Raw genomic sequence first — 288,358 nt, forward strand, 5'->3', positions numbered from 1 at the left:
AAACACACGGCTGTTTTAAGATTTGTCTCATAATCTCCTCTCAGCAATGCCAATAAAACCTAAAATTATCCCACTTTTTGCTTCTCTTCGAGCGCCTCGCGAGGGAAGTTGAGAGCTAAATGGTGGAGGAGCTGCTTAGATTACAAGGGAAAAATAGGAAAGATGATGACTAAACAATCATGTACCACCAGAATACAGACCTTCTTCGTGGCTTCACTTTTCTTGTGTGCTCATACATTAAACAGTGTTTATCTTTGTTGCAGACAAATGGGATTCGGGGCCAAAAACAAGGCTTGTAGTTTATATTTCCAGAAAACACAGAAAGGAAGCGACAGCTACTTTTCAGAATGGGACCCTCATTTCGGCAGGAGTGCACTGAGTCACAGAAACTAGTGAAAGCGCTGATGTCACCACTGATGTTGTTGTTGTTACTGTTGCTAATGTTACTTGGCACTAAAATCTCCTCTATCAGTCTGCCTCCTCGTCCTCCTCTCTTCTCTTCCTTTTTTAGGGAACAATCAAAGATTTTGCAGACATGGTATAAGTTTCTTAAGCACTGGTTTTAGGTAAGACCTGCAAACATCCTTGATATTACAATGACGTGATTCAGTTTAATTTAGTTTTATTTATATAGCAATAAATGAGAAAAAAAAAAAGTCAAATCGAGGTGCTTTATATTGTAAGATATATACCGTAGAATAATACAGAAAAAACTCCAACAGTTAGATGAGCAAGCACTTGGCGACAGTGGAGGGTGAAACTCAATTTTAACAGGAAGAAACCTCCAGCAGAACCAGGCTTCAAGAGGGGCGGCCATCTGCCTCAATGCATTGGTGGTTAGGGGAAGGAGACAGGACAATAGACACGCTGTCGCAGACAGAGAGAGATTATTAATAATTAATGATTCAATGCAGAGCGATTTAATAAACACACAGAGAGTGAAGAGGAAACACTCAGTATGTCAGATGTCTTCTGTGTTTTTAGGTGCTTAGCTATTGCTATTCTTTTTAGGTGAAAGAATAGCAATAAGCTATCCCCACACCCACCTGTGTGAGTCTGAAACCCAACAAGCAGCAAGCTGAGGGAAAAAGATGCATCTTGACATGTAGTTAATTGACCCAATAGTTCAACAAAAGAAGTCTCTGATCCAGTTTTGAAAAAAAATCTATTATTACCAGTGATTACAGGTAGTACGTGCCATACTTCCCACAAGCATAACTAAATGTCCTTATCACTGGGCGTCATTAGCGCTCTGTGGGTGTTGTTTCCACTGGTACAATATCGTGTCTTCACATGGAGTCTATAAAAAGACTCTACAAAGGCCTCTTCAAAAGTATAGCAGACCTGACTGAACAGCTCTCTGACAGGGGTTCTCTGAAAAGACTTCCCTGTAATTTAGATGCCACAGCGTCTGTCTTTTACTTTCATGCTAATGAAGTGATGCATGATACGTACGAGCCCGCTGAAGCAGAGGCTTAGCTGTGTGGCAGGAAATGTGGGCTGACTCTTCAAACCTCCCCGGCGACTCCCTGCACTCTAAAGCCTCACACTGCACATGTGATGTGCATGACGGATTTATATTTCACTTAATATCACAGGGATCTCTGCTGTTTAGGTCACACGCTCAGAGTATGTGCTTGTCGAAGGTCATGCACCTCTGGGACTCTGGGATCCACTTAAAAAAGGGGCCCAGGTGCTGCAGTTTAAATGTTCTCTTTAGTTTTAGGACAGTCTGTTCATCCCCCCCCCCCATGATCCAAAAGTGATGACCACTCTGGTTTGACGCAGAACAGATGAAATAAATGATTGGCTGCGGTTATTTAAAGTATTTTCATATGATGATGAACTCATCCGAAATGCTCTGATTGGCTGTTGCAATCAATGTAGTGGATTGCGATTGGATGCTGGGGTGTCTAAAGGGGTTTGTGTCCATCTGATGTACAGACGTGTTGGACCGGAGCAGCGGAAAAATAACTGATCTATTTATAAAGGCCCATTTAACGGCAGAGGGTCATCTGTGCCCCTCAGAGGAAACGAGTCAGTCTGTCTCCATCACAAGATCACATCAGGACTCGTGGAAAGAAGAGAAAAGCTGTGTTTCAAGTTGACAACAAATCAATTTTAACCACATATTAAACTGGGAATAATATAACCAGAAGCTGTTTTTACCTAAACCCCTGTTCTTCTTTTATATAAGCAAAACATTTCTACCGTTAAAAGCCTTGCAGAATAATAGATTTAAGAGTCATTAAATCGTTTAAAGTCTCTGGGTTTTAAAAATGCAGAATTTTCCTGTCTGATTTTGCACAGTGCAGGCATTACGGGGTCAAAAGTGTACAAGGAAACCTCTGTGGTTCCAAAGACTGAAACAACCACACACTGACACAAAGTGACAACATGAAACAAAAGCTTGTAAATGTTATTAATATGATTTAAGCCTACTGGTTTCTCATTGTGAGAAGTGGACGAGGTTTTACACCAATTTATTCAGCTACTCACATAAATCCTGTTTGTGTAAATGTATCATTTATCCAGTATTAAAATCATAATACCTTATAGGTTCTTCATGTTTTCAGCAGCTGTTTGTACTGCATGCATGTGTAATGTAATGGCGTCACCCTGTGGACAACTGCGGCACTGTTAGAGCATCACTCTTTAGAGCTTTGTGTATTCTTATTAAAAGCTTTGTTGTCTTTGCAGTTATGAGGAAAGATATTAAGTCCTTATATTGCAAAGCATCAGCAGCAACTGAGCATTTGTCAAACTGTGAGTGTTTTTATGTCATCTTCAAAGCTACATTAATATTAACAGTCACACAGTGGAACAGCTGTGGAAACTGAAAACAGTGCAGGATGCTCAGCTGGCACCTTTTCTACTAGATCAGTAAACAAACCCGGGAAGATTTTTACAACTGCACATATTTTTTCTCAAGCTAGAAAAAGTTTGACAACCGCTGACCTAATTTAAGGTATTTTATTTTTGTTTTGTTTTGTTTTCATGATATTTTTGATAAGTGATACGTGATATTGCTGTTGCTTCTTGTGGTTTTGGCTGACACAATGAGCTGTGCAAATTTTCACAAACGGTGACCCATCATGTTGAATTCACGTTATGTGAACACAATTTAATCTGATAAATAGTTATCGAGATAAAAGTACTTCTAAAACTCTAAATGCTACTTAAAAAATACTTCAAACAGCAGGATTCAGTATTGGAAAAAAAAACATCAAAAGCAAAAACTGATGACATTTAACCTTGGAGCCATTTCCTGTTATGCATGTTCAGTAATAGCTTTTCAAGATGTTATCAACTGACCAAATGTGATGTGCATATGCAGTTTACTACATAGGACAGACTGCTTTTTCTCCTGAGGTCTCGATACAAACTCAAAGGTTATGTAACTGAGTGAACTTAGACACTGGAGACCAACTTCTTCTTCATTTTGCCTTCCATGCCAACTGATATACTTGAAATTTGGGGATAATTGTATTGCACAAGGCACTGGAAATAATGGTTTTAGGATTGCAACAGTCATTTTGTCAAATCCTGCTTAACATTTCTGCAAAAAGCAGAGTTTTGTTCCCACACCAGCTGCATGTAAACACAGTTAAACGAAGTAACAAGTTTAAGTACAAAAAACAAAACCAAAAACAAACTGTCAGTGCTCTGTGATGTGAAACCCACACACTGAAACCAGTATATACAGGTACCTGTTAACCACAAGTGAGAAGTGACATTTTTTACCAAGTAATACTTTTCTACTCAAACGACTACAGGAAGGATTCTCACAGTATGCACACAGAGATGTTTATTTGTCTTAAATACACATAAAATACATCTGATCATAACTGGAAAAAGTCCTGACATTCCTAACATGCTCAAAAAAAGGAAATGACAAGATAATCATGTTTCACTGATATGGCTCAGAACAGGTAGTTATCAAAGAGCTGCAAGAACTGGTATAATGTAGTCGCTTCCTTTGTTATGTGTTTTGAGAATTGTAGCCTGCACACTGTAAACTACATTACAGTAGTTAAGTATAAAAGAAATAATAGCATGTATGACCTTTTCTAAGTTAGAATGAGACCGAAATTAACACAGTTGACATACCTGTCAAAGCTGAATAAAAGAGGACTGAAGAATTTTAAAGCACCTGTGGTGGTCTGTGACTTGACAAACCTGAGAGCTAACAGGTGTCTAACCTAGATTTCCCCTTGGTTTGCAGACATTTTTGGGTACAAACCCCAGATTAAAGGAAACATCAACGGTGCTGGGCAGAGAATGTGTAACTACAATTATTTTAGTTTTAGAAAATGTATTAGGTCTTATTATCATAGTAGGCCAGACAAAACCTAATATGAGAGCCATCACTAGTGATGTAGGGTTGTGCATTGTCCGTGTAGCAGAGAACATCCAAGCTATATCAGCACAGAATTTGTCCAAAGTGCAGCATGTAGATCATAAATAAAAGTGGACCCAAAATAGACCCCTGTGGAACTCCACAAGAAGTAGCAGCACAGGAACATGAGGCATGAGGCACCACATCACTGATGCCAGCACTGCTTCTCAGACATGTGAAGAAAATATTTTGGTCCACAGTATCAAAGGCTGAACTGAAGTCAAGAAAAATGAAAACAGAGAAGAACCCAGTGTCAGCAGCAAGCAGCAAACCTTTTGAGACCTTGACCTGAGAGTTTTCAGACCTACAATGAGAGCAAAGATCTGCTTTCTATTCATCAAATGAGTCTGCTAAGTCAGCGGTACCCAACCTTTTTTGGACCATGGACTGGTTTATGTCCAACAATATTTTCACGGACAAGCCTTTAAGGTGTTGCGGATAAATACAACAAATAAAAACAGTACCGGTACCAGTAAAAGGAAGATTTATTCATAACACATGGGAAAAGACCCATGTGTCCCATAACAATAAAATCTGATAAAACCATAAATTTCACACTCGAGCCTCAACTCTCGCGGCCCGGTACCAAACTACTCATGGACCGGTACCGGTGCAGATCGCTGCGTCAAGTGACAACAATCTTTTTTGAGATTTCTGGATAAAAATCAAATCTTGAACATAAACTCAGGGGATCGAGAGAGGGTTTCTTCAAAAAGGTAGACTGATATTTCAAATAGGAAAATCCCAGATCACAGAAAGTAGTTTATAATAATTAAAATATCAGAACCAGCTGTCCAGAACACACCTTTTAAAAACCAAGCAGTGCTACAGTTTGACAGGCAGGTGGAAGAATTAGAAAGCGTCATAGCATCTTCCAAGGTTTCTCTGAACTGATTTAAGATTTGGCTTTGTTGACTCAGCCTCAAACTTGGGATGGAATTCTGGAATTTTGTGATTAAATTAATCACTTTCACACTTTACTATGGAAGGACCAACGACTGATTTTTATTGATGGATAGCCTTGGTTAGCGATGAACTGTGACAGACTGATGTTCCTCGCTTCCCTAGTTATGGCAGAAGCAATTAATTTGCCCTTTTGCACTTCCTCTTGGCCTTTCTGCATTTCCTCTTCAAAATTCTTAATTCCTCATTGACATTCCTCCAGAATGGGGATATCAAAACCAAAATGCTTGTTAAATGATTGTTAAACGTGCTTACAAGCTCGTCTGTGGTGAAGTTGTGTTCGCTGTTGCTGAGATAAATGCAACATAACATAAATGTAACTCGAATTTAGTGAACAGGAGCAAATCATTGCAGATGATTTTGGGGTTTTGAGAAATAACTGGAATCTGGAAAGAGTGACATCATCCACACACACATCAGGAGATCACCAACTCAAATGTGTTCCCATCTTCATGGGCGAACATGCTTCCCCTGTTGCGTCTGATTAAAAGACTCTAAAGGTTCGATGAAATCAGAGCCAGATTCAGATGATGAAAGGAAACACAGATTGGCATTGAAATCTCTGAATAAGCACTGTCATAGTTTGTCATGATAAACCTGATCTGAAAATCCCCGCAGCAAACCAGAAGTCATCTGTATATTTACGTTTTTAAAAAAAAAACAACAACAACAATGCATTCAAATGAGTTTGTCACACAGTGGAAAATTGTGTTTTTATGTTTTGTTGTTTTGGACCATACTGTGTATTGGTACATAGTGTTGATTTTATTTGCATGATTTTATTGTGATATTTATATTGCATGGTTTTATCCTGATATTTATATTGAGTATTTTAGTGTTGTTGCATAATATTCTTTTAATCCACTGTGGACTGGCTGTGCATGGGACAAATTAGCTGATAGGGATCACATGCTGAGGCATGGGTGTGTCCAGAGGTGGCCTGTCAGCTGTGTAAAGACCTTCTAAAAGCAGGCTAGCTGAGCACTGGAGGAGGAATGCTAGACGGCCAATGTGACATGGCGACCCAGTCCTGACAGCAAGGAACAGTAGGAGACAACGCGTGTGATTGGCAGCAGAGTCTCCACTGTCGTTTACTGGTTGCAGCTGGGTTGGTAGAGGGTTGCCATGGCTATAAGCCAGGGCCACTTCTGGGACCATTGTTCTGGCCTCCAGTTGTTATTTTACCTGGCACCAAAGCAAGGGGAGCTGTGGTGGCATCGCATGACAGATTCGGGTGCAGAACGCAAGCTGGGCTGGGATGTGATGGGCCCAGTGGAAGGGCAAGAGGATGGGAGGCTCCTCCTCGTCTGCCAAAGACAAGGCTGGAGTGGACTCTGCTCTAAAGAAGGAATTCCTGGCCTGCTGGTGGACCCATAATGAACATGTGGCATAATTATATCAGGGGGGTTTAGTGAATGTAGAAAATGGTAGTTTTATGGGTTTTATTTAGTAGATTTTAAGCGTGTTTTTATTTGTGCTTTCTGGCTGGGAAATAAACTGTTTCCGATCAGACCTGCTTCATCTCTGTGCCCTTGGTATCTGACTCGCTTGCTCCCCCTTGGATTTTAAAGAATCGTTCTTTTTAGCATGACATTCTGGCGGGACCGCTTTAGTGTCTGCGTGTTACAAGTATACAACAAAACACGTAAAAATACAGGATGGCAACATCCTTGCAGCTAGGAAAACAATCTGTGGATGCTTCGTGATTGCACTGAACTTCTTTGCATTTGCCAAGTAGTTGCAGTGAAAAAGTGGCCGCTCAGAGGTTGAGTGTGCAGTACAATCTCTGTATGAACACTTTTGATTGCAAGGCAATTGTAAGTCACAATTCACAATTGTGACTTGGTTCCAACCTAATACCAAGTAAGCACCACTTGCCACCTCCAACATCTTACTGCACATGCTAAAGGATCTGAGCTTCTCCAAGAAACAGTCCTGTCGCCCACTTCTTGTACACAACATCACTGTTGGTCCTTGAATCAAGTTTGTCATTTGTGAGTAAAAGTTAACAATAAGTACCTGTAGCTGGCCACTGTTTCCAGATCCTCACCCGTGGTATTAATGGGCTTTGTTTTTTTCCTCCAGTAGTTAACCACCATCTGTTTACCTCGTTGACATTCAGAAGTAGGTGACTGCAACCACCACAGTGTCATCAGAGAACTTCTGCAAGTGGCATGTGCTAGTGTTATGCCGGAAATTTGAGGTTTACAGACTAAACGAGAATGAGACCAGTACCATCCTCTGTGATGCCCCAGTAAAGCTAACTAACCACACCAGACAGGGAAGCCCACATTTGTACAAACTGAGGCCTCTCTCACTGACAGTTAGTAACCCAGGAGACAGTAGATGTGGTGACACCAATCCTGAGCAGTAAAAGTGGTTAGATGGTACATAAGGCAGTAGAAACACCCCCAAAACAAGTTCCTCACAATGGCACCAGCAACATGCAGGTGAGAGTGAGCACAGGTAAATAACAGCATCATCCACCCCCATAAGATGCTGGTAAGCAAACTGATGGGACACCAAAATGACCTTAAATTTAAAAACAAAATTCCATAACTTTATTTAACATATTAAAACACTTTTTTAGTTTATAACATCATAATGGGATATTCAATTTCATCTCTAGTTTCATTTCATTTACTTTCCTTACAGAGTGATAATTAAAAAACTAAATTTATCACCCAAATTAGGACAGGACAGGACCTCTTGAACATCTCTAACTGGAGATCACAGATTATATTTAAATATATTTGCTGAGGCAAGAAAACTTAAAAAGCACAGTCTTTGTTCTAAGTGTCACATTTGCTTTGTTCTTTATCTATGAAAGCAGACGAGGCCTCTTGTATCACGCACATGTGATGATACCATACTCTGACAGGAAACAGCCTCTAAAATGGAAAGCGGCTGTTAGCTGAATGTGATGAGAATGGCGAAGAAGAAGATGGCTTCTGCTGCCACCATCGCTGTGGTTCTGCTCTGCTGCTTCATCACTGCCTCCACAGGTACGCTACACTTCATCTCTGTATGCTGTCAGGTGTAGTTTTTGCAGACTGAATAATGTTTTAACACATCACAGACACTTGATCTGTTGCTATGTAGCATGCAGTGTTTTATTACTGCACTGCATGAGTAATTCTACTTATTTTTAAAATATCAGTCTTTACATAAAGACATTCGATTCCATAAAAAATACATTTACATGTTGAGTAACATAATCCATGTAGTTTATAGTCAACCACACACAGTGTTCCTCTGCTTCACCTCCATGTGTGGAATCTATAAGTCATGAACTGCATCACTTCACTTCTTCTTAGTTTTACTTTGAATGTTTTGATTATGCAGCTGTAAAACTTTGGCATTTTTCAGGAAACACATTTTCATGCAGGAGTTACAGGGAAGTGGTAATGGTCGTTGGCAGGCATTCAGAGGCCTCAATGGTTCGCACTGTTGAGTACCACTTGTGGTTAAGATCATTAAGGGGCGGGTTAAGAAGAACAAACTGAAGTCATGTTTAGCTTACGTTTAAATGAGCATGGTGGTCAGAAGAGAAACAACAATAAGATGCTGCTGAAACAGCAAGGTTTGACTTTGTATGTCTTCATTATTTTATTACATAAGATGGAAAATAATCCAAAGTGTAAAACAAAATAAACCGAGTTGTTAATTTAGCCACACTTGACTGCTGTTGGCAATCATTCTCTTTTTCTCGTGTTTTAAAGTTAAGCTCGATAATAAGTTGAGATGTTTACAAAACACTCAGAGCCTCGACCCACTGATTAAAAATATGAAATATGTTTAAGAATCATAATTCTGCTATTATAAATGTGTTTACTGATTTTTATTAGTTCTTAATGTTGTGTTCATTAATTGTCACCACACACAAAATGAAAAAGAACAAAAACATTCATATATTTTGGCTGAACTTTGCACTGGAAAACCCAAAACGAAAAACAAAACGAATAAAACAAAATACACCCACAAACAAGCATTGGATAATTAAACAATCAAACCCTGGGACAATTGTATGTTCTTTATAGGACTGTTTTGTTGTTGAACTCTGAGCCTTCAAATAATCCACAAATTGTGGGGGTTTTTTCCCACAGAATGAAAACATTTGTATGATCAAATGATTTATGGATGGTAAACAGTTGGCAGAAAAAGACAAGACACTGACGAGAGTAGGCAAAGACGTGGTAAACGCCCATTTCTCTTGCAATATTTCTAACACCATCGGCTCTGAGATCAGTCTGCCTGTTCAACAAATCTGCTATAAGCCCGGTAAGTATTACTTAATTACTATCAGCTGTACAAATGTTCAAATTTGCCTTTTTCAAATCTTCATGAACTGAAGTAGTCATTGTATTGAGCTCATATCATATTAAGATTCTTTTCTTCTTCTCTTGTTTTATTCCTGAAGTTTTTCCCTGAAACAATGACAGAAATCTGGCTTTTACTGGGTTGTGGAGCAGGTATGTTGTGTCTTCTGTGTAATCCTTACATTTTAACATGTGTGGCATTGCTGAAATGCAGAGCAATTAAGCTTGAAGCAATGAACACAGGATTCAAATACATAAACTCTTTACTTTACATGTCTAATACAATTTATTTTCATCCTCATCAGTTACTCTTCTGATCATCCTAATTGTCATCGTTTGTTGTGTCAGCACCAGACCAAAAGAGCATGTGCTGCCAAACGGTGAGAATTTATTTGTTTATTTTTAGTTATTTTAAAACCACTGCATATAATATGTTAGTTACTTAAGAAGCTTCATTTCAGTCTAATCTTCTGAAAGGTTACTTGTGGAGCTCCCCAAGGTGCAGTGCTAGGACCACTATATTTATATTTAGACTTAAGGTAGCAGGTTAAAACATTTCAGACTGCAGATGATTTAAATATATTTTGAAAATATTGTTAAATTATGGACGAGGCATCTAAACCTGATCTTTCAAAAAACCCATGCTGCAAATGGAAGCAATGCTCTTACTTATTCAAAATGATAACACTTAAATGGAAGGTTTATTTTTTTTAAATTTTACTGACATAATGATTGAGCGGCCTAAAACTGCAGGGTCACATAGCTACAGAAATCACCTCTGTCGTGTCACATAGGATGGGTGGGGGTGTCGGGGTCTGATCCAAATTCCACATGAACCATGTAACTCCAGCACACCACAACATTGTCTTAGTTGTGTATGTTTACTGCAAAGGAGATCAAATTATTTTTATTTATCCTTTTTAAAAAAAAATCCTTTTGTGTTTAGTTGACACAACCCCATCAAAGCCATTTTCTCAGTAATACCAACACTTTAAGAGATGATGATATATTTGTTGCTGATTTTGTACCACTGGACATAATATAAAATAAATCTAATATAAGATTCGTATAACCAAAGTTCAGACGATGTGCAGACGCTTGCAGTGATTAAAAACTGCACGGGGAAGTCATAAGTCACATTTATAGTAGTAGAACGTGTGGGCCGCCTCCCAAAACCTCTTCAGTGATTCCCTTTAAAAATGTCAAACCTAAAATGACACAACTGTATATTTCTGGATTTATAATTCATTTATTATTACAGAGGGTTCTGCTGCTGACACACAGTCTGGCAATGCGTCCAATCAAAGGCTCTGGACCTTCATGAAGATATATATGAATCTCCAGTAAGTGTTCCTCAACCTCACCCCCACCTACCTCAGGCTCCTTCTCCATCAGAGAGGTGATGCTCTGGGTATTTAAAGCCAGTGTTACTAGCCGGAGATCGGACCAGAGCCTCCACCCCAAACTGCTGCCGAACACCTGCAATAGCTCCTGTTGGTGGTCGGTCCACCAGAGATTAATTTTAATAATAATTTCTAATTTAACAGTCATTTTATTTTTTTAATACAAATTTTTGAATATGATGGCACATAAAGGTCTTTAAATGTATGAAATGTGTATGTATGTCTGTAAATTATTGAGTGACCTGTACAGTGATTGATTTACATCTTAAGATGTATGTTTTATCTTTGTTTTAATTAAGTTAAATTAAGTTAAATCATTGTTACTTTTTCTGACATTAAACATAAGTAAACAAGTAATAAAACACAGATTTAGATTTTTTTTAATGCAAAAAAAATTGGATAATTACAAGTGTGCCTAATTTAGCAGTTTCTGTCTATTTTAAAATGTAAACTGTGACGTGTATATAAATAAAATGAATGGGTACACACAAAATCCAAATAAGATTTTGAAATCCATAATAATCTGTTTTAAGCAGGAATAAATAACAAGTTAATGTTTCAACTCATTGTTGGGTGTCTTCCTCTCGTGTACTCGCATGTATTAGAATTGTTACATAGGACATTTTTGTCAGCCTCAAAAAGGCAGTTTCGGAGGTGCTTTCTCGCTCACGGCCATACCACCCTGAACACACCCGATCTCGTCTGATCTCGGAAGCTAAGCAGGGTCGGGCCTGGTCAGTACTTGGATGGGAGACCGCCTGGGAATACCAGGTGCTGTAAGCTTTTGCACTTACACACAAACTGCAGAGGGCAAAACCTCAATAACAATCATTAGTGCTCAGCTGGTATTCTTCATGATAACATTTTCTGCATCAACGTCCAAACAGGGGTAGTTTGAGCTCTGACTCACGTTCAGCTTATCTCAATAACCCATTAATCTTGCTTCATGGGACACCCCGAATCTCCTGAAATTAAGAATACACACTTTACTGGCCACATTACACTCACAGAGGTGTTTATTTTCAATTATTTAAAATAAAATACACTTTCAATTTTACAAAATAACGGTGGAATATTCATTTTCTTTGCTTTTGACAGTGAAAGGAAAAACACCAACAAAAAGGACGCTGTAGCAGTAACAAGAAAAATCAGTTTGTATTATCAGATTTTAAGAAGAAGTCATTTCAGAAAAACATACATTTATATTTTATGTCTAAATTACAAATTATCACCCAAATTAGGACAGTTTGTATTTGAGTTTTCGGTTACCTCTTGAACATCTCTAACTGGAGATTATATTTAAATATATTTGCTGAAGCAAGAAAACTAAAAAAGCAAAGTCTTTGTTCTAAGTGTCACACTTACTTTGTTCTTTATCTGTGAAAGTAGACGAGGCCTCTTGGATCACTTCCCTTCAAAACCATACGTGCGCACGCACGTAAACATGATGATACCATGCTCTGACAGGAAACAGCCTCTAAAATGGAAAGCGGCTGTTAGTTGAATGTGATGACAACAGTGAAGAAGAAGATGGCTTCTGCTGCCACCATCGCCGTGTTTCTGCTCTGCTGCTTCATCACTGCCTCCACAGGTACGCTACACTTCATCTCTGTATGCTGTCAGGTGTAGTTTTTGGTGAACTGTATAAGCAATTAGCTTTAAAATCCAAAGTTTATGGCTTTAATTTCAAATGTTAAGTGTCAAAATTCAAATGTTTTTGAAAGATAAAATCATTTATCAGTGTTTAGCTGCACACAATTTTTTAACACATCACAGACACTTGATCTGTTGCTATGTAGCATGCAGTCCTTTTTTTCTGTACGAAGCTCCCACTAAAAAGCTCCTACGTAAAAATGCCTTCATTTAGTTGTAGTTGATGAACTAAAGCATAAATATAATTATCTTATTTAAAAACTTAGATTCAATTTCATCTCGTTAATTGTTTGTTATTCTGCGCTGTCATTTACCATCATTAAGAGTTTGTTTCGTACTTATGAAATGCAAATTTGGCTTCATTCCTCAATAGAGGACTCAGAAACTGAACAGTGCTGACTAAAAAGAAAAACTAGTTTGTCTTCACTGGACTGGACTTAATTAAAGTTATCACTGTCTTTACATAAAGACTTTTGAATTTAAAAAAAATCATTTAAATGATGAGTAACAAAATCCACGTAGGTTCAAGTCAACCACACACAGAGTGGGGCGTAGCGCTGCAGCGCTTCACCCCACTCTGTGGAATCTATAAGTCATAAACTGCATCACTTCACTTCTTCTTAGTTTTACATTGAATGTTGTGATTATTTCAGCACTATTTACAGGAATAAGTGATCTTCACACGATGTCAGTGATGCCTTTTGACAGTTTTCTTTGCAGGTCATGCATCATGTTGACTGGTTGTGTTTGAATTTTACAATCTTTACAATTTTTACAAAAAAAAAAAAAAGACATTCTCACATGACAGTTATATAGATAAATGCCTTTTTGTCTTTTCTGCAACTGTAAAGTTGTGAGAGGCATTTTTTAGGAAAGGCATGCAAGAGTCACAGGGAAGTGGTAACGGTCACGGGCAGACGCTCAGAGCTCTCTGGGTTAGAGTCTTGAGAACCGCTTGTGGTTAAGATGGAGAGAAACAGAAAACTTATGGTTAAAATTTTAAAAGATAATGCCTTTTCTCTTCCTTTTTTGCTACATGAAAGGTGTGGGGCAATTACCCACGAGTCACTTTGTGACTGCCTCTGAACAAAGGCACTCAACCAGCTTGGACTAGTGTCTCAAAATTAGTGATAACAAGAATCTTATTTTCTTGTTATCACTTTGGAAAATATTAATGTTGTGACTCTTGAGCAGACGACTGATATAACCTCTGATTTCCTGTGGGTTCCCCTAATAGAAAATGAAACTGTCAAGTTGTTCAGTGATTGCAAAATCCATTTTACTGAGTACGTCTAATTGTCTTCTCGGTGTCTCATAATCATGAAGAAATGCCATGTGCCTTTAAAAAATATTATCTGGTGCTCCCAACTGACGACAAACTAAAGTTAGGTTTAGTTTATGTTTAAATGTGCACAGTGGTCTGAAGAGAAACAACAGGATATGAGATAACAATCATTGAGCCTCAGTGATCTGTCCTATCATAGACATTTGTCAGCTACACAGCGAGTGTATAAACTTGTTGTAGCGCACGCACAAATGTAGCAGATTAAAAGAACTCAACCTACACAGAGATCAATCTAAAAACGTGATCATCTTCTACAGTAGTCGACTTTTATTGGGAAGACCAAAAAAGACAAAAACCTTATTCTGAAATATCAGCTGATTGTCAGTGATTTATCAAATTAAAACAACGTATCGAACATCTCCTGATGGGTTTTTAGTAATTTCTTACAAAAAAGCCACTCAGAGACATTTGGACATGCAGGAAATGTGTTTGATGCTGTGCACAAAGTCATTAGTTTTGGTATATTTATGTTTACAACCTGCTAATGTCCCCTCTAAGTTAGAAATATTTTACAATTTGCAAACAGAATGTAAATGTTAGTGCCTGATACTTTCTTTGTGCATTGTGATCTCTTTACAGCTACTTTGGAAATTTGTAATGTCCTTCAAATGTTATAAATTGACATACAATCATTCAGAGCCTTTCTAACATGGCTAATCTCTTTCTTCATCTTTCTGTTTCAAAGGCTCTCAGGATGATTGTGTGTACGCTGCAACAGGATCAAGCTTTACTGTGCCACTTAGATATAAGTTGAAGGAATCAGATAACCTGAGATGGTTCAAGGACACAAGAATAATCTTTTATCGCAGACAGAAACAGGTGATCACAGGGAAAAATGATGATGTTGATTCAACTGGATCACTAAAGCTAAAACAACTCACCAAAGACAAGTCAGGACGATACAAACCAGAGGTTTACACAGAGGGAATAAATGCGGGGGATTTACCAAGTGTGCATTTGTGTGTATTAGGTAAGTAACAACACATTATACATACATTCATTTTGGTAATACAAATGTACTTTATAGCAAGTGTTCTGTCTGTTTCTATGTTAGTCACACATTTAACCCACAGAAAACTGCTGGTTTATTGATATACTAAAGTTACTGTCTAATTTTGTCATGCAGTCTTATTACTTTTTTAATGTATTATCAGCAGTTCATATAATGTTGATATAATCAAATTTTCTTTACTCAGACCGTGTGCAGACACCCAATGTGACGATGACGTGTACAGGCGATAAGACAAGAGTCAGTTTTACTTGCAGTGTTGGTCAGGTGAGGACAATATTTCATGTTTTATTGATATTTCCATGTAGTGAGTCCCTCAAATAACTTATAATTAAGCTGCTGAAGAATCTGTGGACAAAGGTCTCATTTCACCTCCACTGAAACCAAGCAGTTGAACTGTGTTGACTGTAAAATGCAGCTGAAACAGCAAGATTTATGTGCACATATTATTTTAATATATAAAATGGGATACAGCTAATCTGATTTCAGCTGCATTCGGCTTCTGTTGGCAATCATTCTCTTTGCCTCATGTTTTAAAGTTTGATTAATTAAGTTGAGTTTAGTTTTTTACAAAAGACACAAAGACAACGACCCACTGATTAAAATGCTGAAATGTATTTAAGAATTTGTCTGTCAAATTATTAATTCCACAGTTAATTGTACAGAGTCACCACACACACAAAAAGAAAAATACTCTTATATTCTGAGCCGTGCACTGGAAAAACAAGAAAAACAAAATGAAACAAAAAACTACACACACACACACACACACACACACACACACACACACACACACACACACACACACACACACACACACACACACACACACACACACACACTAAGCCTTCAACTAATCTACTAATTGTGTTTTCTCCCACAGAATGAGAAGATTGAATGGTTTAAGGATGGTAAACAGTTGGCAGAAAAAGGGAAGACGGTGACGAGAGTAGCCAAAGACGTGGCAAACGCCCATTTCTCTTGCAATGTTTCTAACACCATCGGCTCTGAGATCAGTCTGCCTGTTCAACAAATCTGCTATAAGCCTTGTAAGTATTACTTGCTGTCAACTCTGCAAACGTTTAAATTTGCCTTTTTCCAAATGTTCATGAGCTCATATCATAATAAGATTCTTTTCTTCTTCTCTTGTTTATTCCTGAAGTTTTCTCTGAAACAATATTTGGAATTAGCATCTGGGTTTTAGTGGGTGGTGGAGCAGGTATGTTGTGTCTTCTGTGTAATCCTTACATTTTAACATGTGTCGCATTGCTGAAATGCAGAGCAATTAAGCTTGAAGCAATGAACACAGGATTCAAATACATAAACTCTTTACTTTACATGTCTAATACAATTTATTTTCATCTTCATCAGGTATTGTTCTGATTTTGATCCTAATTGTCATCATTTGTTGTATCCGGATCAGACGAAAAAAGCATGTGCGACTAAACGGTGAGATTTTATTTTTATTTTTTTAGTTATTTTAAAACCACTGCATATAATCTGTTAGTTACTTAAGAAGCTTCATTTCAGTCTAAACTTCTGAAAGGTTACTTGTGGAGCTCCCCAAGGTGCAGTGCTAGGACCACTATATTTATATTTAGACTTAAGTTAATGTAATGGTAGCAGGTTAAAGACATTTCAAACTGCAGATGACTCAAATATATTTTGAAAATATTGTTAAATTATGGACGAGGCATCTAAACCTGATCTTTCAAAAAAGCCATGCTGCAAATGCAAGCAATGCTCTTTCTTATTTAAGATGATAACACTTAACTGGAGCCTTTTTAAAAATTTTACTGACATAATGATTTAGCGGCCTAAAACTGCAGGGTCACATGCAGTCTGATCCAAACTCCACATGAACCATGTAACTCCGGCACACCACAACGTGTTTAGTGGTTAGTTGTGTACGTTTAGAATAGAATAGGGAATTCAACTTTATTGTCATTGCACATGCACAGGACAGGGCAACGAAATGCAGTTTGATCCAATCCAGAAGTGCTTTAGTGATATAGATATATTACATTATATTAGCAAGTAATATAGATATGTGAGTATAATTACAAGAAATGGGTCTTATTATGGTATGTTATTAATGTACACGCGTATGAAGTATGTTGTGAATATTCTATAACTATAAGTATGTACAGGCTGTAGACTGCAAAGGAGATCAACTTATTTTTATTTATCCTTTTATTTATCCTTTTGTGACACAACCCCATCAAAGCCATTTTCTCAGTAATAGCAGGTTTTACCTTTTTTCTTACCAACACTTTAACAGAGGATGGTGTTTCTCCGGGTCTGATTTGTAATCTATGCTTATTTTAACAGATGAGAGGGAGCTTTATTTGCAGTGGAGCAATCAAGAACAGGAACAGCCTGATTATTATGACCACCGCTACCTGCAGCAACTACCTGGCAATACCAGCAATATGGCTGAAAACAGCAACTCGCCGAGCAACATCCCGAAACCTGGCATCTGTACACACTGTGGCCTGAAGAGAGACGACTTGAAATAATGCAATCACCAGCATCCAGCCTCAGCTATAAGTCATTTATGTTTTTCAGCTTCGTGTTAAATGGATAAACTGGCTGCACACAACAAATTGGCAGATTAAAGGAAATGACCTCAAATACACAGCCTGAATAAATAATAATGAGCATGTGGTTGACATGAAGTGACTAAACCAGATGTACGAACCTTAATCTGAAATACCAGCTGATTATCAATAATTTATTGAACTAAAACACCATCAAAACATCTCCAGACTTTGTTGTTTTGTAAGTAGATTTAAAAAAAAAAAAAGTTACCCAGAGAAAGTGGGACAGACAGGAAGTCGGACTGTTTACATCTTCTGTAGTAACTCAGGCCGTACAATGTGGGCGCCTTTGTAAAGAATGACTGTTTAATCTTTGTGTCAGTACATTAAGAGCTTTCTGCTCTCTTTGCTCCTTGTTTTGAAGGAAAATATGCTCTTCTCGATGGGAAGGGTTCATGCTGTATATTTGCTGTGAGAGTGAAAGTTCAGGACTTGCGTATTTTCATGTGTTTTTTCTTCTTTCAGATTTAAAGATTCCCACAACTGTGCACTGGACAATATATTTGTTGCTGCTTCTGTACCACATGCTGAATGTATATAAAATCCATATAATCAAAGTTCAGATCATGTGCAGATGCTTGCAGTGATTAAAAAGTGCACAGGGAAGTCATAAGTCACATTTATAGTAGTAGAACGTGTGGGCCGACTCCCAAAACCCTTCCAGTGATTCCCTTCACTGTAAAACATCAAACTCCAGGTGTGATGTGAATTGTAAAATGTCACAACTGTGTTTGTAGTAGCCTATGTGCATGTGCATGTGTAATGTAATGATGCCACCTTGTGGACATCTGCATATACTGACAGCGTATCACTGTTTAAGTCTTGATGCATGGCTCAATGATCCAGGTAAGGAAATCCCAAAAAGTTGATTCTGTTCATCTGGACGTAGCGTTGTCGGTGGAAGAAACGTTTCGTCACTCATCCAAGTGACTTTTTACATTTGATCCAGTTTAAATAAAAAATGAGACAGAAAACAGATTAAGACTCAGAGTTTGCTGCACATAGAGAGAGGATGAGTGCTTCAGGATTAAAGGATGAAAGGATGTGGACAGAGTAGTTGGACAGTACACTACAGGACACACATCATGGAAAAGAGGGATTTGAATTGAACAGACAGCTCAGATTAGACTTCATGGATCTACAGGTTGATCTACGTATACATGAAGTATGAATTCCTCACTCACTGTCTTACTTATCTGAGGAGGGGAAGGGTCTGTCAGCTAATAACAGTCACACTTATTTGATTTCAGTTAGTGTTGCAACTCAAAGTGTTTAGGAAGCACGGGCACATAATGAGGCTAACTTTCTGTCCTACAATACACACTAGAATAACTGTAAATGTCTCTCAGATTTCCAGGTTAAAATAAATAATGTCTGTGTATTTGTTTTGAATATATCATGATTAAACACATAGATAGACAGTTGTACTAGCTGATATTTTGGGTTTTATACACCAAAATATAAGAATACATTATAAACTTATATCAAATCACTGTGCAGACTCTGTGCTCTCGGCCACTTTGACTCTGTCCTGTAATAAATTACTATCTTTTAATAATGATACATTTACTACTTTATCACAGCTAAGTGCTGAAACTACTAATTACTAAATAACTTTATTTTGTACTTTCACATCAAACTGATAACAATAATAATAATTTCGGATAACTTTATCATTTATGGTGGACTTCTTTCCATGGATACTGTTACCGATAAAATAACTGTTTCACTGGTTTCTCTTGCCTCACACTAAAACGCTAACACAAATGTTAGAAATTTGATTATTTATTTTGTTGGGCTGATTATCATGCGGAATACAAATTTAATAGCATAGAGTAATGTTGAGAGACTGAGTGAGCAGCGGCGCCCTCTGCAGTTTGTGTGTGTAAGTGCAAAAGCTTACAGCACCTGGTATTCCCAGGCGGTCTCCCATCCAAGTACTGACCAGGCCCGACCCTGCTTAGCTTCCGAGATCAGACGAGATCGGGCGTGTTCAGGGTGGTATGGCCGTAAGCGAGAGAATAGCTACATAAAAGACCTTTTATAGCTGGCAAATGTTACACACTTTGATATATATTATTGTGCTAAGCTTCATAGTGTGTGAATGTGTGTGTGAATGGGTGGATGACTGGATGTGTAAAGCGCTTTGGGGTCCTTAGGGACTAGTAAAGCGCTATACAAATACAGGCCATTTACCATATGTTACAGCGAAACATGCAAACCTTAACTGCAGCTTCAAATTTGAGCTGCAAAAACGCTTTTCCAGCAGTAATATCACGATAAGAAGACATGTTCAGTGTTAAAGTGACAGAGGACGATTTGGAAGTCAAACATTTTTGTCACTTTTTCTAGACTTTCACTTATATATAGAACATAAAAATGTAAGTGCGTACGTGTGTGTGTCATCACAGCATGTTTAAAAAGGCTGTTTCTGTGCTCTTCTCTCGCTTACGGCCATACCACCCTGAACGCGCCCGATCTCGTCTGATCTCGGAAGCTAAGCAGGGTCGGGCCTGGTCAGTACTTGGATGGGAGACCGCCTGGGAATACCAGGTGCTGTAAGCTTTTGCACTTCGACACGCAAACTGCAGAGGGCGCTGATGCTCACTTCCTCAACACCACTTACATCACACCCATTCACATCACATGTTAACATGAGGTGGAACGAAATTATGTACTTTATCTATGAGAGCAGACGAGGCCTCTTCCCTTCAAAACCACACATGCCCACTCACATAAACATGATGATGCCATGCTCTGACAGGAAACAGCCTCTAAAATGGAAAGCGGCTGTTAGTTTAATGTGATGAGAACGGTGAAGAAGAAGATGGCTTCTGCTGCCACCATCGCTGTTTCTGCTCTGCTGCTTCATCACTGCCTCCACAGGTACGCTACACTTCATCTCTGTATGCTGTCAGGTGTAGTTTTGTTGTATTTGAGGGAGTTTTAAATGAGCGATCAGGTTGACATTTCAAAGTTCATGTAGATGCAGTAAATGAGATAAAACATCAAACAATTGTGCTTCTTTTAAAAAACTGATCATTATATTTACAAATTACAAGTATCATTCACCCAAAAGTGACCCACCAAATAAACTGTAGTAATCCTGTACTACACAAAGAATGAAAGTGTTCATTATTGGACTAAATGAGTAACTCTAATTATTTGAAACATCACACTGCCTCATCATAGTTCTTGTGATTACAGTCACTTGTCTCCCTGTCAAGCAAAAACGTTTATATGCGATCTTCACGTGATGTATTGTTGTCTGTCATCGCTGATGCTTTTTTGACTGTTTTCTTGGTGAGACCATGCATTACTTGGGCTTCATGAAATTAAGCACATTCCCACATGACAGTTATAAAGATAAATACTTTAATTCTTTTCTGCACATGTAAAGTTATGAAAGGGATTTTCCAGAAAACAACATTTCATGCTAAATGAAAGGTTTAGAGCAAGTGGCTCTGAAAAAAGACACCCAACCAGTTTTGAGTAGTGTGTCAGAATGAACGTAGAGGCTTACTTTCTTATTATTACTGAGGAAAATAATCATAAGATGATTGATTTCCTGTTCCCTTGACAGAAAGTGAAACTCTGATAAAGCGACTTAGTGATTGCAAAATTCATTTTACTGAGAACTGTTTTTGCACATTTGGTATATTTGTTTTCTTTGCAATGTCATGATGATTGTCGTGATCTCAAAAAGTTCCAGTCAATCTAAAAGTAGTCAGCTTCTAAAGTAGTCGACATTATTGAGAAGAATGTGAAATATCAGCTGATTGTCAATGATTTATCAAATTAAAACACAATTATAACATCTCTATGGAGATTTTGAAAATTCTCACAAAGATATTTGTACATGCAGAAAATGTGTTTACATGCTGTGTACTAACTCAAGCTATGCAATGTGGACACCTTTGCAAAGCAGCGTTGCTCATGCACACAGAAATTAAATGTTAGTGTCTGACACTTTTTATCTGCATCGTGATTTCTTGGCAGCTACTTTGGAGCTAATTTGTAAGAGGTCTGTAGATGGAACAAAGTTTAGGTACAGCCCTGAATTTAGTATGAATAACACAATGTCCTTCAAATTTTATAAATTGACATACAATCATTCAGAGCCTTTCTAACATGGCTAATCTCATCTTTCTGTTTCAAAGGCTCTCAGGATGATTGTGTGTACGCTGCAACAGGCTCAAACTTCACTGTGTCACTTAAATATAAGTTAAAGGCATCAGAGAGCCTGAGATGGTTCAAGGACACAAGGATAATCTTTCATCGCAGACAGAAACAGGTGATCTTAGGGAAAAATGATGATGCTGATTCAACTGAGCAAAGACGAGTCAGGACGATACAGACCAGAGGTTCACAGCACAGAGGGAATAAATGTGGGGGGAAACTTACAGAGTGTGCATTTGTGTGTATTAGGTAAGTAACAACACATTATACATACATTTATTCTGGTAATACAAATGTACTTTATAGCAAATGTTCTGTCTGTTTCTATGTTAGTCACACATTTAACCCACAGAAAACTGCTGGTTTATTAATGTACTAAAGTTACTGTCTAGTTTTGCCATACAGCATTATCATTATTTTTTTAATGTATTATCAAGATTACCTCTTATAATGTTGACATGATCACATTTTCTTTACTCAGACTGTGTGCAGACACCCACTGTGAGGATGACGTGTACAGTCAATAAGACAATGGCAGTTTTACTTGTGTTTGTCAGCTGAGGACAATATTTCATGTTTTATTGATATTTCATATAGAGAGTTCTTCAAATAACTGACTCATAATTAAGCTGCTGAAAACTCTGTGGACAAAGGTCTTCACTTCTCCACTGAAACCAAGCATGAGTTGAACTGTGTTGACTGTACGATGCTGCTAAAACAGCAAGATTTGGGTTTGTATGTATTTATTATTTTATTATATAAATTGGAAAATAATCCAGAGTGTAAGAAAAGATTAACTGATGTTTTGCACTGGCTGCTTTGGGCAATTATTCTCTTTTCTTGTTAGGGTCACGATTAGTCGATCATGTTTTCAAAAGATTAATTCTGCAGTTATTAATGTTTTCACTCATTTTTGTTAATTCTTTAATGTTGAGTTTATTGCCTAAAGTTCCCTCCAAATAAAAACTCATACATATTTATATTTTTTCAACAAAAAAAAGCCCTGAGAAATTGTTTGCTGAACCTTGCACTGGAAAAAAAAATTCTCACACACATGTGCACACATACATCCACAGATACATAAAATCTATGGATAACAGAACACTCAAACCCTTCTATTACAGGACTTTTATTTTTTACTGGATTTTTGATGTTATTCTTGAAGTCTAAACTTTCAACTAATCCAGAAATTATATTTTCTTGCACAGAATGAGAACAACTTTACGATCAAATGGTTTATGGATGATAAAAAGTTGGCAGAAAAAGAGATGATGCTGACGAGAGTAGCCAAAGATGTGCTAAATGCTCGCTTCTCTTGCAAATGTCTAACCCCGTCGAGGGTCACTATACTTGTTGTTATGCTTAAATTACTTATATTTGTAGTACGTGAAACACATTTAAAACTTTTTTTGAATAATTGCAGATAATTCAAATGCATTTTGTGTTAAGATCTCTTAAGAAAATCTCTTAAGTTATGGACATAGCATCTAAATCTGCTCTTTAAAGAAAAAATGCAAATGCAAGCAGCACTTATTCATTTAAAATGATCTCATTTAACTTCACTTGAACCTTTTTTTAAATTTACTTTTTTTTTTAAAGTTCATTAAAAAGTTTGCTTGGGTGTATTTGATCTGTAAATAAGAGTGGAGTCAGAATAAAGTATTTTCATTTAATATTTTAATTTGTTTAACTAATTAAACATTACATTAAGAGAAGGGGACTCTTCTGTCTGTCCTTATTTTAACAGATTTGAGGGAGCTTTATTTGCAGTGGACTGATCAAGAACAGGAAAAGCCTCGTTATTATGAGCATCGCTACCAGCAGCAGCCAGCTGTCAACACCAACAAAGAGGCTGAAAACAGCAGCGTCCCACAACCTGGCACCTGGGCACACTGTGATCTGAAGAGACACAACAGAAAATAACATTATCATCACCGTCTGGCCTTAGTGATGAAGTCATGTGATCTGTGCAGGATGCCTATAATATGTTATAATTAACCCTCCTGTTATGTTGGTTTCCAGGAACACCAATTATGCTCCTGGGTTAATTTTAACCTGGGCAAATTGACTCATCCAAAAGTGTCAGAAACACTGGCATTGATTATTTTACAATTTTCTTTTATAATTTTGATTTTATTTTTTCGTTTTCTGTAGTGATGCAGATGACATGTGACATCTCTTCTGTTCTGGGTCAGTCAACATAACAGGGTTAATTTAAAATCCAAAGGACTGAGAAGCACTTAGAACTGGGCAGTTTTGTATCATGGGCAGGGTTCTTCCTGGCTTGGCATGAACATATGAATAATAGGTAAAGTAAAATTACGGAAAAAGCGGTTCTGGTAGCTAAACGTCCAGACTGTCCTGTAATTATAAAAATATAATTTGTGTTAATTATAAGAAAGTGTATTTTTTTGCTTTTCTTTATTAAAAAAACAAACAGAAAAAACAGAAACTTTTCTGTCATTTCTTACTTCATTACTTCCATGTAGCATGAATGGAAAATTTGTGAAACGTATGAAAATTCAGTTAAAAGTCCAAAATTTATGCCCTCCTTCACAATTTCCAAAACTATCCAGTGCAGTGGGGCCAGATTGGAGTCTTTTGTCGTGACAGGAGAATGGCGGCTAAGCTGTCATCCCTGTTGGACAACGTCTCCCACCCCATGCAGCAGACTGTGACAGCACTGAGCAGCTCCTTCAGTGGGAGACTGCGGCACCCACGGTGTGGGACGGAGAGATTTCGCAGGTCTTTCCTCCCCACTGCTGTCAGACTCCACAACAAAGACTTTAACTGAACAAACACACACATCCACACATGTGCAATAACACTAAGTGCAATAATCCTTTCTGGCATCGTTGTATTTTTACTCAGTTGTATATAGCATTCGTATTCTATTTTTATCTTATTGTATATTTTTATTCTATTTTATTCTACTGTATATAGTATATTATTTTATTCTATTCTGTACAGTTGTGTACTGTATTTATTCTTATTGTATTCTAATTTTTGCGTCATAACTTTTGCACTGTCCACTTCCTGCTGTGACAAAACAAATTTCCCACGTGTGGGACTAATAAAGGTTATCTTATCTTATCTTATCTTATCTTATCTTATCTTATCTTATCTTATCTTATCTTATCTTATCTTATCTTATTATAGCCGCGGGCCTTACGTTTGACATCCCTGGTTTAGAGAATTTAATGAACATATCTATCAGATTTGACAACAAGGCTGCCAGACTCAGGCCAAGTTAGAGTCTTTAAACCCTTTATTCACAGTTTCTCAAACACTGGTAGGAGACACCCAAGTCACGTGACCACTACTAATTGAGGCTTTGGCGTATTTTGCGCCAGTTTGGACACTTGACTGCTGTTGCCTGGACTGAAACAAACCTGATGACACGTCAAACTCCCAAAACCTTTAAAGTCCTCAGCAGCAGCAACAAGCAGATTGTAGGCTGTGAAGTCAGTGAAACCCACAGTACCCACAGTACAGTGATGGACGATGCGCTTTTAATCCACAACTTTCAATATTGGCAGAAAAAAGAGGAACAAGGCTGGTGAGAACTTTGAAAAAAAAATCATACAAAAAGCGGCAAAAATCTCATTTTTGATTAAAACCTTTAGACAATCGAGACCTTGTTACTCTACTTCCCCTTATTCATCTTATTTTTTATAAGCAGAATTAGCTACAATCATCTATTCACAAGTCCAATCGTGTGACTTTTATTCACTTACTTCCGTTTTTATTCTTTATAACCAGCATGTTTTGTGTTTTTGTCTTTAGACGGCATGTATGACATAATCTGCTGCCAGGTTAATAAATTGCTATCACTGCAAAACGAGGAATCCGCGGTGGAATATGTAATCAATAATCAATAGTTGCCAGGATCACACCGCTTCTTTCACAAGGATTATTTTGAAAACACGCCACCACGATGATCCCAAACAGATCCTGGAAATGACCGGTTCTGGGGGCGGATCGGGTCCGCATCGCTTCAGGTTTCATGATCACAGTTCCCAGGATCACACCGCCTCCTCCCTGATTCAGAAGACACCATCTGATTGGTATGTAGGTTCACGTTTATCATCATCATCTTTTTACTTTATGATTCTTTTATGGATCACATGGACTTTATTAATCATCATCTGCTGTCTGATAGCCTCACTGCAACTTAAGCCTTGTCCACATCCACACTGCTTTGGGTGGGTCTAAACTTTGTGATCACAGAATCATTGTTTTTAATACGCGCGTGTAAGAAATCGATGCAAATCTATCAACGTTATGTGTGCTGTGAACCCCGAAGACGAACGCGGTCAGTATCCATGATTGCTGTGATAGAGGAGCTGAAGAGAGAGTGGGTGAGCTGGGCTGACTTATAACAGCGGAAAGAGAGAGAGAGCGAGAGATTCCTCTACTTTAAATAATAAATAAATAATATTAAATACAAGAGACATTTTCAGCTCTAACCACAGTCTGGTCTATTGTTCTTTGTTTTTTACTTTCACTTTCTGTTTGCTGTGTTCGGTGACGTCATCCTCACTCTCTATAGCCAGAAATTGAAGCAATATTCCTGTTGGAATATATTTTATTGATAACCAAAAGGGAAACTTAAGAATATGCTAGACAGTCTGGATTGCATCAGGTGGCTGGACATCTGCCAGCTTTCTGCTTTGTTTGCAGCTGTTTTTGTTTCTGTTTCATGTTTTTTGTTCATTTTTTTGTTCTGTTGTATTTTTTTCACGTCATTAGAAGGCCTATTATGTGGGATGGATATTCATGTATCCCTGATTTGGACTGAGTAACTGTTTGGACCTGAATGTGATGAGAAGAGTGAAGAAGATGTCTTCTTCTTCCATTATCACCGCTGTGTTTCTGCTCTGCTGCTTAGCCAACGGCTCCACAGGTACAAACACAATTTAATGAATCATTATTAATTCCTCAGGCTTTATTAAAGAAAAAGTTCATTTTAACTTTTCAAATCGTTCTTTAAGATGCCACTTGTGATTGGCCAGATGTTCTATGTGATTTAGTGATCGTGCAGTTTTATTTCTATATTTCTTTTTTTCTTTTTGAGGCTCTCGGTGGAAATGCATTTTACCATCAGAAAAACCTAGAATTTAGCAATAATTACTGAACTAAAACATCCAAAAAGTTTTTACTGGTCCTTTACTGGGGGTAAAACTCCACGAAAATGTTGTATTTTACAGTCAATTTAAAGGCTGATTTTGATATTTTTTGGTAGTGGCGCTGAAATGGGAGCGGCAAATGAACTCAAGGAGTTGGAATGATACATGAAAATGAAGATTTCCTTATTCTCCATGAAAATATTAACATTGTGCCTCATAACAAGATGACAGATGTAACTGCTAATGTCCTTTGATTTCCTTCACAGAAAATGAAATTGTTAAAGTTGTTCAGCAACTGAAAAATTCCAAAAGGTTGATTCTGTTCATCTGGACGTAGCGTTTTCAGTGGGAGAAACGTTTCATCACTCATCCAAGTTAGTTCTTCAGTCTCAGATTTGTTACGACTGAGAGGACCAGGCTGTGTGTGTGGACTCAAGTGCAGACACAAAGGAAGGCAAACTGATGTGAATACACTGCTTTATTTACCGTGACTACTTTAATTACAATGCAGGGAAAATATGTAGGCTATGAACTGTGAACTAAGAAACCTATGAATGGTTAACTGTGAAGTCTAAGACTATGAAACATTAAACTCCAGCTGTGTGCTATGACTAGATACAAGAGTCCATGAACAGATCCTGGGAAGGGGGGGGGGAAGGAGCAGTAGGTGCACAGAGTCACTATAATTCAATTCAATTTCTTTATTGTCCCACAAGCAGGATAAAAATAAACAGAACAATAATATAAAATAATAATGACAATAATAGTGATAGAAAGTCCAAGGACAGTTATTTGCCATTGAGGAGACAAGACGCAGTAGGGATAAAAGAGACCTGGAGTCTTTTAGTCTTCCTCACAGGTACTTTAAAACGGCGGCCGGAAGGCAACAACTCAAACTCACTGTGAAGTGGATGGTTCAAACAATTAATAATAGAATGAGCCTTTCTAAGCACATTTCTATTGTAAATGGCCAAAAGTCCATCTTGCCAGCGCCCTGAAATTTTGCTAGCAGTTTTTACCAGAAGTCCGAACCGATTCTTATTCTTCACCGTCAGGTTACCAAACCAGGCAGCGATACAAAAGGACATCACAGATTTGATAAAACTTCTATAAAACAAAGACAACATCTGAGATGAGACATTAAAAGATCTCATTTTCCTTAAAAAGAACAGTCTTTGTTGAACTTTTTTAGTAGTGGCATCAGCATGAGATTCAAAACACAGTTTATGGTCAAGTACCACACCTAGATATTTATAACTCTCAACGATCCCAATATCGGCAGTTTTAATGATAGTGGGTGATGAGCTATAAGAGGACTTCCTAAAATCAATAATCATGTCTTTAGTTTTTGACACATTAAGTGAAAGGAAGGACTCATCACACCAATTCGCAAAATCATCTACAACCTGTCCATGGCCTGACTCGTCCACCACTAGAAGACTGACGATCACTGTGTCGTCACCAAACTTCAGGATGTGTCTGTTTGTGAAATTGCTGCGACACTCATTTGTGTACAGAATGAACAGAAGGGGAGAGAGGCAGCAACCCTGGGGAGATCCAGTAGAGGAGGAGAGCACATCAGAAAACACATGATTCACCCTCACACATTGTGACCTATTAGTCAGAAAGTCTGTCTCCCAGCGGACCAGACTAGTGTCAAGCTTGAAATGATTTTAAAGCCTGTCAGCAAGTAAGAAGGGTTGAATTGTATTAAATGCAGATGAAAAGTCAGCAAATAATAATCTTGCAAGGGTGTGAGGGGCCTCAAGATGCTCATACAAGAGAAGCAGGAGTGTGACAGCAGCATCCTCCACACCTCTCCCTGAACTGGAAGGGGTCAAGATGGTGTTCAACATGCATTAAAATCTCCTTCTTAATTATCTTCTCAAATGTCTTCATCACTAAAGAAGTCAGAGCCACGGGCCTAAAATCATTCAGTGCCTTAGGAGAACTGCCCTTAGCAACAGGAACAATGACAGCATGTTTCCAAATCTTAGGTACTGTCTGTAGCTCTAAAGAAAGTGAGAAGATATAGTGAAAAATCCCACTCAGCTGATCAGCACAAGTTCTCAGTACCTGTCCACAGATGTTGTCAGGTCCAGGACTCTTGCTTTTAGTGTGTCTAAAGAGATTAGCCCCCTCTCATCAATACAAATTGATGGGGGAGTGATGGTCTTTTCCCTCAGTGTGCTGGTCTGCCTAGAACAGTCAAAGTTCTCAGAACGAAGGTAAAAACTGTTAAGACTGTCTGCCAGATGTTTGTCAGAGGTAAACCCCTCTAAGGTAATATTACTTTTACCTTTCGTCTGTAGCCCTGCCATTGTTTTCATACCAAGCCAAGCTCTTTGGAGGTTGTTACTGCTGAGTTCTGCCTCAGTCTTATTTCTATACCTCATCTTGGCGATCTTTATTACAGCCCTCACGTCCTTCCTCAATATTCTCATAGTGGGAACGTCTCCCTCGTTAAAAGCAATTTTCCTTTTAAGAATCAGATCCTTAATATCTTTAGAGAGCCACGGTTTGTTATTAGGGAAAGTCTTAAATTCTCTGACTGGAACCACAGAGTCTTTGCAAAAAGAGATGTAGCTACACACCACATCGGTGAGTGCATCCAAATCAGAAGTGCTCTCTTGAAACACGGACCAGTCAGTGCAATCAAAACACCCCTGAAGGGCAACACAACTGTCTTTTGTCCAGACATTAGTCCGCTTCACACAGGCCTTCTCCCTCCTAATCACAGATCTGTAAGCAGGGAGGAGGTGAATAACATTGTGATCCGAAGAACCTAGCGCAGGTCCGGCCACAGACTTATATGCCCCCTTAATTGGTCCATAATACAAATCCAGCGTTTTGTTATTCCTTGTAGGACAAGTGACATATTGAAAGAAATTGTTCAGTGATTTCTTAAGATTACAATTGTTAAAATCACCGAGAATAAAATTAGGAGCATCCGGTGAGAGAGTCTGCAGATTGTGTACCACTTTAAAAATGGCGTCGGCAGCAACTTTAACATCAGCTTTAGGATGAATGTAAACAACAGTGACAAAAATTTGAGGGAACTCCCTCGGTAAGTAAAAAGGCCTGACAGATACTGAAAGGAGCTCGATGTCAGGAAGACACAACCGCTCCCGCACAGTAAAGTTATTACACCAGCCCTGGTTGATATACAAACAAACCCCTCCTCCGTGAGATTTGAGTGTTACTCCACAGTTCCGATCCAATCTGACAGGGGTCCCAAAGCTCTGATTCGCAGTGAAGTGTCACTGTCCATATCGGTCAGCCACGTCTCGGTAAGCGCCATCAGACAAGCCTCCCTGTAATCCCGTAGATGAAGCACATTTCCTTGTAATTCATCCGTTTTGTTCCTAGGAGATTGGACATTGGCCAGAATCATAGAAGGCAGAGGAACACGATTCTTCCTCCAAGTTTTCTTACACGGTGACGCACGCCGCCTTTCTTTCCGCGTTTTCTCAAGCAGCGGGGCTTTCCAAAATTAGTCTTTGACCGGGCAAATAAATCCTCACCAAGAATCACATCTGTCCGAGCATTAGAAGAGTCGTACATAGACAAACAGGACCACTGTAATCCAAGTAGTTCCTCGCGTGTATAAGTGATTGTCAGTGAGAGCGAATGACTCCAGGTGAATATCGGCAACAACAATAAAACTAAGGTGTAGAAGATCTCCATCTCGGCAAAAAAAACTTCATAAAAAGTTAAAACCACGGTTAAGAACAGAGTTAAAACAAAGTTAAAAAGAAAAAGAAAACGCCAGTAAACACCTGCTGCAGGTCGCCACAAGAGCAGCGCCCCCTCACCACAGTGAGTCCTCTCCAGAGTGTGAGGCGTGTGAGGCTGAACCCTCTGCCACTTCTGATGGTGTGAACGTGGAAATAGAAGAGATAGACAGTCAGTGGAATTCCAGTGAATCACGGCTGGTTGATTAAACTATCATTGTAATGGCTTACGCGTTGCAGGCTAAGGGGGACTAGGGAGGAGAGTGTCCAAAGGGTCCGGGTGAGTAGTGGTCCAGAGAGAGTCCAACAGTCCTGGCAGGCAAGAGAGGTGCCAGGACGAAGGGAGTGAAACTAGATAGCTGAAAACCTGCATCCAGGCAGAGATGCGTATTGTTCCAACTTGTGAAGCCAGATGACCAGGCGGATAACTATGACAGAAAGAAAAGACTGTGAGTAGAAATAAAAAAGTTACGGTATCTCACAAGAGCTTGCGGCCTAGCACTAACGCGAGTTAGCTGAAGGTCTGGCAGAGGTCTGTTGGGAGTGCTGGTTTTAAATGCCGGTGACTTGATTGCAGTCAGGTGTGAAGGCTGAGTGGAGTTTCCGCCTGAAGGCGGAGCCCAGCAGAGTGGAAAAACTCCGCACTTACCCGGACCATGACATGATTACTGCAGGTTTCACCAACCTTATAAGCAGTAAAGTTGCACAATAACTGAAACTAGCACCACTGAATGAACAATGGGCTGTGAGGTCAGTTCCTTGATCATTAATCAAAGTCAAGTCAAAGTCAGCTTTACTGTCAAAGACCATATATTTACAGTCATATTTTGAAATGACTGTAAATATATGCCCCCATGGCCCTCAGTGTACACTAAAACATCTTTTATACACCACAATTCAAAACTACACAATTATATAAACAGCGGTGTCCAACACAATCATAGTGATTGTGGGCAAGTTCATGTGCAAGTGGGGGTGGGGCAGTCAGGGAACAGGTGATGGGGGAGGTTCAGAGTTTTGTATGTCTGGGGAATGGGGGGGTTCAGAGGGGAGAGGTGAATGCAGGTCTGGAGTTCATGTGTGTGAGAGCAGGGAGATAATTCAGCATCCTGACAGCCTGACAGGCGAAGCTCTCTCTCTCAGTCTGCTCGTTCTAGCCTGGAGGCTCTTCAGTCTCTTTCCTGATGGCAGAAAACTGAAGAAGCTGTTGGACGGTTGAGTGGAGTCACCTGTAATGCAGAGGGCTTTCCTGATGAGGCAGGTGCAGTAGATGTTCTGGAGGGAGGGAAGAGAAGAGAAGTACCAATGATCCTCTCCGCTTGCTTCGGCAAGAGCCATACCACACAGTGATGCAGCTGGTGACGATACTCTCAACTGTGCCTCTGTAGAAGGTGCTCATAATGGGGGTTGAGGCTCTTGCTCTCCTCAGTTTGCAGAGGAAGTAGACTCGCTGTTGGGCTTTGCTGACCTGTGACGCAGTGTTTTTTGACCAGGAGAGATCTTCTGAGATGTGCACACCCAGGAACTTGGTGCTGCTTACACTCTCCACAGCAGCACCATTGATGGTTAGTGGGGTGTGCAGGGTGTGAGTTCTCCTGAAGTCTATGCTGATCTCCTTAGTCTTCTCCACATTCAAGGAGAGGTTGTTGTTGCTGCACCACTTGGCCAGATGGATAACTTCACTCCTGTAGTAGGTGTCATCACTGTTGCTGATGTGACCTGCCACAGTTGTGTCATCTGCAAACTTGATGAAAAGTATATGAAACGTACCTACTCCAGATGCCTCCACGCTTACCTCTCTTCTGTTTCCTCTCGAACCGCCTGAGACTTTTCCACTATGGGCGAGATCTAGTAGCAGGGGTTGCTGATGGTAGATGCCTCTGAAGCAGTCTGCAGTTCCTCAGTGTAATTCGTAGCTCTTCCATGATTGAAAAGTTCGTGGATTTGCTTCTCTTGATTATGAAAAAAAAGCATGCAACTGTATGAACATTGTGTAAAACAAGAAAAAGAGCAAAAAAAACACGGGGATACTGTTTTGTCAGGAGAGAGAGCAGTCGCTGTGTGCGTCCACGCTGCCATCTTGATACGAATTAATATGCAAATTCTCATGACCACTGGTCAACAACCACTGATCAATGGCCATGAGTACCATTCACAGAGAGTTGGGAATGAAATACATTTCAACTCCTGTTGTTTTATTCTGAAGCTGATCCAAGTGGCGTCTGGATTCCTGTGGTGGTGTGTATACCACCGCAGCATTGCCTGTGGGCCGTAGTTCAGCAACTGAAAAATGTTTTTTGCATATTTGTCTTGTCTTGACACCAGGTTTTCATTCACTGTTTTAAAGATAAAACATGTAATAATTAAAAATAATAATTTCCTTCAGATTTGATGAACTGACACGTGGCTGTTGAGAGCTTTTCTAGCATGACTGTTCTTAATTTGTCATGAAATTCCTCTTTATTTCTTTGTCTTTCAGGCTCTCAGGATGATTGTGTGTACGCTGCAACAGGATCAAGCTTAACTGTGCCACTTAGATATGAGTTGAAGGAATCAGATAACCTGAAATGGTTCAAGGATGCAAGTGCAATCTTTAATCGCAGACGGAAACAGGTGATCATGGGGAAAAATGATGCTGTTGATTCAACTGGATCACTAAAGCTGACACAACTCACCAAAGACAAGTCAGGACGATACAGACCAGAGGTTATAAATGAAGATGGAATGAATGTGGGGGGAGATTTACAGAGTGTGCGTTTGTGTGTATTAGGTAAGTAACAACATATTATACATACATTTTTCTGGTTATGTAAATATGCAAATATATTTCATAACAAGAGTGTTGATGGATCAGAAGCTGTTTAATTTTTACATTTTTGTCAACAGAAAATGTTTGATATTAATATAAAGTCACTGTTCAGTTTGGTTTTGCAAGTTTTATGTATTTATTTTTATTAATACATCATTAGCAGAAGTTCATATAATGTTATTTATTACATTTTATTACCTCAGACCGTGTGCAGAAGCCCAGCGTGACGATGACGTGTACAGACTCTGACTCAGTCAGCTTTACTTGCAATCCTGGTCAGGTGAGGACAACTATGAGTCTGTTTCATTTACATTTCAGGTTTCAGGTCAGAATATTTTTCAAAGAGTTGAACCAATAATTGTGAGTTTGGAGACAAAGTTTTCGTTATTTCAGCCTCGCTGAGCTGCTGTGAGCAGCTGTTCTGTTTTATATGAGGAGGTTATAAAATAGTCCCAAGTTTAGACATCTTGATCCTCCAGAAGATTCAACTCCACTTACTGATAAAGACACTGAAATGTGCTTAAAATGTCTGTGAAACCACTAGCTCTATTGTCAGCAATACTTTTACTCATGTTTCTTTATTTTTTGTTGTATTTTCTGAGTTCAGACACACAGAGTCAGTATGTAAATCATCAGATCCTAAGAACATTCACACAGAAACTGCTGAATCCACAAGGTTTGGATTGGCGTTTCTTCATACTACACATATGTTACTTAAACCTGATCTCTGTTTAATGTTTTAGCTGAGTTTGTGCTTCTGAGAGGAACCACTCTCTTTTACTCGCCTTGATAATTGGAGCATTTGAAATGCACTCAAAGTCCTCTAAACATCTGTTTATAGAGACTTCCTTATCCTGGTAGAGATTTAACTCTGGTGCTGATGAAAGCACTTAGATGTGGTTATGAATTTTGGTTGTCAAACTGCCATTTCTTTCTTTTTGTAATGAGGGGAAGAAGTGACAATATTTACACAGATTATAAAAAGCATGAAAAAGAAAGGAAAAGCAGAGTGTGAGGGAAAGAGATGGAAAAGACTGTTGTCCATATTTTCTTCCACAGAAAGACAACACTGTGAGATTTGAATGGACTAGTGCGGAGACACAGTTGGAGGAAACAGGGGAGATCCTAATAAAAAGAGCTGTAGATGTGGTAAACACCCCTGTGGTTTGCCGTGTTTCTAACCCCATCAGCTTTGCCATCAGTGACCCTGTTATACAAAACTGCTTCACGCCCAGTAAGTATCATGTGCTATCACCTGTCCATTTTTATTTCACTCATCTCCAAATGAAATACATTTCAACTGCTGTTGTTTTATTCTGAAGCTGATCCAAGTGGCATCTGGATTCCTGTGGTGGTGTGTATACCACCGCAGCATTGCCTGTGGGCCGTAGTTCAGCAACTGAAAAATGTTTTTTGCATATTTGTCTTGTCTTGACACCAGGTTTTCATTCACTGTTTTAAAGATAAAACATGTAATAATTAAAAATAATAATTTCCTTCAGATTTGATGAACTGACACGTGGCTGTTGAGAGCTTTTCTAGCATGACTGTTCTTAATTTGTCATGAAATTCCTCTTTATTTCTTTGTCTTTCAGGCTCTCAGGATGATTGTGTGTACGCTGCAACAGGATCAAGCTTAACTGTGCCACTTAGATATGAGTTGAAGGAATCAGATAACCTGAAATGGTTCAAGGACACAAGTGTAATTTTTTATCGCAGACGGAAACAGGTGATCATGGGGAAAAATGATGCTGTTGATTCAAATGGATCACTAAAGCTGACACAACTCACCAAAGACAAGTCAGGACGATACAGACCAGTGGTTACCAGTGAAGATGGAATGAATGTGGGAGCTTTACCAAGTGTGCGTTTGTGTGTATTAGGTAAGTAACAACATATTATACATACATTTTTCTGGTTATGTAAATATGCAAATATATTTCATAACAAGTGTGTTGATGGATCAGAAGCTGTTTAATTTTTACATTTTTGTCAACAGAAAATGTTTGATATTAATATAAAGTCACTGTTCAGTTTGGTTTTGCAAGTTTTATTTATTTATTTTTATTAATACATCATTAGCAGAAGTTCATATAATGTTATTTATTACATTTTATTACCTCAGACCGTGTGCAGAAGCCCAGCGTGACGATGACGTGTACAGACTCTGACTCAGTCAGCTTTACTTGCAATGCTGGTCAGGTGAGGACAACTATGAGTCTGTTTCATTTACATTTCAGGTTTCAGGTCAGAATATTTTTCAAAGAGTTGAACCAATAATTGTGAGTTTGGAGACAAAGTCTTCGTTATTTCAGCCTCGCTGAGCTGCTGTGAGCAGCTGTTCTGTTTTATATGAGGAGGTTATAAAATGGTCCAAGTTTAGACATCTTGATCCTCCAGAAGATTCAACTCCACTTACTGATAAAGACACTGAAATGTGCTTAAAATGTCTGTGAAACCACTAGCTCTATCGTCAGCAATACTTTTACTCATGTTTCTTTATTTTTTGTTGTATTTTCTGAGTTCAGACACACAGAGTCAGTATGTAAATCATCAGATCCTAAGAACATTCACACAGAAACTGCTGAATCCACAAGGTTTGGATTGGCGTTTCTTCATACTACACATATGTTACTTAAACCTGATCTCTGTTTAATGTTTTAGCTGAGTTTGTGCTTCTGAGAGGAACCACTCTCTTTTACTCGCCTTGATAATTGGAGCATTTGAAATGGACTCAAAGTCCTCTAAACATCTGTTTATAGAGACTTCCTTATCCTGGTAGAGATTTAACTCTGGTGCTGATGAAAGCACTTAGATGTGGTTATGAATTTTGGTTGTCAAACTGCCATTTCTTTCTTTTTGTAATGAGGGGAAGAAGTGACAATATTTACACAGATTATAAAAAGCATGAAAAAGAAAGGAAAAGCAGAGTGTGAGGGAAAGAGATGGAAAAGACTGTTGTCCATATTTTCTTCCACAGAAAGACAACACTGTGAGATTTGAATGGACTAGTGCGGAGACACAGTTGGAGGAAACAGGGGAGATCCTAATAAAAAGAGCTGTAGATGTGGTAAACACCCCTGTGGTTTGCCGTGTTTCTAACCCCATCAGCTTTGCCATCAGTGACCCTGTTATACAAAACTGCTTCACGCCCAGTAAGTATCATGTGCTATCACCTGTCCATTTTTATTTCACTCATCTCCAAATGAAATACATTTCAACTCCTGTTGTTTTATTCTGAAGCTGATCCAAGTGGCGTCTGGATTCCTGTGGTGGTGTGTATACCACCGCAGCATTGCCTGTGGGCCGTAGTTCAGCAACTGAAAAATGTTTTTTGCATATTTGTCTTGTCTTGACACCAGGTTTTCATTCACTGTTTTAAAGATAAAACATGTAATAATTAAAAATAATAATTTCCTTCAGATTTGATGAACTGACACGTGGCTGTTGAGAGCTTTTCTAGCATGACTGTTCTTAATTTGTCATGAAATTCCTCTTTATTTCTTTGTCTTTCAGGCTCTCAGGATGATTGTGTGTACGCTGCAACAGGATCAAGCTTAACTGTGCCACTTAGATATGAGTTGAAGGAATCAGATAACCTGAAATGGTTCAAGGACACAAGTGTAATTTTTTATCGCAGACGGAAACAGGTGATCATGGGGAAAAATGATGCTGTTGATTCAAATGGATCACTAAAGCTGACACAACTCACCAAAGACAAGTCAGGACGATACAGACCAGAGGTTATAAATGAAGATGGAATAAATGTGGGAGATTTACAGAGTGTGCGTTTGTGTGTATTAGGTAAGTAACAACATATTATACATACATTTTTCTGGTTATGTAAATATGCAAATATATTTCATAACAAGTGTGTTGATGGATCAGAAGCTGTTTAAGTTTTACATTTTTGTCAACAGAAAATGTTTGATATTAATATAAAGTCACTGTTCAGTTTGGTTTTGCAAGTTTTATGTATTTATTTTTATTAATACATCATTAGCAGAAGTTCATATAATGTTATTTATTACATTTTATTACCTCAGACCGTGTGCAGAAGCCCAGCGTGACGATGACGTGTACAGACTCTGACTCAGTCAGCTTTACTTGCAATGCTGGTCAGGTGAGGACAATATTTAATATTTTATTGATATCTCATGTTCCTCAAATAGCTACTTATAATTAAGCTGTTGAAGAATCTGTAGACAAAGGCCTCATTTCTCCTCTGCTGAAACCTGCTGAACAAGGGTGGATCTAGAGAAATTTTCTTAAGGTGGCATGGAAATCAAATGGGATGGCAAAATCAAAGTATTAAAAAACAAAACAAACAAAAAAAACGTGTTTGCAGGTGTTACATGTGGTTAAAATGATTCAAATGCAGTAAGTATACACATCTCGTATAAATATAGTCTATAACAGGGGTTCTTAACCTTTTTTACCTCGGCGCCCAACTTTTCCACTACAAAGTGGCCCGAGGCCCATTCAGATAATAACACTGTATTGAAAACAATTGATTTTGCTTTTAGTTTGATTTATATGTAATAACTAAATCAAATCAACTTCATTTTAACAGTTAAAATCTTGTCAAATAAACATGATGATGACATGATGCAATGTAATAATCACAAAGACATTCATTCATTATGTGTATGCGAACCTGCAATAAAAACAAAATGCCAAACAGGTTAACGATTCATGCACCAAATCAAACTGCAAATAGAAATTGAAAGGCTCAAGTCAGGGTTAATAACACACAAACATAATAATTAATAATTGAGTTTTACTACAGCTAAAGAGATAAGAAAAGAGGGGGAAATAGAAATTGGATAAATAATGTAGTGATAAAATAAATACATTCAAAATAATTTTCTAATGAAATAAATAAATAAACCGTTATAAAATTTAAGTAAAGTGCAAATGAAAATATAGTCTCGTGTACTGAGAGACTGTGCAGTGGAACTCACTGATGTCTTCACAGACATCTTCAACATATCACTCATCCAGGCTGTCGTCCCCACATGTTTTAAAGCCACCACAATCATTCCGGTTCCAAAAAAGTCATCTCCCTCCTGCTTTAATGACTATCGTCATGTTGCACTTACTCCCATCCTGATGAAGTGCTTCGAACGACTAGTCATGCAACATATCAAGTCTGTCCTGCCCCCCTCCCTGGATCCCTTCCAGTTTGCGTATCGGCCCAACCGCTCAACCAATGATGCCATCTCCACTCCACTCCACTCAGCACTCACACACCTGGACAAAAAAGACTCATATGTTCGAATGCTGTTCATAGATTTCAGTTCAGCATTCAACACTATAATCCCCCAACAGCTCACTCAAAAACTGGTCCAGCTGGGGCTCAACACCTCACTGTGCAACTGGCTGTTGGATTTCCTCACCGGAAGACCTCAAGCAGTACGGGTCGGCAGTAATACATCCAGCACCATCATTTTAAACACGGGGGCCCCGCAGGGATGTGTGCTGAGCCCCCTCCTCTTCACTCTGCTGACCCATGACTGCACTCCATCATATAGCTCCAACCTCTTCATCAAGTTTGCGGACGACACAACGGTGGTGGGTCTCATTAGCAACAGGGATGAGACCGGCTACAGAAGTGAGGTGAGACGCCTGGCCACGTGGTGTGCTGACAACAATCTCTCTCTGAATGTGGAGAAGACGAAGGAGATTGTTGTGGACTTCAGGAGAATGCACACCCAACATGCTCCTCTGACCATTGACTGTGGAGAGAGTGAGCAGCACCAAGTTCTTGGGTGTGCACATCACACAGGATCTCTCCTGGACGTACAACACCACAGCACTGGCCAAGAAATCACAGCAGCGTCTCTTCTTTCTCCGCAAACTAAGAAGAGCAGGAGCACCAGCCCCCATCATGTACACTTTCTACAGAGGCACCATCGAGAGCATCCTGTCGAGCTGCATCACTGTGTGGTTTGGAGCCTGCAATGCGTCCTGCCATAGAACCCTCCAACGCATAGTGAGGGCTGCAGAGAGGATCATTGGTGTCTCTCTCCCCTCCCTCCAGGACATTTACAGCACCCGTCTCACTAAAAAAGCCCTTTGCATAGCGGCTGATCCCACGCACCCAATGCAAAGCTTCTTCAAGCTGCTGCCGTCAGGGAGGAGACTGCGGAGTCTCCAGGCCAGGACCAGCAGACTGAAGGACAGCTTCATCCATCAGGCTGTCAGGAAGCTTAACTCCCTCCCGATTCTGCCCCCTCTCCCCTCTTCTCCTCCATGGTCTCACTGAACTCTGTCACACACACACACACACACACACACACACACACACACACACACACACACACACACACACACACACACACACACACACACACACACACACACACACACTCTCTGACTCACTCACTGGCCTGCACCAGTTACCAGTCACTTTGTGGAGCATTGGACTGCCACTACCTCATAAGACTTTGTTGTTACACTATCTCTTACCGTATATTACTAAATCTCCATTTGCACTATTTGCTTATTTGCACTACTCTGCCTGGTTTACACTCAATGTCATTTACCCTTACTTGAATATTGTATATTGTATATTGCATAGCTTTCTTGTTATACGTAAAATTGTATTGTATTTATTTAAATTTTTACTTTTTAATTATTTTATTTGCATTTTTTAATCACTCTCTTATATTTAAATGTTCATTTGCTATTTCATCTAGGGTTTGAGAGTAACGAAATTTCTATTCTCTGTATGTCCTGTACATGTGGCAGAATTGACAAATAAAGTTGACTTGACTTGATAATCTGTGAGTGAATTTGAAAGTTGCTTCAGCAGTAAACCTTTTTTCATTGGCAGAACCAGAAGTTACTCTTTATATTTGAGACAAATGAGCAACAACAAACAAGCTGCAACTCCCCTTTTATGCTCACCTCTTAATGAGACACTTGAGCCTGCCTCTGAGACACGGTCAGATGCAGTCTGGGTGGAATAGGGGAAAGGCTCCCTCTCAGAGTAGCTTCCAGTGTTGCTCTGAGTCTGTTTCAGGCTTTGGTCTTGGTTGTGGCCACAATAGAAAATCCCGATTCACACAGATATGTAGTTGTGAATGGGAGAAGGAGTTTCACAGCTCTCAGTGCCAGACACAGGTACTCCTTTGAGACAGCAATCCAGAAGGAGCCCCGGCCCAGTTTGCCCCACTGCAACTTTAAAGTGGTGTCGGTGGAAAGTTCCCGAATCTGGGATTCCAGATGTGAGGGCAAAGCAACATCATTTTAAATGGGATCCACTGGAAATGGGTCCAAAATCCACATGTCCTTCTCTGGGATCCTCAGGGAAACATTCATCAAATTTCTCTGTCAGTGGTGAAAGGTGCTGACAGACAGAGTCACTGATCTTCACCTGAGGGGATTTTTCCAAGATGTGAGACAAAAGTGGAAACATGTCCATCCTCTTTTCCTGGGCCCTCTTAGTCCACAAAGCAAGTTTACTCTTGAAAGCTTCAACTTTGTCTGTAACAAACGACATGCTGCTGTTTCTCCCTTGAAGTGAGATGTTCAGCTGGTTCAGCAGTGAAAAAATGTCACAGAGGTAGGAAAGCTTTGAATTGGCATAATAATGTGCAAGAGGAGATGTTCTCTGCGTAGGAAAAGACCTCATTCCTTAGTTCAAACAAATGCTTGAGGACCAGTCCTCTTGAAAGCCATCTCACCTCACTGCGGTAGAGCAGCTGGACATGATCTGCTTCCATGTCCTCACAAAGCTTGGCAAAACATCTGGAGTTCACAGCATTATTTTTAGTGAAATTGAGAGTTTTCACACTTACATCCATCACCTCGTGGAACTCTGGTGACATCTCTGTTGCTGCTGCTGCAGGGCTTTCACAGTGGAGAAAACAGTGGGTCCGTTTAGCTTCTGGTGCACGGTCAAGAATCTGCCTAATGAAGCTGTGGTGCCTGCAAGTCCTTGAAGCTGCACCATTACTGTACACCCCAACACAGTTCTGCCAGTCCAGGTCGTTCTCAGTGAAACATTCCTGAGCCGTGGCTCGAGTTGGTAGCAGCATGCAAACTGCTGTCCCAGTGATAACAAACACCAGCAGCAATGCACCATTCGTGACATCAGCGGGCTCCTCTAGTTGCAAAGAGAAAAATGGACTACTTTTTATTCTTTCCAGAAGCTGATGCTGTATGTCTAAGGCCATGTCCGCTAAATGGTGGCTCACATTGTTGTTAGAGTGGGATGGTCAGTAGCTTCTTTGCAGCAGCCTCTCCGATCATCTCATGGCACATATGTACAGCGGCAGGCAAAATCAACTCCTCCGCTTTAGTGAAAGACTTTTTACTCTGTGCCACAAGTCTGGACACGAGGTAGCTAGCTTTTAAAGCACATTTAGATTCACCAGTCAGTGACTGATCTCTGTTTAATGTTTTAGCTGAGTTTGTGCTTCTGAGAGGAACCACTCTCTTTTACTCGCCTTGATAATTGGAGCATTTGAAATGGACTCAAAGTCCTCTAAACATCTGTTTATAGAGACTTCCTTATCCTGGTAGAGATTTAACTCTGGTGCTGATGAAAGCACTTAGATGTGGTTATGAATTTTGGTTGTCAAACTGCCATTTCTTTCTTTTTGTAATGAGGGGAAGAAGTGACAATATTTACACAGATTATAAAAAGCATGAAAAAGAAAGGAAAAGCAGAGTGTGAGGGAAAGAGATGGAAAAGACTGTTGTTCATATTTTCTTCCACAGAAAGACAACACTGTGAGATTTGAATGGACTAGTGCGGAGACACAGCTGGAGGAAACAGGGGAGATCCTAATAAAAAGAGCTGTAGATGTGGTAAACACCCCTGTGGTTTGCCGTGTTTCTAACCCCATCAGCTTTGCCATCAGTGACCCTGTTATACAAAACTGCTTCACGCCCAGTAAGTATCATGTGCTATCACCTGTCCATTTTTATTTCACTCATCTCCAAATGAAATACATTTCAACTGCTGTTGTTTTATTCTGAAGCTGATCCAAGTGGCATCTGGATTCCTGTGGTGGTGTGTATACCACCGCAGCATTGCCTGTGGGCCGTAGTTCAGCAACTGAAAAATGTTTTTTGCATATTTGTCTTGTCTTGACACCAGGTTTTCATTCACCTTTTTAAAGATAAAACATGTAATAATTAAAAATAATAATTTCCTTCAGATTTGATGAACTGACACGTGGCTGTTGAGAGCTTTTCTAGCATGACTGTTCTTAATTTGTCATGAAATTCCTCTTTATTTCTTTGTCTTTCAGGCTCTCAGGATGATTGTGTGTACGCTGCAACAGGATCAAGCTTAACTGTGCCACTTAGATATGAGTTGAAGGAATCAGATTACCTGAAATGGATCAAGGACACAAGAATAATCTTTAATCGCAGACAGAAACAGGTGATCATGGGGAAAAATGATGATGTTGATTCAACTGGATCACTAAAGCTGACACAACTCACCAAAGACAAGTCAGGACGATACAAACCAGAGGTTTACACAGAGGGAATAAATGTGGGAGATTTACAGAGTGTGCGTTTGTGTGTATTAGGTAAGTAACAACATATTATACATACATTTTTCTGGTTATGTAAATATGCAAATATATTTCATAACAAGTGTGTTGATGGATCAGAAGCTGTTTAATTTTTACATTTTTGTCAACAGAAAATGTTTGATATTAATATAAAGTCACTGTTCAGTTTGGTTTTGCAACAGTTTTATTTATTTATTTTTATTAATACATCATTAGCAGAAGTTCATATAATGTTATTTATTACATTTTATTACCTCAGACCGTGTGCAGAAGCCCAGCGTGACGATGACGTGTACAGACTCTGACTCAGTCAGCTTTACTTGCAATCCTGGTCAGGTGAGGACAACTATGAGTCTGTTTCATTTACATTTCAGGTTTCAGGTCAGAATATTTTTCAAAGAGTTGAACCAATAATTGTGAGTTTGGAGACAAAGTTTTCGTTATTTCAGCCTCGCTGAGCTGCTGTGAGCAGCTGTTCTGTTTTATATGAGGAGGTTATAAAATAGTCCAAGTTTAGACATCTTGATCCTCCAGAAGATTCAACTCCACTTACTGATAAAGACACTGAAATGTGCTTAAAATGTCTGTGAAACCACTAGCTCTATTGTCAGCAATACTTTTACTCATGTTTCTTTATTTTTTGTTGTATTTTCTGAGTTCAGACACACAGAGTCAGTATGTAAATCATCAGATCCTAAGAACATTCACACAGAAACTGCTGAATCCACAAGGTTTGGATTGGCGTTTCTTCATACTACACATATGTTACTTAAACCTGATCTCTGTTTAATGTTTTAGCTGAGTTTGTGCTTCTGAGAGGAACCACTCTCTTTTACTCGCCTTGATAATTGGAGCATTTGAAATGGACTCAAAGTCCTCTAAACATCTGTTTATAGAGACTTCCTTATCCTGGTAGACATTTAACTCTGGTGCTGATGAAAGCACTTAGATGTGGTTATGAATTTTGGTTGTCAAACTGCCATTTCTTTCTTTTTGTAATGAGGGGAAGAAGTGACAATATTTACACAGATTATAAAAAGCATGAAAAAGAAAGGAAAAGCAGAGTGTGAGGGAAAGAGATGGAAAAGACTGTTGTCCATATTTTCTTCCACAGAAAGACAACACTGTGAGATTTGAATGGACTAGTGCGGAGACACAGCTGGAAGAAACAGGGGAGATCCTAATAAAAAGAGCTGTAGATGTGGTAAACACCCCTGTGGTTTGCCGTGTTTCTAACCCCATCAGCTTTGCCATCAGTGACCCTGTTATACAAAACTGCTTCACGCCCAGTAAGTATCATGTGCTATCACCTGTCCATTTTTATTTCACTCATCTCCAAATGAAATACATTTCAACTGCTGTTGTTTTATTCTGAAGCTGATCCAAGTGGCGTCTGGATTCCTGTGGTGGTGTGTATACCACCGCAGCATTGCCTGTGGGCCGTAGTTCAGCAACTGAAAAATGTTTTTTGCATATTTGTCTTGTCTTGACACCAGGTTTTCATTCACTGTTTTAAAGATAAAACATGTAATAATTAAAAATGATAATTTCCTTCAGATTTGATGAACTGACACGTGGCTGTTGAGAGCTTTTCTAGCATGACTGTTCTTAATTTGTCATGAAATTCCTCTTTATTTCTTTGTCTTTCAGGCTCTCAGGATGATTGTGTGTACGCTGCAACAGGATCAAGCTTAACTGTGCCACTTAGATATGAGTTGAAGGAATCAGATTACCTGAAATGGTTCAAGGACACAAGTGTAATTTTTTATCGCAGACGGAAACAGGTGATCATGGGGAAAAATGATGCTGTTGATTCAAATGGATCACTAAAGCTGACACAACTCACCAAAGACAAGTCAGGACGATACAAACCAGAGGTTACCAGTGAAGATGGAATGAATGTGGGAGCTTTACCAAGTGTGCGTTTGTGTGTATTAGGTAAGTAACAACATATTATACATACATTTTTCTGGTTATGTAAATATGCAAATATATTTCATAACAAGTGTGTTGATGGATCAGAAGCTGTTTAATTTTTACATTTTTGTCAACAGAAAATGTTTGATATTAATATAAAGTCACTGTTCAGTTTGGTTTTGCAAGTTTTATTTATTTATTTTTATTAATACATCATTAGCAGAAGTTCATATAATGTTATTTATTACATTTTATTACCTCAGACCGTGTGCAGAAGCCCAGCGTGACGATGACGTGTACAGACTCTGACTCAGTCAGCTTTACTTGCAATGCTGGTCAGGTGAGGACAACTATGAGTCTGTTTCATTTACATTTCAGGTTTCAGGTCAGAATATTTTTCAAAGAGTTGAACCAATAATTGTGAGTTTGGAGACAAAGTCTCCGTTATTTCAGCCTCGCTGAGCTGCTGTGAGCAGCTGTTCTGTTTTATATGAGGAGGTTATAAAATGGTCCAAGTTTAGACATCTTGATCCTCCAGAAGATTCAACTCCACTTACTGATAAAGACACTGAAATGTGCTTAAAATGTCTATGAAACCACTAGCTCTATCGTCAGCAATACTTTTACTCATGTTTCTTTATTTTTTGTTGTATTTTCTGAGTTCAGACACACAGAGTCAGTATGTAAATCATCAGATCCTAAGAACATTCACACAGAAACTGCTGAATCCACAAGGTTTGGATTGGCGTTTCTTCATACTACACATATGTTACTTAAACCTGATCTCTGTTTAATGTTTTAGCTGAGTTTGTGCTTCTGAGAGGAACCACTCTCTTTTACTTGCCTTGATAATTGGAGCATTTGAAATGGACTCAAAGTCCTCTAAACATCTGTTTATAGAGACTTCCTTATCCTGGTAGAGATTTAACTCTGGTGCTGATGAAAGCACTTAGATGTGGTTATGAATTTTGGTTGTCAAACTGCCATTTCTTTCTTTTTGTAATGAGGGGAAGAAGTGACAATATTTACACAGATTATAAAAAGCATGAAAAAGAAAGGAAAAGCAGAGTGTGAGGGAAAGAGATGGAAAAGACTGTTGTCCATATTTTCTTCCACAGAAAGACAACACTGTGAGATTTGAATGGACTAGTGCGGAGACACAGCTGGAGGAAACAGGGGAGATCCTAATAAAAAGAGCTGTAGATGTGGTAAACACCCCTGTGGTTTGCCGTGTTTCTAACCCCATCAGCTTTGCCATCAGTGACCCTGTTATACAAAACTGCTTCACGCCCAGTAAGTATCATGTGCTATCACCTGTCCATTTTTATTTCACTCATCTCCAAATGAAATACATTTCAACTCCTGTTGTTTTATTCTGAAGCTGATCCAAGTGGCGTCTGGATTCCTGTGGTGGTGTGTATACCACCGCAGCATTGCCTGTGGGCCGTAGTTCAGCAACTGAAAAATGTTTTTTGCATATTTGTCTTGTCTTGACACCAGGTTTTCATTCACCTTTTTAAAGATAAAACATGTAATAATTAAAAATGATAATTTCCTTCAGATTTGATGAACTGACACGTGGCTGTTGAGAGCTTTTCTAGCATGACTGTTCTTAATTTGTCATGAAATTCCTCTTTATTTCTTTGTCTTTCAGGCTCTCAGGATGATTGTGTGTACGCTGCAACAGGATCAAGCTTAACTGTGCCACTTAGATATGAGTTGAAGGAATCAGATAACCTGAAATGGTTCAAGGACACAAGTGTAATTTTTTATCGCAGACGGAAACAGGTGATCATGGGGAAAAATGATGCTGTTGATTCAACTGGATCACTAAAGCTGACACAACTCACCAAAGACAAGTCAGGACGATACAGACCAGAGGTTATAAATGAAGATGGAATAAATGTGGGAGATTTACAGAGTGTGCGTTTGTGTGTATTAGGTAAGTAACAACATATTATACATACATTTTTCTGGTTATGTAAATATGCAAATATATTTCATAACAAGTGTGTTGATGGATCAGAAGCTGTTTAATTTTTACATTTTTGTCAACAGAAAATGTTTGATATTAATATAAAGTCACTGTTCAGTTTTGCTTTGCAAGTTTTATTTATTTATTTTTATTAATACATCATTAGCAGAAGTTCATATAATGTTATTTATTACATTTTATTACCTCAGACCGTGTGCAGAAGCCCAGCGTGACGATGACGTGTACAGACTCTGACTCAGTCAGCTTTACTTGCAATGCTGGTCAGGTGAGGACAACTATGAGTCTGTTTCATTTACATTTCAGGTTTCAGGTCAGAATATTTTTCAAAGAGTTGAACCAATAATTGTGAGTTTGGAGACAAAGTCTTCGTTATTTCAGCCTCGCTGAGCTGCTGTGAGCAGCTGTTCTGTTTTATATGAGGAGGTTATAAAATAGTCCAAGTTTAGACATCTTGATCCTCCAGAAGATTCAACTCCACTTACTGATAAAGACACTGAAATGTGCTTAAAATGTCTGTGAAACCACTAGCTCTATTGTCAGCAATACTTTTACTCATGTTTCTTTATTTTTTGTTGTATTTTCTGAGTTCAGACACACAGAGTCAGTATGTAAATCATCAGATCCTAAGAACATTCACACAGAAACTGCTGAATCCACAAGGTTTGGATTGGCGTTTCTTCATACTACACATATGTTACTTAAACCTGATCTCTGTTTAATGTTTTAGCTGAGTTTGTGCTTCTGAGAGGAACCACTCTCTTTTACTCGCCTTGATAATTGGAGCATTTGAAATGGACTCAAAGTCCTCTAAACATCTGTTTATAGAGACTTCCTTATCCTGGTAGAGATTTAACTCTGGTGCTGATGAAAGCACTTAGATGTGGTTATGAATTTTGGTTGTCAAACTGCCATTTCTTTCTTTTTGTAATGAGGGGAAGAAGTGACAATATTTACACAGATTATAAAAAGCATGAAAAAGAAAGGAAAAGCAGAGTGTGAGGGAAAGAGATGGAAAAGACTGTTGTCCATATTTTCTTCCACAGAAAGACAACACTGTGAGATTTGAATGGACTAGTGCGGAGACACAGCTGGAGGAAACAGGGGAGATCCTAATAAAAAGAGCTGTAGATGTGGTAAACACCCCTGTGGTTTGCCGTGTTTCTAACCCCATCAGCTTTGCCATCAGTGACCCTGTTATACAAAACTGCTTCACGCCCAGTAAGTATCATGTGCTATCACCTGTCCATTTTTATTTCACTCATCTCCAAATGAAATACATTTCAACTCCTGTTGTTTTATTCTGAAGCTGATCCAAGTGGCGTCTGGATTCCTGTGGTGGTGTGTATACCACCGCAGCATTGCCTGTGGGCCGTAGTTCAGCAACTGAAAAATGTTTTTTGCATATTTGTCTTGTCTTGACACCAGGTTTTCATTCACTGTTTTAAAGATAAAACATGTAATAATTAAAAATAATAATTTCCTTCAGATTTGATGAACTGACACGTGGCTGTTGAGAGCTTTTCTAGCATGACTGTTCTTAATTTGTCATGAAATTCCTCTTTATTTCTTTGTCTTTCAGGCTCTCAGGATGATTGTGTGTACGCTGCAACAGGATCAAGCTTAACTGTGCCACTTAGATATGAGTTGAAGGAATCAGATAACCTGAAATGGTTCAAGGACACAAGTGTAATTTTTATCGCAGACAGAAACAGGTGATCATGGGGAAAAATGATGCTGTTGATTCAAATGGATCACTAAAGCTGACACAACTCACCAAAGACAAGTCAGGACGATACAACCAGAGGTTATAAATGAAGATGGAATAAATGTGGGAGATTTACAGAGTGTGCGTTTGTGTGTATTAGGTAAGTAACAACATATTATACATACATTTTTCTGGTTATGTAAATATGCAAATATATTTCATAACAAGTGTGTTGATGGATCAGAAGCTGTTTAATTTTTACATTTTTGTCAACAGAAAATGTTTGATATTAATATAAAGTCACTGTTCAGTTTTGCTTTGCAAGTTTTATTTATTTATTTTTATTAATACATCATTAGCAGAAGTTCATATAATGTTATTTATTACATTTTATTACCTCAGACCGTGTGCAGAAGCCCAGCGTGACGATGACGTGTACAGACTCTGACTCAGTCAGCTTTACTTGCAATGCTGGTCAGGTGAGGACAACTATGAGTCTGTTTCATTTACATTTCAGGTTTCAGGTCAGAATATTTTTCAAAGAGTTGAACCAATAATTGTGAGTTTGGAGACAAAGTTTTCGTTATTTCAGCCTCGCTGAGCTGCTGTGAGCAGCTGTTCTGTTTTATATGAGGAGGTTATAAAATTGTTTAGACATCTTGATCCTCCAGAAGATTCAACTCCACTTACTGATAAAGACACTGAAATGTGCTTAAAATGTCTATGAAACCACTAGCTCTATTGTCAGCAATACTTTTACTCATGTTTCTTTATTTTTTGTTGTATTTTCTGAGTTCAGACACACAGAGTCAGTATGTAAATCATCAGATCCTAAGAACATTCACACAGAAACTGCTGAATCCACAAGGTTTGGATTGGCGTTTCTTCATACTACACATATGTTACTTAAACCTGATCTCTGTTTAATGTTTTAGCTGAGTTTGTGCTTCTGAGAGGAACCACTCTCTTTTACTCGCCTTGATAATTGGAGCATTTGAAATGCACTCAAAGTCCTCTAAACATCTGTTTATAGAGACTTCCTTATCCTGGTAGAGATTTAACTCTGGTGCTGATGAAAGCACTTAGATGTGGTTATGAATTTTGGTTGTCAAACTACCATTTCTTTCTTTTTGTAATGAGGGGAAGAAGTGACAATATTTACACAGATTATAAAAAGCATGAAAAAGAAAGGAAAAGCAGAGTGTGAGGGAAAGAGATGGAAAAGACTGTTGTCCATATTTTCTTCCACAGAAAGACAACACTGTGAGATTTGAATGGACTAGTGCGGAGACACAGCTGGAAGAAACAGGGGAGATCCTAATAAAAAGAGCTGTAGATGTGGTAAACACCCCTGTGGTTTGCCGTGTTTCTAACCCCATCAGCTTTGCCATCAGTGACCCTGTTATACAAAACTGCTTCACGCCCAGTAAGTATCATGTGCTATCACCTGTCCATTTTTATTTCACTCATCTCCAAATGAAATACATTTCAACTCCTGTTGTTTTATTCTGAAGCTGATCCAAGTGGCGTCTGGATTCCTGTGGTGGTGTGTATACCACCGCAGCATTGCCTGTGGGCCGTAGTTCAGCAACTGAAAAATGTTTTTTGCATATTTGTCTTGTCTTGACACCAGGTTTTCATTCACTGTTTTAAAGATAAAACATGTAATAATTAAAAATAATAATTTCCTTCAGATTTGATGAACTGACACGTGGCTGTTGAGAGCTTTTCTAGCATGACTGTTCTTAATTTGTCATGAAATTCCTCTTTATTTCTTTGTCTTTCAGGCTCTCAGGATGATTGTGTGTACGCTGCAACAGGATCAAGCTTAACTGTGCCACTTAGATATGAGTTGAAGGAATCAGATAACCTGAAATGGTTCAAGGACACAAGTGTAATTTTTATCGCAGACGGAAACAGGTGATCATGGGGAAAAATGATGCTGTTGATTCAAATGGATCACTAAAGCTGACACAACTCACCAAAGACAAGTCAGGACGATACAGACCAGTGGTTACCAGTGAAGATGGAATGAATGTGGGAGCTTTACCAAGTGTGCGTTTGTGTGTATTAGGTAAGTAACAACATATTATACATACATTTTTCTGGTTATGTAAATATGCAAATATATTTCATAACAAGTGTGTTGATGGATCAGAAGCTGTTTAATTTTTACATTTTTGTCAACAGAAAATGTTTGATATTAATATAAAGTCACTGTTCAGTTTGGTTTTGCAAGTTTTATTTATTTATTTTTATTAATACATCATTAGCAGAAGTTCATATAATGTTATTTATTACATTTTATTACCTCAGACCGTGTGCAGAAGCCCAGCGTGACGATGACGTGTACAGACTCTGACTCAGTCAGCTTTACTTGCAATGCTGGTCAGGTGAGGACAACTATGAGTCTGTTTCATTTACATTTCAGGTTTCAGGTCAGAATATTTTTCAAAGAGTTGAACCAATAATTGTGAGTTTGGAGACAAAGTCTTCGTTATTTCAGCCTCGCTGAGCTGCTGTGAGCAGCTGTTCTGTTTTATATGAGGAGGTTATAAAATGGTCCAAGTTTAGACATCTTGATCCTCCAGAAGATTCAACTCCACTTACTGATAAAGACACTGAAATGTGCTTAAAATGTCTGTGAAACCACTAGCTCTATTGTCAGCAATACTTTTACTCATGTTTCTTTATTTTTTGTTGTATTTTCTGAGTTCAGACACACAGAGTCAGTATGTAAATCATCAGATCCTAAGAACATTCACACAGAAACTGCTGAATCCACAAGGTTTGGATTGGCGTTTCTTCATACTACACATATGTTACTTAAACCTGATCTCTGTTTAATGTTTTAGCTGAGTTTGTGCTTCTGAGAGGAACCACTCTCTTTTACTCGCCTTGATAATTGGAGCATTTGAAATGGACTCAAAGTCCTCTAAACATCTGTTTATAGAGACTTCCTTATCCTGGTAGAGATTTAACTCTGGTGCTGATGAAAGCACTTAGATGTGGTTATGAATTTTGGTTGTCAAACTGCCATTTCTTTCTTTTTGTAATGAGGGGAAGAAGTGACAATATTTACACAGATTATAAAAAGCATGAAAAAGAAAGGAAAAGCAGAGTGTGAGGGAAAGAGATGGAAAAGACTGTTGTCCATATTTTCTTCCACAGAAAGACAACACTGTGAGATTTGAATGGACTAGTGCGGAGACACAGCTGGAGGAAACAGGGGAGATCCTAATAAAAAGAGCTGTAGATGTGGTAAACACCCCTGTGGTTTGCCGTGTTTCTAACCCCATCAGCTTTGCCATCAGTGACCCTGTTATACAAAACTGCTTCACGCCCAGTAAGTATCATGTGCTATCACCTGTCCATTTTTATTTCACTCATCTCCAAATGAAATACATTTCAACTCCTGTTGTTTTATTCTGAAGCTGATCCAAGTGGCGTCTGGATTCCTGTGGTGGTGTGTATACCACCGCAGCATTGCCTGTGGGCCGTAGTTCAGCAACTGAAAAATGTTTTTTGCATATTTGTCTTGTCTTGACACCAGGTTTTCATTCACCTTTTTAAAGATAAAACATGTAATAATTAAAAATAATAATTTCCTTCAGATTTGATGAACTGACACGTGGCTGTTGAGAGCTTTTCTAGCATGACTGTTCTTAATTTGTCATGAAATTCCTCTTTATTTCTTTGTCTTTCAGGCTCTCAGGATGATTGTGTGTACGCTGCAACAGGATCAAGCTTAACTGTGCCACTTAGATATGAGTTGAAGGAATCAGATTACCTGAAATGGTTCAAGGACACAAGAATAATCTTTAATCGCAGACAGAAACAGGTGATCATGGGGAAAAATGATGTTGTTGATTCAACTGGATCACTAAAGCTGACACAACTCACCAAAGACAAGTCAGGACGATACAAACCAGAGGTTATAAATGAAGATGGAATAAATGTGGGAGATTTACAGAGTGTGCGTTTGTGTGTATTAGGTAAGTAACAACATATTATACATACATTTTTCTGGTTATGTAAATATGCAAATATATTTCATAACAAGTGTGTTGATGGATCAGAAGCTGTTTAATTTTTACATTTTTGTCAACAGAAAATGTTTGATATTAATATAAAGTCACTGTTCAGTTTGGTTTTGCAAGTTTTATGTATTTATTTTTATTAATACATCATTAGCAGAAGTTCATATAATGTTATTTATTACATTTTATTACCTCAGACCGTGTGCAGAAGCCCAGCGTGACGATGACGTGTACAGACTCTGACTCAGTCAGCTTTACTTGCAATGCTGGTCAGGTGAGGACAATATTTAATATTTTATTGATATCTCATGTTCCTCAAATAGCTACTTATAATTAAGCTGTTGAAGAATCTGTAGACAAAGGCCTCATTTCTCCTCTGCTGAAACCTGCTGAACAAGGGTGGATCTAGAGAAATTTTCTTAAGGTGGCATGGAAATCAAATGGGATGGCAAAATCAAAGTATTAAAAAACAAAACAAACAAAAAAAAACGTGTTTGCAGGTGTTACATGTGGTTAAAATGATTCAAATGCAGTAAGTATACACATCTCGTATAAATATAGTCTATAACAGGGGTTCTTAACCTTTTTTACCTCGGGGCCCAACTTATCCACTACAAAGTGGCCCGAGGCCCATTCAGATAATAACACTGTATTGAAAACAATTGATGTTGCTTTTAGTTTGATTTATATGTAATAACTAAATCAAATCAACTTCATTTTAACAGTTAAAATCTTGTCAAATAAACATGATGATGACATGATGCAATGTAATAATCACAAAGACATTCATTCATTATGTGTATGCGAACCTGCAATAAAAACAAAATGCCAAACAGGTTAACGATTCATGCACCAAATCAAACTGCAAATAGAAATTGAAAGGCTCAAGTCAGGGTTAATAACACACAAACATAATAATTAATAATTGAGTTTTACTACAGCTAAAGAGATAAGAAAAGAGGGGGAAATAGAAATTGGATAAATAATGTAGTGATAAAATAAATACATTCAAAATAATTTTCTAATGAAATAAATAAATAAACCGTTATAAAATTTAAGTAAAGTGCAAATGAAAATATAGTCTCGTGTACTGAGAGACTGTGCAGTGGAACTCACTGATGTCTTCACAGACATCTTCAACATATCACTCATCCAGGCTGTCGTCCCCACATGTTTTAAAGCCACCACAATCATTCCGGTTCCAAAAAAGTCATCTCCCTCCTGCTTTAATGACTATCGTCATGTTGCACTTACTCCCATCCTGATGAAGTGCTTCGAACGACTAGTCATGCAACATATCAAGTCTGTCCTGCCCCCCTCCCTGGATCCCTTCCAGTTTGCGTATCGGCCCAACCGCTCAACCAATGATGCCATCTCCACTCCACTCCACTCAGCACTCACACACCTGGACAAAAAAGACTCATATGTTCGAATGCTGTTCATAGATTTCAGTTCAGCATTCAACACTATAATCCCCCAACAGCTCACTCAAAAACTGGTCCAGCTGGGGCTCAACACCTCACTGTGCAACTGGCTGTTGGATTTCCTCACCGGAAGACCTCAAGCAGTACGGGTCGGCAGTAATACATCCAGCACCATCATTTTAAACACGGGGGCCCCGCAGGGATGTGTGCTGAGCCCCCTCCTCTTCACTCTGCTGACCCATGACTGCACTCCATCATATAGCTCCAACCTCTTCATCAAGTTTGCGGACGACACAACGGTGGTGGGTCTCATTAGCAACAGGGATGAGACCGGCTACAGAAGTGAGGTGAGACGCCTGGCCACGTGGTGTGCTGACAACAATCTCTCTCTGAATGTGGAGAAGACGAAGGAGATTGTTGTGGACTTCAGGAGAATGCACACCCAACATGCTCCTCTGACCATTGACTGTGGAGAGAGTGAGCAGCACCAAGTTCTTGGGTGTGCACATCACACAGGATCTCTCCTGGACGTACAACACCACAGCACTGGCCAAGAAATCACAGCAGCGTCTCTTCTTTCTCCGCAAACTAAGAAGAGCAGGAGCACCAGCCCCCATCATGTACACTTTCTACAGAGGCACCATCGAGAGCATCCTGTCGAGCTGCATCACTGTGTGGTTTGGAGCCTGCAATGCGTCCTGCCATAGAACCCTCCAACGCATAGTGAGGGCTGCAGAGAGGATCATTGGTGTCTCTCTCCCCTCCCTCCAGGACATTTACAGCACCCGTCTCACTAAAAAAGCCCTTTGCATAGCGGCTGATCCCACGCACCCAATGCAAAGCTTCTTCAAGCTGCTGCCGTCAGGGAGGAGACTGCGGAGTCTCCAGGCCAGGACCAGCAGACTGAAGGACAGCTTCATCCATCAGGCTGTCAGGAAGCTTAACTCCCTCCCGATTCTGCCCCCTCTCCCCTCTTCTCCTCCATGGTCTCACTGAACTCTGTCACACACACACACACACACACACACACACACACACACACACACACACACACACACACACACACACACACACACACACACACTCTCTGACTCACTCACTGGCCTGCACCAGTTACCAGTCACTTTGTGGAGCATTGGACTGCCACTACCTCATAAGACTTTGTTGTTACACTATCTCTTACCGTATATTACTAAATCTCCATTTGCACTATTTGCTTATTTGCACTACTCTGCCTGGTTTACACTCAATGTCATTTACCCTTACTTGAATATTGTATATTGTATATTGCATAGCTTTCTTGTTATACGTAAAATTGTATTGTATTTATTTAAATTTTTACTTTTTAATTATTTTATTTGCATTTTTTAATCACTCTCTTATATTTAAATGTTCATTTGCTATTTCATCTAGGGTTTGAGAGTAACGAAATTTCTATTCTCTGTATGTCCTGTACATGTGGCAGAATTGACAAATAAAGTTGACTTGACTTGATAATCTGTGAGTGAATTTGAAAGTTGCTTCAGCAGTAAACCTTTTTTCATTGGCAGAACCAGAAGTTACTCTTTATATTTGAGACAAATGAGCAACAACAAACAAGCTGCAACTCCCCTTTTATGCTCACCTCTTAATGAGACACTTGAGCCTGCCTCTGAGACACGGTCAGATGCAGTCTGGGTGGAATAGGGGAAAGGCTCCCTCTCAGAGTAGCTTCCAGTGTTGCTCTGAGTCTGTTTCAGGCTTTGGTCTTGGTTGTGGCCACAATAGAAAATCCCGATTCACACAGATATGTAGTTGTGAATGGGAGAAGGAGTTTCACAGCTCTCAGTGCCAGACACAGGTACTCCTTTGAGACAGCAATCCAGAAGGAGCCCCGGCCCAGTTTGCCCCACTGCAACTTTAAAGTGGTGTCGGTGGAAAGTTCCCGAATCTGGGATTCCAGATGTGAGGGCAAAGCAACATCATTTTAAATGGGATCCACTGGAAATGGGTCCAAAATCCACATGTCCTTCTCTGGGATCCTCAGGGAAACATTCATCAAATTTCTCTGTCAGTGGTGAAAGGTGCTGACAGACAGAGTCACTGATCTTCACCTGAGGGGATTTTTCCAAGATGTGAGACAAAAGTGGAAACATGTCCATCCTCTTTTCCTGGGCCCTCTTAGTCCACAAAGCAAGTTTACTCTTGAAAGCTTCAACTTTGTCTGTAACAAACGACATGCTGCTGTTTCTCCCTTGAAGTGAGATGTTCAGCTGGTTCAGCAGTGAAAAAATGTCACAGAGGTAGGAAAGCTTTGAATTGGCATAATAATGTGCAAGAGGAGATGTTCTCTGCGTAGGAAAAGACCTCATTCCTTAGTTCAAACAAATGCTTGAGGACCAGTCCTCTTGAAAGCCATCTCACCTCACTGCGGTAGAGCAGCTGGACATGATCTGCTTCCATGTCCTCACAAAGCTTGGCAAAACATCTGGAGTTCACAGCATTATTTTTAGTGAAATTGAGAGTTTTCACACTTACATCCATCACCTCGTGGAACTCTGGTGACATCTCTGTTGCTGCTGCTGCAGGGCTTTCACAGTGGAGAAAACAGTGGGTCCGTTTAGCTTCTGGTGCACGGTCAAGAATCTGCCTAATGAAGCTGTGGTGCCTGCAAGTCCTTGAAGCTGCACCATTACTGTACACCCCAACACAGTTCTGCCAGTCCAGGTCGTTCTCAGTGAAACATTCCTGAGCCGTGGCTCGAGTTGGTAGCAGCATGCAAACTGCTGTCCCAGTGATAACAAACACCAGCAGCAATGCACCATTCGTGACATCAGCGGGCTCCTCTAGTTGCAAAGAGAAAAATGGACTACTTTTTATTCTTTCCAGAAGCTGATGCTGTATGTCTAAGGCCATGTCCGCTAAATGGTGGCTCACATTGTTGTTAGAGTGGGATGGTCAGTAGCTTCTTTGCAGCAGCCTCTCCGATCATCTCATGGCACATATGTACAGCGGCAGGCAAAATCAACTCCTCCGCTTTAGTGAAAGACTTTTACTCTGTGCCAGTCTGGACACGAGGTAGCTAGCTTTTAAAGCACATTTAGATTCACCAGTCAGTGACTGATCTCTGTTTAATGTTTTAGCTGAGTTTGTGCTTCTGAGAGGAACCACTCTCTTTTACTCGCCTTGATAATTGGAGCATTTGAAATGGACTCAAAGTCCTCTAAACATCTGTTTATAGAGACTTCCTTATCCTGGTAGAGATTTAACTCTGGTGCTGATGAAAGCACTTAGATGTGGTTATGAATTTTGGTTGTCAAACTGCCATTTCTTTCTTTTTGTAATGAGGGGAAGAAGTGACAATATTTACACAGATTATAAAAAGCATGAAAAAGAAAGGAAAAGCAGAGTGTGAGGGAAAGAGATGGAAAAGACTGTTGTCCATATTTTCTTCCACAGAAAGACAACACTGTGAGATTTGAATGGACTAGTGCGGAGACACAGCTGGAGGAAACAGGGGAGATCCTAATAAAAAGAGCTGTAGATGTGGTAAACACCCCTGTGGTTTGCCGTGTTTCTAACCCCATCAGCTTTGCCATCAGTGACCCTGTTATACAAAACTGCTTCACGCCCAGTAAGTATCATGTGCTATCACCTGTCCATTTTTATTTCACTCATCTCCAAATGAAATACATTTCAACTCCTGTTGTTTTATTCTGAAGCTGATCCAAGTGGCATCTGGATTCCTGTGGTGGTGTGTATACCACCGCAGCATTGCCTGTGGGCCGTAGTTCAGCAACTGAAAAATGTTTTTTGCATATTTGTCTTGTCTTGACACCAGGTTTTCATTCACCTTTTTAAAGATAAAACATGTAATAATTAAAAATGATAATTTCCTTCAGATTTGATGAACTGACACGTGGCTGTTGAGAGCTTTTCTAGCATGACTGTTCTTAATTTGTCATGAAATTCCTCTTTATTTCTTTGTCTTTCAGGCTCTCAGGATGATTGTGTGTACGCTGCAACAGGATCAAGCTTAACTGTGCCACTTAGATATGAGTTGAAGGAATCAGATAACCTGAAATGGTTCAAGGACACAAGTGTAATTTTTTATCGCAGACGGAAACTGGTGATCATGGGGAAAAATGATGCTGTTGATTCAAATGGATCACTAAAGCTGACACAACTCACCAAAGACAAGTCAGGACGATACAAACCAGAGGTTACCAGTGAAGATGGAATGAATGTGGGAGATTTACCAAGTGTGCGTTTGTGTGTATTAGGTAAGTAACAACATATTATACATACATTTTTCTGGTTATGTAAATATGCAAATATATTTCATAACAAGTGTGTTGATGGATCAGAAGCTGTTTAATTTTTACATTTTTGTCAACAGAAAATGTTTGATATTAATATAAAGTCACTGTTCAGTTTGGTTTTGCAACAGTTTTATTTATTTATTTTTATTAATACATCATTAGCAGAAGTTCATATAATGTTATTTATTACATTTTATTACCTCAGACCGTGTGCAGAAGCCCAGCGTGACGATGACGTGTACAGACTCTGACTCAGTCAGCTTTACTTGCAATCCTGGTCAGGTGAGGACAACTATGAGTCTGTTTCATTTACATTTCAGGTTTCAGGTCAGAATATTTTTCAAAGAGTTGAACCAATAATTGTGAGTTTGGAGACAAAGTTTTCGTTATTTCAGCCTCGCTGAGCTGCTGTGAGCAGCTGTTCTGTTTTATATGAGGAGGTTATAAAATAGTCAGTTTAGACATCTTGATCCTCCAGAAGATTCAACTCCACTTACTGATAAAGACACTGAAATGTGCTTAAAATGTCTGTGAAACCACTAGCTCTATTGTCAGCAATACTTTTACTCATGTTTCTTTATTTTTTGTTGTATTTTCTGAGTTCAGACACACAGAGTCAGTATGTAAATCATCAGATCCTAAGAACATTCACACAGAAACTGCTGAATCCACAAGGTTTGGATTGGCGTTTCTTCATACTACACATATGTTACTTAAACCTGATCTCTGTTTAATGTTTTAGCTGAGTTTGTGCTTCTGAGAGGAACCACTCTCTTTTACTCGCCTTGATAATTGGAGCATTTGAAATGGACTCAAAGTCCTCTAAACATCTGTTTATAGAGACTTCCTTATCCTGGTAGAGATTTAACTCTGGTGCTGATGAAAGCACTTAGATGTGGTTATGAATTTTGGTTGTCAAACTGCCATTTCTTTCTTTTTGTAATGAGGGGAAGAAGTGACAATATTTACACAGATTATAAAAAGCATGAAAAAGAAAGGAAAAGCAGAGTGTGAGGGAAAGAGATGGAAAAGACTGTTGTCCATATTTTCTTCCACAGAAAGACAACACTGTGAGATTTGAATGGACTAGTGCGGAGACACAGCTGGAAGAAACAGGGGAGATCCTAATAAAAAGAGCTGTAGATGTGGTAAACACCCCTGTGGTTTGCCGTGTTTCTAACCCCATCAGCTTTGCCATCAGTGACCCTGTTATACAAAACTGCTTCACGCCCAGTAAGTATCATGTGCTATCACCTGTCCATTTTTATTTCACTCATCTCCAAATGAAATACATTTCAACTCCTGTTGTTTTATTCTGAAGCTGATCCAAGTGGCGTCTGGATTCCTGTGGTGGTGTGTATACCACCGCAGCATTGCCTGTGGGCCGTAGTTCAGCAACTGAAAAATGTTTTTTGCATATTTGTCTTGTCTTGACACCAGGTTTTCATTCACTGTTTTAAAGATAAAACATGTAATAATTAAAAATAATAATTTCCTTCAGATTTGATGAACTGACACGTGGCTGTTGAGAGCTTTTCTAGCATGACTGTTCTTAATTTGTCATGAAATTCCTCTTTATTTCTTTGTCTTTCAGGCTCTCAGGATGATTGTGTGTACGCTGCAACAGGATCAAGCTTAACTGTGCCACTTAGATATGAGTTGAAGGAATCAGATTACCTGAAATGGTTCAAGGACACAAGAATAATCTTTATCGCAGACGGAAACAGGTGATCATGGGGAAAAATGATGATGTTGATTCAACTGGATCACTAAAGCTGACACAACTCACCAAAGACAAGTCAGGACGATACAGACCAGTGGTTACCAGTGAAGATGGAATAAATGTGGGAGATTTACCAAGTGTGCGTTTGTGTGTATTAGGTAAGTAACAACATATTATACATACATTTTTCTGGTTATGTAAATATGCAAATATATTTCATAACAAGTGTGTTGATGGATCAGAAGCTGTTTAATTTTTACATTTTTGTCAACAGAAAATGTTTGATATTAATATAAAGTCACTGTTCAGTTTGGTTTTGCAAGTTTTATTTATTTATTTTTATTAATACATCATTAGCAGAAGTTCATATAATGTTATTTATTACATTTTATTACCTCAGACCGTGTGCAGAAGCCCAGCGTGACGATGACGTGTACAGACTCTGACTCAGTCAGCTTTACTTGCAATGCTGGTCAGGTGAGGACAACTATGAGTCTGTTTCATTTACATTTCAGGTTTCAGGTCAGAATATTTTTCAAAGAGTTGAACCAATAATTGTGAGTTTGGAGACAAAGTTTTCGTTATTTCAGCCTCGCTGAGCTGCTGTGAGCAACTGTTCTGTTTTATATGAGGAGGTTATAAAATGGTCCAAGTTTAGACATCTTGATCCTCCAGAAGATTCAACTCCACTTACTGATAAAGACACTGAAATGTGCTTAAAATGTCTATGAAACCACTAGCTCTATTGTCAGCAATACTTTTACTTATGATTCTTTATTTTTTGTTGTATTTTCTGAGTTCAGACACACAGAGTCAGTATGTAAATCATCAGATCCTAAGAACATTCACACAGAAACTGCTGAATCCACAAGGTTTGGATTGGCGTTTCTTCATACTACACATATGTTACTTAAACCTGATCTCTGTTTAATGTTTTAGCTGAGTTTGTGCTTCTGAGAGGAACCACTCTCTTTTACTCGCCTTGATAATTGGAGCATTTGAAATGGACTCAAAGTCCTCTAAACATCTGTTTATAGAGACTTCCTTATCCTGGTAGAGATTTAACTCTGGTGCTGATGAAAGCACTTAGATGTGGTTATGAATTTTGGTTGTCAAACTACCATTTCTTTCTTTTTGTAATGAGGGGAAGAAGTGACAATATTTACACAGATTATAAAAAGCATGAAAAAGAAAGGAAAAGCAGAGTGTGAGGGAAAGAGATGGAAAAGACTGTTGTCCATATTTTCTTCCACAGAAAGACAACACTGTGAGATTTGAATGGACTAGTGCGGAGACACAGCTGGAAGAAACAGGGGAGATCCTAATAAAAAGAGCTGTAGATGTGGTAAACACCCCTGTGGTTTGCCGTGTTTCTAACCCCATCAGCTTTGCCATCAGTGACCCTGTTATACAAAACTGCTTCACGCCCAGTAAGTATCATGTACTATCACCTGTCCATTTTTATTTCACTCATCTCCAAATGAAATACATTTCAACTCCTGTTGTTTTATTCTGAAGCTGATCCAAGTGGCGTCTGGATTCCTGTGGTGGTGTGTATACCACCGCAGCATTGCCTGTGGGCCGTAGTTCAGCAACTGAAAAATGTTTTTTGCATATTTGTCTTGTCTTGACACCAGGTTTTCATTCACTGTTTTAAAGATAAAACATGTAATAATTAAAAATAATAATTTCCTTCAGATTTGATGAACTGACACGTGGCTGTTGAGAGCTTTTCTAGCATGACTGTTCTTAATTTGTCATGAAATTCCTCTTTATTTCTTTGTCTTTCAGGCTCTCAGGATGATTGTGTGTACGCTGCAACAGGATCAAGCTTAACTGTGCCACTTAGATATGAGTTGAAGGAATCAGATTACCTGAAATGGTTCAAGGATGCAAGAATAATCTTTTATCGCAGACAGAAACAGGTGACCACAGGGAAAAATGATGATGTTGATTCAACTGGATCACTAAAGCTGACACAACTCACCAAAGACAAGTCAGGACGATACATCCCAGAGGTTATAAATGAAGATGGACTAAATGTGGGAGATTTACAGAGTGTGCGTTTGTGTGTATTAGGTAAGTAACAACATATTATACATACATTTTTCTGGTTATGTAAATATGCAAATATATTTCATAACAAGTGTGTTGATGGATCAGAAGCTGTTTAATTTTTACATTTTTGTCAACAGAAAATGTTTGATATTAATATAAAGTCACTGTTCAGTTTGGTTTTGCAACAGTTTTATTTATTTATTTTTATTAATACATCATTAGCAGAAGTTCATATAATGTTATTTATTACATTTTATTACCTCAGACCGTGTGCAGAAGCCCAGCGTGACGATGACGTGTACAGACTCTGACTCAGTCAGCTTTACTTGCAATGCTGGTCAGGTGAGGACAATATTTAATATTTTATTGATATCTCATGTTCCTCAAATAGCTACTTATAATTAAGCTGTTGAAGAATCTGTAGACAAAGGCCTCATTTCTCCTCTGCTGAAACCTGCTGAACAAGGGTGGATCTAGAGAAATTTTCTTAAGGTGGCATGGAAATCAAATGGGATGGCAAAATCAAAGTATTAAAAAACAAAACAAACAAAAAAACGTGTTTGCAGGTGTTACATGTGGTTAAAATGATTCAAATGCAGTAAGTATACACATCTCGTATAAATATAGTCTATAACAGGGGTTCTTAACCTTTTTTACCTCGGCGCCCAACTTTTCCACTACAAAGTGGCCCGAGGCCCATTCAGATAATAACACTGTATTGAAAACAATTGATTTTGCTTTTAGTTTGATGTATATGTAATAACTAAATCAAACCTTCATTTTAACAGTTAAAATCTTGTCAAATAAACATGATGATGACATGATGCAATGTAATAATCACAAAGACATTCATTCATTATGTGTATGCGAACCTGCAATAAAAACAAAATGCCAAACAGGTTAACGATTCATGCACCAAATCAAACTGCAAATAGAAATTGAAAGGCTCAAGTCAGGGTTAATAACACACAAACATAATAATTAATAATTGAGTTTTACTACAGCTAAAGAGATAAGAAAAAAGGGGGAAATAGAAATTGGATAAATAATGTAGTGATAAAATAAATACATTCAAAATAATTTTCTAATGAAATAAATAAATAAACCGTTATAAAATTTAAGTAAAGTGCAAATGAAAATATAGTCTCATAATCTGTGAGTGAATTTGAAAGTTGCTTCAGCAGTAAACCTTTTTTCATTGGCAGAACCAGAAGTTACTCTTTATATTTGAGACAAATGAGCAACAACAAACAAGCTGGAACTCCCCTTTTATGCTCACCTCTTAATGAGACACTTGAGCCTGCCTCTGAGACACGGTCAGATGCAGTCTGGGTGGAATAGGGGAAAGGCTCCCTCTCAGAGTAGCTTCCAGTGTTGCTCTGAGTCTGTTTCAGGCTTTGGTCTTGGTTGTGGCCACAATAGAAAATCCCGATTCACACAGATATGTAGTTGTGAATGGGAGAAGGAGTTTCACAGCTCTCAGTGCCAGACACAGATACTCCTTTGAGACAGCAATCCAGAAGGAGCCCAGACCCAGTTTGCCCCACTGCAACTTTAAAGTGCTGTCGGTGGAAAGTTCCCGAATCTGGGATTCCAGATGTGAGGGCAAAGCAACATCATTTTAAATGGGATCCACTGAAAATGGGTCCAAAATCCACATGTCCTTCTCTGGGATCCTCAGGGAAACATTCATCAAATTTCTCTGTCAGTGGTGAAAGGTGCTGACAGACAGAGTCACTGATCTTCACCTGAGGGGATTTTTCCAAGATGTGAGACAAAAGTGGAAACATGTCCATCCTCTTTTCCTGGGCCCTCTTAGTCCACAAAGCAAGTTTACTCTTGAAAGCTTCAACTTTGTCTGTAACAAACAACATGCTGCTGTTTCTCCCTTGAAGTGAGATGTTCAGCTGGTTCAGCAGTGAAAAAATGTCACAGAGGTAGGAAAGCTTTGAATTGGCATAATAAATGTGCAAGAGGAGATTTTCTCTGCGTAGGAAAAGACCTCATTCCTTAGTTCAAACAAATGCTTGAGGACCAGTCCTCTTGAAAGCCATCTCACCTCACTGCGGTAGAGCAGCTGGACATGATCTGCTTCCATGTCCTCACAAAGCTTGGCAAAACATCTGGAGTTCACAGCATTATTTTTAGTGAAATTGAGAGTTTTCACACTTACATCCATCACCTCGTGGAACTCTGGTGACATCTCTGTTGCTGCTGCTGCAGGGCTTTCACAGTGGAGAAAACAGTGGGTCCGTTTAGCTTCTGGTGCACGGTCAAGAATCTGCCTAATGAAGCTGTGGTGCCTGCAAGTCCTTGAAGCTGCACCATTACTGTACACCCCAACACAGTTCTGCCAGTCCAGGTCGTTCTCAGTGAAACATTCCTGAGCCGTGGCTCGAGTTGGTAGCAACATGCAAACTGCTGTCCCAGTGATAACAAACACCAGCAGCAATGCACCATTCGTGACATCAGCGGGCTCCTCTAGTTGCAAAGAGAAAAATGGACTACTTTTTATTCTTTCCAGAAGCTGATGCTGTATGTCTAAGGCCATGTCCGCTAAATGGTGGCTCACATTGTTGTTTGAGTGGGATGGTCAGTAGCTTCTTTGCAGCAGCCTCTCCGATCATCTCATGGCACATATGTACAGCGGCAGGCAAAATCAACTCCTCCGCTTTAGTGAAAGACTTTTTACTCTGTGCCACAAGTCTGGACACGAGGTAGCTAGCTTATAAAGCACATTTAGATTCACCAGTCAGTGACTGATCTCTGTTTAATGTTTTAGCTGAGTTTGTGCTTCTGAGAGGAACCACTCTCTTTTACTCGCCTTGATAATTGGAGCATTTGAAATGGACTCAAAGTCCTCTAAACATCTGTTTATAGAGACTTCCTTATCCTGGTAGAGATTTAACTCTGGTGCTGATGAAAGCACTTAGATGTGGTTATGAATTTTGGTTGTCAAACTGCCATTTCTTTCTTTTTGTAATGAGGGGAAGAAGTGACAATATTTACACAGATTATAAAAAGCATGAAAAAGAAAGGAAAAGCAGAGTGTGAGGGAAAGAGATGGAAAAGACTGTTGTCCATATTTTCTTCCACAGAAAGACAACACTGTGAGATTTGAATGGACTAGTGCGGAGACACAGCTGGAAGAAACAGGGGAGATCCTAATAAAAAGAGCTGTAGATGTGGTAAACACCCCTGTGGTTTGCCGTGTTTCTAACCCCATCAGCTTTGCCATCAGTGACCCTGTTATACAAAACTGCTTCACGCCCAGTAAGTATCATGTGCTATCACCTGTCCATTTTTATTTCACTCATCTCCAAATGAAATACATTTCAACTCCTGTTGTTTTATTCTGAAGCTGATCCAAGTGGCGTCTGGATTCCTGTGGTGGTGTGTATACCACCGCAGCATTGCCTGTGGGCCGTAGTTCAGCAACTGAAAAATGTTTTTTGCATATTTGTCTTGTCTTGACACCAGGTTTTCATTCACCTGTTTTAAAGATAAAACATGTAATAATTAAAAATAATAATTTCCTTCAGATTTGATGAACTGACACGTGGCTGTTGAGAGCTTTTCTAGCATGACTGTTCTTAATTTGTCATGAAATTCCTCTTTATTTCTTTGTCTTTCAGGCTCTCAGGATGATTGTGTGTACGCTGCAACAGGATCAAGCTTAACTGTGCCACTTAGATATGAGTTGAAGGAATCAGATAACCTGAAATGGTTCAAGGACACAAGAATAATCTTTAATCGCAGACAGAAACAGGTGATCATGGGGAAAAATGATGATGTTGATTCAACTGGATCACTAAAGCTGACACAACTCACCAAAGACAAGTCAGGACGATACAGACCAGTGGTTACCAATGAAGATGGAATAAATGTGGGAGATTTACAGAGTGTGCGTTTGTGTGTATTAGGTAAGTAACAACATATTATACATACATTTTTCTGGTTATGTAAATATGCAAATATATTTCATAACAAGTGTGTTGATGGATCAGAAGCTGTTTAAGTTTTACATTTTTGTCAACAGAAAATGTTTGATATTAATATAAAGTCACTGTTCAGTTTGGTTTTGCAAGTTTTATGTATTTATTTTTATTAATACATCATTAGCAGAAGTTCATATAATGTTATTTATTACATTTTATTACCTCAGACCGTGTGCAGAAGCCCAGCGTGACGATGACGTGTACAGACTCTGACTCAGTCAGCTTTACTTGCAATGCTGGTCAGGTGAGGACAACTATGAGTCTGTTTCATTTACATTTCAGGTTTCAGGTCAGAATATTTTTCAAAGTGTTGAACCAATAATTGTGAGTTTGGAGACAAAGTTTTCGTTATTTCAGCCTCGCTGAGCTGCTGTGAGCAGCTGTTCTGTTTTATATGAGGAGGTTATAAAATTGTTTAGACATCTTGATCCTCCAGAAGATTCAACTCCACTTACTGATAAAGACACTGAAATGTGCTTAAAATGTCTGTGAAACCACTAGCTCTATTGTCAGCAATACTTTTACTCATGTTTCTTTATTTTTTGTTGTATTTTCTGAGTTCAGACACACAGAGTCAGTATGTAAATCATCAGATCCTAAGAACATTCACACAGAAACTGCTGAATCCACAAGGTTTGGATTGGTGTTTCTTCATACTACACATATGTTACTTAAACCTGATCTCTGTTTAATGTTTTAGCTGAGTTTGTGCTTCTGAGAGGAACCACTCTCTTTTACTCGCCTTGATAATTGGAGCATTTGAAATGGACTCAAAGTCCTCTAAACATCTGTTTATAGAGACTTCCTTATCCTGGTAGAGATTTAACTCTGGTGCTGATGAAAGCACTTAGATGTGGTTATGAATTTTGGTTGTCAAACTGCCATTTCTTTCTTTTTTGTAATGAGGGGAAGAAGTGACGATATTTACACAGATTATAAAAAGCATGAAAAAGAAAGGAAAAGCAGAGTGTGAGGGAAAGAGATGGAAAAGACTGTTGTCCATATTTTCTTCCACAGAAAGACAACACTGTGAGATTTGAATGGACTAGTGCGGAGACACAGCTGGAAGAAACAGGGGAGATCCTAATAAAAAGAGCTGTAGATGTGGTAAACACCCCTGTGGTTTGCCGTGTTTCTAACCCCATCAGCTTTGCCATCAGTGACCCTGTTATACAAAACTGCTTCACGCCCAGTAAGTATCATGTGCTATCACCTGTCCATTTTTATTTCACTCATCTCCAAATGAAATACATTTCAACTCCTGTTGTTTTATTCTGAAGCTGATCCAAGTGGCGTCTGGATTCCTGTGGGTATATTTCATATCTTATATGAAATGAGGAGCAATTAAACTTCACACAATGAACTAATTTTTTTTCTATTTCTAGTCCCACTTAAAATGCCAAATACAATTTGCTGTCATTCTTCACCATCAGATATTTGTATTTTTTTTGTGGTAATCCTTGTTGTTGTCATTTGTTGTTTCCAGACCATACAGAAAAAGCTGATTCTTTTTACCTAGAAATGCAGCCAAGGCGCAAGGTTTTAATAAAAATGTCAAACTATTTACAGAACAATCAGGTGTTCTGCATCAAATAAGATGCCACACAAATTATTTGTGCCTCTCCAAAAAATAATTTCTTTCCACTATAAGCTAAAGGAGAATATCACAATCCTGATGCCTGCAGGCCTCACAGCAGGGGTGTATCACTCCTGCTGTTATCCACCTGGAGACAGCGTTTACACTGTAATCTGCCTTTGGTGGCTTTTTGGCTGTGACATTCAGCCTTATTGTTCTGACACACAAAACAAAAATTTTTGTGACTGGGTGGTCTGGGTTTGATTTCTTTTTTTTTTTTAAATCTGAGTGACACCTACCCTATGTGTTCAGGTTTTAGAGTTTGTTGATTGGAAAGCAGATGAAGTTCGATTCTGGCTCATCCCTGTTTAGCTGACAGCACCACGCCAAAGCCAGCGTCTTAGTAATGGCAGATTTTGCCAGAAATGTTGAAAGTTGATTGTGATGTGAAGACACAGGATGTGTTTTGTCCTGTTTTCCTCCTTTCACACCAGGGTCGGGGCAGATGACCACTTCTCGCTGAGCTGGAGGTTTTTTCCTGTTAAGAGCTTTTCCTTCTCACTGTCACTAAAGCTCTTACTCATAGGGGGTCATATGATTGTTGGGGTTTTCTCTGTTTCTTTGGATTAGTGTAGGGTCTTTAAAATATAAAGTGTCTCGCAGCAACTATTGTTGTGATTTGGCGCAGTACTGACACAACTGAACTGAGCTCATTCTCCCTCTGACCTGTTGTCTATGCTTATTTTAACAGAGGAGGAGGAGCTTCGTTTGCAGATCCCTCAGTAACAGCAGCAACGTCAGCATCAGCTGTAGTGAGCTGGCCTGCAACACTCAAATAACTGATCTCCACCATCATGACCAGCAGCATCCCAGAACCTCTGAGTGAGACAACAGAAAAAATACAATCATTATCCAGCCTCAGTGATGAGATGAAACAGTGTGTTTAGTGTGTTTACACTGACTGTATAAACTGGGTTAAATGTGCACACAATAATGGAGCAGGTTAAAGGAGATGAATCCATACAGGCAATCTAATCTAAATCTAAACAAGTGCTAATCAGTATTTGATCAACATTAATGGACTAATGACTCATGTGTTACAGTGTTTTTAAAAGATACATTATTAAAACTACATTATTCTTGGAATACTGTCGTCTACCTTATTTTCCGCACTATAAGGCACACTTAAAATCCTTTAGTTTTCTCAAAAATCGACAGCATACCTTATAATCCGGTGCACCTTATGAATGAATTCTGGTTGTGCTTACTGACCTTGAACTGATTTTATGTGGTACATGGCGCTCAAAAATCTGTCAAAAAAAGTTTTAGTACGAAGCTATGAAGCTGCACTGCTTGATGGATTGTCGGAGCATTTCGGCTACCATAGCCGGGAGCCTCGCAGAGTAGTCTGGGTCCAAAACTCCGCTTCAGGTCCCAAAGTCAAACGAACACTGTGGCATCACTGAGAGTTAAAAACTGTCTAAATTCTTTCATCTTTAATAAAATGATCAGCGTTGCTGCTCTACCAGTTGTAACAATTAAGTTTGACATCCAGGCATCCATGAAAACAGAATTTATTAAATTTAACAGAGTTAGAAGTTAGCAGGAAGTTAACTCGCTGGTTTCCACCTAAACATGATATACCATGTTCTGAAAAAATGAAAACGTACAGCTCTGCTATCACTTCCAACATAAATGAATTCAGAAAACTACATGTCAAACAGTTTAATATCTATTATTGTGCTAAACGTCACATGTTACAACGAAAACATGCAAACCTTCGTTATTAACTGCAGCTTCAACATTGAGCTGCAAAAATGCTTTTCCCGCGGTAACATTTCGACAATAACCTGTTAGTTTATTACTAGGGGTGCAACGATATTCGTATCGATATTGAACCGTTCGATACAGTGCTTTCGGTTCGGTACGCATATGTATCGAACAATACAAAATTTGTAATTTATTTTATCAACTTTCCTTCTGAAGATGCTGTCTGTGTTGAGCGCTCAGTGAATCTGCGTTCGACTACTCCGCCTAGGCTGCACTGTCGAGCGCAGATCCACTGAGCGCTCAACACAGACAGCATCATCAGAAGGAAGAGCGCAGGGCAAGCTAGCAAGACAGAAGTTAAGCTCTCCTTGCAACATGGACCTCCCCCACCCTCATTCAGATCTGGTGTTTGGAATTATTTTGGTTTTCATGTGACGTATGACCCTGAAGGTAAGCGAGTCATGGACTAAAGTAAAACAGTATGTTGGATGTGCCATGCAATGCTTAATTACATGGGTGGGAACTAGTGTGTTAGCGCAGTTAGCTCGTTAACGTGTTGGCCGTCTAGCCCCATGCACGGGGCGATCGGCGGTAGCTCGTTAACGGAGATTTGCCGTGTTGTGGCGTTAAGGTCATTTCAACGAGATTAACCTGAAAGCACTAGTGGGAACACAACAAATATGACTGCACATTTACGCCGACATCATCCTAGTGCAAAGACAAGTGGAAGCAGACAAAAACGACAGGCATGCTACTAACTTTACCCGAGTCATTTAGACAGCCGTTAGCACATGATTCTCCTTATGGGGACCTGATATGTTTAATATGCTGCTGAGAATATAGCCCAGAAGAAGCGGATAGTATAGCTTTTATTTTGGAAAGAGACATTTCTCTGTAATAAACTCTCTTTTCCAAAGATGAGTGATTCCTCAATCAGATACAGGGCTCGCAATATCGCTAGCCCGACGTCCTGGAGCTAGCGATTTTTCCCAGTCGGGCTACCAAAATCTATCTCTTCCCTGCCCGTCGGGCTATTGTAGGAAGGAAAAATATATGTCAATGCTTTTGCATTCTTTCGGAAATGTAGCTGGGTAATTATGTCATTGGCATCGGTGAGCCACTGTCAATATGTGACATATTGAAGTCGCGTTTGAATTTGCGCTTGTTTTTTGCTTTCACTTTGCAATCTCGCGAACTGTGTATAGAGAGCGACAGCACTGATCTGTGAGTGATGATAATTTGTGCACCAATTCCTCTGACATCGTCTTATCAATCGTTAGCTTACTACGCAAACATGACAAGTGAAATCTCCCGCAGCAAGCTTAAACATGTGAGAGGTTGATTGCGCAGAGAATCGCTGAGCTTATGTGAGTGCGTGTGTAAAACCAGCAGGATTTATATTTTAGTTCTGCTGAGCCAAATAAGACAGGTCAGGGTGAAGAAGTGACAGCCAAAGAAAAGCTTACCACAAAACGGAGAAGTTATGACAAATCAGACTATAAGGCAAAAAGAAAGTGCAGCTTTATGGTTTCATGGACAAAATAATTTCTGTGGCTGCAATATGACGAGCTAAATAACCAGGGGTGTGTGACAGAGCGGAAAGGCTGATTATGTTTCCAAGATGGTTTGTGTTTTTTAAAAGGAAGGAAACCTTCCTCAAAGCGGGCAGAGCAGTGGAGCCGCCGAGGGAAAAGCACACGATACAAAAACTGTAGAATTAAAAATATAATTTATTATATTTAAATAGTTAAAAAGGTAAAATGAATTAAAACAACCTTGGCCAAGGGAAGACACAATAAAAATCAATAACACACAACATTAAAAGTCCAGTGGAATCCACCACGGCCTAAAAGTCACAGAAAAACTAAGAAATCCAGCGTAGTAATAAAAGAGGGAAACCCAGCAGAGTCCTCGCCTTCCTCCTCGCATTCCACGTCCTGGTGCACTGAAGAAAGGGAGGGAGCGGCAGTCACTATTCCTTTGGCAGTTTACTTTATAAAAAAGGATAAGTCAAAGACTTACCTGGGAGGGCAGAGCTCTCAACTCCGCCCGCCGCTTCCTTAAACTGCAATCGGCACCGCGGTCTCACTGCTTCTGTTCTCCCGCAGTGCACGAGCTGGCTCTTGTCGTTATTGCCACTTGACTGCCGCTACGCGTCCCTAGTCACTGGTAATCTCTTTTCCTCCCCAGTCGCTGGTCATCTCTCGCTCTCCAGTCGCTGGTAATCTCTTTTCCTCCCCAGTCGCTGGTCATCTCTCACTCTCCAGTCGCTGGTCATCTGCTTCATCTGATCATCACTACTCTCTGATCGTCTCTCGCTCTCCCCTCTGATCGTCTGTGTCTTTCCTCTGTCTGTCTCGCATTCTTCGTGTTGCATCATCCTCTGTTGAACACCGGCTCCAACCCTTTTATGTGTCATTGAGCACTCTGTAAATTACCTTTCCTTTCCTCTTCAGGTGTGTCCAATTAGTAAAAACGGGGGAAAAGGCGGAGTCTCTCCAGGACAATTTGCCGGCAACTAAAACATGCAAACTAAATAAAACACTGCACAAAAATATAACCAATGCATGCAATATAAAAAATAAATATGTACACTTCACATTAAAATACAGCACAGCAAAACAACGTCCGTCCTTCCCTGGATGACAGGTGCACATAAGTGGTCCGCAGGTGCGCATTCGCTGTCAAAATAAAAAACAAGCACAAGGGTTAGGGTTAAATTTAAAAACTGTACTTTTGAGTTAAAATATATATTTATAATTTTAATAAATGACAAATTAAAAAGGCATGAACATCTTTTTTGTATCGAAAATATATCGAACCGTGACACCAAAGTATTGAACCGAACCGAACTGTGAATTTTGTGTATCGTTGCACCCCTATTTATTACGGCACAGTGTTAAATGGTAAATGGTAAATGGCCTGCATTTGTATAGCGCTTTACTTAGTCCCTAAGGACCCCAAAGCGCTTTACACTACAATGTAGCCACAGCTGCCCTGGGGCGCACTGACAGAGGCGAGTGAAGTTAAAGTGATAGAGAGCACACAGTGTCTTTTGTGGTTCTGGCAACATCTCCTTGCAATATCAAATGGCAACATCTTCTATAATCAACTGTCCTGCTTGATCATGATCAGATCTACAGCTGCTAGTTTTGTAGGTTTTCATTGCGTTAGGTGATGCTCCTTTAAGTGACCTTCCAAATTCAACCAGTACCTCCAAAACTGAAAACATCACCTTTATTTGTTATGGAATCAATCAGTAGTCACTGTACCTTACTCAAATGAAGCAAACTAGCCAGCCTGGTAACCCGTCTGCATCTTCCAGTTTAATTTCAACTCACCCTTAAGCCTTTAGCTGTCAGCAATTATCTCCTGCCTAAAAATTCCCAGCATGCTTCACCGCCAGAGCCTCTGTTCAGACCCCGACCAAGTCACTACCTGATTCAGGTTCCCTCACTCTTTCATCAAGTTTTCTCATCATCTGCACTTTCTTCTGATCTCTTTTCCTGGCGTTCCTTTTTCATGTTTGTTGGCACATTCAATAATGCTGGCACTTCATTCAGTGCAATCCCTGACAACCTGATTGAGGTCACGAGCCGCTCGTCATCTTAAGCCTGCCTACCAGTTAGAGTCTTCGACCTTTGTAGCAGACAGTCATCAATGCTTCTTGGGGATGGGCCATCAGTCTCCTCTGAGGGCTTCTCCAAACTGCAGCCTCAGTTCCTGCTCAGGCATCTGCCATTACCAACTAGAAACGCTGTCAAACCTGAATGAGGATGAGGTGTCAGCTGGTGAATTCTAGTGTTAGCCACATTGAGCTGCTGTGGGCAACAAGTTTCTTTTTTCCACATTTTTAGTTCATAGAGTTATTTGATCATGAGAAGGCTATAATAAAGTCAAATGATGCTTTTTCCAGAGATGGTTGTCATAGTGCTGCAGCTGCACAAACAAGGTTGTGAAATTGTCACTTACTGCCTCACTTTAAGGGTTACATGATTATATATATATATATATTTATTGATTTATTGATTTATTTTTATTTTTTTTTCAGGTTCAAATCATGCATTTTAACATGTCTATACAAACAGGATTTTTGATGTTTATGTTCCCACACCAGCTGCATACAAACAGGTATAGAAGAAAAATATACCCTTACCCCCCCAGGCGTTCAGTATCTGCAGGGAGTGTTAAACCACACATGAGAAGTGGCATATTATAGACCACATACACACATAGTCCTAGAGAGCCTTTTTCTCTTAAACACTCATAAAACATTTTGTTGCACTCACTACCATCTTTGCTCACAGCAGGACCAAAACAGTTCTTTGTGGCTGTTTTAATTTTGTGTAGTTGTCGTTTTAATCAGTTTTAAGGTTACACGTCAGAGTGAAACCGAGATGTCGCCTATTAGGTCTAACAAAGGAGACTGTTGTGTTCCATTATTGTTATAGTGTCGGGTAACACATAAACCAAAAGGGTTTTTTCCTACCTTTCATCGTGCCAAACCTTCAGAGATAAGCTATAAATCTTCTCATCATTATAGTTTTGGCCTTTTTAACTGCAGGTGTTCTATTGTACAGAAATGCTGATGTAATAAAAATTACATAACTTTTTCATGTAATGCTCATTGAAGTTTTCATCCTCGCTCATTCTTAATATCTACAAAATCCACTAGTACTGCTCTGGTATCTGCTCCTTTGTGTAAGGAGGAACAGGATGAACAGTGCCAGAGCTACGATATGACCTCCAGGAGAACACTGGTGTGAATGTCCAAATAATCTGAAACACACTTCATGAGAGTGGCTTAAGGGCCTGCTGTCCTCTGGTGGGTCCTGTGCTCAATGCTCAACACCATTGCGTTCAACTGGAATTTGCCATCGAATACCAGATTTGGCAGGTCTACCATGGGTTCCCAGATAGCAGCTTCACCCGGAGCACATGTGACAGATGTGAAAAGGTCTGGAGAAGCCGGTAACAACGTTATAGCTGTGTCCCAATTCAGGGTCTGCATCCTTCGGAGGACCCGGCCTTCTCAGTCTTCGGAGGACGCGGCCGACGTAGCGAAGTGCGAGGTTTGTGACATGGGACGGTCTAGCCTCCGTCGAGCTGCTCAGGTTGCCTAGTACCATGATACTAATCGCTGGAAACGTTTCATACAGCATTGTTTGACAGAGACATTTTTTATGTTCATTTGTTTGTTTTTATTTGAGCTTTGTTTGATTTGTTGAGTATCTGAGGCTGACACCACGGGACTATAAGAACATGATTGTTGGGCTTCATTTCTGTGCTGAATAGTCATTTTAAGATTAGCTAGTAAATAAAAATTAGCTTATGTTGTTCATGAGACTAAAGTCATCTCACTTTGGTAATGTAAACATAATATGGCCAATATTAAAGTTATTATTATATTAAACTTTAGTTATTGCAGCAGTGAACTTGAACTCCATGTCAAATACTGAGCCTCAGTAAAGATTGAAGTTGCAGTTATTTATATTTCCTATCACCTTAAATTTTCACTCAAAGACAAGTATCTCTGACAGTGTATATATAGATGTATTATATATAAGAGACAAATATTGCTCCTTTATTATGTTGGCATTAGTAAATGTGGCTCAGTGCTTACAAACATGTGTAAAAAGACAATTTACGAGCTGTGATAACTGTTTCTGATAAAATGAAGAGTAGACTGATATATGAAATACTGTATTCCTTTATTGGGTGAGAAAATCATACCATGTCATAACTGCTTTAAGTCATACAGAATAGATATCAGAGCCTTAAACAGGCTGACTTCTGCTAAATGGGTCAAACTGGGCAGAAAGTATACAAACACATAACATCCTTATAGAATATGATGTAACACTATAGATCAACTTACCTCAGAATATATAAAGCATATGAGCAATATGATACAACAAACACAGCAGTGCTACTAATGCAAAAAAAACGCTGTCTCAGTGTGGACGGGAGGCCAAAACGAAGACAAAATGATGCGTTTTCAAACGAAAATGAATTAGTGTGGACGTAGCCTGAGGGAACAATGGGCTGGGAGGTCAGTTCATTTCCCATAATTATGCAAATTCTCATGACACTTAACAGCGTACAGTATGTTACTCTGTTTGTGTTGGGGGACCCGATCCTTGGGGTGGACCAATTGGGATTTGAAACCCACAGAGATGTAGTGTTTAGAAAAATGCGTCTCAAGTGCTCCGATACTCCTGACTCATACAGGAACACTACAGGTTTTCGCTTAGGCAGCAGTTGTCCTTCTCTCCTGGATTGGCTGGAGCCTTCTTTTGGCGCCTTCCCAGCTTTGACAAAAGTTCAGCTGGGATAACCATCTTTACTCAGGGCCTTCTTGTCAAGAGGGCCATTTACATGGAAAGGGAAAGACCATCTCTGAATCGAGGAAGGGGCCTAAGGGTACATCTTTCACCATCTTACAATGCTGTGATTGCAGCCGTTCCCCAACTCTCTGTGAATGGTCCTCATGGCCATTGATCAGTGGTTGTTGATCAGTGGTCATGAGAATTTGCATAATTATGATGAAGGAACTGACCGCCCATTGTTCCTTCAGTCGGCTGGTTTCAGTCATTATGTACTGTTTACAAGACTGGGGACACCTGCAGTCAGCTGAGCCTGAAGAAGTCACTTGGATGAGTGACGAAACGTTTCTCCCACTGAAAACGTTATGTCCAGATGAACAGAATCAACTTTTGGAGGATTACCTAATAACTGTTCCTCAGCCTGTCCTCACGTTGGACACTTGCAGTTGTCACAGATGGAACTCAAATGTGTGATAAGCTGCAGGATTCAGACACAAGTATAACTTATAAATATATGTTCATACTCTTATTACACAATCAGAGAGAAAGAAACAGAGAGAGAGAGCAGGACAGACAAAAAGGTGACAGTCTCAGGTGTACACACTGCTGATTTGCATATATTTTAAAGTAAAGGCTTTAAAACCAAGTTGACTCTGCAAGTACTAACATCACTAATGTCACATAACTTTGCCGACATGTGGCCAATAGTAATGTTTTAAAGTTCTTCGTTGTCAAACATATGCACATAAATAAGTGGCATAATATTCAGTACTTGCTTTTAAAAGTTTATTCTTCGGCTGCCCCGTTTCAGCCATCCGCCTTTTTTTTTTTTTAAATTATCCACACTCAACGCCGCGCTATGAATTCTGGGATATGTTGGGCCACAAAGGATACACCGACCCATCCTTCAAATTTGGGGAAATGAAGGACGCATTTGGAGCAGTGATGTAATTGGCCAGCTTATGCTGCCTGTAACATCGTTCAGCATGACTGGTACTACCAAACCGGTCATGGCTACAACTGTAGCTTGCCTCCACCAGTGTATGAATGTGAGAGTGAATGAATAGTGGTATTGCAAAGCGGTATTGTAAAGTGGTATTGTTCTGTGCCCCTGTACCAGTTTCCTTTGTTAGAATTCCCACTGCCTTTGTAAATCTAGTATTTCACGTAGTTCAGTATCACTCCTGTTTGCTAAGGTTATTAAAGTCTCATGTTATTCCTCTTAGTTCAGTGTTTTCATAGTTCACAGTTGCATTATGGTCTCCCCCTTGAAAATAAAGTTCTGTTAATTACGCTCACCCGTGCCTCACTGTGTGATCTGCACTTGAGTCTGGTTGTCTGGGTTGGCCTCGGCCATGACTCTACAGCCTAGGCAATGGTACCCTTACTGCTATTAGATATCCAGATGAAATCCTTGGATCTACTGTCAGACTAGTGGGTCCTGAGTTCCTCCTGGTGCACAATAGTGCACATCTTCAAGAGTATGCAGACAGTTGATCTGCATACAGTGGGTAAAATAAGTCTTGAACAAGTCACCAATTTTCTAGGTAGATATATTTCTAACAGTGCTATTGGCATGAAATGAATTCAGTTGTGAATAAAAATCAAATAACCACTGAAGAAGATTTTATTTTACATTCTGAGTTCATCAGAATTAAATTCATCATACCAGTACCTGTTCTCCAAGTACATCTTTAGTAAATGGACCTCTTAATGTATGTATCCAAAATGAGTTTGGGCATCCCTTTCTTTTAATATTAACAGTTTAATGTTATCTGTGCTAATCGGAAATGTCTCAGATGTACCATTAATTGGCAACTGCACAAGCCATTTTCCATCAGTGCAGTCGGTAACACAGTCTCCACTGTTCCTACAATTGTTGATGAACACATTGGACTGACAAGCTACACTCATATCTGACACTTCATGTACCAATACCTTTTCTCAGGGTTAAGTTGAACTCCAGCTGCAGCCTCTGGGGCTCTTCACTATCGGCTATATTGCAATCACATATCTATACATCTTTATTGGCACCAAAATCACAATAGTCTCCTAGCTTCTACATTCTCGCCAAGGCGTTGGGAACGTTGATGGACATTTGTGAATTTTGTAATGCCTGGGCTCAAACATTTTATACGAATTATCCTTAACATATTGTTTGTCTCTTGGTCCAGTTTAGTAGCAACTCAAAAGCAGGAAAAACGTTGCCTCCAGATCGGCCATTCTGCTGGTTGAGTAAGGCCAAACAAATCAGGTTCAAATGATAGGATTCTATGGCAGCCACAAGATAAATCAGTTTATACATTCAGGTTTATGAAAACAATTTATTTCAAAACATTAATGTATATTTTATAGTAGTTTAGCATTTGATTTGTTGGTTACCTGTTGAGAATCTTTTGGCTATATTTATGTTTGCTTTCTGAAGCAAAAAGCTAAACCAAAATGCACAGTCTGTGTTCTGAGTGTTTGGTTTGTGAAAGTAGATGAGGCCTCTTTGGTCATTTCCTTTTAAAACCATACATGCACATACATACACTTGTATGATGGCACACATGCATATGTAATGTTACTGCGCTTTGGCAGGAAATAACACTGATACTGCAAAGTGGCGGCTCTTTTTAGCCCAGTGTGATTAGATTAGTGAAGAAGATGGTTTCTGCTGCCACCATTGCTGTGTTTTTGCTCTGCTGCTACTTCAGTGCTTCCTCAGGTACGGTACAAATAATCTTATTATTCTGTCTGGTTTATTTTTTAGCTCTAAAATCCAATCTTACTGATTATGATTTTATCTATCTATCTATCTATCTATCTATCTATCTATCTATCTATCTATCTATCTATCTATCTATCTATCTATCTATCTATCTATCTATCTATCTGTCTATCTGTCTGTCTGTCTGTCTGTCTGTCTGTCTGTCTGTCACTGTACTATATTTTTTTCTTGTTTTTTAAATAAAAAAGTTAAGGTTTTGTAGTTCTTAAGCAATTACAAACACATAATTTGCTTTTCTAATATTATCTGATTATATCATCTGATTCCTCACCTTCTTTTCTGTTTCAAAGGCTCTCAGGATGATTGTGTTTATGCTGCAACAGGCTCAAGCTTTACTGTGCCCCTTAAACATGAGTTGAAGGAGTCAGCTAACCTGAGATGGTTCAAGGACAGAACCATAATCTTTTATCGCAGAGGTAAATATGTGATCACGGGGAAAAATGATTATGTGGATTCAACTGGATCACTGAAGCTGACACGACTGACCAAAGACATGTCAGGACGATACATCCCAGAGGTTACCAATGCAGATGGACTAAATGTGGGACATTTACCAAGTGTGCGTTTATGTGTATTAGGTAAGTAACAACACATTATACATATATTTATTGTGTTTGTACTTCTTCTATAACAACAACCAAGTGTGCTAATGTATCAGAAGCTGTTCCAGTCACACTCTGTGATTAAGTGTTTGCTTTTATTTTAAAGTTACTGTTCAGTTTTATCAATCAACAGTACTTGTTATTATCAGCATTAGTTTATATAATGTTGATATAAATTTTCTTTGCTCAGACCCCGTGAAGAAGCCCAAAGTGACGATGACGTGTATTGAGGCACAAAAAAATGTCAGTTTTAGTTGCAATATTGGTCAGGTCAGTACAATATTTACATTTTATGCTTCATATATATATATATATATATATATATATATATATATATATATATTACACATTTAATGTTTTATTTAAATTTACATTATTTAAATTTCATTTTGAGCATTAAGTAGCTTACTCATAATTAAACTGCTGAAGATTATGTAGACAAAGGCCTCATTTCTCATCTACTGAAACTAATTCAAGTTTTTACCTGTGCTGTCAATAAGCGTTCACTCACAAATGTTGTTTCAGCACAGTTTGAGTCTCTATGCGTCTATTACTTAATTATATAGGCTGGGGAATTAACCAGAGTGTAGGAAAAGATAAATATATTACTAAGTTTAGCCAAGTTTGGCTTTTTATGTTAGACTTACACTCAAAACCTTCAATTAATCCACACATTGAGTTTTCTCCCACAGGATGACACGATCGAATGGTTAATGAATGCTAAACGGTTGGCAGAAAAAGGGAAGACGGTGATGAGAGTAGCCAAAGACGTGGCAAACAGCCATTTCTCTTGCAATGTTTCTAACATCATCAGCTCTGAGATCAGTCTGCCTGTTCAACAAAACTGCTATAAGCCTGGTAAGTATTATGTGCTATCAAGTGCACAAATCTTCAAATGTACCTTTTTCCAAATGTTCATCAATTGAAGTCGTCATTTTATTTAACTCATATGCTAACAAGATACTTTTCTTCTCCTTTTATTTTAAAGCTTTTGCCCTGAAACACTATTTGGAATTATAAAAATATCTGCTGATTGTCAATGATTTTTTCAGTTTAAAAGTTGTATCTTATTGTACATTATTCTCACAAAATGCTCTCTCAAAGTAACTGGGACGAAAAAGTAAAAAAACAAACAAACAAAGCAAACAGAAAAACTGTGACAAGCTAACAGTAAACAGCCAATAGCAAAGATCTATCGACAGTAATGTATAATATAAATATAGAATCACAGCACAGGCGAATTCTCCACGTCTTTCGAGCATGTCTCAGTGCAGTCCTTCATGTTTTAGTTTCTGTTACTTCTGTAGCTGTTCTGTCATCTTATTGTCTCTCTAGAAAGACTTCCAGTGTTGTGTTTGCTCAGATTTGTGGGGTTTTTTCTATTATATTTTATCTGTTTCCATTGTGTTATATTGAACTTTTATCGATTTATATTTTTGCAGCATTTTCCATTTAATCAGGGTCAAAATACTTTATTAATCCTGAGGTAATTATGTTGTAACAGTTGCTGCAAGACAATGAGAACAGTGACAGACTGAACTAAAATAATTATTACAATATATTACAAAATATAAGAAATAGCTCTAATATATACAAATATCCAGAATATTACAGAGATGAAATTTATATGGCATTTTACTCTAAACTGTAAAACTTGTTTTTTTGTGCTGTGTGCCAAAGGATGGAACTATTGCACTGTGTACTGTGCGCTCGATGGAGGAGATGTACAGGGAGATATCCACGGGCAGGAATGATTTCCTGTGTTGTTAAGCGGTGCATTCGGGTAATCTCCTGTGACTGGCCAGCAGGTCAAAGAGTGCATCCAGCATTGTTCTTATCTTGGACAACAGCCGCCTCTCTGACACCACCTGAAGGGAGTCCAACTCCATCCCCACAAAATTACTGGGCTTGTGGATCAGTTTATTGAGTCATTTTGCATCTGCAACCCTCAACCTGCTGCCCCAGAACGTAACAGCACAGAGGATTGCGTGATGGGGCAGCAGGTTGAGGTTTGCAGATGCAAAAATCACTCAATAAACTGATCCGCAAGCTCAGTAATGGTGTAGTCTGTTTGATCAGGGCCACCGTAGCAATAACTTCCTAAGGTCTAAGCAAGTCATTTTTATCCTCGATAGACAAGAATAAATTGTGTCATTTTAGTATTCTTTTTTTTTTTTAATCAGAAACCAAACACAAAAACAATATCATTATGTGAATATCCAGGGTGCACCACCAAGAAAAAAATAGATACGATTTTTAAAAAACATAACAATTTTAAAACTGTTTCGCCATTTTAAATTCAACTTGGAAGAAAGAATCTAAATATCAAAACATTTTTTTATCCAAATTTCTGGAGGATAAGCATTTGTGATGGCTGCAGTTACAGCCACACTGTGGTAATATCTGTCAAACATGAGTGTTACAGAGGCTTACACATAACACTACACTCACATTTTTCTTTTATTAAATATAGGATTTAATTTACAGGGTAATAAAGAATTGGTTTTGGTTTAAATGTATTTACTTATACAATCACATAATACTGTATTCTAAAATAAGTGCGCACATTTTAGTTTACATTGTTATGTATGTATGATTTAATCTCTGTTTTCTGAGTGGCTGCTGCTCCCATTACCTTGGTTGATGAGCTAACATCAAACACGGGAAAGGGGGTGGAGCAAGCCTATATGGAGAGCTGCAAATTTGGTCACACCACAATTCTGGATCATGGGGTTAATAAAAAACCCTTTTTTGACTTTAACCTCTGCCGGAGTTCCATCTCAGCATTAACCTGAACTCCTAAGCAGGTTCATACTGTATATGGAAAGATATCAAAAAGCTGAGGTAAACATGCTCTTTGCTTGCAGTGTTTCTGTAATCAGCCAGTTTATCACAAATGCTTAAAGCCTTGTGAATATTATGTGCTATCAACTGTCTGTTGATGGCTGAAATGACCATTTTATCAAAAACATCTACAAATACATTTTTCTTCTTGTATTATTTTGAAGTTTTCCCTGATGTATGTGACACTGACGTCTGTATTCCAGTGCGCAGTGGAGCAGGTATGTTATGTTACAGTTATGCTGAAATAAAACACAAATTCACTGTTTTTTACATGCATAGTTCACTGTTGTTTTTGTCTTTCCCCATCAGGTATTCTTCTGTTGGTGATCCTCACTGCCATTGTTTGCTGTACTCATAAAAAAGCAAAAGTCATAAAGGGTAAGATTATTATTATTATTATTATTATTATTATTATTATCATTATTATTATTATTATTATTATTGTTACAAGCAAACTCCAGCCTGTGGCACTTTGCATGAAAACACAGGCATGTTTGTCAATTTATTGTGTTATTGTATCTCCATTATTACAGTGCATATAGTGAGATGGCAAAAAAGGCTTTAAAACATATTTATTGTTCTTCTTCTGCCACCGAGGGGGAATCGCTACCTTATCTAGGAGGAGGTGTTTGTGTTTCTCAGGGATCCCAAGGGCTACATTGTCTTTTGCTTTTGCCCGCTGGTATGGTCTTCCATGGCAAATTGGTCCTGTGTGAGGAACCAGACAAAGAGTAATTCAAAAGCCCCTGTCAGTCGAAGATCCAGGGAGCAGTTCACCCTCCCCAGAATAGGGTTACCGGGGCCCTGCCCTGGAGCCAGGCGCAGAGAGAGTGCCTGAAGGCGAGCGCCTGGTGGCCTTAGTCCATGGGGACCCTCCTGTAGGCTACACCACCTGCAGGAGGCACCGTAGAGAAGTGTGTACTGGGTGGCAGTGTGTGCAAACCACAGTTTGTCCATAACAAACACCATGTTTGAACATGAGGGTCTCCATAAGTGGACGTGGCACCAGGACACCTAGGCCACAGATTGATGATCTATAAATCCATGATTTATTTGCATCATCAGACTGCAGCCATATGTTTTGGACACTCAGGTAAAGAGGGGTGGTGAGCTGTCACCTGATCACCATGTATTGGTAAATCGGATCAGATGGTGGAGGAGTTGCTGGACAGACCTAGGATGCTTAAACGTATAGTGAGGGTGCGCTGGTTGATGGCCTCCAGCTCACACTGAAGCAGTTTGCAGCTCAGTGTGAAGCGGCAGAAATGAGAATAAGCACCTCCAAGTCTGAGGCCATGGTCCTCAGCCGGAAAAGGGTGGAGTGCCAACTCCGGGACAGGGACGACTTACTGCCCCAGCTGGAGGAGTTTAAGTATCTCAGGGTCTTGCAAAAACACTCTTTCCTATTGGTGGAAAAATGTACCACTTCGACCAATCAAAATATGATATGGCAACATGGCATTTGGTTGTTTAGGAAGAGGGGGAAGTTTTAGGAGCTACAGCTTTACAATGTACAATTCATATGTGCATTTCAAGCTACAAAAATGATTTGTTACTTTTTGTGTTTGTTACAGTAAAAAATATAACCTTTTTCAACTCTGATTTTATGTTTTTGTCTGATTTTAGATTGTGCATTAATTATGTTAATACAGCATGTCAAAATGAAAACATAATTGTAAATCCAGACATGTGAGATTGTGCTGAAAAGATTGATACCAAACAAGGCAAGATAAATACTTTTTAAAGGTGAAATGTGGAGGTAAAATCAAAAGTAGTCAAAAACAGCCATTATAGCCTGGACCCCAGAGGGTTAAACATTTTTTAAAGTACCACAATAGTTACTTTTCCTAGTAATTAGTTACTTTTATAATATTGTAACTCAGTTACTAACTTATTTACTTTTTTGAAGAAGTAACTATTAAATATAACTGATTACTTTTTAAAAGTAACTTGCCCAACACTGCACAAAGCAATCCAAATTCACAAACCCTGCAAACACCACCACAGTGTCCATTCTCTGCACTATGCTCATTCAAATTAAAAAATTTTGTATTTTTTTGTAGCTGACCAAATACTATCAAACCTATGGTGCTATTCATAGCAGAATTTGCTTTTTACCTAAAATATTGAGCTATGGCTTTAATTCTGCAAGTCTGACATGTAATCTGTGCTTGTGTTAACAGATAAGAATGAGCTTCCACTGAAACAGCAACATCATCATCAGAAGCAGCCGGTTGGTAGAGTCCCGGAGCCTGACTTCTGTGCAGACTGTGGTCTGGAGGGAGACAACAGGATATAATTTAATCATTATTCAGACAACAAGCTGTTAATACCTCTACTTTTTTCCTCTAGACCAGTTCATCTTGGCTGTTAGACCCTTCAAGACTTCAATGACTTATGTAATCTTTCTGACATTTTTTTTCTTTCTGTCTGATTCAAAGATTCCCAGGATGTTTTTGACCTGTATGGTGCAACAGGCAGTATCTTTATTGTTTGCCTGAAACCAAGCTGGGCAAAAAATTGACCTTAAAATGGAAACACAATGATGAGAAAGTCTTTTCACAAAGAAAAGTGAAGGACATGGCATATCCAAACCAACAAGCCTGAAGACAAACAATTTGAGAAACGTTGTTTCAATGAATATGGAAAATTAGAAAAAGAAAATGATCTTTATTTGTTGTGGGTAGCTAACAACAGAGTAGATTTATTGTGGTTATATGTTTTGATTTTTAATCTACTCATTAAAAAAGTGTTACATCTGTGATGCATCAAAAGCTGTCATAAGCACCTTTGTCATCAGTATTTATTTAATGCATCATCAGCAATTCTTCATATAATATAATATTAATGTATAAACATTATATAGTCATAATACAATCTCAGGTTATGTGCAGACAGTGTTGGGAAGGTTACTTTTAAAATGTATTCCACTACAGATTACAGAATACATGCCCCAAAATGTATTTTGTAATGTATTCTGTTACGTTACTCAATGAGAGTAACGTATTCTGAATACTTTGGATTACTTAATATATTATCATGCTTTTTACAACTACATGAATGTACTATTGCTGTGTGATTTATTACTATTACTGCAGGTTACTCGCCATACCAATACCAACTAGATTTTTAATTCTTAATATAAATGAGTAACAGTAGGTGCACATTAGGTAAAGCTGCACTTTTTGCAGTGATCTCATATAGAAAACTATTCTGCGCGAATATAAAACAGGTTCGTGGCTCCGAACCGTAGTAAAGGGACCTCTGGCTAATACGTTGGGTTCCGTGTTGGGCTCGTAGCCGAAAACTAGCTTTTCTTTGTTGTCTGGATCAACTTTGCTAGCGGGAGCCAGAGAAAAGCTGCTCTAACTGAACTTATTGTTTTGGAGAAAAACATGAACACAGTGTACAGTTGCGTGTTAGCAGCTTACTTACGACTGGGCTACATTCAGCTTACCCATGAGACTACATTCGTTAGGGCGATGCCTGTAACACTTTGCCTATTGCCTTCATATTAAATAATTTTTTTAATAATCAATTTTATAAATATTTCTTCAAGTCATTATGTGGGCTGTAGGTGACATGGGCCACGAGATTGAGACACAGGCATTAGAGCCTCTTAATGCGAGTTTTGTTTGGGTTTCCACCGACGTGGAATTACCAAAAATAGAGAGGGGACAGCCGAACATATGAAACAGGAAAACACAGCCGTGCACTCCCTTTATTTCAGCAAAGTAACTGTATTCTGAATAACACCTTTTTAAATGGTAACTGTAACGGAATACAGTTACTCATATTTTGTATTTTAAATACAATACATGTATTACGTTACTCCCCAACACTGTGTGCAGAACTCTGTAGTGATGAAGAATTGCACAGGAAATTCAGAAGCCACGTTTAGCCCTTTGCACACATACTGGTCACTACAGTGGACAGCTATTCAAAGGCTGTGTGCTTGTATTTGTGTCAGTGTTGATGGTATACTTGCACATAAACCACTACACTGGGCACTGATGTGTCTATACCCTGCCACCCACTGGTCGTTTGATGTTACTATAGATGTATAGTAGCCTACGATACACCTTGGTAGATTCTATGTGCAATAATTCTCATATGCAATATTATTTCTTGTCAATCCCTATATATAGATATATTTTCAATACACGTGTCCATATTTATGTTTCCAGATTGTTTGTATAGTGCACTTTCTATACTGTGCTCTTTGTGCAGTTTTCATTTTTGCTGCTTTTGTCTTGCACTGTCCACTTTTCTGCAATAACAATGCAGATTTTCCACTTGTGGGACAAATAAATACAGATTTGCTGCATGTGTGCGTGTGTGTGTGTGTGTGTGTGTGTGTGTGTGTGTGTGTGTGTGTGTGTGTGTGTGTGTGTGTGTGTGTGTGTGTGTGTGCGTGTGCAACATTGGCATTTGTTTACTCAGATCCAAGGCAGGCCAAACCTCTGTGTTACAACCGACAGAAATTCCTGCCGTATACAAAAGACACACATTCGCAAAATATGGGTGCACAAGTCTGTTTTATTTCAAAGTGTTTCAAACTTTACAGCGTTTGCAGGCCCAGTGTCCATCATCCCTGCATTTGGCACAGGTGAATTTGTGACATGTTGCACAGGTAAACCTGCTGCGATTTCTCTTGCAGCTCTCTTGCACCTGGCACTGCGTTGTCTTTACAGCCGCAGCAGCTGCAGCAGCTTCAGCAGCCTGCCTCTGTGCTAATATTTCCTTGTGCTGCCTGAATCGGCACAAATTGTACAAAATGTAGGCATTCACCGCCGCCAGGTCCAGCATATTGTAGAAAACTGCTACTGGCCACCTGCGTGTTGCTGCTCTTATGAAATACATCCGCACCATTTGGTCCAACACGTCTACACCACACTGTAAAAGCAGAGAGAGAGAGTCATGAGTATGTGTGCTTTTTTTCTATAGGCCTATATAGCACACATCAGAAGACATTGTAGCACTGGTGTAAAATTATACACACATTCACATACCTTCATGTGGTTATAGTCTGTTATTGTGTTGGGTTTCCTCTTTCTGCCGTCACCGATCGTCACGTCTTGGTGCATGGAAATTAGAACACACACAGTCTTGTGTTTTTTTGGGGGGGGTTTAGGTGCATAAATTGTCAAGGAGACACTGCCGCTTTTAAACACGGAAGTGGAGAGTACCTCTCACTGTGCAGTGTCTTTTTCAAATTGAGGAAGTTCACGCCGGACTTTATACACTGTGCCCAGTATTGTTTTTTTGCACTGCAACAGTCTGTGCAACAGTGAAGTAAAGAAATTGACCGTTGTGACATTTCTCCCATCATCCAAAAACGGCTCCATCAGTTTCATGACCACGTTCTCTGCCAGCCTCTCTCCCTTCTGACAACTGGGGTCCTTTCCCAAGTAAGGAGATGCACTGCAGACATATTTGGTCTCCAAGTCAGTGGCCATCCAGAACTTGATCCAAAAGTTGTCTGGATTGGTTGCCGTGTACTGTGTGAATGGGGAATGCAATGCCACTCCTACACATACACAGTGTTGGGGAGTAACGGAATATATGTACCGCCGTTACGTATTTAAAATACAAAATATGAGTAACTGTATTCCGTTACAATTACTGTTTAAAAAGGTGGTATTTAGAATACAGTTACTTTGTTGAAATAAATGGATTACACTGCGGTATTTTCCTGTTTCATATTGTCGCGGGTCAGGACTGTTTGGGTTTTGTTTGACAGCTACGTTCTGTTGTTCCAGGCGGCAGCGTTACGGTTGCCATGGTTACAGGGTGACACGCTCTCTCTGCGTGTTTCCTGGGTGAGAGAGCGCCTTTTTGTTGTTGTTGTTGTGCTAAGCTAATAGGCAGAATGCTACAGGTATAGCCCTAAAGGATGTAGCCTCATGGGCAGTGTAGTCCGTGCTGCAGGGAGAATGGACTGCCATACACGTTATGTGTCTGTGAGCGCGAGGAGGGAGAAAAAGGAAAAACGGGAGCTGGAAGCATGTAAATAAAATAATAACCACTGCAGCCAAAAAGAGTGCCTGACGAGCCCAGTTCTAAGTAAGCTATTAAGACTCGACTGTACACTGTGTTCGTGTTTTCCTCCGAAACAATAAGTTTCGTTGGAGCAGCCTTTCAACGCCTCTCTCTGTCTCTCATTAGCAAACTTGACCCAGACAACAAAGTAAAGTTATTTTTCGGCTATGAGCCCGACACAGAACCCGACGTTTGAGCCGCGGACCTTCAGTAATAGTAATAAATCACATTCATGTAGCTGTAAACAGCATGATAATATGTTAAGTAATCCAAAGTATTCAGAATACGTTACTCTCATTGAGTAACGTAACAGAATACATTACAAAATACATTTTGGGGCATGTAATCTGTAATCTGTAGTGGAATACATTTTAAAAGTAACCTTCCCAACACTGCACATACACAGTCACAATGGAACAATAGAAGATCTGTGCTGAGAGTCAAGGAACTCCACTGCTGAATGCAGGAACGATGTATATTGTGAATGTGTGTCTTTCATATTTGCAGGTTAGTCAGTGTGTGGGATATTTTGTAGAGATACGGCAGGCATTTCTGAAGATTGTAACACAGAGGTTTGGCCTGCCTTGGATCTGAGCTACTATGAGTAAACAAATGCAAATGTGCCAGGCCTCACCGATAATGGGTGGTTTGCACAACAAAAGCAGGTGGAGAAATGAGCTGAGGACCTGTGAAAATCTCAGCAGGGGGTGAATAACACCTCGGGACTTGCACCAGAAAATAAAAAGTCAGTAATTCTAGTAGGTGTTGGGTTCAGAGAAGTTACGCAAATTTGCGCAGGTTTAGTAAATCTAGTGTTATTGTGTTTAAATACTGAAAGTACGATTAATAACTTTTAATTGTACTTCCCTAACAAGATAATGAAATTAATGTTAAAACAGTAACTGATCATTTGTTGCAGTTTTAGAGTGACAAAAAGTGCGAAGGATGATTACTAGGGATGGGTATTGATAAGATTTTCACGATTCCGATTCCATTTTCGATTCTGTTTAACGATTCGATTCTTTATCTATTCTCTTATCGATCCTTATTTTTAAAAAAGGAGAACACTAAGGTCGATTAGCTTAGAACTTTGTTTTATATCGTCTCTTTGAACAAGATAGAAATTTAGAAGTAACATGGCCTTACAAACCCAACAGTGAGATCTTAAGAGATCCACAGCCTACGGCTCTTCAATGGGGTGTCACAGGGACCCCAGGAAAAAAAAAATTGTAAATGTAAAATAATAAAATAAATATTCTTCTGTAGCAATTAGACAAGAATATCCAGTAATGTCCCTGCCTACAATTAAACACATTCACTTACCATAAATCGGGGGCATCTGCTGTGGCAAGTGGGTGTGGCAGCGGCTTGCTTGCACCCATTTGCTACTCTCGTCTGATCTCGGAAGCTAAGCAGGGTCAGTCCTGGTCAGTACTTCAATGGGAGACCGCCTGGGAATACCAGGTGCTGTAAGCTTTTGCACTTCACACAAACTGCAGAGGGCGCTGCTGCTCACTCCCTCCATCAATAATAATAAACACTATTCTTCATGATAAACGGTCAGACAATAAAAACGCTGATTTATCCAAAAAAAATTTAATAGTTATAGTTAATAGCAATATTAATATTAATTTCCCTCGGGATGAATAAAGTATTCTGATTCTGATTCTGATTCTGAAAAAAAGACCTGTCAGCAGATTTGGGCTGTAATTAACAAACAAAAACAAAAAACATTTTCTGCATAGACATCCAAACAGGAGTACTTTCAACGTAGCACTCTTAATTCTTATTCTCATGTATATATCTCATGTATATCTCATGCACATATCTTCCCACGTAGCACTTTTAATTCTTATCCCTACTTTTATTTTTTTCCATGTCTATTTAAGTGCTATTTATGACACTATGTTTGCACTGAAGCACCGCAGCAATTTCCTAATGTTGTAAACCTGCTCAACATTTGGCAATAAACCCCATTCTGATTCTGATTCTGATTCTGATTAAAAATTTCAGTGACAACATGATGCAGAGTTTGAGCTCTGACTCAGGTTCATCTTATCTCAATAACCCATTGATCTTGCTTCATGGGACACCCCGAATCTCCTGAAATTAACAATGCATACTTTATTTGCCACATTACACTCACAGAGGTGTTTATTCTCACTTATTTGAAATAAAATACACTTTTAATTTTATACATGATGGGATATTCAGTTTCTTCTTCAGTTTTATTTCATTTTACTTTCCTTAGAAATCAATGAGTAAAAAAACAACAACAAAAACCCCAGCAATGTTTTTCATTTAGTTTAATGTTGAATGTTAATTTAATGTTGAACTGTGAGGGAGCACAGGACAGGATGCTGTAGCAGTAACAAGAAAAATCAGTTTGTATTGTCAGGTTTTAAGAAGAAGTCATTTCAGAAAAACATACATTTATATTTTATGTCTAAATTATTCATAACCACCCAAATTAGGACAGTTTGTACTTGAGTTTTTGGTTACCTCTTGAACATCTCTAACTGGAGATTATATTTAAATATATTTGCTGAAGCAAGAAAACCTAAAAAGCATTTTGTTTTAAGTGTCACATTTGCTTTGTTTTTTATCTATGAAAGCAGACAAGGCCTCTTCTCTGCAAAGCCATACATGTGCACTCACATAAACATGTGATCGGTGGCGGTTTTTGATATGGGTGACATGGGCCATTGTCCTCTAAACACAGTTCATTTACACATGAACTGTGTTTAGAGAAACGGGAGTGTTTTCCCAGGGCACCACAGGCTAGGACTGCCCCTGCATGTGATGATACCATGCTCTGACAGGAAACTAAAATGGAAAGCAGCTATTAGTTGAATGTGATGGCAACAGTGAAGAAGATGGCTTCTGCTGCCACCATCGCTGTGTTTCTGCTCTGCTGCCTCGTCACTGCCTCCACAGGTACGCTACACTTCATCTCTGTATGCTGTCAGGTGTATTTTTTTGTATTTGAAGGAGTTTTAAATGAGTGTAGATGTAGTGAGTAAATGAGTAGATTAGATAAAACATAATAAAAAAAAACGTATGAACATTATATTTAAAAATGTCAACAATCATTCACCCTAAAGAGATCCAACAAATAAACTGTAGTAATACTGAATGAAAGTGTTAATAATTGGACTAAATGAGTAAATCTACTTACTGCAAATATCAGACTGCCTTATCATAGTTCTTGTGATTACAGTCCCTTGTTTCCATGTCAAGTAAAAACATTGATGAACAGTTCTGTGCAATCTTCACGTGATGTAGTGTTGTCTGTCATCGCTGATGCCTTTTTAACTGTTTTCTTTGTTGAAATGTGCAATTACATTTTTATGGCACTGAAGTTGTTAATTTTTTTTTCTTTTTTTTGTTGCCCGTCCCATTTGGCTCTTTTGCCGTCAGAATTATTGTCTAAAGGCGAAGAAAGTTGCCCAACGGATTTACTTTACCAAATGGACCATCCCAGCCTTGCCGTATTGGTCTATTTGATTTACCTTTTATTGTTTATTTTATTTATTTTCACTTGCTAAATACGGGACAGACTTGACTGGGAAAAAGAAAGGGGAGAAAGAAAGAGGGAAAGAAAAACAGCCGGGAAGAGGGACGGGGATAAAGGGCAAAAAACAAAAACCAACAAAACAAGCAGACAAAAAATACAAATATCAATCACCTGGATCACCTGTTGAGAAAGAAAAAAGAGAAAACAAGCAGAAGAAAAAGAGAGCAATATAATAAACAACATCACAATGATCTATGGCAGGGGTGTCAAACTCAAATACACAGTGGGCCAAAATTCAAAACTGGTACAAGGTCGCGGGTTAACATTAATATTTATTGAGAAAAAAAATCTTCCTCCAGATTTAAGAATGAATCTCTTCTTATGGACTCAAACAAGTTTTGCTGAAAAACTGAATATGGAACAAGCAAAGTTTAATACTAAACAATATGTATATTAGTTGTATAATACCAGTAGGCCAGCTCTAATAATAATTTGGTATGGCTTCGCGGGCCAAATGTAATTAGGCTGCGGGCCAAATTTGGCCCGCGGGCCAGAGTTTGACACCTATGATCTATGGGAATGTAACAGTAAATACTAAATATTAAACATTATTCTGCAGCACATAAGATCAACAGAACACAGTGTGCTTTGAGGTAGGAGCCAAAAAGGGTGTAGTTTGTGTGTGTGAGCACCCGTGTGTACACCTGTGAGCATGGACGCGCTTGTTTTTAAAAGGTTCCTTCATGTAATGATCTGCTAGAGGGTGTGGGGGGGGGGGGCCACAGCCCCGTCCACCAGGGCATGAAGCAGGTATGGAGGAGATCCAGACTTCCAGAGGCCCCCAGAACACAAGAGACCAAGGAAGACCAACAGAGGGGCAGCCGCGCCACTGTCCCAGAAAGAGCTGAGGAGAGCCCCAGATGAGGGCTCACTCAGCAGCCGCGGAGCAGAAGCCAGGGGGAGTTGCAGTGACGCGCATTGTTGTAAGAGCCTTCTCTTCTCTTGCTTCATTCCTGTCTGTACAAGTTCCACTTGTACACTCAAACTGTGGAGGGCGCTGCTGTTCATGTTTATGCTGTCTGTTGACATGTTTGTCTCTATTTCTATTCGCTTCTGAAAATGTCAATATCGGAATAAGTGACAAAACAAATACAGAACAAGGGGAGATGAAGTCTTTTTTTTTTTTTGTACAAAACTGCTCTTTACCGGATAATCTGGCAGAGATAATCCTTTATAGGACAGTTTCGTCTTGTAATCAGAAGGTTGCCGGTTCGAGCCCCGGCTCCGACAGTCTCGGTCGTTGTGTCCCTGGGCAAGACACTGCCTACTGGTGGTGGTCAGAGGGCCCGGTGGCGCCAGTGTCCAGCAGCCTCGCCTCTGTCAGTGCGCCCCAGGGCGGCTGTGGCTACAATGTAGCTTGCCATCACCAGTGTGTGAATGGGTGGATGACTGAATGTGTGAAGCGCTTCGGGGTCCTTAGGGACTACGTAAAGCGCTTTACAAATACAGGCCATTTACCATTTAAAACCTGTTTCTGTAACTGCAGAACTGGCATCACAAAGGACTGAGACCCTTTCCAGGGCTTCCCCAGAGGCTGAGAGCTCGAGCGAGTTAACCCAGCCGCCTCCGTGCTCTGCTGGAAGCTTCAGCGAACTCTTTCAGCCAGCTGAGGACTACACCCCGCTGTTGCTGCCTGGGCCGAGCCAATGCCCTGTACAGCTCCAGCCAGTCTCCATGCCTGCTGTTTCTGCTTCTGTTCCTGCTGGGGGTTCTGCAGAACTGCGCCAGTACCAGTACTTTCTACTTTCCCCTAATGCACATGAAATTTTGAAACTGAAAGCGCAATTTTTCTTCATTTTTTTTTAAAGTCAAGCATGCCAGAAAAACTTTGAGAAACACTGAGCTAAATCTAATTAAGGAGAGATCAGTAGAAGGATTTAAATGTGATTTATTGATGTACAGAATTCACTTTGAGGTATTTAGTCTCTGATGGCCCATCACAGTGGACTGGAATCACAGCTGTGATAAGGATTAGTCTGAAATCTAGATGCTGGTGTTCGAGATGAAGATAGAGGCTTGAATGTGGCCTGAGTGACGAAGGAGAGGCACAGATAGGAAGGAGGTGGGTCGCACAAAGACGTCTGCAAGGGAGAGTGATAGATGCACAGTGAGATTTAAAGTAGGTGGAGTGGAGGCTGATTGTCCTGAAGAAGGCTGACAGAAAACCGACCAGTGATAATTACAATAAGCTTGACAATGTGGGAAGTGATTTAAAGTTTAGATTAGCTCCAACACCTAGGAAGTAGACAGATGTTTACACCACATGAAATTTTACTTGAACCTTTTTCTAGGAAGGAACTATCATCTTGAGGTTTTGATTCAAATTCAGTCCTCGGGTTATACAATTTAGTGAATTCAGTTACACAGTCATCACATCAATTCCCTGTTAAAACCATGTAATGCCTAATAATTCAATATTTGTTTTAATTTGATAGATACAGTCATCCATTTTCTACCATTTACCCTTGTTTGTCCTTCCTCTTCTTTTGACGGATAGTTTATTCTTCCCTGCCATTTGTGTTCTTGCTTCTTGGCCATGTGTCCTTTTGGATTTAGAAACTTTCCAGTTTCTGCTTCTTCCTGCACACACATGCACTTAACACACAGCCACAGAAAAGAGTCAACTTGTGCATCATGTTGCAGTCTAAGCACTGTACCTCAGTAGTCCTCAACCCCCGGTACCGGTCCGTGAGTCGTTTGGTACTGGGCTGCGAGAGTTGAGGCTTGGGTGTGAAATTCATGGTTTTTAAGGTTTTTTCAGCGGTTTTGTAGCATTATTTTTTGAATCATTTTTAGCGTTAACTCAGTTTCCCTAGGTATTTTCTTGCGTGTCACAAACTGGTACTGGTTTTATTTTGTTGTATTTATCCATGACACCTTAAAGGCTGCTCTGTGAAAATATTGTCGGACATAAACTGGTCCGTGGCGCAAAAAAAGGTTGGGGACCGCTGTTGTATCCGACTAAAACATTACACATTCACGGAGATATTAAAAGTTGCCTGTTCTTGTTATAAATTTAGAATACTTAATGCAAACGACCTTGGTCTATGTTAATATGATTTTTTCTTTTCTTTTTGTTGTTGTTTTTTTGTTATAGTACATTGTTAATTGTTAATTGTCTATAATTTGCTGATCTGTTGATTTTTAATGTGCTTTTATATCTACATGACTGCGCGGGTATTAAAATGAAGTAAAAGGTGTACCTCTTGTGTGAAACTGAATTCTTTTCTAGCTTAAAACCTGCCCCCAAAATATCTTTGCACAGCTATGGTCGTCACAGTCCTGCAGCCACACAAACCAGAGTTGTGCTCTACAAGCCATTGGAAATATTGAGTTTTACAAAACTCTAGTGAGGTTGTTACATCCTGTTTTGTTGGTTTTAAGTATTAAAGGATTTTACACCATTTGCTTTAAAAAAGAAATTGCTCAATCCTGCATGTTAACATGTCTATACATTCATTCTGGCATGTGTGTTCTGTTTTCATGCCCTGTTTCTAGTTGTCCCAATTTTTTTCCTGCCTGCCTGCACACAGCCTTGACAGCTTGGGTGGTGTTGGCAGCTTGTGACCAATAACAAACATGAACAAGGCTCCTCGCATCAGAATGAGCAATTTTATTTTACTTTTTTCAAATATGAAAGTATAACATAAAAAATATATTTAAGGTTAAATACATAACACAGGTTGAAATCCAGACAGTTTCTACAGACAAATCATTGGTATGAGTGTCATTACGGTACTATACTATCAAACAAACACTGTGTAAATCTTACGTTCATCTTTGCTGATCAATAAGACCAGAAAAGTCATCAAGATATGTAATTGCTGTATATCCTTGCGGTGTGGGTCAGTGAATCGATGTCGCGTTCACTCTTTGCATACAGCTTGATTTCATCCATGTTTAGGGAAGTGGCTGATGTATGCTCAGTTCCATAGTTGGTATCCGTAGCCAGTGTTGGGGAGTGACAGAATACATGTACCGCCGTTATGTATTTAAAATACAAAATAAGAGTAACTGTATTCTGTTACAGTTACCGTTTAAAAAGGTGGTATTCAGAATACAGTTACTTTGTTGAAATAAATGGATTACTGCGGTATTTTCCTGTTTCATATTGTCGCGGGTCAGGACTGTTTGGGTTTTGTTTGTGCTGTGGTTCCAGGTGGCAGCGTTACGGTTGCCATGGTTACAGGGTGACGCTCTCTCTGCGTGTTTCCTGGGTGAGAGAGCGCCTTTTTGTTGTTGTTGTTGTGCTAAGCTAATAGGCAGAATGCTACAGGCATAGCCCTAAAGAATGTAGCCTCATGGGCAGTATAGTCCGTGCAGGGAGAATGGACTGCCATACCCGTTATGTGTCTGTGAGCAAGGGAGGGAGAAAAAGGAGAGTGGAAAAGTACAAGCTGTCACGGAGCAGAAACGGGAGCTGGAAGCATGTAAATATAATAATAACCACTGCAGCCAAAAAGAGAGCCTGACGAGCCCAGTTGTAAGTAAGCTATTAAGACTCGACTGTACACTGTGTTTGTGTTTTCCCTCCGGAACAATAAGTTCAGTTGGAGCAGCCTTTCAATGCCTCTCTCTGTGTCTCGCTAGCAAAGTTGACCCAGACAACACAATAAAGCTAGTTTTCAGCTACGAGCCCGACACGAACCTATTAACATATTAGTCAGAGGTCCCTTTACTACGGTTTGGAGCCGCGGACCTTCAGTAATAGTAATAAATCACACAGCAATAGTACATTCATGTAGTTGTAAACAGCATGATAATATATTAAGTAATCCAAAGTATTCAGAATACGTTACTGTCATTGAGTAACATAACGGAATACATTACAAAATACATTTTGGGGCATGTATTCTGTAATTTGTAGAGGAATACATTTTAAAAGTAACCTTCCCAACACTGTCCGTAGCCAGTGTTGTTGATGATCTCACTGAAGGGGTTCATCCACATCCACAAATACGTCAGGAGGATGGCTCCATCCAACCACGTTGTGAAGTGATACACACAATGTTTCTGCTCACAAGAGATGCATTTATTTGACAGTTCTGCACAGGAGACAGTCCGTTCCGGTTCAGCTCTCCCTCCGGCTCACTTCTGCCGTCACTATATAGACAAACAGAAAAGAAGACACTGTCATCACACAATCGCCACCACCTGTGACTCACTTGCCTCCCGGTACCGCCCCCTTGAGCTCACTGCACCACTCCTCCCCTGTAGCTGCGCCATGGACCACACTTCCACCACACACGTGCTCACTGAATACCTCAGGCAGCAGAAACCCAAGAAAGAGGAGGGACCATTATGGAAGGACAGGCTCCTGCACAGTATGTACCACCGGCAGATAAAGGATGTGGCTGACATCCAGAAGTCTTACCAGTTGCTGTACAAAGCTGGACTCAAAGGACGCACAGAGGCACTAATCATGGCAGCACAGGAACAAGCTCTGAGCACAAGATCCATAGAGGCTGGGGTCTATCACACCAGGCAAGACCCCAGGTGCAGGCTGTGTAAAGTTGCCTCTGAGCCAATCCAGCACATAACAGCAGGGTGCAAGATGCTAGCAGGCAAGGCATACATGGAATGTCATAACCAGGTGACCGGCATAGTATACAGGAACATCTGTGCTGAGTATGGCCTGGAAGTCCCGAGGTCAAAATGGGAGACGCCCCATAGGGACGTTAGCATAGGGCTTAAATCTCTCCAGCCTCATTGCCTCAAATCAGCTCCAGGTGAGTGGAGCTGTTGAAGGTATGACGGCTCTGCCCAGGGGCAGATATCAAGGAGACTCAGGAACATGGTGGAGGTTTCCATCCACTCACAATGACACAATGTAACATTTTCAGACCCACTAGTTGGTCTGGGTAAGCTAGAAAATATCTGACCAGTCTTTAGGTTTTGGAGATAGGCACTAAAATGTGTGAGATTATAAGGAAATAGTTGGAGGCTTTGACAGAGTTTGTAGCATTCACCAAATTTGACATTAGATGAGGAAAATGAACAACTTAAAGGGTTGCATTTACTGTATTTTGAAATAAAACACTAATATTATTAGGGAACTTTGCATTCCCTACCCTGGGCTACAAATAAGTGGTAGTTCCAAACAAATGGAATCCTTCAATAGGACTAAGGCCGTGTAAAGCGAGAAAGTGAAAACTTTTCAACATAAACATACATAAATGAGCCAAATATAAAGTCTTTAGTCTTTAATAAACATTAAATAAGCATAACCATATAAAATAAGGTGCACTGTTTCTGCTCACTACAAACACTATGTATAGTATACACTAACAAGCCTCAGCAATGAGGTCAGGTGTTCTGTGCAAAACACTCATGTCTCAGTCAACTAATGTTTGTTAGCTTCTTACTGAAGGTGTAAACTACATGTAATGGAGAAAATTAAGGAACATTAACCCCAAATAGACAATCAATCTAGACAGGTAACAAGAATCTGATCTATATTAAGTTAGACCAGAAATGCAATCCTCCCAATTGCAAGTAGAATATTAAAACAGAAAGGGGGCGTGCAATGTTTTTAGTTTTTCAAGGTGGGCATAATAGGAAAAGTTTGGGAACCAAAAATATTGCCTCCTACCTTCTCAAAAGCCCAAAGTCTTGGGTTCCATAATTACGGAGCCCCGCAGGGGACATGGGAGAAAAAAAAATTAAGACGGACTTTTGCGAGATCCCGCAAAACTTTTGCGGGATCTCGCAAAACAAACTCGGGATCTCGCAAAACTTTTGCGAGATCTCGCAAAAGTCCGTCTTAATTTTTTTTTCTCACGTGTCCCCTGCGGGGCTCCGTACATAATTGAGTGAACCAGATACACAACATTAAGTTCTCCTTCATTTTGAAAGATTTGGATGGATGCCTACAGGCAGGCGTCAAAGTGCTACACTTGCACAAAGTTAATAACAAGTTGGCCACATCCGTACTGATATGAAGATTGAAGGCTTAATGCTTTATAAACCTTTTGCTTCAAAAGAGGACAAGAGTTTTCCCAAATCCTATTTTTTAAATGAGTCTGTATGTCTCAGACTTTTATTTTTGCTCCTAGTCACATACAAATACGGACATAAGAAGCAACAAGTTTAAGGTACAAAAACCAAAGCCAAAAGAAGACTGCAGGTGTGATGTGAAACCCGATAGAAGATATTTGTTTCAAGAACACACTATTCAGTGTGTTTCCTCCTTCTTACCATGTGATCAGTATCAGCAGTGAGATGTTAAACCACAAGAGAGAAGTGGCATCTCATTGCCCAGTGAGCTTTATTATTTTGTTTCAAACATTTAAAGGTAAGTTCACATACGCACATACTCTTAGTTTTTTTCCCATCTTTTTATGTTCATTTCATGTACAAGTCTTAGCCATCTGTTTAAATTATTATTGATTATTCCTGCAGTTTATCATTGTACCTCAGGATCTACCTGAAGGATCTAGGACCAAGCAAAAAATAGAGACTATTGAAGGAGACTGGAGACTTCCGGAGCTTGAATCCTTTAATTGTAAAAGACCTGAGGAATATAAAGGGACGAGACTCCTTTTATATTGATTATAAAATTGAATAGACCTTTTGAATTAATGTAAGCTCATCTTAAAATGTACCATTAAACTAACAAAGCTCTGTGTGAGATACAGGGAAAATATTACATGTTATGATCATTACATTGTGATGCATAACTGTATTGCAACTTCAACTCCAACTTTACTTTGAGAAAACTGAACAAGAAGACAAGTTAAATGTTTTTACACATTTTGAAAAACAAGAGGTTAAAACACCTCTGTTGCTATTTATTCTACATTTTTGTGTTTTCATTTTTGCCAAAATGCATATCATCAAGAAGCCTTACCTCTACAAGAAACAACTAAAACCACCCTTGTGGAAACAAAGCTACAATTAGCTGAGGTTTGAGAAGGGGCTGAACTACTTCAAGCTAAAAATAGGTGTGCACTTTCTGCTGTGACAGTGTAGCAGCACAAAAACAACATCCACTCAGGGAAAAACAAAAGCACAACTGTCATTTATGTGCATGAGTATCAGATCTTTCATCATGTCAAACCTTCTGAGGTAAGAAGTTTAAACTTCTACACGAGAAGAGCTTGTATGTTTTAACTGCAGCTGTTTAGAAATAAATGTTTATGAAATGTGTTCTTCCCAATTTAAGATTACATTATCATATTACACTCAATAAAGTTTTGAATCTCACTCACTCTTAATATGTAAAGTCAAAGTACAAAATCAAAATAAGTCACCTTTTATTAATTTTTCTCCCATGTACCAAAAACACAGGAGTGTATTTTAAGATTTAAATCGTGTCCCGTTTTAATAGGAAAGCAATGAGGAAACAAATGATAGGATGCTGTAGCAGAAACAAAAAAAGTCAGATTATACATACAGAGTTATACAATATCAGCAACTATAATACTATAATAATAGTATTATAATACTATATACTATATATATACTATTATAATACTATAATAAGAGTATTATAGTTGCGTCACTACAGTAAATCATTATGGTGAAGCAACAAAACTAAAATAGTGGATGCACAGTCTGTGTTCTGAGTATGACTTGTTTTGCTTGATTTGTTTTTCATCTTTGGTGTACAGAAGGCTTCTTATCACTTGCTTTTAAAATCTGTGATAGTGCTTGGGAAGAAAATAACCTCAGTGCTGAAAAGCAGCTTCTCTGTTCAGCTGAATTTGATTGAGAAGATGGCCTCTGTTACCACCACCGCTGTGTTTCTGCTCAGCCACTTCTTTATTGCCTCCACAGGTACGGTACAGCTAATCTATTATTCCATCAGGTTTTTATCTTAAGCTTTAAATTCCAAACTTTTTCATTTAGATTTACAAGGCAAAAGTATTTTTAACATGTCATCTGCCAACTTAATCATTCTTGAAGACTCCAACATATACCATAGAGGTCTGCTGTCTTGTAACACCTGTAAAATACCTAAAACATGCCATGATGTTTTATAGTTCCCTGTTTCTATATGTGATGATGTGTTGTCATCATAATGTTTCGTAGCTTACCTATTTTTGTCATCTAGCTCTTCTGTCATTTTCCACCTTTCTTTCTGTTCAAAGACTCTCAGGATGGTTGTGATGAGTATGCAGAAACAGGCACAAATTTTACCGTGCCACTTAAACACACTTTGAAGGAATCTGAGAACCTGAGATGGTTCCACAACACAACAATAATCTTTAATAGCAAATTAGACAAGGGGGGCAAAGGAAAAGATTTCTTTGTTGAGTCAACTGGATCACTGAAGCTGACAAAACTCACAAAGGACAAGTCAGGACTTTACACTCCTATGGTTTACGATGAAGATGGAACATATGTAGAGGATTTACCGAGCTTGAGCTTATGCTTATTAGGTAGGTAACAATAAATGAACGTGCTTGTTAGAGTTTATATAACACGGCTAATCAAATTTTTCATCTGATTCTTCTGTTTTTCGTCACCTTTCTTTCTCTTTCAAAGACTTTCAGGATGGTTGTGATGAGTATGCTGCTGCAGGCACAAGCTTTACTGTGCCACTAAAGCACAAGTTGCAGGAATCTAGTAGTCTAAGATGGCTCCACGTTACAAAAATAATCTTCAAACGCAGAAAGAAACAGGTGATCACAGGGAAAAATGAAGATGTTGATTCAACTGGATCTCTAAAGCTGACACAACTGACCAAAGACAAGTCGGGACAATACACCCCACAGGTTTATGATGAAGATGGAGTAAGCGTAGGGCATTTACAAAGTTTGCGTTTATGTGTATTAGGTAAGTAAAAATAGTTATGTATATGTATATGTATATGTATATGTATATATCTATATATATATATATATATATATATATATATATATATATATATATATATATATATAATGCTAATTATATGAAAGTGGTTTCTGTTACAGATCGGTAATAAAGGGGATAAAGTAAGCTAACAAGGGGCAAACAAGCGGGTAATAATGTGGTAATTTCAAAGTTATTACCACTCTACCACAGGTAATTGAGTGGTAATAACTTAGAAATTGCCACATTATTATGTTCTTGTTTCTTCCTTATTACCGTACTATTACCACTTTATTACCAAGCTGTATGTCCACATTGTTACCCCAGTTTTGGGGCCCTATTACATAAATTTCAGAGTAATATTACTCAACTGTAACCATTGTTTTTATCATGATATTACTTGGATATTACTTGGTTATTACTTTGGTAATTGCATAGTAATAACTAAGAAATTACCACATTATTACCTTCTTGTTTGCCCTTGTTACTCCACTATGACCCCTTTATTACTGAGCTGTAATAGAAAGTGCTACCACATTTTTTTTTAACTCAGATCGTGTGCAGAAGCCCAACGTGTCGGTGTGGTGTACAGACTCTAAGACAAATGTCAATTTTACTTGCAATGTTTGTCAGGTGAGAAAAATATTTCTTGTGGTTTACTGATATTTTATTTAGAGTATTTTTTTTCAGACAGTTAACTCATATATAAATGTTAAAATAATTTGTAGACAAAGACTATCCTCACCTCCTCTCTCTGAAACTCAGCATGAATTAAATGAAGATAATTAATTATAAGCATTCAAACACAGATAACAACGTTTTATTTCTATTCATTTTTTCATGATGTAGGTGTTTCAGTTAAGGCCAGTCATGACGTTTGCTGTGTTGTGCTGCTGTAGGCAGTTATTCTCTTTTTCTCAGGTTTTTAAGTCATAGCATGAGTCAAAGGACTCAAATTCCACCAATCACCTTTTCACAATTCTTTTTAAAGATTTTTTCAAGTTTTTGAAATGACACTTACTGATAAAGACCCTGAGATATGGAAAAGAATTAAGAATAAGTGTTCACTAATTGCACATTTGTCAAAAAATGTGTTGGTCTGTTCTTGAACTTTTCTTTGGTTTATGTTTTATGAGACATATTCTTAATGACCCTACAGCTCATCAATAAATTATATTTTCTTTTACAGAATGAGAAGAATCTTATGATCGAATGGTTTATGGATGATGAAAAACTGGAAGAAAAAGAGAAGACCCTGACGAGAGTAGCCAAAGATGTGGCAAATGCCCGTTTCTCTTGTAATGTTTCTAACCCAGTCAGCTCTGACATCAGTCTGCCTGTTCAACAAAACTGCTATGAACTCTGTAAGTATCCGGTCTTTAAGTCTGACGTCATTAGCCATGTCTGGGCCCAAACGCCGCTGCAGGTCCATAAGTCAAACGATCCCTGCAGCATTACTGAGAGTTGAAAAACTCTCAAAAACTAAATTCTTTCATGTGATAAAATGATCAGCGTTGCTGCTCTACCAGGTGTAACAATAAAGTTTAACATCCAGGCATCCATGAAAACAGAATTTATGAAATTTAACAGAGTTAGAAGTTAGCAGGGAGTTAGCTCGCTAGCTTCCATCTAAATATGATACACCATGCTCTAAGAGTTTTCTGAAAGAAATTCAAACGTACAGCTCTGCTATCACTTCCGACATAAATGAAGACAGGGAAGTAAACAGCAGTGACGTTTGTAGGGTTACTGAAGTTGGGCGAGCTGGTATTTAATGATGTGTTGCGTGATTGCTAGCGACACAGCTACGTTAGCATAATATAAACAGTGAGGCTCGTGGGCGAACGCTAACAAACGGAGGACTTTTTCCACTCAATAAAAATTAATGTGAGGTTCCCAATGGTCGGGGACAAATGCACTCGAATGGCAGGATGCTGTAAACGGACCAAACTTCAGTCAGCAGAACAACTGAGATAATCCATCCACAATACAAAGTTAGTCATTAATATACTGCTGCATGGGCTGTAGTTACATCGTAAGGGTTTAAAAACGGAACTTTGAAATTATTAGCAGAAATAAAACCTGAGAGAAGCCGACAGTGATCATTGACTGTTTTTAGGGGCTTGCTGAGATTAAATGGAACAAGATACAAAGCATTAAAACATGTTAAAAACACAACAGCCTTATTAAATGCAGACTACTTTGGGTCCGGAAGCAGGATGCATCACGCCATCACTTAAAGACCGGATTAGGTTATTCAGTTTCAGTTCCAAGTGTCTAAACATTTACAAATCAAACACATTATGCTTACAAGTGCTGACAAACTGAAGTCATTTTCAGTGCACGTTTAGATTTGCAATGCTTGCAGATTGTGGTCTAAAGGTCGACAGCAAAATATGGTAGAGCATTGCTTATCTTATTGCCTTTCTTCACCTTTCTTTCTATTGCAAAGATTCTCGGGATGGTAGTACAGTAAGTAAGAGACGCAGGTTTTACTTTAAGTGACTCAGATGACCTGAGATGGCACCACAACATAATAATGATAATAATGATAATAATAAAATGATGATATTGATTCAAGTGGCTCTCTAAAGTTGACAAAACAAAGTTGACAGTACAGTGCTATGTTGTTTCAGGAAGAGAGAGGAAGTGTGGGGTTGTTTACAAAGTTTGCGTCTGTGTTTATTATGTAGATCAAGTTGTCTTCTTGTCCCAAATTTTTGTTTTATGATTCATCTAATTTGTCATGTGATTGTGTGGGTTTTTTTTCTTATTCTTTCTGATTCAAAGATTCCCAGGATGTTTGCAACCTGTACGGTGCAATAGGTGACAACATTGTTGTGCCTCTGAACCACAAGCTGGACAAAGCGTCAGTTTTAAAATGGAAGCACAATGATACAATAATCTTTGAGCAAAGAAAAAACAAATCTCCTAATCCCATATATGTCAAGGGAAAAAAGGACGACATTAATCCAGATGGATCCCTAAAACTGACAAATCTAGATGCAAATGACTCAGGAAACTACATCCCAAAGGTTTACAGTCAAGATGGAGCATTAGAAAGCAATATGAAAATCACACGTTTATGTGTTTTGGGTAGGTGACACCAGATTAGAGTTATTCTGGTTCTATGAATATATAATCTTTCCTTTTGCATTACTATTTATACCTTATCTGGAGCAGAGATAAAAGGTTGCAGTCACCTGAAAACATGCCACTGTGTTACCTTATCAGCTGAGTGTTTTTACAAAAGCTGATATAGTTTAATAATGTATTTTGCTACTCATTAAATGTGTATTGATGAATCGGCATCTGTTATTAGTTCCTGTGTATTCATTGTTTATTTAATAATTTATCAGCAGTACTTTCTGATGGTATTGCTATAATCAAATCTTCTCTTCTCAGCCCGTGTACAGAAACCCAGAGTGAAGATAATGTGTCCAAACAAGTCAGAAGTCAAATTTACTTGTGTTGTTAGTCAGGTAAGAATAATATTTCATGTCTTTAATTTAGATTTAAATGACAATGTTTTCCTCTGCCTAAAATGCTGATGTTAACCATTTTAATTGGATGTAAATTTTCCATGTAATTTTGTTATATAAGTACAAGATAAAATGTTACATTTAACAAAATCTGGTCAAATGAAGTGTACTTGATTGGTGTACATTCAGATTATACCAGGCATATTTTCCTTAAAGTTTAAATTAGCTTAAAGTTTACTGTTAACTTCACCAACTCTTTCAGAGACGTCCTCATCCTCTGGAAGATTTACCTACACTTGCTGATAAAGATACTAAGATATGGTTAAGAATTTATTTTAGGAGTGATATTTTCCCCCATCTTTGTAATTTTGTAATTGTTTGTGTTTACTAATTTCACACACTAATAAAAACAAACAAGAGCACTTAAAGAGTGCAACTCCCCCTTAAGGGCAAGGGCTATACTAAAACTTGGTGTTCTATGATGATGTTATTACAACACCCTGGCGTCAGTCTTCTTGTATTACTACATGCTGATGTCTGACCTTTGACCTTGACATATTACACATTCAATTTTGCATTTTATTATCTTTACCCACATGACTGAAGCAGACTTGGCTGAACTTTGACTTCTATAAGCTGTAAAAACTTGAGGTTTAAGATTAAACCCTGAATGATGCCAATCCATGATTGATATTTTCTTCTGCAGAATGATTTTAAAATCGAATGGCTGATGGAGGGTAAAAGGTTGAAAGAAAAAGAGATGACACTGACAAGAGTAGCCAAAGATGTAGTAAATGCCAGTTTCTCTTGTAATGTTTCGAACCCCGTCAGCTCTGAGCTGAGTCTGCCTGTTCAACAAAACTGCTATGCGCCCCGTAAGTATTTGTTTACTCAATTTCCCTTCCAACTGTCTAAATATTGACAAATCAAATTCATTATGGTTACAATTGCTGACAAACTGGAGTCATTTTTTTGTTTTAGTTTTAATTTTCGTTCAACTTTTGAGACTTTTTAATAATAAAAAATACAAAGTTGCACTGTACTGCAAAGCTGAGTCACTTTTACTACACGTTTATGTGTGCATGGCTTTTATGCAGACTGTGGTGTGAAGATAGAACATATAATTATCCAACCTCAAGTGACAAGTGACAAGGCAGGACGCCCACAGAGTTTCATTTCATAGTCCGCTGTACAATCAGTCTGAAGGACAAACGCTGTTGCATGTGCACAAAAATTTAGAATAGAAAGGAAACCAACCAAACACAAATCAGTCTATATAGGTAATAACTAGTATTCGAACAGCTCTAAGTGACTAGACCTTTAGTGTCAGACGATATTCTAAAACATCAGCTGACTGTCAATGATCCGTCAACTTAGACATTGTATTATATTTTGCATTGTGCATTGTACTGGACCCCCCTCCACCCCCTCCACCTTTTGACAGACAGTGTAGTCTGTCAAAATAATGTTTAATATTTAGTATTTGCTGTTATATTCCCATATATCATTGTGATGTTGTTTATTGTATTGCTCTCGTTTTCTTCTGCTTGTTTTCTTTTTTCTTTCTCAACAGGTGATCCAGGTGATTGATATATGTAGTTTTTATTTTATTTATTTATTTATTTTTTTGTCTGCATATTTAGTTGGTTTTTGTTTTTTTGCCCTTTATCCCCGTCCCTCTTCTCCGCTGTTTTTTCCTCTTCTTCCTTTTTCCCTTTTCTTTTCCTCATTCAAGTCTGTCCCGTATCTAGCAAGTGGAAATAAAAAAATAAATAAAATAAACAATAAAAGGTGAATCAAATAGATCATTACGGCAAGGCTGGGGTGGTCAGTTTGGTAAAGTAAATCCGTTGGGCATCTTTCTTCGCCTTTAGACAATAATTCTGACGGCAAAAGAACCAAACGGGACAGGCAAAAAAAAAAAAGAAGCATTTATTCAAGTTACAATTCAGATTCAATCTGAGCAATTCAAATTCAAATTTAACTTATTCAAATTCAGTTTCTGATGGCACAGATTTCTGCCCATATAAATCCTTTATTGACATTCAATATTTACTTTGATTGGGCAAACAGAATTAAATGTTGTATTGACGTTGATGCTAGAGTTTTTGTGGGTTTGTGCATTGGTAAACAGGTTTCTTACGTTGTTGTAGCACGACTTGGCATCAGAGAAAGTGGAATTTCTGTGTTTCATGTGTGTACATGATTTCCTGATCCTTACAGTTGCCTGAGTACTAAAAGAATGTTTTGTCCCAGATTTTCTTTCTCTCGTTTTAACAAAATGTATTTATTAATTTTCTAGATGGATTTTTTACGTCATTTTATAAAGCAATCCTAGGAGATTAAGATGAACCTAAGCTTTTGGATGTACATGTGCATCTATATAGATATACTACTACATTACAGTTACAGCTATGGAGGGCTTATTTTTATTAGCCTGGCAATTAAAGGTGCTTTATATCCAGAGCTGTTTGATCATCAGTAGATCGCTTTGTCATTTAAATTATCCTGATTAAATTAAGAATTTTCAAATTACTTTTGAGTAAAGAACAATTGAATTTGAATCACAAACTACACCAACCTTTTGTCGTGAAAAGAACGAATATGTTAAATTACTGTCAAGGCTGCATTCATTAAAACTTTAATCACCGCTTAAAAAAAAAAAAAAAAAAAAGACAGACAGACAGTGTAGTTTTGTAAACAATCAGAGAAATTGTAGGTAGACAATTTATTAAAATGTTCTGTAACGTTAAAGGTTTGGAAGGTAGCAGTGCTTGTGCTATATGTTTGTATTTAGAGCCAATGCTACCTGCTAAGAAACCTCCTACAGGTAGACTAATGTCAAAAAAAAGCACAGTTTCAAGAAAAATAAGAAAATAAGCATGAAATGTTTCTACTAGGCAGGTTTATACTGTATATAGGGCTGATATAACCAGGGGTGCACATAGGTGGTCCAAAGGTGCGAATGCGCTTTCAAAATAAAAGACGCGCACCAGCTAAGAAGTTGAAACGCACGTTTGCGTACATAAGATTTTCTGGAGGAGGACAGACATTTGTTTAGAACTCTTAAAGATGTCGGAGAAGCAAACTCCTTTAAGCAATTACTGTGGTGCTCCTCCACCTCCAAAGAAATGTCAGGAGTTTGAACCGCAAAAGAAGCACGTATTCTCGGAAAAGTGGTTGCAGGAGGTGAGCTGGCTTCAAACAAATGATGAACACACAGAGAGGTGGTGCAGAATATGCCGTGGAAAATCCCACTCTAGTGGACAAAAACAGTCCGCTAGAGTGGTCTGAGATGTGGTGCAGATGTGGTCTGAGATGCGGTGCAGATGTGGTCTGAGATGTGGTGCAGATATATAGTAGCGTTGAAACTATGAAATGCCTAAAATTAGAGCTCTAAAGTTGACATAAAAAAATCATAATTTCATTGAATATTTGATAAATATACTTATAACTGTACAGAGCTTTTCTAACATGGCTAACCTAAAGTTTCTGATGAAAGTTTGTTGTTTATATTTTCTCTTTCAAAGACTCTCAGGATGGTTGTGATGAGTACGCTGCAACAGGCTCAAGTTTTACTGTGCCCCTTAAGCATAAGTTGCAGGAATCTGAGAACCTGAGATGGTTCCACAACACAACAATAATCTTTAATAGCAAATTAGACAAGCGGACCAAGAGGAACACAAGGAAAGACTTCTTTGTTGATTCAACTGGATCACTAAAGCTGACAAAACTGATGAAAGACAATTCGGGACAATACGCGCCTATAGTTTATGACGAAGAAGGAAGAAATGTAGCACATTTACTGAGCTTGAGTTTGTGTGTATTAGGTAGGTAACAACCCATTGTAAATATGCTTCTTCTAGCTAAACAAACATACTTAGAAAAAAGGTTGATATAATAATTTTTTCTTTTCTTTTTTTACTCAGACCCTGTGCAGAAGCCAAACGTAACGATGAAATGCACAGGCTCTACGATAAATGTCAGTTTCACTTGCAGTGTTGATCAGGTGAGGACAATATTTAATTTGAGTTCTTTTCAAACAGTTAACACATATCATGCATTTTAGGAATCTGTAGACAATGGACTTTATTTCTTTTGCCCCCAAACCGAGCATGATTTAAACTGTGCTGACGACAACCATTCACTCACAGATGCTGCTGTATCAATGATGTTATGATTTGATGAAAGTTGGGCTGCTGTAGGCAAACATTCTCTCTTCTCATGCTCTTTGATCACATCATTAGTTAATGACGAGGTGTTTACAAGTGGCTCAGACACCACTATACTGCCTTTTCAGAGACTTCCTGATCCTCCTTGATATCTAACTCCACCTACATATGACATGTCTTTCATCAGATATGGAGAGAGATCAATTTCTCAGTTTTTCTGATCTTTCTTGTTTTTCATATATGCTTTGCATATTTGTTCATTTAAACCTTAAGAAAATAATAAATATCTTAAAGTATTTTTACTTTCCAGAACTTCTACACTTTTATTTTTAACTATTTAATTAATATCTTAATCATAATTTCTTCTAAAGAAGGAAAACTATTTGGAATATAAATGGCTTACAACGGATAAAGAGTTAACAGGAAATCTGAAGGACACGCTAACAAAAAAAGCTGAAGATGTGATGAACCTCCCCATCGCTTGTAATGTTTCTAACCCCGTCAGCTTTGCCATCAGTGAGCCTGTTTACCAAGAATGCTTAAAGCTTTGTGAGTAGTATCTACAATTAACTGTACTTTAAAAGATTGAAATGACAATTTTATGATACTCATTTTACAACCTTAGATTTTTTTACAATAACCTTAGATTTTTATCTTTGTGTTTTACTTTGTAGATGTCGCTGGTGAAAAATCTGGACCAAACATCTGGGTTTTTGTGCGCTTTGGAGCCGGTAGGTTTCAACTTCTGTATAAAGCCCATACATTTTTTATATAAATGCTGAAATAAAATGAGCACATTCTTAATTTTTTCCAGTTTTTTACAAGTAATACAATTTGCTCTTATTTTTTGCACTCATCAGGTTTTTTTCTGTTGTTGCTCCTCACTGTCATTGTTTGTGCAACTCAGAAAAACCTCACACAGAAAAATAAATATGCAATAAGAGGTAAGATTTATTATTTATGTATGTTTGCATTTATTTATATTACGATTGATATTATTTTAATTTATTTTTAAAATAAAAACCTCTGATCTCAGGTAGAAGCTCAAGGCCAGTTTATGTTACACTTGATGTCTCTCATAACCTCCCAGTCACTATTGTGCAGTACGTAAAGGTTACTTGTGGAGCAATCAAGGCTCAGTGTTAGGACCATTTAATTAAATTATTTATAATTAAATTATTTAAATGTTGGGGGGAACAAACACAGTTTCTACCTTTTTCTTTGGATATTTTTTCCCATTTAATACCTAACACTTATTTATGTGTGAGACTCTTAATGTTTAATTTCAAATTATTAATTTGGCTGTGTTGTGATTATTTTTTTAATTATAGGGTTACAGGGTCATTGTTCTCTTAGTTATAAAATCTGTATTTCTGTATCCATGCAGTCTATGGGGCACAGAAATGTAATACAAACGGTTACATTTCTATTTCTTAACACACAAACTAAATATCATGCACAGATTGGGTGCAGTAATTTCATGTAAGGTATGGTTGTAATTATCCAGGTGCAACCTGTCTGTGCTTATTTTAATAGACAAGGAGGAGTTTCCTTTGAGCCAGTCAGGAACAGAGACAACAGCAGCAGCAGCAGTTGGTCAGCTACACAAATAAAGCTTAGAGCCTGACTTCTGTGGAAACTGTGGTCAGGAGAGAGAGACAAACATTATCCCGTTATCCAGGCTTCAGACAGGCTTTGACTTTTAAATCTTTCATTTTGAAGGAACATATTTGCCGTTTCTGCTGGGCAGGTTCATCTTGGCTGTAAGAGGACTTTTGTAGCATAACAGATGTAATTTCTCATGTGATTCATGTGATTCTTATTTCTAATTTAAAAACTCTCAGGATGACAGACAATATCTTTGTTGTTGTTTACGTCACGCACTCAGACTATGCGTCAGATCAAAAGTCCTGCCATCTGCAGAATAGAAACAAGAGCGAGGACCATTTGGTTTGAGACAGACCAGATGAAATGTATGACTGCAGCTATTTAAAGGATTTTGATACGATGATGAGCTCACCTGAAATACTCTGATTGGCTGATACACAGATAAGGGCAGCCTTGGCAGAGACACCCACCGAGAGAAATCATTTAACAGTACAATGTGATGTTTGTTTGTTCTGCTGCTGCCACAAACTCGCTCCATCACAAGATCACATCAGGACTCAAAGAAGAAGCCAGTGTTTTTTGTGACAATCAATCAATCAACCACATACTCAGATTGAATTAATAATGCCCAGGAGCTGCTTTCATCCCTGTTCTTCTTTTATATACATAAATTCTACTTTTTAGTCTTGTAACTTAAAATAAACAACTTCACAATCATGACTGATGTGAGTATAATCACAAAATAATTTCATTTAATAAACAAAATTCATCAAAAATATGTCTTATATATGAAATATGATGTGATTGTACTTGTGTCTTATTACAGGAGGTTAAGTCGTTTTACTGTTGGTCATCCAGCTGCTCACATACAGTATAGTTCTATAAATTCATATTTCATGGAGTATTACAGTTATAATACAATATGGGTTCTTCCAGTTTCACACATATGTAATGCAATGGCGCCACCCTGTGAACAAGTGTGAGTAGTGTAAGGTACCTTTTTTATATCATTTTGTAGTTTTACTGAATGTAATTTTGAGCTTTTGAAGAAGCAAATTAAGTTATTATTTTGCAAAACATCCGCATTAACCAACTATTTGCTCCAACTACTGGGTTCTGGGAACCCGTTTCTTTTTCATTCTGGAAGCTTCATACGTGTCCATTAATAGTGTTACACTAGACCACATTTGGAAACTCTACCACACAAAAGAGAGAGAGTCTTGCTGTCAAGGCAAACAAAAAAGGGGAAGAGGGGGGTTTGAAAAAGACTGAAACTGTGGGTCAGAATCACTCAGCAGAGAGGACACAAGGATTTTCAGTTGGCACCGTTTCAAATAGACAAGTAAGTAAAAAAAATCCTGATTACTTTAAAAACTGAGGGGCGTGAACTTTTTGCTTTTCTGACATCAGATAACGTGCTGCTGCCTTCTGCGGCTTCTGCCGTCATCAGCGTGCTTGTGGACAGTGACTCAACATGTTGGAGAATAATTGAATCGATAAAAAGAAATAGAAATACATCAGAAACACAAATTGTTACCCCAAAACAGTTCAGTAGCAGAGTGTCCATGACATGGTAATCACTAAACCTGTTATTAACTGTGACTCATTTACAATAATAGCTACACTAAATGTTGTCAGGTGACCTCTTTGAAGATGAATTTGAATAAACAGTATGGCAATAGTGTACTGATGTACATAATACAGTTTACCATATAGAAAAGATGGAAAACAATGTTTTAAAGAACTGCAAAGTTATGTTATTTAGAAGCCAGGCTTACAGGACGTTGCTCCACACTGGGTACAGCAGATCGTTTGATGAACTACAGAGTTTTTATAACTTTATGAAGGATGTCAGCTTGAACAACTTGACTTGAAACTATTGAGAGAAAAGGCCTTTCCTCCTGAGGCTGCGACACAAATTAAGTCTTTGGTTGTATATCTGCACAAACTCAGATATGAATGGTGTCTCCATTTTGCCATCCCTCAGTGGATGGAGACCTGTTTTCACGGACAATCATAGTGCTGCAACTTGGAAAGACCAGCGTTGTGTGGTGCAAGTCACTGGAAATGTTTCAGAGCACCATAGTGAGGCTGTCACATCCTGTGTAATGGGCATGCAAACACAGACAGATGGAGGAACAAGTTTAAGGTACTAAAACCAAGGCCATAAGAAGACCGGAGCTGCTATATGATATGAAACCCCCCTTTTTTAAAGGACACACTACTTCAGTGTGCTTCCTGCTTCTTCCTGTGTGATCAGTATCTGCAGAGAGGTGTTAAACCACACGACACAAGTGGTACTTCATTGCCCATTTGTGTATTTGTATCTTATTGTTAAACATCTACAGGTAGATAAACTCCTATAGCCTTAGAGAGTAAACATATTTGAACTCACAGATCTGCAGTTTGTTTACGACATAATTAGCATACAAATATTTACCGTCTGTTTAAATCACAGTTGTGTCTTCTTGCATTTGTGCACAGAAACCTTCATTTTGAATTCAAAGTCAGACTGAAACTGAAGTTTTGCTTTGCAGTGTAGCAGGGTGAGGGATTTAGCAGTGGGACCCGACAAAAAAACAGAGACTGCTGATGGGGACTGGAGACGTACTGAGCTTCAAGGCTTTTATTGTAAAACATCTGAGAAACAGGAAGTGAAAAGACTCCTTCTTTATACTGATTTTAAAAATTTAGAGTAACCTTTGAATTGATTGATTGATTGATTGATTGATTGATTGATTGATTGATTGATTGATTGAGTGATTGTTTGAATAATGAGTTTGCAATACTGTATACACTGTACTGTATAGCATTCAGCAGAGTTATAAAGTGTACTTCATCTGTGGCGACGGAAACTTGCACCTTTTTTCTGAGAGGAGAAGAAAAGAAAGACTACTAATATTCTGTTATTAATCTGTTATTAAACATTATTAATCTTTTCTCTTGTGTCATGTGATGTGTGAACAATGACCCTGTGGACAGAGTTCATGAACAAAAAAACAAAACTCTATTCAGGCTTTGCAGAGAAGTCCAAGACTGATAAAGTCATAAATTTAAACCAGGAGACACCAGAGAAGACAAACGTGGAAAACAATCAACAGTAAAAAGCAATCAGAGGCTTTAAATACACACAAACACACTGTGGGCCAGTGGGGGCTGAGACACAGCTGGAACTAAACACATCTAAACTAAATCAGGGTAACGAGACAAGAGGAGCAAAGTTAAACACACTACATGAGAGAGAAAGAACTACCATGATCAAACTGGAAGTAACTAATGAGAAAAATTACATGACAAAGAAGAAAACTTGACAACTGAAGGGAATTTGGGAAATATAACTCTAACCACTGACAGAAATAGGAATATACAAATGACCATAAGACTAAACACATAGAAGCATAAGATCAAAAACAAAGAGAAAACATGGAAACCTAAAACCTGAGAACTGTTACGATCAAAAAACAAACTACAGTCAGAATAGTGACTGTTGAACAACAAAAGCAATTCCTGTCTGAAAACAGAATATTCAGGGTCTAAAATCCAGGACAGCGATTGCCCTAATTTTAATTAATTAACATTTAGACATTTAAAAAAAAAACTTTGATGATGCTCACTCACTTCCAGAGAACCTGACAAATCATTTTTGATAAAATGCAGATCACCAAAAAGTCTTAGCTCTACAGAGTTACAGCTAGCTCAGGTTGGTGTCAGGGAACCATGAGCCATGAGCTGCAAACGAGGGTCACTTTCCCCTGAGGCAGCACGGCAGCACAAAAACAACATGCACTCAAGCAAAAGCAGAGCTCTCATTCATGTGTATGTTCATGTGTATGTTAGACTGAGAGCTAAAACGCGTGCGGTGACCTTTCATCATGTCAAACCTTCAGCGGTACGATGCTTAAACCTCAACATGATTAGAGTTTTGACCTTTTTAGCTGCAGGTGTTCAACTGGAAATCTCAAATTCAAATCATATGGTGTTATTTCTCCTATTAGATTCACAGTAGTTCATTCTTAATGTCTAAAGTCTAAAGAATACAAAAATATATGTTTAAACTTATGAGCTCATGATGGAGTCTTTATTTTCATTTTCAGTCTCATTTGTGTACTTTTGCTTGAAAGTAATTACAAAAAAAACATTTTATGCTCTAACATATTTGTCACCACATCATTTTTAATATTTCAGCATTTGAATTGTTGGTTATTTGTTGAATATCTCTAACTGCAGATCACGCAGTATGTTTGTGTATATTTGCAGGAGCAACCAAACTTAAACTTGACGCACTCTCTGTTTTCTTAGTGTGACATTTGCTTTGCTCTTTATCTGTGAGACTGTGAGACCTCTTGGATCACTTCCTTTCAAAGCTGTACATGCGCACACACAAACATGTACGGTGGCACACACACATAAACTATGTGATGTTACTGTGCACTGACAGGAAATAACCTCAATACTGGAAAGCAGCTGTTCTTTGTAGCTGAATGTAATGAAGAAGATGCCTTCTGCTGCCACCATCGTTGTGTTTTTGCTCTCCTGCTTCTCCATCGTCTCCGCAGGTACGGTACAAATTATTGTGTTCGTGTTTATATTTTTAGCTTTTCTTTCTAAACTTACTGGTTATGTTTTTTTTTAAGTTCAAAGTATCTTTAACATGTCAGTTTCCAACAATAATTCTTCAAGACTCCACAAATACTTGATCTGTTGTCCGTGACACCTGTAAAATACCCAAAGCATCACATACTATTTTAGATTTCCATGTTTCTGTTTTGTTTATTTGTCTATATATATATATCTTAAATATATATATGTGAACATAGCCTGTTTCAGTTTTTGCCAATATCATTGTTATGATTTGCTGCTGCTGATTATTGTGCTGCTCTTTCCTCTTATTATCATATTTTGTCTTTTTCCTCACTAAAAAGGTTTTCTAGCTCATAAGCCAAAAGAAGATAATAATTTCCTTCAAATATGATAACTTGAGATATGATTGTTGATGAAAACTAGACTTTTCTAGCATGACTATTTTTATTTTTTCCTCAAGATTCCTCTCTGTTTCTTTATCTTTCAGGCTCTCAGGATGATTGTGTGTACGCTGCAACAGGATCAAGCTTTACTTTGCACCCAAAGCATGAGTTGAAGGAATCAGATAGCCTGAAATGGATCAAGGACACAAGAGTAATCTTTTATCGCAGACAGAAACTGGTGATCACAGGGGAAAATTATGATGTTGATTCAACTGGATCACTAAAGCTGACACAACTGACCAAAGACATGTCAGGACGATACAGACCAGAGGTTATCAATGAAGATGGAATAAATGTAGGAGATTTACAAAGTGTGCATTTGTGTGTATTAGGTAGGTAAAAATACATTGTTTAACCAAAACAAATGTATGTACAAACACATTAAGATATTAACGTTAATATTCTGAAGCCACTCCTCAGATTTTTCATGCAGCAATATTTCTTGTTCTTTTTTTGATTAATGTGTTATCAGCCTTGCCTAATATACTGTTGATATAATCTAATTTGCTTTACTCAGACCGTGTGCAGAAGCCCACTGTGACGACAAAGACGTGTACAGATAATGGACATGTCAATTTTACTTGCAGTGTTGGTCAGGTAAGTAAAATGTTCTTTTTTTTCTTTACTTATCCTTATTCTTATTCTTCAAACAAGTCAAACATGTCAACAAGGGAGAATCAGAATAAGAACCAGCCCATTTACCGATTGCCAGAGTGTAGGTAGGTTAAGTTAAATCATGATGGCAGGCTGCTGTGGATGACCGTTCTCTTTTTCTAAGGTCACAACTTTAGTTAAGAGGCTCAAAATCCACTAAATAGCTTTTCTAGAGATTTCCTGATCCTCTTTAAATTCAAGTTCACTTGCTGAGACTCTGATAAACTATCAGCCCCGTGATCAGTAATATTTTCTTTTTTTTTTCCTGAGTTCAATAAACACACACTCCTTGAAAATAACATTGTCTTCCACAGAATGAGAATATCACATGGTTAATGGATGGTGAAATGTTGGAAGAAAAAGGGAAGACACTGACCAGAGTAGCCAAAGATGTGCTAAACGCTAATTTCTCTTGCAATGTTTCCAACCCGGTCAGCTCTGAGATCAGTCTGCCTGTTCAACAAAACTGCTACAAGCCCAGTAAGTATAAGTGATACAAATTTATATTCACAACAAAAGATGTTTTGCTCACAATTGATGAAAAACTTTGCATCACTTGTGCATGTGCAGATGTGCATGACTTCTCTGCAGACTGTGGTCTGAAGAAAGAAAACAGGATATAATATAATCATGCAGCATCAGTGAGGAGGTGAAGCGCTGTGTGCAGGACACCTACAGTTTCATTTTATAGACGTTTATCAGCTTCAGACTGAACATCCAAACTGGGTTCAGTGCTCACAAAAATGTAAACAAGTAAAGAAAATCTATTTAAAAATCAACCTGAACAATTAAAAATCACTGTCTGATCTGATGTGACTACAGACCAGGAAGGGCAAAATTTATTATGAAATATCAGCTGATAGTCACTGAGTTGTATCTAATTCACTGTATCTGTATATGAAGAGAAGCACATTTCCTCACAGATTTTGTAGTTTTGCAAGTATATTGTCACAAAAGGTCACTGAAAGTAACTGGGACATGCAGGAAGTCAGACACTGAAGTCAGACAGTTTACACGCTCGGTAGTCATTCAAACAATGCAATGTAGACACTTTTGCACGGAAGCGTTGTTTATGCTGTGGTGTCCAGTGTGGTCTGTCTGCTGTAGAGAGTGTGAAATAGAAAAGACAAGAAAAAAGAAACGTTTCAGGTTAAAATCAATTTTACTGATTTATTTATTGATCAATCGATTTATTTCTGAATTGTTTGTTGTCTTGTGTTGACAGAAATACACTTTTCTGCTGCCTTAGTTTAGATGTTTGATTGATTCTGAAAGTGACAGTTCAGGACTTTTGAAGCACAGTTTTTCATGTTACTCTCTTGCCATTTCTTCTTTTCTATTCAAAGATTCAAACAATGTTTGTGGCCTGTTTGGTCCAATAGATGATAACTTTGTTGTGTAATCAGTGTGTATTTAATATTGATGCAACCAAATCTTCTGTGGTTCAGTGCAGAAACCCCACGTGACAGTGAACTGTACGGGCGAGTCCGAAGTTACATTTACGTGCTCTGTTAGTCAGGTGAGAACAATGTTGAATACATTTCATTTGATTTCACTATATATATATATATACATGTATATAAATACATGCATATATATATATATACATCTATATATATATACATGTATATATATATAGATGTAGATGTGTATATATATATATATATATATATATATATATATATATATATATATATATATATATATATATATATATATATATATATATATATATACGTCTGAGCATAATTATGTGTTTATCTGTCGACAAACTCATTTTATGAATTGAATTAAGTGCTCACTTGAGGAACCAGCTTTTTTAATGCATGTATGAATTAGGCTCATATTTGCATTTTTTTATTATGTCAATATATGATAATAAAGGCAGAGTGTAGGGAAAGCAAAACTGATCTCTATTTTCTAACCTGTGGGCAACAATTGTCTTTCAGTCATGTTTTGACTTGACTATGAGGTTATTGTAGAGCTAATCATGGCACACTCAAAGTCCCTGAAGTCTCTTTTCCCACAGATTTTCTTTCGTCATGAAGACTCTGCTTACAGCAAAATATACTTAGATGTGGTTAAGAATTTCTCTGCCAAACAACCAGCTCTATAGTAGTGACTGTTCTCAGTCATCTTTTTGTTTTATTTTTCTCAATTAATTACAGACACAGGCAAGAAAATGACATTATAAACTACAGTTTTAAAGTAAAGCTGTAATTTTGCAAGTTCAAAAGAAAGATTGTTACAAGCCTTTTTCTGATCCTGACACTGAAACACACACACACACACACACACACACTGGATAACTAAATAAAATTTAAAAAAATATATTTGCTGTCAAAATATATTTAGTATGCTTGCTCTTATACTTGGAGGTTTAAAACTTTAGCAAATCCATTAATCGTCTTTTCTTCAACAGAAATACAATAATCTGGAATTTAAATGGTTTAACGAGGAAAACAAGCTGCAGGGATCAGGAGAGACACTTACAAGGAAAACCGACGATGTGGTAAACACTCGCTTCTTTTGCAATGTTTCAAACTCCATCAGCTCTGAGATCAGTGACCCTGCTGCACAAAAGTGCTCAAAACCCTGTAAGTATTATTTCTATCAACTGTCCATTCAAATAGTTATGACACTGACCATTTTACACTCATGTCATGATAAAATCTATTTCTTATTCTCTTGTTTTATTCCTAAAGCTTTTCCTAATGAATTATTTGGAATTAGCATCTGGGTTTTCATAGGAGGCGGAGCAGGTACGTGTCATGTTCTGTGCAGTCGTCAGATTATACTCTGAAAATCATTGAAATCAAGCTTCACATACAAAACCAATGAATTCTCTATTTTTTCCATGTGTAATACAATTGATGTTATTCTCCATCAGGTCTTCTTATTTTGGTGATCGTCACTGCCACAGTTTGTTGTGTCCGGGCCAGACGAAAGAGACGCATATGATAAACGGTATTTACTTATATACTGTTATCATTATTATTTTAGTTCATGTTAAAAAAATAAGCCACTGCGCTAAGGCAGAACATCTTAAAAACTATTTTACTTACGTAAATGACTTAGTTCACCCATGTACAGCCCATCCATTCACCATTCATTGTGCATGTAGGTTACTTGAGGAGCTCCCCAAGGCTCAGTCTTAGGTCCATTAGATTTATATTATTTGTACTTTTGATTTTTTTAGGGGTTATGGTTAAGATTACTTGCATTCAGTTCAAAATATTTACATACAGCAGATAATGATTCACTTCAAGGGACTTCAAACTTCAAGTTGCACAGTGCAGGATTTCAATAAGGAGAGATCACTTGAAAGAATTGAACATGATTTACTGAAATGAAGAAATGAATGAATTTGGCGATTAGACTCTGATGACAGAACGGAGCCCCAGCAGTGACTGGATTTAGGACAGGACCCCCCAGTGTCTAGATGCTGGGGATGGTGAAGATAAAGACTGAACCTTTGATGGAGCTCTGACTGAAGTGTCTGTGAGATGGAGATAGAGAGGAGGTCGGTTGCACAAATTACAGTCTGAAAGGTAGAATAACAGTGAGCAGAGATTTAAACCACACAGACTGGAGGCTGATTGGCCCAAAGAAGGCGAGCAGGAAGTAGATTAGACTAGAGTAAAGAGGACAGTATTGAAATTGACAGAAGAGACTGAACACCCAGAGAAACTGATTACAGATGTTACTTACTGAACTTATGCATAAGCTTCATGTTCACTATTCATGTTGCGGGACATTGTTTAAATGAACATGGAAGTACCAGGACCTGTGCAGTCCCTGGCACAGAAATGTAAACAGTAGCTGAGAGGTGTGTTTCTTAACACATAAAGTAAATGCTGTGTAGCTACTCTAAACAATTGCAGCTGATCATAAGATGTAAGGTAATCATAGCTTCATTTTTTAATTGAGAAGTTGCTGGATTGTTCTGGCACAATGAGTTGGTATACTTTCTTATTAGTAAGCCAGCTTGATTCATTTTTGGGTGTATTATTCACTTTGACATTAAACTATAATAATAATAATAATAATAATAATAATAATAATGTTACATCATTAAATAAACAAACAACAAAGTTGGGTTTCTAATTTTATGCCATTTGCTTACATTTGTTACTTTGTTTAAATATGGGGAAGCTGTGACACTCATTTGAACAACATCACTGCGAGTGCGACTGCTTCTTCTGTAAAACTATGCTGTTATCCCTACATTTAAATGACATCTCGTCTCTTAGCTGCTGTCTCATTCCTGCTGTAGCTGGACTGCATGGTTCTTAAACCAGATCTGACAAACAATGCTTGTTGGCAACATGCTGAAATAATGATGGTCTTAAAACAAGATTAACAAATAATAGTGCACCAGAGTCATTTTTAATTACATTAGCATTACATTAGTTAACATTAAATACACTTGGAGCTTTGCGATTCTTCAGTTCTGGGATCCAGGGGCCATTGCCAGCTCTGATTGATGAGCTAAATTCTCCAGCACGGCACAACATTGTTCATTCTTTGTAGTATGGCTGCAAAGGAAATCAGATTCTTTATATTTATTCTTTTTTCTAAGCTGACACAGGCCCATCAAATCCATATTCTTACATATTCTTAGCAGTGGCAGGTTTTGCTCTTTTCTTGTTAAAAACACTGAAAGATGATTCTGCAGGTCTGACCTGCCGCCTATGTTTATTTCAACAGATGGCAGGTCAGAGACCTTTGTTTGCAGTGGACGAATCAAGAACAGCAACAGCATCACCTTCAGCAGAACCACTTGACAAAACCACTATAAACAACAGCATGTTCAGCAGAGTCCCAGAGCCATACTTCTATGCAGCCTGTGGTCTGAAGACAGACAACAGGAAACAGGATACAATATAAACACCATTCAATCTGAGTGCTGAGGTGACGTGGTGTTTGCAGGACGCCTACAGAGTTTCATTTTGATGTTTGTCAGGTTCATTGTGAATGTACAAAGAAAATTATAGATTACAGGAATTTAACCCTAAATAAGTGGGTCATTTAACGACCATTCAGTGATTAGATCAGAAATGCAAACCTTATTATGATTGTCAGTGATATGTAAAACTAATGTATTTTATTACAACATCTCCTGATGTGTAGTTTTGTAAGCAGACCTTCACAAAGAAATATTGTTTATGCTATATGTGTTAATGCTTTTGTTTAGGTCTTTCATTTTGGAGGAAATAAGCTTCAGTCTTTTTTGCTAGGCAGGTCCGTGCTGTATATTGTTAATGAGAGCGACAATTCAGGATTTTATTAGTATCTGTTGTGCATTTTTCTTTGTTCTGATTTGGAGATTTTCATGTTTGAACCACATGCTGGACAAGAAATTAACCTTGAAATTAAAGCAAAATGATAAAAATATTTTTTTCTCAAAGAAAAAACACGATTCCCTCCCTGGGATGATGGCATGGTGCATCTAAAAGGATCTTTAAAGATAACAAGTCTGAGGAAAAATTACTTGACTAAACTACATCATTGTGGTTTTCAGTGAATACAATGCTGTAGAAAAGAATTAAGGATTAAAAATTAAGAACAGAAGTGTGTGTTTTGGTTAAACTAAGAGCAGAATAGATTTATTGTGGTCATGTGAATATGAATATTTCTCTTAGTATTCGTCTTTATGCCTCACCAAAAATAAAAGTAATAAGTCTATTCACTTGGAAACTTTTCACCATATTAACTTATCAGCTGAATGTTTTAAATATGTTATACTGATATGTATATGACCATGTTTTTCATCAATTTTTATAATGTTCTTAATATATTTACAAAAATAAAGTGGGCTGATGCATCACAAGTCCCCGTGTAATCAGTCAGACCAAATGTATATGCTCATATATTCGAGTCCCAAGTGTCAAAGAAGTGTTTAGGCAGATCAAAAGTCATGACTCCATGCACTGTTAAACCTCACACTCGAGGTGTTATGTGAATTGTAAAATGTTATGATTGAAACCACTAAAAGGGCCTAACTAAAGGCCTACATCATGCAGTTTAAATGTTCTTTAGTTTTAAGACAGACTGTCTATCACAGACCCCATACAATTCAAGAGGGTGGACCAGCAGACTACATATTACACTAAAATGTTCTAAAGTGTTGGCATACGTCTATCTATCTATCTATCTAGATAGATAGATAGATAGATAGATAGATAGATAGACGTATGTATGTATGTATGTATATATATTTAAATATATATTTAAATATATATATTTAAATAAATATATATTTAAATAAATATATATATAAATATATATATTCAATGAACCCAAAAAACTCATTAATATCAAAGCTGAATGTTTTTGGAAGTAGTTTTTAGTTTGTTTTTAGTTTTAGCTATTTTAGGGGGATATCTGTGTGTGCAGGTGACTATTACTGTGCATAATTATTAGGCAACTTAACAAAAAACAAATATATACCCATTTCAATTATTTATTTTTACCAGTGAAACCAATATAACATCTCCACATTCACAAATATACATTTCTGACATTCAAAAACAAAACAAAAACAAATCAGCGACCAATATAGCCACCTTTCTTTGCAAGGACACTCAAAAGCCTGCCATCCATGGATTCTGTCCGTGTTTTGATCTGTTCACCATCAACATTGCGTGCAGCAGCAACCACAGCCTCCCAGACACTGTTCAGAGAGGTGTACTGTTTTCCCTCCTTGTAAATCTCACATTTGATGATGGACCACAGGTTCTCAATGGGGTTCAGATCAGGTGAACAAGGTGGCCATGTCATTAGTTTTTCTTCTTTTATACCCTTTCTTGCCAGCCATGCTGTGGAGTACTTGGACGCGTGTGATGGAGCATTGTCCTGCATGAAAATCATGTTTTTCTTGAAGGATGCAGACTTCTTCCTGTACCACTGCTTGAAGAAGGTGTCTTCCAGAAACTGGCAGTAGGACTGGGAGTTGAGCTTGACTCCATCCTCAACCCGAAAAGGCCCCACAAGCTCATCTTTGATGATACCAGCCCAAACCAATACTCCACCTCCACCTTGCTGGCGTCTGAGTCGGACTGGAGCTCTCTGCCCTTTACCAATCCAGCCACGGGCCCATCCATCTGGCCCATCAAGACTCACTCTCATTTCATCAGTCCATAAAACCTTAGAAAAACCAGTCTTGAGATATTTCTTGGCCCAGTCTTGACGTTTCAGCTTGTGTGTCTTGTTCAGTGGTGGTCGTCTTTCAGCCTTTCTTACCTTGGCCATGTCTCTGAGTATTGCACACCTTGTGCTTTTGGGCACTCCAGTGATCTTGCAGCTCTGAAATATGGCCAAACTGGTGGCAAGTGGCATCTTGGCAGCTGCACGCTTGACTTTTCTCAGTTCATGGGCAGTTATTTTGCGCCTTGGTTTTTCCACATGCTTCTTGCGACCCTGTTGACTATTTTGAATAAAACGCTTGATTGTTCGATGATCACGCTTCAGAAGCTTTGCAATTTTGAGACTGCTGCATCCCTCTGCAAGATATCTCACTATTTTTGACTTTTCTGAGCCTGTCAAGTCCTTCTTTTGACCCATTTTGCCAAAGGAAAGGACGTTGCCAAATAATTATGCACACCTGATATAGGGTGTTGATGTCATTAGACCACACCCCTTCTCATTACAGAGATGCACATCACCTAATATGCTTAATTGGTAGTAGGCTTTCGAGCCTATACAGCTTGGAGTAAGACAACATGCATGAAGAGGATGATGTGGACAAAATACTCATTTGCCTAATAATTCTGCACTCCCTGTATATATTGAAGATATGCATAGCTTATTTGAGAGTTTAAAATTGTGTTAGGTAGGATGTAGAATTATTGTAGAGACACTGACACTGCCCTGGATGCAATAAAGCATCTATCTATCTATGCAATAAAGGCCTGAGTGTGTCATGAATTTAGGAGTAGATTTCTAGGAGACCATCCCCCACTTTGAACTGTGAAAGTAAGACAAAGAGAAGTTAATGTTGAGTGGAGGTTTTGTGAAATGACTACTGAGTCCGGTGCCGTCTGTGGATGCCCGAGGAATAAAAAGAACCGGGGTGATTACTGTTACTGATTTCGTAACAATATATATATACACACACACACATATATAGACATATATGTGTGTGTGTGTGTGGATAAAGAGAGAGAGAGACAGATCATAGTGGGTATCCTGGACCAGCCCTGCTGGGTGATGTTCGGTGTATAAAACCTTTCTAGTCAACTGGGGTTCAAACCAGGGTCTCTCATTGTTGACCAGTCCACATCACACTTCCTGTGGGTGAATTTGTAACCCTATACCTACATTAATTTAATAAAACGTGTTGTGGAAGTTTTCCATTAAATAAAGCCTGCAGACGAGCGGTGAGCAGTAGCTAACATCCTTTAATCAAAACAAAGAACAGAAAAACCCAGCTTGGTGGAGCCTGCATGATCTCACTGAGCCTAGCATGGCCCTCAGTTAAATAAGGCAGTACACAGCTGTTTCACACCTTGAGGTTCACACTCCCTTGCTACCTCCCTTGATTTAAAGCTTAAGATAAAGATTAATAAATAAAGTTAATTATTTAAAAGTTTCTGATAATAAACACATGGACAAATAATAAGGCACAGATTACCCAAGTAGTTGTAACTGTAACTATTAGCTCATGGTGGTTGTAACTGGAGGTGAGCCTGTGGCAGAGAGCTGTTCAAAAGTTTTTGACCATTCAAAAGAATAATCTTTATATAAAGGAAAAAGGAAATGTCATTTGCTCCAAAGATTTGACTAAAACAACCACAAACTGGCACAAAGTGACAACATGAGAAAAGCTTATGAGTCTGATTAATATAATGTGGACCTGCTCACTTCTCATCGTAAAATCAGATGTTATCCACTATTACTAATATAATATCATAAAGGTTCTTCCTGTTTGTAGCAGCTTTTGTACTACATGCATCTGTAATATAATGGTGCCACCCTGTGGACAGCAAGCAAATATGTTTGTTTTTATATCTATTAAATGAAGTGTTGAGTCTGCAGCTACTGTATGAGCAGGAAACAAATGCTGTTCTGTGAGTGTTTTCCTTTCATCGTCAAAGCTGAACTCATATTTTTTACATACATTAACAGTAACACAGTGGAGCAGGTGTGGGCAAGTGTGCTGTTGTTTTTTAAAAAAGAAATTTAATTAAACAAGATTGAAACAGTCGCAGTGACCTCAGCACGGTCAGTTGGCACCTTTTCTATTAGATCAGCGAGTAAGAAATTCTGAGGGCTTTTCTGATGTGTGATACTGAAAACAGGGAAAGTAATGCTTTCCACGCCAGAAAAAGTTTGAGATCTGACATAAATTAAGTAAATGCCCATTTTTCCCATGACGTGCTGTTACCTCCTCATTTGTGGGTTTTGTTTTGTTTTTTGGTTTTTAACGACATTTCCATTCGTGTAGGTGTTTATGGTCGGTGGCCCACCATGCTGGAATCACATTATGTGAATGTGTGTTAGTTTGGTAAATAATCAAGCGGATAGATCAAATAAAATAAGTCCCTGCTGGGTGTCAGGCACTAATGTTGGTGTCATTTCCTTGGTGTCAGTGACTCACTTGCAATAATAGCTACACCAGAAGTCATCAGTTGACCGCTGTAGTTTGATCGTCACGGAAAAAATAAAAATATCCTTGAAGAGTTTTGGTCTCCGCTTTTTTGTATGAAAGCTCTCTTTTTCCTCATCACACCAAAGTCTGTGAAATCTAAGCAATCTAAGCTGTTTTGACACATTGTTGGCTTCAACGAGCTTGAGTGGAACGAACCACTGGAAACGATGGCTTTGACAGGTCGTGTGATGTGTGTGAAGTTAAAAGATTATAAACCTTTTCCTTCATAATGTGTACAAACCAGAATGTTTTATTTTTGTGTATCTGTATGCAAACAGAGACAGAAAAAGGAACAAGATTGAGGTACTAAAACCAAAACCAAAAGAAGTTTAGCATTGCTGAATGATATGACACCCAACAGAAGAGTTTAGTCTGGACCAGAGTGTTTTACAGAAAATGATACAAAGAGTTTCCTCCTGTTTCATTTACGACCAGGACCTGCACTGAGGTGTCAAACCACATGTGAGAAGTGAGCTTTAGTTGCACTCTTAGACTTACTTTTTTAATCAGACATCTACAGGTAGGACTCACACGTTACACACAGTTAGTGGTCTGAAAGAGCTTTTTTTGTGTCTTAAATCCATAAAAGATTTAATAATGTAATTGTCCAAAAAAAAGAGGCTGGAAATGACAAAATGACCATCTTTAAACTGGCACATAAAGCCTCATGTATTTTCTCTCCTGTCAAATTCATGCACACATCTTCGCCCATAGATACCTGCATGTGCGATATGTTCTTTACTCAGCAGCTTCAAATGTAAAAGTCCGAGTGAGATGGAGATGTTGCTTCGCACCCCGTAGAGTTCTAGTGTGATGGGAGACTGGAACTTGGGCATGGTGTCTAAGAAGAACAGTATATTTAAGAACATAAGTCTACTAAAATCTATACTTTCTTTAACACATTAGCATTTTGTGTTTTTATGACAGAATAGCTAAACTGACGTGCAGGGGGGGTTGTGATTTACTTTTTATGTGGCACTTTTGTGATCTTTTGCATGTAACCTGCAAAGGGACTGCACATGCAAATAAGATTAATAATAAATAATAATAAGATTTTAGCTGCTACCTTCATCTCTTATAGGAATAGCAGAGATGGTAAAACAAAAGCGGTCATTGAGTTCCATGGCATCATGGGAAACGTAGGAAGAAGTATTTTTGAAGCCTTACCCACAGTCTGGAGTAAAAATAAACATATATTGGTATGATGGTGGATGGTTGTTTTTCCCTTTCATTAAAAAAAACTCTCAAATTTGATGTTAGCTTCCAAAAAGTGGACAACAAAAAGATTTACATTTTAAAGTCTTATTAAAATCCAACAGGGACTTAACATTATGAGGGGAAAAGTGTCTCACCTCTACAAAGATTAATCAATTCAGCATCTTGAACTTTTCCCGGGGACAGGGCAGTGGTGCAAAGGCAACATGGACTTGTGCAAACACAAATGCACAGCTCTCATTTACGTGTACGTGCAGGAGTATCTGCAGGTAAAACGTGTGCAGTGACGGCGGCTGTCTGACCTTTGACCATGGCAAACCCTCAGAGGTAAGAGCTTTAAACCTCCACATGATTACAGTTTCAACCTTTTAACTGCAGGTGTTTAACTGGAAACAAATGCAGATATAATGTGTTCTTACATAACTTTAACTGTCATATTACATACTCGCTCATGGTTTTATGAGCTTTTATATTTCTCACTTGCTTTTGTTTTAAGTTTTACAATTTCACCTGCTACCCAGATTTTAGCAGTTTGGTGTTTGAACTTCTGGTTACCTTTTGAACATCTCTTTTTTTTTTTTTTTTTTTTTTCTTAAATGACATCAGAAACAGCAGTATGCGACATTACGTGATGGCAGAGCTTCAGTTCATCCTTTGTCATTTTGTCCTTTTGAACATCTCTAATAGGAGATCACAGATATATTTATACTGCTGAACTCAAACTAAAAAAAGATGCACTCTGTCTTCTAAGTGTGACATTTGCTTGGCTTGCTTTGTTCTTTATCTGTGACAGCAGATGAGGCCTCTTGGATCACTTCCTTTCAAAACCATATATGCGCACACACGTGCGTGTACGGTGGCACACACACACATAAAATATGTGAAGTTACTGCGCTCTGACAGGAAATAACCTCGATAATGGAAAGAGGCTGTTCTTTTTAGCTGAATGTGATGAGAACAGTGAAGAAGATGGCTTCTGCTGTCAGCATCGCTGCGTTTCTGCTCTGCTGCTGCTTCGTTTCCTCCACAGGTATGTTTCAATTAATCTGTTTATTCTGTCAGGTTGAGGTTTTTATTGTTAAAATCCAAACTTATTGGTTTACATTTATACCATTTTTTTTTTTGTCAAGGAAATACTCAATTGAACCTCTCAGCCATGGGCGCTACAAAGATACTTATCCTTTAAAAATACCCACAGAATGCAGTAAAAGTCTATATTTCTGTGTTTCTGTTTGAGTCTCTCAGTGGAAATCTATTTTGTGACTGTAAATAATATAGAAAAACCATTAAAACTACTTTTTTTATTTGTAGTAAACTAAACAATCCAAAATATTTTACCAGTCCTTTAAATATGATTATTTTATTGAGGAAAAACTCAATAAAACTAAAGAGGAACTAACAAATGACCTGTAGTAATACTGTTGGGTAGGGCTGCTGACATGAGCGAGGGTGAAGGTTTAGTTCCTGCTGAGGTTTTGGGTGTGCAGGGTTTGTTTTATTGTCATTATTATTATTTTTTAAAAACTTGACTCTGCTTTTCTTTTTCTATATTTGCTTCAAGCTTACTTTCCTTTTAGGTTGTGCTTTCATGCACATTCAAAAAAAGAGGCATGTCTTTGATTTTTGGGGGTGAACTGAAAACCTCGGCCATAAATACATCAATGTTAGACAAAAGAAACAGTCCAGAACGTTCTGCAGACGAAACCCATCGCTGCTGATGTGGTAACTTTGGTCTGAGATGGGGATGAACAGGAAGCGATGCAAAGGTGCAAAAGTAGAGGTGACCCATAGAAGCAGCGAGCGCTCAGCGCAGAAAAGGAGCTGTGAGAGCTGAACAATGGAAAGGATGAAGAATTAAAGTCATAAAAAGAGCAAAAAAAATTACACTCAAAAATGTTTTAATAAACTGAATTATATGAAATTGCATTTATGAATTTTTATATCAATATATATGAACTAATGGGTTATAAGAACGTTAAAAACATAGAATTTTAAAATTTAGTTTACGTCCATCAAATATTGTAATTCTTAATTTATGGTCACAAAACAAACTAATGAAAGTTGTTTCTGATGTAATTAAATCATAAAGATTCCCTTCTGTTCCCCCTCTTTCCTTTGAGCCGTTTACGTTTAAATCATTTCATGTTTATGTGAATAGATCTGATAAATGCTCAACAGGAGGCGAATTACAAAAAAAGTCATTTCTGTTGAACACACTGTGCATCTTATCGTTGCTGGTTTTTAAATGTCACCTTCTGCTGAGGCGTAATGATGGCGTTGGTGTCTGGTATATGCAGCCTTCACACATTCCTCTATTGTTTGTCAGCATGACAGTTTGAAACGGGGTTATGAACTGCAAAAGCGACTTCACCCGTCAATACGGAACAATTCTGTGAATTTTTGTAGAGGAAACAGCTTCTTTAGAGACCAAGTGACTCATTCTACTCATGTTACTGCCATAAAAATGCTTGTGATTGCAGTTCATTGTCAAATTTGAATCCAATGCTTTATATCACAGTTTATTTCAGTTAACATGTATTCTCGTAGGTGGAAGCTGTTGCTCCTCTGCTCTTCTGCAGGATTTATATGTCATGAGTTACATCATTTCACTTCTTCTTGGTTCACTGTGAGAGGTTTTGATGATTTCAGCATGTTAACAGCTATGTCTGATCTTAATACAGTGTAGTGCTGTCTGTTGTTAGTCCTTATGTCCTTTTTTAAAATGTTTTTTTAAGTACACATAAAAGAAAAAACTACATTTCTGGTGATGAGCTCTTGTAGTTGACAGGAAGTGGAAGGTATTCAAAGGTTCACATTACTGAGTCTAACTTGTGGTTTTCTGATTTAGAGCAGAAAAACACTTTTGTTTAAAGTTAAAGAAAACGGTGGTTCTGCTGAAATATTTTTTTTTTTTTCCATTTGCAATAACAAAGGTTTAGGGTAATTACTAATGAGCCACTTTGTGTCCTCCTCTGAGAAAAGACTCACGCAGCCACGACTAGTGACTCAAAACGAGGTTTGGCTAGAAGCTAATTTTTTATAATCATCCTGGAAAATATTAATGTTGTGCTTCATGAGAACATGACTTATATAACCACTCATTTCCTGTGGTTCCCTTCACAGAAATTGAAACTGTGTCAAAGTTGTTCACTGATTGCAAAACCTATTTTACTGAGAACTGTTTTTACATATTCGTGTATTTTGTCTGCTCAGCACCTCGTGATCTCTGATAGATTCCTGTCACCTCTTTAAACATTTACAAATAAAATATATTGATGGCAAACCTTTCACCTTTAGAACATGTTTAGATGAGGATGCCATCGCTGCACACTGTGGTCTGAAGAGAGACAACAGGATGAAATGTAACCATCATCCAGCCTCAGTGATGGAGTAAAGTGATGTGTGCAGGATGCCCACAGAATATAATGTTACAGACGTTTGTCAGCTCAATCAGTCGAAACTAACAATACGCAACTTCTTACTGACATTATGTGACTAAACTACAACTGCTAACTTTATACTGAAATACCAGCTGTATTCTGGTGACTTGTCAACTTATACATTGTATCTGAATGACATTTGACAGATTTTGTACGTTCATGAGTAGAAGCTCACAAAAAGAAGTCACTCAGAAAAACTGGGACATACAGGAAGTCAGAAAATGTGTTAACAAGCTCTGTACCAACTCAAGCAAGGCATTGTAGACATCTTTGCAGAGAAGCAACTACACTCAAGTTCCAGGGGAATTGAGCATTAACAGTACAGAAGTCTTTGCTGTGAACTGGTTGAGAGAGTGGTGGAAAAAAACTATTGAAACTTGATCAAAACCCATCATTAATTTAAGAGCGGTCCATCGTAGTTCCTGACAAATGCACAGGAAATGGTGTTAGTTCGAAATGAACTACTAACCACACCGTTAATGCTTAATACTTCAATTAGTCACAGTCATGATGTCATGACAACTAGTTTTGATAGATCTGTAGATGTAATGAATTTCTGATTTTTGCTAGTTTAAAACTAGTAAAATCATAAACTTGCCCTTATGTTAACAGAATCATAATTTACCTCAGCTCTGATATATAATTCTTCAGAGCTTTTGTAACATGACTAGTTAATTTTTTTCATCTATTTTTTTGTCTTTCTTCACTTTCCTTTCTATTTCAAAGGCTCTCAGGATGATTGTGTGTACGCTGCAACTGGATCAAGCTTTACTGTGCCACTTAGATATAAGTTGAAGGAATCAGAGCAGCTGAAATGGTTCAAGGACACAAGTGTAATCTTTTATCGCAGAAAGAAACAGGTGATCACAGGGAAAAATGAAGATGTTGATTCAACTGGATCACTGAAGCTGACACAACTCACCAAAGACAAGTCAGGACGATACAAACCAGAGGTTTACACAGAGGGAATAAATGTGGGGGAAAACTTACCAAGTGTGCATTTGTGTGTATTAGGTAAGTAACAACACATTATACATATATTCATTGTGTTTGTACTACTTATATCACAACAAGAAAGTGTGCTGATCCATCAGAAGCTGTTTTAGTCAGATACTATAATTAAAAGTAAAATCTTTGGTTTTATTATGAAGTCACTGTTCAGTTTTATCAATCAACAGTACTTGTTATTGTAGAAAAGCAGTAGTTTATATAATGTTGATATAATCACATTTTCTGTACTCAGATCCTGTGCAGAAGCCCACAGTGACGAGGACATGTACACCTGATAAGACAAAAGTCACTTTTACTTGCGATGTTGGTAAGGTGAGGACATTGTTTATTGTTGTACTCTACAAATAACTGACTGATAATTAAGTTGTTGAAGAATATGTGGACATAAGCTTCATTTCTCCTCCACTGAAACCAAACATGATTTGAAGTGTGCTGTCTACAAGCATTTACTCAGAGATGTTGTTTCAGGAAGTTGTGTTTCTGTGTATGTATTATTTAATTATATAGGCTTGGAAATTACTGAAAATGTATGAAAAGATTATTATATTTCTCATTTTGTTCAGGTTGGACTTGTTAGACTTAAAATCTGAACTTTCCACTAATCCACTAACTAATTGTCTGTTTGTCTACAGAGTGAAAAAAATTTTGAGATCAAATGGTTTATGGTTGATAAAAAGACGGCAGAAAAAGAGATTGTCAAGGACCTGACAAGACCAGTCAAAGATGTGCTGAATGCTCGTTTCTTTTGCAATGTTTCTACCCGCGTCAGCTCTGAGATCAGTCAGCCTGTTCAACAAGACTGCAAGTTCTGTACGTATTATGTGTTATCAAGGGTACAAATGTTCAAATGTGCCTTTTTCCATGTTCGTGAACTGAAGTGGTCATTTTATTGAGCTCATATGCTAACAAGATACTTTTCTTCTCCTTTTATTTTAAAGCTTTTCCTTTTCCTGACACACTATTTGGAATTAGCATCTGGGTTTTTGTGGGTGGTGGAGCAGGTAAGGTTTGTCTTCTGCTTAAAATCTTGACATCATATTTGGGGCTATGGTGTGAAAATGCATAGGAAAGCTTCTGTTTTTTCACTCTTACATCTAATGCAATTTGCTGTTATTACTCACCATCAGGTATTGTTCTGGTGCTGATCCTAATTGTCATCATTTGTTGCATCCGGACCAAACGGAAGAGGCGTTTGAGACTAAAGGGTAAGAATGTGCTTATTTAGTTTGTGCATTCATATTTAAAATATAAGCTGCTGTGCTCACAAAATATCATAATACATAATATATATTATTCATATATTATTTACATTTAAATGACTTATATTTTTACTGGGCCAAACAAATCTCCATTTTTTTTCATTTACTTATTCATTTACATAACTTGCCAAATCTTCCATGTCTGTGCCAAACAGCTTGTTCTGCTACTGACTTGTTTTGACCTTTTGTCTTTTTGCTGCTACAAGTGCTGATGCCAGTACTCAGGCACTTGACTGTCAGCACCTGTGGACACTGCTACAAAGGCCATGGTGTCTGAGCATATGTGCAGTAGAGCCTAAACATGTGCAGGGACATTATGTATGTGAGTTGAAAGTTTTCCGACAGCACTTGAATCGCAGGGTTAAGGTGTGGAGAAGACACAGAGAATGGTACGCTGATTGCTGCACCAATAGGGCAACAGTTTCCGTGATGTTGTGTGACTGCCTCAGTGACTGTTGTGTGACGGCCTCAGCTTCAGTGCAGAGAGATATTGAGATACGATTCTTCAGTAGTGGCAATCTTTTGTTTCTGCTGTCTGGGACCAGACTCTTTCCTCCAAGATGACAGTGCTCACCCGCACAGAGCGCAGTTTATCAGAGAATAACTCCAGTGTTTGGGAGTGGAGAGGATGAAATGGCTTGCCTCTAGTCCTGTGCTCAGGTGACTAACACATCCACATTTGGTTGAGGAATAGGATAGAATCCCACAGCAGTGTATGAGCGAGCTGGTGACCAGTATGAGGAGCAGGTGCCAGGCTGTTGTGGCTCTGTATGCTTCTTCTACATGCTACTGAGGCTAATGAGGCCAGTGTTTGTTAAATGAACAACTGAATAAATTGCAAATATGTCTTGTTTCTTCAGACTTCAATCATCCAATCCAATAAATTCTGACTCCAAACAAGAGTCACCTGCAGCTTAAGCTGGTTAAGTCTGTGCATCGTCAGAAAGCATATTCTTTTTTATAACACTAGGTGGAGTTTGAGTCAGGTTTTTATGTGACATGTGTCTCACAGAGCTCACTATCTGTTGAGCTATTCAGAAGTGAGTAAATATATAGTTAAAACTCTCAGTTCTCTTTTTTTGTTGCTGTTCCAAAACACTTTGTGCCACTTATCATGTCACAAACTGAATACAGCGATGCATTCAGTTTGTGACATGTCGTTCTAGAGAAACACTCATATAATACATCCTGTTATTGCCATGGTTTTCTGTGGTGGCTGACTTTCCACTCTTTCATTTACAATGTGCTCCATGTGTCAGACTCTAAACCAGCTCTTATGGGCTGGGTCTTTAAACAAGATGATCCAATAATGGGACATTAATGCTAATGCCTTCCAAGACATTAGCATTAAATCAACTGACACTAAATACACCTGGAAGTTCTGGGATTCAGAGGCTATTGGTGGCTCTTCCTGACTGATGATGCTTCAGACCTGTTGCAAGACCATGGAGAGGATCATACTTCACCTTCGCCCACTAGTCACTGTGGTGGCATCTGCTATTTTCTATGCAGTGGTGTGCAGGAGTGGTGGCAGAGAGGAACAGAGAAAAACTTAACAAACTGGTCAGGAGTGCCAGCTCTGTCCTGGACTGTCCGCTGAAGTCCATCGAGCAGGTTGGGGAGGAGAGGATGTTGTCTAACCCAGCGGTCCCCAACCCCCGGGCCTCGGACCGGTACCGGTCCGTGAGTCGTTTGGTACCGGGCCGCGAGAGTTGAGGTTCAGGTGTGAAATGTATGGTTTTCAGGGTTTTTATCGGTTTTCAGCGTTATTTTGTTATCGTTTTTATCGTTAACTCTGTTTTCCTGGGTCTTTTCACGTGTGTTATGAATAACTCTTCTTTTTTTTCCAGTACGGGTAATAGTTTTATTTTGTTGTATTTTTCCGCGACACCTTAAAGGCCGTGAAAATATTGTCAGGCATCAACCGGTCCGTGGCGCAAAAAAGGTTGGGGACCGCTGGTCTAACCTAACGTCCATCATGGACATCACCTCCTTATGATTCTGCAGGTCTGACCTGTCACCTATATTTGCTTTAACAGATGAGAGGGAGCTTCGCTTGCAGTGGGGCAATCAGGAACAACAACATCATCATCATCAGCATCATCATCAGCATCATCAACATCCAAATCAAAATAATTCTGATCAGCATCATCACCCCCACCACCATCAGCAGCAGCCGGCAGGCAACACCGGCCCCCGACAACATCGCTCTAAACAGCCACGCACCCAGCAGCGTCCCAGAGCGCCTGAGCCCGCCAACGGCCAACCTCAGCCCAGCCCCAGACGGGCTACACAGGTAGGACACAGAAGCAGATGACACAGAAGTTTTTTAGACCAAAAATGATTTATTTTTGCTATTATCCTGACTGCTTAGAATGAAAATTGAAAACAGTAACAGTGAGTCATGTGGAAATACATAATTTAGGTCTGATACACCTTTTTTCACTCTCCTTCAGGTTTCCGCTCCAGGTGGTAAAGGCGGCGAAGAGCAGCCTCCTCCTCTTCCTCAGCCCAGGAAGAAAACTCCAAAAGCACCAAAAGAATGAAAAAACTTGAGCTTAGTATATGGAAATAATTTTTAATCTTTTTCTTCATCTTTTTAAAAGCTTGTCTCAAACTATAAATCTATCTGATAATGTGACGCTGAAACTTGACCTGCCAAAGAATTATATATATAGATATTGTAATATTTGTATGTATATAACAAATATTGCGTAGATTTCAGATCCTCTTAGATCAGAAAGTGAGTCTACATGAGGAAACAGACTTCTGAAAGATGTGAGATGTTTTAAATGAACAATCAGACTATAATTTTTTTTATTTTCTTAATTTTTCATTATACTTGAGTAAATTATATGTTAAATACAAAGTAATTGTCAAAGTGTACACATTGACATTTCTGTTTAATGCAACATTATATAGAATATTGCTAGTAGTTGTCACTCTTTGCTACTTATTCCATATTTACATCCTAGAAACAGTTTTACATTTTGGGAAATACTCTTATTTTCACGTTTACCGTTTTTTAGCTTCACTGCTGTTGGCATTTGTATGTTGAATACAGAGCTGAGACCAGCAGCTGGTTAGCTCAGTTTAGCTTGGCTTAGAATAGCTTAGATTCAAATAAAGTGGCTCATTTGAGAATGGTAGGGGTTTTTTTGCCTCTTAACATTTGAGGCTTTCTACAAATGTTTTGCCAGGTTAAGCAGGTTAAGCAAAATCTGTCAGACTGCATATAAAAGATGATGTAACCAACTGGTTTCTAAAGTTTATAAAGACTATATACTCAAAACAAATATTCTTGGCCCTCACAGCCCAGTAAAGCCTGAACGATGAAATAATTGCCAGAAAATTCTCATTTTTTTCAAACTACAGTGGTAATTGCAAAACAATATATATCAGTTTGCATATTACATTTGGCATTTTTGTATAAAAAAGAAACTGATGATGGCGGTCTCAAAAACTCACAAAAATTGAAGTATCTTAATCGTTTTGGGCTTGAATGGGATTTTTTGAGTGTAGCTTTTTGAAGCCAGGCATCATGTGCAAGGTGTGGATCATACTGAGAAACCGAGAGCCACGCCCTAAAGCATACCCTGCTTTATCACCCTGTTTGAATCAAATGGGGTCCATGTTTTACAAACTAAGCATCATGTTATGGTCATGTGTCTTGTGATACGTTTTATCAGAAAAAAAGTTTCTTCTGAGGACAAGGGAGAGAAAGGGTCGTTTTCTTTTACATCGCTGTAGAACCAAACTTCTTTTTTAAATCAAAAGAGTCGCCCCCTGTTGGCAATTAGGTCAAACTGCAGGCTCAAAGCACCTCTGCATTGGCTCCGCAGTGCAGAAGTGCCTTTAAAATATCAAACTATAAAATATCAAACTATATAATATCAAACTTTAACATTTTTTAAACCTCAAAAATGTTTTGCATACTACAAGAAAACTTGCACATTGTGAATTTTACCATCACGTATACATTATGTAAGAGTGGCTTCACTGCCACTGCAGAAACCTTTTCACACAACATAGTATTCAATTTTCAATCTAGAAGGCTCCTTCTTTCTGGACAAACTACAAAAAGAATGTCACTGCAGATTATTTCATTGTGCGAACAGCCTTTGGTGTACATGTTGCAAAAAGCTAAGGATTTGTCATTTACGTTTTTTATTTTGTAATTTTGCTCACCTTCTTATGACTGCTGTCTGCTGTAGTTAACTAAATTTTACTAGAAAGTTAACTATCCGCATTGTTTGGATTGACATGTGCGTTTGTATTTGTATGTATTTGTGTATGTGTCAGTGTAAACTGTGCACAGTGGTCTTTTTAAATAAATGGTGTCGTTATGATTTGCAGTATAAGTTTGGGAGTGAATGTTTCAAACTGCGTCATTTTCAACTCTGCACTTTTCTGAGTGCACAGAGCGATGCAAGCAGACGGTTGTTGTGTGTGATTCATATATCCTGTCTTTTTGCTGAAAATGTGTTTGTGGCTTTCTACATGCAGGCTTAGTGTGTGTGTGTGTGTGTGTGTGTGTGTGTGTGTGTGTGTGTGTGTGTGTGTGTGTGTGTGTGTGTGGATGATTTCCTGTACTTGTTGGTTTATAGCAACAGAAAATTGCCACATTTAGTGTCAGATTCTGTTCTTTCTTCACTAAAGTGATATTATGTTACTGTAAATGTTTTAGTTTATTGTCTGCCTTATCAGGCTTCATTGTGTGTGAACAACAATGACTGAATGATGGGCACGCCCACACAGTGCTGCTGTTCGCTTATTTTCACACCTTCCAGTGCATCTTTACATATTTTCCTCGTGTCATATCTAGAGACATCTAGAGCTGCTGTGAAAAATGCAGGGCCTGCTGCACTGTGGTGTGATCTATGTGGTGCAAAACTGAAAAGAGGAACCATTTTGATAGCTTTGCATTTTGATAATAATTATACAGTCTATGTTCAAAAGATCCAAGTTTTAGTTCAGTATTATTTGTTAACGCAAACAGGCCAAATTCCTAGACACATCCCTTCAGCTGCTCATTAACACCGATATCCAGTCTGTTAATCATATGGCACCAGCTCAATGAGACAAACCTGCTGAGGTTCAAACTGAGCATCAGAAAGGACATTTAAGTGACTTTGAACATGCCATGGTTGTTGGCGGCAGATGAGCTGGTCTGACTATTTCAGAATCTGCTGATCTGCTGAGATTTTTCCACACAGCCATCTCTAAGGTTTACACAGAAAAGACTGAAAAGGAGAAAATATACAGTGAGCTGCAATTCATAAGGATGAAAATTCCTTGTTGATGCCAGAGTGGCTCCGTGCAGCTCTGGCCCGGTGTTGTCAAAACCACATTAGTTTGCAGCAAACTGATATCACAGTGGCTATATTAGTAAGATATGCATCGCTGTTATTAATCTATGGTGTGGTGATATTGTTTGTGTTTCTCTGACTGAAAAGCATCAGCAGCATGGACTGACTGGGTTATGATGGTGATGAAAATGAATAGATCAGTAACACAATAAAAACTGAACCCAACAGTGAAGGAGATCGTCTATTTTTTGTGAGCTTTGTTTTACTCGCATGGTTTAAATACAGTGATAACTGATCATCTTTGATTCATTTCCGTTTTATTTATATATTCTCAAATAAAAACAACAGTTGCCTGCAGGTGCTTTATATTGCAAGGTAAAGAGAACCAGACGATCCCCACTAGAGTGGGAAGGAAAAACTCCCTTTTAACAGGATGAAACCTGAGGGAGGGGCAGCCATCTGCTACAAGTTTGGTAAGGTTCTGGGACTGGTCTCACTCAAGATGACAGACTATAGGACATTACTGCAGGATTTACTGATGTGTTGTGCTGTCTGGCTTTCATGGATCTCAGATCTTACCCAGCACTGTACGTCATCGTCTCCAAAACACCAAATGATTGAATATTTTATAGAAGAGTGGTTGTTCATCCCTTCGTGCCACTTTTGGAGTCACTGTCGAGGTTTGGCAGTGTGTCAGGGAAGTGTGTGTTGTGGCTCAGCTGCAGAGGGAGAGGTGACGTGGATGGTTGAAGGGGCAGCACCAGGAGAAGCTGGAGAGGTGTCGGGACCAAAGAGGAGCAATATTGTGAGCAGCTGGCACGCTGCTGGAGCAATGCCTGGGAAATTTACATTGTACATTGAAAAGTAATAAACATGAAACCCAGAGCACGGTGTGTGAGAGTGTGTGTCATGTGTGTGTCTTGCATTTATACAGCAGAAATATTGTGAAGTTAACATAACAAGCAGCACTTTGACAGATTACACAATTGCAATTCACTATTTTGGTTTCCTTTCTTAACCCACCCCTCTTCCTTTTTCTCACTTCCTTTCATCGCCTTCTTCATCTTTGGCATCTTGCGTTCTGTCTTCGCCGCCCATCGTTTAACCGAAATGTTCAGAGGATTGTTCCTCACTTTTAAATGAGCTAGCAGTTCTGGATGGAAATATCAGTTTGCTCTTTCCTTCTTAGCCTACGCCTGTTTCACTGAGCTCTTTAAGCTTTCTAGTCGTGTGAGAGGAATAAGATGTTTAAGATTAAGCACTTGCTTTTGCTTTCTTTCTGGGTGTTGTCATGTTCATGTATGCAGTTTAAAAAAAAAAAAAGCTGTGTAGAAGAAATCATATAGAGCAGGGGTGGGCAACTCCAGGCCTCGAGAGCTGGTGTCCTGCAGGTTTTAGATGTCCTTGATCCAACAGCTGATTTAAATGGCTAAATTAGCTCCTCAACATGTCTTGAAGTTCTCCAGAGGCCTGGTAATGAACTAACCATTTGATTCAGGTGTGGTGACCCAGGGTGAGATCTAAAACCTGCAGGACACCGGCTCTCCAGGACTAACGTTCCCTACCTCTTATGTAGAGGGTTGCAGTTTCATTCACAAGCAATGTGTAGGACCCGATGGCCTGATATCTCAATGTTGTGTAAAATAATACCTATGGAGTTCCCCTAGTTACACTTTTTGTAAACAAAGGTAAACAAGTGACTTCTTGCATGTGACTCATTCCCACAAATAGTTTGTCATTCTTCAAGTGAAAACCACCAGGTGCAACATGCAAGCTCAACAATTCACACCTTGGATAAAAATAAGTGAAGGTCACAGGATGGAGACTTTAACATGTATGAACGTGGACATGGAGACCGACCCACATTTGTGTGGGTCGGTCAGCTTGTGTATATGAGTGTAAACAACACTGGATCAAAAACATTCTGCTCTCTGATGTTTTTGAGGAAATACATGGAACTAATTTCGCAGACGTTTGTGGCACGAATTTCGCCCTCTCCCCTCACAGCAAGAGGGCTGTGGGTTTGAACCTGTGGGTTGGCTAGGCCCTTTCCTCAGTTTGTGAAGTTACCATGTGACCTGTGCCTGTGTGTGTACACCGATCTTCTCCAGACGCATGCATTAAGTTAACTTACAATTCTAAATTGGCCATAGTTGTGAATGTGAGTGTGGATGGTTGTCTGGCTCTGTATGTTAACCCTGCAGCTGGAGATCAGATGTCCCTCTTTAAGTAGGACTACACAGGATTTTTTCTGTCCCACATCTTGAGACAATGTCCCACATTTTGACTGGCTATGGCTGTGTCCAATGCTATGTACAGTGAAAGTCACAAGATACCAAAAAGGCACAGAGTCAAAGTTACACTGTAAATTTTGGTGAATGTGATGGAAACGGGAGAAAATGTGGTGTGAAGTGACACAGTATGTGTGTCATAATTTGCTAAAAAATGGCTAAAAGGTCTGCTATAGGTCAAAAAAGGATGCTGAAACTCAAAGACTGGTACCAGACAGAACACCAGCAGAAATAACAGAGTATATAAAGACTGTTGCATGAGACCACAGGCGATTTATTCTGTTTACTTAGTGAGAGTTGGAAAGGTTTCATTGAAATATAACATATTTGACTGCATTGTTGATCTGGTTATAGTCTAACGTTCAGTCTAATGTTAATGTTTTTGTCTCTCACTCCAGAAACTACAGCAAGCCTGCATCTAGCAGGCTGAGAAGTTGTATCTAAATTTATCTGCCACTTATAAAAACTAACTCCATTTACACTGACTCCTCTTTTTTAGTGTTGCATGCTCCAATAGTGCAATTGCAACTTTCACACCTGCACCATGAACAGATTACAGGAAAGCGATGTCACACAATGTCAACCCGCTGCACACAAAAATATAACTTGCTCATTATGAAGTTTTAGTCTCATATGCAATATGATTTATTGACCCTGTAACAGCAGAAATTACTACTAGAAAAGCTGAGTCTAGTTTTTTGAAACTAGACTGAGCTTTTCTGAGATTATTACAAATTTGAGCTGCACTACTTTTTTCAGATTAAGAGGACTGCCACGGGTGCAGTGACTGCTTCAGCATCTAAGTTGTTGGTTCCTGTTTGGTGTTAGTTATATGCCAACCTCCAGTTTGGTGTTTTTTGGTTATTTTTAGTCTCCTCTGTGTTTCCCTTCTGTTATTCTACCCTGTGTTTTGGGCATTTATATCATCGTTCCTCTTATTGGCCACAAGATGGCAATCTAGCTCCATATTTATGGGTATGTATGCTCTAAAATGCATAATGTCTGAGACAGCCGTGACAATTGCTGACCGCCGGGGCCACTATTTCCTGTTTGTGTGCGTGTGTTAACACTAATAAAGCTGCATTTCTGAGGCTGAGCGGTCTTTGATCAGAAGAATTGCAAATTTTAACACTTTGATGTGAGCTTGCCACTCTAGTGTCAAAAGTGGGATTTAAGATTAGCCTGGAAATTGCGAGACCCAAGAACTAGAAAGAGCCACTGAGCAGAACGTTTGTCGTCTGGAAAACTGAAGCAGATGAAGCAGCCAGTGATGGTTCAAGATTGTCAGCCCACCCTGGCTCTATGGCTCACTTGTGGAGAGGAGGATAATTTTGCTGAATACAACAAATCCATAGTGTATCGTCACCTTCCAAAATAAAAAAATAAAAATAAAACAAACCCACCTCTACTGGCCCACATCCCAAGTTCAGGACAGCCTGCAGCAACGTCCAAAACACCACCCAGGCTGCCAAAGTATTGTGGGCTAAACAACAAGACACCACCGATCGAGGCAATCTACAACAACCAGACAATGCTGTGCGCTGTCCAGGTGAGGTGCTTATTAGGCATAGATTATTTAACTGTGTGGCAACATCTCAGTACAGATTTCATAATTATTTTAAACATTGTAGTTTTGCAACTTTCACCAGAGCCCGCAGGTGATGAATATGAAGTAGGGTAATGAAAGAATAAAGTAGCCAGTAGGTACCAAGACCGGTCTTTGTGCCAGGGGACAGTGTCTGGATGTGCTTCCCTGTATGCATGAAGGGCTTGCAATCATGACAGGGCTAAGCTGGTGTATCAGCAGCGGCGGATCTAGAGAAATTTTCTTAGGGTGGCAAAGAAATCACATGGGGTGGCAAAATCAAAGCCTTTTTTTTCACAAACACACATTCAAATGCAATAAGTATACACGTTTGTCATGTAAATATCATCTATAACTTAATTATTTTCTGAAGCCCACATAATTAAACACTTTAGTTACATAAAACATGTGATTTTATGTACTGTATGGCTTGTATAATAAATAGATATGTAGCCCAATAAGTATAAAATCCAGAAAGCTACACAACATGGGGCGGTTCATTTACAAACACAAATCTAATTTAAGTTTCACACTGTTTTTTGTTAGAAAAAAAAAATCTAATTGTTACATGCTTAAATTACACAAAATGTCAGAAATCTGCACTGTCATGAACAAAGATCTGTGTTGAAGTCTGTTGGAGGTGCAGCGAGTCCGTGGACCCCAGAGGGTTAATAACACTCACCTTTATTCCATTTCCAGAGTGCAACAACCAACCACCTGTGTGAAATCTGAAATTCCCATGGTGTTGTTCAAAATGTGCTCTGGCACAATCATAAGCATCGCTTGCTACTAAAAACTAGAAAAGAAGACTGTCTGTGATATGGGCTGAACCATTTGTTAATGGAGGGGGGGGGGAACACTATGCGATATATTCAGTTTTAGCATTTATATTCACTGTTAACTGTAACTACGCTCAAAGTGCTAATGCTATGTTATTTTAACAAACAACACTGTCATATGCAAAACTATGGTGGCACTGTGGCAAGAGATCATTTTAGGGTGGCACTTGCCACCCCATGCCACCCTTCTAGATCCGCCCCTGTGTATCAGGCACGCATGGCGAGCTGTGGGTGTATGGTGGTATTGTACCAGGACAGGATTTCACCATATTACCCCCTCACCCCTTCCTATACACACCCCAAAAACCTACCCTGTGCAACAGTTGACTGGGAGAATTGGTCAGTTATTTTATAAGTATTCTGACACCACCAAGGAAGCTGTGCACGCCTCTCGCTCATGTTACAGCCACCAGAGCTGGACACAGAGCTGGCCGCTCTGAGTTATTTAATGTTAAACTAGCTCGTGCTAAACTGGTGGAAGGTTCCTCACTGAAATGTCTGCCACCTAAAGTTAAAAATAAACTGGCAGCATTTAGGTTTTTCTCCTCTTCCTCTTTTTTCTTCATTCTTTCTGCTTTTCAATTTTCATTCTTGTTCCTAGCTGCCATTCACTTAAACAGAACTATGAATGCCACTTGAACTGTAAGAGGCACGAGTGGGGTCCTTTCAGGGAGGCCAGGTCTCTGCTGTCAGAGACCTGCTGGCACTAGTCTGGGCCCCAAGCATCTGTGTGGTGGTTGACCACAATCCACTGTCTCTCTCACACTCACAGACTCTCTCTCCTCTGTCATGCTGTCACGCATTTCCTGCACTCACATACAGTGGTAAGTGTCAGTGGCGAGAGAGGACCGGTCTTACCTCCAGAGAAAACACGTGGAAATCGAGGGACAAGGAAAAAAGTGGAAGGAAAATGGAAAACTATGTCACTGCACTCACTTTTGGGATTTTCATGCTCAGTAAGAGACACTTCTTTGCTTGGTGGCTAATTAACTCTGCTGGTGCCCTTTTATTTAAAAAAAGGAAGAAAAGAAAAAGTGATGTATTTTTAAAATATTTTTTATGTTATGTTTATAGTCAACAGGATTTAGGAAGATGTTTTATAAAAAAAAACTTTTGCAACTATCGTTATCACTGTGCATTATTTACCTGCTCTGTCTTATACATCTTTATCAGTTCATTTTGCCATTGTAGCTAAACAAGTGCTAAACAGTTTAAGTACTCGCAGGCATTTTTGGTAAATCACTGCAACAGTGTTGGACAGGCGGTCGTTTGACAAGAAGCCAAATATTAATCCCCATTTTGAAGTCTGCCAATTTAATATTTCATTTTTGTCTGTGGGTGGACTATCTTTTTTTTTTTAATTATTATTTAAACAAAAAATAGTGCATTTAACATCCAATTGATTTGTAACTTTTTGAGTGAAACAGAGGTTTTGGTTGGTATGTTGGACTAAGCCGAATTGAAAAGTCAATCAAAGAGATTGAAAATAAATGTCTCTCGGTCTCTGTCCTGTTGTTGTGGAAAAATGTGGAAGAACCACACACAGCCACAACAGCCTGGCTGCTCCTCCTCATGCTGGTCTGGATGCCAGGTGTGGTCACACACTGACCAAGCTTGGCTTCCTGTTCTTCAGCCAGGATTTGTTGCAAGTCAGCCAGTGTGGCTTTCACCTGACTGTCCATGATTAAAACATTGAACATCAGTGTCATTGTCAAACATGTCATTACCTTATTCAAGCTGCTACAGGCCCAGCAAACTTCAATATGACCTCAATGGTCTGTTGTACTGAGGGGCAAATGTATATAAATACAGCGTATTCTTCATGTAAATTCTATTTTTGCTTCATATATAGAAGGATTTTCTTTCATCTTAGAGGTTTCAGAGTCCAACTCAGCCTCCACACATAATTTTTTCTGTTATAGACTTTTAATCTTTTAAAATGTCTTCTGTGTTCTTCAAGGTGGGTGCTCGGCCCGTGTGGTGACGGTGCCTCCTGGTCCATTAATCCGGGTGGAGGGCCAGCCAGTCTCCATCAGATGTGATGTCAAAGAATACACAGGGCCTAGTGAGCAGGTCATTTCCCCAACACACACACACACACTAGAATTGAAAGAGTTGATCCTCTGGAGAGTATGAGTATTTAGTGTATTACTTGTGGCCAGTAGATTATTAAAAAGCTTCTGATGCAGAGTAGCTGTGTTTTTACTTTGTGTTTGAGGCTATTTGGTTATGCTGGTCCATTTAACAGCTATCCCCCACAACTTACTAATGCTCTGCTGACCATGGATGTGTCCTCTTGCACATGAACACCCCTGCTGGTTTCAGACAATCACTGGCGTATAATTTGGTTTTTGCATAGACACGCGTACCTCGACACAGTGTCACACGCGTGGGGAGCAGATGTCAGGTGGGAATACTTGGCTTATGTCAAATGAGGACCAGGGAGGCACGGATTTGGATGAAGAATATCAAGGAGGAGAAATGTTTAGTTTCATGGTTTATTCTGCTTATAATGTTTGTAATAGCTGCTGTAACTGTCCTTGACGTGTTCTGGGAGGGGAAGGGCACCTGCTGCCAGACAATATTCACCTTGGAAAAAGTTAAAAGTGGTTTATAAATTTTTCCACAGGTCTGTTTGTCAGAGGGAGTTAGGTGATTGCTTCATAATTAAAGACTGATTAAGATGGATTCATATTTTCTTGAAGGTTTTTTTTAGACCTCACCTTTTGACCGCTTCGCCTTGGGCATTTTTAATCTGTAGCTCTGCTCTAAAAGAACGTACGTACCAGGACCCGCCTACTATCCTCGGAAACGTAAAATGATTGGCTAGAATCTAAAGTGTATCACAGCTCAGGAAAAAAAAGCACCGAAATAAAACACCGAAATGTGCGCTGCTTTTCGGTCTGGTTACTACCGTTTATGTCAGAACCGGTGCCATCATGGCACTGGATGCCGGTACCCATCCCTATTCTTTTTAGACCTCACCTTTTACACCTGCATTGAGTTGCTGCCATGTGATTGGCTGATCAGATATTTGCATTAATGAGTATTTGAAAAGATCTACCTAATGAAGTTTTATATTTATGATGAAAATGCTTTGATGGTTCATACCTATGAAGTTACAGTATATCTGAAAAGCCTTAAAATATTTTTTTTACCATAGTAAACTTCAAAACAGACTTTATTATATGATATAGTTTTAAAAAAGGATAACAATTGACTTCAGCATAATATAAAATAATGTGTTTTCCCGATACCTGATTTTTAGCACTATGTATGCATTGGTCAACTTTCAGATGTATGAAGTTCAGCTAAGTTATCTATGTTTTCATTTTTAGTTTCCATTTGCATTTAGATGCACGGCCGATTCTCTGATGTGTGATCTGTTTCTACCTGTGCTGATGCTAGCAGGACTAAAGCTGATCAAGCAGCAGTAAATATGTGAAGCAAGGCTGAAGGATACATTCATAAAATGAACAGAATCATAAGAATATAACAGCACGAGCACTGCAAATGCAACTAAAACATGTTGACATCAAATGGTATGTTATTTGAAATCTATATGAAATAATGACACATCTATGTTTTCCAATTTTATTTTATTTTTTGTATTTATTTAGTTTTTCCACAGTTGTGTAAATCAGTCTGTCTGTGGACTGGTACAGCTGAAAAGCCGACGCAGCCAGTTCCTCTTCTTCTTCTTCTTGGGTTTTTTCTCTGGCACAGTCTTAGCTTCAGTTTCGAGTTCAGCTGGATTGGTAGTTATCGTTTTCTCTCTGTCTTCTGTTTGTTGTAGAGAGTCATGCAGAGACATCTCAGTTGATGTCAGGGAGTCTTCTCCTTCTTCTTCCTTGTCCTGTTCTTTGGTGTCTTTTTCCACCAGAAGCTCAGATTTTCCATTTGCTGTGTTGGAATTTTGTTCATTTTGCTCCTGTGTGATGTTAATGTAGGACGCTTTGACTTCTTTCAACTCTTGATAAAGAGTCTCTGCTTTCATGTCATGAAGCTCCTTGTTGGAGCAGAGCTGGGATTTAAGCTCACTGATTTCCATGTTCAGTGTCTCCTGGTCCTGCCTATGTTTATCTTCCTGTTCCTTGAGTTGGTGTTGAGCTTCTAGGAGCTGTTGTTGGAGTGTTCCTATTTGCTCTTGTTGAGTCTTGTATTGGGCTTCAAATTGAGCCTCCTTCAGACCTACACAGTCCATGTGTGAAGCCTCTGTGGTTTGTGTAGAAGAATCCACACACTGCTCTGTGGTAGGGTCGCTGACGTCTTCGTGCAGGACATGAATCATGTCATCCAGCATGACAACTGCTTGGTTGTCCTTTGCTTGAACCTCTGTTTTGCTCGTATCAGGCTTATTATTATCATTAGCCTCCTCCAGTTGCTCTATGAGCTTTTTAATTGTTTCTTCATGCTGTTTTTTGTCGGCGATCATCTGTGCATGAAGTTTGGTCACTTTAGACTGGTAATAAGAAGCCCTCTTATTAGCAGCTACCAGTTTCCAGTAAAGCTCGTTCTGGTGGTTTTGGGAAGCTTGTAGTTGATGCCTGAGAGCAGCAATCTCACAACATGAATCATACTGGACTCTGCCATGATGGGGTATAAATCTGGGATTTGGCTGATGTTGCCACGTCCCTCCATTTGGCCCAGGGTTTTGTCCACTGGCGTTATTCGTGTTTGCCTCTGTCTCCATATTCACGTCGTCCTTTGGTTCTGACATAGGGAGGGATCCAGGGTTTTCCCTTTCAGAGGTTCCTTCAGGGTTTCCTGACACTTCTTCATTTCTCAGGTTGCTTCCATCAGCCACATTGTTTTGGGCTTCTAGAAGAGCCCGAGCATACGCCCGAGTAATTGGTCGTCTGGGTTCTTCAGCCACTCTTTTCTGTTTTTGCCCCCTTTTTTTCTTGCCTTTCACGACCACTTCGGTTTGAACTTGTGCCAGAGGACGTGTTTCAGGATTTGGTGTTTGGGGTTTTTTGAGGTCATTTTCCGATCTTTGCAAAACTGTTATTTCTGGGCTCACGACCACTTCCATCTGTGCTTCTGCCATTTTATATGTGTCTGCTTCAGCGTCTGCGTCTCTCTGTGTCTTCCTTATCTTGATTTTAACAAACAGGTTGTTTTGTAGTTCTGCCACCAAAGAGTTGCTATCCGGTTGTTCAGTCTGATGTCACTAGCCGTGTCTGGGCCTAAACTCCGCTGCAGGCCCATATATCAAACGATCACTATGGCATTACTGAGAGTTGAAAAACTGTCTAAAGTCTTTCATCTTTAATAAAATGATCAGCGTTCTGCTCTACCAGGTGTAACAATTGAGTTTAACATCCAGGCATCCATGAAAACGGAATTTATGACATTTAACGGAGTTAGAAGTTAGCAGGAAGTTAGCTCGCTAGCTTCTATCTAAATACAATATAGCATGTCCTGACTGCGGGGTTTTGGAAACAAATTCAAACGTACAGCTCTGCTATCACTTCCAACATAAATGAAGACAGAAAAGTAAACAGCAGTGACGTTTGTAGGGTTACTGAAGTTGGGCTAGCTGGTATATAATGATGTGCTACGTGACCGCTAGCGACACAGCTATGTTAGCATAATATAAACAAGCTAACTTTTTTTCCACTCGATAAAAGTTAACGTGAGTGTTCTCGGTGGTCAGGAACAAATGTAATCGCATGGCAGGATGCTGTAAAAGGACCAAACTTCAGCCAGGAGAACAACTGAGATAATCCATCCACAATACGGTTAGTCATTCATACACTGCTGCATGGGCTGGGCTGTAGTTACATCCTAAGCAGTGTTGGGACTAATGCGTTATTAGGTAACGCATTACAGTAACTACGTTATTATTGTGGTAACGAGCATGGTAACTAGTTGTTATGACAAAATCAGGAACGCGTTAGTCGTTACTGGGATTTAGATAGGGTCGTTACTCGTTACTTCGCGTGGTGGCTATCGCGGAGCTTCCACAGATTCAGTAACATTAGCAAGTGGTGGAAGCCAGCAGGTGGATGAAGGAAAGGGGACGCAGAAGGAAAAGAGACCCGAGGCGGCCGCCGGTCCAAGTGTGAACTGAACTTCAGGTAAGAAGTTATGACCTGCAGTCTCTCTGGGTCAGATATAAACCAAGTTTAGTTGGAGTTTATTTTCGTTTTTCTGACTTTTTCCGTACTGCGTACTAGCTAGCATGATGGAGTTTCTATACAGCTGGGTGGAGCTATGAAGTTAATGATGTTGAACTTTATTTTGTTCATAAGTTATTAGAGTTGCCAACCGTCCCGTCTGGTATTCAGAGAAAATATTATGCGTTTCTTATTTAGGTGAAAGGGAACAGTTTGTCCCGTAATTCAGCTACAATGAAAAAGGCACAAAGCTGGAGTTATTCTGTGTCTTTGCTGCACAGCTGCCTCTTCTTCTCTCATTCTCTCCCCCTCCCTCTCCCGTTTCTACTTCAGTCATGAAAACTGATCAATGATCAGCTGATCGGCTCTCTTGTTTGTTTATCGCTCACTTTGCGCCGAAACAGGAAACCAGCGGATGTCGCGCTAAACAACAGCAGTACGTTTAAGCTTGATCAGCTGTTGTTAGAATTTATTTAATATTACTTTCTACTATCAGCTGATGTTTGCTGGAGCCACAGCTGTAAAAAAGCTGCTGGTCATGATATCGGTTGGTATATCTGGTGAGAGGGAAACATGAAGATGAAACCAGGAGATGTCCTTACTGGATCATCAGAGCTGTGATGGAGAAACAGGTTTACCTTTTAGGTGACATGGATGAGTTGAAGGGAAGTTATGAACTGTTTCTGAGAGACAAAAAACACCAGCATCCTTTTTTAGGTAGCTGACAGCTGGTAACTGTGCAGGTGCGGATCTAGCAAAGTTTTGCCAGGGGGCCAGGTAGGGCTTTAACAGGGAAAGGTGGGCACAAGGAAATACTTTTCTTTCTTATTCTCATTTAAAATGTCTAGCTTTTAAAAAATACTGTAATTATCTGAATCTTACAACAAACGATTGATAGATTGATGCATATATACCATCAAAACAGTGAACATCACTGTCACAACAGTGTTTATTTTCATTCAAAGGCTTTATGATTTTTCCTATAATGGTGGGCCGGTCTCTAGTCAAAATGTCCGGGCCAATTTTCTGTCTCAGTCCAGCCCTGTATGCAGCTCATCTGCAGTCTGGTGTTACCTACATCTTCCTATTCAGAAGGCAGAATTTCCGAGTTCTGAGTACAATCGAAAGCACCACGACTGCAGTTTTTGTGTTGGATACAGACATTGGAAATCAGTTTTTCGTCAGACGATCACTTTTTGGCACAACACCGGAGGTAAAACAGGTATGATCCATCATATCTGGAGTGTGAAGGTGCAGACATAAATTCAGACATCTCTGGGATGTTTAGGAGTTTAGAATTTCTCTGGTTCATTGGCTTTATTCAGATAATTCAGTAATCACTCAAGATTAGTTCCCAAGTCCTCCTGAATTCAAAGAAATATTCAGGGTATCCGGCGCTGTGCTTTCCCACAGGTGAACTCAGGTGAAATGAAAGAAGTAGTGGATGCCCTCCTCCTCTGGCACAATGATAACTCAGAAAAGCTCCTTGGAGTAAGGAGATCAGGCTCAGAAGTGGTTCTTTCTAAGAACGTATATCTGTATTTATAAATGACATACTAAGGATGAGTAATGCTTAAACAATGAGGAAATTAAGCAGTGAGCAATGACACATTTAACAGTGTGTCATATTTATCCACTATTCTATGTTTATTTATGAGTACAAGATCCTTTTTTTTCTATCAAATAACCTAAAAAATGACTGACTGCACCTTTAAAAATACTAACTTAAATAAAACAAGATAACCCAGCAGTCCATAGGAAATAATGTGTGCACTATGTCACTAAAGTTATTGTCACTGCAAATGTAAAAGTAAACATAAATGAACCACAGAGGAAATGACATGACTTTGAGGACAGATGTGATCAGGTGGAAAGTACAGAAAGCTGACTGATGTCGATCTGTGGCTGCATTCAATGTTGGCCTGTCCTGTATTAGGCATTCAGGATTTTCTTTTATGGCCATTTAGCTCTTATGGCATGAACTTGCTCCGTGCATTATTATTGGCTTTTCTACAGTCTGATATTTGTTTAATAACTGATTGATACAGTGCATCAAATAAGTTGATAAATAAGATGTTAAAAACTTCATCATCATATCAAACATGATCGATTTGGAGCAAGTTTGTTTGGCACATGCTGATTGCATTCTAATTATAACCAGAACAGGAGGCGAGAGCAGAGAACAAGAGTGCAGCAGTTTGGTGAAAGGAACAGGAAAGGTGAAGAAGAGGTGAGCATCCAAAAGACGTGCAAGAGGACAGTTTCAAAGGAGACATCACGGCACAATAAAAGCACAAGCTGTAAGAGCAGAGATTCATTCATGTTTTTACTGTTTTTTTCTTTAGGTTTTACTCCCGCTGCTTACAGTAAATCAAATATATAGTACAAACAAGAAAAACTCAAATTGCATTGTTGTTCAGTATAGCTCTGTGACTTCAACCTTTAGCTAACGTATAATGTTTGACATTTTATATAAATGTGACTATAAAATATAGTCAATAATATTAAAAAGGTGCTGTTACTGAGTGAAACTTCCAAAGATTTCAGGTCTGGATTTAGCCCCAGTGTTTTAAGATCCCAGCAGCGCTCGTATTTATGGCCACATTTTTAAAAGAGACGAGCTTTCTGGGTGCTGACTCAGAGGGACCACTTTAGTTCATTGAAACTTTAATGCAAGTTTAAGACATTAAACTGGACACGTTTTGAATCAAATTGATAATAACAGAGCGATGCTGGACATAAGCAACTGCGTTAGTGTGACGCCCTGCATATTTGAAGGATTGCGATAAACTTCTGTTCTTACTGAATCTGTAACATTGCCTTGATCTGCCTACATCATTTTTTAAATAGTTTGCGTTGCTGAATGAGTTTTGTGTCACTGTGCACAGAGAAAAACTCACCTGATGTAGTGGTAATGCGTTATTCACCACTAGATGGAGACAACTTGGCACAGGTATTTTCTCTACACACTAAATTTCACACTGAAAAGCATTGGTGGGAATTTTTGTTTACATAGTAAGCAAAAGAAAAAATGTCTTGAGGTCTTTCCAGTGTTTTCAAAATTGTGTTTTTCAGATACACGTCAAAATTTCATACAGACAAACACACACACAAAACAACAAAATATGTCAAATTACATGCACGTCTCATTCATTTTTTGAGAATTTCACCACTTTTTGATTTCATGGAAAATAACTTGTGTTATTCATGACATGATATCATTTAAAATAGCTTTGTCAGGCCAGTGAATAGCTGCCACATAAGTATAAATCTAAATCATGCAAGTGTAACATAGAAAAAAAAAAAACACAAATAGTTGTGCTGTTTGTTCATAATAAATGGGTAGGGGTGTATAGTCAGTAAAAGCCACCAAGGCTCTGCCGAGCTCCAAACCACCTCTGCCACAGACAGAAGCATCAAAAATGTGCGCTGGGAGCTTCATGGCATGATTTCTACAACCACACAAATCTATATGTATGTGGCCAAGAACCTTAGTCCATGTAGGGTACCTTAACACAGTTTACTTGTGTCAGTTAGGTCAGCTAGTGGGATGGCAGAGAGGGCAGCCTTTACATTATTTTATTGTAGAGTGACAGGAACTGCCTATGAGCTTCTAATCAGGCAGAGATATTGACAGAAGGAAATATTTCAAAATGAAAAAAATAATAATTTTTTAAATTTCAAAGGAAATACATTGATGAAAATCAAAGAAGAGAAAATGTATGTGATGTTCCATTTTCCTGAGAACTGATTGGCTGTGATGACTCCTTCAAGTACTACATGCTACTTTGTCCTGCTAGTTAAGCCTTGTGTCTGTTTTCAGGCCTCCTCCTGTTTCACTGACATAAATCCATCACCAGAGGGCTCCACTGACCTGCCTGCTGACATCAGAGCAAACCCCTGTGTCATGTGACCTGGCTGGAGTTGCAAAGCTGGACTCAGACCTGGCCCAGGCAAGTTCTAAGACAGTTGTGGTAGGGAGAGCAGGGAGTATAGTAGAGCACTGGAAGGATGAGGTGGAAACAGGAAGCGTGTAGATTCAGTGGATTTGGCATCCTCCATCTGTCTCCATGCTCTCTTTACTGGCCTTCTAAAAATCACTTCTAAAAACTTCTCCTGTAGCTGTGTAGCTGCTTTTGTTTAAATGTTTAGGATAGCATTTAGAATTCAACTTTACTGTCATTACACATGTCTAAATACAGGGTAACAAAATACAGTTTGCATCTTATCAGTAAGTGCAATAAGAGCAAATATACAGATGTACTACATACAGATGTATCGGTGTGAGATAAACAGATCTACAGAGTGCTATGAATATATCTGCAGCAGTGGAAGCGTAGCTCTCTGAACAGACTACAATAGTGAACAGTGTAGGGTGACAGCTGTGGGGAAGAAGCTGTTCCTAAACCTGCTGATTTTAGTCTGAAGGCTCCTGTAGTAGAAAAAAAGGCGCTGATGGGCCTTCTTGACCAGGCTGGAGGTGTTAGTTGACCAGGACAGATTCTCAGAGATGTGGGTCCCCAAGAGCTTGAAGCTGGAGGCCTGTTCAAGAGCTGTTCCATTTATGTAGATGGGGACATGGGTGTCTGTTTTCTCCCTCCTGAAGTCCACAATGAGCTCTTTGGTTTTGCTGGTACTCAGGAGCAGGTTATTGTCAGACCACACAGCGAGGCGCTTTACCTCTTCCCTGTAGCCAGTCTCATCGTTGTCACTGATGAGACAGTCACCGTGGTGTCATCTGCAGACTTGATGATGGAGTTGGATCCATACTCAGGTCTGCAGTCATAGAGGAACGGGCTCAGCACACAGCCCTGTGAAGTGCCAGTGTTGAGTGTGATGGTGGTAGAGCAGTTATGGCCTGACCTAACATGCTGGGGTCTGTTGGTCAGAAAGTCCATGATCCAGATACAGATGGAGTTGCTGAGTCTAAGAGCCACAAGTTTGGTGATCAGCTTGGAGGGAATAACTGTACTGAATGCTGAGCTAAAGTAAACAAACAGCATTCTTACATAAGTATTGCATAAATATATGAGTACATGTTGCAAGAAACTACATTCCCAGATCACATCCAGTGTGTGTTGGAAAATTTGCAACGATTTTTTTTTCCCTTACTGGTGATGATCCAGTGGGGCTCCAGTCACTACAGGCTCCCTTGTGGTGCCACAAAACGGACTGCAAAAAAAACTTGTGCGTCCATGACTGATCCTGCGAAAATATTGTCGGGCATAAACCGTCCGTGGCGCAAAAAAGGTTGGAGACCGCTGATTAAGAGGACCCGAGGGAAGCTCGGAAAGCTAAGCAGAAGTTATTTGGAGAGTGACTGCCGTTGGTTGAAAAGAGAGTTTAAAAAAAAAAACTTCAGTGGTGTTGCACACTATTTTATATTATTTTTTTAAAGTCATTGTTAACCCTTTAAAGCCGGTCAGAGCAGCACGCTCCGTTTTGCGTAACTATTTTTAAATCCCTGTAGAACCTGAACCGTGTAAGCTAGCGCAATAATTTGTTTTGCATATGAAACCGGAGGAGTTGTACTTACATCTTATGCCATCAGCTTGTCCTAGGTCACGGTTTCGTTCCACATATAGCTTTGCAAAAATTGCATAAAAAGCACTTGCAGGAACAAAAACATAATATTCCAGAAACACGCTTTGCCGTTACTATCAGCTGTTCGTAACACTTCCCACAGTGAAATGATGCACATGCTGTTTTCTTTGCAAATTTGCATCATAGGATTGTTTTTTGTTTTTCCTGCAGTATATAAAAATTGCTGTATCTCCAAAATAAAACTATGAAGACACTCAAAATAAATTTCCTGTGGTGGGAAACTATTTTTTTGCAACTTTATTGTATTTAAAGTTTTGAGGGATAAACCTCTTAAATTTCTCCAAGTAGAAATATATGTAAACAAAACAAAAGCGATTTTCAATTTTTTTTGTAGTTTATTGCACTTTTTTGCAATTAATGTAGTTACTATGGACTTAATGCATACATATTATTAAAATATGGGCTATAACAGTTGTATTGATGTATAGCAACTTGAAATGCTCCCACAAATGGCACTACAGCATGTAAAAAAAAATAATAATATAAGCTCTGGTGGACTTGGTTCTATGGTAGGTCTTAAAGGGTTAAATAAATATCGTCAAATAATCGTGATCTCAATTTCAGTGAAAATAATCATGATTATCATTTTTGCCATAATCGAGCAGCCCTACTGCTGCTTCCACTACAATTCACTTCTGTATGAATTGATCTTTTTATGACTGTTCACTTCAGACAAGCAGGAAACGGAGGTGACGCTGACTTGTGGCTTCGCAGGGTGATTCCCCTTTAACAACAAGAGCATGCACACAGTTTGTTTTAGGCCACCATGAATAGCTCACATTGTAAATCACAATGAGCCAGTATATGATACTGTAGCTTCCACTCACTGTGACAGGATGGCTCGTAGGAGGTGATTACACTCTGCTTCATTGGGTTCCAGTTCAGATTAAGGGACAACACATGGAAAGACAGAAACTGGGAACAAATGTTTGAAAAATATTTACTGTTAGAAAACATTCAGTGAACAATATCGATTTTTCTGTTTGGCAAACTTCAAATCTGAGTCTCCAAAAGCCAGTCAGACAATAGAGTTGGTATAAACAGAGAGAGGAGATGATGCTTTTTTTAGACAGAGGAAGGGAAATATTTAGATTCACTTAAAAGGATAATTCTCTTTTTTTTTTTTTTAGCAGTTTCCACTTTCGCTTTCTTGCCATTAAGCTATAATTAGCTTTAATTTCACTTAAAATACATGAACACAGAAAAGTAAGAGTGTGATTCTGGCGAAAGATAAAAACTAAAATGTAGCATTTTGAAAGGTCCCTGCTCACGGACCCCTCTGTCTCTTTTCTGCTGTATATGTGCTGGATTATTTGGACTACATTGCATTGTACAGTTAGACTATGATTGTATCTGTGGGGCTTAAAACAATGACATTTGTTCACACACTCACAGTGGATTCATTTTCAAAGATCAGGGAGCACTTCTTTAGGGCTGGTCTGGAGACATTAACTGGCTCTAGGTGACAGAAAGCGCTGTAAGGACTGAGAAAAAACAGGATTAATTTGGTGCACATTATGACAGCTGGGATTTGCGTATATTATGTGTTGAGGTTTTCTCTTTGTGACTGAGATCCTTACTGGCGGTGTATTTGTATTGAGCATTTTATGTCAATTTTATGTCAATTTCAAATGTACATTTTCTTTTTCAACAAAGCAATATTTTATTCAGTGTTTTCTTAAAAGCATTATTTTTATGCATTAACTACGACTAGGGAGAACACATGAGGTCTGAAAATGGAAAATGGCAGAAAATACAAACGGGTAACACTTTATCCAGCTCCTTTGATTAGTTCTGCACTCAGCTTTGCCATCTATCATTGAAATGAAGTCAGATGCTGCTCACTTTACGTTTTCGCTTGCTTCGTCACTTTTTCCCAACACACTAGCTTTTAAATCCAGCTCCCCCGTCCCTCTGCATGATATAGTCCCTATCTGTCTTTGCATGTGATTGGCTGCATGGTGTGCCCATCGAAATAAACTCCAACACTGCGCAGATTCTCAGCAGGGCTGAGGATTTGGCTCCCACATACCACGAACCATTAATAATTGATATATGAAATTATCTCGAGGGTCAAATATAATTGTATAAAACAGCCCTGGTTTAGAGCCTGTTTCTACTAGAGCTGGGCGATATAAGATTTTTTTCATTTCAGGCGATAACGATATATATCACGATATAAGCCAAATAACTATTTGTAAGATTTAAATGTGCCGTTGCTCACAAGTAAAATGTGAAATAATCAGCAGCTTGTTTTTATTTAAATATTTATTTCCCATAATAAGTTCAACAGGGTAGATGTACTTAAGGAACATGAGACTTTTTCAGATAAATAAAGGAAAATATTGCAAACTACAGAAAAGGCAGCCGCTAAAGCGTTTAAGTTTCAAAATAGAACAAACGAAACAGACTAAATTGTCAATTCCACTTAGAAACAAAATATTAATTCTAAAAATAAATCTTAGTTTGTTTTACAGAAGAACAGACAAAACTGACTAACTTTTGTCAATATCAAATAAACTGAGAACTAAAAGGAAATTCTCAATCTGTCCTTGTTGTATAGCTGAGCTTTTCAAACAGTTTTAACAGTTACTTTAGTCTGACAAAAGCCGAATGACGAATTAGCGCTTCCAGTCAGAGACTGAGCATGCACCGGTTTATTGTATTTCCAGACTTGCTTTCGGCACAATTTACAGTGCGCGCTACTTTGTTTTTTGTCAGACTTGAAATAGCCGAAATACCTTCACACTACGGAACTTCTATGGCTCTTCCGTTCGACAATCTCTCCGGCATTGGAACCATCATCTGTTTTCTCTTCGGTAATCTTCGGTCACGCTCTCGGTTGATTTTTCTCTAGTCGGCGCACTCATTTCCTCCATAACCCAGGCGGCACGGCGGCTGGCTGCTTCCCAAACAAACACATGGCTTGGCACTTGTGCTGTAAGTAACAAGTCACGTGACGTGACGCTGCGGCTGTGATTGGTTCGGCTCTGCACTACTTAATTTGGATTGGCTGTTCTTTTTTTTTTAAGAGGACAAGAGCGGTGAGGCCTATCGCAATAGTTTAATTTTTCTATCGAGAAAAAGTTATTTTAAAAGTTATCGTTCTATCGCCCAGCTCTAGTTTCTACCCAATAAACATTACACAGACCCACTGTATGCTTCACATATGTCTCAGTCTATCTGTGTGCAGTTACCTGGAGGGTCACAAGATATTTTCTCTTCCTTGAAATTTGTTCCACTTTGCCTTGCCTACTTTTAAGGAATGGGGGTGGTAACTAGATTTTGGAGCAGATTTTGACCCATAACCAGTGATGAGCAGCTTTCCTCACTGTCACTGGTACAGTGCTGCACTGATCCCTTCCTGAGAGCCATCTCAATGCAAGCACAAAGAGTTAAGTCAGGAGATTTTTGATGCGTTTTCATTATTTCCTTTAACTAAGGGGGAGTGAGGTCACATTTTATCTCAGGCATGTCACGAATACTGAAATCTGGGCTGACTGTACTGACCACAGCCTCTATGACTTCAGCACCACTGTGTCCTTTACACAAGAGGCCGACTGGCCCACAGATCTTGAAACCTCTCCTTACTGTCACTTCTTGAAGCCTGTTTGCTGCTGTAGGAAACACATTTTATGGAACTGTCAGCTGACTTAGCAATGTTCTGTTCACTCTTTGACACACCCTGCTAATTTCACCCTGCACCCCAGCAGCCTCATCAGTGCTACCTATTGTTGGGTCCACAGTTGAACATTTTCCTTAAATAATGCACTTTATCATTAGCAAAATTTTCCATGAATTCTGTAATTTGTTTGGTTAATGATTGGCATGCTGTGACAATTCCACCTGGAATTTTGGCTTCAACACCTCTGAGTCGGTGTCCATAGAAACTCCACAAGCTTTGAGATTGGTCTATTGTACAAGCTGTGGTCATGCCCCCGAGCCGCGTGCTCCCCTGTATCTCCATCAATGTTAACACTTCTCTGTTTTAGCCATGTTGCCCACTACATGAATCACCTCAGAAATGCCACCAACATTTCACTTGGACACAAAGGCACGTTGAGTTGTGCATAAGTTTGAAATGACTTACTTTAGTTGCTCCTTAGCGCTACAAACACACAAACACAGGCGTAAGAGTTCAGTGCGGCTGCACTCTGCAGGCTGTCCGTGCTCTAAAGAACTCTGGTTAACACACTATCCATTCACTCGACATCCTCATGAATACATTCAACCTGCCAATATTCTGCACATCGACACATCTAGTGATATTAATAAGACAACACGTGCTTACGCTCTTTATGTCCTGGTTAACAATTTGCTAGGTGGAGCAGTTTGACACGACAGGTTCATGTCACTTTTTCCCAATTAGAGAAAAGAGTGAGACAAGATGGTGCCGGTGTGTGAGGCTGCTCGTCTGTCATTGCCAAGTTTGTTCCTGTTTATATTATTTCTAACTTGTGTCATCCATGAAACAAAGTCTCTGCTGAGGTATGATTGCCAGACACTACTGGACCTCCAGCCTGTGGTCCATAATATTGTGTCATTTGGAGCTAGTGGGCAGCAACCTGTTAAGTCTAATTGTTGAATGTTGTCATTGTGTTTCTTAAATTTGTAAGGTCTTAGTTCAATCTATAGGATCAAGCCATTCCTTTGTCTCTGACCACCTCTCCAGCCACTCTGTGCTGGGGGAGGTTTTATTGCATATACATTTTATCTGGAAGATCTGATTCTTGTGTGGTAAGCTTCCGGCCCTTTTGTGGCTTCACTGTGTTGTTCATGGTGAACCAACACCATGAACTGGTGTGGGGGAGATTACCATTTTATGACTAAGGATGTTGTTAGAAACAGTTGGAAGTCACGCACACAGAGAGACACACATTCTCACACACTCACTCAAACACACACACACGTTCTTGCTCATGCATACAGGTGCTTACACATACACATACATAGTGCCTTGTCTTAGAACCATTGGGGGGTTTTACGGAGGGAGGTGCTTGTGCTGTGATGTGTACTGTAACTGTCATGTCAATAAAAAGGCTACGAGGACAGCTGCTTTTTGAGGGATTTAGGCTTCAAGAGCTGATTCTTGACCAAAGCCTCTCCCTCGTTAGCGAGTTAAATAACCGGTTGAAGATGTTCTGTTATGTCTTGCGTTCTTCATAAGGAATAAGTCTCTAAACTAGCGGGGCATGTGGAAACACAGACCCAACAAACCCCTGCCCCCAGTTTTATCGGCAATCCCGGGTTACCTGTACAAAAAAAAGAAAAGTCTGTAACTACTGTGTTACTAAGCCTCATGACTGCTACATTTCTGCTAGTTGTCACAGGCTGGGTCTCTGACCCAGCGCTCTGAGTTCATTTTGTATTTGTCTCATTTTAGATATGTGATTAGTTTGTGTCATTCCTATTTAGCTTTAGTTAAGGAAAGGCAGTTATTATTTATTGTTTCCTTGGTTTCTATGTTTGAGTTCTTGTATCGTTCGTCACGTGTTAGGTCTGTTAAGCTTGTGTTGTCATGTCTAGTTTCAGTGTTTTCCTGTTTTATTTTGAAGGAGTCGTGTGCTCTTTGTTCATTGTATTTAGTTTCACTTCCCCTGTCCTGTCATTAGGTTCATGTCAGTCAGCTGTTCCTCCATGTGTTCCCACTTCCCCTAATCACCTCCTGTGTATTTAAGTCCTGTGTTTTCAGTGTGTCATTGTCAGATCGTCTGCTTTGTTTGCAAGCCAAGAAGTTGCGTCAAGTTTCCTCATGTCAAGTCTCCTCATGTTAAGTCCATGTTCCTGTTGTAGGTTTTTAAGTTAATTTAGCTCACCCAATTTAGTTTATTGTTAGCCTTGCATTTTGCCTTTTGTTTACAGTTATTTTGCCAGCCTCAATAAATGGCTCGTTTTCTGTTATTCAAGTCATGTTTCACATTTTGTTTCCGTCTGCATTTGGGTCCACCCTTCACTCTACACACAGTCAGCCCTGCTGATTGTGACACTAGTCAGACTCACCTAATGAGATGGCGGGAACAGTTTCTTTTTGGCGAGGTGTCTGATGTCAGCTGGCTGTGATGATGATGATCCTGCTCGAAGCTGCTTTTCCAAGTTTGGGTCAGTTAGTCTTGAGCAGAAGCGGCTCTTTACAAGAGTCAGTTTTGAAGAGAACTGTTCAAAGTAGTACGTTGTCCCAAACAGAGATGCAAATTATCAAACATTTTTGAAAGATTTTGAAAGATTCAATTGTTGAGAAAAACCCAACAATCATATGACCCCCTATGAGCAAGCACTTTGGCGACAGTGGGAAGGAAAAACTCCCTTTTAACAGGAAGAAACCTCCGGCAGAACCAGGTTCAGGGAGGGGCGGGGCCATCTGCTGCGACCGGTTGGGGTGAGAGAAGGAAGACAGGACAAAAGACATGCTGTGGAAGAGAGACAGAGGTGAATAAAAAGTGTGATTCAGTGCAGAGAGGTCTATTAACACATGTTGGGTGAGAAAGGTGGCTGAAAAGGAAATACTGAATGCATCATGGGAATCCCCCCTTCTTTTTCACAAACACACATTCAAATGCAATAAGTATACACGTTTTTCATATAAATATCATCTATAACTTAATTATTTTCTGTAGCCCACATAATTAAACATTTCAGTTACATAAAACATGTGATTTTATGTACTGTATAGCCTGTATAATAAATAAATATGTAGCCCAATAAGTATAAAATCCAGAAAGCTACACAACACTGGGCGGGGGCTCATTTCCAAACACAAGTCTAACTTAAGTTTCATACTGTTTTTTGTTAGAAAAAAAATCAAATTGTTACATGCTTAAATTACACAAAATGTCAGAAATCTGCACTGTCATGAACAAAGATCTGTGTTGAAGTCCAATCTTTCAACAAGGGCTGAAAGGCTCAGCGTGGCTGCAGCTTGTTGCTATGTCAGCTTAAATCAGTCATGTGATTTGGAGGTGCAGCGAGTCCGTGGACCCCAGAGGGTTAATAACACTCACCTTCATTCCATTTCCACAGTGCAACGACCAACCACCTGTGTGAAATCTGAAATTCCCATGGTGTTGTTCAAAATGTGCTCTGGCACAATCATAAGCATCTTGCTACTGAAAACTAGAAAAGAACACTGTCTGTGATATGGGCTGAACCATTTGTTAATGGAGGAGGGGGGTGGAACACTATGCGATATATTCAGTTTTAGCATTTATATTCACTGTTAACTGTAAGTACGCTCAAAGTGCTAATGCTATGTTATTTTAACAAACAACACTGTCATATGCAAAACTATGGTGGCACTTGGGGTGGCAAGAGATCATTTTAGGGTGGCACTTGCCACCCCATGCCACCCTTCTAGATCCGCCCCTGTGTATCAGGCACGCATGGCGAGCTGTGGGTGTATGGTGGTATTGTACCAGGACAGGATTTCACCATATTACCCCCTCACCCCTTCCTATACACACCCCAAAAACCTACCCTGTGCAACAATTGACTGGGAGAATTGGTCAGTTATTTTATAAGTATTCTGACACCACCAAGGAAGCTGTGCACGCCACTCGCTCATGTTACAGCCACCAGAGCTGGACACAGAGCTGGCCGCTCTGAGTTAATTAATGTTAAACTAGCTCGTGTTAAACTGGTGGAAGGTTCCTCACTGAAATGTCTGCCACCTAAAGTTAAAAATAAACTGGCAGCATTTAGGTTTTTCTCCTCTTCCTCTTTTTTCTTCATTCTTTCTGCTTTTCAATTTTCATTCTTGTTCCTAGCTGCCATTCACTTAAACAGAACTATGAATGCCACTTGAACTGTAAGAGGCACGAGTGGGGTCCTTTCAGGGAGGCCAGGTCTCTGCTGTCAGAGACCTGCTGGCACTAGTCTGGGCCCCAAGCAACTGTGTGGTGGTTGACCACAATCTTAGGCTCAGTCTCTGTCTCTCTCACACTCACAGACTCTCTCTCCTCTGTCATGCTGTCACGCATTTCCTGCACTCACATACAGTGGTAAGTGTCAGTGGCGAGAGAGGACCGGTCTTACCTCCAGAGAAAACACGTGGAAATCGAGGGACAAGGAAAAAAGTGGAAGGAAAATGGAAAACTATGTCACTGCACTCACTTTTGGGATTTTCATGCTCAGTAAGAGACACTTCTTTGCTTGGTGGCTAATTAACTCTGCTGGTGCCCTTTTATTTAAAAAAAGGAAGAAAAGAAAAAGTGTGTTTTATAAAAAAAAAACTTTTGCAACTATCGTTATCACTGTGCATTATTTACCTGCTCTGTCTTATACATCTTTATCAGTTCATTTTGCCATTGTAGCTAAACAAGTGCTAAACAGTTTAAGTACTCGCAGGCATTTTTGGTAAATAACTGCAACAGTGTTGGGCAGGCGGTCGTTTGACACGAAGCCAAATATTAATCCCCATTTTGAAGTCTGCCAATTTAATATTTCATTTTTGTCTGTGGGTGGACTATCTTTTTTAAAAAAAAATAATTATTTAAACAAAAAATAGTGCATTTAACATCCAATTGATTTGTAACTTTTTGAGTGAAACAGAGGTTTTGGTTGGTATGTTGGATTAAGCCGAATTGAAAAGTCAATCAAAGAGATTGAAAATAAATGTCTCTCAGTCTCTGTCCAGTTCAGCCTCTCATTAGTCCGAGCGAACTGTACTCCCACTAAGACCAGTTAGCCAACATGAGTTGACATGGTCCCATTAACCTGCTGAGAAGTGATGGCCCGGCCATAAAGATGAGCTGTATTATTATGATCAGGCTCGGCCAGTTCCCTGGTTTCCCTGGTTTTCTCCACAAGGACAAACCAGCACCTGTTCACTGGCATACCTGAATATATGCCCTACAGGAACTGTCCCATTACACATCACATTAGTACTCTGGGAGAGGAGGAAGCCTCTTTAATGTACTTCCCCTTTTACTGTGACCACCAGACTTTCATTTTCCTATCCTGTAACGAGCCATAAAGCGTCTGCATTTTTTCCCTTTTTAACGGTTTCTGTTTTGATATTTTTGAGTGCACCTCCAAAATGTTTTAGTGGTTTTATTTCTTTAAAAAAAAAAAGGTGCTGCAATTTTGGGATTTGTGTTTGTTCGTTGTTGCAAATCCATCAATTACAAACAAGTGGACACTTAAAACATCTGTTGTAGGTGAAGTTCAGAAACCCTGAGTGGACTGTTGGAGCTGCATCTGAGTTCTTTGACCTGGTATTACAAATGTGTGAATTTTCTTCACTTTCAAATTTTGTTTTAAAATACTTTGAATTAAATCGGAAAGATGTTGGTGGTTGGTCACATGATAGTAACTTGCATTAGTTGCATATTAGCTTTCATGAGACCAACATGTCAACTATCCATCCCTAATGTGAAGATAAAGACAGCTTAAACTGTAGACTACTGCTGACAGACGGTGAAGGGAAACATAATGTGGCTTTTATGAAGTTTTGTCACTTATGAAACAGAAAACACTCAGCAGGCTGACTCATACATGCACATCGTGCTTTTTCTTGACGTTGTGGCCAGATTTCTGTTTTACGTTTAAAAATAGAAGATTTCTTCTTGCTCTGTAAAAATGCTTCCTCGTTTGTAGACCTCTGCTGACTGCTGAAGCTTAATAATTTCTAACATTAATAATAATAATACGTTTTATTTGAGGGCACCTTTCTAAAACCCAAGGTCACACACAAAGAGAAAAAGACGTCACTAAAACATCCGATTAAAATAGATTCTAATAAATGAAAATATAAGAAACAGCAAAATACAACCACAAACAACAAATAATTTTGAAAAAAAACAACAACAACAATAACAAGATTTGACAGCAAGTAAAATCTGTATTAAAGCAAGTTTGCAATTTCTGAAACCTGTTACATAAAGTCTGTAGATGTAAGAGTATTTTTTATTCTGGGGAAACCTGGATGAGTACACTCCATCTGAGGTCTCCTACATCAAGCACTCCATGAACACCGTCGCCACCGACAAATGCATCTGGGGATCTGCCAAACTAAAAACCCGGGCTGATGAGGAGATTTGCCTGCACAGGATGACCCCAGAAAGTCATCAGCACAGTGCTCTCCTCTTCTTAGAGGAGCTCTACAGGTCTCACTGCCACAGTAAAGCCTGGAGGACGCATTTCACCCAGCACCTCACCTGTTTCAAGTGTTACCTCAGCAAGGTGGCACATGAGACAAAGGCCTGTTTATTTCACCTTCGGTGATGTCACATTTCTAAGGAAAGTGCCAGTGCCAAAACAGCTATTTCTGCTATTGAGCCTTGTTTGGTGTCTCTTTTGTTGTGGAAACATGTGGAAGAACCACACACAGCCACAACAGCCTGGCTGCTCCTCCTCATGCTGGTCTGGATGCCAGGTGTGGTCACACACTGACCAAGCTTGGCTTCCTGTTCTTCAGCCAGGATTTGTTGCAAGTCAGCCAGTGTGGCTTTCACCTGACTGTCCATGATTAAAACATTGAAGTGTCATTGTCAAACATGCTATTACCTTATTCAAGCTGCTACAGGCCCAGCAAACTTCAATATGACCTCAATGGTCTGTTGTACTGAGGGGCAAATGTATATAAATACAGCGTATTCTTCATGTAAATTCTATTTTTGCTTCATATATAGAAGGATTTTCTTTCATCTTAGAGGTTTCAGAGTCCAACTCAGCCTCCACACATAATTTTTTCTGTTATAGACTTTTAATCTTTTAAAATGTTTTCTCTGTCCTTCAAGGTGGGTGCTCGGCCCGTGTGGTGACGGTGCCTCCTGGTCCATTAATCCGGGTGGAGGGCCAGCCAGTCTCCATCAGATGTGATGTCAAAGAATACACAGGGCCTAGGGAGCAGGTCATTTTCCCAACACACACACACACACGCGCACACACACACACACACAGATCAGTCTTGAAGTTCTGTCTGACAGATGGGTTACACTTTGAAATGATGCAAATGGCCACCCTGTGCAGTGGTTTCTACTGTCACAAATATAGTTAGTGAATTATTATTATTTTAGTTTCTTCCTCAAACTGTTGAACATCGTCTACATTGTCGAACGTGCCTCAAAAATGAACTAATAGTGGATTTGTTGTGAGCTTATTTTCAGTTATAGAAGTCAAGAATGTCATGTGTGAGACTTTGGTCCCTCACATAAATTTTTATTATTTTTATTATTATTATTGTTTTGGGTTTTTTTAGAAAACATATGCTCCTCTTCTTCAAGTCTGAATGTTGTTAAAAGTTTGCCGTAATATAACATTCACATCGTCTTTGTTCCTCTCTTTTCCTGCAGGATTTTGAATGGAATATGTTAAAGGATGCGAAAGGGCAGAAGACAAAGATAATCTCCTCTTTCGACTCTCGCTACTCCGACCAGTCTTACAGCAAGCGCGTGGCGTCTGGCGACATATCGGTGGTGCGTTTCCAAGACAATGAGGTGGAGCTGAAGATTGCTGAGGTGAAGTTGACGGATGCTGGCTTCTACGAGTGTCAAACACCGAGCACCGACTACGTCATCAGTGGAAATTATATGGCTCAGGTCCAACTCACTGGTATGAAAGTGTGTGTATATTTAACCATTCTGACCTATTAATACAGAGGTTTAAATCCTGAACAAATGTTAAATTTAACAAATGTCTGATCAAAAAAATAAAAACCTTTAAATCCAGGCACTCATACAGTACATATCTAAGCATACTAGCTTTCTTTGGAAGCCATAAATTATTTCTATTTGCACATAATAATAAAAAACAAAAAATGTTACTGTAAAGTGTCATATACCAATATTATTTGAAGAACTGACGGGTTTCTTTGAGCCATAGTACAAAGCTCTGCTGTGCAATGATGTACTTTACCTTGTAACACTCAAACCTTGTAAAATCAAGTTAAAACTGAGGAGATAGCTTCCAGTTTATACACAGTATCAAAGCATTGTCAAGCGTTTGAGCTGTCCCTATAGAAACTGACTTAATGCTCACAAAGGGGGTTTCCCCTCACCATAATCCACCAGAACTAATACAAAGCAATATCCATGTGCACTCCAGTGAAATGGCCCGATAAGGTCCAGGCCCATGTGCTCAAATGGGACATCCATTAATGGTAAAGGGCACAAAGGCCCTTTTTGTATGACTGGCTGGTTAACCAGCTGACACTCTAGGCAGGGCAAGCGCTATTGGTGCACATCTGCCCGGCCAATAAAATTGAGCCATTATTCAATCTAGAGTTTTGTCATACCCAATGTGATTGGCCACTGGGTTGTAATGAACCACCTGGAAAATCATTTCCCGGCGACTTCAAGGCACCGACAACTGGATGTGTTCCTCCTCTGTGCGAGTGTCTAATCAATACAAAATGCAGAAATGTCAGCGCTGCTTCAGGGTGCACCATCTGACCATCAATTCTTCTCACCTGGTTGAAGGCTGAGTGTAGGGTGTCAACACAAGACAGCTCCAGTAGAAAATCTTCTGTGGAGTGAATTCCAGGGCTTTCTCCTTCTCCTTCCCAGAGCCGATGTCGGATGACCCCGTATCACCGCTTAGCGCAGGGCAGACCCCGCATGTCCCTATCGGCCGTCAATGCACCCGGACACACTGCCCTATTAATCTACTATTAATCTAATGTAGCTTGCCAGTGTGTGAATGGGTGAATGACTGAATGTAGTGTGAAGCGCTTTGGGGTCCTTAGGGACTAGAAAAGCGCTATACAAATGCAGGCCATTTACCATTTACTGAACCCGGGCCAATCTGGCGTGCGTCAGGCGTCGGGAGCAGCCAGAAAACCTATTCCTCAGCCAGCCACCAGGATGCCTCCGCCATCGCCTGGAACGCCTCCAGGAAGGTTTTTTTGAAACACAAAATTAAAAAATGATATCCTAAAGTTGTGGATGTTAGACTTCAGAGGGTCCTTCACAAGGCCCCTTGGGAAAATTGATTGCCCAACCCTGCTGTAGAGGCTAGCTTGGCACGTGCTACTTTATAAAGTCAACATTTTTACTACTAGTTTTTTTTTCTTTTTATAAGATTGTTTGTGTGTGAAAATTTTTTTTGTTTTGTTTTCCCGTCAGTCATTCCTAACACGCTCAAGGTGTCCCCTAAGACCCCGCCCCCTGTCATCGTTGAGGGAAGTGACCTAACTCTCTCCTGCAACGTCACCCGGGAGCTCATCCACCCCACCTACCTGTCTGTCACCTGGTCGGTGAAGAAGGGGACGACGTCAGAGGAGATTTTGACGTTTGGTCCTGAGGGGGATGTGGTCACGGGGTCCAGGTTTGCCCAGCGTTATGCAGAAGGAGGCATCCGATTGGTCCCTGGCAGGAACGGAGTGTTTGAACTGGTGATTTCAAGAATGACGATGTCCGATGAAGGAAATTATGAATGCAAAGGGATGGAGTGGACATATGAAAGAGGAAGAAATTGGATAAAAATCATGGAGAGTACCAAAGAGATGGGAACCGTTGCAGTTACTCCTACAAGTAAGAGGACACATGTATGAAGCACTGGTTACACCATTAAAGGCACCATTGCTGCTTTTCTGTTTGAATTACATTTTTCAGACCAATTCTACCAAATTATATGAATACTGGTAATATTACAATTACTATATATTGGAAATAAGCTTCATCACAATTATACATGACCTGCTTGAATGAATTATGATAATGTTTTGGGGGTTTTTTTTCCGCCTGTCCCGTTTGGTTCTTTTGCCGTCAGAATTATTGTCTAAAGGCAAAGAAAGTTGCCCAACGGATTTACTTTACCAAATGGACCATCCCAGCCTTGCCGTATTGGTCTATTTGATTCACCTTTGCTTTTATTGTTTATTTTATTTTCAGTTGCTGAACATGGGACAGACTTGACTGGGGAAAAGAAACGGGAGAAAGAAAGAGGTAAAGAAAAGGAGCGGGGTGTTCAATTTGGTAAAGTAAATCCGTTGGGCATCTTTGTTTGCCTTTAGACAACAATTCTGATGGCAAAAGAGCCAAACGGGACAGGCAAAAAAAAAAAAAAAAAGCGGGGAAGAGGGACGGTGACAAGGGGCAAAAACCAAAAAGCAACAAAACAAACAGACAAAACATACATATATCAATCACCTGGATCACTTGTTGAGAAAGAAAAAAGAGAAAACAAGCAAAGAAAAAGAGAGCAATAGAATAAACAACATAATCGCGATGATCTATGTGAATATAACAGCAAATACTAGTGATGGCCCGCTTGAAGCTGAAGCTCCGGTGTGTGTGTCAAAAAAATCAACACACTGCTTCAGAAGCACTGTGCCAAAGCTTGATTCGTTTGGCCAGAGTCACGTGATCGGTGACGTCCGAAGCTTCATTTAGAACGTAACTGCTTCGGTATCTGATTCACTGGTTTATAAGGAAGCGAATCATTCGCGGGATTTGTGGAGCGTTTTGATGGTGACAGATAGCGAACCACTGATCATTCCACTGAGAGATTTGGAGCCAGTGAGGAATAGAGGAGGTTCTGTTGTGTGGGAGTATTTTGAGTTGAGTTTGGTCAGTTGGGTGGGTTTTCCAGCTTTGTGTTCTGGCCGTTTGCTTTTGTTTTGTGCGTGTTTATTTTATCTTATAATGGGAAAAAAACTTAAAATGTCAAAAAAATCTGCTTTCATAGTATAAATATCATTAAATAACTTTAGAAAAACATCCACTTGACTCTTTACATGTAATGTTATAAAAATATATATTTTATTGTTTAGTTAATCTGAAAATGTTAGTCTGCCAAATGTGCAGCAATTTAATCTATTTATTCTCTTTAGCTGATATTTTGTGGGGCTCAGTTAGACTGTATAACTGCATCTCTACCAGTGTCTCTGCACTCCAGCCTCCTCTGTGCCATGTGAAGGGATTTTCCTTAAGGCAGGAGAAATGATCTCCACGAAAGGAACAGGTTTGGTCACCGCACAGTGGAGAAAATTCTCTTCTTAAATAAAAATGAAAAAGAGCTACTTTAAATGCATCATGTTTTTGTTCATAAGCATTTTCCCTTTCCATTTCACAATCAATTCTACCCCCAGGTCAAAAATATGTCTAGGAAAATTTCCCTAATATATAATATTATATATATGCTCACAGCAGAAACATACTCCATAATGTGTTGTACATTATCATATGTATATTATATGTAACGTGGTATTTTTCAATTATTGTATTTACCAACATCAAGGAGTCACAAGCAAAGAAAGACCAAACCATGGCGCATGTTTAAACAAGATAAGATAAGATAAGATAACCTTTATTAGTCCCACACGTGGGAAATTTGTTTTGTCACAGCAGGAAGTGGACAGTGCAAAAGTTATGAGGCAAAAATTAGAACACAATAAGAATAAATACAGTACACAACTGTACAGAATAGAATAAAATAAAATACTATATACAGTAGAATAAAATAAAATAAATATACAATAAGATAAAAATAGAATACAAATACAAATACTATATACAACTGAGTAAAAATACAACGATGACAGAAAGGATTATTGCACTTAGTATTATTGCATATGTATGGATGTGTGTGCTTGATCAGTTAAAGTCTTTATTATGGAGTCTGACAGCAGTGGGGAGGAAAGACCTGCGAAATCTCTCCGTCCCACACCGTGGGTGCCGCAGTCTCCCACTGAAGGAGCTGCTCAGTGCTGTCACAGTCTGCTGCATGGGGTGGGAGATGTTGTCCATCAGGGATGACAGCTTAGCCGCCGTTCTCCTGTCACTCACCACCTCCACTGGGTCCAGAGGGCATCCTAGAACAGAGCTGGCCCTTCGGATCACCCTGTTCAGTCTCTTCCTGTCCCCAGCAGAGATGCTGCCGCCCCAGCAGACCACGCCATAAAAGATAGCAGAAGACACAACAGAGTCATAGAAGGTCTTCAGGAGTGGGCCCTCCACTCCAAACGACCTGAGTCTCCGCAGCAGGTACAGCCTGCTCTGCCCTTTCCTGTAGAGGGCGTCTGAGTTATGAGGAGAGTTTACTGGTCAAAATTATTTATTAAACAAATAAACCACATTTTCTTAACCTCCCAAAAATAAACTTTCAAAGCAACACAACAGCGGCTTGTGTAATGGGACGGTCTAGCCTCCGTTGCGCTGATACTGTTGTTTGTCAATAAAGTAAAAAAAAAAAAAAAGCCTCTGTTGCGCTGCCCAGGTTGCCTAGCAACCATGATACTAACCACTGGAAACGTGTCATAGCTTTGTTTGACAGAAATGAAGGAGAAAATCTTCTGTTCATTTCTTTCTTTCTTTCTACATGAGCTTTGATCATTCTCTGTAAGATTGAGCTCAGCTATTGAACGGAGTATATTTTAAAGTAAAGGCTTTAAAAGCAAGTTAGTACAAACGTCACTAATGTCACATAACTTTGCCGACATGTGGCCAACAGTAATGTTTAATGCTCTTCGTTATTAAACATTTGCACATAAATAAGTGACATAATATTCAGTACTTAAAGTTTACTCTTCGGCCGCCCCTCATCCGCCGTTTTTTTCTGCAAATTTATCCACACCCATCGCATTCTGGGATATGTTGGGCCACGAAGTCTACACTGCCACGTCCTTAAAATTCAGGGAAATGAAGGACGCATTTCAGGGCCGCATTGAGCAGCCTTTGAATTGGGACAGCCTTCGGCGCGCCGCTGTGACGTAATCGGCCTTGAAATGCGTACTTTAAGGCTGCAGGGGCGGAGCTTTCATAGCTCACTGGGCCCAGGTGTTGCTCATGCAGTCTATCACGTCAATCAGCTCCTGCAGAGCAAAGCAAAGCACAAACCACACACAGATATTTATCTCCTACTTCCATGTTTTGCTTTGTTTTTTGTCATTACTGGCTTCAGAGGCTCTTTAGCATAATCTTAACAAGTTTGAAGGACCTAGCTCGAGTATTTTTTCAGGTAAACAAAAAAAAAAAAGATTTAAAAAAGTGTTTCGAAACACTTCAGTCTTTATTTTTTGTACGACACTTGGACCTGGAATTTTGCATTTTTGTTGTGTTTATTGTTTCTTTTCCCTGCAATTTGAGATGGTCACAAGGTCAGTCATGCCCCAGACCCAATTAATGTATTTCAGCAGTAAATACAGCAGGAAAAAGAAACATCTACACCAGTCTCCTTTTAACATTTCTTCAGATTTTGCTCATGCTTGCGCTTTGTTTAACCATTGACTCTGACCTCCACAGAGCCTGTAATCTTACACAACTCCACGCCGTGTTACATCGTGAGCAGCTTCCTCAGCCTTTATTGTCTCATCATCACCAGTATGTTCATCAGAGAGGAGGTGGGTCCTGTTTCTCCTTTAGTGCTGAAAGGATTCTGAGTGAATTCTGGTATTTAAAGGAGGAAAGACAGTCAGACTGGGTGTTATTGATCACTTCCAAACCTACGCAACATTTTACCACATATTTATTTAACTTCCTCTTATCATAAATGTAATGCAGCACCAATGGGGGCCGGGGGGGCAGCCCCCATAATTTGTTGTCCCCCATTAGTCTGACAAGACTACGTTGGTAATAAATCTAATAAACTTGAGCACAATAAAGAGGAAGACTCCCTACAATGAGTCGAAGCATGAACTTGTTATTTATGTTATTTTTCTCTCTTTTGCCATATTTTTCTAGCAACCTGTATCTGACAGCATATTAAAGCTGTAAATTCTGTTGGTGTGCCACCCCAATATTTTTAATGGTTGATTCAGGTTTTGCTTGTTTTTAGCGTTGAGTTGTCTCTGAATCGGGACTTTTAGCTTTGACTTGTTCAGTGTGGTTTTATTTTTAATCCTATGAGCTGACTTGACTTGAAACTTGCATTGACAGAGAGATGTTGTTGGTCACAGTAACACTCCAGTAAACAGCAGACTGTTTTTGACGAAACGTATTTCACATTTTTCTGTAGTTCTTCAGCACCAAAGTAAAGACAAACCAGGATGTCAACAGTGTAAGTCACAATGAAACCCAAGCAGTAATCTGTGTGTTTGCTGTAGTTTGTTTGTTACTGCCTGTGCTCACAGGTCTTCGGAGTAAATATGTGTACTCTACAGCTAATCTGTAACTGTTAATGAGGATAATGGTGTAGACTGAAATGTGTTCTTGTGTTCAGGAACTGGAAGGTCTGGATACTGGTAATTTCTCCCTGCAGACAAGACCATGAGACCCCAAAGGAAGAAGAGTAGGTTTGCTGTTCTTGTACAAGCTAATGTGATTGAAGTATTGAAGTAACAGGATGAAATGTCACAACAAAATTCTTAATTATGTGTCTTTGTTGCTCTGTTTTTTGTTTTATTCCAAAGAAGTGAGCTTTATGTTTCAGTACCGACTTTATTGTGATTTACCATCCTGCAGCAGCATATTATTAAGACGACTTTTACCAGTTTTCAGGTTCTCTTAAGGTTTTTTGGTTCCTTGGGTCTTTGTGTCAAAGACATTAACTCTGTGGATTAGTTAAGATTGTGATGAAGAATTGAAGGAGCTCTCAGTTTATCAAAGGTTGAAAGAGAAACAAAAAAACACAGAACTGATTTTTATTTTAAGCCCCTCAGACGATTACACAATAAGAAACCATATTAACAGAACTATCATAAAGGATCCCTATAATGCAACATCTGTTTTCAGGGCGGAAGCCACAGGTTAGTATTGGAGTGACTGTAACCCTAATTCATATAGATTCATAGATAAATTCTTTATTGATCCTACTATAACATATTAAATTATCCTCTCCCAATCACGTCTGTCATCTTATACTTTATAATTGAATGTATCTGTAAGTAGATTTAGGGCTTTAAATATCAATGATAACATGAGTAAGATTTCTGTATTTCATGTCAAATATAACATTTACGAGAAGCTGAAACTATTCCAGAATATTAACAACAATAATTATACATAAATATTACATGTTAAAAAATATATTTTATTTCTAATCAATAGTTTGTGTACTCATCAAAGCTGCAGTTAGTCAGCTAATCAATGAATAATGAATTTGACTTGTAGAATTCAGCTGAGGGGGGCTGACTTTGACTTTGTTGAGGGGGCCTAAGGGTCATCTGCAGTGCAGACATGCAGCCCCAACACAGTCTGCAGTTTTATCTGTGTTTTTAATATTTAATATCCAAAGCTTGTCCAATTTGAGAAACAGCTTTCAAATCTGTGTGAAATTTCTTAAAGCTGCAGAGGAGCAAGATTTAGTAAATGAACACGGCCAGCCATGTGAATAAATTTGGTGACTTTATGGAACTTTTGGAGGCAAAATAACAAACATAAACAAATTTTGAAATGCTATACGCATTTTATAAATGTAAGTAAAAATAAGGATATTAGCAATGATTAAAAACTCTTTAAACAGTTTAAAAGTTGTTTCTTTTACTATTTTTTTCTTACATTTCATTTAATTGTTAATTTTTTAATGATTCATTTATTTCATATTCAACATTTTGAGCATGAACTCTTTGCAGCTTTTAACATTTTGAAAACAAATGCTGCAGCTTTAAGTTTTTATATTGTCGGTCTTGTGTTTTATAATTTGTTTGTTTACACTTCTCAAAGTTCTTTGACCTGTCATTTTAGATGGTGCTTTAATCCAAGTTAATTTGTTCCTGTATGAATGTTTGCTTCATTATTATTATCTGTAAAACTGAGTCGTTGTTGTTGTTGTTGTTGTTGTTGTTGTTGTTTTGTTTCCGGATATGAAATCTGTGATTAAAAAAACTCAGTAAAACTCGGTTTGAAGTTTTGCAGATCAGCAAACAGAAGCAGATTTTGGACATTTCTGCCACCTAATGAATTTAAGGTGAAATACATCAGGGGGGGGAAGCTACTCAATTTTATCTTGATATAAGGAATTATATGAAGGGTAGATATGAATATGTGAATCGTAATTGCTTGATTAAGTGATTTAAAGGAATATCTGCATCTACCTTTGAATGAATTTCTTTAATGGTCTTTAAATAAAAGAAATAAAAGGTTATCTTTAGAATGAAATAAAGATTATTTTTTAAGGTGTGAAATTATTTAAAAACTGTTACAGAAAATTAAAAACCACAGTTAAAGTAATTAAAGATTAAAGGATTTATCACAATTATTCTATCTGTGAGATTAAATACAACACATATTAGTGAATGATTTTGTTTGTTTCTCAATCGGGGGGGGGGTTGGGTATTCAGTATTTGTAAAAACGTGTTACTGACATGTAAAACTGCTTAAACCGTGAAGAAGAACAAAATCTGGCAGGTAGCTCCATGCCCTCCTGGGTTTTAAATGCACCTTAGAACACACATGCATCAACACTACAATGAGCGGGTGGAGGGAGGTTTGGAGTCTTCTCTCACCCCCATTCTCTGCGGCCTGCTGGAGCGGGGGGGCCAGGAGGAGGAGGAGGAGTTGGCCGTCCGATTGGGGTCTGGAATGTGGGGCCTCCCTGCTGCTGCGGAGTCGGGGCGGTCTGCCTCTCCCCACTGCAGGGAAAAGGGTAACACCACCTGGGTCTGGGTGCAGTCCCCCCCTCCAGGGGCAAGGGTACCTAGACCCGGTTCGTAGAGTACGCTTGGGGAGTGTGATCGTGTGTACAGCGTCTCTTTATGTCTGTCTCCACGTTGGTTGAGTGTGGAGTAAGTGCATATGAGAGCATGAGGGTGGGAATGGATGTTTGTATCTGTGTGTGCCTGTATGTCTGTGTCTATATGTCAGGTTGGGTGTCAGGCGCCACCTCTCTGGGGACATCTCAGGCCCTCCAAGGTTTGGAGGCCTATCTCCCCCTACCACCACTTCCCCTGCCAGTGGCGGACTCCCTCAGGTGTCGGTGCGTTGGTGGTTCTTTGTGTCCGGGGATGGGCGTCCAGGTACACACCGGCTCACTCGTTGGCGGCCGCTTATCGGGGCCTGGACCCTGGGGCTCGCTCGGGCCACCTCGGAGGTGGGGTGCCCCCGGCCTCTCGGCCTGGGGCTCGGTCACTCAGGCACGGCTGGCTGCCGGCGAAGCTCACGGGCGCGTCACTGCAACTCCCCCTGGCTTCTGCTCCGCGGCTGCTGAGTGAGCCCTCATCTGGGACTCTCCTCAGCTCTTTCTGGGACAGTGGCGCGGCTGCCCCTCTGTTCGTCTTCCTTGGTCTCTTGTGTTCTGGGGGCCTCTGGATGTCTGGAGTTTTGATCTCCTCCATACCTGCTTCATGCCCTGGAGGACGGGGCTGTGGCCCCCCCACACTCCCTAGCAGATCATTACATGAAGGAACCTTTTAAAAAACAAGCGCATCCATGCTCACAGGTGTACACACGGGTGATCACACCCACAAACTACACCCTTTTTGGCTCCTACCTCAAAGCACACTGTGTTCTGTTGATCTTATGTGCTGCACAATAATGTTTAATATTTAGTATTTACTGTCATATTCCCATATATCATTGTGATGTTGTTTATTCTATTACTCTTGTTCTCTTCTGCTTGTTTTCTTTTTTCTTTCTCAACAGGTGATCCAGGTGATTGATATATGCATTTTTTTCTCTGCTTATTCTGTTGGTTTTTGTTTTTTGCCCTTCTCCCCCGTCCCCCTTCTCAGCTGTTTCTCTTTCCCTCTTTCTTTCTCCCCTTCTTTCCCCCAGTCAAGTCTGTCCCGTATTCAGCAAGTGAAAATAAAATAAACAATAAAAGGTGAATCAAATGGACCATTACGGCAAGGCTGGGATGGTCAATTTGGTAAAGTAAATCCGTTGGGCATCTTTGTTTGCCTTTAGACAACAATTCTGATGGCAAAAGAGCCAAACGGGACAGGCAAAAAAAAAGAAAGAAAGAAGAACAAAATGTGTCTGTAGCGAGTGCTGATGTTAAACAAATAAATACACAGAACAGAAAGCTTCAAAAACAAAGTGGACTTGTCTTTAAAACTGGAAACATTTTGCAGCAGTGGATTTGTGTCAACCATTCAGCAACTTCACTGTCGAGTGTGTGTGTGTGTGTGTGTGTGTGTGTGTGTGTGTGTGAGAGAGAGAGAGAGAGAGAGAGAGAGGTTATTCATGTAGGTATTATTTAGATCTATTGTAGCCCATTTTTTCCTGTCAGAGGGAGGGAGGATGATTTAGATTCTTCTGTAGCTCATAATCAACAGCAAATAGTTTATTCTTTTATTTTGTTCAAGGAATAAAGGAATAAACCATTAATTACCATTAATAAACTTCTTTTTTTTTTAATGACAACATTTAAGAGGGTCGGACCAAGTTTAACTGCACATTTAAATCTCTGAGATATTTCATCTAAGAAAAAGAAGTGCAGTTTTAAAAGTACGTCTTACTTTTTTCCACATGCAAGAAATGTTGTTGCAATAAATGAAAAAAAAAGTGTCAGCAGGACCAGACGGCATCCCAGGTCGTATCCTCAGAGACTGCGCATACCAGCTAGCACCTGTGTTCACTGAGATATTCAACATCTCTTTATCTCAGTCGGTGATCCCCACATGCTTCAAAGAGTCCATCATTGTTCCTGTCCCGAAGAAACCCCACCCTGCTTCTCTCAATGACTATCGCCCTGTAGCCCTCACCTCAGTAGTGATGAAGTGCTTTGAACGCCTGGTCAGAGACTTCATCATTTCTTCACTACCAGACACACTGGACCCACTACAGTTCGCTTACCGTCCAAATCGTTCCACAGACGATGCCATCTCTCATCTCCTCCACACATCACTCACTCACTTGGACACTAGAAGGGGGAATTATGTTAAAATGCTCTTCATCGACTACAGCTCTGCATTTAATACCATAATTCCCTCCACACTCACCACCAAGCTGGAGCATCTGGGACTCAGCTCATCTATGTGTCAGTGGATCTCCAACTTCCTAACTGGCAGACCACAGGCAGTAAGGATGGGCGGACATGTCTCAGCCTCCACCACTCTCAGCACTGGAGCCCCCCAGGGGTGTGTTCTGAGCCCCCTGCTGTACTCTTTGTACACATATGACTGTGTGGCCACTACCAGCTCCACCACCATCATCAAGTTTGCTGACGACACCGTCGTGGTGGGCCTGATCTCTGATAACAACGAGACGGCCTACCTGAAGGAGATTAGGAATCTGGAGAACTGGTGCCAGAGGAACAACCTCCTTCTAAACATCAGTAAGACAAAGGAGCTGATAGTGGACTTCAGCACTAAGCAGGAGAGGAACTACCAGACCCCTGTCATCAACGAGTGCCCAGTGGAGAGAGTGGACAGCTTCAAATACCTCGGAGTTCACATCACGCAGGACCTGTCATGGTCCTGTCACATCAACACCGTGGTGAAAAAGGCCCGACAGCGTCTCTACCACCTCAGACGCTTGAGAGACTTCCAACTGCCCTCCAAGGTGCTCAGGAACTTTTACTCATGCACCATAGAGAGCATCCTGGCGGGAAACATCTTAACCTGGTTCGGGAACAGCATCATGCAGGACAGACGAGCTCTACAGAGGGTTGTGCGTTCAGCTGAGCGCACCATCCGCTCCGAGCTCCCTGACCTGCACTCAATCTACAGCAGGCGGTCCTGGACCAAGGCCAGGAAGATCGTGAAGGACCTCAGCCATCCCAACAACAGACTGTTCTCTCTGTTGAGGTCAGGAAAGCGATTCCGCTCCCTGAAGACCAACACAGAGAGACTGAGGAGGAGCTTCTTCCCGCAGGCGATACGGTCTCTCAATCACACCACCACACAGTACTGACCCACACATATGGTTCTTACACACACACTGGACATTCTGGACATTGTTTTCACTTCATCACTTAAATCACTTTAAGCATATTTGCACTGCACAAGACATAATGTGGATTGCACAACACTGGTCACTGTATTCTTCATTTCCAGTTAATACTTGTACAGCTGCTGTTATTGTGTATATAATATTTATATTTCTCATACATTCTTACCGGTATATAGTTCTATATTGTGTATTGGTGTATTTTGTTGTACAGTTATTTTATTTTCAACTTTAATTCATATATTTTATCTTATTCTTTCCCAGTTAAATTTACCCTTCATTCTAATTTGTGTTGTACAGTTATTTCATTTTTAACCTTAATTTTTTATATTTTATTCCTTCCTAGTTAAATTTACACTTTTTAATTTTTCATATTTATTTCCTATCTTATTCATAGCCTTTTCCTTTTTTTTCCCTTTAGGTCACGAGCAGTTGTCCAAGCATTTCACTGCATATCGTACTGTGTATGACTGTGTACGTGACAAATAAAATTTGAATTTGAATTTGAATTTGTTTGGGGGCTTAGATTGTATAAAATAAATACAATTAAATATTTCTTAAATATTTAGATGTTTCAATGTTCACAGTGGAGGGATATATTAGCAGGAAAACTTGTAAAATGAAAAAATCAAAATCAGAATCAGAATAGTGTTTATTGGCCAAGTATATGTGCAGACACATACAGGGAATTTGGTTCCGGTAGATGGTGGCTCTCAAGCACAGCAATGTAAATCACACACACACACACACACACACACACACACACACACACACACACACACACACACACACACACACACACACACACACGTGTCTATATATACACATTACACATACATACACAAAGCTGTGTAAACCAACTATAAATAACGAATCTACTTATATACATAAAATACAGAAATGAATGAGGTGGAATGAATACTACAAAATGTACATAAGGTGCAGCTGCAGTCTGGCAGTGGGAGCAGTGTGACAGGTCAACTGTTAAGAAGGGAGATGGCGAGGGGAAAGAAACTGTTCCTGTGTCGGGTGGTCCTGGTCTGCAGGCTTCTGTACCGTCTGCCAGAGGGCAGCAGATCAAAAAGTCTGTGTGCAGGGTGTGAGGGGTCTGTGATGATTTTCCCTGCCCGTTTCCTGGTTCTTGAGAGGTACAGATCCTGGATGGAGGGCAGGGGGGCGCCGATGATCCTTTCTGCTGCCCGTACAGTCCGCTGCAGTCTGCTCCTGTCCTGTTTAGTGGCTGCTCCATACCAGACTGTGATGGAGGAGCACAGAACAGACTCAATGACCAGTGTAGAACTGGATCAGCAGCTCCTGTGGAAGACTGTACTTCCCCAGTTGTCTCAGGAAGTACATCGTCTGCTGGGTCTTTTTGAGGATGGCGTTGATGTTGGTCTCCCACTTCAGGTCCTGGGAGATGGTTGTACCCAGGAACTTGAAGGTCTTCACAGTTGACACAGGGCTGTCTGATATGGTGAGAGGGAGCAGAGTTGAGGGATGTCTCCTGAAGTCCACTGTCATCTCTACAGTCTTAAGAGTGTTCAGCTCCAGATTGTGCTGACTGCACCAGAGTACCAGCCGCTCAACTTCTTGCCGGTATGCAGACTCATCACCATCTTGAATGAGGCCAATGACAGTGGTGTCATCTGCAAACTTTAGGAGTTTGACAGCCGAGTTCTTGGAGGTGCAGTCGTTAGTGTAGAGGGAGAACAGGAGTGGTGAGAGGACACATCCTTGAGGGGCACCAATACTGAGGGACCGGGTTTCAGAGGTGATCTCCCCCAGCCTCACTTGTTGCTTTCTATCTGTCAGGAAGCTGGTGATCCACTGACAGGTAGCTGGTGACACGCTGAGCTGGGAGAGTTTGGAGGAGAGAAGTTCAGGCACAATGGTGTTAAAAGTCGAACTAAAGTCCACAAACAGGACCCTGGCATAAGTTCCCGGGCAGTCAAGGTGTTGCAGGATGTAATGCAGCCCCATGTTCACTGCATCATCCACCGACCTGTTTGCCCGGTAGGCAAACTGCAGAGGGTCCAGCTGGTGGCCTGTAATGTCTTTCAGATGGGCTAACACCAGTCGTTCGAAGGATTTCATGACCACAGACGTCAAGGCGACAGGTCTGTAGTCATTCAGTCCTGTGATGGTGGGTTTCTTGGGAACAGGGATGATGGTGGAGCGTTTGAAGCAGGAGGGAACTTCACACAGCTCCAGGGATCTGTTGAAGATGCGAGTAAAGATGGGAGCCAGCTGTTCAGCACAGGTTTTGAGGCAGGAGGGTGAGACGCCATCTGGTCCGGGGGCTTTCCTGGGCTTCTGTTTCTGGAATAGTCGGCTCCCATCCTGAGTGTGTATTCTTAGTTTCAGGGAGGAGGAAAGGGGGGTGAGAGGTGTGGTGGAGGTCGTTGAGTCTTGATTGGGGAGGGTGGTGGTGGTCGTTGAGACTGGATTGGGGAGGGGGGGGGTGAAGGGGGGAGAGGTGGAAGGTGTGTTGGGGGTCAATGTCTGAAGCAATGTCCCTGGGGAGGGGAGGGTGGGGCGTGGGAGTCTGTCCGTCTCAAACCTGCAATAGAAAGTGTTTAACTCGTTGGCCAGGTCTTTGTTTGCTTCAATAGTGGGTGGGGGGCGTCTGTAGCTGGTGATTTCCTGCAGGCCCCTCCACACTGACGCAGGGTCGTTGGCTGAGAGCCGTTCTTCCAGCTTCTGCTTTTAGCTGCTTTGATCTCCTTGGTCAGTGTGTTCCTGGCTTGCTTGTACAGGACCCTGTCACCACTTCTGTAAGCGTCCTCCTTGGCCTTACGAAGATGTTGGAGTTTAGGAGTGAACCATGGTTTATTGTTGTTGTATGTGCAAAAGGTCTTTGTTGGCACACACACGTCTTCACAGAAACTGATGTATGATGTCACAGTGTCCGTGAGCTCATCTAGGTTCTCAGATGCAGCTTCAAAAACAGTCCAATCAGTGGAGTCAAAACAGTCCTGCAGTTCCTGCTTTGCTGTGTTAGTCCACTTCTTCACAGTTTTGACTACAGGCTTGGCACGTTTGAGTTTTTGCCTATAAACTGGAATAAGATGGACCATGCAGTGATCAGAATGTCCCAAAGCTGCCCGGGGCACAGAGCGATAGGCATCTTTTAGAGTGGTGTAGCAGTGATCCAGTATGATGTTGTCCCTGGTGGGGCAGTCTATATGCTGTCTGTATTTAGGGAGTTCGTAGTTTAGGTTTGCTCTGTTAAAATCCCCAAGAAGAATTGTAAAGGAATCCGGGAATTTCCTCTCCAGGGTGGTAATCTGGTCAGCCAGCTCGGACAGTGCGTTGTTCGCGTTGGCCTGTGGAGGGATGTAAACTCCGACCAGCATGAAGGAAGAAAACTCCCGCGGTGAATAAAAAGGTTTACAGTTGATGAAAAAACTTTCCAAGTGTGGGCTGCAGTGTTTCTGTAACACTGTGACATCAGTACACCAACCTTCATTAATGTAGAAGCAGACTCCAACACCCTTTGTTTTCCCTGAGAGCTCTGTTTCGCGGTCCGCCCGGTGAAGTTGGAAGCCCGGCAGATTTAAGACAGCGTCTGGGACTCGCTCACTGAGCCAGGTTTCAGTGAAGCAGAGGGCAGCAGAGCGTGCAAAGTCCTTGTTAGTCCGGTTTAAGAGCAGTAATTCGTTGACTTTGTTTGGAAGAGAGCGGAGATTCGCGAGGTGAATGGAGGGGAGTGCCGTGCGGAATCCTCGCCGACGTAGTTTCACCAGCGCGACTCCCCCGTCTACGTCTTCTCCAGGAGCCACAGAGAGCTGCTGCACCTCCGACTAAAATCTCTAAAAAACTTTCCGGGTTTGTGAAAAATGGATAAGAACTATAGTGAGACGACTGCCTGATGTTTAGCAGTTGATCTCTGGAGAAAGTGATGTTGTCTGAGTGACCAAAAGCGCAGAAAATAAACAGAAACAAGAAAAGTGCGAGAGAGCGCAGTACCGAGGCTGCCATCCACGGCGCCATCTGGTTAAATATGGTTAAAAGTCCAAAATTTCTGCCCTCCTTCACATTTTCAAAAGCGATCCAGTGGCCAGATTGTAGTCTTTGCCAGGCCAATTCTGGCCCGTGGGCCTAATGTTTGACACCCCTGCCTTAACCCCTACATTTAGGAGATACTCTTTTATTCTTTGGGGTCTATTTTGCTGGAAGGATTAAGCTACACTTCCCAAAATGTTCCCTGGAGAAGGAAAACTCGCTGTGAATCAATAAGAAAAGAGGTTTCTTAGACCTGATGAAACATCTCCATCCTGATTCCTGAAGAGATTATTCTGTTTTAGGGCAATATTACCTCCATCCAGTGTATATGATAGTGATGGGAAATTATATGCTGTGGCTTTATTGAGGGACTTGCATGCAGAAGTAGTGCTGTCCAGGATTTGATACAATATCTTAATGCATTCCTCTGGTAATACTTCTTGTGGACAAGGATACATGCATGTGAGTGGATGCAGGTGACACATTGTCACTCTTCCAATGAAAAGCAAAAAAAAAAAAAAGTCAGCTAGATGCAGCATGCATGAAGGCAGCTAGCTGCTAGAAATCCATGTAAACAATCCTGGATCAAAAACAATGTGCTCTCCAGTGTTGGAGAAGACTTACACATGACATTTGTTAGCATGTACACACTGAGCTTTGGTGTGTAACAGAATGTAAGCAGAAAAAACCCCAGAATATATTTGGAGTTCTGTAATACTCTGTAAGACCAAACGAGTGCACAGTGGATCAGCTGCTGTGTACACAGCCTGCCTCGCACGCTGAAGACACTGTTCAAAGTGAAAAACAACAGAAAAACAAGAGAGACTTTGTTCCAGTGAGATCAGCTGTCACGTCTATGAGTTCTCATGCCACACTTGAATTTGACCTCTTTGTGCAGGTGGCGTGGTGCTCTGCTGGTTTGCACCGTCGCCTCACAGCAAGAAGATCCTGGGTTTGAATCCATGAGCCAGCTGGAGCCTTTCCGTCTCCCTGCACCTGGGTGGCCTCTATACAGATACAAACACATGTATCAGTTGGTGATTCAAAGCTGTGTGAATGTGGGTGTGACTGGCTGTCTTTCACTCTGTGTTAGCCCTGTGATAGGTAAGAGGAACAGTGTACCCTCTCCCCCACCCTGTAAAGTGTCCACACTGCATTCTTAAGACAATATCTACCCGCAGACATGCAAGCGTCCACCATAACCAGCTCTGAGGCAAGTCATGTGGCAGTGGGTGTGTACAGGAGTGTGTTTCAGTGAAATACGCACACATTCTTTCACAGGGAAACACATAACAGTAAGGCTGTGATGTCATTAACTGAATCAATCTGGTACCTGATAATATCCTAGCAGGGTAAAACCTTCACCTTCAGATCATCTACAGTCCCTGGATTTGGTTATATTTTCCAGTTATGTTTCCCTGTTTTCGTCTCTCTTTATGTGTTTCTATCAGTGTTCCTCTCCGTGACCAGAAGGTGGTGTTCTAGCTCCATATTTTCTGAATAAGTGACTTCATACGGTCTAAAACGAATCATAACTGAGGTTGCTGGTCGGAATAACAGTCAGCAAAACCAGAGGTGGTGCCAAGACTCCATGACCTAGTTAATAACTGATAGAGTAGTGGTGCAATAACATAAACCTGCGTGTGTGCGTATGTGTCAGATTGAACAGATGTTGTGCGACAACAGAGTCTCCGGTGTTGGACCACATACAGTACCAGGCTGCACACGCACACTTTAAAATTAGAAAGCACCAACGCAGATGACCTACGAAGTCTTAACCCTTGACCCCAAGGTTGCAAAACCAAAGTCCTCACCTCCTCTTGGCCCCTTGCTTCTTTCTCTGTCTCCGTGCTGTGAACTTTGCCCTGCCCAGTGGCTTTGTGTAAGCAGACAGCATGGGTTTGGCCACAGGACTGTAACTGACAACTGGGATGTGTCAGCGCTGGTGAAAGGGCAGGCCACAGGGAAAATGAAAATGGGAGAAATGTTAGCATGCAAACAAGGCGGCAGGCGTTTTGGAAGGGAAGTACATAGATTTTTGCGGATTCTTTTAGCCTCCAAATATATGCGGTTTGTTCATGGAACTGACTATAATGACCATATTGCTTATATAATAGTAAAAATAACAATAGATTGCCTTTGGAAGACCTGAGGAATCATGTTAACAGTAGAAGTTTCAGCCCCCACCTTCCTTTTACACTTCTCCTGTGGCCTGTGCCATAAATTCCTAGGTGCCCCCCCACCCCAACCTTTCTCTGTACTCCTAATTTAGTGTACTGGCCCTTTATCACTGCCGATTTTCAAATGTTTATAGTTATTTTCCAAATAAGCTTTATTATTATTATTATTATCATAAAGCATCCTGGGTATCAAAGTATCAATTTCAACACATCATGAAAGCAACATTACTGTAGAGAGAAATCAATCAAATGTATCAATTATTATACACAAGGAGCTGCTGTATTAGCCTGGGCTGGTAGGTCGATATTAAAGGATAATCGCTGGAGATTGAGCTGCTGTAATTGAAGCTCTGTGATGGAGAAATCCATCATATCATCACTGGACTGTGCCCGACGTGTAACACAGACTGCGATCTTCGCTATTAAAACTTGTGGCACAGCAAGAATGATGTGGGAATCTCTCTCTCCACCTGGGACCTCCCTGTTTCCCTCCACCCCTCCTCCAGACCGTCACCTAACTTCCGGCCACTCTCTCTCTCGCTCTCTCTCACCTCTATCAGCCTCACCCCCCTCCCTATGTAGCTCGTCCCAGTTCCCACACACAGAGACACACATTACACCGGTTCAGTGTAAGTGCCGTGTAAACGCTCTCCCCCCGGACCCGGACTTTCGGCTCGCTGGATCAGAAACCGCGGTGTGTGCATCCGTTTTGCGTAGCGGCTCCGCCCGGTGTGCGGTGCGGACTGACTGCACACATCTGAGAGTTTTATTGGATTGCCCGACAGCGGCGGGAGAGGACTGGTCTTACCCCCAACGCGGGACAAAGAAAGCGGGGGGAAATTAAGGAAAAAGGATAAGAGTGGAATAAGAAAGGAGGGAACATGGATAAGTGTCTTTTCGCATTCGCTTTCGGGCTTTTGATGCTCGGTAAGAGACCTTTCTTTGCTTGACTATATTGATGGTCAATTAACTCCGATAGATGTCGGCATTCTCTGGTCGCGAGAAGCCAGTGTTGTACTCCGTTTTGAAATCTGACGATTTAATATGTTTCGGTTGTCTATCAGCGAACATCCATTTTAAAACATCATTTAAACCATTTTCCGCATATTTAACACCACCTATATAATTCGGCATATAGCCAACCCATCAACTATCACTTATTTTTAATGGATTTGTAACTTTGCAATTGGCTCCCGCTGCTAGTGCTGTGGATTTGGATGGAATAAGTTTGCGAGGGCAGCAAGCTAGCCTCCTTAAAAACTTGAAATTTCAGTGAAACAGAAGTGTCGGTTGGTGTATTGGGTTAGGCCGAATTGAAAAGTCAATCCAAGAGATTGAAAATCAATGACCGAGTTGTTATCTGAGACGCGGCTGGGTGTGACTGATAGAGTTACGTAAAAATGTATTGTTTTTAAATGAAGCTCGTCACGGTAAAAATTTGCACCTACTTCCTCCATAAAAAAATTTTTTTTCAGTGTCGACCTTCTCATACAGGTGTGTTAAGCGAACGTTTTGAAGTCATTTCCACCAGTGATAATTTATTTGGTGTGTATTTTTTTTAAATAAAATTATGTAAACGTGTTATAAATACTTTATTCTATTTAACGGTAGGGCTTAGGAGAAAAAAGGGACTAAAAAGGAAAAAATTCAAGTTTCGGGTGTTCTTCTGTCTCTCAGTCTCTCTCTCCTGTTCAGCTTCTCATTAGCCTAGCAAACTGTGCTCCCATTAAGACCAATTAGCCAACATGAGTTGACATGGTCCCATTAGCCTGCTGAGAAGTCACGGCCCGGCCATAATGATGAGCTGTATTATTATAATCACATCAGACTGGTCTGAGCCAAAGTGCCAAGCCAGACCAAGCCGGTGTTAGGCTGGTTTTCTCCACAGGGACAAACCAGGGCCTGTTCACTGGCATACCTGGATACTGCAGTTGCCATATGTTTATGAGCATAACCATGACTGCCACAGGGTTTCTCCAGTATATGTGTGTGTGTGTGTGAGAGAGAGAGTTGGGGACTTGGCTTAAATTAGTGCAGTGTAAGATGATCAGATGCTGCCAGCGCTCATGCTGTGTGTATTCTGACTCCACACAAGGAGAAAGCGACTATAATATGCAAAATACTGTCAGGCTTCAGGTAACACAACATCACATAACCGACTATTGATCTGTTTCTGGTTGCAGGGCTTAAAGATCACTTGCTGTGTGACCTCAGGTAGTCCCTACAGAGCCTGGTCCCATCTTAGGTTTCCCAAATGTCCCATGTACAGCCATACCCATAAAGAGGAGGAAGCCTCTTAAGTGCAAATCCATCAAAATTAAATCTAGGATAACGGGACAACTGATCCATCTGTTAGTGTTTAATTAACAGTCATCGATGAAAGTTTAGAAAGTCTTAACCCTGACACTGGATGAATCCAGATCCAGTGTTTCACCCTGGAGCTGGGGATGAGTTCTTCAATCTCCTCGATCTTTGCAAACTCAACCTCAAAGAGTTTTATTTTCTTTTTAAGATGATGTATTACTTTAAGAGAGCATTCAGTCAGAGATCACACATTAAAATCAAAGAAGCACTGCATACATGTGCAAAAGAGAGTTGTCACATGTCACAAAACTAAGTAGACCCTTACTGCTTCCCAAAGAATTAGGGAATGTTATGTAGCCAAGTATGGCTTGTTTGGAAAAGTTGGTGGGAGAAAGCCTTTTCTCTGTAAAAGAACAGAACAGCTTAGGTTTGCAAAGTTTAATCTGAGCGAACTGCAAGACTTCTCAAACATAATACACAGCACGTTTGTTGAAAAGCCAAACACCCCATACCAACTGTCAGCACGATGATTTGGGATTGTTTGCAGCCATGGCCCCGGGCACATTGCAGTCATTGAGTTGCCCATGGATTTCTCTATATACCAAAGTCTTCTAGACTTAAATTTGAGACCATCAGTCAACAGCAAATGATCCAGAGCACAGCAGCAAATCTACAACAGAATGGCTGGAAAAGAATCAAGGTGTTGCAGTGGCCCAGTTAAACTTCAGACTAACTACACTGAAATGCCATGAGGGACCTTAGAGAGCTGTGCATAAAGAAGTACCCAAAAAACTGCAATGACTTGAAGCAACATTGTAAGAAAACAAAGAAAAAAAGACTGTGCCAAACTTTCTCCTTAATGAAAACCAGTACTTTAAGTTATTATTTTCTAAAAGCTACTAATTCATGGGATCTTATTTTGTTCATAGCATAGAGTCCCTTTGAAAAAGCTTTTTCTCATGATTGTATAATGTAACCTAAATGCTGTTGTTACTGTGCAGTTCTGCCAGATAACTGATCATGTTTTATGTATTTTGTTTTTATCATGCAGAAGATTTTCAGCCCCAGTTTGGTGACCTTTATGCTTATTTAATGACTCTCAGGTCAGGCCAACAGAAATGTTTATGGTGAAGCTCACTGAAAACCAACCAGTTTGTTTTTTTTATAGTGTTCGTCCATATAAATCATGGGATTTTCTGAAAGCTGTGGTGAATCAGAAGTCTGAAATGAGAAGAATACCTATAATACCAGACAGTATCTATTATAGTACTGCCCAAACTATAGATTTAGATTAGCTATCGTACTTATTAATATAGCTAGGTTAAATAATCCCATCAAAGCTTTTGCAATCATCTTTTATTGGAAGAAACTGTTGAACCTGATCGTGACTCAGGGCCCCCAAACCAGTGCTGTTTGTGGTGACTCATTGCAATGTTTCGACACATAGTCATGAATTACAAGGAAAAAAGGAAATTAGAGACTTGGTGTCACAGTCTGATGCCTTATTTTATATAGGAAGGGTTTTTTTCTTTTTCAGATAAGAAAACTCAGCTGGAAGCAGAAAAATCAAACGAGGTTAAATAAGGGGTACAAGCTTAAATTGTAAAATTGCTGACTCTTGCCACCTGTCTGTTAGCAATAGCATAACTGCCTCTAATGAAGCAGAAATAAAACCTCAGCTATAAGACAGAAGAAACAGGTTTCAGGGTTTTTGCTGATAAGATTGACAGTCAGCATCACCTCAACATAAAAAGCCAACTGAGCGTCCAGATGGTGATCCAGACGTGCTCGCTCATTCCAACACAGTGACGTAAAAATATCCAGACATCCCTTTTTTTACAAAATCATATCTTGTGGGAATTTTCGGGCTCCGCTGGTTCCAATCTTTTATTTTCACAAGAGACCAAAAGTCATACAGGCTGGAAACTAAGTTTGAACATAAATCTCAACAACGTTTTTCCTCTTGGTGATTAATGGCCCTCATGCTGTTTGACCCTTTTGTGTTAATGTACCTTAAAATTAAAAGGGAAGCAAAGTTTTTGGTTGCATCACGTGATCGTAACTTAGCATTAGCTAAGGAAGTAATTTAAATGGCATGTGGAGGAGATCTGCTTGCTGCTGGCTTCGCCTTGGTGGTGCAGAAAACCTCAGTGAGCCTCAGGTGCTCCTTGTAGTGGATGTTCACTGTTAGCATCACATTGTCATTTGAGACCAAACTGTCAACCATGCATGTCTGATGTGAAGATGGAGACAGATTAAACTGTAGACCACTGTAGACAGACAGTGAACTGGAACAGTAGGTTTCATATGCTTCTTACTTCCATGTTACTTGCAAAGCAGAAAAAAGCCCACACTCAGCAGGCTCACACATGCACTCACACCGCCAGGCCAACTGCCAAAACATAAGAATTGAACCTCTCACAAATATTGATGGCTCATGCAAGCACAGGGCTTTTTCTTGAAGTACTGTGTTTTTTTTCCTGATCCATTTATAGGTTTAAGGGTTTAAAGATAGAAGACATGACTTTTGCTGTAAAAATCCTCCTTTGCTTGCAGACCTCTCAGTATAGAGGTTTTGGTGATGTGTTGATTGGTGTATATATAGACCTAAAAATACCAAATTAAACTTGGGGTTGCTTTTGAAATTACAATATATGTTGCCAAACAACAGTCTGACCAGGTAGGTCCTGATGACGGCTGAAACTTAATAATTTCTGAGACCTGTTCTGTGAAGTCTATACAGAACTAATTATTAGATTATTTCCCAAACTGTTTGATGATCTGCGTGGTTGTTCTCCTTATTTTTATTAATCTGGCTTCGAACAGAGTGGAAATGCTCCGATTGAAAGGCCATGACATGACTGCTTAAGTTTCTTGGCCTTCAAGAATATTCAATGCACAGACACACTTTGCAGTGCTGCTGTTCTCATAGTACAGCTGCTGACAAAACGGATGGTAAAAGCAGTTAATTGGAACCTGACTTCAGCAAACCTGAGTTTAAGAATAAAACGGAGGATGTTAAACAGACACCCGTTGCAAACCTTAGCCTATTGAATTGCCGTTCCTCATTATCAGTCCAATGTTTCCTGTACTGTTTAGTCAGCAGGTATAGACACTCCTCATTGGTTGTCATTGTGTCTTTCTGAATGGAGATAATAGGCTAAGTTCTTCAGATTAAACCAAACAAGAGTCTGATGTTTTAGGTTTTGTTTGATTTGCTTTCCACATCCTGTTCACTTTAGTTTCAGTAGGCGAAAGCGTCAAAACTGCTTGGTTAAGATTAAGAAAAGATCCTGATTATAAATCACGTTTTACAAAGCACACAGAAAGGCTAGCTGTCTCCTTTGTAATTTAGATAGCTTCTGGTTTATCAGCGGTTACAATGGAGGATAACTGAATACTGAGCTTGGTAGTAAGTGAAAGCGGGCGCCTACTGATGATGCCTACAGGACTCATTACAGCTGATAAGGGCGTTTCAGTGCGCTGAACTGAGCGCAACAGGGATTGAAGAACTTTTCCTACATAAGGCCTCATAAATTGTATTTTATTGGTATTTTTAATTGTCCCCATAAATTGATTCTCTGCATCTGGATGAAGCGTTTCTAGTGGGAGAAATGTTTCATCAGTCATCAAAGTAGGGCTGCTCGATTATGGCAAAAATGATAATCACGATTATTTTCACTGAAATTGAGATCACGATTATTTGACGATATTTATTTAACCCTTTAAGACCTACTATAGAACCAAGTCCACCAGAGCTTATATTATTTTTTTACATGCTGTAGTGCCATTTGTGGGAGCATTTCAAGTTGCTATACATCAATACAACTGTTATAGCCCATATTTTAATAATATGTATGCATTAAGTCCATAGTAATTACATAAATTGCAAAAAAGTGCAATAAACTACAAAATAAATTGAAAATCGCTTTTGTTTTGTTTACATATATTTCTACTTGGAGAAATTTAAGAGGTTTATCCCTCAAAACTTTAAATACAATAAAGTTGCAAAAAATAGTTTCCCACCACAGGAAATTTATTTTGAGTGTCTTCATAGTTTTATTTTGGAGATACAGCAATTTTTATATACTGCAGGAAAAACAAAAAACAATCCTATGATGCAAATTTGCAAAGAAAACAGCATGTGCATCATTTCACTGTGGGAAGTGTTACGAACAGCTGATAGGAACGGCAAAGCGTGTTTCTGGAATATTATGTTTTTGTTCCTGCAAGCGCTTTTTATGCAATTTTCGCAAAGCTATATGTGGAACGAAACCGTGACCGAGGACAAGCTGATGGCATCAGATGTAAGTACAACTCCTCCGGCTTCATATGCAAAACAAATTATTGCGCTAGCTTACACGGTTCAGGTTCTACAGGGATTTAAAAATAGTTACGCAAAACGGAGCATGCAGCTCTGACCGGCTTTAAAGGGTTAACAATGACTTTAAAAAAATAATATAAAATAGTGTGCGAAAATGCTTTTCATCATATAAAGTGACTTCTTCAGTCTGGACTCTTCTGATGAACAGCACTAACTTCCTGGGATGTTCTTACCTGTATGGTACACGATGTTTTTCATGGTGTTTTCACCATCTGTAGAGAAGAAGAACAACACTCAATAGGATTGTGAGCAGGGGCAGACACTACATGTGATAGCTTCAGTAGACATGAGTGGTGTGAAGGTGGCGAGACATCCTCAGTGACGTATCGCACTTGCTTTATGGTGATTACACTTTACTACCATCAGGACGGAGGCACACCTCCTTTGTGAACATCTCGTGCCCTGAGGTCTTTTATAGCTTGTAGTATAACTCTGAACAAACCAAGTTGAAATATGATAAGACCTGGGTGTTGTGTTTGAGCCGTCTTTAATGCCTGTAACTGTGATGTCTGTATTGTTGTCGTGTTGGTCGTATTTGTCTGACACCTGGCACGAGGCAAAAATGGAATTTCCAAAAGGAGAGTCGACATTAAATTGACACTGTAGTACAAATAGACTAATCTGACTGCATGTTCAGTATCAGCTTTCATATCTGGGTGTCACTTACCAAAAACTACTTACTTTACCATATTATTATTACCCTACATTGAAGATAATGTGCGGATGAGTTTGGTGTGGCTCATTAAAACTAGCTTGATGATGCCGGCATTAATTGGTGTGGACCGCGCCTCACCGACCAGAAAGCACAGTATCGCGTAACTGTACATGTCTCCGTCAGTTCGGCTGTGTTGCTACATGCTCTTACCCAGCTGGAATTCAAGAGTCGAACACTTTGCCGAAGGAGGAATGAAATGCAGATGGTTTGATTTGATACGAGAGGTCTTACAATGTAACCAAACAGCACTAATGATCTGGTACGCAATTGAAGCTAAATTAAAGAGGCGCATATAAGTCTCAGCCTCTCGCTGTTGTTTTCTTCCTTCTCTGAAAGCTGCTGGAGGGCTGTCATAACCAGCGGTTGGTGTTCATGCCAGAGAAAATGATGTGGGTGTGAGCGTGTATAGAAACAAGTGTGTGTGGAGAGAGTGCAATTCAGGTTTCAGCACCGTCATCGTCAATAACGTCAGCACTTCACTCAAGTTCCAACAAGACCTGTGTCTGTGCCTTGGTCTCTGTTTTGTTTGTCTTTAAAAAGGCAACTTCAATTGGTAAAATCTTTCTTCTTTAACTCAGTAGAGTTTGTTAATTGGTTGTCAGACTTGTAGCTTGCTCCCTCTTAAACATTTTTCTTGCCGAATTTATGCGAATACGGCTTATTCTTCATGTAAATTCTATTTTACTTCACATAAGGGTGAATCTTCTTTCATCTTAGAGGTTTTGGATTCCAACTAAGCCTCCAAATATTATTGTTTCCTGTTATAGACTTTTAATCTTTTAAAATGTTTTCTCTGTCCTTCAAGGTGGGTGCTCGGCCCGTGTGGTGACGGTGCCTCCTGGTCCATTAATCCGGGTGGAGGGCCAGCCAGTCTCCATCAGATGTGATGTCAAAGAATACACAGGACCTAGTGAGCAGGTCATTTCCCCAACACACACACACACACACACACACACACACACACACACACACACACACACACACACACACACACACACACACACACCCTTGAATTGAAAGAGTTGATCCTCTGGAGAGTATGAGTATTTAGTGTATTACTTGTGGCCAATAGATTATTAATTGAACTGCATATTCTGTTTATTTGCAGCTGCTAATAGCACTGTCACTAAGGGTCAGATTTTGTCCTCTGGGTTTCTTGCATATACAGGAAAAAGTGAATGGAAGTATACTTTTAAGGCACTTTGTAATGGAATCAGAGTCTCTTACATTATTGGCTCAGAAGCCACTAATGACTGTACTCCCATTAAGCTGAATATTATTTTGGTTGGTGACCCCATTGCTCCGGCCCAGTGTTTCTAATTTACTCCGCCTATATTTATGTGTGTGCATCCACTTAACACTCGGATTGTTTGTATCCCTCCTCTGCAGGATTTTGAATGGAATATGTTAAAGGACGCGAAAGGGCAGAAGACAAAGATAATCTCCTCTTTCGACTCTCGCTACTCCGACCAGTCTTACAGCAAGCGCGTGGCGTCTGGCGACATTTCAGTGGTGCGTCTCCAAGACAACGAGGTGGAGCTGAAGATTGCTGAGGTGAAGTTGACGGATGCTGGCTTCTACGAGTGTCAAACACCGAGCACCGACTACGTCATCAGTGGAAATTATATGGCTCAGGTCCAACTCACAGGTATGAAAGTGTGTGTGCGTGCTCACGTGTGCCTTTGTGTGTCTGTGTGTGTGTATTTGCCAATTTTGTCCTTTCAGGATACAAAGCTTCTGATGCAGAGTAGCTGTGTTTTTACTTTGTGTTTGAGGCTATTTGGTTATGCTGGTCCATTTAACAGCTATCCCCCACAACTTACCAATGCTCTGCTGACCATGGATGTGTCCTCTTGCACATGAACACCCCTGCTGGTTTCAGACAATCACTGGCGTATAATTTGGTTTTTGCATAGACACGCGTACCTCGACACAGTGTCACACGCGTGGGGAGCAGATGTCAGGTGGGAGTACTTGGCTTATGTCAAATGAGGACCAGGGAGGCACGGATTTGGATGAAGAATATCAAGGAGGAGAAATGTTTAGTTTCATGGTTTATTCTGCTTATAATGTTTGTAATAGCTGCTGTAATTGTCCTTGACGTGATCTGGGAGGGGAAGGGCACCTGCTGCCAGACAATATTCACCTTGGAAAAAGTCAAAAGTGGTTTATAAATTTGGCCACAGGTCTGTTTGTCAGAGGGAGTTAGGTGATTGCTTCATAATTAAAGACTGATTAAGATGGATTCATATTTTCTTAAAGGTTCTTTTTAGACCTCACCTTTTACACCTGCATTGAGTTGCTGCCATGTGATTGGCTGATCAGATATTTGCATTAATGAGTATTTGAACAGATCTACCTAATGAAGTTTTATATTTATGATGAAAATGCTTTGATGGTTCATACCTATGAAGTTACAGTATATCTGAAAAGCCTTAAAATATTTTTTTTACCATAGTAAACTTCAAAACAGACTTTATTATATGATATAGTTTTAAAAAAGGATAACAATTGACTTCAGCATAATATAAAATAATGTGTTTTCCCGATACCTGATTTTTAGCACTATGTATGCATTGGTCAACTTTCAGATCTATGAAGTTCAGCTAAGTTATCTATGTTTTCATTTTTAGTTTCCATTTGCATTTAGATGCACGGCCGATTCTCTGATGTGTGATCTGTTTCTACCTGTGCTGATGCTAGCAGAACTAAAGCTGATCAAGCAGCAGTAAATATGTGAAGCAAGGCTGAAGGATACACTCATAAAATGAACAGAATCATAAGAATATAACAGCACGAGCACTGCAAATGCAACTAAAACATGTTGACATCAAATGGTATGTTATTTGAAATCTATATGAAATAATGACACATCTATGTTTTCCTTTTTTTTTTTTTTTTTGTGTATTTATTTAGTTTTTCCACAGTTGTGTAAATCAGTCTGTCTGTGGACTGGTACAGCTGAAAAGCCGACGCAGCCAGTTCCTCTTCGTCTTCTTCTTGGGTTTTTTCTCTGGCACAGTCTTAGCTTCAGTTTCGAGTTCAGCTGGATTGGTAGTTATCGTTTTCTCTCTGTCTTCTGTTTGTTGTAGAGAGTCATGCAGAGACATCTCAGTTGATGTCAGGGAGTCTTCTCCTTCTTCTTCCTTGTCCTGTTCTTTGGTGTCTTTTTCCACCAGAAGCTCAGATTTTCCATTTGCTGTGTTGGAATTTTGTTCATTTTGCTCCTGTGTGATTTTAATGTAGGACGCTTTGACTTCTTTCAACTCTTGATAAAGAGTCTCTGCTTTCATGTCATGAAGCTCCTTGTTGGAGCAGAGCTGGGATTTAAGCTCACTGATTTCCATGTTCAGTGTCTCCTGGTCCTGCCTATGTTTATCTTCCTGTTCCTTGAGTTGGTGTTGAGCTTCTAGGAGCTGTTGTTGGAGTGTTCCTATTTGCTCTTGTTGAGTCTTGTATTGGACTTCAAATTGAGCCTCCTTCAGACCTACACAGTCCGTGTGTGAAGCCTCTGTGGTTTGTGTAGAAGAATCCACACACTGCTCTGTGGTAGGGTCACTGACGTCTTCGTGCAGGACACGAATCATGTCATCCAGCATGACAACTGCTTGGTTGTCCTTTGCTTGAACCTCTGTTTTTCTCGTATCAGGCTTATTATTATCATTAGCCTCCTCCAGTTGCTCTATGAGCTCTTTAATTGTTTCTTCGTGCTGTTTTTTGTCGGCGATCATCTGTGCATGAAGTTTGGTCACCTTAGACTGGTAATAAGAAGCCCTCTTATTAGCAGCTACCAGTTTCCAGTAAAGCTCATTCTGGTGGTTTTGGGAAGCTTGTAGTTGATGCCTGAGAGCAGCAATCTCACAACATGAATCATACTGGACTCTGCCATCATGGGGTATAAATCTGGGATTTGGCTGATGTTGCCACGTCCCTCCATTTGGCCCAGGGTTTTGTCCACTGGCGTTATTCATGTTTGCCTCTGTCTCCATATTCACGTCGTCCTTTGGTTCTGACATAGGGAGGGATCCAGGGTTTTCCCTTTCAGAGGTTCCTTCAGGGTTTCCTGACACTTCTTCATTTCTCGGGTTGCTTCCATCAGCCACGTTGTTTTGGGCTTCTAGAAGAGCCCGAGCATACGCCTGAGTAATCGGTCGTCTGGGTTCTTCAGCCACTCTTTTCTGTTTTTGCCCCCTTTTTTTCTTGCCTTTCACGACCACTTCGGTTTGAACTTGTGCCAGAGGACGTGTTTCAGGATTTGGTGTTTGGGGTTTTTTGAGGTCATTTTCCGATCTTTGCAAAACTGTTATATTTGGGCTCACGACCACTTCCATCTGTGCTTCTGCCATTTTATATGCGTCTGCTTCAGCGTCTGCTTCTGCGTCTCTGTGTCTTCCTTATCTTGGTTTTAACAAACAGGTTGTTTTGTAGTTCTGCCACCAAAGAGTTGCTATCCGGTTGGCTGAATTTCTCCTTCCAATGACAGAATGTGATGACATCACAAGCTTTGTGCCTTTGATGACATCACAGGCTTTGTGCCTTTGATTCTGTGATTGGATAATTCCAAAATAAACTGCCCACAAATGTACTTTAAAAAAAGTCATTTTATTTTGTAGTATATGTTGAATTAACACTATAAAAGCTACTCGACCAGAATTGCAGTTAAAAAAACAAAACAAACAAAAGCAAAACACAAGTTTTTATAAATGGTTGTTACAAACAAACCTAACCAAAGTAGAAGACGACTGTTTAGTGGAAAAATATTAGACATGCTCACTCATAATAACTGTGTAATAATGTAAACTAAGACATGTCGAAAACATTGATATTTATTCAAACGATCCAATGACCAGCATGTTTTAGTGAATGTCTGTAGGCACTGGGAGCTTGGTGGTTGCCTAGGCGACAATATGTCATCTATGTTTTGTTTTTAATTAGTTTCACTGGTGAAACTAAGAAACAACAGGCTGTAGAGGGACACGTTAACAGAGCTTTACTAACTCTTACTGTCATATCCAGTGTGGACAAATCTGTATAGATTTATATTAATATATTAATCATTCATTTGAATAACCAAGGATGCAAAATAAATATCACAGGAGAGTTTATGAGACGAGGTCAAGTTCAGAGACACAAGTTTAGCAGAGGTGAAGCCTCGAGGACAGCTGGCAGCTACACCCATGTATGACAGCACCCACCTGTCACAAAGAGCAGCCTTTCCATGCCTGACTCTGCATAATTGTCAGCATCCAAGCATTTTAAATGAGTCATCATCCTCAGAAATCATCCTTTGCACAGTTGTTATGAAGAGAAAAATAAACTTTAGAGCTGAAAATCAGATATGAACCGTGTTGATTTTTGCTCTAACGTTAAACTTTTTACCAAGAGTGTGTAGGCACAGACTTTTTTGAACAAGTGGCCATTAAAGGAAATGCAGTTAAGCTTGCTTAATTGCAGCTTAAAAGTTCCAGGTTTTTGCCGATGTTATTTTATCTAAAAGCCGGCTATTTCAAACCGACTCTATCCTTTGAAGAGCTAATGGGTCCCTAGATCTTTTGTAGACACACGGTTGAAAGAGATACGCTTTCCATTACTCAGATCATCTACTACATTCACAGTGTGAAGATTTAATTTGAACTACTTCCTGACAAAGAAACATGTATTCAGCATTTTCCTTTGAATTTAATTGGGTTTCTTTTTTTTTCTAGTTGGCAATTAAAGCTGTACTCTCCGCATTGGTTTAATCTGGTGTTTACCCGTGTCCAACCCATCCTTCTCAGGACAATTCTGTCCTCCAGAAAGGATTTCTTTTTTATAAGTGGTAATTTGAGTAAGATTTTACCTGAGGAGGTTTTAAGAAATGAACTCACAAAGAGCAATGTCTGACAGCAGGTTAGTTAGCTCCATAATGCACCATCATGTTCAGCTGCTCTCTGCTTCCCAGCACGGCTCCCCAGACACCTTGTTAAATTTAGACCTGAATTAACTAGGCAGCGCTGTTTGTGAGCGAGAGATTGTCGTGTATATGTAGAGCATATGTATCAGTGAGCGCTTCGTTTTGCAGCATGTAAAGGACAAAATATTTCTGACCGAGACGGTCTTTAACGCAGATGATGAGCTAGATTTATACCATTTGAGTCATATGTGTGCCACATTTCTTACACACACACACACACACACAAACGTGCGCTGCCTCTTTCAGCCCACTGAGGCTGATTGGTTATGTAAGAAACAAGTGAAGTACAGGTCGCTGAGGGTTTGAGAACTCCTTTCAGGCTAATTTTAATTGATAGAGCAAAACGCAGATTATTTGCTCTGCCTTTGTCATCTGCCACAGACAGCACTGCAGCACAGCAGCATCAGCAGGCCTGCAGGCTGCTCTGACCTCCACTGCCAGGTCTGACTGGTGTCTGTTGCAGTCCTGTTTATGTCCACGGTTTAAGAATGCCTCAAGGATTCAAATAAGTGCTTTAAATCCTGCAATAAGCACAGTTTTTCCTATGGATAGAATGTTGTTAAACGAACAGAGACATCATGATGCAAATCACCCAAAATCATACAAAGAACCAAAGCCCGAGAGGAGGAGTTCTGTTGATGCCGAATCAACAAAGCACCAGCAACACCCATGCATATCTGCTGTATTCGTCACTATCAGCAGCATGTTGTAGCCTGATCGTCATGTTTTAATTTGACAGCCTGGTTTGTGTTGAGCTGATCGATAGATAAAGAGTGACATTTAGACTACAGAGGTCGTATGTCTATGTAGCAGTTCACAGAAAAGACTTTGAGTCTTTTATCCAGCTCGTCTGGAATGGGTCCTGCGATGTTCGAGCGTGCCCGTGTGAGGATATACACCAGGTAGCTGTCCAAAGGATTCACACCGAACGAGTGGAAGTTATGTCCTGTCTCCTGCATGGCTGCTCAAGAAAATCTCCCGTTGTGTGCAACTGTGAGAGAGGACAACTTACAGGACACCTTTTCTAGACACTGTCAAGAAATATGTAATGAATGAACCTTTAGAAACAATCATCTGAGTGTATTTCATGCACATACAAGCTGAAATGTGATAATTATGATTGAGACTAGAATCCCAAACCTCTGCTATAGATCTATTTTGATTTACTTATGTTATACATGCAGGTGTTGGTATGTCCTTCACTTAAATATTCACTTCATATCCTGCTCTCTTCCATCAATACTTGTGCGGACGTATGCCCTGAGTTTAAAATGTGTGCAGACTCATACATGACAGGAATTGAAATCAGACAAAAAAGGTACAAAAATTCTTCTGAACATGGATAACATCATATTGTTACCTCTCAACAGGTTCTGTCCATTTTCATGTGTTTGCTCACACTTTCCAGTGAACATGTTTATTAGAGATGGGAAACCTCGTGATACGACATTATCACAATATAAATTTATTGGTTTTCTTAAATTTTGTGATACTTTGAGTAAATGGTAAATGGCCTGCATTTGTATAGCGCTTTTCTAGTCCATAGGACCCCAAAGCGCTTTACACTACATTCAGTCATTCACCCATTCACACACACATTCACACACTGGCGATAGCAAGCTACATTGTAGCCACAGCTGCCCTGGGGCGCGCTGACAGAGGCGAGGCTGCCGGACACAGGCGCCACCGGGCCCTCTGACCACCACCAGTAGGTAAACACGGGGTTAGTATCTTGCCCAAGGATATTTGGCATGCAGCCTGGGATCGAACCACCGACCTTCTGATTAGTGGCTGACCCAATATTGCAGTATTGCAGTAACATATTGTGACTAAAATTGCCTTTTTCCAACTGCAGATTAAGTCCTCAGACTTAGTCAATAACTTAATTTTATTGGATAAAACAGATACATCAGTTATCTTTTTGATGCAAAATGAAATTTTGAGCATACGATCACTGTCACTAAAACCTGCTATAAATGTTACTATAAGACAGTCAGTCTGATATCAGTCTGTGATTGAATGGAGTCAAGTTGGCAGTTAAAAGCACTCTGCTTCTGATAATGCAGAAATTAACTGTAAAAAATCACATAGCTGTTGCTGTCTACAGCAACAGCTATGTGATGGAAAGAAATTCACATTGGACTATTACAGTTGTGCTCCGCATCCTTCTGGTCTTCTATAGGAATATAATCAGAATACAGGCAGCTGAGTTGAATCCCCTTGAGTTGCGCTCATTCAGAAATCCCCATTAACACTGATGGCAACTTTTTGTTTTTAAACAAACCTTCAACAATCTCTCTGAGACTGATTGGAGTCAGTCCAAGTCAGACTGCAACTGTTTGCAGAAAGGTTGCCTTTTACCTCCAGCTTTGGACAACCATTTAGTCAGCACAAGTTGCAAGAATGATGAACAAAAATCAAATAACCAGGCAGACTAGTATTTATTTTGTAGTTGTTGGTAGCTGTAAGGAGTTGGCTGTCATATTTCTACTCGTGTGACTGAGCCATTAGCCTCCAGCCTTGGATGGTCTGTCAGTTTGGTTTCATTAATGTAAGTTTGCTCGGCTAACGTTACCTCAGGATGTTGGTGCATGAGAGGAGCCCTCTTCTTCACGGTATTCCCAGAATATTTTAATTTACATAGATGATAACAATATCACGACGCAAAATATTGCAATGCCATGTCAATTTATATCAACGCCAGCGTTAATCGCACAGAACAGTATTCACGAAGACAGTCAAACCTGCTACAACACTTGTAAGTGCACAGTAGTAATTAATGTTAATGATTTATTCATTGGAAAGCGATCGAATTTTAATAAAGAGCTGGGACATTTTCACTCGCAGGACAATAGACGGTTGAAGCAGCGCTGTGCATCGTTGTCTACACCCGGACGTGTTGATCCGTTGTTTTTAAGTTTGCGTCTGAAGTTGGGGCGAACTTTTTATTCCTAACTGCTTACAAAGCAGTCTTTCCCACAGGATGTAAACGTGGCATTTCTCTAATTCCCATAATGCATAGCCACGTACTTCTCATTCCCGGCCATCTGCCGCTTCTTGGATTCATTTGTAACGCGACTAGAGCTGCCTTCCAAAATACACAGTTCATCATTTATCTAAAGCATTTCAGTGATAAATCTCAGAGTTTGGAGCTACTGTTGCTTTAAAGTGTGAGGAATGGTAATGTGTGCACACAAACATACACAGAGCACAGATTTCCTTCTTTTTTTTAATATACAAAGTTCAAATGACTTGATTGCGATGATAAAACAGAGCCTGTAATTTTTGCTTAGCAGACACGCCAACCCCACCCTGATATTGCCTCTCAGCTTTGTTATTAACCCCCCGTGTCTTCACTGCATCTCAGCATCTGTCTTTTCCCCGCACTCTTCCCGTTGCGAGGAGCAGAGGTAAAAACTTATTTTCATAGCTCTCGCCGTGCATGCATTTAAAAGCAAAGCCATGCTCCCATCAGGAAACCCAGGAGTTATAGGCCTTTCACTTTATTTTATTTTTTTCTCTCCAGCAGTGACTCATCATCCTCCTTCGTGTGTCATAACAAGAAAGGAATGAGCGGTGAAATCTGCTCTGTAAAGACCTTCTGGATGATACGTTTAGTTTCATTTTTAATACGTAAACGAGCCTGAGATGAAAGAGTGGAGGTGAAAGTGGTTGCGTGAGAGTGTTGAGAGTTTACTTGGTTAAGACGGTGACCTTCAGAAGCACTCCTCTGGGCGTGTTGAGGTTTTTTTTTGCAGCTTTATCTGCGTCTGTTTGTTTGTCCTTCAACCAATGACCTTGGCACGAGTGTATGCGAAATATTATGTTGGATTACATGAATCACTAGGAGTTTACACTAGCCCTGATTTTTGCCTTTTAGTTTAAGCCGGATGACCTGACAGACGGGCCGCTTTGAGGTGTGGTAAACAAAGGTGTGACACTGAAGTAAGATTAAGATTCTGTCACTCCACCCAATAAATAGATGCTAAATGTCGAATTGTTCATTTTTTATCATATGCACCTGCAAACTGTCTAATATTAGACAACAGGGAAAAGCCTTTGCTTACCTTGAGCTATTATGTCATCGTTTTACCTACAATTTCCAGCTCAAATACGCTGCTTTTTAAACCTGGGAATTAGTTTAAACAGATCCTCGAAGTAAACAAGACCTTTTCGCTCACAGCGACACACAAATAGGCCTCAAGTGATAGACGACGAAGACAAGTGAAGGAAAATGCAGATATGCTGCCGATTAGCTGCCGTATGAGGAATCGTGTATCTGCTTATGAATCTGTAGGCAAAGGGAAAGATGACTGGTGCACAAAGCTTTCTGGTTTCTGTTTGTTCTGTCTGGTTGTAGTCCAAGTTTTATTGGGCTGTGTGATTGATTCACTCAAAACATTTTCTTTTGGTTTGTTTTCCCGTCAGTCATTCCCAACACCCTCAAGGTCTCCCCCAAGACCCCACCCCCAGTCATCTCAGAGGGAAGTGACCTAACTCTCTCCTGCAACGTCACTCGGGAGCTCATCCACCCCACCTACCTGTCTGTCACCTGGTCGGTGAAGAAGGGGACGACGTCAGAGGAGATTTTGACGTATGGTCCTCAGGGGGATGTGGTCACGGGGTCCAGGTTTGCCCGGCGTTATGCAGAAGGAGGCATCCGATTGGTCCCTGGCAGGAATGGAGTGTTTGAACTGGTGATTTCCAGAATGACGACATCCGATGAAGGGAATTATGAATGCAACGGGACGGAGTGGACGCACGAAAGTGGAGGAAATTGGATAAAAATCGTGGAGAGTACCAAAGAGATGGGAACTGTTGCAGTTACTCCTACAGGTAAGAGTTTCACTGTTACTTGCACAGCTGATGCTTTGTTTTGGTTAAACTAACTATAGAAAAAAACCCTAAAACATGCTTTTGCCAGACAGATGCATTGCATTTCACTGTAGTGGATGCATGCTGCCCCTAGCTGAGCCTGGTTCTGAAGGAGGTCACTTCCTGTTAAAAGGGAGTTTTTCCTTCCCACTGTTGTCAAGTGCTTGCTCACAGTTGGTGTTTTCTGTCTTATTGGTCTTTTTCTTACATTATAAACTGCCTTGAGGCGACTGTTGTTGTGCTTTGGTGCTGTATAAATAAACAGACTTTGAAATGTGTTATGAAAGATGTCCTGTATCTGTCCTTCTGCCAGTGGAGCTGAATCACTCTGTTAGAGAAGATGCTCTGCTGCCTGTGCAGTAAGTGGTGAAGAGGGCGGTCAGGATTTTACACGATTGTTCGCTGACCTCCTCTCACAGACAGAGACGGCCTTCCTTATTACTTCATTTAGTCTGATTGGCTGATCAGATGGTGCGCGGCATTGTGTTTGTGGGTGGCTCATGTGAGGTGGGCACAAAGGGAGACAGCACAGTTCCCTGTGGAGCTCCAGTGCTGCACAGAGTAATGCACGGGACTGTGGAGATGGTGGATGTGTGTTTACTGACATTTCCTGTAGCTTCTCTCTCTAAACGCTCTCGAGGAATCAAAGGAGGCGATCCTCACCGTGCAGCTGTCTGCAGCATGTAGTGTCTCACATTCAGTCTGTATGCAAACTGCAGCAGGTCAAGACTGGTCTCTGCGTCACCTCCGTCACATGTGATGTGAAGGCAATTAGTTAATAACCGTTAAGCTGTGATGGTACAGGAACCAGACGGGACGGTTTCCATAAAACCGATGTGTTCCCCTGTTTCAGGCTGAGGTTGTAAATGTGACTCAGGATCGCTAACAGCTGAACCTCAGGGCCTGCAGCCTCGCTCTGGTGGATTGTCTCCTAACCCGGCCAAAAGTCACAGAAAAGCCAGGCTGTGCTTCTAAGATGTAAACCACACCCTTCCTCAGACCTTTGAGAGCGTGTCTTCAGCTTCGTCATTGCTGTGTGCCTCTCAGTATTTCCCACTACACTGTTCACGCATCCATCCATCCATACACCCTCACTGCTAATAATACCGACGTTCACACTTCGTGGTTTTCTCTTTTTTGTTTTTCTTACTTTCATAATTTTGTCACATTTAATCATTCCTGGCTTCAGTCTGCATCTCTCTGACTTTGGAGCCAGGCTGTGACAATGTTGGCTCGACTGGGATTGCATAATGTTGAGGAGTGATAGATCAAGTGGACGCTAATTTTAACAGAGAGGTTTATTCATACAGATATGATGCTTATCAATATCAGATGCAAGAGCGAAGGTTTAAAAGATGCAGGTGAGATGGTGCAACTGAAATAAAGGACAGGTGGTGAAGCTGGAGGAGGCAGGTTGAATAGTTTGGATGGGACCACAGGGATAGTTGGAGATGGAGGCAGATGATCTTCTGTGGCAGCAGTGAAAACAAGAAGAGGATTAACTAATGAGATACAGTAACATATATTTCTACATGTTTAAAGACTTCAAAATAAGATGTTTCTGGACAACATGCATTTCTTTGTCTCCAGCAGTCCACACACACAGGCAGCTTGTATGCGACCCAGGCATACCGCACTAATGCTCGAGCTTATTGCTGTTGACACAGACTTGTGACTCTGACCTGCGTGGTCTGCTTTAATTCACATTACCGAAAAACTATAGAATCATGCCTAGGGCTGTGCGATATGACCAAAATCTCATATCCCGATATAAGAATTCTATCGTCCAATAACGATATAAATCACAAAAATGTAACATTTTCTGTAAGTTCTGTGAATCTCGGGCAGCTCGTCTTGCGTGAAGTGTTTGTCATGTAGCTGGAGTCGAGTGTTTTAACCGATGCATGAAACGATACATTTTTAGACATAAGTTGTAACAGCCGCCGTTTTCTTTGAGTATTTATTACACGGCGTGCTGCGGGGAAAAGCCCATTCTAACGTTTGAGTCTAAGGTTTATTTTTTTTAGCACCTGACGGCTCTTTTTTAATTTTTATCCGTAAATACTCTGCATACTCTTTCATGTGATTCAGTTTATTTTGAAAAGTCTCAACAGGATCTTGAGCTTTATTGTGAAAGGTTTATGTGGGAAATAAACAAGCGGACACGCAATGGTTTTACCGTCCTTGTTGCTAACGACAACACATAAAAACAGGCGCTTGTCCGTCTGTAGTGTGGTTATATTAAATATAAGAGAAAGAGAACTTTAAGGAATGAATATAGCCACTACAGTGACCATCAAAACGATGAAAAAATGTTGCTATAAACAGTTTATTTTTGCGACACCACGAAACAAGCGATAGCGTAAAATGAAACGATAGATGTTTTTATATCGTTATCCGATATATATCCTTATATCGAACAGCTGTCGGAGAGTAGCAGTTAATTAAAAGAGGGCCACACAAGTGAACAGTTTATCAGATTTCTTCATGCAGTCTTTAAAGAACCGAACATTAAACTCTGAACACCTTTAAATGGGAACTTGCTTTTCCCGTTGATAAAGTCTGAAATTTATCCAAAGTGCTCCAGTGGCCGGATTGAAGTCTTTGCTCCGGGGACCAATTTTGGCCCCCGGGCCTTATGTTTGACGCCTGTGATATAAACGCATTATGGGGCTTTATACACTGAGCTGTGTGAAGTCTGATCAGGTTTATCAACTAATTATGGGCAACTAATTTTTTTAACAGTCCTCACACCTGTGAGGTGTTTCTGAGGTGAAATGATTGAAGTGAATGATTCTTAACACTAAATCTGCTTACTTATTACTTACTCAACTCTTTCTTTCTTTTTTTTTTTTTTTGTCTCCTTTTTTCAGCCACAGCGGTTAGTGATTTGCTGCCCGGCCTCAGCTTCGTGCGTTTGTCCTTCCCTTGGACAAAATTTAAATATCTTTTCTGGGATAATTGAAAAGGAAGCTGGCCGGTGGTTATTCAGGCTTCAAAAGATCCTTTGAAAAAAAGCCGAGGGTCATCAGTAGCAGTGCAGTGCGCCGCTTCCACGTGAGTCTGCGCGCACAGGTTCTCTGCACATCCCCAGCAGGGGAGGGATCAGTACATAATCCTCAAATCTGCTTCCTGATTTGGGATAAAAGATATTTAGTATATGCATACTTAATGTGCAGATCTGTGAGCTGCTGTTGGATGTTTAACGGCAGTTAGCAGCAGCGGTCGTCTTGGGACACAATGCTCAGCAAAGTGTAGAGAGGATCCCCACGATTCCCTGTGTGCAAGCAGCTTGCGACAGTGCCCGGAGTGAAATTGGAAGAAAGTCAAGGATGAGAGGGGCGGGGAGGGAGGGGACATGGGAGAGTTCTCCCTCTGTTGTGTGGCTGTCTTCATTTTAAAGGAATCTCCTCCTCTGTGAACCGCTCGTCTTTTCATTCTCTCTGCCTGCCTCGCTCTCTCCCAGGAGGTTCACGACCCTCATTGGCTGACCATAGAGGCCCCTATGTGCACAGACACACACTCAGACACACACACTTTCTCTGTCTGTCTCTCACGCTCATCGGTGTGGTTGCTCTGGTCACCATATCTTATATCTTTCCAGGTTACCATATCCTCTTAAGGGGTTTGTAATGAAACCAGTGATGAGCAGTGCACACACACACACACACACACACACAAACAGGTCTCGGTCTCAGGTCCATTGTGTCCCAGTCTCTTTATATTGACTTACTGACTTGAGTAAAGAGGATGAGAAAAGTCAAACAGAGTGAGCTTTGTCTCTTTTGTCCGTTTCCAGACACCATACAGACTTTTTTCTCTCCCCCATACTGCTGTTTATGTTGTCACTGGAGATGATATTTACAAGCCCGATCCAATCTTTGGGTTTAAAGATACATTTTTTTTAGAAAAAGGAGAAGTAGGCTGACAGCCATTTGTAATTGGCTAAACCCCCCCCCCCCCCCCCCCTTTTTTTTTTTTTTTTTTTAATTAGTAAAGAGACCTGCAGGAAGGTTTCTTGAGCACCTCTGCGTAACAATGCTGTAGGAGCAATCGCATACACCCATGCACTGCTCTAAATGTTTTTTTGTTATCTCATGACTGATATGACGAGGATGTACAGACTGTGCTGTTACATCCCGTTTTATCCCGAACTATAATAGCACTTCCCGCTTTCGGTAAGATTAGAATCAGCCAGTTGGCCAATTTGCTTATTCATATATCTGTCGTGCTAAATGAGTCACAGGTGTAGTGTTTTTGGCTTTGAATGGGACTTTGTGCTTACGTGTGCTGTCACCGCCCAGCTGGTTTGTGTACATAAAGGAAGTGTTTCCCACAGTTTGATTGGTGGGCATGCAGGCATGGGCACCTTGTTTACTTAAAGGAATAATACTATGCGTACTCTTTAAAGAAATAACTGCGCATTAATTAGCTGCCTCTGCTGCGAGTTGCCCCGGCTCACATTACCACCTTGACGTGCAGTTGCAGACGGTTGTTCTGCCCTGCAGCATCGGCAAGCTCAGTGTAGTGACACATGAAAGCAGATCTTCACAAATTAGTCATCCAGCTGTTGGAGGAAAACTAGTCGATCAATCGCATCGTTGATCTATGAAAAAACAAGGCTACCTGAGTAGATGTGTGGATGTAGGAAACACCTCATTTGACAGAATCTGTGCCTTTTCCTGTTTTCTCTGACTAATTGTTAACATGAAAATGCTCATTATGCTTCAGTACATGAAGTCTCAATTCATAAAAAGAGTCATGAGATGTGTTTTTTGGTGGGTTGGGTCAGTGCGAGGACAGAGACTTGAAGCATTTTATTGTCTTCATGCAGTGTTTTCTTAGGATTCATTGACTGATGCCATGTCTGTCCTCTCAAGGTCGTTCCCTCAACGTGAAGGCCTCACCCTCCTCCTCTCCCTCCTCCACCTCTCTCGTCCTCTCTCCTGGCAACTCGCTGACCCTGATGTGCGGCGTCACCGCCGACAACCTGCCCGCCCTCTCCCTGGAAGTGTCCTGGCTGGCCGACGGCCGTGAAATCATCACCATGGATCGCAGCGGGGTGGTGATCTCAAACACATCCTCCAGCGGAGCGCAAGGAAAAAAGGGGGAGGCGAGCCTGGAGCGAACAGAAACCGGCGACTACAGGTTGGGGGTGAGGGGGGTGACCATTGAAAATGGAGGGAACTACACCTGCCGCATCAGAGCGTTCATCAATATAGAAGGACGGAGGTGGTACATGACAGCGGAGAAGACATCCAACCCTGTGACTGTGAAGGTCTCTGAGATCCGTGAGTGTTTTCCACAGTGTTCTTCTTCTTTGTTGCCACACTATGTCTCATCTCGTATAATGTTTCAAATGAATGAGTTGAGCTTAAAGGACCAAATCAGTAATGAGAAGAAAACATTAAATAATCTTTTTAGAGTGGTCCTATTGTGGTTTCCATTATTGTTACACTGCAGAAATGTTTGTGCTTGTCCATAAAAAGCTCTTGGGTACCAAGTGCTTTTCTATTCTCGGCTCTGTGTGATGTCAGAGAGTGTGTATCATCTCCAGCACATGGGTCTGTCCTTGAGTGGAGAAGCCCCACCTACCTTCTGTTTGCCAAGGTCAGCCAATCAGAAGAATGTTTGCAAAAAGCAGGAGAGCGAGGGACGAATAAAGACAAATCATTTTTTTTAGTGTAACTCATGCAAACACTGTTAGAGATGAAAGGTAAAAATATTGAAATGAACATAGGTCTTATTTAAGTTCCTCAAGTAATTTAATTTATTTGTAATAACAGCCTCTTTACTGGGAAGACTGGGACTTCTTTCTGCTTGTAGCATTGTGTGCGCCTGGGATCAGGATTTCTTTCCAGCACATTGGTTTAGAGAAGAAAAAGGTGAAACGCCCCGTTCTGCTCTGCTGTGAGTAAAGCTGGGAAATGCCACCCTGATGTGCTGCTAAAACAATCAGCAATTTATTAGTTATTTTAAACGTTTCACTGTCTAAATCCTCTTCTCGTTGAGTGATCTTGTTGGCTGTTTTTTTTAATTACAGCTTCAGTTCCTATGATGGATTTGAATTGCTTTTGGACGTGTTCTGAGCTATGATGCTTTGTTTTTTTTAGTAAACAGTTTAAATTGTGACACAGCAGATGTGGGGCTCTGTCTGTTGGCTTATTGATTTTTGCATAAAACCAATAATGACTGTCTCTTTCTCAATTTTCACCTTATCAGCAAACTTTAAATGTTCCTACTCTCGACAAACGCACTCTCAGGAAGGTGTGTGTGCATCTCCTTGGCTGTGGTTGGCTAATTTTTCTTAAAGGAGTAGTTGGGGGAAGTAACAGTAAGAAGCCATGTGCACGTTTCTCATGTATGATTTCATGAGGTGTGGATGTGTAACAGTGCTGCTAGAGATGAATCTTGAGTCTTAAGGGGGGTAGCTCTTTAATCCCCTCATCAGCCTGTCGACTCCTGCTGCGAAGAGGATTGATTAGTCATGCCTGTCCTGCTCCGTGTACCCCTGGGTATTCTGTTAGTGTGCCTGGGTACATGTGCACGATGCTCTGATCCTGCTTCTAAAGAGCAGTGATGTCAAACACAGTTGACACAGCAATCAATTACTGGCGTGGTGGGTGGTCTCTCTGTCTATCCGTCTTTCCCTTCTCTATTTCCATCCTGCTCTCGCTGTGTTTGAATTTCACTTCATGTTGTATTTAGATATAGCTGGCATGCTGGGAAGGTTATCTGTGTCATGCAGTTAGTCATGGAATTGGTTTCTTTGTTTCATCCTTAATATACATAGCTGAAGTCATGGTAAGTGTATATATACATATCAGTAAATAATAATAAAAACTCATCTTATGCTCAGAAGCTCTTAAAATGAGGTGAATAAATCTTCAGTGGAACTACAAACATGACATATGACACTTTTATTTATTTATTTAACAAAAATTAAGCCAAAATGCAGAAGCAAATCAAAATGTAGAAGCAAATCAAAATGCAGAAGCAAAATGCAGAAGCCAAAGTGCAGAAGGATGTACTGTAGTACGCACACCATTACTACAGTTTGCAGCTCTGGAGAATTCAGGTTTGTTTTAACAAAGTGCCAAGAAGGAAAGAAGTCATCAGTGATCTTAGAGAAGCATCATAATAAAAGGTTATAAGGAAATTTCCAAACAATCCAAAGTTCATCCTTCTACTGGTCGATGCTTCCGGGAGTGGACGTCCCATCAAATTCGCCCCAAAGATCGTGCAATACTCACGGAAACAGTTCCACAGCTTCTTCTCTCTCAAAAGAACATGACAGCATTACTACCAGTTTATAAAGCTGCATCTGAACAAACCACAAGAATTTTGGAATAATGTTCTTTGGATGGACGAGACCAAAGTGTAGGTGTTTGGCCATGATGCACAGCACCACATTTGGTGCACACAGGTCCACACTGGACCCGTGCACCTCGAAGTCATCGACTTGACCATGAACTGCTAGAATACCAAAATATTCTAGGTTCAAATGTGAGGCCATCTGTCTGACAGCTAAAGCACAGCAGAAAACCTGTAACAGAATGGCTTAAAATCAAAAGAATGAAGGTGTTGTAATGGTCCAGTCAATGTCCAGACTGATAGGTCGCTGACACTGATGTTCTGCTCTCAAGGTGGAGGGACCTTGAGAGCAGAACATCGTCAGTCAGAACTGAAACAGCAGGGGGCCTGCACATTCTACACCATGTTTTTTTCTTTTTTTTAATTAAAAGCCGCAAAGGCCGTCTTTCAAGGGCAGATGCAGGTTTTACCACTAAAAGTCTGTTTGGTGCAGACTTGGGTGGTCCAGGCAGAACCAACCTGGAAAATTTTACATAATCAATGGGAAAAGCGAATGAGGGTTTATGCATGTTGTACTTCTTCTAAATTGATCTTGTTGACCCAAATAGTCTTTCCTGCAAGGTCAACCACTCAGAATTTTATAAAAGCAAGACACAACAACAGTGTCATGCAGGAAACAGAATTACTGTTTTGATAATGGATCAAAGCCAACAACAGAATTTAGAATAAAATTAAATAAAATTAACTTCCCATCCATAATATTTGGTGTTGACTTTTTTTTTCTAAATACTGTCTAATAGGGGCTTTGTTGTGTAGTGGTTAACATTTGCGTTTAAGAAATCCGCAGTTTGACTCCAGTAGGAGACACCAACCAACCTCAAGTAGGGTTCAAGGTTTGGGGGTAAGAAGCAATGGGCGCGTCAGGAAGATGTAAAATCTTTGCCTCTTGGGAACTGAGGGATCAGCCAAAAGAAAGTTTAGTGTATTAACATCTACACCAATGGCTAAATCTTTGGTTTGTTAACCAAGCCATCCTGCTCTATTGTGGCGTCTCCGGTATTCAATACTGATGTAAAAGTCCTGTTATAACTGATCATAAGAACAGCTGAATTTCTCACAAATTCCCCAAATCCCAGATCTCAATGAAAGAAACAGACTATAATGAATAAATAAAAATTTGTTACATAAGCGCTCTTATTTCATCTACTGTACTATATTTAATGGTTTGGGGAATTCCCAGGAAGTGCTTTGGCAGATCGACTGGCTAAAAGTTTGAAAAGCCCAAGTGTTGGTTTATTTCAGGAATAAGGCAATTAGTCTTTTTGTCCCCATTTCGTTTTCGGAGAGCATAAAAGCATAAAACCCTTAATGATATTCATGGAGTCCAGTTTGCTTTGGTGCTTCTTGGCTGTAATATTGTCAGCAAGGATCAAAAGCACCTCGTAGTCCCATAATCCCTCTACGGAGTTTGGGGGACGTGGTTGCCAGAAAATACTTACATCAAAAGGAAATCGGAAACATTTCAGCATTTACTGGACGTTCAACTAACAAGTTAATAACCCATAAATCCCTGAACATTGCGATGGATTTGCCACAAGAGGTTCATGCTGTTGCTGGATTCTTCAGTCTACTTGCCCGATTTGTAGACACAGCTCCAAATCAGAACAACGGTCCCCTCAAGGTGCTTTATACTGTAAGGAAAAGGCCCTACAATAATGGAGGGAAAACCCCCAACAATCAGACGACCCCCTATGAGCAAGCACTTGGTGACAGTGGGAAGGGAAAACTCCCTTTTAACAGGAAGAAACGTCCAGCAGAACCAGGCTCAGGGAGGGGCGGGGCCATCTGCTGCGACTGGTTGGAGATGACGGGAGGGAGACGTGACAAAAGACACACTGTGAAAGAGAGCCAGAGATTAATAATTACTAATGAATGCAAAGAGAGTGAAAAGAAGTAGTCAGCTAGTGCTCCATGGGTGACTCAGCCTTAACAGCCGCCTTTGCTTTATCACTTCTTGGTTTGCACCCAGTTTTATAGCCGGCCTTTGGAGAATTTAGCTGGGCTTTCCTTTCCCGTATCCAGCGTGTGGATCAGAGAGAGAATGTGGAATCCATATCCTGGTGTGCTTTAAACAACTGGAGAAGCAGGTTCATTTAGCTTTGCTAACAATGTGCAGAAGCTGGATAATAAAAGCTACAGGGTGTCATTACTGTTAGCGTAAAATCTAACAGTATATCAACCAGCCCGGCTTCAGAATGTGACTTTGAATGTGTGTTGTTCCTGTTTACTCTAGCCGCGCATGAATTATAAAGGCGCAGGGTGCCTGTTGTTTGCTTTGGAACCACTGAGCACCCCCCCCTCCCGATTGCAGTGCCCTCCTTCAAAATCTTTAGACAAATTGTACTGTTACGAAAACAAAAAGCAAACAGGCAGATTTGTTCCAGCTACACATGTTCAGCACCGGGCACATCTTTGTTTTAAAGAGAAGTTATTGTCAAAGGTTGGCCTGAGTCGACGGTGCGAGCAAGTGATCAGAGCTGGCGACGTCCAGCATGTTAAAAAACAGCTAATGGCTTTGTTTAGACGAAGGCAGGTCTAATGTACATGCACATGGAGCAGTTTAGCAGGATTTCTTTATATGTATTTAGTGTAAAACACATAGTGAGCAGTCTTATGGTGTGGTCCAGCTATTAAACTACAATATATCTAAACGACAGCCGGTCAGTCTCAGTGGACGGTACAGTGCGCCTCTGCTAGCTGTGGGACATCCTGTAAAGTATGTCAAAGGCAGCCTTTAGTTAAACCAACAGCCATCTCTTTTCCAAACTCAAAAGATTCCTCAAGCCCGGAGGATCCGTGTTACATCTGCAAATATCAGCAAAGCTTTGCGGGCACACGCATATCAAAGTCAGCCCGCATAAGGGCACAGTATCGAACGGCACCATCAAGGACATCGTCTCGCTTTCCAACTTAACCGTTTGCATGTGTTTGTGTTTACGTGTGTGTGATAGCACTCAGATTTATCTGCATGCTTCCTCTGCATGTGTGTGTCTGCTGAGTGGTTTACAAGTGTATGAGAATGAAAGTAGGTTTGTTGAAGGCGCTCTCTGGAGAAGTAAGTGCCACATGCACACGCACGCTTCAAACACTGTCTTCAGTGTGTTTGTGTGTCCCACATACTGAGGGTATGAGGCGGTTCTCACTGGTGGAACTCTTACATGCTGGCCTGGGGGTAAACATTCCTTCATACTGCGTCTGCTGAAACACACACACTAACATTTCTAATTGACTATACAGAAGCTCATATATTCCAAACCCGTTCCTCTCAAGTTTTTTTTTTGTGCGTGCACGTTGGTGTGTCTCTCTGTGTGTTGTCAGCCAGTCAGCTCCTATTCAACTGATGTGCGGCCTTGAGGATTGCCCCTTCTTCCCACGATGCTTTGCTACAGGCTCACCCTACCACGAAGTGCAAAAATAAAAAAAAAAACAGAGTTGGAGAACTTGTTTAGGAGTTTCCCCATGGCAGGAACACGCACAGACACACACACAGATACACACGGAGTTAAAGAGGGTGTAATTTGTCTCACCCTTGGCTACACTTCCCCTATGTGTGCGCGCGTTGTCGTGTCAGCTGGAGTTACTGTCAGTAGAGCCACTTTACTGGAAAAAAGACATCTTGTAGTTCATGCAAAGTATTCAATTTTGTGTATTTTATGAATATGCGCAGATACGGACCTGTGCACATTCGCTTTGAATCTGTGAATCATTTTGGTCTCTAAGCTGCTGTTTCCAGATTATCTAAACCACTTCATTTGAAGGTAAACTCAAAGGGTTTGTGCACACAGCTGTGGCACGTATACACCATGAAACTGAGACAGTTTGGTCAGTCCTGTGCAGTAACGTGTCTGCTTGACCTCTTTGCTTCATATCACCTCTTTTAGTGGAAGAATCAATATAAAGATGAAAGAGTAGACTAAAAAACATTATCAGTAAATTTCTGCTACAAAAAGGGTTTTAGTAGTCTTCATGTAACCCTTACAGTGCGCCTCACGGATCCTATAGCTAAAGGAACATGTTCACCCTTTATACAGTGTCATATGACACTGTTGGGAGGAGCAAAGACAGGTGGCTCTAGTCGTGTGTGGCTGTTTGCTGTCAATTTGTAGCAAAAATCCGGTAGAGCAACATGTACTGGCTGCATGCATACATGGAAAATCCAGTATATGCATATGAGTCAAAGGCATCTGATCTCAAGCTGAACTAAAGGAGCAGCTCAGAGCTTTGATTCTTGTCACTAGTTTTGATTTTTATCTCCATCTTGAGCTTGAGCCAGTGGATTTCTCACATAGAGGGTAAATGGAAGATGTCTATGCTTTTCCCAGCATTTTATTGCAATAAGCCAAACAGTCGAGCTGTTGTGGTTTTCCTGCACGCACTTGCATCATGAAAAAAAAGCTTTGTTCATTGCGATTTAATGAGGGATGATCGGGCGTTATTGGGTTGTGATCTCAAAATAAAGATTAGCACTCACACATCTCTGGTGTTGGAGAACAGAGATGTGAGCTGTTCGTTAACCACTTGATCTTTTTTTTTCTTCTTCTGCAGTCAGTCTCTGAGCACAGGACAGAAAATGAGCAGCTGAAATCTCATTTCTCTGCTGCCTGCCTGGCCTCGTGCCACGGCACAATGAGGAATTCAGTATTATGTGTGAACCTCTGTGTGTTTCAGCTGCCACTCCACACTGAGAGGAGTCAGTGGAGGTAGTTGAACCACTTGGGGGAGGTCACAGACCCACTCAATTGGATGTATGACTGAGAGGAGACAGTGAGACCTCTCTGCAGACAGGATGGAGAGGCTCAGCCTTCCGGCTGAGATGTGAATGTCAGGTGGTGTCATTTGCAATGGAAAAAGCTCTGATCATCCAACTGTACTGGCACCAAACAAGCTGTTATCAACCAGCTGATAAACATACCGGAGCATTTAGCAGCTAAAGGGGCAGATCTTCTTCCAGCAACAAAACGCAGATTAAAAGAGAAACTGCTGGAAACGAGGATTCTGGATTCGAGTATCTTTCTCTGTGTGTGCTGAATGTAGGAACAGGCAATACTTTGCACACGGGATTCCTGTGAAGCTGCATTAATACATCATTGTTAGCTTGTAAAATACTGGAGCCTCATTTGTTGTAATTACCGTGTAAGGCAGCTTCATTCTTATAAGATTTGCAAGAGATCAGGCCTGTGCTATAGGATCTACTTGCAATAAAAGATGGATGTGCTTTAGATGTGCCAATGATAAATTGTCTATCTGATAACCAAGTTTTATTGAAAGTAGTTACCTTCCATAGTTGTCATGAACGTTTTTGTAAGATTTGGAAAGAGTTGTTTAACCCTTTGCTAACAACAACAACCAAACTGACTCCTCACTAGCTCTCAAAGAAGCTCTAAAATCTCCCTCACCTACTGATTCTGTGCATTAATTTGCAAGGTTGTGTATTTTGAGGTTTTGCAGACACGTGACTGTTAACTTGTCCGCCACTTGGCTGTGTGACAATCATGGTGGCAGAGTCAAGTGAAAAAGGGCCAGACCACATGTGCATGGAGCATCTGCCATCCACCAGTTGTGAGGGGAAAAATGAGCATTCACTGACCGGTTGGCGAGTGTTTGCCAGGTTAATTGCAATTGCTGGATAGTCGATTGCTGAAGTTGATGGATGAACTGGTGCTCTACTTGAGCATGAAAAGCACTTTATACAACATTTATAACACGCCCCACTCACACAGGCATTGCTTTCTATCTGACATTCACACACATTCATACTTGCGGTTCAGTATCTTGCCCACGGATATTTAGGTATGCAAGGCATTTAAACTGGGGACTGGAGCGGCGATGAAAGGAACCACCAACCTTATACCACTTAAGCTCCAGCCACTCCCAACTAGGTGTGTCCCAGTCACAAAAGGCTCAAGACTAGTCAGTGAACCCCTGGCACCTATGTGTATCTGCGATCAGCTGGCCGAAATCCTACAACTGCTTTTGTTGCTTTCAGTCTGCCACAGCTGCCCACAGTTTGCAAGGAATTACATGCCTGGACTTGTCTATAAACTCTCACTTGTTACACGCTGGTTGCTATTGAAAGTGCAACAGATTAAAGATAAAAAGTGAAATATTTTCAGATGTGTTTGCGTTAGCACTTGGACCAACTTGTACTACTACTACTACTAGTATAGCAAATAGTGTTTTCAAACAAGTCTGCATAAACTACAGCAATTTCCTAGCAACCAAAGAAACCACAATGAGTTTTGTTGGTGCACCGCCTTCTTTCCGATTAGTTTTACCTAGCGACTGCCGACAAACTCCAGGAACGAACTCACCAGCCAGTCAGGGAATACACACTTTTTTTTTTCATCGTGACCAGAGGTTGCATGACATTCAACACGCTGGACACCTGACATCACGCCAGAAACCTGATTAAATAATTAGCTCTTGGTCGATGTTCTATCAATTTCCATGGATGTTTTAAAGCAGGCTGTCCTCTGCCAATCTTTTTCAAATTTTCCTTTAACGTTTAACTTTATTGTAAAATTGCAGGAATTAAAACATGTATGTGATTCATTTGGAAAAAAGAAATGCAAATAAAGAGGACGTTGTGTTTCCTCAAACCGTGTTGATGCTGCCGAGTGTTTGTGTTGTGGGTGTCCGTAGCTTAGGGAAGTAGGGTTGGCTATCATTCTTGGGGATGGTGGTTTTAATTCCTGCCCACATGTTGAAGCTGATAAGCAAGACACTAAATCCCCAGTTGTTTCCAGCATATGTTTAAATTGGAGAAAAAGTAAGTAATTTTAAACGAGTAATGTTCCAGATTCATTTTAAGGATCTGAAAACTGTAATTAGTCTCTACTTTGTGTGTAAGGGTTGCGTGAATAAGAGAGTTAAGCTTGGTAAACTTTGTTTCGTACAGGATTAACTGTATGACTTTTTCTCCCCTAAGGAAAGTGTTTAAGATGCTTCCTGCTGCTTTCCGGCAGTTTCCTACACTCAGTGAAAATTTATCCTTCAGTAAAATGAAAAGCAGCTAAATTAAGGAGGTTGTGCATGGCCACGGGCTGCAAGAAGCTCCACTCTGTGGTTTTGTGATGTTTAGCATCTATAGAATTAAGTGTCTGTCTTTCTAGCTGCAGAGCTTGAATGTTCATTCTCTGAACCCCTGCAGGTTTATTGTGCCCTGGCATGATTTTCACCTCGCCATCAGTTTGAGGTGTATTTGTCCAAAGTAATGTAAGCCCTCTTAGAGATTCAGTGTCTTAATACGAGTGTCTTATCCGACATTAGATTAGTAGTTGTTTGAGCTGTAAACGTGATATCAAAAGCACATCTGTTCAGTGTCAGCCCGCATTTTCCCTCCGTCCTGGGAGAAGTGCGCTGTGTTGACAGAAGGAGGGAATGGCTCAAGTGGTCCCCCCCCCCCGTTCATATCTGCTTTTCCCGTCTCTCTCTCTCTCTCTCTCTCACACACACACACACACACACACACACACACACACACACACACACACACACACACACTGTGCGCACGCTCCAGCGCAACAAGGGCGACTCACATGCCTCTGGTTGTTTTGACATCATAGAAACACTCCCGTTCGGTGAAACTGCTGAATCTGCTCTGGTTGAGAGTTTAACGCCGCTGCCCAGCTTAATGGCACAGTCACCGCCAAACTTCCCCAGCTAACCTCCGCTAGTCACCGCGGCTTTATCGTGGCTCACGGCCCACCTGTAACTGAGCTGAAGCAGGAAACGGTGACCAGACGCATTCCAGTTAAAGCCCAGCTCATCGAAAGAACAACACGCAGCACTTCTGAGCTCCAATGAAACCTCTGCTGATGGCTGCACTTCCTTGTTTGAGCAAAGCTTCACTTTAATGGATTCTCGGATACATTTTCACAAACTGAAAACTTTGTAACAGCCTGTAACACTATATGCGTGTGCTTGTGCATTAACTGGAGGTGAATCTCTGTGCTGGCTCCCACCTGATTCCTCGACATCACACATATAACGTTAAGTCTAAACTTAGACGCAGGAGCCACCTTAAGAGAGGGACTTAAAGCCATATTACAGTTTAAGATGTGAGAACAAAGTTTACAGCATATTGTATCTCTTAAGTCTTTTTTGTGCTCATGTTTTTGGTCTCTGCATTCTCCTGTCGCAAATCAAGATCTAAGGCTCCTTTATTTGTGTTGTACAATAAATTAGACAGGAAACTGCTGCTCAACACAGGATCTCCTCATAGTATAGATAAAAATAGAAATTTATAAGAAGGTAGATAAAACATGTAAATATTACAAAAAATGTTCTGAAGTCTAGTCATGTGCATTCTTAATGTCCTGTATCGTCTGCCCAACGGCAGAAGTTCAAAAAGATGGTGAGCAGTGAGCGAGTCCTTAAAGATGTTTGTTGCTTTCTGAAAGCAGCAGGATGTGAAGATTTCAGGGCAGGTAGGAGAAATGTCTGATCCTTTCCTGGGAAATCGTTCGGTCAGTTCTAGAGATGATTCTGCTGGATTCTCCTCACTGTGAGTGAAGACACAAAGTTAGTCAAAGCCAACTGCAAAGGGGGGACCACGAAAACATCCGTAACAGACCTAATCAGACCTTTCAGTTACTGTCACCTGGCTAAAACTAAAGCTATGTACAGCCCCTGAGTAAGAGCCTCGTTATGAGCAAAGGGCCCAAGCAGTTACCTGTGTCTGGGCTTGACTGTCATGTTCCTTGATCTGTTCCTGGGGAGGTTTTTTAGTACGGTGGTCATTTGTCCCACTGAAGGATACTGTTGTCCCACAGCTCCTGGTCTCAGTGAATTTACTTTGTCCGTCAGTAATGTTATGGCTGATAGCTCTACTAATAAAAATGAATCTATTTGTTCATATTAAAATCAGTTGTTAGTTTTATGTGAGCTGAAAAATAACAATTGATGTGTAAAATTAAAAAAAAACAGCACTTAGTGGTTTGTGAATCTGTCACCGTTGCTCTCACTGAAATCCAAAGAGTAACTTCTCGATGTGAACACATGCTGTGTGATGAAAGCAGTTTGTTGTGTTATTGACAATGACCTATTTTTCCTCGCTCTGCCTCCCAGATCCACACACTAATGGAGCCATTTTCTTCTTCTTAAAGCTTGTTTTACACAATTTTCTTCCCTGCTTAACTCTGCAGAACGCAGGATAACAGAAAGGAGCAATTTAGGCTGCCAGTCAGACTCAGCTTTGAGGACATGACTTCAGGTCAGAAGGGTGAAAAGCCTCTTTAACATGAAATCTATTTTTTCTTTGCTCTTCTTGCATTGAAACAAACTGCAGGATGACTGTGAATTGATGCTCAGTTTCATGCACACTGCATCGGTTTTCCATATTTAAAGCTTTTTCATAGTTGGGAAAACTGTTGTTGGGCAATTTTTGTCATGTGGGTGAGATGACACGGAGAGTTAGTGGTTTAACCACAGTGTTTTAAGACTATTGATTAAATTAGTTTGCATTACTTATATAGTCAGCGGAGTAGGAAACTGATATCCCCTCAGCCCTGTGATGGACTTGTGAACCCCGCCTTTTGGATAGGCTTCAGTACCTCCAAGGGGAAACTAAGTTTGAATAGTGGGTAAGAAAATAGATGGATGGCTGGATGTTTCCTTAGCTGAAGCATGAGTTTCAGCCATGTTTTAGAAGTCTGAGGAAATCTTAATTGTTGCAGTAAATGAAAGAAATCTGTCAGCGTGGCTCTGTGGGCTTAAACAGAAAACGCTGTAAAACTAATGAAAATAAGGCTACAAGTCCAAAATATGTCCTTCATATTCTCCAAAGGCGTTCATCGGGTCAGATTGGTGTCTTTTGTAGTCCGATTGTGACTCCTGGGCCTTAAGTTTGATATTCCCACTTTACAGTTTGGGTGTGTTGAGGCGCATCCATTAGATAATAAAAACTGAAGAGTTTGAAGTTTGGAGGTCGGGTTTCTAACTTGCCGTCGTGGTCCTGAGCCATCTTTGCAGTGTGGCGGCATGCTTTCTCCTTGGTATCTGTGCCATCGGCATGGGTGATTGTTCTAGGTGTGCTATTATTTTTAGGTGTTTGGCACATGATGGGGTGCTTTGTCAGAGTACTGGCCAGTGAAATGCCACAAGCAAACATTTCACTGTGGATCAATATCATCCACTATATCTGTCAGTGGTGTTAATGTTGTGGCTGCTCAGTGTATACCTACTGCGTTTAAAGCCTTGTGTCACAAGCTGCTGTACAGTATCGGAGCCCCTGAACTGGCGACGAGTGGTCATGTTACTCGACTAAATGAGGCAACATTTCGGTGTGGGAGAGAGCGTGGAGCGTGGCTAATTGGCAGAGGAGCTTCACACGTTCTCATTGATCAAAGTGTGTGTGTGTGTGTGTGTGTGTGTGTGTGTGTGTGTTTCACACCAGATGGTGACAGTGCATGAGTCAGTGTGTGTGTGCGTATGACGTCCAGCTGACATCATGCAAACCAACTCCTTTGCCAAACACACCCAAGCCCATGCACTTGATTTCTTACATTTTTGGCTGCGTGTGTGTGTGTGTGTGTGTGTGTGTGTGTGTGTGTGTGTGGGGGGGGGTATAGTGGCATCTATTGGTATGCTGGCACACTTTGGGATGTATCAGGAACTACTTTTATATATAGTGTGTGTGTGTGTGTGTGTGTGAGATTTCTCACGGTTAAGCAGGTGGAAAGCTTGTTGTGTGTTTCCTGTTCACTGACGCGTAAAGGTGCAATCTGGATGCCTGACTGAGAGGACCTGCCTCCCCACCTACACACACACTATTAATGCTTTGATACCCACCTCATCTCACACAGTTAACGGTGTTATTTCTGCTCTATTTCTGTCATCTGGCTCAGTCACCTAACTCTATTTAAGGAAGAAATCACCTAAAAGAGAAAAAAAAGGAGGATTCACTTTGCATGTGTCTGGTGATGTCAGACTGTTAATGTGACCTAGGACTGACTGATGAAAGCAATACCCGGCTGGGTTGGGAATAATGTCTCTCGAGGCAGCACAGTAACTCAATTTCTGGCATTATCATCGAGGAGCTGTTCAGCCGTCAGGGTTCTGATTCTCTTCTTAAAAGAAGTGCTCATTTCAACCCTGCTGACAACGAGGATAATTAAAAACTCCACGTAGCCCGTCTCCTGCTGTAGATTTTGTATGTGTACACTTAGATCTATGTTATGTGGTCATGGCCATTAATCTGCCGCCTTCTAGGCTGTTTGCCGGTAAACTTAATTGCCATTCTAAGTCTGACCACTTAATTATGCCAGTTGCACCATCTGGGCTTGAGGCTTCTTTTCAGTCGACCATACTTTATGTATCGAGTTTAAAACAAGGACAGGATATATTTTATATAACAAGAAGCGCAAACCTCTGCAAAGTCAGCTCACTGTCCGAACAGCGTTTACTTTAAAGGCAATAGTATTGTGTTTTCAGTTTTAAATAGCTCTGTTATCACTTTGACGATGTATACCACATCACGTCTCTAAGTTTTGAGGCTTTTTTTTTTTTGTCAGTTTTCAGGTAATAAATCATGAAGTTGACCTTTAAGACCTTGGTGGATGGATGCCAAATTTTAATGGATTATTAACGTGGTCCCATTTTACACCAAGTTTTATCAGAATTCAGTAAAACCTTCTCGAGCTATCCCGTTTACAGACAGAATGATAAACATGCAAATGCTACTAAAAACACAATCTCACCAGGGTGCATCAAAAAGAATCATCCAATTTCAAGAAGCTATATTTTTTAAAGTAATGGACATAGAAGCTTGTGTATATTTTAAAATGAGCACAAGAGCTCTGTGCAGGCCAGTCAGGTTTATCTGTTTCTTTATGGGCTAGGCTTTTGTTCAGGTTGAATGATGCTTGGATGGAACTTCACATTTGCAGTTGCTTATTTCTTATAGTCTGCTGCCATAAAGCTGTGGTTCTTTCCTTGTGCCTTTCCTGGGGTTAAATTGAAAGCATGGCAGTTCAAACTGATAAAAATTAATTGGGTAAAAAGTACTGCAAATGAGTTTAAAACCCAAAAGGACCAGAGTTATCAGACCACCCAACCTCATTTAAAGTTTTCTATTCCGTACTGACACCCAGTTTAATTTTATGCTGCCTCGCTTTTTCACCACAGAGCCGAACTTCACGCTGACCCTCGTGGCTGAAGTCAACCCCCAGACGACAGCTGAGCCAACAGAACTCGCCTGTCGCGTCACCAACATTGCCAACTTACCTCTTGGAGGCCGACTGGGCGTCAGCTGGGAGCACACATCGCTTCCTGGTATGTTTAATTCAGATTTACTTTAGAGAAGTTTTTCCACAGAATCACTCAATTTTTAAATTGTTCTGATACCGGCAGGGTTAGGGGGCGATCCTCAGACCTCACATCCCATTGGTTCCTTGGATGCTAATGGCAACCTGCTTCCGGGGTCGATTTATATGGAAAGGATGAAGAGCGGTGCGTTAACGCTGAGCAGAGTCCAGCCCAACACGTTCAAGCTGCGAATCCTCCGCACACAGGTACAGTTTTACATGCTGTGCAGCTAAACGTTGCCCTGCAATAATTTTAAAGTCTTATTGGAATCCTGAAAACGATGAAGTGCTATGAGGCTAAATTGTGGTTAAATGAGTATAAAGTGATGGAAAGAGTAAATGGCAGTCAGGTGTCGATAAAGGAACTCGGAGGCATTAATGGGCATTCATTTTCGCTCTGCAGGAGATCGACATGGGCCAGTATGTTTGCAGTGTGTCTGCTTGGAGCGTCAACAGCCAGGGAGACATGGTGAAGACCTCTGAGAACAGAAGCTCGCCGCTGACTGTGCGATGGGACACCAAGCGTAAGAAAGCTTTTATTATGACTTAGATTCTTGATTCACTGGCATTAGTAATCAGAAAAAGCATGTAGATCTTTATTCTTTCTAGCTTTTATCTGCTGGTCAGTGGGGCTAATGTTATTATTTTTAATTAAAAGAATGTGGAGAAATTGCTGTGCCGCATCTATTACAAAAGAATCATAAACCGTTGTGATATAGTCGAGGCTTACCAGCCTCAAAATTATTACAACAAATTGCCTTTTAATTCAGTGTGACTTACCAAAAACATATGAAAGTAGCAGAAACGAGTTTCTTTTCTGTAACTGAGACTTCCACTTTTGTGGATGTGATTCTGTGTCACATGCAGATAAAAAAACTGAGCTTTGTATCAGTGTTTTGGCAAAATTAACAGTATACCTGCCTGTGTGCGTGCACAAATGTGCCCGGTCAGTGAGATACTTAATGAGGTGTTTTTGGAAGAAATACAGAAAATCCAAACTCAGATTCGTGATTCAGAAAACTACTCATGCACTGCCAGGCTGCCACAGTAGCTTCACTGCTGAGTTTCATGAATAAATGTTAATGTGTCCATATCGTTTATAGACTTTACAGAAGAATCCCACAACAGACCTCCTTTTGTCTCAGCTTCACTGTCACAGACATTCACTTCCTCCCTATTTGAGATCTACATGTTGAACTTGGTGACCATAATTTAGCTGATTGGGCTGTGATGTAATTGCAGTGTGCTGCGCGTGTATGTGTGTATGGGTCTGCTTTGAATGAGTCACAGTTCATAGTCTAAGTACTTATCACTTCCCGTTGACCCCTGTCAATGGTGGGGACTTCCCCCTGTCTGTGATGGTTTGAATGACGCTCTTCTTAGAACTAAATGATTGAACGGCCGCTCCTATTTCCAGGTCCGATTGTGAATGTGGTGGCTAAACGCATCCGTGAGGCATCAGTAGGAGGCTCTACCTTTGAATTGGGCTGCAGTGTCACCACTCAGAACATTGGTGATGCGGGGTACTCTGTGCTCATCCAGTCTCAGGACAGCTTGGACAGCACCGTGAGGACCATCATGACTCTCAGCCCGGACAATGTCGTACAGCACGGAGGAGCCACAGACCCAAACAGGAGGTACACATGAACACATTTAAGTAACAAACTGCAGTTTCTTGTTTTATATTGAGACATATAAAACAATTTCTTTTGACTGCTTACTCAGAGACAATCTGGTTCTGACCAAGTCGGGTGCGGCAGAGTTTCGGTTTCGCCTGGCAGGTGTCCAGCTGTCCGACAGAGGTTACTACTGGTGTGACGTCACTGCATGGACGAAACAGCAGCCGGGACAGGCTTGGACTAAAGCCAGCAGCTCAGAATCAAATAAAATCAGGATAAACTTCCTGGAAAATGGTGAGTTTTCCAAAATTTCCACCCTCCTCTATCTGAAGTGGTTTTCTGACGATCTCCCCTTCAAGGTTGCGTCATTGGGCAGCCTGCAACACTTTTACAATGGCTGCTGGTTGTAGGTTTCTCTTGTTCTAACCCTTGTACTGTATGTCTGCGATGCGCACTGCATGTCCAAAGTTGTTTTCTCTTTAGAGAAGAGGCTAAAGTAATATGGAGCCAAATCTGGCGAGTAGACCATGTGGTTAGGCTATGAAAGGCGTTTATATAAATTATATAGCCTGTTTTTAAACATTACAGTCAACAAGCTTTACACGATCGAATCCAAGAACAAAAATGAAATAATAACTTCTTAAGTTAATCAGTTTAGCTAGATGTAGCTAAAGCCAAAATATGGTTAGCAAAACTAAGGTTGTCAACCATCATTATACCAAGTTTTTTCACATAGGTTGAAGTCTTCAGTGCCCCAAGAGACAAATGTAATGAATCAATAGGAATCATTTAGTAGAGAGCCAGATAGATCAGGGTATCATCTGCATAGATATGTTAACCTGCCTTGTATACCTGAAAGTATCACTAAAAGATCAAACAAAAGGGGACCAAGGATTGATCCCTGCTGGACTCCACATGGCGTTACGTTTTTGTCTGATTCATAAGCATCAATGGAGACAGAATAAATAATCCCTACCTTGAGAGTATGATCGTATACCATGCATGAACACTCCCTGTAAATGGTAAATGGTCTGTATTTTGTATAGCGCTTTACTAGTCCCTAAGGACCCCAAAGCGCTTTACATATCCAGTCATCCACCCATTCACACACACATTCACACACTGGTGATGGCAGCTACATTGTAGCCACAGCCACCCTGGGATGCACTGACAGAGGCGAGGCTGCCGGACGCTGGTGCCACCGGGCCCTCTGACCACCACCAGTAGGCAACGGGTGAAGTGTCTTGCCCAAGGACACAACGACCGAGACTGTCCAAGCCGGGGCTCAAACCGGCAACCTTCCGATTACAAGGCGGCCTCCCAACTCTTGAGCCACGATCGCCCTGTAGGACCCAATCAAATTTTCTAACCTGTCAGATGGTGTGTTAGGATGTACAGTATTGAATGCTAACATTACCAGGGTACTCAGTTTGCCTGAATCTGTATTCAGGCTGGTATCCGTTATCTTCAGGAGGGTGCTTTCTGTGCTATGATGTTTGTAAAAGTCTGATTGCAAGATTTTAGAATAATGTTAGATAATTATGAAACATACTAGGATCCAGGTTTCTCTTTTTCAAGTGAAACTGCAGTCCCAAAGGAAGACTGTGTTAGTGTGGCCAAAATAAGCCCTTTGTTTTCAGTGGGCTGTGTGCCGACACACGCTACAGTTCTGGCCATCTCAGTCAAATGTCCTTCCTCAGTTGCTTCAGAACATTACAGCAGAGGATCTACATTAAATCTGTCCTGCGGGATGGATTCACTGTGGACAGCCCTGTGAATATAAACAAGGATGAAGAAAACCCAAAGAGCATGCTCCTGGCTTGGACGCTGAAGGCTCTGACGCCTGCTATTTGGTCTCAAATTCTGAAGACCCACCTCTTATTACCAGAGCTGATTCTCGTTGTGAAAGCTGAATCATTTTGAAACAGGAGTTCATGCTCAAGTTTGATGAAATGGCAAAAATGCAAGAGGTCAGAACAGGACCCTTAGAGAGCGATTTACAACAGGCAATCAGATGGCAGGTGAGACATAACTCTGATTGCTGCCTGTACAGAAAACTCTTGATTTCAAGCGTACGTCTGCCACTGCGGTGACTGAAGGGGCTCAAAGCGGCTGTTAAAACTTAGCAGCAGAGTTTCATTTCAGTCACCCTGGAGGACGTCACTGTGTGTTTGCTGAGGAGGCCTGAGTTTATGCTTTGAGATAAACTTTACATGTGAATTTAGAGTCGAAAAAACACTAAAGAACCAGCAGCTGCTCCTCTGTTTAGCACAGGATGACAGAGTTCATGTTAAACCTCCACCCTAATTGCGCCCTTTTACTCGTAGGTGGGTTTTTTCTCACTTGTGTTGCTCCTAAGGCTGTATTTGTTTTGTAAGACACCGTCTCATTTAATGAAACCTCCTAAAAGCAGCCTTTATGCAAAGTGCATAATTTAATGCTAAATGGTGATAAAATATTTTCCAAGCACTGTAGTGAAATTCATCAATAATAGAGCCGTTGTCTAGTCTTTCGATCACTTATTCACTTTCATAACAGTGGGAACAAATACTAGCGAATAAATTAATATTAAGGCCTTGCAATTATCCTGGAAATCTCAAAGTAGCTGTCTATTTATAGAAATGTGTAAGCATCCGTGTTCTGTACATCCCTCTACACAAAATAAATACACATCCTCCTCCCACACAGTGTTAATAATGAGCAACATAAATTCCCTAAAAATGTGCGGTGATAAAGATACTCTCACACACACACAGATACACACCTTAAGCCCTTTGACGCCCACCACAGCCACTGGCCTACTTAACTTTCTTTGATCTGGGAAGTAGGAGACAGGAGAAACAGGAGCGTCAGAAAGGGAAGGAGGGAGGCAACAAGGAAGACAATGTGAGAGAGGTGGTAAAGTGGACTGAGGAGGAGGAAAGTGCAATGGGTGAGGCAGAGAAATAGAAATGGAAACAATGTGGAGAGCAGCTGAGGCAGTATCAGGGCCGGCTGGGGGGTTGGCGTGGAGGTATGCATCACCAGAAGAAGGAAAGTTGCCAAAAAGAGGATGAAGGGAAGATGAAAGTCAACAATAACAAAAGGTGGAGAATTTTAGAGAAAGGACAATGATAATAAAGTGATTAACTGTGTTAAATCAGTGAAAATTACAAACGTGTGGCTGTCTGTTGCTAATCTATTTCTATCTGCATACATGTTAAACAGAAATTAGCTGCTTACACTGAGAATCCAGTCAGAACCTCACAGATCTGAAAGAGAAATTCAGGAACTCCCCTACAAATGGTGACGTAGTTGCTAGAGGTGGGAATCACCAGACACCTCGCGATGTGATATTATCACAATACTTCTCACTTCAGGTTTAACATTTGTGATATGGTGACTGAAACATATATTATATAACCAGAATACAAGCAGCTGAGTTAAGTCCCCTCGAGTTCTGCTTATTGATACGCTCATTCAGATTGATGGCAACATGTCGGCAATCTGTCTGCATCTATAATTTAGCAATCATTTGGAAACCTTCGTATCTGTAACACAGAGATTTCCCACGTGGGATCAATAAAGTATCTATCTAGCGATGTAATGTTCCATATATGAATTGATAACCCTGTGTAAAAGCTAACCATCGCAGCTGAAAAATGTGAAAAACACCAGTTTGTCTAATGGCCACTTAGAGGATGTTTCCAAAACTCAGCCTGTCTCCATAGTTCCTAAGTAAAATGCCCATATTAAGATAAAACCATAAATGTATACAACATAAAGTAGTAGCTTTAGCATCATCACTATTTCTCCTGAGTAAACTCAGCCTGCGTTTGTGGTTTTGATGCCTTTTGGAGCATCATAACACGGTTATATGCTCTGTGGTGCAGATGGTCCAAGAAGTCTGTTCTCCGGTTTTGGTGAGTGAAGCTTTAGTATGTCATTTGTATGTTACTTAGCACTAATTAGCAGTCTGTGTCATCCACCCATATATCATTTAATGCACCATGCTAACCTTGCTTGTTAGCATTAGCTGATCACGAAGTCCTCCAACATCTCATGCAGCAACATTTTCCTCTTAAAAAATAAATAAATAAATGAAATATGATCGTAGCTTTGATGCTAAAGTCAAATATAGGTCACATTATGGTGGCTACTTCCATCTTTTATATACAGCTAATAAGTAACCACACGTAGAACCGGCTTATGCAAAAAATACAGATAAAAGATGCTGCCATGAAATTAGGAACCATTACATTTATGAGTGAATGAGCTACCGTGAGGAAATTAGAGCATGGAAATCCAAAGCACAGTTTAGATGACAACTTCAAGTTACTGTTTGTGGGCAAAAAGATTAGGAAGTCTTCTCAGGGGACATAATATTTAGTTTGAAAGCAGACGCCACCACCTGGAGTAAGTCGCACATCTTTGTTAAAAGACTGGATGAAACATTTTTAATCGTGTGCGAGAGACGTTTGGTGACAGCAGAGATGCTCTGAGGCTGCAGGAGCGAAGAAGTGAAAGATGACAGCAAATTGGAAAGGAGAAGATGAACTGAAGACCGTCTTCTGTCTTTCTCTGGGGAGGGCAGGAACCCTTGAGCTTTACTTCCCTTTTTTTTTTCTTCTATCACACTGTTTTTACCTTCTTCGTTCCTTCCACCACCCCTGCTGTCTCTCCCTCCCTCCCTCCCTCCCTCGCTCTCTGAGACAACTTCAAAGTGAAGCCCTTTGGCCAATCAGCCAGCTGCAAAGATCTGCACCACTGCTTTCCTTTTCTCTCTCTGCTTGCGTGCGTGTGTAATCTTTCAAGTGTTCGAGCGCGTGTGTCCGAGTTGAACATTTTGAGTTGACCCCACACAGAGCAACACACACGCACACACTCCCACACTAACAGCGATCAAGCTTCAAGCAGAGTGGTTTTCAAGAACCCCTTACACTCGCCTTGGGGGACGGAAGCGCTGTGCACTCGTCGTTGTTGTGTGTGTGTCGAGTGCATCCACAAACTGGCAAGCCTCCCATTGTTCCAGCTGTATCTTCAATGTTTCAGACGTGCTGTGGTATTTCTGCCTTGCACGGGGATCTTCTGCGAGGAGGTATATGGAAATGCAACGCCTCAACAGCACAGTCACTGTTTAATAATTCAGCCTTTAAGTGATTTTAACCGTTAAAATTAAGTGAGAAGTATATAAGTATACGAAAAAAAAGTGGTATCTTTTTCCAAGAGTAAGGCCTCTATAAGAAACAATGTCCCCATTTCAGACATGACCTTTTCTTTTGTGAAAGTCTTCATTAGTAGAGTCTGGCTCTGATCCCAGAGTGAGATAGAGGAATGAGCTAAAAGGAGAACTTTAATGTCCACCTTTACTGGGACACATTCCTAAACTCAATCATTCATCGTTTATTAGAAGGTTTTAAGTTAAATCCGTGTCATCCAACATATCATTTGTCCTCTCATGACAAGACCATCCATGGCACAGAGTGATGAGCACGTGCTTCCTAATACAAACATCAGCGACGTGAAGGAATTTTAAGGCCAGGCGTTCTTTGGACTTGCATATAGATCACCAGTGGCAAGACTTAAACATGTCTTAGTATTTTCATAATGTTTATGCAGCTGGAGTGCATGCATTATACAGTATGCTACTCATGACAGCATGGGGAGTGCAGACTTCTGAGGGAAAACTGTCAGAACATTTTAGATTTTACGAGAAATGGCTCCAAGGTCTCACGACTGTAGTTATTCCCGGGCAGTTTTTTTTTTTTTTTTTTTTCCTTTTCTCCACACGATCAAATTAATTTGTACGTCACTTTTCTTGTTTTGCAACCCAATCAGCACTACACTTTAAGACACAAATTCACCACAAATTATGTTGTCCAAGGATAGGGATCATTTCTATCCATCTACATGTTTGCTAATATCTGAATGAATCCTTATTTTTTTTCTATGATGATCCCAATTCTTCCATGTGTTGGTTTCCAGGCATAGAATCACACAGGCTTAGATCTGGTTACCAACTATCTGGGGTTAACTGGTCCCAAAGGACACATCTATATTTCCTGACCGGTTGCCGGTGGTTGCTATGAAATTGATTGCTAAAGCCCCGTTCACATAGGAATAGAGCCCGGTCAGTAACCACCAGGTCCTGCTCGTCGAGTGGTGGCTAAACTGTGAAAAGCATGATGAAAACTGGAAGCAGAGACTTTTTTTGCCTTCAAAATAAAAGTTTTACCTTTTGGAAAATATTGGTAGCAGCAATAAGGCACAGCTTTTACTTTGAGGGTGAGCGTTCAACGTTTCCTGTTTGCTTTGCAGTTTTTCCAAGTTTCATTACAGCTCAGTGGGGTACAGGCAGCTGGTCAGGGAATAAACATTTCGCTATTGAAACCAATTGTTGCAGATGGTCGCTAAACGCACTCTAGGCTAGTAAATGCATCTCTGGGACATATACTTACCTTCTTATTGGCAATTAACCAAACAGTAATTCGTATTATTTGTCAGATTATTGCAACTTGGATTTGAAGCTGCACAGAAAGGTAACATTCTTCTTGGCACCCACCTTTCGTTGAAAGTGGACACACGCCTAAGAAGAACTTAAGGCTGTGTAAAATCTTACAGTTGTCATGAAAAAGGGGAAATTGACTGTAGCTTTCTTACTTTCTTACTTTTATTTTTTGTACCTGGCTTTAAAACTGCTTTTTAATGCTGCAAAGCAGTTTAACATGGGAGTCTGTGGGGATTAACTCAGCAGGGACCCTCATAATTCAGCAGACCATCTGCACATATTTTAAAAGTATCCAGAACAGAGTGAGGAGCGGTGAGGGGGCGGGCAGACTGTCAGGTTAAGCGCTCCTGTGTGAGGTTTCCATCGAGGCCTAGCGTGGACCTTGACCTGCTGAACCTACTCGTAGATTTCAAGACTCGATGAACGTTCGAAATCTGAAACTAGATCCTGGTTCAAGACCCAGACACATATTTTTCTTTATCTCATCCCTGACTGAGAGTTTTTCTCACAGATTAGCTGCCACTCTGAACTGTATTTAAAGACTTACCTGACTGAGGTGCAGGTGAGAATTCCCACGTCTTGCGCAGTCTATTAAGACATTAGCCGGTCTTTAACCTGCCAGCTCCCTATTACAAAGTCAGTGTGATGCCAGATTGGTCCGATTTGCAAATCGTGCTGTGTGTGGTGCATCATTCATGCTCCAACTGCTTCAGAAAAACACCGTCTCCACTTCGACACAGTTTCTGAAGCAGACTACGTTCTGCTCCATGTGAGAGAGATCCTGATCTACAGCTCCAAAAGGTTTCACATGTAAAAAATGGCTTTTCACTCCTTCCTTCCACTTAGACGCATAGCATGCAAAAGCAGAAATTACTTGTTAGTAAACTAATTTTAAACATAACCCGAAAGAGCCTCAAGCGTTTTCCTTTTTTCTAACGAAACGGCCCAAAGCCAACCTGAAAACTTCATTGGGTTGCAGAATATAAAGCCATTAAGGTGTCAACACTGAAGGCACACTTGAAATTGTAGCTATAAATCTTTATAGTTGAGGGCTTTGTTAGCCTTGCAGCAGCGGTTCCATTTTACAAATTTATAGCGGGTGCCGAGCTCTGGTTTTGAGCTACCATCTGCTTTAGCTACAGTGCTGCTGTTGATTTCAGCATATCAGAGAACCCGCAGACTGTGACTTTAAAGCAGTATTTATCATCTGAGGGCTGAACTATATTTTCTCCCCGCAAGCTCACATCTACTGTCTTTCCTCAGGGACCCGAATGCCGAATTATCGTATATGTAGGTTTAAAAGCAAGCCTGTGTTTGAACGAGCCCTTTTGATCTCAGCAGAGTTTCTCTGATGTTTGTTGTCTGTGTCAAATGTCTCTTGAATAAAGCTCATTTGAACCGATGTGCTGGCGTTTGCAGGCCCATCCTTCTCCATCGCCATCAAGTCGGACGATAGCAGCGTTTATCCGTGGGAAACGGCAAAGATGGAGTGCTCGCTCAGTGTCTCCGGATCCTCGCCAAAGACTGGTACAGTGCACACACACACACACAGACACACAGCATATATGGAGGTACTGTATGTGAGGTTTTCTCACGTGCACTCATAAATCACGATCTGCAACTGTTGCAAGCTCTTTTCATCTTTTTCCACGCATGCATCGAGACACTGCTGCAGCTCCCACATGTGCAAATTCATACAAACGTTTCCTTTGCCTTCTTCACCTGTCAACCTGTCAGCAGCAGCCTTAATAAGAATGATGTGATGATTAAGAGTTCTGCATTCTTTCTCTTTCCTTTGTGGTTTTATATTCGGGGCTTGGTTACTTGGTGCACTGTACTAACATTTCTATCCAGGCTGCTTTCACTCATATAGACTTTGAGGTCCGTACTGTTAGGTTTCAGTTTCTTCTGATATGAGAAACCACAGGTTAAAAAGGGGGAAACGGTAAACAATATTGTGTCACATCAGAACGCCAGAATGAAGGGTTTGCTTTCAGTTAGGTGGTCTAACCAGTGCTGTGACTCAAAGCAGCAACCTTGCCAAGTTTGTTGAATTTGCAAAGAACAGCCCAGCCTTCCTACCATCAGGTCAAAATCTGTAATCCTGTGACACAGACTGTCATTGAGTTCATGCATACAAATTCAATTATTGGTGGGCAGGTTAATTATTTAATCAGCAGAACATGAATCAATAACAGCTTCAACACACTGTTATGTTCTCTTCTTCCAGTCTCTTCAAGTGTGAGGACTTTCCACCCACTGTGGCAGCTGCACCTTATCTTAAATTGGCTGTGGTTAATTAAATTGCCATACACAAAGTATACACTGTATATAAAAGATGGACACGATGGCCTGAAAAGTAAGGCCTAGATTATACTCCATTGCTCCATGACACAGAGAAGGAGTAAGTCTGTTATACTTCTTTGAGGTCAACTTTGAGTCTCCCTGGTGTGCGCTCATAGAAAATCCACACGGTCACAGACAAACAGTCACACGGACATCCGCAAGAACCCTCGGGCTTATTGTCCGATGATGGAATTTCCATGATTGGGTCCTTAGTGGACCCTAGTGCACCCTAGTGCACACTAACAGACTCGCAGAAAGTGTAATCCCGACTTAAAGAGGACACCTTTACTACTGCTTTTGCCCAGCAGGGTGCGCTACCACTGGTTGAAAAATGCTGCCCAATTATAAATATAATATAATAATATACAAATATTCCACATGATGCACTTGATGTTTTGTGTGTGTGTGTGTGTGTGTGTGTGTGTGTGTGTGTGTGTGTGTGTGTGTGTGTGTGTGTGTGTGTGTGTGTGTGTGTGTGTGTGTGTGTGTGTGTGTGTGTGTGTGTGTGGGATGATAAAACTCTGAGCCACTGACACAGTGCTGGTAGTCTTATTATTAATCCAGTAATCAGTGAGCTTAATTATTAGACTCGACACCATCATAACGTCTGTTTTTCCGCAGAATGTTGATGTGCAGCTCCTTTAAAGGCTTACAGACACACACTAACTCATACACTACTGCACTTGAGCACACGCACACAAAGACACCTGCACGTGAACATCAGATCTACCTCATCCAGGAAGTGCTGTCAGAAGTCTTGTTTTTTTTTCTGTCTTTTTTTGGCCTCCTGCTCATGTAAGAAAACTTTCCAAGAAAACAGCTTAAAGGCTATTTTATGCCTTAGTTTGCTCGTGTGTATACTTCATTTCATTGGCAGCCTGTCCAGGGTGTACCCTGCCGCTCACCCTGTGACATCTGGGATGGGCTCCAGCCCCCCAGCGACTCTGAAAATGATAAGCGGATGAAAATGGATGGATGGGTGGATTAGTGCATTATTTATTTATTCATTTTTGCATTTAGAAAAGTGTTTTCTTTAAATCTGATTATTGTGTGGCCTGTAAATACACCAAACCCTTTAGTTATTTTGAAACGCTGTTTGCAGACTATTAAAATTTCTAAGAATATACATTTGATAGCTGCAGAGTAGACTGAACATACTATTAATTTATACATGTTTTAGTCGCATGTTTTAAGCTGTAAACTGGTCGTATGAGTATATGCAATAGAAGTTAAATAGAATTTATTATTTCCATTACTGTACATGTACAATGTTCTGTGACACTGGAAAGTCCCCATAGCACACCAATGGATGCCTCCTGTGGGAACCATCTGTAGTATAACACACTACTTCTTTCTTCTCTCGGTCCATCTATATCTCCGTCTGCCTCGCCCCCCCCCCCCCCCCTCCTCCGTCTCTCTTTCTCCATCACTCTAAACATCCATTCATCTTACGCCCTCCTCTTCCTCTTCACTCTGTACTCTTTAACTTGAACACATCACACGACGGTGCGCATAACTCACCACCTCGCTCGGCCCAGCTGTCACTGTTTCCCTCAGATTTCTCTTTGCGTCCTTCCTGCCCCGTCCAACATGCGTTTTCTATATTATATCCACATAGTGAGCTGATAAAGCACAGATGGATAGTTAATGCTGCGTTTTAACAAGCAGAGCTAACAAACAGAGATGAATACAATTTCTTTTCTTTTTTTTTTTAATCCAGTTTTTACAGCCAAACATGATTATTTTTGCGCCTGTGTCCTTGTAGGTGTGCATATGTGTAAGCATTAACACAGATGTGTAGAGCTGCAGGGATTGTGGGGGGTTTGCACCAGGGAGCGGAGCCTTCCTCTCCATGACAGCTGATAAAGATGCTACACGTGGATATTGATGTGTTCATTGTAGGAGGAGAGAGAGTCAGGAAAAGCATGTTGTGCACATAAAATGGTTTATGTTCTGCTGTTGGCCGTTAGCCTTCCTCAGACAGGCAGTTTTAATGTTTAAGAATAAATACCGGTACTGTATGTGGCCATCAAGTCAAGAAGTCTCTTTCCGTTAAAGCAAGTCACCTGGATTCACTAAGGAGTCAGCTGGTGACGACATTTCAACCATTTCAAACTAACATACGCCTAATTAGCTAGCTAATAGCTTCAGTTAGCAAAAATCTGTCATTTCACAGAGTAAAAATAGTTCAGTTTTTTTACTTTTATCATGAGTATCTCAGTAGAGTAAGAGGCAGAAGTTTCAGAGATAAAAAAAACTGTCTCTAAGCTCGTTTTCTTTTCTTTTTTTCTGCCATCACGATGGCGCACGTTTCCTGATTTGTGCTTCCTGTGGCCGGGGTTTAAGTTAAACTGTAACTAACGGGCTCAGTGCTAATTGCAAATCATTTGTCACTTCAGCATGTGTGTGCTGTGCAACGCTACGGCAGTAGGAACCGGCTGAATTACTTGGGCATTTCTGTATCGGTGATCATGCTCTCAGCGCAACATCTGGTTCCACTTTGTGCATGAATGAAGGCGCTTTGAGTCACACTTTGCTCTGCAAGTAACATTTGGTCTGAAAATCGCTCTCATTCAGCACCTGATCGGCTTTCATTTGTTCCCTCTTTTATTTATTTCTGTTTTCTGACGATCGCAGTGGGTTTGTGAAACAGCTGGCAGGTTGTAGCAGATGTGACTCAAACAGGAGTGAAGGGGGGAGTGCGTTTTACGGCTGCGGATTAACGTAGCACAGCTGGAGCGGTTCTTTATCATATATGAAATACATGTTTATTAATGAACTAACAGGTTATATACATCCAGGGGAAGTATACACCCACCAGTCACTTTATTTAGTACACTTTGTCATGAAGAATTAAGCTAGCTACCTTCACAACTGTCTTAATTCTTCATGGCACAGATTCAAGAAGGTGACGGAGGTTTGGTCCATATTCACGATGTGAATTTCCTGTTTCACCACATCCCAAATGTGCTCTATTTGATTTAGATTTGGTGACTGTGGAGGCCATCTGAGTACAGTGGAGTTATTGTCACACCCACGAAACCCGTTTTGGGACATCACACATTATCCGGCTGGAATCATGATTTCATGTTGTGTATACAATTCTGACCTTAACATCTAGTTGAGTTTAGAGCTCATCAGACCAGGCAGCGCTTTTCCAGTTTTCCAATCTCCAATTTTGCCCATCTGCTTACAGGTTTGACACGCTGTCCATTCAGAGATGCTCTTCTGCACAATTTGTCAATAACAAATGTATATTTGAGACAGCTTGGCCATGCTGGTTGGATTTGTTTTCCTCTCAGACTAGTTTCTGTGAAGGTTAGAGAGAGTTGGACAGATTTAAATGCACAGACAAAACACCGAGCTGTATCAGTTCATGTTTGATCTTTGAACGCTTGCTATAAATAGGCATTTTTCTGGGTAATAACACGTGCAGTTATATCATTGTACGTATCGCTGCGGATGATCATGTGACCATAGAGTTCTTCTGTGATCTAGCTAACCACAAACACTGTTTATATTTAGGGGTTAAACGACTGTGACAGGCAGGTGTGTTTAAGTCTGCGAAAGTGGTCGAAAGCGGGACAAGTATCCATAACAAACAGATTACACACAAGTTAAAGGACCAATTAGGAAACTGGAATCGAGTGACATGCAGCAGCAAAGGTGTGGCGTGTAGGTTTCCCCAGTTTGGACAACCGCCAAATCTCAGCTTATGCAGGTGTCCTTACATCAAACACACAAAGCTTTTTCTTGGGTGCGACAGCAAGTTGTATAATAACAGCTCGTGTTTGTGTGTGTTCTAATACAAGTGATTTGTTACTGCCTTGACTCTGAAGCTTATTGTTGTGACACAAGAAGGAAACTAAGAAATTACTGAAGAGGTTGAGCAACAGTCTGTGTGTGCGTGCGTGTTAGAGAGAACAGTACATTCCTTAGAGATGGCCAAAAACGGCTCTCCTGTCGGAGCTTGCTTTAACAGCGGGCATGGTGAAACACAATTGCGTACATAACATCCCGCATTGTTCCTCACTGCTTAGTCATTCAGTGCTCCTATTCACTGTTACGCTGACTCAGCCCATTATTAGTGAAACTACTGACTCCATACGTGTAAGTGCGTTGCTACGTCAACATTTATGGAGCGACGTTACATGAGTCAAAGGAACCTGTATCATGTCGCTCTGTCGTCTAAGATATTTTAATATTTTTAACAAATGAGCAGGATGGAAATCGGTTATCATGTCATCCACAGTAGACTGTAATTGTGCAACTAATTAATAGTAGATTTTATCCCAATTGGAAGCTTAGGGTAAGAATTGCTAGCCAAGGAGACCCTTGTGTTCAAACAGGATAACTTCCCAATTGCAGATTGTTGATCTTTGGTGCATGACGAATTCTGATCAGTAAAATGGTAAATGGCCTGTAGTTGTATAGCACTTTTCTAGTCCCTAAGGACCCCAAAGCACTTTACACAACCTGTCATCCACCCATTCACACACACATGCACACACTGGTGATGGCAGCTACATTGTAGCCACAGCCACCCTGGGACGCACTGACAGAGGCGAGGCTGCCGGACACTGGCGCCACCGGGCCCTCTGACCACCAGCAGTAGGCAACGGGTGAAGTGTCTTGCCCAGGGACACAACGACCGAGACTGTCCAAGCCGGGCCTCAAACTGGCAACCTTCCGATTACAAGATGAACTCCCAACTCTTGCGCCACGATCGCCCCAAGTAGGAATTCTGTTTATGAGTCAAAATTATTGCGTAATGAATAATCACTTCCTATGAGGTGTACTGGATGCCCTGTTAGACGCATGGATAACTGTATTCAGGTGGCAAAAGAAAGAAATGCATCTGTCACGATCCCATTAAAGGTTATTCTTTAACCTGCTCCTCATTCACAACCCCTTCTCTTCTACCATCATCAAAGCATCTATGACAGGGGTGTCCACCTCCAGGCCTCGAGGGCCGGTGTCCTGCAGGTTTTAGATCTCACCCTGGGTCAACACACCTGAATCAAATGATTAGTTCATTACCAGGCCTCTGGAGAACTTCAGGACATGTTGAGGAGCTAATTTAGTCATTTGAATCAGCTGTGATGGATCAAGGACACATCTAAAACCTGCAGGCCCTCGAGGCCTGGAGTTGGACACCCCTGATCTATGAGAAGATGCCTTCTAATCATAATGATGGACATGCTGTAATTCCTGTTTCCTGCACCATGTGGTACATTTTCAACCATCTTGCCACATGACTCAAACATGGAGTCTGTCTGGTTTATATCATTCTCTTACAGTTTGATGAACTGCTATAAAATGCTTACTCAAACATCCTTTAATGTCAAAGGTATTTAAATTGTTCTTAAACCCAAACCTACAAAAATGTATTTGCGCTTCATCTTTAGCGCTAATGTTCATGTTAGCATTTATTAGTGGCCAACCGATATATGATATCAATATTTGGGGATTTAAATATTTGATAGAGACACAGGAAGCCACAGGTTTCTGTAACATTTGCTACGTGTAGTTATTTGGGAGTTCGTGTTAAGATAATCTCGCTGTGTGGTTTAAAAAATAATTTTGGTTTGCTCACAAGCTTAAAAACAACAGTTACCAGCAGAAAAGTTGCAGAGTGCCCTCTGATGGACAAACTATGCAATATCAACACTAATAACAGGGTTAAAGCGTTAAAAGTGTTAAAGCTCCAGTCTCTTCTTTACATTTTTATTTTCATTTATCAGCCATTAGCAAATGGCCAGCATCGGTCAATGGTTGGTTCTAGCATTTAGCTCAAAGCATCATGAATACATAATAAGTCCTAAGTTGAACTTGTGTGCATGCAGTGAAAGTGGCAGCTTTTAGTTGGTTTTTAACTTGTGCGTGTTTGATTAGTTTTTAGCAGTACCACACACCGATACCTCCACACAGCCGCTGGAGTTGTAGGTAATTATTTTTCAGAAATCTGATGGTGCGTGGGATAACTTCAGACACGATTATTGGCGTTCAAATCGCATTTCAATTACCGTCACCGCTTTCATCACCTTCTGCGTGGGGAGTTTCACGACCCCGGTGATGACGGGAGAATTAATTGTGGACAAATATGTCAGGTTTACAGGATGTTATTCCATAATGATCGGATGCTCTCTTCCTCCCCGCGCTGAGATTACTTTGATCCTTTGTTCTTTTAGAGTTAAATTTAGACCTAATTTACTAATCAAGCAAGAGTACCACCCTCCATGGCATACAGTAATTGGACAGTGTAATCATTTGTAAATTAAAGTTTATGGAAGATTTTTCTTACCCTAACTCAAAGATTGATGTGTGTGTTTGTCTCGCTGTCTTTGACCCTGTGTTGTTTTGCTTTTCATTAACTCGACGTGCTGCGTGCGGATATGCAGCCTTCATTACCCGAGGAATGAATGGCATGTTGTTGCACTCGTGGAAGTCTGCACTTGTCAGATGTTGCATGCTAGATGTCAGTGGAGGGGAGATGACATCACCATTAGAGATAGTTTTCTTTGTGTTTTGAAGCAGTGCCTCTAAAAATGTGACACTTTTCACAAGATACCACTGTTTTTAACAGCCTGAAATTCTATTGTTTAAGTAACAGCATATCACTCTGTACCTGCTGGGGAAGGCATAAAGCTTTATTCCTCAGTGATTCACTAGTACAGACACACACTGTTCTTTCCCCTTCCAAATGAGGCATCAGGCATGCAAGCAAAAAGAAAGCTAGATGGCTACAATTAGCAAATGCCAACCAAGATGGTTGTTAAAGGTACTAAACTTAACCAGTGAGCTTGGGAAAATAAATTTGCATTTGAAACAGCTTTCCTCTAAGTAGTTTGTATCACTGCTGTTTACTGTAGTGTGTCTCATAGAAGTGCACAAAGATATTTATAGTAAAAAGTAAACATTGCATTATTCCAAGAAGGTTTTGGTGAAAATTCTTGGGTAATTCTGAGGAAAAACAAATGATATTGAATCCTGTTGGCACAGCGATCATGCCTACATTTGTCTGCCAGCAATCCCTCCAGGTCCACAGTTTTTTTTTTTTTTTTTTTTTTTTTTAGAGAACGAGGGCCTAAAAACACGGTTTGGAATAAAACCACGGTACTGGCAGTCTTTTCCTGATTATCTGATTGTGTTTAGTTCTTTTATTTATGTTTGTTCCTTTAAATGAACTCCTCTAGCATATACCATATAGCAGGTTTACCAAGCTAAAAAGCTGGCTTGTATAATTTACTAGAAGAAGACCCAGCCAAAACATTTTATAGAAAGTACGGACCGTAGGTCAATCAATTAATCAATATAGGTGGTATTTACCGTAGCCAGCAGCTGATTATTTGTGTATGTATTTATGTAGTTTGGCCGATACAGGTGTTGGTGCTTACTTCAACTTAATATACACTGTATGGGAAAAAGCATTGGGTCACACCTCTAAATCTTTGCATGCAGGTCCCAGTACCACAGATGTATAAAGTCAAGCATCTAGCCGTGCAGTCTGCCTTTCCAAACATTTGTGAAGCAATGCATTGTTCTAAACAGCTCACTGAATTCAAGCATGATGCTATAATAGGGCTTCACCATTGCATTTAGTTTGTGAGATTTGTGGAATATCTGGGAGGGAACAAAGTAGAAGAATTTAGGAGCCACAGCAATGGCCACAAAGTCGCTCCAAACCTCCTCCCTTTGCAAAAGTGTCTCCTGGCCAGAGAAAGACAGGATTGGAGTTTATATGATGTAGAAATGATTGTATGGACAAATCCGCATAGAAGTATCGCCCAGCTCTGCAGTTTAGAGACAAGAACCTCTGACAAACTGAGTACTGCACACCTGCAAATCACCAACCCACAGACAGACACATGATGGACAAATGACTGCCTGCTGATGAAGGGTTCCAAAGGTTTTGTCGACCGAGTGCCAATTTAGGGTGCCAGCGTATGAGTGAGCGCCGCACATGAGCAACACAGAAACGCATCTAGTGTTTCCAGCGTGTCTCTGTGTAGGACGGTGGTTTATGTTAGAATTGAGTTTTTTAGTTTTTGACAGTTTTTTTAAATCATTAGTCGGGTGGCGTTTACATTTCTTGACACCAGCTATACTTGTCAGTGCTGCCGTGATGGGAACAAGAGATGAAATTAAGCACAAATATTCACTTAACCATGCTCTGCAGCGCTGTGCACTGGAAGCTCGTGCCACATTACTGCTGAGGAGGTGGTGGCAACCAAAATGGCGCTAAAAGGAGATGTGACGTTGGCCTTAATTTGGTTAGACTGCTCATGTGGCCTTTCTCATGAGATACAAAATACTGATTGATATAGTTTAAACAAATTAACCCAGTTCGTGTGTGTATAGTAGAACACGATAACTAACTAAAAAATGCGCACTGCAAGTTTGAAGTTTTATTTTAAAATCAGGTTGGGCAATAGATACACAACGATACTCTCTTTCGCTCCTCTCCTCATTTCCTCTTCAGTCTCTCCTCTCTTCTCTCCACTCTCACCAAATAACCCAGCTGTCTTCGCAGGGCCGACAGGCAGCCGTTAATTAGCCAATCTCACGCTCCGTTAGCCGGCCGGGGACACAGAACGAGGTAGAGAAAGAATAGACCCAGAGCTGGAGAGAGATGGGAAGAGATGGCGGGAGTGAATGGTTGAGGGTGGGGGGGTTGTGGTGGGGAGCTAAACAGATTGTTAAAGTGAGTGAGAGTGGAAGAGAGTGAATAGAGGAGGCAGTAAATGGAGGGAGAGTCGTTGGAGAACACCATGCAAAGTTTCCTAAAGAGAGAGATGAGGACGAGAGGAAGGCAGGGAATTAAAAGTGGCGAGAGAAAGAGTTCAGTAGAAAGAGGGATGAAGAGCGGATAGACGGGGAAGTGTAGGAAGTGGTGATCTGACAGAAAGACCAAATGATTCTCCATTTAATGTTTCTGGTGAACTAATAATTTTTACTACTAAAAACAAAAAACCCAAAGAAAACACAGCCAACACACAGAGTCCATTCAACAACTGTTAGTTGAGGTTAGTTGTAGTTTATATGTATAGTTATTAGACACCCTCAGTTTGAGGATGACAGATTTGCCCATTAAGTCCATCTTTGTGTGCACTTGGACAAAGAGTCCAGCCCCACCCACCCACCCCACAATCAACAGGACACCAGGTTTAGCTTGTCAGCTCTACCTGTCCCGGTTTCAAACTGTACAGACGCACTACAGATGCCTGAGATTCATAGGTCTGTATTTTTTTTCCTCCTCTTTTTGAATTTTTATCCTCGGCCCAGTGGCCTGAGGCATTACTTGGGTTGTCCGGTACACGGTATATGAGAAACATTGTGAGGGGATTTGTTGACATTCACAGTCAAGGACAAAGTGATTAGATTTTGCTATTCAAGGTCATGGTGAGCCAACGTAGAGCAGATTAGTTGAGTTTTAAGCTTATCGAGGCAAAATTTCACACATTTCTAATTATAAAAGCACAAAATCATAGCGGGATGGCATTTTATATCCGATGGACAAAGGTGTAAACTACAACTTTTTTTTTTTTCTTTTTTTTTTTTAAATTATTAACTCATATTTACTATATCCACATCATGATGATATGGAAGCCCGTTTCCGCCACAAAAAAAAAAAAAAAAAGGATCCATAACTCGAAATTTCGAGTTATTTTCTCGAAATGCTTTTGAGTGCACGTTCTGCGCCTTATGCTTCTGGGTAACAAGAAAGTGACCTCATTCACGTAGTTTACTGATTGGCAGAGCTAACTCCAAATTTTGAGTTAATAAGTCGAAATTTCAAGAAAATAACTTGAAATTTCAAGTTATGGATACTTGTTTTTGTTTTTTTTTAGTGGCGGAAACGGGCTTCCATATGATGATACCTTTATTTGACCTTTTTTTTAAAGCAAAAAACAGAATTACAGAGTCCTGAATCCTACAAGTTGTTTTTGACTCAGGTGTTAGTCAGTTCCTCATTTCCTGTTGTGCTCAGTCTGAGGTAGAGCAAGTCTAATTTCTTGTCTAATAAACCAAACCTCATCTGGAAAAAGTCAGATGAGTGGCCCACCTGGTTGTGCTGTTCTTGTGGTTCTTGCACAGCTTCCTCTGCACACAGTGCAGGTAAAGCTTGTTATGCTTGTCGGTCCCCTTCTGCAGGGCTTTTGGACGTCGTTTAGGAAGTACAGCAGGTCATAATAATGGCTCTTAATCCACATGCATATTAAACAAAAGTCAAGCAAATGACTCATGAATCATGTTTAAATTGCCTTGTAATAAAAATTTTAGTGCAGCTTGTTTCAACAATTAAAGTACATAAAACTTGAGAAAAATTCAGCAATCATTTGACTTTAAAAAAAAAAATACATTTCTGTGTCCCCTAGATGACTGCTAAAAGTCAGAACTACCTGTTTCAGGTTTTCAGCTCAAATGAAAGATGACTGACTGAAAACATCAAATGCGGTGCCGTTCTGCCTTTTTTTACTTTATTGAAAAAGTAGAGCAAATGGTTGCCAATCAAAAAGCGGGAAACCGAGCGCTAGAAGAGGAAAAGGGAAGGGACGGGTTTGACAGTCGAACACAAATTGAAAATGTTGCACAGAGTTGCACTGTGCCATAATTTTCACTCCATTACGTCCCACAGTTAAACCGGAGTAGGAACAGAGATGCAGCTTTGAAGAAATCCTTGGAAACAGCAGATCACAGTGTCATCAGACTGCTAAGGCAGCAGTTTTCAAGCAGAAGCGTCGCACATGCAAAGATAAAACATCGTGACCGCACGCAGGGGGATTCTTCTGTTTGGGCTTACACTGCGTGCCAGTCAACAAGAGAGAGTGTCAAAATGTTTCCGACTATAGAAGGCAGTGTTTCGTGGATGCCAATGTGTGATGTGATTGCATCATTAGTCAGGTTGATTGCTTGCAGAAATCTATGGGGCAGTCTTGTGAAACAGTTAACTCTTAAAAATTCTATTCGCTTTCTGGTAAAACACATGTCTGCAGAAAATATTTAGCAGCTCTGCTGAGACCAAAGATGCAGGTGGAAGTGAATATTCATTTCAGTGGTTTAATGAAACGTGCAATCTTACATGGAGATACAGTATTTAAGGTGCTAACGAAAGTGAAAGTCAATATTTCGTGTGACCACCTTTATTCTTCAGCACAGGCTGAACCCTCTTAGGCATCTTTCTCATTATTTCTTTAAGCAGTCTTCAGGAATAGTTCTCCAGGCTTCTTGAAGGACATCCAAAGCTCTTCTTTGGATGTTTCGGCCTTTTGTTCTGTTCTGTCGACATGATCCCACTATGCTTCAATAATGTGGAGGTCCAGCCTCTGGGGAGGCCAGTCCATGACTGATGGTGTTTCCACTGGTATCATTGTCATGCTGGAAAATGAAGCTGTTGTCAGTCTTGTTCTTTCCATATGCTACTGTATGGTGGATCAAATATGTTTTCTGCTTTCATAATTCCATCAGTTTTGACGTCTCCAACACCACTGGTTGAAATCTAGCCTAAACCATAACAGAGCCTCCACCGTGTAGACACTCACTCTTGTACCTTCACATTTATTTGCTTTGTGTAGGTAGACACTTTACTGGTTTATCCCTTCAGTGCCTTTTTAATGCTTGAATGATTGATAGGTCTGTACGAACTGGCTTAAGAAAAAAAGCATTTCTGTTAAACTGGTCAGGTGCAAGGACTGGACTGAAAATGAGGGGAAAATGCAGTCGGTGTCCAAAAAAATGTTAAAACATTCAGAAAGTCAGGAGAACTAGTGTTCAAGAGCAATTTTAAAAAAAGACCATGCCTGGCTCCTTGAAGCAAATAAAAGGAAATGACGGATGGCTTTTGCATAGTGCTGTAAATTCATGGAAGTCTGGATAAATGTAGGTTTCCCAGCTTATCTATCTTTTGTAGTGTAAACATCTAAAAGCAATAGCAGACCTAAAAATATATTTCCTATGAAGTCCATATCAGTGTGGTCATTCGTTTTAAGGCAGCTGTATGTCAGTGTGTCAGATAAGAAGTACAATTTGCCTTCATTTACTGGTGTTCTTATTAAACATGCAGCGAGTAACGAGGGAAACTTAGCCTCCCGGTGGCTTTGTTTCTGTGAAGCTAAATGGTGTTTTTATAGTGTTTAGTATTCCACTCTACCAGTGCTGTCCTGCTTTATGGAGCAGAGAGCGCACACACAGTTTCATTAGATGCACTGGTGGTAATCGTCAGTCTTTTGTGTTCGTGTGTGTGTGTGTGTTTCGGGCAGTTTACGCCTTGGACTCTTCTCAAGGGATTAACCCAGAGAAATCCAATCAGACTGTTTTCATTTCCACCGACAGCCATTTTAGTTTTATTAGCTCAGACAGGAGCCAGATATTCTATTAGAGATCCACTGTAGTTTAGTTTCTGCCATCCTATCACCAGAGAAGAAGACCCTTTTTTGCTTAATGAAGCTGCTGCAGCACCAAAACTCAGGCTGGGATTTGGATACCATTTTTATCACACACTTCCTGATACACCAGGATATCAGTGGCGTTGCTTCCACTCTATCAGATGTGATTTTCCCCATACCAGTCACTGCATACCAAAGCTGCCTAATGTGTAGCCATGTCAGCTTCACGTGACAACAAGAATGCATGAAATCAGATTATTAAGCAGCCTAAACATGCAAAGAGGGACCAGTAGTGGTGTTGGTCTAATCATTTATGTTATTAATCGATAGATTCCTTTTTAAACCTCGATCTGTCACCTCACAGGCCTGAGAGATTAAAGTGCATGGATTTATAGCTTAGACCCGAGCAAAGTTAACCCGCTTCAAATTTAATAAGTGAAATTCAGAGATGGCTTATTTTTACCCCCTTAAGGTTGTTGACACACTGCTTTAGGGAACAATATTCGTCAAAATAACTCAGTGCTACAATTAAATGATCACTTGAGTTTGATTTGTTTTCTTTCTTCTCATAGTTGACATGAGTTTCCATTTTTATGCACTGCACTCAAATGACGAGGGGGCTGGAGTCCAAGTCTCGCCACCGAGACCTCATTTAAACAGGCCAAGAAAACGATCAATGATCGCCATTGCATCCTCTGGTCGCTGTGGAAAAATGTGTACTCCCCAACCAGCTGACAGGTAGTAGCTGGAGGTTGCTAGCTGTCAGTCACAAAGTGGGTATTGCATTTAAAACCTACTTGTGAGTACTTTGGTTACTAGCAGGTTGCCACTGCTTCCCATAGTTTGCATGGAAAATACCTACTTGCTTGCAAACACTTGCATCTACTCGCCTAGCAGTAATTTGCCTTAGCAATAAGCAACATGTTAGAAAAGACTCACATGTTTCCATCTGTGGTTCACATCTTCAATGCAAACTACGAACAACTGCAGCAGCCTGCTGCGATAATAGATCATGGTTTGGGTTCAAATATACCCTTTTACAGTCCATGGCTTTAACTCATGTTTTACTTGCGCTTATTCACCCGGTCACCCAGATGTCCATTTGTTTTGTTTTTTTTCCTTTTGAGGTAGGACAGTGTCCTCAAACCAGATGGCAATGGTATCAGACAGTTTGTTTCTAATCCCTTTGCAATTCTTAAGATGACGCAGAGACACCACAGAGCTTTGCTGCCAGCTTCACAGGAAGCCCAGTAAAGGGTTAAGAGTTCAGTACGCCTGAAATAAGCCAGATCGTCTGACCACGTCTGAAAGCAGACTACCTGGCACAAGAAGCCGGCCGTCATAGGCTGCGTCTCACTGTGTCTCAGTGCAACTGTACAAATGGAGATAACGCCACACACTTCAGGCCCAGCTCGACTCAAAGGCTTTTTCCCTCCTTCTGTACATGAAACGTGATTGAAGTAGTTGTGTGAAGAAAGAAACACGAGGACATAAGGGAGATGCTGAAATTCTGTTTGACAATCCAGAAAGACTTTACTTTTTGCTTTTCGTTTTTTTTAAGCGTCTTTTGTGCAGCCCTTTTGAGATGATACATCGTGGGCCACTTACTGCTTTTTTTCCTGCAGATGATCATTACCTAATTGCAAACAGTTTGACCAAATCTTTGTTTATTAAAAACACAAACTAGCTTATTTTACAGTCTGTTAGATCACCCTTAGAGCAGCTTTCTTTTTTTCTTCTTTTTTTTTGATGCCGTGCTTACATGCAGTGAAATTATGGAAATAGTTGTGTGCACGTGCTTATGTAGCAGCACATCCACACTTCTTCTTCTTCTTTTTTTCCCCTGTTTCTTCTGCTGGCTCTGTTTGTAGTACACAGGAAGCTTAAAGGCAGTGTTTAAAGCTTGTCAAGTAACTGTTGAGAGAGTTCACGAGTTCATAAAAGAGGGGTAGGAAGGTCTGGACAGCGGTCTAGATTCAGAGGAGGAACAGCTGTGGGCAAGAGGCTGTGCGTCACCCTGCTAGTGGGGGATCAGTTACTCCTAGAGCCCCTCTCGTGAGGAGGGGCCGGGTGGAGGCCTCTCTCTGGTGATACCGCGTCCTCTCCAAAGGCACAGCTTGAGATGCGTTCACATTTCCGAGTGCCTTTTTCTGCCGTTTATTTATGGCTGTGTAATAAACAAAATAATCTTCTCAGTCACTAAGTATTTTAAATCCCCTCTCTTCCTACCTCCTTCCCTCCTTCCTTCCCCTCGTTCTCCGTCCGCTCCACCATCAAGAACAAAGAAATAAAGGAAGGAGGCTAACTGAGAAAGCGGAGGCTTTCTAATTATAGCTCCGTTCCTCGAGTAGCGGTGTCGTCGCTGAAACAAGCAACCGGAGTTCATGCATCAGAATTATGCAAAGCGCGTCTTTGATCACTCACGGCAATGTCAGACTGTAACCTGGTGCTATCACAGCGTCAGAGAAATGCCTATCTTCTGACTGTCAGCTAGCCACTTTTTAAATGATGTCATTATATAAGAGTGTAGCTGTAGTCATTATGCAGTGGATTAACGTCTTTTTAAAAATCTTTTCACATACCGAAATGTGCTATTTTTACTCTTTTTTTTTTCCTCGCAGGTATTCAGGAAAAGTGTGTTTGGCCAACAAATTAAAGTAACATTGAATGGAATCACTTTGTTGAACATATAACCAGGACATACCAGAGAAAGGTGGCACTCAAAGAATAGAAACCCATGGTCGCTGTCTCAGTCACTGTGCCCAAAGAGTCAAACCTGAGCTGTTTCCCTGGTCCGCAGGTACAGCAGAGCTGCACGACAGGCAGACATGATATCATAGTAAAGATGAAGCAAATGTACTAATCATCTTTAATGGGTGACTGAAGCTATATCGTGGACTATCATGGCATTTGTTTAGTGCTCTGTTGGGTTGACACAGACACGTCAAATGTATCAGCACTTTGAGTTGAGTTGGTAATTAACCCTTTAAAGCCGGTCAGAGCAGCACGCTCCATTTTGCGTAACTATTTTTAAATCCCGGTAGCACTGCAACCACGTAAGCTAGCACAATAATTTTTTTTGCATATGAAACCGGAGGAGTTGTACTTACATCTGATGCCATCAGCTTGTCCTCGGTCACAGTTTCCTTCCACATATAGCTTTGCAAAAACTGCATAAAAAGCACTTGCAGCAACAAAAACATAATATTCCAGAAACAGCTTTGCCGATCCGATCAGCTGTTCGTAACACTTCCTACGTTGGAATAGACGTCAGCGCGAACTATTGCATGTCCGCCATTACCTGCCCGAAACCGGAAGTGATGTCATTTTCGCGGAAATGTAGTTTCTTACCATCAGGGCCTCATGAGCCTATACTGGTGTTTTTAAAAGTTATCTTTGACTTTATGCTTATCTGTGTTGTTTCTGGGATGCTTAGGACACATATTGCACTGCTGGAAATAGTTTTTTTTTTTTTTATGCATATGCTGCTTTTGTGCAAATTTGCATTATAATATTTATTTTCATTTGTCCTGCAGTATATAAAAATTGGTGTATTTCAAAAATAAAACTATGAAAACACTCAAAATAAATTTCCTGTGGTGGGAAACTATTTTGTGCAACTTTTTTGTATTTACAGTTTTGAGGGATAAGCCTCTTAAATTTCTCTAACTAGAAATATATGTTAAAAAAACAAAAACGATTTTCAATTTTTTTGTAGTTTATTGCACTTAATGCAGACATATTATTAAAATTTGGGCTATAATGGTTGTATTGATGTATAGCAACTTGAAATGCTCCCAAAAATGGCACTACAGCATGTAAAAATATAATATGAGCTCTGGCGGACTTGGTTCTATGGTAGGTCTTAAAGGGTTAACTTATATTATCGTGTTTGCACATGTCTAGTGCGAGTATGAACTTGCTGAGGCGGTGGGGTTGTTTTAAAGTCCCCAGGCTGTTTCTGAGCTTTTTAGATCATCCGGTCAAAGGATTGACGTGGTCACGCTATAGGGAGGCGTCTGTCATCCTGTCTGTCCATTGTTCACAAGAATAACTACTCTTCCTGGAGTGTTGGTCAGCTTTTATTGAAATGCAAGGATCACCTAATGGATTTTGATTATATTGTGGTCAAGGTCATATTTGTCATTCTCTGTGGATTTTAATTCTCATTAGTTTATGCAAAACAGCCAAACCAGTGACAGGGAAACTTCTCACCTTTTTTTCTGTGCTTCACACATTATAATAACCTGTGAACTGCGGTGGATCGTGGGCTGGATGAGCTACAGCGTCACCAGTGTTCTGGTTATCAGAGTTGTCTGGTGGCTCCATGCTTCGTAGTTTTTATGTGGTTGTGTTTAGATAGGAGTTTCCAGATACCATTACCAAGGTGGCTGCTTGGGGTGTGCCGTCTTTCTTTCTGGGATTTATCAATACAATGGCACGATTTACACAAACATTAGCAATCAAATGGTAACCCAACCAAATTCTACCACTTTTGAAAAGTTAAACTAAAAGTTGGTGTATCTGACATGCAGTAATAATGATACATTTAAAAAAACCAACCACACATTTCTAATAGGAGCACCTACCATTGTAGCAGGATATAATGAAATAAAAGGAACAGCAAAATAAACCTTCTTAATCTCTTTAAGCTGAAGTCTCTGTATGAAATATGCCTGTGCCTGAGATTATTATAGCTCATTTGATGACATCATAAAGATCCAAGACTAGAGAAAAGTGCTCGAAACTAGTCATTTAGAGGTGTCTGATGAGTCCGCCGCCTCTAACACTATTTATACAGTAAATAGCATGATGGGTCCTCTGTTCTATAAATTATGAGTGACCACTTTTTTTTTTCTCTAAACAACTAGAAAACTTAATTTGAACTTTTCTTTCACTCCTCCTTTTCCTTCATTTAAACCAGTTCTGAGCGCAGGGCGTGATTCTTCAGGTCACTTTGAGTCCACCGCCCAGGAGACCATCATTCATATCATACTCATCATTCATCTTGCACAGGAACTCTTTCCATGTTTTTCTTTGACTGAAGCGTGTGCTGGTGGGATCCCTGACCTAATATGGGGATCAGGTTTGGAGGAGCAGGCCTCGGTGTATTTCACCGCGCCTGTGCTCCAGAGTCTCAGAGGAGTATTGGCTTACTTTTAGGCAAGCCTCGAGGTACATTAGGTTTGAGAGGGGAAAACAGCTTGAAACACTTAATGTGATGGTGGTGATTGTTCGTAAATACTTACAACCCTTCTGTTAGTGGTGAAAGTTTTATCGGGGCAAAACGGGTACGACCATCCTGAAGTGTCCTGGAATAAACTTGAAGAAATGTGATCTTGTCTTTAAAGTTTGATTAGCTGTAACTCTTTGTCATTAACTTTTTTTACTAGGAGAGGCAGAAGTGAGGAAGGACTTGATTATTTTCTTGATTAATCATTTATCCTGTTAAACACCAGCACAATTTTTTTTTTCTCCATCCTAGATCACAAACACACGGACCAGCAGCCAGTTCTCACAGTCAAGCAGACCAGATTGTCACATTATAATTTTAGCCTTAATTTTGGCATTTTTTTATCTGCGCTGTAGCAGCTTTGAGGAGACGTAGCTTTCTTGAGGATGTTACAGGGTAACTCGGCCCTGTCTCCATGTCAGAACTTTGAAGTCTTCGGTCGATTCTGGTCAGTGAGTCTGGAGGGTGTGTGTGTGTGTGTGTGTGTGTCTGATGTGTGTGAGGTCAGTCGACCCGCGGTGTCACCTCCTGTTTCCTCCTCTTTGGTTGGATGGAGCGCTCGGCTACTTGTCTTTGTGCAAAAATATCAGTGCCCTCCCTCTAGGCTGTCTCAGTGCATCTTCATCATCACCTTCATCATCGCTGCCATCAATTGAGTCAGATTTAACAGTGTGAAGGGAAGCTTTATGACTTTATGTGAGCGTCGCATTAACTCTTTAAAAATGACCAAATCTTAACTGATTTCTTTACCTTGATATCAAAGATTCTTCTGATAATTGAAAGTTGAAAAGAAATGATTTGCACATTATTGTACATTGTTTACATAAAACAACTGCATATTACACAATAACGATAATTTAACCAGTACAAATGTGGCTAACTCCACTGAAATCAGGCTCTGCACACGACAAAAGCGGCTCCTCTCCTCTAAATGAGAAGCAGTAGAGTTGATTTGCCAAAATTACATCCTAGTGTCCAGTGTGTCCACTTCTCCACTAACAGGAAGTGATTGATTTAGACTTTGGAGAGAGGACGGCCGGGGAGGAAGCGCGCTGCGACTTCTAATCTTGTGCTCTTGGAAAAGCAGCACCTCAGAATAAAAGTGCAGTTTGCTGAAGTTCTGCTGTTGTTATTTCAGCATTAAATTTAAATTCTCATGAATAAAATCTGCATGTTTAGTGTGGTTGCGTTACCATTCAAGAAGGTTTAAAGTAGAATTTGTAAGTTCATAAAAGCAGAATAAATCCAGAGAATATGGAGGCAGAAAAATGATGATACTCATCAAGCTGTACAGCGGTGCGTAAAAACACGCGCTTACAAATGGTAATTTTTATTGGGTTTATGTTGATAAATCAATATAGTTTTGACAAATAAAAGCAGCTTACACTTAAAAATATTTCTAAATTGGACCATCGGACGATCGGATACAATCATGCTAAAAAGAAAGTACACATTATGTCAGGTTTTAAGGTTTTATAAATCGGACTGTGAAATGAGGTTAATTCACCTTCAGATGAACAACAACATATGACATATTATACTTTATTATTTATTTAATAAGAATTAAGCCTTAATACAGAACCAGCCCCTCATTATTCAGTAGTTTGTAGAACCACCTTTAGCAGCAATAGCATGAAGTGTTTATTTCCTGTGTGACTTTGTCAGTCACATCATGGTGAAGGAGTTTTGATCCACTCCGCCTTAAAAGATTACAGCATGTAATCGGGTTCAGATCTGCACTTTTTCAGCCATTCTGTTGTAGATTTGTTGCTGGACTTGGGATCATTTACCTGCTGCACGATCAGTTTAAGCCAAGCTTTAGTTGTCAGACAGGTGGCCTCACATTTGATTGTAGACTACTTTGATATATAGAGGAAATCATGGTCGACACAATGACTGCAGGGCGTGCAGGCCCTGTGGCTGCAGAACAAGCTCAAACCATCGCGCCTCCACCACCGTGCCCGGCAGTTGGTATGAGGTGTTTGTGAATTATGTCCAAGCATCTCCACTTTTCTATCTAAAGAATGGTTTCCGTAGGTTGCTACGCTTTGTTACATTTTAGCAAACACATACTTTTTCAGCTTTCTTCTAATTGTATCGTCAACAACTTTGCCATTTAACATACTGAGAGTCTGAGATGTTTCCCTGTGCCATTGCCCTGTCTGACCTTGATGGGAGTTTGCAGGACATCCGCTCCTGGGATGATGGTTATTAGTAAGAATCCAGGTTTTAGTCTCTTCCGCACAGACCACTCTTCAGAACATGGTCAGAAATGTTTTAATGAAAATATAAACGGCAGCATTTGCCTCAAAAACTTTACATCAGTCTGACTACGTGTGGGATAAGGTGACATTTTGCCGTCAGTGGAGCTAAAACTTCAAAAGAAAAAGGTACACGCTTTAGGGCTCGTCTTTGAATGCTGCTTTAACCTCCTAAGACCCGAACTCTTCCACAGCATGCATTTTTAATTTCTCTTTGATATTTAGGCACATTGGGGCCCAATAAATGTAAAAACAAAGAATTACCAGATTTTTTAACCTTATTTTTGTTTTTATGAAAAATCAGAGCCACATATGAGGATATCCGTTTAAAATTTTGATAGAACAGTAGCAGTATAATGTCCTCGTAAGTGGATATCAGACCAAATTGAGTATTTTGGTCTAAATAACCCAAAATAGGAGGTTAATTTCAAAAAGTGGTTTATGGTGTGATATTGGAGGGGGTGATGAGATTTCCTGCTAAATCGAGATTATTTTTGAAATGTTCTGGTCTTGCTGTACTGTACATACTGTACTTTTTGGGGGGCCCTCTGGTCATCTTCTGGTGTGGCGTTCAGTCACACAAAACCTTGACTATCTACAGCAAAACTTAATGAAATTTCAGCCTAGTGTCACACACAGGAGGGCAAACAGTTTTCAGGTGATGACCAATATTGAGACCTGGGGGTGCTAAACTTGATACCAAGGTCGGTGTTATTACTATCGCCGCTGCTGCTCACGCTACTACTGATTTTTAATGATGTAGCACTTGAATATTAAAGCCATTAGGGAAGAGAGGGAGAGAGAAATTGAGATGTGATTCATTTCTCTGCTCTGGCTGAGTTCACTCCTCTTCTCAGTTTTTTTCCTTCTCTTCATTATATTCGCTGCATCCATTCTCCCCACCTCTTTCTTCCTCCCCATGTCTGTTTCTTTCACTCTTTTTTCATAATTGTTTTTCATCATCATTTATCTTATTCTTTCTTTTTTCTTTTTTTACCCTGCAAATGTTCCTTTTATTTTTTCATCTGTATCCTCTATTTGTCTCCTAAATGACAGAGGATGACTAAGACTCCATGGGGTTTTTATTGTGCTTCAGTGTGTGTGTGTGTGTGTGTGTGTGTGTGTGGGAGGTAGAGTGCTAATAGTCTCGCTCGCTCTCTCTCTCTCTGACAGACTAATGACTAGTTTGTGCTTCTGTCTCTCACGCTCGCTCTCTCTCCCTTTCTCTCCCCCTCTCCCTCTCTCTCTCTCGCTCTCTCTGAAATAATTAGCTCGCTCGCCCCCTTTTCCAAAGATTGCATCTATTATCACGAATTCTATCAAACTCTCGTCCCCGTTTTTATTTCTTTTGTCATCGCTGTCGCCCTTTTATGATGCGTGTCCGTCTCCCTGTCTTTTTATCTTAATGTGGGAAAAGGAACGCCGGCGTTTATAATGTGGTGATAATGGATTTATTCTGCTTTCTAGATTTCCTCCTCTCTTCTGTTTGTTATCGTAGTGAAATTAGGGCTGTGCTGGACCTCAGAAAACACTCAGTTTCTACAATGAAGTCGGTACAGTAGCGCTTCTCTGTAAGTGTTAGGCTGGTTAAGGTCGATGTTAGCCAGTGTTAGTGACTTAAAGGCTTAAAGAAATACTTAAAACTGAGCTGGGGTGTCGTGATCAGCGGCAGTAACACACACTTCAGCTGCCGTGCCTTCTCTGACTCTTCTGTCAAATAAAGCGACTTTGTTCTCCTAAACAGCTCGTTGGTTTGCGCTTGATCTCTTACTGGCTTCAAATATGTCACATCGCTGCAGTAACGCTATCTTTTAATGGCACTTCTAATGTTCTTTATTAACTGACACATACAGTATTTTGCCTTTGAGCTTTCTTTTGTAGTTTGTAAGGTTCAGGTTGAAGGTATTTGAGAGACGATGGGATTGGTTGGTATAAGCACGTTAACACGACGTGCGGATATTGTTAAATAAACGCTCAGTTTTGTATTGAATGGAAGTACTCACTGAAACATTACCACCAAAGAAAACCTGTATAATACTGATCTGTGTTCAGGTTGTACAAAGTGTGTCCATAGTGGGTTTAGCCTTGTTTGGCAGTCCAGCTGTGTCCCATCTAAACAGACCAAACGAGTTACACAAATTTCAGCATAGGTTTAAAAAAATGGTTTTAAAGGTGTTCAGAGGTTCAACACTTAGCTAATAGTGCAGTTACTGAATGTCAGAAACTACACTGCACTGCACATTCCTAATATATGTATGAATGATTAGTTAATATCTAATTTGTATATTTTCTTCTGTCTGTATTTTGAATATATTTACACACAGGCGGGGGGGTTGAATCTAATGCACAGAACTTTTGGATCTAATATGCCAGAAAATGAAGATCTTTGAACCTGGTTTTATCCTTAAGTTCGTATTTTGTATCTTCAACTATTTAAAATCCCAAAAGGTTGATTCTGTTCATCTGGACGCAGCGTTTTCAGAAAAAGCCGCGTCCAGATGAACAGAATCAACCTTTTGGGATTTACTTGGATGATTGAGAATGCATCAAGACTATTTAGATACTAAAAAACGTATATATTGATGTCTATTAGTTAAAATCATCACCACTCTAAACATCTTAAAAGTCCATCACAGCTTCACTTAAATTTGTTTCTGTGTGTCTCTCAGACGACCTGGCGTACGAGGTGAAATGGTTTTTCACCCGGTTGCGCGGCGGACCCGCGTCGGTCCAGGTGGCCAGCGTTGACCGCTTTGGCGTTGTGAGAAAAATCAACCGTAATTCATCCAGCGACGTTACAATAGAGCGCAAAGACACACACACCTACCTGCTCAACATATTTGGCACTCAGGACAGGTGAGGTGCAAACGAATGATTTGTCTGTTTAATCCCTTTTTGGCTGAGAGACTTGCACAGCACCATGACCGTCATCACAACAGCCTGTGTCCTCTGTGGTTTCCAGTGACAGTGGGGAGTATTTCTGCTCCGTCACTCCCTGGTACCTGTCGGCCTCAACGGGAGCCTGGACAGAAGCTCAAGAGCTGACATCATCCAAAGTCTTCCTCGCTGTCAAATTTGCAGGTGTGGTGCAAAAGACACGCAGTTACGTTATAACATGAACACATTGAAACATAAAAGTCTATGATATATGTGCGTTATTTTGTTATACGTAACACCAATTCTCTTGTTTCCTCTCTCCTTCTGCAGTTTGGGACTCCCTAAAGTTACCTCTCTTATATGGTGCATCAGCCTCACTGGGTAATATAGTCATTATATGTTTGTTGTACTTCAGAGACTTTGCTTTAGGCAATCTTTAATTGTCTATATCCTTTTCTTTCATCTAGATGACATATTTTTAGGGATTTAAGATTTAATTATGGATTCATTTTTCCACAGTAATGCCTGATTATCTCCAAGTCCTCTAAGTGAACTTGTACTTTTTACCGCTCGGCCGCAAAAGGCTGATGGGGTATTGTTGTCAGGTCACAGGCAACGCGGACACCCAAGTTTTTGCGATTCGATAATGAGGCGACGTAGGATATTCAAATTGATACCATAGATGCATCTCTTAAAAGGCTCGGACGAGTTTGAGTCCCAGTGACCTTGACCTTAAGATGATCTCAAGACCTGGGAGGTCACTAAATCTTCTAGAAAGCTGAGGGGTAGCACTGGAAACTTTTTTTTTTAATTTGTGACTCAAGCAGAGAAGCTTTGATTCACAGTAGAAAATAATCCTTATGTATTTTATACCGAGCCCTGGTGCAGCGCCTCAATCTATCCTCTCTAAAGCAAGGTGTTTTAGTGACATTTGGCCTTCTTTTAAGATAACCTTCTTCTGATTGGCTACCCTTTGCAAACAGAAGGCCACTCTCTATGATATCATTGAGAGCCAAAAGTAGAAAAAAATGTTTAGACCAGTCTAAAGCCTGGCCTTTTAGCCCATGGGAATTACTTCTACACTTTGCTTGTGTTGAGTATGAGTAACCACTGTTGTGACTGTATGTTTATGCCAGAAAACGAGGAAAAACGCAGAAATCACCAACTCCTGAGTGCAATTCGGTATTTCTTCGACTTTGACAGCTGACTAGCTGTGCACCTAAACAGTACATCACAGCTTTCTGGTTTCCTTGTTCTCCTGTACTGTTCTATAAAGCGTCCTCTTGTGTTATGTGTATAGGATTGTGTGTAGACATTTATGAAAGTGTGTTGTGTTGCTGTTGCAGTGCTGAATGACAAGCTGTTGTTGTCTGATTCTGAAAGAGGGCTAACTAAAATGTTGACTTAGCATGAAGAAAATGTTAAATGTAGCCAAGCGCAGCAGAAAAATGTCTCTGGAAAGTGAGAAAAGCTCGGCTCACTGATGCTTGCTGTCAGCGAGGGCGTCCTTGCTAAAAGTGCTGGCCGACAGACTCTTTTGTGTTTTCTTTTGTGCTGCACTGCACTTCGCTTGCTGACGGTGTTCGTCTCTATTTAGGACACATTTCTGATAGCTGGCGTTGTCCGTGCACTGCGGACAAGAGTTTAATCAAAATAGTCAGTAGAGTACAATTTAATTTGCCTTAATTAGCACTGATGGGGATTTTGGAAAGCAAGGATGGGCTTTTGTGTTTGCTCTTCACATAAAAATCTGTGTTTTTATTAGTGATTGTTGCAGCAATGCTAGCAGCAGCTTTGCCACAGAAGTGATTATAGTCCTGACGTAGCCGTAGTCTTCTCGGTGCCACATGAGCTGGAGACGAGGGAATCCCTGCATGTCAACTTTTAGGCGCTTGAACCAGTGCCTTAAACAGACAAGAGAAGATTGGAGTAATGAGACCTTAATCAGAGTTAAAGCTATCTGTCATGTGCTCTCTACCTCCGGAAGTCGGTCCCTTTTCCCAGCACTGGCCAAGAAATTCTTTTGTCAGATTTGTACAGGGCTGTGGTTTAGTGGTTAACGCATTCAGCTTGCATGCAAAAGGTCCCTGTTCAATGGACAAACTCAATCCTGGATAAAATGGGAAGTCTGTGTCTGGAAGGACTTACAAAGGGTATAAAATGTGTAGCAAATCAGTCAGTACCTTGTGAAATAAAGGAGCAACCAAAAGTACCTTATTCTTCTGTAAATTTGAAGTGTGTGAAGACTAATATTAGCCACTGAACAGGGCCAAAACATTAAAGACACTGTTTTTAGAAGGTTGCTAAAGTTATTCGCTTTTATTGTATTACTAGTTAAAATGGTACTCATGAATAAATGCATCGATAGAAATGGTAGCATTAAGAATCGTTGGATTGGAATGGTTTTATTGGTGTCGGTAACATGGTGCCTGTTCTGGTTTTTCCAGGTGTCGGCCTCTTCTCTCTGGTCCTGGGTCTGGTTTGCGCCCAGTGCTGCTGCCGCAACACCGCACACCTTCCACGCTCACGCAACAAACTCATGGACCTGGAGATGGACTGACAAACACTTTCCCCCGCGCCCTCACACTGCAGCGCTCACAGGAAGCACCACACGCATAACAGACACACGCCCATAGACGATTTCTGGGACACCCAGTTGTTCCCGGGCGACGGGCGTTGGGATTAAAACGCATTTTCGCAGTGCTTTAAAAGGTGCTCAGGACTGTTGTTTTTTTCAACTCTGCAGTGTAGGAGCAGGGGACTTTCACGCTCACCAATGGGAAAAAATAGCCTTTCAGACTTCTGTTTCTATGAAGAAATCTTGTGGCACTTCTAGAGAATTTTATGCAGATAAATTTGTGCCCTGCCGACACCACCGCCGTACAAGAAGCTCTGAGGGATCCAGAGCTTAATATCCGAGGAACAGGAGACTTCTGAGACATCACTGCCACTTGGGAATAAGGGATCAGTAAACAGATCTGCTGCCTCTATAACCACTAGGGATAACAAATGAAGTGCTCAGGCCTGACTAAATGCTTTTTTAGGTTTTCTTTTTTTTACTTATCCTGATGCCAAGGCAACCAGTAAGCAACGTACCAGTGAATCCCACTATAATCTCTTTTTGGGGAAGCACGTAAAATTCATGGGTTCTTTGGGGTTGGCGAGACTGGAGTGCCATTACTTAATATGAATCTGCACAAGGTTAAAAGACATAATATATCCCTACTTAAGTCACATGGGAAACATCTGCTGAAGGTGTTCTGGCATTGCGCTACCACCCCAAAGTATTCCCACCTTAACACCTGGACTATATTTACCTTTATTCTCAACTCTAGTTTTTTGAAAATTCAGAGATTTAAAAGAAATGAGACATTTTTAAGCTTTACACAGAGATATGCAGTGTGTTTGTGTGTGAGATATACTGTACATGGTGCCAATATTTTGAACTAATGGAGGCGTGCTTGGTTCGTATTGCCACATCAACACTTGAACTGCTGCTCAGAGCGGCAACAGCAAGCACTCTTCTTTTATAAATATTCAAAAATGTATCCAGCTGTTATTTTTGCCCGGGTCTTGTGTGTGTTTCGTACACTGTGTGAGTGCTGTGCTACAGTATGTGAGACAAAGAGTTGCATGTACTGTTTTGTAATAACAGTATGATGTCATTCATGAGCAACACAAGGCGTTTGTTTGGTTTTTTTTTTGGTTTTTTTCTCCCCCACGGTTACATTTTGATCACATCAAAGCTTCCTACATCTAGATTTGAAAAGCTAGCTGTCACCTCGCTATGGCAGACTCAAGTTTGTTCGTACTGTGAACAAAATGACAAAAATAGTTTGGGTGACGTAAGGAACTTGGTTTCTTCCGTGGTTTGAAGTTTTCAATAAAGTGATGCATGTTTCTTAGCTTTGGGTATAAAAGGAATAGTCGAATAACTTGGGAAATGTGCTTAGCTTGGTTAGCTTAGCATAAAGGCTAAAGGAGGGGAAATGCTAGCCTAGCTTGTTCAGAAGTGAAGCGGTTTGCTCTGAAAGAACTTACTCTTCCCTCTATATTTAACATTTCCAACCATTTTGCATAACCAACATAAATGAGACTCTGATATTGTTGCTAAGCATTTTATGTCACTTTTGGTTTAGCTAAGATAGCAGTTCTCCTCACAAACAATATAAAATATGGACGTAGCTACTATGATGTCATCCACTGGTTTCTGGAATCCCATTTTGAAGCCTTGAGATGAGCATTTCTACTGTTGCTGTGTTCATTGCAAAAAAAAAAAAAGAAGAAATAGTTGAGACAAAGAAGGGTGGGGCCAACTATGAACCTGTACCGTTATTGGCTAACAACTTGGGAGTGGCAACTTATTAGCTAAGAGACGTGTGGTTCATTCCACAGATAATGTTCCATGAAACACAGCATGACCAGAAGTTACAAAATATAATTTTTAAATTTTAATTAATCAATTTTGCAGCTACATCTATCGCCATCTGGTGGCCTTCAGATAGAATGCCGGTTTAAGGCACTTTTTCCAAACAGACAGCTAACAGCTACATCCATGTTTTATGCTGTTTGTGGTTCCTTTACACACCATGAAGAAGCTACAGTGTAGCTAAAAAAAACAGACCAGTAAACTTCCAGTTGTTCAAGACGTGTCAACAACCAACGCGTGCATTATTTTCCCTTTGATATGTTTAGGTTCTGATTTTTCAACAGTCCTGCTGTTTTCCTTGCACCTGCTTGATAAAACTCTAAAATGTATTTCTATAAACAACAACAAAAAGAAACCTGCAATAATCTGCAATAATCAGCCAACTGGCAAAGTTAGCTGTGTCCAACTCGCATCAGCTGACATCTGTTTAGTCTCTGTGGAGTTTTTATCGCAAGTGAATGAACTTGCAATGATGGGTGTGTCGTGCCGACTGCTGTGGGAACACACACATACTTGAAGCAACCACACACACAGAAAATGAGGAAGTTTGTGTCCAAACTCAGCAGGATCCAAGTGGGCCTGTTGGGTTTTTAGCATGATGTGCCAGCCGGTTTTCTCCTGAACTGGCTGGGGTTGAATCAGGCTTTGTTTGATGTGTTTTAAAGAGAGTTTTAAGCAACTTTACGAGCAATATGAGGCTGTAGTCGGGTCACAGCTCCCAGAAAGCTAAACTTCTATTATTCACTCTTAATCAGAACTAAAACACTGTTAACTCAGGCAGCCAGTGCGGAGCCATTATCCAGTCACAATAAACAGATGCCCATCACCGTGTTTCTGAGTTAATGTTTTCATATCACATTTTTTCTTTTAACTGAAACCGAAACCAGTGGTCTGCATCATTTCCACATGCATCTTCCCGGAATTAGAAAAACACTGGTGAGTGTTTTGGCTTGGCTTAAGGAGGCTGGTTATTTCAGAAACTTCCAGTGTGGTTCCTTAAATCCTCTCCATGATTATACTGGTGCAGTATTCAGAACAATTTCTTCCACTATCATTAACATACACACACCTACACATTCACAGGTAAACAATATCACTCTGTGCCAGTGAACAAGACCTAAACAAGAAAAGTAGCATCAGTACACATCCCTGATCATGTGATTACATCACTGCAAGACCTCCCCAGTGTCTTTTTATTTTGTCATTTTATTGCAATTAGTATGATGACTCATGATGATGTTTTTTAATAAACAGATTTGTAAGATGTATTCATTCTGACAGTTGTTTCTGTATCGTCTCATTTTATTGTGTGGTGCTTCATGAGGATGATTTCGGTATTGGTCAGTTCCATCTGTCACCTAGGTTACCCTTGTCTTCACTCCAGCTCTTTATGAGCACAGACATGACTATCATGACTATTTTAAGGTTTAACCCCAACTAAAGTTGTTTACGAAGGGGGGGAACTATCCATTGGAGCCAAAACGGTTTTTAATGCTGGAAAAATGGCATTTTAACCTGGGAGTCTGGACGATCAGCTATTTGTTGGAAGCAGTCTTAAGTGGCCATTAAACCTACGATTTTGGCACATCGGCATTGGATACATTTTCTGTCACTGGCTAGACAAAAAAAGAGAAGAGAAAAGAGAAAAAGTCTGGGTCACTGCCAATCAGATGCAGTGTTGGGCGTATACTGGCAAAATGTGGTTGTTTCTGTGTGTCTGAAACTCAGACACAAGCAGAGCATGAGCGGCTCACCTGTAAACGACACTACAGTGACTCACAGTCTGTCAAATGGAAAATCGACCATGTTGTCAGTTACAGTCCCCCGTTTCCCACCATTCAATTAAATATTCATCTAAGAAGTGAGTTTGCCATTACAAGCTATTAATTCATAAATATGGTACTGTGCAAAAGGTTTGTGCCCTTCTTCTTATGGTATATGGATATAGATTATGTTTATGATACATACTTGTATGTTTTGCCAAGGAAATGGGAGGAATTTGTTGAAATATGTAAACATACATGGAAATACAGTATGTAAGGCACAAACGGAGTCGGTCAATATTTGGTATGACCACCTTTATTCTTCTGCACAGTCTGAACTCTCGCCGGCAGCTTTATTTAAGTAGTCTTCAGGAATAGTTCTCCTGGCTTCTTGAGGGACATTCAAAGCTCTTTGGATGTTTGTGCCTTTTGTTCTGTTCTCCTTCAACATGATCCCACACTGCTCCAATAATGTCGAGGTCCAGGCTCTGTGGAGGCCAATCCATGACTGATGGTGTTCCAATGTGTGTTTTTCTATCCAAGTTTGCGTTCACTGCATTGGCAGCGCTTCTGAAAATGGTCAGATAGAGGGACCGCATTGAAAATGAGTGAAAAATCAGCCAGTTTCCAAGAAAACCTTCAGAAAGCCTCAGAAACTGTTGCTCAAGATCATTTTTCAATAATAACAAAGTCTGGCTGCTTGACCAGAGACTTTAGTACAGTACTGGATGAGTAACCCAACTGAGAACCACCTTCTTGATCAGCGAGTGCCTCTTCCTAAAGCTGCTCACATTTCAGTGTTTGTATCGTCTGTTGCTGCATGCTGGAGTTGATTTATTGTGTATGAATAAGCCAACACTTCCTGCAGTTGTCCCTGGCTGGCCCACATTTACCCTCTTTCTTTTAAATGGCTGCTGAATTTTTTCCAGATGATCTGATGTGGTCGTGATCAGCGTTCCCGCTACGAGCTTTGTGACAAATGTGGGCCAATTTAGTTTTCTTTTCCGTCTGTGGGCAAGCCATCAATCAGATTTTTCTGTGCTCCCAAAAACATGGTTTTAAAAAAAAAACAACCAAAAAGGCAACTATAAAAACTTCTAGCAGAATAAATGTTTTATAATTCAACATTAGACCACGGCTATATCTCTCCCTCTTCCCTCCATGTTGTTCTTTGTGTGTCTCCAATCGGCTTGTTATATGGGATTCATCTGTTTGTACTTTTTCCTCTATTTGTCACCCATCTCTCTCTGCTGCTGCTGTTTTAACCACTTCTCCATCCCTTTCTCTTAATTTCTCCTCATCACACCGATCCCTCTTTCACTCCCCCTCTTCATTAGAAATGCAGATGAGCTGGAACCTCAGCCGCTCTCTGGGGCTTTTACACCTCTTTAACGCCAATCTCTCGTTCCATCTCTCTCCCTCTTTCACCACCACTCTTTCTCTCATCTCCATCTCGTGTGGAGAGGGCAGAGAAGAAAGACATATTGAGTGGCTCTGGAGCTGTCTGTGGTTTTGCTAACATGCTCTTGTTCTCTCTCAGGGTCCATTTGACCCATTTTCCAGTTCCTGTATGTTTGCATCTATGTCGCCTATGGATCATTGATAATGTGGCCTTGTCACAACTTAAAGCATTCTGTTCCCAGTTTGATCAGTGGTGTATATGTGTGGGTGTGTGACTGTAAAAAAATAAAAGCTTCCCTTGGTATAGTTTTTTTTTTTTATTATTATTTAGCTCTTGTTCACCGCTGTAAACTCCTGCCGTTTTGGAGATGGCACATTTCATGGCGTGAGCCCTGGCACCGACTCGAACGTGTCACAGCTTAAGGGTTGCTCCACATAACAAAGAATTCAGACAGAAAACTGTAGCAGCGCGTGGAGCAAAGTAAGCAGCCTGTTATCCCCAGAGTCTACCAGAGGCGACGTTTTCTTGTCTTCATTGTAATCAGCGCTGATGTCTCCAGCAGCTCCAAACAGCCCCAGCTCCATCACACCAGTCTGCTGTCTGTTAATGTCCCGTTTCCCTTCTCTACACCCCCACCCCTCTGAACCTCCGCCCAAAACAATACTTTGGTTGCAGTTTATAAAACTGATTTTAATTCTGTTTTGTTTTTGCTCCAGAACATGGGGTTTCCTGCTGTGTTAAAGCTCAAATTAGCCTTGCTTTTGGGAACCTTTGGAGATCAGTCAGGTTGCAGATTTGAAACCATGTCTGCTGAAACTTTCTTGCTATATGTACTACAGACTTGGAAAAGATTTATAGGAGTTAGAAAGACACACTAGATCCTTTGGCTTGGCACATGAATATCTCCAAAGGTTCAGACATTCTGTACAATCATTTGCAAATCATTTCAACCCTAAATTATACAGATTTGATGCAGATGTAGAAAGTTATCCATAATGTCCTTATTGTTTTGGGACCAGGGGAGTACACATCAATCCAGTTTCAAGGTTCTCACTCAAAAATATCGGCATAGGGCGTGAAATCCCATCATCTGCTATGCTGTTTAATAACAACCAGAAAATTGTTTATCATGTCCCAGTGAAGCAAAGCTTTGAGCTCATTGATATAAAGTATTACTAACACATATAGTCCTTGTCCACCAGTACCTAATGTGGTTAGGCTGGTTTGACTCCATTTTTAGGGTTTTTTTTACTAGGTGGTAGTGCCTGTTAGAAGTACTTTTTTAGTACCTACTCAGTTGGAGTTCCAAGCAATCCGAGGCTATCCAAAATCGTGACGTCAGCAGACTGCATGTCACCAGTTGGCTCATGAGAGTGTCTCCTTCTCGAAAATCAAAACCAGCATGTTTAAAAACCAACAACGAGGCAAAAAAACACCGTGGTCGCTGAGTGTGACAAAAAGCCAGACATCGGGCAGCAGGTACACCATCGTCTCGATGTCGACCTTTGTTGTGGCTTTCTTGTCGCATTCAAATGCCTCGTTGCTACAATGACCCCAAGCATATTAGCTGATTAGGCAAAACGACCAAAACCACGCTGAGTAGGTACTTGTGGAAGAGGGGGAATACTGAGCTATTGCCAAAAATGAGTTTGATGGGGTTACAGTTACCTTTAAAGGTTGTTACGTTTTGGTGTTGTCGGTGTGTTGCTTTTGGCGTGACTGTTATGTGTTTCCTGTTTTACTTTGAAAGTCTGTGTTATCTTAGTGTTTTCAGTTTACGTTTCCCTGTCTCGTCAGTTCTGATTTGCCCCAGCTGTGTTTCCCTCCTGTTGTCCATTCCCTGATTGTTCCCTCCATGTATTTAAGCCCTGTGTGTCAGTTGTCATGGTCGCGATCTTTTTCCCCCCCGTTGTAAATAGTTTGGCGCCTTGCGTTGTAAATAAATATCATTTTGCTTTAAAGAAAATAGTGGTCGTTTTGGGATGATTTTTGTGGAAACCCGTATTAGTTTTTTCTCGTGTGTTTTTTTTACCTTATTTTTATTTTTCTTATTTTTATTTTCCTTATCTTTGTTTTTCTACGTTGCACCCCGGTTGCCTAGGCCGGGGTGTAACATATGGGGGCTCGTCCGGGATCGCTGGAGGGTCCGAAGGAGGGACAGCTTCGGCCTTCTGTCTTCGCTGGAGGATCCGAGGGACCGCTCCAGCCTTCTGCAGCTGGTGGGCTGCGTGTCCGTGTGTGCAGCTGGTGGGCTGCGTGTCCGTGTGTGCAGCTGGTGGGCTGCGTGTCCGTGTGTGCAGCTGGTGGGCTGCGTGTCCGTGTGTGCAGCTGGTGGGCTGCTCATCCGCCTTCGCTGGAGCGTCCGAGGGACCGCTCCAGCCTTCATCCGCCTTCGCTGGATGGTCCGTGGGACCGCTCCAGCCTTCGTCGTCCGCTGGAGGGTCGGTGGGGCCGCTCCAGCCGTCATCAGCTTCGTCTGCCTTCGCTTCAGCCATCCGCCTTCGCTGGAGCGTCCGAGGGACCGCTCCAGCCTTCATCCGCCTCTGCTGGAGGGTCCGGGGGACCGCACCAGCCTTCGTCGTCTGCTGGAGGGTCCGTGGGACCGCTCCAGCCTCCATCAGCTTCGTCTGCCTTCATCCGCCTTCGCTGGGGGGAGGGTCCGTGGGACCGCCCCAGCCTTTGTCGTCGCTGGAGGGTCCGTGGGACCGCTCCAGCCTTCATCCGCCTTCGCTGGAGGGTCCGTGGGACCGCTCCAGCCTTCGTCGTCTGCTGGAGGGTCAGTGGGACCGCTCCAGCCTTCATCAGCTTCGTCTGCCTTCGCTGAGGGGAGGGTCCGTGGGACCGCCCCAGCCTTTGTCGTCGCTGGAGGGTCCGTGGGACCGCTCCAGCCTTCATCCGCCTTCGCTGGAGGGTCCGTGGGACCGCTCCAGCCTTCGTCGTCTGCTGGAGGGTCAGTGGGACCGCTCCAGCCTTCATCAGCTTCGTCTGCCTTCGCTGAGGGGAGGGTCCGTGGGACCGCCCCAGCCTTTGTCGTCGCTGGAGGGTCCGTGGGACCGCTCCAGCCTTCATCCGCCTTCGCTGGAGGGTCCGTGGGACTGCTCCAGCCTTCGTCGACTGCTGGAGGGTCAGTGGGACCGCTCCAGCCTTCATCGGCTTCGTCTGTCTGGATCAAACTTTTCACTTGGTGTTAAATGTTTGATTTTTGGGTGGGGGGAACTGTTACGTTTTGGTGTTGTCGGTGTGTTGCTTTTGGCGTGACTGTTATGTGTTTCCTGTTTTACTTTGAAAGTCTGTGTTATCTTAGTGTTTTCAGTTTACGTTTCCCTGTCTCGTCAGTTCTGATTTGCCCCAGCTGTGTTTCCCTCCTGTTGTCCATTCCCTGATTGTTCCCTCCATGTATTTAAGCCCTGTGTGTCAGTTGTCATGGTCGCGATCTTTTTCCCCCCCCGTTGTAAATAGTTTGGCGCCTTGCGTTGTAAATAAATATCATTTTGCTTTAAAGAAAATAGTGGTCGTTTTGGGATGATTTTTGTGGAAACCCGTATTAGTTTTTTCTCGTGTGTTTTTTTTACCTTATTTTTATTTTTCTTATTTTTATTTTCCTTATCTTTGTTTTTCTACGTTGCACCCCGGTTGCCTAGGCCGGGGTGTAACAAGGTACAGTGTGTAAAATGTCACCACTAGATGTCAGTAGATTGCTGATTGCCGTTCATTGAATTCTTACATCACATCCCAACCCCCCACATTTCTAATGGATAATCCTAGCTATGGTGGCCGCTGTAGGACAAGCAACTTTTCCAGCCGTTCATCTGTAGTGAGTGTAGGCTGTCAGTCTGCTATTTACCTCTACTCTGGGTCTTCATGTCTATCTACTCTGGAGGAGGCTGTAAAACTGGCTGACTGATGTTAGCTATACTGCGGTGAGTTGTTGAGGATATGCTGAATATATAATATAATCAATATAGTCAGAATACAATGGCGCTGGTTATCAGAAGCATAGTCTGATTTTTAGGATACTCAAGCCAGACATTAGCTGGTATAACATTAGCTTCTAACAAGCTGTTGTTGTTTAGCTGGCTTGTTGTCAGCTGTCTGGAGACGGTCGTGTTGGATGTCTACTGTGGTGACAACAACAAACTGTGACAATATTAGGAATAAATAAGCATATTTATTTATTATTTATTAGGTTATTAACTATTTGGACACTATCCTAGATTAAAATCATTACTTTCATATGTTTCTGTTACTCATACTGTAAAACAACAAAGATACAACAGAACCTAGTTCATGATATCGCAAAGAACGGGAAAAGATTTCAACAGCGACTGCGTGGGTCTGCTGTGCTAAGGATTTCAGATCCTAACATTTCCTGGAAATTCTTGTCAACTTCTGCCTTTTTGTGCAATTGTTGGGGTGTTTTTCAAAATAGGAAACCTGAAGGAGTTCAAACCATCCAGTGAATTTTTCTTTTCTTCTTCTTTTTGCTCCATCAGATTGATTTATCAGCCACGACCCCTCATGCGCTCATGCTACTTCCCAGAACACAAGTCCGCTCAGACAATAAAGCTCAGCAGCTGTTTTCCCTACAGGAACACGGGTGTGTCTACAGTTCATTAACACTATGTGATGAATTAAACCCAAATTCAAACTCCCTCCATAACTGAGCTCTTGCTGATAAGCCTGTGAAAGCTGATTGCAGGCTGGAGGAGCAGATCTGCTAGTCTGCCCGGGGTGAGATCTCGCTGACTGTGTCGACGTTACAGCACTGCAACATACGGAGGCGAAACAGATGCTCTGCCTCGTCTCACCAACTTGCGTTTCTTCTGTAATCCACGGGGGCTACCACACCTTCCATCCTGGCAGTGATTGGCTGAGAGTTTACCTAGACTGTACCCACAATGCTTCCACAGTAGCTCCAAGTCCTGTGGTGCTATAGTAGAGTCTTCAAGATAATAATGAAGTATTTATTCAAGTTAACACCCATCAGCTGTTAAGCTTTGCATTGGATTATTGTGGTTAACTGGTGTGTGTGTCTCTGCATGTGAATGTCAGAAGCTTGCACAAGGTGTGCCTGCAGCCTGTCTTTTATCATCCAATATCCAAAGTAACAAAACACACAAACAATCAAAACTGAGCCCACTCAACATGCATCTTTTTTTTTTTCATTTGCAGGCCCAAACTCGTTGCTTCATGCTTATCAATTATTGCTGCAGGAAAAGAAGGCCCCCAAAGCAAACTGCAAGCTTAGTCTGGGCCTGCAAACCTCCAGGGCCAGAAAACCAAATAGTTTTTATTAAAACAAGCACACGAACGTGTTTAATCAGAATATATGTGCTGAAATTCAAAAGGTTTCAGATATCCAACAACTTCAATTAATTGGATGCATTCATGAAACCCAGTGAGTTCTCTTCTAACACCTCCTCATACACATGTCCATGAACAAGGTTTTAAAGTGTCCATAAAACCTGCTGTTTTACTGTCTCCAGAGAATTCATGTCATGGTTTTTGTGACCCTTTTGTACTCATCAGGCCAAACCATCTGTGCTTCTGTAAGGATAAACCATTTCAACCCAATGACATTTCCCCAAAAGAAAGATCCAAACAGTCGGGACACATTATCACGCAAAAAACACAAGAGCTACATCTCAGTGTCTACAGGTGTGGGCTAGCATGTTAAGTGTTAAAGTTTACGACTGCACAGTTCTAAAAAGACGGAGTAAGTACGGCTTGATTGGATTTGGTTTGCCAAGAGAAAAGTCTCTTCCCTCTTAAAAGAACATGTCAGCATTGATTAGTTTTGTAAAGCTGCATCTGGAAAAAAAGTGGAAATGACTGATCATATTGTGCTACATTTGGAGGAAACAGCATGTCAGCATATATACCTCATACCAGCTGTCAAGCACAGTGGGTCATTATTTTGGTGTATTTTGTAGCCACAGGACTTGAGCACCTGCAGTCATTGGGTCGACCATGAACCCATCTGTATACCAAAGTATCCTAGAGTCAACTGTGAGGCCATGTGTTTGACAGCTAAAGCTTGCTGAAACTGGTTGGTGCAGCAGCAAGTAAAGCTGCTGTGCATGCCCAATTTCAACGAACTGAAGGAACGCTGCAACGAAGAATCCGCAAAAAATCCTCCACAAGGATTTGAGAGACTGATGAGGTCACACAGAAAACTGCAAGCTAAATATAGTTGATCCTGGGCTGTACTCAGTGTTTTACACGCTGTGTCTGCGTTTTGGTTTTGTTTTTGTCAAATGAATATTAAAACAGTCTAATGTGTCATATGTTGTATATAAATTAAAAACTAGATTTTTTTAAGGTCAGTTTTTTAGAATTGACAGAGGATGCACTCTGTTTTTACCATGACTGTAATCTTCATATGTCTCTGCAGCAAGCATGGCCTCACCCAGCCTGTAAAGGGTTTAAGGTACAAGCGAACCTATTCCTTTATATCACAAAGAATGGTAGTGCTACAGTTTTGACACTGTTGCTGCTTTTTGTTGTTTCTCCTGTAATTCACTCTGAACACTGTGCTAAGGCCAAAGAAACAGCAAAACAGTCCAAAAGCAACAGGAATCCGTGAATGCTACATCCTCTTGGGCCTGGAGTAAGGCTTTACACTACAAAGAGGTTTCAGCATGCACGCTGACTGCAAGTTAGCTTTGAAATGTGAAGGACAGAGGCAATGACAAGCAAGAAGAGAAAACAGACTGAATCACGCATGGCACGTTTTACCTACAGGACATCGGAAATCTCTGGGCTGTTTTCTGTTTTTCCTCTCTTTTTTTTTTTTATTGGGACAGCAGCGGTCAAATATTGGCCCGGGAGAGCTGTGAGACAGTGTTAACTGACCCCCCAGAGTAAATGTTAGAGTGTGTGTGTGTGTGTGTGTGTGTGTGTGTGTGTGTGTGAGCATGCTCCCAGGAATGCAGCGATGGCTCTCAACACCTTCCCCTCACCATGGAAACTATGTCAACACACAAGTGGGGGATGGAAAGAGAGAAAGAGGGTATACCAGACGGGAGGGTGGCAGAGTGTGTGTGTGATTTATTATTAGGCTGAAGATATTTGACCTTACTTCTCCATAAATCTCTCTTGTGCTTTCACTCTCACTTGCACACACACACACACGAACTTCACAGCAGTTAGATCCTTTTCAGAGTCACTTTCATCTGTAGAGCTTCACTCAGCTGATGTATGAAACATTTAAATGCGAACATGTTACGAGCACACTCAGGAAAAAAAGAAACACACACGCGGTGCCAGGGTTATACTTGTGTTACAAATTGCACGAGTTCCAGTCTGCGATGCCTCAGATATAATCAGTGTGCCGCAGCTTTATTTGTTCTTCACTGCAGAGTCCACACAAACAGATGAAAAAGGCACTTTATCAAATGTGTTTTCAGAGTTTTGGATTCTCAGCATTTCAAATGTACCTGAAATTGAATGGAGAGTCCTTGTGCTAGTTGTCTTCTGTAGCATGTGTTTAATCCATAGACAGCACAAATGATGGACATGGACAATGATGGCTTCCGGGTCTGGAAAAGGAAGCCAATGCCGAGGGACTAAAATTTGCATTCTTTTAAAGGCCACCAGAGGGCGATAGCTGCGGCTTCAAAATGTCTTCCGGTCCGATCAGAAAACAGCTTTATGACTTGATCTCTGTAAACACTTACAACTGAATTTCATGGTCTCATGTGACCCTTTAATGACTCACATGATTAATAGTGACCCACAGGAATCCCCCATGGGGACAGGCCCTCCAGGGATTGCCTACTGGGGCTACTGGGACTCTCCTTCAGGCTACGTTCACACTGGCCCGGATAGATTTGAAAACAGCGTTTTCATCTGAAAACGCTCCGCGTCCACACTAGAGTTTTCAGTCGTTTTCAAAGGGTTGCGCGTCCACACTATAACGGCCGAAAATGCTGACGTTGCAGTTCCGTGCGTGCGTGAAACGCAAGACGACTTGACCCGCGTCATTTCCCTCTGCCGTTTATTTACATTCCGGCTCTTTGAAACGTGGCGGCGAAATGGCAAGACAAAGCACCGAATTCTTGGTTTAAGTGGTCACATGACTACATCATATGACCAACGTGTGTCATCGTTTTCGAAAGTCTGCGTTTTCGAGTGTCCACACTGCAACGGGACAGCTCCGTTTTGAAATACATGCGTTTTTGAGAGTGTTTTCAAAATGCTGCGTTTTTTCTTGGGGAAAACGCCGTCTCAGTGTGGAGGGGAGGCCAAAACGGAGTTTTCAAACAAAAACACATTAGTGTGGACGTAGCCTCGGACACTCCATCATACAGAGCTGAAGACACTTCTAAGATGAGAACTGAAATGTCTTCACAAACCTTTTTCCAATGACCCAAGACCATGATAATGCTAGCTACGTCCATATCTTTTTGTTTCACCTAGCTTACCTTACCCTAGCACAAGGACTTGAGTCAGAGGGAAAACGCTTGTTCGAACAACACATTTAAAAGTGCAACATGTAAATTTACTTTATTCTTACTCTAGCAGTTGCTGTTTTTTGGCTACTATGAATCCCAAGTGATGTAATATTTGCCAGTAAATTTGGGTGCGTACCAACTATTGCCAGACGCTGCTATACACCATAAAAATATCCATGATACCAAGGCTGAGCATGTAATATTGCAAGCGCTATGCAAAGAAACCTCTCAGAAGAAAACCCAGATCTTTTCGGAGGGCTAATTCTTCCAAGCCATGATGCAACATTTACATTATGCTAACTCATCAGCAACCAGTCAATAGCTCTGGAACCACCACCACCTGTTAGTTTTTCATTTTCTATTGATTATTTTAATTTTTTTAAATGTTTTTAAGATAACAAAAAAACACAATTTGCACCATGAAGACATCAGAATCTTTTGTCTTTGATGCAGGGCACTGCTGTTCACATCGCTCCATCTCGCCCTAACCTTGAGCGAGTAGTTTAATCTACAGGGCATTTACAGAGGTGTTGATAGGCTGCTGATTGAGCTGTCAGATAGAGGAAAAATCTCAAATCTGTTATTTGAGATGGCAACGTGTAATTAGTTGTGTGTCTTTTTATGCTGGTTAAGCTTTGAAGAAAGCAAATGTATTTTCCAGTGCATCCGATGCCAGCAAATATCTGTCATTCTAAAACATCAGGCTTCTGAACTCCATCTGGTTGGAGCTCTCAGAGCTGCGGTACTCTCACCCTGCAGGAGTACCACCCTGCAGGCAGCCTGAACCTCCAGCATGACTTGTCCTTGTATGGCGTTGTGTCTTCAGCCTGGCACAGCTCCAGCTCGTCACCAGGCACACATCCTCATAATGCATACACATCCAAGTATACACAAATAAATGCCACAAGTACTATAAGTATGACTCCACATTGTCTCTCCTTTTCTCTCTCTCTCTCTCCGTGGCGTGAGGCCAGCTAATATCTCGCTGAAAGACAGGGCTGCAGCAACTGCTCCGATGCTGCAAATACTGTTTACCTCAGTGCCCAGATGGTAAATAAAACTCAGGGTTTGATGATGGCTTTGAGGGAAAGGTAGGAAACCATCTTAGGCTGCCAAAAACCAAGAGTCACTAAGAGGGTCTTGTAAAAATATCAATAAGATGTGCTAAATATGTCCTCCACATTCCCCATCCACAATGAGCTGTGCATCAGCGACAGGTCGACAGCTAAATATTAACGAGCATTTTAATGTGTGAGCTGCAGCTAATGTAGGATGGTTCACTACATGCAGATTTTCAGACTGGGTTTGACATTTCTCTTACTCTCCCATTAATTTAATTATAGATCAGGGGTTTCAAACATGTGGCCCGGGGATCAGAAATGGCCCACTGATGACAACAATCCGGCCCACTGAACTGGTTTGGAAAAAAAATGTGAATGAGGGCATAAATATGGGATTTTTAACAGTATTCCAGCTTTCATTTGACCTCCATGGCCATTCACACTGCACCAAGGTAACTAATAGTTAAACAATTAAATTTTCACTATTAAAAAAAATGTCCTTATGAGTCCACAATAAAAAAAAAAACAACCAAAAACAAGCAAACAAAAAAAAACCACAACAGTTTTATTACAACAGGACAGTTTGTGCGATGATTCATTTTAGTAATTTTACACCCCTGTTACTTATAATTTAGTCCCAAATAGTTGTGCTGGCAAATGTCTTATATTTAATACATAGCATATGTAGCATTTCTTGTAGAAAAACTGAGACATACAGTTGAAATTGTACTTTTTCTTATATAGATAACTGCATGGTTACATTTCCTTACACTGTCAGTGCTCCAGCACACTTATGGTCAGTATGCAGCCCATGATGTAAAATGAGTTCGACATCCCTTTTGTAGATGAAGCTAAAAGATTTGACTATGGAGGTTAGTGACCTACACATAAATCCCTGCAAAGCTTTAGAATAAACTAGAAGGAAAAAAGATCTGAAATTATCTTGTGAATGATCAACGACTAAAACTGTATAATAACCCACAGCAATTAGATGACCGGTACATGTGGTGGGGTGAAAACGGCAATATTTCCCTCATAAGTTGAAGCATAAAGTATCATGGAAAAGAAATATTCCAGTAATGTACAAGTTAGAATACTCCGATGTACCGCGACATTAGCAGCCAGCTGACAGGTGAATTGAATAAGATTGATTGCCTCATTATAATGGCACCTGTCAAGGGGTGGGCTATATTAGGAAGCATGTGAGGAAGCAGCCCTTGATTTATGTGTTACAGGCAGAAAAAATTAGCAACGGTAAGTAAGTAACAAGGGCTTGGTCAAAGTATCTCCAAGATGACAGGGCTCAAAAGTGGTCCAAAGATTTATGACTGGACACCTGGAGTTGTATGTGGGAAGGAAATCTGGATAATCTGGTGCATTTGGTCCAAACTGCTCAAACATAATGCTCACTACTATAGAAAGCTGTGAGAACACACATGTATATGCATGAATATCTCCTCTGATGACTCCCATTTTCTTTTACATTAGGTGGGCAGCCAGGTGCACGGGCAGCAGGCTGAACCATGGAAAGCCTCCAGAGGCAATGTGTTGTTCTAAACAATGGTTGTAATTATAGTGGAGAACATTTCAGAGATAAGAAGTAAAAAAAAAACAAAGCAGGAGTAACAGGTGTGAGCCAAAACAGAACTTCTAGGACATGATCATGATCTGCTGCCTCGGTGCTGACACAACCAGCGTTGGATTTGTTATTAAAAAAAGTAGTGCATTACATGATGCTTATTACTTATTATAGGAAAGTAACACAGTATTTTACTTAATTACTCAGTAGAGAAATTAATTTGTTACACTACTTGTTACATTACTTTCACTTTTACTCTGTAAAGGACCTGAAACACACACCAACACAAATCCCTATCCTAGTGAGCGCAAGTGATTCTACTGTAGCTGTTTCTACAGGTAGAAATGAAGGCTACTGCAAGTTGCCTTTGTTACCTGGTGAAGTTCAGGCTCTGGGTGCTGGGCTGGGGTCAGCATACACTCAGCTGTAACATCATCTAGGATCTTGGCTAGCTTTATGTTAGCATGCTATCTGTGCAGATGCTTGCAAAGAGTCGAGGTTTAATGCAATTGTTTTTGTCTTGGAGGCAGGTTGCACTCCACTATCATGCTCTTGTTCTTTTGTGCATTCAAAATAAATGTAACGTTCATCTTTCCACTCCTGAACAACAGCTGTAGACTGCGCCACCATTTTCCTCCTCCTGCACACAAAGTGACGTCAGCTGCAACGTGCGAAGGAAAAAGCCACGTTTGATTTTTTCTCTTTTCTATCCACTCACTGTGTGAATAACTTTGTAATGCAAGTAACAACATAACTATAATATATTGTAATACAATTACTGAATTTAGTACATTAATGTACAGTCATTTCTTTGAATGTGTTATACCCAACACTGGATACCACAGTCACCAAGACCTCTTACCACGAAGTCTTAATGGGTCAGAATATAAACAGTTGGTTTTAACGTTGAATGATTCTTACTTGTGTTATTGTACCAGTGGTAGATCTGCTTCCTCCCTTCCTCTCTGTTAGAATGTGAGTGTTACTAATCAGACTTCTTCAGTGGCTGTGGGTGGTCTAAGGAAGTCTCCTGCAGGTGTATCTGCTCTCGATCTACAATTAGTTATAGTTAAACCTTGTGCTGACCTCCATTCTTTGCCAGGTGGTTGTTCTACCTGTGGGGCTATAGCGCAGGCCTTTTGCACCACTTCATTCACTTACCACCTTGCTTGAATTTCCTTGTGTCTTGCACTTGCTCACCTGTCTCCTCCCTCTTCTTGGGAAACCTGCTGGAAAGCCTGCCTGACCCATTCTAACTCTGCCTGCATTATAGTGACTGGGCCTAGTTACTTACCTGAAGATACTCACTTGAACATAATCCCTGCCTTCATTTAAATTTCTCTCCATATTTGGAATTACTGTTGGATAAGATGTGAAGCTGGTGCACATACAGATTTCAACACCAATGTTGTGTATCTCAGTCTTGTACAGCAGTCTTCCCTTAGACTCACTTACGTGTTGGAAAGCCTCGACAATTCTTGCAAATGATTTGATCCAGTGAACCTTCTCTCTGTTCATGGTTAAACTGGATGTATTGTAAACTGATAACTTTGTTTATCTTGTCTGGTATTTAACCTCTACCATCTATGGATCCAGGAACTGCAGGTGATACAGTTACAGTATAACTGGCACAATCCATAACAAACAACTTAAGAGAAGAGCCATTAACCTCGAAGAATGGCCCCGTGTCTGCTTTAACCCTTTAAAGCTGGTCGGAGCGGGCACGCTCCGTTTTGCGTAACTTTTTTAAAATCCCGGTAGCACTGCAACCATGTGAGCTAGCGCAATAATTTTTTTTGCATATGAAACCGGCCATCAGCTTGTCCTAGGTCACGGTTTCCTTCCACATATAACTTTGCAAAAACTGCATAAAAAGCACTTGCAGCAACAAAAACATAATATTCCAGATCAGCTGTTTGTAACACTTCCTACATCTATCAGCACGAACTATCGCATGTTCGCCATGACCTGCCCGAAACCGGAAGTGACGTCAAATGTAGTTTTTTACCATCAGGGCCTTATGAGCCTGTACTGGTGTTTTTAAAAGTTATGTTTGACTTTCTAACTTTCTGTGTCGTTTCTGGGATGCTTAGAAGTCATATTGCACTGCTGGAAATAGTTTATTTTGATGCATATGCTGTTTTTTTGCAAATTTGCATTATAATATTTATTTTCGTTTTTCCTGCAGTATATAAAAATTGGTGTATTTCAAAAAATAAAACTATGAAGACACTTAAAATAAATTTCCTGTGATGGGAAACTAGTTTGTGCAACTTTTTTGTATTTACAGTTTTGAGGGATAAGCCTCTTAAATTTCTCTAACTAGAAATATATGTTAAAAAAACAAAACGATTTTCAATTTTTTTGTAGTTTATTGCACTTTTTTGCAATTTATGTAATTACTATGCACTTAATGCAGACATATTATTAAAGTTTGGGATATAATGGTTGTATTGATGTATATCAACTTGAAATGCTCCCAGAAATGGCACTACAACATGTAAAAATATAATATAAGCTCTGGCGGACTTGGTTCTATGGTAGGTCTTAAAGGGTTAAACCCTAAACATCATCTCCAGTCTTCCCAGAAATGGACTCAAGAATCAACGATTACATTTCTTAAAAATAGCCACAAAATGGTGAATACAGAGCACTGTGGACACACACAGACACTGATGATGGTGCACAATGTGTATTGACATCATAGCTGTAATTCCACGGCTGCAGGGATGTAAGCTAATGCTCCATGAAGAAGGCATTAAGGCAGAAGTGATGAGGGGAGTCAGACCGACTTCGACATGTCTGTTTGAAGTCGTCTGAAGCCGCTGCGACTCTGCAACTGCTGTTTTCTGCAGACTCTGGTTGCTCCTGATCAACTTATGAGCCCGTGAAGTTCACGTTCCAGAGCGTGAACATAACAAACATAATCTCAGGTTCTAATGTTAATTTACAGGAATTAATAGAAAAAATATGTACGCTGTTTAAAAATAGCTACAAGTGAATTTCAAGTACGATGATAATTTGATCGCTGGGACGTAACCTCAGGCTGAATCGAGTTAGATCGTCACATCCTATCATCGTATCCATCACTCCTGTTTTTAAGATCAACAAAGCAGAAAATGAAAGCAGTATAAGCAAATTAAATGAGGAAGCTCAAAGGGAAACTGCATCTGTATCATCTTACTGAGTAGTAAACGTCCTCATAAAAGTGAGCTCTGTAATCCCTCTCTCAGACATAGCTACTTTAAAAGGCTCACAGTCCATCGAACAGCACGTCTTCGCAAGGATTTACACAGAAGGTTGGATTTTTTATTTTAATTTTATTTTTTTACGGGAAATTCTCTGCTTTACTGGATCTTGTCCATGAGGGTAAAGGCAGAACTGCTGCACTTAGTTAAGCATGTGGGCTTAAACTCAAGACACCATTGGCTGCTTTGGGCCTTACAGCTTCAAAATACCAGCACTGCTCACAAGTGAGGGGAAGCAAATGATGACTGTGGGACTTTTACATTATTGGTATGGTGTTTGATCATTTTCAGAATTAGCCTTAAGTTCATATACAGTACCATTAATTACCTATTTTGCTAAGAAACTGGGAAATATGTGTAGCAATTTATTAAAATATGTGCAAACACAGATAGAAATACAGTATATAAGGTAAAAACAGAGTTTGTACAATTCTAATGAGCTTGAAAGTGAATATTTAGTATGACCACCTTTATTCTTCATCATAGTCTGAACTCTCTTAAGCAGCTGTCTTGTCATGTCTTTAAGCAGTCTTCAGGAATAGTTCTCCAGGCTTCTTGAAGGACATTCGAAGCTCTTCTTTGGATGTTTCTGCCTTTTGTTCTGTTCTCCTTCAACATGCTGCTTCAGTAACGTTGAGGTGTGAGCTGTGGGGAGGCCAGTCCATGACCGATAATGTTCCACTGTTTGCTTTCACTGCACTGACAGTGTGTTTTGTAGCCCCATAACATTACACAGCATCCACCACGTTCTACAGATTGCTTTGAAACGTGTCATATCTTTCTCCTGACCTCCTCTGTACCTGTTGATGATCATATGAACCACAATTCTGGATTCATTATTCCTTGAAACCTGTTGCCACTGATTTTCAGTCCAGTTCTTGTGCAATGTGGTATACCTCAGCATTTTCTCCATTTCTCTTCTTTAACAATGACTTCTTGATAGTCACCCTTCCACTGAGATTATTTCCGCCATTTCTGATGAGGCTTCAATGAACCAGGTCTTCACTGGGTTTTCTTTTTTTTGTTTGTTTCTTAAGAACATGACTTTTAGATACTGTTTATCTGCTGTAGATTAATTTTTAGGTCTGACACTTCTTCTTTTGTCCTCCAGTTTCCTCTTTTTTCCCTTTTTTAAGGAGAGACTGCACACCATGCTGAGATATGCAAAGTTTTCAGCTAATAGCTCTTTGGAATCACTTTGTTGCAACAAAAACACAATTTTATTCTAAAAACTAACTTAAGAAATTGAAAAAAAATGATGTGTTTTTGCAACAGGCTGCTAGTAGCAAAGTGCCTAAAGATATAATCATAAATTCGTTCTTTGCTAAGTTGTCTTTGTAGACACAACACAGGTTCATTACTTGAGTTAGGCGCCTTTTTAATGCTTGAATGATTCATAGGTCAGAGTTCAGTGCTTTAACAAAGAGAAGATCAAAAAATGGTCAGGTGCAAGGATTGGATTGAAAATGAGCGAAAGCCAGTGTCCAAAGAAAACCTTTAGAGTGACTTCAGCCTGGAGAACTGTTGTTCTAGACATTGTAAGGAGTAAGAAAAAAAGTTCTGCTCACTGGAACCAAATATAATGAAATGCGGCGTGGCTCGGGACTTTTGCACAGGGCTGTTTGAAATTTATAACCCAAATTTTCATGAGTTTTAAAATTTCTTCTCGTGGTCATTTTGGTGAACTGAACCAGCCATGATGTGGCATTACATAAAAGCTGCGACTACCAGTGTGACTTTCAACAAGGGCTGAATGGTTGATGTCAGACAATGACGTCTGCTGTTCTGCAGATTAACGCCCAGTAACGCGATACGTAACACTCCGTAACTCTGCTTCTCCTGCCAGGTTGAGGCAGCACAGCGAGGATGTGGGTCAAGTCATCTTTAAAATGTGATGCGGTGCTTGTGTGCAAAGTTAGTCGACGCGTCATCAGCGAGTTCACAGTCACACAAACCCTGATGGTGAGCGAGGAGAAAACGTGTCACACTTCACGGTCACCAATCTTTAAATAATGCATCTCATTACAGAAAATACACACACTCGCTGCTCGCTGTAATGGATCCAAGCATGGAGGAAAACATAACATTCAAGTAATTTTATTGTCGCAACTAGTTAAACTGAGCCCCTGGTGTTTATTGCAAAATTCATTTCAGTAGGTCTTTACTTCATTTTATGACAATTGTGCAATATTTAAGCCGTGTGGAACCACTGAGCTCTTTTTCTGAAAGATTAACTGAGTATTTTTTACATGTACGGTTCCTACTAAGCAAGCAAATGGAGCGTGTTTGTTTAGATCAGGAAAGAAGATGGTCCTAATTGGAGTAAAGGGAATTTTACAGTGGAGCAGACTAATTATGATTATGACTGATTATAAGAGTCTTTGATCTTTGTGCTTTTATTATTCCTCTAAATTAAACGGCACAAAACAAGTGAATGTTAAATAGACTGGACCTTGAAAAAGGTAGGCAGGCAGGTGAGTGAGTGTGGAAGCTTGGCTGAATTTAAGTGACGTGTCATATTATTGGAGTTACTTTCTATTCTTTTTATGAATCGGCTGATACAGGCTGATTATAACTATATACATATATGGTGTGTACGTGTATACAGAGCACTGATCTTATTATCATTCTCTTGTGAATATTTAACAAGGCAGCTCAGCCACTTCCTTCATCCGCTCCATTTTACATCTCACAGAACAGCCAGTGTAAATCTATTATACACATAAAGTGTCAGAGCTCATCATTACCACGCTGACCCTTCATTACTCCGCCTGTTATGATGCTCTGTGAGTGCTCACTCACTTCCCGAGGCCTTCTTACATTAACCTCTTTTCCACTGGGAGAAAAGGACGGCTTCAGAGTCTGACCCGGTCTTTGGCCTTCACATAATGAAGAGTGTGGTTAACAGTGAATATCAGCGTGCCGCGCTTGAGTGCAGCCATCTTCCTGTTTATGTATGTTTTCAAAATAAAGGTAGCATGCTATCAAGCTGCACAGTGATCATTAACCCTGTTATTGGCTTGCACGTTTAGTAGCACATTAGGTTTTCAGTCATCGTAAAGCATAATGAATCGTATTGTTTTACACCCACAGCTATTTTTGTTGTTTTGCCCATCCCATTTATATCAATGATAGTCGGCTCATAACAGATACAGCTCTCTGTAAAGTGCACCATGACATCTAAGTCGTCCCAAATTATCATTAAAGATGATTTAGTGAAATTTAAATAAAAACTTAAGTGAAGATTTATTCCGCGAGTGTTGTATTATGATAAATATACGCCACAATTTTTGTGTCCAGTTATGGAGGTACTTGCCAACAAAGAAAGGTTTTTGTCCACTGAATGTGTCCCCGTGAAGTTCTCAAATTCCTACTACACGTCGCTCGAGTTGTTGGATAACAGTGTGTGTCACTCGAATGCTAACTGGAGCAAGCATGGCCCACAGACCTGTTGTACCACATATTTTTGACACTGCCCCCTTCTGGCAACAGACACTTTCTGCAAGGATATTATATTTAACTAACACTAAACTGAAAACATTTGAATTAAATGAAGACAAAAACCAGACTTAAAAAATTAAAACCAATTGAAATGATTTTGGGAAATTGGAAAAATAAAATAAAATAAATGTCTTTAGTTTTAGTATTTGTTTGTTCGGTAAAAGTTGATGGACATGTTTATTGAAACTCTGCATGTCTACAAGAATAACACTGTGATTCAAAAGTACTGTGTTTTTATTGTATTACTTGTATAGAGTACTACTAAATATAATTATAGAATAGGCTTACTAAAGCTAAATAAAACTAGATTAAAACTAAACATTTTCAAATAGAAAAAAACTAAAACGAAACAAGAAAATCCAGTGTGGAAACTATCCATCCATCCATCCATCCATCCATCCACCAGTCTGGAAACTAACTAAAACTATCCATCCATCCATCCATCCATCCATCCATCCACCAGTCTGGAAACTAACTAAAACTATCCATCCATCCATCCATCCATCCATCCATCCATCCATCCATCCATCCACCAGTCTGGAAACTAACTAAAACTATCCATCCATCCATCCATCCATCCATCCATCCATCCATCCACCAGTCTGGAAACTAACTAAAACTATCCATCCATCCATCCATCCATCCATCCATCCATCCATCCATCCACCAGTCTGGAAACTAACTAAAACTAAACTGACAAAAAAAGCAAAAGGTGAAAATGAAATAAATAAAAAAAATACAAGTTAAGTAAAAAATACAAAACTAACTATATGAATTTCTCTGCAGGCAGATGTGGAACCCAAAGCTGCCAATGGAAGACCAACATGTTTTCACCGCTGAACCATAATTTCACCAGTGATTCTAAGTGAAGCCGCTGACTTTACCCACAAAAACCCCTTTTTTTAAAAAAAAAAACTTAAAATGTCCTGGTTATTTTCTGCTAGTACATCATCTGTTTTTTCAGTGGAAGTTGTGCAATTTATTTACATTTTTTGAGTGGAAGAAAATCACACTGATGAGGTTTCAAAAACTCACAAATAGAGTTGAGATGGATGGAAAAATCCTGCATTTCAAAAATGTTAAATGGAAATATCTTTACAGTTTTTTCCCAGTGTGCATCACATGTATTGTAAGCAGGCATCACATCAACATTCATGTAATACTGGAGAAAGCAATCTTTTATAGCTTGCTGAGACACAGCAGTGCCCAAAACATCAAACTTCTTCAGCATTTTTAGCCTTCACGTGACCAGCTAAGGTGAGTGGTGTAAACCTTAAACTTTTTTTTGGCTGCCTAAGATGCACTTTGCCCATGTGTGAAAGTAACTGAGAGCACTTGTTCTGTGAGCTGGAGTATCTGCTGCACAAATCAATATGCACATTTTGGAGTTGCAGTCTCGCACTCCTCTCTCTGCAAAGAGGAAGGTTACAACGGTTCAATAACGTTAGCTCAACGAAAGCCAAAGGTCGGAATTAAAGAGTCTAAAAAAAAACAAAAAACGGGAATTCAAAATGTTCTCACTTTCTCCTCTGACAAACCAAAAAGCAGTGAGCAATTTAGAATCTTCCATTAAAATAACCTCAGAGACATTAGATGGCAGCTGGGTGATATTACATTTTAATAGCACAGCTTGCAGTCATCCTCTGCTGAATCGCTCCAAAGGGGCGTTTGAAGAACTGTATGTGCTTATGGTCTAGATTTTTCCCTTTTCTGGGGAATGTGTGATGAGAATGCACGTTAAATATTACAAAAGAACTCTCCTGTCGGTATGTAAGTGCTGCTATATGTGTGTTAATATTATGCACGCTGATAAATATAAAGCTTGACAAAATTACAAGTGATTGTATTAAATCCTCTTGTATTGCATTGCATCTATGGTAACTGACTGTTTTTTTTTATTAATTAATGAATGAGTAATTTTGCTTTGCCTTGGGCCACTGCTCATATCAAAATAAAAGTCAGATTATGCCTTAGGGTGTAAGCTAGATCGACCTCTTCTCTTCTGCCAGCGCACAGTACGTGCTCTCTTTGTCTGTGCTGCTTGATGTTTTCCACTTCTCCCCGGTCATTCCCTCCAGCTCTGCACCAACAATGCCTACAAATGATTTTCAAACACCCTATTCATTAATGCAGGACACTTATAATTGTTGTTTTGTTTGTTTTTTGGGAGATGCTATGCTATTCTCCTAAAAATTTGTGTCTACATGAGTATAACCTGACTATACCCGATACTGATTTTTGGTCTGTAAATAAAAGCTGCCCCTTGCTTCAGTGCAACAGCTTTTCCACCAGCCTGTTCAGTATGTCAGTCTCTCCCTTGTCTTCCAGTTTGTGCACATATTGGTTTCTTAAACAGGGAAACATGACAACTGTGTCCTAGGTCTCTTCTAAAATTTCAGTGTGGAAAACTAAGTGCACCCCACAATTCAATAACTTGTAGAATCACTTCTAAGAACAATGATTTGAAGTTATTGTTTTCTGTGTGACTTTATCAGTCTCTCACATCATTGTGGAGGATTTTTGGGCCACTCTTCTTTATGCTGTTTCAGTCCATTGAGATTTGTTCCATTTGTTTATACAAAACTCTCCACATCCTTTTAATCAGATTGAGATCATTGTAAGACCTTTTCTTTTGCAGCAACTCTGTTGTTAACTTTCTGCTGTGTTTGGGATCTTTGTCCTGTTGTGTGACCCAGTTTGGCCCAGGCTTTAGCTGTTGGATACTTTGGTAAATAGAGGAGTTCATGGTTGACTTAATGACTGCAGGGTCCCCAGGTCCTGGCTGCAAAACAAGCCAAAATCATCACTCCTCCACCACCGTGCTTCACAGCGTGCATGAGGTGTTTGTGCTGATATGCTGTGCTAGGTTTTGATCTTAATGTGCTGCCGATCATTATGACCAAACATCTCCACTTTAATCTCATCTGTCCAAAGGACATTGTTCCCGAAGTCTTGGTTTGTTCAGATGCAACTTTTTAAAGACGAGTCTTAGTCTTGATGAAGACAAGTCTTACTCTTGGCAAATCTTCCAAACGAGCCAAACTTGTTCAGTGTTTTTCTCATTGTGCTGTCATGAACTTTAACATTTAACATTGTGAGTGATGCCTGCAGGCGTGTAGATTCTTGAGTGGGAAAATTACTTCTCCCACTCAAGAATGATGGTCTTCAGATTGTTTAGAAATAGTCTTATAACCCAGGGGTCTCAAACTCGCGGCCCGGGGGCCACTTGCGGCCCAAGTCACCTCTACTTGATGTGAAGAAATATAATGAAGTTTGGCCCTTGAAGTTACATTTTTTGTTAGGTAGGATTCGTATGTCTGGATTTTTATTTTTTTTAATAAGAAAAAATTTCTAGCAGAAGTGCTGCCACGTGTCTGGGCGGAAAGAGAGTATCAATTTGTTTATTTGGTAGTTCATTGAAAGGCTTCAGTTAGTTAAGCACGTGCTGTTTTTCATCTGATGCCTAATTTTAAGACCTGCTGAAGACCGGATTATTTTTTATTTCTTGACGCACAAAACCGTGTAAGGTAAGCGCCATTTCTGGCAATATTTTTCTGCTTTTCAGTTTCCTGTTGTAGCAACATCACACATGTGGGCAGTGTTTCGGAGCGGTGTTAATTAAGTTCACTTTTTTTTTTTTTTACTTTGATCAGACATGGTTGATGATACTGCTGCCTGTTGTAACTAGTCGCACCATCCTTCCATTACCTCAGCACTGACACTTTCTGATTACTGATAGTGAGACGCCACAATGCTCATTCCCACTATGAACAGATCCACCAGGTCTGTGTTGCTGGAGGGACATGGGGAATTTTTACTGGTACGGACAAAGGTATAGGTACACACACTGTAGGTACATCCAGTACCTTCTGTTCTTGACGACTGCTCTCCGTTCAAATTCTACATGCGGTTCACAATAAAAAGAGCCAGATACACATCTCTAGTTCCTTTTTTTCTGACCCTCTTTAACCAGGCGTGTATTTACAGCAATATCCTGGGGCAATAGAAGCACACAGTCTCCCCAGTGTAACCAGTCTGGATTGAGTTGGAGGTTTGCTGCAATTCAACCAGTTGCTTAAATGACCAGAGGATATGCTGTAAATACAACTGTAACTTCAGGGATCAAACCTGAGCAGTTTTCTAAAAGAATTCCCACCAGCTGCAGCTTTTTACTGGTTATGAATCATTCAGACGCTAAAAGCTGTTTTTTTTATATCTCCCTCCCTGTGGTATGAATCATTAACAATTACCCTCCAGGTCGTGCACTGAAAGGTTCCTCAGAAACAAAAGAATGTCAAAACAAAGGTAGAAATGCCACAAAGTACATTCACATTTTTAATTATGGAGCAAACATATTTTTCCAGTCAGCAGCCTCACTGATGAGTTCACAGAGTCACAGAAACAGGAATATTTGCAGCACAGGGAATCCACAGACCCAAAATGGCAAACACAGGTAGTCGGAGTCGGAGGTAGTCGAAGTCACGTCTACAGCAGAAGTCGTTGGTGGGGTACACCAACGACTTCACCAACGACTTCAGTAAGACCAGCGTAAACAAAGGGCAAAGACTGTGAATGGCTTATTAGGAACTAGCTGGATGTAGGGAATGGGACAACAAGGACCTTGGATGAGATGAGAAATCTAGTGTCTAACATCTGGTAACAAAATACCAATGTATAATGTTCTTGGTCCAAGCTGTATACAGTGTCATACCCAGTCCAGCAAACTTCCACATTTGGGGCTGAAGGAAATCAGATCTCTGCCCTCTTTGCTGTGGAAAAGAGTCCTTGGATCACCTTCTTAGCAACAAAGACTGTGCTGTTGTTGGCCCCATGATCAGGCACTCAAGGCAATGGCTGATGGCAGCCATTAAAAACATCAATGAGTGCCATCACCCAAAGACTTGCAATTGCTGGAGAGAAACCAAGCTAAAGCAAAGGATGGCCTCCTCATCACTGCATCAACTCAGAGGAGGACTCTAGCAAGCAACTAAAGTTTCCAGCCCAGACAAAACCATCATGGCTGCTGCCTGACATGATCACTATACCAGAAATTGATGGTGCTGGAATAAACTGTGCTCTGGAAAGAGCACATAGATGAGGTAAAAACAAAAAAGTGTGCCAAGTATCAGGACCAATGACTGTGTAAAATGACTTTGAATGTTTTTAAAAAATTGAGAACCCAGGCAGAAGGAAAGGGTCGAGATGTGCTGCTGAGGATTTGCTGGACATTCACTATGCAAAGTGCTTGGATCAACAGAGGGCCATTAGATCAAGTACTGATGCTGCAGTGAAAGCCACGAATAGCTACCACTGGAAAGCAAAATGAGGTCTGATCAACCCTGGCTGGGTTGCCTCAGAAAGGGTTTTTGATGCTGACACACCCAAAACACCCGAAACAACCAATGATCCCAGGTTACATCAGTGATGGATCTTTTGAGACATACATGTTTGAAAAGGATGAATACCCAAGTTAGCTCATTGTTGTTATTGGTTCTGATTACTAATGTAATAACTTGCAGACAGCATTTTGATTTTGCAGAATAATGTTGCAATGCAGAATAAAATATATAGAGTGGTTTTTGTGTCGTCAAAAATGTAGAATCTTAATGTGAAATGCAAACATAGCTTTTAAATAAATGCAGTGGAGAAAAAAATTCCAACATTGAGTTTGGTTTCCAGCAGAATTCTGTAACTTCTGAGATAGTCGTTCATTCACAGGTTACAGCGATGTTTCGAACTATCATTAGCTCTTTAAAATTAATGATTTGCAACAGAACAAGATGCAAACACTTTACTCCAAGATCATATCAAAGACCTTTTTATAATGTCTTTGAATATACTTACATATTCTTCCAATTACGCAAAACCACCAAAGTGGTGGAGAGGTGGACCACGGGCAGAGGAAAACACCTTTAATTTTGAAATCATTCATTCATTTGTTAGTTTTTATTCAGCACAACAACAATGAAGATGGTTAAGATAATATTTAAGAAATACATTTTAATATTTAAGGTTTTGGTTTAAACTAAAGTGGTTAACTTTAAGATGTTTCATTATTTACAACTTTTCCCTTATTTATTTGTCTAATGTTATTGCATTTACAGTGGCGTCTAAATCAGGTTCTGGGGAAGTCACTGAAAGTAATAAATGATGTATTCATGTCACAATGTTCCCCTTTAATGACATTCATATTATAGATAGTAATGCCATTGTGTGTGTGTGTGTGTGTGTGTGTGTGTGTGTGTGTGTGTGTGTGTGTGTGTGTGTGTGTGTGTGTGTGTGTGTGTGTGTGTGTGTGTGTGTGTGTGTGTTAAGCTGTGAAAAAAATCAATTCTGCTCTGATTTGCAGCCTTCAGGTTTCACTTCCTCTTCGTGTCGTGGTACATGCATCCAGAGCACAAGTGTGACTGAACCACGAGGCTCTTCAAGTCCACAAGCATTCAGGGTAACTGAGGTCAGGTTCTCTGCATTTAGCAGCTGACTGCCCTTCATCACTCAGATGGTCCGAATGACTGTCTGCACCCAGGATTAGACTCACACAGAGAGTGAGATGGAGGGCTGCTGGGGGTGCAGTTCAGCTCCGATCCTCCCATGGACCGTCTCCAAAGAGCAAGCGGATTCACTGCTGTCGAGCCACCAAGCACTGTTTTCTGTTTCTTTACCACTAAGCTCATTCACAGCTAATAATCTGCTCTAGAGATACAAAAGCACAGCTTTATATTTTCATTTGAACTTTTCTTTTTTGAGATGATTTAGCTTTTTGGGTACTTGGGTGCACAGAAAAGAGCATAATATGACATAATATGTATGCTGTGTATGGGGAGGGGCGATAAGATATAGAAAAAAGCCCTTTTATGAACATGTGTGTGACTGTGTGAATGAGGCTTGTAGTACAAAAGTGCTTTGAGTGCTCTGAATACAAAAGTGCTAGTCCACTTACCATTTTGCTGCACTGTTGCATGTTTTAACATCAAGTCCACAGAGAAAAGAATGTACTGCCAAGCATGTTTCTGTCTCAGATAAATGTAGGGTAACGTTGTAGCATCTAGTCAGATTTTCATGCCTGAAATTATGAATTTAGAAGTTTTGAAACTAAAA

General features: G+C 40.2%; 3 protein-coding genes, 3 long non-coding RNA genes and 3 other non-coding genes across 9 annotated transcripts; 8 read left to right on the forward strand and 1 right to left on the reverse strand.

The window, feature by feature from the left end:
* The first annotated feature begins 9,479 nt into the window (after positions 1–9,479).
* LOC113016025 (uncharacterized) lies at positions 9,480–11,271 on the forward strand. The gene is made up of 4 exons (XR_003271190.1): positions 9,480–9,643; positions 9,783–9,834; positions 9,987–10,061; positions 10,943–11,271. It is a non-coding gene; the product is annotated as an uncharacterized LOC113016025 (long non-coding RNA).
* A 477-nt stretch (positions 11,272–11,748) lies between these two features.
* LOC113017040 (5S ribosomal RNA) lies at positions 11,749–11,867 on the forward strand. Its single transcript, XR_003271371.1, has one exon. It is a non-coding gene; the product is annotated as a 5S ribosomal RNA (ribosomal RNA).
* Positions 11,868–12,469: 602 nt separating this feature from the next.
* On the forward strand, positions 12,470–18,573 carry LOC113016004 (uncharacterized). Its single transcript, XM_026158444.1, has 7 exons — positions 12,470–12,675; positions 14,768–15,052; positions 15,279–15,358; positions 15,975–16,140; positions 16,254–16,310; positions 16,463–16,540; positions 17,423–18,573. The coding sequence occupies exons 1-7, from the start codon at positions 12,594–12,596 to the stop codon at positions 17,608–17,610; spliced, it is 936 nt and encodes a 311-aa protein (XP_026014229.1). The 5' UTR covers positions 12,470–12,593; the 3' UTR covers positions 17,611–18,573.
* A 1,014-nt stretch (positions 18,574–19,587) lies between these two features.
* On the reverse strand, positions 19,588–19,706 carry LOC113017050 (5S ribosomal RNA). Its single transcript, XR_003271381.1, has one exon. It is a non-coding gene; the product is annotated as a 5S ribosomal RNA (ribosomal RNA).
* A 431-nt stretch (positions 19,707–20,137) lies between these two features.
* Positions 20,138–20,256, forward strand: LOC113017024 (5S ribosomal RNA). The gene has a single exon (XR_003271356.1). It is a non-coding gene; the product is annotated as a 5S ribosomal RNA (ribosomal RNA).
* A 6,366-nt stretch (positions 20,257–26,622) lies between these two features.
* LOC113016553 (uncharacterized) lies at positions 26,623–136,403 on the forward strand. The gene is made up of 30 exons (XM_026159454.1): positions 26,623–26,776; positions 33,213–33,503; positions 33,746–33,822; positions 34,602–34,776; positions 35,138–35,425; positions 35,668–35,744; positions 36,523–36,697; positions 37,059–37,346; positions 37,589–37,665; positions 42,273–42,447; positions 42,809–43,035; positions 62,203–62,263; positions 62,508–62,584; positions 65,341–65,515; positions 65,878–66,165; positions 66,408–66,484; positions 67,258–67,432; positions 115,879–116,166; positions 116,352–116,431; positions 116,803–116,968; positions 117,937–118,007; positions 118,911–119,085; positions 119,194–119,250; positions 119,379–119,447; positions 132,030–132,118; positions 132,439–132,616; positions 132,751–132,807; positions 132,934–133,011; positions 135,105–135,361; positions 135,522–136,403. The coding sequence occupies exons 1-30, from the start codon at positions 26,695–26,697 to the stop codon at positions 135,609–135,611; spliced, it is 4,440 nt and encodes a 1,479-aa protein (XP_026015239.1). The 5' UTR covers positions 26,623–26,694; the 3' UTR covers positions 135,612–136,403.
* A 14,993-nt stretch (positions 136,404–151,396) lies between these two features.
* LOC113016026 (uncharacterized) lies at positions 151,397–153,154 on the forward strand. Its single transcript, XR_003271191.1, has 3 exons — positions 151,397–151,441; positions 152,100–152,164; positions 153,035–153,154. It is a non-coding gene; the product is annotated as an uncharacterized LOC113016026 (long non-coding RNA).
* Positions 153,155–171,519: 18,365 nt separating this feature from the next.
* On the forward strand, positions 171,520–174,111 carry LOC113016022 (uncharacterized). Its single transcript, XR_003271186.1, has 4 exons — positions 171,520–171,708; positions 171,993–172,090; positions 172,705–172,746; positions 172,909–174,111. It is a non-coding gene; the product is annotated as an uncharacterized LOC113016022 (long non-coding RNA).
* Positions 174,112–185,226: 11,115 nt separating this feature from the next.
* On the forward strand, positions 185,227–261,528 carry ptgfrnb (prostaglandin F2 receptor inhibitor b). Its single transcript, XM_026157626.1, has 15 exons — positions 185,227–185,629; positions 192,911–193,023; positions 193,495–193,753; positions 202,487–202,894; positions 207,814–208,224; positions 222,434–222,580; positions 222,659–222,819; positions 223,016–223,136; positions 224,030–224,249; positions 224,338–224,525; positions 232,138–232,245; positions 255,614–255,800; positions 255,907–256,025; positions 256,152–256,202; positions 258,269–261,528. Exons 1-15 carry the CDS (start codon positions 185,584–185,586, stop codon positions 258,379–258,381), a joined length of 2,652 nt encoding a protein of 883 aa, XP_026013411.1. The 5' UTR covers positions 185,227–185,583; the 3' UTR covers positions 258,382–261,528.
* Positions 261,529–288,358: the final 26,830 nt, after the last annotated feature.

Source organism: Astatotilapia calliptera, chromosome 23, assembly GCF_900246225.1.
Source record: "Astatotilapia calliptera chromosome 23, fAstCal1.2, whole genome shotgun sequence".
NCBI classification, from domain to species: domain Eukaryota; kingdom Metazoa; phylum Chordata; class Actinopteri; order Cichliformes; family Cichlidae; genus Astatotilapia; species Astatotilapia calliptera.

Coding starts and splice junctions, on each gene's coding strand:
- ptgfrnb (XM_026157626.1), top strand. CDS start 185,584: ATGGATAAGTGTCTTTTCGCATTCGCTTTCGGGCTTTTGATGCTCG. Junction 202,895..207,813: donor TGTTGCAGTTACTCCTACAG/GTAAGAGTTTCA, acceptor TGTCCTCTCAAG/GTCGTTCCCTCAACGTGAAG. Junction 222,581..222,658: donor GGAGCACACATCGCTTCCTG/GTATGTTTAATT, acceptor TGATACCGGCAG/GGTTAGGGGGCGATCCTCAG.
- LOC113016004 (XM_026158444.1), top strand. CDS start 12,594: ATGACAACAGTGAAGAAGAAGATGGCTTCTGCTGCCACCATCGCCGTG. Junction 12,676..14,767: donor CTTCATCACTGCCTCCACAG/GTACGCTACACT, acceptor TCTGTTTCAAAG/GCTCTCAGGATGATTGTGTG. Junction 16,311..16,462: donor TTTAGTGGGTGGTGGAGCAG/GTATGTTGTGTC, acceptor CATCTTCATCAG/GTATTGTTCTGATTTTGATC.
- LOC113016553 (XM_026159454.1), top strand. CDS start 26,695: ATGAGAAGAGTGAAGAAGATGTCTTCTTCTTCCATTATCACCGCTGTG. Junction 66,166..66,407: donor TGTGCGTTTGTGTGTATTAG/GTAAGTAACAAC, acceptor TTATTACCTCAG/ACCGTGTGCAGAAGCCCAGC. Junction 116,432..116,802: donor TTACTTGCAGTGTTGGTCAG/GTAAGTAAAATG, acceptor TGTCTTCCACAG/AATGAGAATATCACATGGTT.